Consider the following 288358-nt stretch of genomic DNA (forward strand, 5'->3'; position numbering starts at 1 on the left):
CATGTTAGAGTAAAAAAAAAAAAATTCTTTACACTAACCTGCTGGTGTAGACCCCAACTTTACCTTTTCATAAGGGGTAAAAGGAGAAAAAGCCCCCCAAAATTTGTAGTGCAATTTCTCCCAAGTACGGAGATACCCCATGTGTGGGCCTAAACCTTGAAATACAACAGGGCTCCGAAATGAGAGAGCGCCATGTGCATTTGAGGCTTAAATTAGGGATTTTCATAGGGGTGTACCCAGATACAAGCATTACACTTGCCTCCTCCACCAAAAATACTGTACGTCAGTTTTCCCCAAACTGGGTCCCTCCAGTTGTTGCAAAACTCCCAACATGCCTGGACAGTCAATGGCTGTCCGGCAATACTGGGAGTTGTTATTTTGCAACAGCTGGAGGCTCCGTTTTGGAAAAACTGACATACAAGACATTTTTATTTTTTTGGGGGGGCGACAGTGTTAGGGGGCAGTGTACACACTACACTACGCTAACTTTATTTAGGGTTATTGTTGTGAAGTGTTTTTAGGGTACATTCACACGGACGGGGGTTTACAGTGAGTTTCCCACTGCAGTGGAAAATTTGCCGCATCTCAAACTTGGAGCGGGAAACTTGCTGTAAACTCCCGCCCGTGTGAATGTACCCTGTACATTCACGAGGGGGAGGGGTGGGGGGGGGCAAAACTATGACTCCCAGCATGCACTGACGGACCATGCATGCTGGGAGTTGTAGTTATGCAACAGCTGGAGGCACATTGGTTGAGATTGGGAAACACTGAGTTAGGTAACAGACTACTGAAGTGTTTCCACACCACTGTCTGTTTCCTAACTCAGTGTTTCCCAACCCATGTGCCTTCAGCTGTTGCAAAACTACAACTCCCAGCATGCATGGTCTGTCAGTGCATGCTGGGAGTTATAGTTTTGCAACAGCAGGAGGCACACAGGTTGGGAAACACTGAGTTAGGTAACAGACAATGTTTCCCAACCAGTGCACCTCCAGTTGTTGCAATACTACAAATCCCAGCATGCCCAGACAGTCGAAGGGCATGTTGGGAGTTGTAGTTATGCAACTATTGGAGGAGAACCGTTTGGAGACCACTGTGTAGTTGTCTCCAAACTGTAGCCCTCCAGATGTTGCAAGACTTCAACTCCAAGCATGCCCAGACTGCCCAGGCATGCTGTGAGTTGTAGTTTGGCAACATGTGAAGGGCCAGATGTTGCCGAACTACAACTCCCAGCATGCCTAGACAGTCTCGGCATGCTTTGACTGTCCAAGCATGCTGGGAGTTGTAGTTCAGCAACATCTGAAGGGCTAGTTTTTACAGAGCTACAACTCCCAGCATGCCTGAACAGTCTGGGCATGCTGAGAGTTGTAGTTTTGCAACATCTGGAAGGACAGTGGTCTCCAAACTGTGGCCCTCCAGACGATGCAAAACTACAACTCCCAGCATGCGCAGACAGCCAAAGGCTGTCTGGGCATGCTGGAGTTGTAGTTTTGAAACTCCTAGATACAGCAGTGAAGATCACTTTACGGCGATCTTCACTGCAGTATCTGGGAAACCGCCGCTGCCGCCTCGACTTGCCTGCGCCTCCTGTCAGCCACTGGTCCCTGGTCGCCGCGTGAAGCCAGGTAACCAGTGACGGCGGCCCCCGCACATCGCCGCCAGCCATCTTCCCCCGCTCAGGGGCAAGCAGAGCAGGGGAAATTAACGTTCCCCCCAACCCCCCCCCCCCCCCCAGCGCCTACCCTGCGATTCGCCTCACTGCCACCTCACTCCTATCCTTTAGGGGCTGTCTTTGATCATCCCTATTTTACAGGCTATCGGGTCATCAGAGACCCGATCAGCCCGGAGCCGCCGCGAATCGCCGATCTGAATTGATCGGCAATTTCCAGCAATCGCCAACATGGGGGGGGGGGGCTCAGGGCCGCCCCAGGCATTTGCACGGGATGCCTGCTGAATGATTTCAGCAGGCATCCCGTTCCGATCCCTGTCTGGCTAGCGGCGGGGATCGAAATTCCCATGGACATACAGGTACGCCCTTGGTGCTTAAGTACCAGGACGCAAGGGCGTATCCATACGCCCGTGGTCCCCAACAGGTTGAAGGGGTCCTCCGGGGGAAAACATTTTTTGTTAAATCAACTGATGCCAGAAAATTAAACAGATTTGTAAATTACTTCTATTAAAAAAATCTTAATCTTACCAGTACCTATCAGCTGCTGTATAATCATTTTCTGTCCACAGTGCTCTCTGCTGACACCTCTGTCCATGTCAGGAAGTGTCCAGAGCAGGAGAGATTTGCTATGGGAAATTGCTCCTGCTCTGACAGTTCCTGACATGGACAGAGGTCTCAGCAGAGAGCAACATGGACAGACAGAAAATAAATTCAAAATAAATTAACGTCAGCAGCTGAGAAGTACTGGAAGGATTAAGATTTTTTTTATATACATCATTTACAAATCTGTTTAACTTTCTGGAACCAGTTATAAAAAAAATATTATAATAATGTTTTCCGCCGGAGAACCCCTTTAAGAAAGGGTGCAGATTTTTTGAAAGGGGCATGACTTAACTTTTTAGCTTTTGCTAAAATGTGATGCCATGCACCAAAAACTTGCATTGTACAATTTGGATGTAAAGTAATCCAACTGATTGTTATACTAGTTCAGTGTTTTCCAACCAGCTGGTAAAAAACTACGACTCCTAGCATGCCCGGACAGCCAAAGGCTGTCCGGGCATGCCAGGAGTTGTAGTTTTGCAACATCTGGAGGCACCCTGGTTGGGAAAAAATGGGCTAGTTAGACGAGACAGCCTAAAGATGCACCAAGTTCATCCCATCTAGTGCATTTTAGACTGTCTGGTCTACGTTTACACTGTCTAACAATGAGACAGTATCAATAGATTTGCCCCATCTGTGAAATCAGTCTCAAATTCTTAGACAAAAAAAAAAAAACTATAAAAAAACTATAACAGAAATAAAACGAAAGCACTTGGAGATTTTATCACTGGTTCTGTCTGGGTTCTGTACACCACTTAACTCTTCTGTCGAAGCCTTTTAACAAGAACACAGGCTAAGGACTTAAGTTTATCGGAAGGAATGTATATTTGTTTCTTGAGGGACAGGAAAACGTGCCGGAGCCTAGTGGTGAAATCCCGTGCTGGTGACTTGCATAGTCTGGGTCTGCTGGAACAAAGAAACCATACAGGACGTGTACATTTTAATTAAATATAAAACAGAGCACTTTTTTGGAATTCCAACTGATCTCCTTAAGTGTCCTACATTTAAAAGAAAAACAAATCAAGCTTATTATGTTCCAACCACTGGGGCTCACTTAAGTACTTTTCCATCTCTTAGCGTCTTTTTTAATAACTTCAGCAACTGGATTTCCAACTCACTTGGGAATTTTTTGGGAAATGCCTGCTTCAGTGCTTTGTATTTAGGATCGACTATATTATAGCCATGATGGGAATGTATTATAATAGATAATGTACCAGAACAGAATGTGTGTGATCTGGAAACATCTGGAGAGCACTACGGTTGGCTGACCTACGTTTCAGGCTTAGGGCTATAGAAGATGAGAAGAAAAGGACTGTTTTTGTTTTCCGGAAACAGCGTCACTCTTGTTCATAGGCAGTGTTTGGTATTGCAGCCATAATCACTTGAATGGGGATGACCTGCAATAAATACCAGGTACGGAAAAAGTTATCAGACCCGTTTTCTAATCTGACAACTATGATTTTATTGGCCGCCCAAAAAGATGTGATCAGCCAACGAATGAGCGCTTGTAATGCTCATTTGCTCAATAATTGGACCATGTACAAGGGCCTTAAATGGGGACTGTCAGATCCAAAAATGTTTTATATGTTGTTACTGATGAAACTTAAAGACCTTTTGTAATATGGGTGTTTAAATTTTTTTTAATATTTAATAGTGAAAATTTCTCCTTAAAAATCCCACCACTACGGGTCCTCATACCTACTGGGACACTAACCAGTCCTGCAGCAGCATCACACCTATTGGGACACTAACCAGTCCTGCAGCAGCATCAGCTTGTCCATGAGTCATGGAAAAGAGATAACTCACAGACAAGGCTGCATGAGCAGACACACCAATCACCTCCCATCACCACAAGGGAGGGACACATCCACTTCCCCTGAGAGGATTTCTAACACTTTACGTCCTGTGCATAACCGCGGGCATCGGAGCGATGCCCGTGTCATGCGCGGCTGATCCCGGCTGCTGATCGCAGCCAGGGACCCGGCGGCAATGGCCGATGCCCGCGATCTCGCTGGCGTCGGCCATTAACCCCTCAGGTGCCGGGATCAATACAGATCCCAGCATCTGCGGCAGTGCGCGATTTGAATGAATGATCGGATCGCCCGCAGCGCTGCTGCGGGGATCCGATCATTCAGAACGCCGCACGGAGGTCCCCTCACCTTCCTCCTTCCGCCTCCCGGCGTCTCCTGCTCTGGTCTGTGATCGAGCAGACCAGAGCAGAAGATCGCCGATAACACTGATCTGTTCTATGTCTTATACATAGAACAGATCAGTATTAGCAATCATGGTATTGCTGTGTATAGTCCCCTATGGGGACTATTCAAGTGTAAAAAAAAATGTAAAAGTAAAAGAAAAAAAAAGTGAAAAATCCCCTCCCCCAATAAAAAAGTAAAGCGTCAGTTTTTTCCTATTTTACCCCCAAAAAGCGTAAAAAATAAATTTTATAGACATATTTGGTATCGCCGCGTGCGTAAATGTCCGAACTATTAAAATAAAATGTTAATGATCCCGTACGGTGAACGGCGTGAACGAAAAAAAAGTCAAAAATTGCTACTTTTTAAATACATTTTATTTAAAAAAATTATAAAAAATGTATTAAAAGTTTTTTATATGAACATGTGGTATCAAAAAAAAGTAAAGATCATGGCGCAAAAAATGAGCCCCCATACCGCCGCTTATACGGAAAAATAAAAAAGTTAGAGGTCATCAAAATAAAGGGATTATAAACGTACTAATTTGGTTAAAAACTTTGTGATTTTTTTTAAGCACAACAATAATAGAAAAGTATGTAATAATGGGTATAAATTTAATCGTATTGACCCTCAGAATAAATAACACACGTCATTTTTACCATAAATTGTAAGGCGTGAAAACGAAACGTTCCAAAATTTGCAAAATTGTGTTTTTCTTTTAAATTTCCCCACAAAAATAGATTTTTTTGGTTGCGCCATACATTTTATGATATAATGAGTTATGTCATTACAAAGGACAACTGGTCTTGCAAAAAACAAGCCCTCATACTAGTCTGTGGATGAAAATATAAAAGAGTTATGATTTTTAGAAGGCGAGGAGGAAAAAATGAAAACGTAAAAATTAAATTGTCTGAGTCCTTAAGGCCAAAATGGGCTGAGTCCTTAAGGGGTTAACAGGTCATATAAAGTTAGCATATTTGATAATATGTTTTAATTACCTTATCTAGGTCGTTCATCAGGTTTTTTTTTTCCCCATCGGAAGTACAAAAGAAGGGATTCAATTTAGCTGTCAACCCCCTATGCATTATTTAGCTGCGACCATTTTGTGACAATACATTGCAAACTGCCAGTGGGCTTAGCCTTCTCATCAGAAGCTGGTGTCAGCAAGCCCAATTATGCAAAGTATATTAGTAAACTCAGCCAGCATTGGCTGAGACCATCACTCCTCCCTCACTTGACCCCTCCAATCAGTGACTGCTCCAGAGGCAGGAGTACTTAGTGCACCATGCTCCGGGGTAAAAGCCAGCTGCCACTGCAATCTCACTGGACCCCTCCAATCAGTCACTGCTACAGGCATTCCTCTATGTACATGGTTGGGGAAGCTGGGGATTTGGTTGGGTGTGTCAAACATCTTACCCTATACCCAAATTATAGGGAATAAGAGATTTGGGTACAGAGTAACCCTTTACTCTCCACGGAGCTCAACTAAACTACAGCTCTGTCACAACCTACAACCAAAGGTCTATCAAAAATGGATGTAGAAAAAAATCTTTAATACATCTACTGTGGCATCACTCTGTTTCCTATTCCTGCACTGTGACATCACTGTATTTATTTCTATATACTGCAACATCAATGTGTTTGTTATCCATGTACAGTGACCTCGCTGCATTTATCCTCCATGTACAGTGACATAATTGCGTTTATCCTCCATGTACAGTGACATCACTGTATTTATTTCTATATACTGCAACATCAATGTGTTTGTTATCCATCACTGCATTTATCCTCCATGTACAGTGACATCACTGCGTTTATCATCCATGTACAGTGACATCACTGTATTTATCCTCCATGTACAGTGACATCACTGCATTTATCATCCATGTACAGTGACATCACTGCATTTATCATCCATGTATAGTAACATCACTGCATTTATCCTCCATGTACAGTGACATCACTGCATTTATCCTCCATGTACTGTGACATCACTGCATTTATCATCCATGTATAGTGACATCACTGTATTTATCCTGCATGTACAGTGACATCACTGCATTTATCATCCATGTATAGTAACATCACTGCATTTATCCTCCATGTACAGTGACATCACTGCATTTATCCTCCATGTACAGTGACATCACTGCATTTATCCTCCATGTACAGTGACATCACTGTATCTATCCTCCATGTACAGTGACATCACTGCATTTATCCTCCGTGTACAGTGACATCACTGCATTTATCATCCATGTACAGTGACATCACTGCATTTATCATCCATGTATAGTAACATCACAGCATTTATCCTCCATGTACAGTGACATCACTGCATTTATCCTCCCTGTACTGTGACATCACTGCATTTATCATCCATGTATAGTGACATCACTGTATTTATCCTCCATGTACAGTGACATCACTGCATTTATCCTCCGTGTACAGTGACATCACTGCATTTATCATCCATGTACAGTGACATCACTGCATTTATCATCCATGTACAGTGACATCACTGCATTTATCCTCCATGTACAGTGACATCACTGCATTTATCCTCCCTGTACTGTGACATCACTGCATTTATCATCCATGTATAGTGACATCACTGTATTTATCCTCCATGTACAGTGACATCACTGCATTTATCCTCCGTGTACAGTGACATCACTGCATTTATCATCCATGTACAGTGACATCACTGCATTTATCATTCATGTACAGTGACATCACTGCATTTATCCTCCATGTACAGTGACATCACTGCATTTATCATCCATGTACAGTGACATCACTGCATTTATCCTCCATGTACAGTGACATCACTGCATTTATCATTAGTGTTGCTCGCGAAAATTCGCAATTCGAATATTATTCGCGAATATCGCATATTCGCGAATTCGCGAATTTCGCGAATATAGCGCTATATATTCGTAATTACGAATATTCGTTTTTTTTTGTTTTTTTTTCTTCACAGTACACATCACAGTGATCACCCCTCTCTGCTTCCAGCTTGTGTGGTGTAAAGAAGGCTGTAATACTACTGTGTGAGACTGGCGTGCGAAAATTCGCATATGCGAAAATTAGTATATGCTAATTTTCGCATATGCGAATTTCCACATTGGTTAATTTTCGCATACGCGTATTTTCGCATGCGCGAAAATAAAACGAGAATATAACGAATATGCGAATATTCGCGAATATATGACGAATATTCGCCCATATATTCGCGAATATTCGCGAATTCAAATATGGCCTATGCCGCTCAACACTATTTATCATCCATGTACAGTGACATCACTGCATTTATCATCCATGTACAGTGACATCACTGCATTTATCATCCATGTACAGTGACATCACTGTATTTATCCTCCATGTACTGTGACATCACTGCATTTATCATCCATGTACAGTGACGTCACTGCATTTATCATCCATGTACAGTGACATCACTGCATTTATCCTCCATGTACAGTGACATCACTGCATTTATCCTCCATGTACAGTGACATCACTGCATTTATCATCCATGTACAGTGACATCACTGCATTTATCATCCATGTACAGTGACATCACTGCATTTATCCTCCATGTACAGTGACATCACTGCATTTATCCTCCATGTACAGTGACATCACTGCATTTATCCTCCATGTACAGTGACATCACTGCATTTATCATCCATGTACAGTGACATCACTGCATTTATCATCCATGTACAGTGACATCACTGCATTTATCCTCCATGTACAGTGACATCACTGCATTTATCCTCCATGTATCCTCCATCACTGTTTGTTATCCATGTACTGTTATATTACTGCTTATAATCCATGTCCTATGATATCACTGTTCTTATTACACTTGTTCTGTGATGTTACAGAGTTTCTTATCTTTCTGCTGTGACATCATTTTGTTTATATCGCTTTATATTATGTGCATTATAACTTTTATATGACATCAATTAATCCAGCACTCCATTTAGATTCTTTTTTGGCAGAATTGTAAAATAAACACTCATATTCCACAGGCATACCTAAGGTAGAATAAACCATATAGTGATGTATTTCTCCTTCATAAGATAACATGAATAGATGTAAAAATGCTTATTTAAGGTCATGGCTCCAGAGAGACTGTAACCAATGGGAGTGACACAACAAACTGGCTACAGACCAGAAAAGGATGTTGCAATCCATTATTACATCTGTTCAGATTACATCTTCAGAGAGTCTTATAACCATGAATTGATCCCACTTAGGACTACATTGTTTTATTTCCTATAGCTTGATCTGAGAATTACTGTAAAAATGAAAAATCTTCAGGCCCATTGGCCTGTCCACAGCCCAGTGCAGGAGTCCTTTATGATCATTAGTAAACAGATTGTGGACAAGTGGACAACATAAGGGTGGATTCATGCGCAGCATAGACAAAGCTACCACAGACTTGGTATTTGGTGCAGATTTTGATGGGACTTTACTACAGATTTGCTGCATACTTCAAGGGGTACTCCACCCCTAGACATCGTATCCGCTAACCAAAGCATAGGAGATAAGATGTCTGATTGCTGGGGTCCAGCCGCTGTCACACCACTTCCCATATCCTTGCATAGGGGATAAGATGTGTAGGGGCAGAGTACCCCATTAACACTTTTTAATTATTTTAAGTAAAGTTTTAAGTTTAAACGGAATCTGTCAGCTCAGCATCATGCTTAGAGCGGCAGGCATGGGCAGATAGCTTATATGGAGATGCCTGTATCTTAGCTGATGGCTGTTTGCAAATGTATAAAATCATGTTTTCCATCTTAGCTTAAGAATTCATACTAAGCTGCAGCATGCATCCCTCCTTCCTCCTCCTCCACCCTTACCTGCCCTGCATGATTGCTGTACAAGGCTTAGTGCTGAAAGCCAAACCCTTTCCCTTAACCATGCTGGGCAGGGAGGGGTGGGGGAGGGAGGAGCTCAGCACGCCCTGTATGACTCTTCAGCTTAATAGTAAAGCATGATTTTATACATTTTTAAAAAGCCACCAGGTATCATTTACTTTTTCTGCCTATAAATTATATGACTATGTCTGCAGATGTCAGCATGATATAAAACTAACAGATTCCCTTTAAGGTTAGGCCAACATATGTGTAATCGGGACAACCCCTTTAAGGTAAGGAATTCTGTGCTGGCTTTGACGCTCCTACTCTGCTTCATTCAGCTGCTTATTTGCCATTGCTATGCTGAAGGCAGGCATCAAGATGTTAAATCTCTATTACCTTATGTTTGCAGATGTTTTGCAGTTATAAAACTGAACAGCTGCAATCTAGAACAGATTGGACTTAGTTTCATACTCAGACCCATATGACTACATTAAGCTGTCTCCAAAGTATAATTTTCCTTACCATAAATTGGAACGGTTCTTAATTTGTACATATCTATATGTAAAGAATGCCAGTCAGAGAGGAAAATTGCATTGTCTAATTTTAGATTCATATGGGAACCAGTGCAAAATGTAAATACATATGTTGAAGCAATAAATACAATTGCTCAATTTTATACTAAGTTATTAGTTGGAGTAAGGCCCAGATTTACTTTACTGCAGTATACGGTGTGCAAATGGTTCATGATTCATACCCTCATATTGAGAGGAGACAACTCCATGGGCTAAATTGTAGTACTCCCACCCCATCTCTGTAGCCCTATAGTTTTATTCCACTTTGCACTATTATCATTTTCTAGCTTAGCGTATTCCTCAAAAACTGAATAAAGTTGATCACCTGCACATTTCAAAAAATAATCCAAATCAGAAGTTTCCAAAGTTATTCGGCTTACCGCCACCTGAGTAGAATAGTAATTGTTTAGTGCCCCTACCAGTCAGATCTCTCAGTGACCTGATCTTGAGCGACAACCAGATTCATGTTTCCTAAAACTTTTGTGATATATCTGATATCATTTTATAGATCATATTTTGCATGTATGTAATAGGTACAATGGAGCCTACATAAATTGTTACTGCATCACCACCTTTTTTCTATGGTTATCGCTATCAGCAGGAAAATAGTGATGTATATAAGCATATGGTTAAATAGGGCTAGTCATCCTGATTCTCGGCATAGTTTTTTTTTTTTTTTTTCAATTGTTGTCTCCATTGGGGAAATAGAAGTCTTTTTAATATGCAAATGAGGCTCAAGTATCCAGGGGGTGTCCAGCCCATGTCCTTTTTATTCCCACGTTTGGCCCACTTGCGTTTACGTACCCCATAAGACTAACTGCGAATAGATGAAGAGACATACCTGGGCTTTTGCCATGCTGGAAAATTCCCCCTGGGTGCCACATTTTAATAATAACTAAAAGGCTTATATCTTAGTTTTGAAAAGGACCATGGAGATTAAAATAAAGAAAAAGTCAATAAAAAAATAGTAAATACAAAAAGTTTTCACCATTTCAAGGAGGAGTAAAGAAAAAAGACAATCACTTTTTAGACTTAGTGAATTCGTAGACAAAGGCAGACCCCGAAATCCCCTTTCCCTTACCAACTGCAGGTAGGTGTCTAGAAAGGTTTAGAGTCTCGGGGAAAAGGGGGAAAGATGCTGCTCTGTAACCCCCACCTCTCTTATAGGACAGGAGAGAGCATTTAGGAGTGCTAGGCCCACCCTCACGTCCTGGACTTTGTCCATGCCTGTGCTTCAGCTGGGACAAAGATGATGCTGCAGCCGGACAGTATTATGTTTTGAATGATACGGTGACCCCTAGTGGTCTTTTTTTTACAAGCCATGATTTCAATAAAAAGTAAATAAAATTTTCTTATTGAGTATATTACAAAGATTAGTGTTTTACCAAGATGTACAACATGAACTGAATCTGACAGTGCTCATTTAAATATGGTATTATGTCTTGTATTTCTTTAAGGAAAGCATGGAATATTACAGAAATAGGTTTGGTTATTCTTTCTCGGCAGTCACATGGAGTGGTGAGTTTTTTTATTTTTTTTTATTCAATCTGTTCATATGGGGGGACATTTATCAATGTTTGCTTATGTATTCCTTTTTTTAGTTATTTTTTTCTTACAATTTTTTTGCTTATGTCCGACTTATTTATCAACTGATTTCAGCCTGTTGATAAATTTCTTTCATGTAAGTAAATTTTCTTTTTTTGCTTTGGTAGTGGCTTTTTCTTTTCCATGTCTGAGCTGGAGTAAATTTAGTAGCTTTTTTTTTGCTTAGGACACTGAACAAGCAAAAAGTCGCAGGAAAAAAAGAGCGTAGGCGCACGTGCGACTTTTTTTGCGACAATTTTAAGCAAATAAAAACTAATAAACGCTTTGATAAATGTCCCCCATGGTGTCAAGGCTTTGTGGTCATGGTGTTACCTGGAGTCATGAGGTATAGCTTTTCATCAGGAAACTGTTGACTTATGTGCTCCTCCCATTGTTGGTGAATTCTTGTTTAAAGGTGTTAATATGTAAGAACAAGCATTATTCATATGCCCCATTCACATATTTGGACCTTATAGGAAGGGTTTCTTCACTTCTTGACTGATGGTGGTCCAACCTCTAAGTAACACTGATTTAGCTCTGCGTCGTCCATGTCAGAGTTTTCCCTGCACATTGCTCCTGGCCACTGGTTATGAAGAAAACTGTCACACAGGCCCATTCACATGAATAGAACAGGGAAAAATGAAGCAAACTAAGTCAGAACTCCTTCATTCTCATGATCACACAGGATATGTCACTGATCACAAAGGAAGGGCTTATTCTAGCAATTTCCTATGACTTCTAGTAAGAAAGTACATTATTCTCCACACATTTTGATGTACAGAGGAATTCTCACAATAAATGAGAATTATAGAAAGCTCAAACATAAAGTTATTGGAGAGTTTTATGGGTAATTTTTTGTGTGTTATGAAGATCTTCACAAAACAAAGGATAAGGGTCAGCAAAGGAGAACATGACTCCATCCAGCAAATGTTTCTTGAGGTTTTAATCATTTCCTTTAATAAATGAAGTGGTTGCAATGTTGTCAAGGCCAATTTGTGTAGTGTGAACAACGCTGCAAAAATATAATAGAATCTGGCAACATTCTGGTGCATCAGCAAATTTTAGAAACCACGTTACCAATGTACAGCTAAATAGAAATGGCCACATTCTGGTGATGAGTAACTTAATAGAAGTATATAATAATCTTGGCATATTAACTGACCAAGTCACAAAAAGTACAAAACAAAACACATTATTATCAGGGATAGACTGACAAATTGGGAATCAGGGCCCTGTCTGGTGCCTTTCGTCAATTACAACACAATTTGGGAACAGGACATGCAAAAATTAAGAAAGGCTCCTCTTCTACTTTGTTAACCCAACTTAAGGATAACTTGCCATCAAATCCATGCTGCCCAAACCACAGGCAGTATTAGACATGGCTCGAGCTCCTTATTACAAATGTTTATGACTCACTGAAATAATGAAACATTTCAAAGAAATTACCGTTTAAGGACTGTTTGGGAATGGGGCTCTAAGTAACTGGGTGCTCCTTGGCAGCTTCTCCTCACCTTCCCATGCTTGATTGGCAAATAGGCAGAGGCCTGTCAATCAAGCTCAGTGGAGAAGGGAAAGTATGGCAGGGACCGCCAAGTGACTCAAAGCCCCATTCCCGGCCAGTTATAGACATGTGTAATATGGAAGTCTGGCCCTGTTTCATGCCTCCTGTGGTTTGAGCAGAAAGAATCTGATAAGAGGTTCCCATTAACGGGTTATCCCAAAATTAAAGGTTATCCCCTAAGCCTAAGGATAGGGGATCATTAGCTGCTGGTGGAGATTGAACTACTAGAATATTCCTTATTCATGATAACAGAGATCAATTTTCCCCTGGATGAATGAAGTTCTGCATTTGGTAATGTTTGGTAGTTCCATAGAGACTGGGCATGCATGCTCCTCCGTTGACCATTCCCGTCCATTATTGTGATTGGTGGGGGACCACAACCAACCAGCTAGTTATCCCTTATCATGTAGATAGGGGAAAGCTTTAATATTTGGTTCAGCCCTTGTGAGTTATGGCTCTAGTGGTTTGAAAGGACTCTTGGTCTGTCAGACACTGTATTCTGGATTTCACTTTTTGAGCCAGCATGAAGAGACGTTCTGTAAGAAGCATAATTTTAACCACTATATATCGGACATGTAATGCAGCCAAATGTATAGTAAGACAGTAGTACATGACTTATTGGCTAGTGTTATCGAAGACAAATCCACTCAAAAGCTTTTCAAAACATGGCTGTATTTGTGAGACCTGTTTAAAGTGTATCTGTCAATTATAAAAAAAAAAAAACTTTTGACATTTTTTTATGACAAAAGCTTTTATCAGTCAGGGTCTGAGTGTTCAGACCTCACCTGTTGACAAGAACAAGCAGGGAGAGAAGTGGGCAGCCATGTGATTCGCTACCCTGTGTCTGACAGAGAGCCGTCAGAAAATGCGCTAGTTCATTCTCGTAAGTACTCCAAACAATCAAACCTTTTGATACATCTCCACGACATATCATGTTTTTGTTTTTTTTGTTTTTTTTTATGATGCTATGTTCTTTAGCCCACATTTTCAGTATTCTATTTGAAATGATGTATGACATTCCATGAGAAAAGGGCCAGATAAACATTCTATGCAGTTTCCAACCAACAAACAGGTTATATAGTGCATAAATACTACCATCGGTACAGCTAAGCAGGAATCCTATGAACACCAGAGGTCGTCTCAAGAATAAAACTGGATCCTTGCACAGGTACATAAAAATTATTAGATTGATGCAACCAACGCATATTGAGGGTATATCCCCTCTTCAGTGGCCTAAGTAGTACCGAGAAGTAGCACCGAGAAGTGAGTGCCTAATATACCTCACCTTTTTATTTATTCCTGGTCATATTATAATGGCACCCAGCTCCTTGGATGACGAGTAACACCCTTGACGTTGCGCAAGGGGACATCACTTGTCATCACAGAGGCAACACCGCCACGCCAGGACAAGCTGCCGCCTGCTGCTCGCAATGCCTGGATGGAGTCTGAGTGAGTCTGAGTCTGACTGTGTAAAATCTGTCTGGAAGTGGCCCAGACACTCAGGGATGCCTGGGGGGTGGGGGGGGGGTGCTGAGGAAAGTCTGGTAGAGGGGGGGGGGATAAGACATCCCCTGAAAATGAGACCTAGTGAATCTTTGGGAGCAAAAAATTATATAAGACACTGTCTCATTTACAGGGAGTACATAAACTACTATTATACAATGTCTAGATAATAGTTCTCAAGTCTCAGGTTTCCGAACATCATAGATTCATATTTGCTGTGAAGTGCCCTGATGAGTGTAAAGGAGGCTCTTATGCCCCTTTTGCAGTCCTAATATGTCAGCTTGCATGCCACATTCACAGTAGTCCAATGGGTTACAAGGGTAACATCCATGCAGATTTACAACCTGATGGATCATGATTGGAAATTTTACAAATAAAAAAAATTCTATGTAGGAGAAATATTATGACTACGTTCTTAGATAAGTGTAATCTCAAACTGCAAGAACTAACAAACACGGGCCAGACTGTGCAGAGCAGAGCTTCCCTGTGTAAACCAAGGAATGTCCATTCACGGGAAAATAAACTGAAATAATGGAACAATCTAAGCTGTGTTCTGGTGTAAGGCGACCACATAGATCAATGCAAGCTTTATGTGCAAGACACCACTGTCATAAGTAATAAAGGAAAGGAAAGGCAAGTACAGTATCAAGACATAAACAGAAATCACTTCTCTGAATAGCCGGCATATGGTCTTTTTCAAGCCACGCACATTTACTCTGAACATGTCATGTCATGTGGTGTTTTGGTTAGAAAGAACTTAAGTCACTTAAGGACCAGAACAATGCACATGTATACTTGGTCTCTTTAATAATGTATAAACATATGGTGATCCGAGCCTTGATAACAAAATATGATTGACTGTCTAGTATCGGCAACACCCAAAAACACTTAAGACTGACAAGTGAGCCCAGAAGGAAAACAAACTTTCAGTGTTAAGTGCAAGAAGAAAAAAATTTTGCCGAATCCATACAATTTACAATGTCATAAATCATAATGATGTTGTCAGCCGAGATTTTACACATTTCCTAAAGTATTTTATCCCAACGATGCAACCAATTTATTGCCTAGAAGGGCGTTTCGAGTTGGGTGGTAACTGGTGCACTTGACATTGTCCTTGCCAAGCAAGTATGTTTTTCAGAAAATGAAGCAGGAGTTTGACATGAGCTATAACCTGTAGAGTCACAGCACAGCAGTTGTAGGTTTCTTCAGTGTAAATATATAAGATGTGCAAACTGTTTCCAATCATCTAAGAAGGCATAAATGAGGAAGACATGGCTTAGAACCATAGGTGTGTGGGTCAACCAGGTAGTAGAAGCTATGTCTGTAGAGCGTGGCAACACTGTCCTCATGCTGTGAATTCATAGTGCAGCACTATGTATGATCATAACCCTAGACATACCTTTTTTTTTTCTGGGGCATGGCCTCAAAATATTGGCATAGATGACAATATGCTGCAAAAAATAAATAAAACACTAGCTCTTAACCTTGACATAGATTTTAGCTATAAGCTAACCATGCCTGACTGTTAAGACAGGGTGGAATGATGATCTGGGTTTTCAGTATTTTTTGACTGATGCCCCCATGGAATTAAATCACCAAATAAGCTTTTCTCAACTAACTCATGCTATGTTTCCTAACTACTCCTAACACTCTTCCCACCCTTAAATTTTTTTAGAGCTTTAAAAAGCTGTGTATTTTGCCTTTCTTCTTGCTCATATAGTGAAATCTCCAAGCAGAAAAAATTGGGCATTTCCCAGCAGGCATGATATCACTGAAGCCTGCTGGGGGACCACTTCCGCCCTCACATGGTTGCAGTGCTGTGATGAATAGAAGACCTCAGGCTATGTACAGCAGATTTCAGTCTGTATATATTTCAGTGAGGCTCTGTGCAGCTTTCAGACTGTGTAGCTTTTAGTCTCTGTAACTGTCAGTGAGCCTCTGTGCAGCTGTCAATCAAGCTCAGTGCAGAGAAACACTTCTTGAGTTTGGTCTCCTGCCACTACAAGCAGGAGACCAAAATCTGAGATTTTTACCAGACGGAATGTGTTCTGGCTAAGAAAGGAGACCCCTGGTGGCCAGAAGTATACAGCAGAAAAACTAATTATTTTTTTTTTTTTTTATAGATGCCAATTACAAATGTCATTTATTTGGCATAAGGAATTAAATATGAAAAATCATATTTAAAGGGGTACTCCGGTGCTTAAACATCTTATCCCCTATCCAAAGGATAGGGGATAAGATGCCTGATCGCGGGAGTCCCGCCGCTGGAGACCCGCGGGATCATGCACGAGGCACCCCGTTTGTAATCAGTGCCCGGAGCGTGTTCGCTCCGGGACTGATTACCGGCGACCGCAGGGCCGGCGGCGGCGTGATAGCTATCACGCCCCCCCCCCCGTAGGCTTGCATTGAGGGGCAGAACGGGACGTCACACGGGGCGGAGGCGTGACGTCACACGCCGCAGGCCCTGCGGTCGCCGGTAATCAGTCCCGGAGCGAACACGCTCCGGGCACTGATTACAAATGGGGTGCCGCGTGCATGATCCCGGGGGTCCCCAGAGGCGGGACTCCCGCGATCAGGCATCTTATCCCATATCCTTTGGATAGGGGATAAGATGTTTAAGCACCGCAGTACCCCTTTAATGGCACTGCCCATTTAACTTATCTCCTTAAAGGGGTTGGCCTATTTTTAAATGTTCCTCTATAGGCAGCCATGTATGGATGGAGGAGCCTTTGGCCACACTTACAGTAATGGGGATTAGGATGGGGCTGACCTGCATCCTTATAGAGAATCAGCCTATGGTGAAGGGTCTCATTTTTTTTTTCCTTTATTTTTTCAATAAATTACAATCTGCATCTTAGCATTAGACAACCGTTATACATAAAATCATATCCCTCCCCCTTCCACCTCCCCCCCCCCCCCATCTCCCAGACAGCTAGGTACTCTCCTCCCATTTACTCCATTAAACCGGACTCTTCAAGGCAGCTCTCTTCCCTCTGCAGTAAATATGCTCATACCTTTTCATCTGTTCTACGTCATTTTGCCATTCTTTCCCTGTTGGTCATTCAGGTGCAAACCATCTCCTAAGAATCAGTATTTTTGCCATACCAAGAACTTTTACAACAAGGTTCTTATTTTCCTTATCTCCCAGTTCTATGCCAAGGATAGCTGTTTTTACATCCCATTTTATTTTTATTCTTAACTTTGTTTCTATGAACTTCTACACCTCTTGCCAGAAATTCTTAATCCTAGGACATCCCCAAGCCATGTTAGTAAGATCTGCATCTTCTGCCTGACAGTTTGGACAATTCAAATCTATTCTTTTCCCAATCTTATGAAGGAACCTGGGTGTATATGGGATCCTATGTACCATTTTAATCAATTAAATCTTATGAGTCATGAGTGGACCAGTTAATATTCTTAAACACCAACTCCCATTTTTCCCTTTCTATCCATCCAACCTCCTGTATCCATTTTATTATGCTTCTTGGCTCTATTCTATCCCAAGACGCTTTTACCAGCCCTTTCTATACCTTACCTTGCACCTTCAGTGCTGGCTAATGAATACTAAATATATATAATCTATTAGTTCATGTTTACAAATTTCCCATCTAGGGATGTGCTTATCCTTCTCAAAAGCACTTTTCACTTGCAAATATAAAAATAATTTTTTATGATCAAGACTATATTCCCTAATAAGAGTGTTCAATTCCTTTACTTTATTATCTACTGTTATATTACTCACTCTCTTAATACCCTTTTTCTCCCAATTAATGTACTCTCTCAGCCTACAAAATTCAGCTAAGTACCCGTTATCCCAAACCAAAGTGTTATGCAAGCTCCCTTTTATGTCGAGAAGCCTTCTTGTGTATCTTTAAATTTTATTTAACATATTGCAAGTGGGAGTCCTTTGCGCTCCCTCCTACATACATCTACCATGTTACAGAGCAGGATCTGGATCCTCCAACCTGTGTGGCTGATGACACGGACCATATCGGGGAGCGGAGTCTAAGGTGCCGCTGGTCTTGACCAGAGCCCACCGCAAGGCATGATGGGCTTGCTGCGGCAGGCGACACCCAGGTCCCTACCCCTGACACGGCTCAACCATGCAGATAGTTGGACTAGGCGACGTACCAAGGGATGAGGCAGTAGCATAGTCAAATGTAGCAGAAGGTCAAGGCAGGCGGCAAAGGTGCAAAGTCAAATAACGTAGCGGGAAGGTCTGGATACAGGGGTAAGGCAAACAGGCAATATGGAATACTTAATCTCAGGCTAGGGACACTGAAGATCTTTCAGGGAAGTGTGGGAGGTGCAGGGACTTTATAATGTAGAGTCAGGTGTAACAACTAATTATGGGTGTACTGGCCCTTTCAATTTCAGAGCTCCCTAGGAGATGGGGACATGTGCGCTGGAGCTGAGACACAGAGGAAGAGGCGGCAATGGAGTGTGGTGAGTAACGGGCTGATATTCGCATGCAGGCACGTCCCGCGATGCAAATCCCAGCCCCGCCGGCAGTTGGTGACACAGGGACAATGCGCTCACGGCCGGTGCTTGCGGCCGGAGCACAAAGTGTGACAGCAACCCCCCCCCTTTGGTTTCCCCCTCCTTTTGCAGTTCAGAACTTTTTTGAGAAGGTCCTGATCCAAGATATTGTCCTACGGTTCCCGAGACCTCTTCTCCGGACCAAATCCTTCCCAATCCACAAGAAAGAAGTGTTTTCCTCTGACCAGCTTGGAGTCTAAGATTTCCTTAACAACAAAAATATCAGAGATGGGGGAAGGCGAGACGTCCTTTTGAGAAAAACGATTGTGGATGACAGAGCCAGTTGAGGGTTGAGACGATGGGCAGTCTGTATATAGAAAACGGATGAACAGAGCCCTCCAAAGGATGACGCTATTCTTCCAAGGCCAACTTAATAGCCAAGAGCTTGCGATCTCCAATGGTATAATTTTTCTCCGCAGGAGAGAAGGTCTTAGAGAAAAATCTGCAGGTTACAGTTCTTCCTTTGGATGATTTTTGTGTCAAAACTGCCCCTGCACCAACTGAAGAATCATCCACTTCCAAAATAAATGGCTTGCCTGGATCGGGTCTTGACAACACAGGAGCAGAACCGAAGGAGGACTTTCAATGTTTGAACACTTCTTCGGCCTCAGGAGTCCAGACCTACGGATTAGCAGTTTTCTTGGTAAGAGAAACGATGGGAGCAACCAAGGTGGAGTAGGAATAAATTGCCGATAATAATTGGCAAAGCCGAGGAAGCGTTGAATTGCTTTCAAGCCAGAAGGTCGACGCCAATACAGTACAGCAGACAACTTGTTAGGATCCATTTTTAGAACTTGACTGGTAACAACATACCCCAGAAACGGAAGGCTGGTATTTTCAAAAGTACACTTCTCAAGTTTTTCATAAAGATGGTTGTGGAGTTTGGGCGAGTGTGGAGTTTGGGCGAGTAGATGAGAAAGTCATCCAAATAGACACAAGAGTATAATAGGTCATGAAAAATGTCATTGACAAACTCCTGGAAGACTGCTGGAGCATTACAGAGTCCGAATGGCATCACAAGAAACTCAAAATGCCCGTCATGAGTATTAAATGTAGTCTTCCACTCGTCCCCTTCTCGTATTCAAATCAAATTATAGGCCCCTCGAAGGTCTAGTTTAGAGAAGATCCTGGCACCCCGCAGACGATCAAATAATTCCGAGATTAAAGGAAGTGGGTAGTGGTTCTTTATTGTAATTTTATTAAAGCCTTGGTAGTCGATGCATTGTCGTAAAGACCCGTCTTTCTTTTCCACAAAGGAGAACCCGGCTCTGGCAGGAGAAGACGACTTCTTGATTAATCCCTTCTGAAGATTCTCCTGAATGTAATTAGATATAGTCTGAGCTTCAGGGACCGATAAAGGGTAGATTCTGCCCCGAGGAGGTGTGGAGCCGGGCAGTAAGTCAATAGGACAATCATAGGGATGATGTGGTGGTAAAACTTCAGCTTGTTTTTCACTAAAGACATCAGCAAAGTCCTGAGGAACTAAGGCAAACCGGCAGAGGACAAGAAGATGGTTCCAACTTAGACAAATGTATTTGAATACAGTGGTTTTTGCAATGTTGTCCCCAACGAAGGACTTCTCCAGTTTTCCAATCCAGCTGCAGGGCATGTTGTTGCAACTACGGTAGGCCAAGTAGGAGAGGAGAAGAATCATGAGGGAGTACATAGAAAGACAAGTTCCCCTTATGCAAGGCTCCAACCTGCATAAATAACAGTTCAGTGCGGTATAGCACAGTACAGTCCAATCTTTCTCCATTGACCGTAGAGATGTACAAGGGCTTTAACAAGCGAGATACAGGAATATGATACCTATTTACTAGGGAGGCATCAATAAAATTTCCCACGGAACCAGAATCCAAGAAGGGAAGAACAGGGACAATCTCTTTGGAGGGTAGAAAAAGCTGGACCGTCAAATTTAACCCCTACAGGACCCATGACGTAACGTTACGTCCCGACACCCTGGGTCTTAAGGACCAAGGACGTACAGTTATGTCATGGGCAGTTCTGAAATCATTCAGCAGGCACCCCGTGCAAATGCCCAGGAGGGTCATCAGACCCCCCCATGTCGGCGATTGCGGCAAATCGCAAGTGAATTCACACTTGCGATTTGTGAGATTGCGGGTCATTACGGGTCTATAGTGACCCGGTGACCCAGAATGTAAGGGGGATCGTGGGTGTCTAAGACACCCAGGATCCCCCTGAAGCGATAGGAGTGAGATGGCAGGGGTGCCACCCCTCCTATCCCTGCTATTGGTGGTCTAGACATGACCACCAATAGCAGATCGGGGGCGGGGGGTTAACTTTCGTTTTCCCCGTCATGCCCACCCACAATAGGCGGGGCAGGACGGGGAAACGACGGGGACCGGCGCCGAAGATCCACTTACTGATCCGGGCGGGCGACGGAGGCTGCTGGCGACGGAGATCGGTGGGCGGCGATGACTTGCGGCTGGATCCGACGGAAGCCGGTGAGTTGCCTAGCAACATCTGCAGGGTACAGTTTGAGACCATTATACAGTGGTCTCTAACTGTAGCCCTCCAGATGTTGCAAAACTACAACTCCCAGCATGCCCAGACAACTGTTTCGGCATGCTGGAATATGTAGTTTTGCAACAGCTGGAGGGCTACAGTTTGAGACCACTATATAGTGGTCCCTAAACTGTAGCCCTCCAGATCTTGCAAAACTACAACTCCTAGCATGCCCAAACAACTGTTTGCTGTCTGGGCATGCTGGGAATTGTAGTTATGCAACAGCTGGAGGACCACAGTTTGGAGATCACTTTGCAGTGGTCTCTAAAACTGTAGCCCTCCAGATGTTGCAAAACTGCAAATACCAGCATGTCCAAACAGCAATCAGCTGTCTCGGCATGCTGGGAGTTGTAGCTGCGTACCTCCAGCTATTGCATAACTACATCTCCCAGCATGCCCTTCGGCGATCAGTACATGCTGGGAGTTGTAGTTTTGCAACAGCTGGAGGCAGACTGGTTGGAAAATACTGAGTTAGGTAACAGAACCTAACTGAAGGTTTTCCAACCAGTGTGTCTCCAGCTGTTGCAAAAGTACAACACCAAGCATGCACGGTCTGTCAGTACATGCTGGGAGTTGTAGTTTTGAAACAGCTGGAGGTTTGCCCCCCCCCCCCCCCCATTGTGAACGTACAGGGTACATTGACACAGGCAGGCTTACAGTAAGTTTCCTGCTTCAAGTTTGGGCTGCGGCTCAAACTCCTAGCGGGAAACTCCCCGTAACACGCCAGTGTGAATGTACCCTAAAAACACTACACTAACACATAATAAAGAGTAAAACACTACATATACACCCCCTTACACTGTCCCCCCCCCCCAATAAAAATGAAAACCGTATTGTATGGCAGTGTTTTCAAAACGGAGCCTTCAGCTGTTGCAAAACAACAACTCACAGCATTTCCGGACAGCCACTGACTGTCCAGGCATGCTGGGAATTTAGCAACAGCTGGAGGCACCCTGTTTGGGAATCACTGGTGTAGAATACCCCTATGTCCACGCTATGCGATCCCTAATTTAGTCCTCAAATGCGCATGGAGCTCTCTCACTTCAGAGCCCTGTCGTATTTCAAGGAAACAGTTTAGGGCCACATATGGGGTATTTCCGTACTCGGGAGAAATTGCACTACAAATTTTGGGGGTCTTTTTTTTCCTTTTACCCCTTAGGAAAAGGAAAAGTTGGGGCTACAGCAGCTTGTTAGTGTAAAAAAATAAAAAAAAAATTACACTAACATGCTGGTGTTGCCCTATACTTTTTATTTTCACAAGCGTTAAAAGGAAAAAAGACCCCCAAAATTTGTAACGCAATTTCTCCTGAGTACAGAAATACCCAATATGTGGGCGTAAAATGCTCTGCGGACGCACAACAAGGCTCAGGAGTGAGAGCGCACCATGTACATTTAATGCCTAAATTGGTGATTTGCACTGGGGTGGCCGATTTTACAGCGGTTCTGACATAAACGCAAAAAAATAAATACCCACATGTGATCCCATTTTGGAAACTACACCCCTCACGGAATGTAATAAGGCGTACAGTGAGCATTTACGCCACACAGGTGTCTGACAGATTTTTGGAACAGTGGTCTGTGAAAATGAAAAATGTAATTTTTCATTTGCACCCCTTATTAAATTCTGTGAGGGATGTAGTTTCCAAAATAGGGTCACATGTGGGGGGGTCCACTGTTCTGGCGCCACGGGGGGCTTTGTAAACGCACATGGCCCCTGACTTCCATTCCAAAAAATTTTTTTCCCAAAAGCTCAATGGCGCTCCTTCTCTTCTGAGCAATGTAGTGCGCCAGCAGAGCACTTGATGTCCACACATGGGGTATTTCCATACTCAGAAGAGATGGGGTTACAAATTTTGGTGAAAAAAATGTTTTTTACATATGCAAAAGTCGTGAAACACCTGTGGGGTAATAAGGCTCACTTAATTCCTTGTTACGTTCCTCAAGGGGTCTAGTTTCCAAAATGGTATGGCATGTGTTTTTTTTTTGCTGTTCTGGCACCATAGGGGCTTCCTAAATGCAACATGCCCCCCAAAAGCCATTTCAGAAAAAAGTACTCTCCAAAATCCCCTTGTCGCTCCTTCGCTTCTGAGCCCTCTACTGCGCCCGCCGAACAATTCACATAGACATATGAGGTATGTCCTTACTCGAGAGAAATTGGGCAACAAATATAAGTATACATTTTATCCTTTTACCCCTTGTAAAAATGCAAAAATTGGGTCTACAAGAACATGCGAGTGTAAAAAATGTTTGTGAATTTTCTCCTTCACTTTGCTGCTATTCCTGTGAAACACCTAAAGGGTTAAAACCTTGACTGAATGTCATTTTGAATACTTTGGGGGGTGCACTTTTTATAATGGGGTCATTTGTGGGGTATTTCTAAGATGAAGACCCTTCAAATCCACTTCAAACCTGAACTGGTCCCTGAAAAATAGTGAGTTTGAACATGTTGTGAAAAATTTGAAAATTGCTGCTGAATAGTGTTGCTCGCGAATATTCGCAATTCGAATATTATTCGCGAATATCACATATTCGCGAATTCGCGAATTTCGCGAATATAGCGCTATATATTCGTAATTACGAATATTCGTTTTTTAGTTTTATTTTTTTCTTCACAGTACACATCACAGTGATCACCCCTCTCTGCTTCCAGCTTGTGTGGTGTAAAGAAGGCTGTAATACTACTGTGTGAGACTGGCGTGCGAAAATTCGCATATGCGAAAATTAGCATATGCGAATTTTCGCGTATGCTAATTTTGTATATGCTAATTTTCACATATGTTAATTTTCGCATATGCGAAAATAAAACGATAATATAACGACTATGCGAATATTCGCGAATATATGACGAATATTCGTCCATATATTCGCGAATATTCGCGAATTCGAATATGGCCTATGCCGCTCAACACTACTGCTGAACTTTGAAGCCCTCTGATGGCTTCCAAAAGTAAAAACTCATCAATTTTATGATGCAAACATAAAGTAGACATATTGCATATGTGAATAAAAACATTTTTTATCTTGAATATCCATTTTCCTTACAAACAGCGAGCTTCAAAGTTAGAAAAATGCAACATTTTCAAATTTTTTATCAAATTTTGGGATTTTTCACCAAGAAAGGATGCAAATTACCACAAAATTTTACCACTATGTTAAAGTAGAATATGTCACGAAAAAACATTCTCGGAATCAGAATGATAACTAAAAGCATTCCAGAGTTATTAATGTTTAAAGTGACAGGGGTCAGATGTGCAAAAAACGCTCTGGTCCTAAGGTGTAAAATGGCCTTGTCCTTAAAGGGGTACTCCGCCCCTAGACATCTTATCCCCTATCGAAAGGATAGGGGATAAGATGTCAGATCGCCGGGGTCCCGTTGCTGGGGACCCCGGGGATCGCCGCTGCGGCACCCCGCTATCATTACTGCACAGAGCGAGTTCGCTCTGCACGTAATGACGGGCAATACAGGGGCCGGAGCATCGTTACATCACGGCTCCACCCCTCGTGACGTCACGGCCCGCCCCCGTCAATACAAGTCTATGGGAGGGGGCGTGGCGGCTGTCACGCCCCTTGCCATAGACTTGCATTAGGGGACGGGCGGTGATGTCATGAGGGGCGGAGCCATGATGTCACACTGCTCCGGCCCCTGTATCGCCCGTCATTACGCACATCGCTCTGCGCAGTATTGATAGCGGGGTGCCACAGCGGCGATCCCCGGGGTCCCCAGCAGCAGGACCACGGCGATCTAACATCTTATCCCCTATCCTTTGGATAGGGGATAAGATGCCAGGAGCGGAGTACCCCTTTAAGGAGAGGTGGTATTCACACCTAGGGAGGCCTCTCCCACAAACCCTAGGTGCGAATGTTTCCTAGTGACTGAGAACGTAGAGGACAATATTTTAGGAAATGATCCACACTGGCACAGTATAGGCATAGATTCTCAGTTCGTCGGTGGGTTCTTTACTGCAGGGTCAGGCGAGACCGATCCACCTGCATATTCTTCACTGCGGGAAGCAACGTAGAAGGTTGCAGTGGTTGATGGAAGACAGGTGCCAGATGAGGAAAGCGCCGAGATCATGCAGACTCCCTTTCTAGGTGAAGTTCCTCACGTCCCTCAGAGAAACGGATATCAATCCAGGATGCCAACTGTATACGTTCATTCAAGTTAGATGGCAATTCCCGGGCAGCAAGGGCATCCTTGATGTGACTAGATAGTCCTCTCTTGAAGGTGGCGCATAGAGCTTCATTGTTCCATGACAACTCTGATGCCAGGGTAAGAAACTGAATGGCATATTCGCCCACAGAGGAGTTGCCCTGCGAAAGACTCAGTAATGACATCTCAGCGGAGGAGGCTCGAGCAGGTTCTTCAAAGACACCCCGAAATTCCATCAGGAAAGCCTGGAGATTGGTTGTGAGAGCATCACTGCGATCCCAAAGCAGAGTTGTCCAGGCCAAAGCCCTTCTAGTTAAGAGACTGATGACAAAGGCTACCTTTCCTCATTCCATAGGGAACTGTTCCGCTATGAGTTCTATGTGCATGGAGCACTGAGTCACAAAACCACGACAGGACTTGGGATCCTCCTCATATTTCTCTGGAAGAGACAAGCGGAGTTTCGTTCCGGTGGAGACTGCAGCAGCAGGAGGCAGCACAGGAGCAGGAGGAGGCTGTGGTTGTGGTGGTTGTTGCTGAGCAGTTAGCAACTGCTGCATCATGGCAGATAACTGGCTTAACCGCTGTGCCTGCGGGGCCAACTGCTGTGGCTGGAGCAACACAATTGAAGCGAGATCTGGATTATCTGGCAGAGAAACCCCAGCGGGATCCATGGCCAGATCTTGCTGTTTTGGAGCAGGATGTGGATCCTCTAACCTATGTGGCTGATGACACGGACAGTATCGGGGAGCGGAGTCTAAGGTGCCGCTGGTCTTCACCAGAGCCCGCCGCAAGGCAGGATGGGCTTGCTGCGGCAGGTGACACACAGGTCGCTACCCCCGACACGGCTCGACCACACAGGTAGCTGGGCTAGGCGAGGTACCAAAAGATAAGGCAGTAGTGTAGTCAAATGTAGCAGAAGGTCAAGGCAGGAGGCAAACGTGCAATGTCAAATAACATAGCGGGAAGGTCTGGATACACGGGTAAGGCACACAGGCAATATGGAATACTTAATCTCAGGCTAGGGGCACTGAAGATCCAGCAGGGAAGAGTGGGAGGTGCAGGGACTTTATAATGTAGTGTCAGGTGTAACAACCAATTATGGGCATACTGGCCCTTTAAATTTCAGAGCTCCAGCGCGCGTGCCCTAGGTGACGGGGACGCACGCTCCGGAGCTGAGACACAGAGGAGGAAGCGGCAGTGGAGCGAGGTGAGTGACGGGCTGGGATTCACATGCGGACGCGCCCCGCAATGCAAATCCCAGCCCCGCCGGCAGTGGGGGACACATGGACAATGCACTCACGGCCTGTGCTTGCGGCCGGAGTGCAGAGTGTGACATACCACTTTCTATTAATTCTAGTGTTGTGCCACCTGTGCTACCGAATTTAGCAAAAAAAATTTTTTGTGTTTCATCCTCATTCACCATATATTCAATTTGTGCAGCAATATAATATAATTGCAAATAAGGGATTCCGAATCCATCCTTTTCAATCGGGAGGTTCAATAATCCGTGTTTCATACATGCATGTTTCCTATCCCATAAAAGACTATTTATCTCTCTTTGAATTTTTTTTTTATAAGGGGTCGAGAAGCGTCTCATTATCAGTAAGTTACTTATTATGATCATTACTGTTGTCTGGCAATAATTAGCTAAAAGATTGCCAGCCCCTGTCAGGAGGATGAACTGATGCTAGAGCAGAGTCTGGCAATGCTTTATTCCCTTCTTCACATTTAAATAAATAAGCACACTTGGCTAAGCAATTCAAACAAGTCACAAAATGGAACCCAGAGGGGGAAGTCCAACAGTAGTGATCCCTGTAATGCTACCAATAGGGTGCATGTCTGTTGTAGAAAGTGGGAGGGACACAGTTTCCCCTTATTAAAAAAAAAAAAAAGGAAAAGGGAAGTATTGCTATTAAAGGGGTACTCCCGTGGAAAACTTTTTTAAATTAACTGGTGCCAGAAAGTTAAACAGATTTGTAAATTAGAAAAAAGAAATGTGGATGTGTGCAGCTCACAACTATTACGCACCGAGGTCAAACAGGGCAAGCAACTATACCTTAATTGCTAAAAAGGGAAACCAGAAAAATACAATGTAGCCCGGACCTTCTAGGTGAGTATAAAATGGATATACAAGGATCGTGCTTCAATAATAATTATCATTTATTTATAAAAATAAAATTTCAACACTTCTCACAGGGCCCTTGTGAGAAGAGCATATATAATAAAAAGGCAACCTAACAAGATATTAGGCAATGGTATTAAAATTAAAATTCTACACTTGGCATAGAGTATAGAATAATAGAATAAAATAGCAAAGTAAGAGCTGTACCATACAAATATATTAGAAAATTGCTCTTCTAGATGTTTAGGGTAAATATGTCCCTTTTTTGGATACAGAGACAAACAGTCTGTATTGATGGCAATTATTACCGGTCTGTTGATTGTGGCTCAGGCGGTGGATGTTGCTCCCGCAATAGCTAAGTGTCCGTAATGTATACAGTCCACTGTGTGGTGCCTCCGATCATAAGCCTGGTCCAGTCGGGTCTAAGCGTGGTGGCAGTCGCTGTCGGATAAGGCGCTGGCAGGCGCCAAAGATCGTGATGGTGTCCGGGGACTGCTGGCGCTGGCGTGCGCTAAAGTTGATATTCCTCACCGCTTCATTAGTTGGAAAGCAGGACCATATACTGGAAGGCTGGAGGTTCACCTCGTGGTACCGGCGTCTGACGTCAGAGCCGGAATGGTTACAGCAAAATAGTTGCACCGGGATGATTGTGCCGGAATGGATCCGAACCGCTGGACCGGGTAAACAGCAAAGCGTGAGCACAAATGGTGGTACAGTTCATAAAATGTAACTGGCCATAGAATTTGGGCACAGTTTTGATACTACTATGCCAGTAGATGAAGACTAGACGCGTTTCAGGGTTGTATGGTATAACCCGTTGACTACTGAGGAAAGGGTTATACCATACAACCCTGAAACGCGTCTAGTCTTCATCTACTGGCATAGTAGTATCAAAACTGTGCCCAAATTCTATGGCCAGTTACATTTTATGAACTGTACCACCATTTGTGCTCACGCTTTGCTGTTTACCCGGTCCAGCGGTTCGGATCCATTCCGGCACAATCATCCCGGTGCAACTATTTTGCTGTAACCATTCCGGCTCTGACGTCAGACGCCGGTACCACGAGGTGAACCTCCAGCCTTCCAGTATATGGTCCTGCTTTCCAACTAATGAAGCGGTGAGGAATATCAACTTTAGCGCACGCCAGCGCCAGCAGTCCCCGGACACCATCACGATCTTTGGCGCCTGCCAGCGCCTTATCCGACAGCGACTGCCACCACGCTTAGACCCGACTGGACCAGGCTTATGATCGGAGGCACCACACAGTGGACTGTATACATTACGGACACTTAGCTATTGCGGGAGCAACATCCACCGCCTGAGCCACAATCAACAGACCGGTAATAATTGCCATCAATACAGACTGTTTGTCACTGTATCCAAAAAAGGGACATATTTACCCTAAACATCTAGAAGAGCAATTTTCTAATATATTTGTATGGTACAGCTCTTACTTTGCTATTTTATTCTATTATTCTATACTCTATGCCAAGTGTAGAATTTTAATTTTAATACCATTGCCTAATATCTTGTTAGGTTGCCTTTTTATTATATATGCTCTTCTCACAAGGGCCCTGTGAGAAGTGTTGAAATTTTATTTTTATAAATAAATGATAATTATTATTGAAGCACGATCCTTGTATATCCATTTTATACTCACCTAGAAGGTCCGGGCTACATTGTATTTTTCAGATTTGTAAATTACTTCTATTAAAAAAATCTTAATCCTTCCAGTATTTTTTAGGGGCTTTATACTACAGAAGAAATGCTTTTCTTTTTGGATTTCTCTGATGCCACAAGCACAGTTCTCTCTGCTGACCTCTGCTGTCCATTTTAGGAACTGTCCAGAGCAGCATATGTTTGCTATGGGGATTTTCTCCTGCTCTGGACAGTTCCAAAAATGGACAGCAGAGGTCAGCAGAGAGCAATGTGCTCGTTAAAATGGGTGTATAGCTTCAGTAAAAAGGGGTATGACTTAGAATAAAAGGGGGAGCAGTCTCAATGCATCAAAAATAAGGCAAAATTCAGACACACGATTCTGCTTTAAAGTAAGCCAACTAATAGTTGGCTGTCCAGGCATGCTAGGAGTTGTAGTTTTGCAACAGCTGGATGCACCCTGGATGGGAAGCACTGATATATATATTCATATATATGTTCTCAAATGCCCTATCACTACTGAAGTGACCTTCTATAACTATCTTTCAGATTTATTTAACCGTATATTCCGGCGTATAAGACGACTTTTTAACCTCGAATTTTCTTCTGAAAAGTAGGGGGTCGTCTTATACGCCGGGTATTGAGGTCTGGGATAGGAAAACTTCTGATTTTCTGCCCAGGCCGGCTCCCGTGTGTGGCTGCAGGTGGGGGGCTGGCCAGAGCAAGTAAAAACTAATACTGTATACTAAAAACCAGGGTGCCTCCAGCTGTTGTGAAACTACAACTCCCAGCACGGCAAAGGCTGTCCGGGCATGCTGGGAGTTGTAGTTTTACAACAGCTGAAGGCCCCCTGGTTTTTAGTATACAGTATTAGTTTTTATCTGCTCTGGCCAGCCCCCGCCTGCAGCCACACACAGGAGCCGGCCCGGGCAGATAATCATAGGTATTCCTATGCCAGACATCCCTGTGTCCCGAAAAATCTTTTCGGGACATAAGGATGTCCGCCGGTCACTTACCATTCCCCGGCGGCGCGTGTCCTCCGGCGATCCGGTCCTCCGTCTCTATGGTTGTACGCATGGGACATCAGTGACGTCCCATGCCTACAAACATAGAGGCAGAGGAGCGCAGGACCAGGAGGACCGCAGGAGGATGAGCGCCGAACGGGGACTGGTGAGTAACCAGCCGTGCTATTTTAAGTGATCCGGTCACCGCTCCCCGGTCCCGGCTCCTACTGCTATGGTCCATAGGCCATAGCAGTAGATGGTGACCCGGGCCGGAGGAGCGGTGATCGGAACACTGTGGGGGCAGACCAGTACAGACATACAGCCTGCAGCCATACACTGTATATGGCTGGAAGCTGTATGTCTGTTGGGTGGAGCTGCCAATCTAATGTGGGGGGAGCTGCCTACTATTGTGGGGGAACTGCTGACCTAATGTGGGGGGAGCTGCCTACAAATGTGGGGGGAGCTGCCTACTATTGTGGGGGAAATGCTGACCTAATGTGGGGGAATTGCCTACAAATGTGGGGGAGCTGCCTACTATTGTGGAGGAACTGCTACTAATGTGGGGGAGCTGCCTACTAATGTAGGGTAACTCCCGACCTATTGTGGGGGAGCTGCCTACTATTGTGGGGGAACTGCCGACCTAATGTGGGGGAACTGCTGACCTTATGTGGGGGAGCTGGCAATCTAATGTGGGGGAACTGGCAACCTAATGTGGGGGAACTGCCAACTTAATGTGGGGGGAACTATACTGCCTACCTAATGTGAGGGGAACTATACTGCCTACCTAATGTGGGGGAACGTGATGCCTACCTAATGTGGGGGGAACTACAAGTTACCGTACATCGCGGTAGGAGGGGTAGTCTTATATGGCGAGTATATCCCAAATTCTATATTTTAACTGTAAAAGTTGGGGGGTCGTCTTATACGCCAAGTCGTCTTATACGCCGGCATATACGGTAAGATGATTCTTCTTTTTATAAACTTTCCCCAGGTCTTCCAGCCATCTTTCTGCCCTATATACTATTTATGTAGTAGTCCGAAGCAGAAGATGGATGTGTTGCTCACAGGAATCGGTCTAAGTAGTGTCTAATCTCAGTGGCCTCACGCCCAAGAAGTTCTGTAGACAAAACAAATAAAAATAAATGAAATTAAAGATGTGAGCAACACTTTACTAGACCATACTAGATTTAATACATGACGCCTGGTGGTCATGTTAAAACATATTTAAAATATCTTTCTAAGAGCATCACATTTCTTCAAAAAGTTAGACATGGGAAACCCAATATTTTCTGAGGCAGGCCAAGCTTTACAAAAACCTCCAATATCCATTAAATCCTAGAACCCTTATAAAAATGACAAAAATTCTAAGAATTGTCAAAATATGAAATAACCTTCTTCAGTTACCGTCATCCAGCATACATTTCAGTTTAATGACACCCCCGACTTTATTGTTTCATCTTTTAGAAACAAATACTATTGAAAGCAAAGACTCCGCCTCAAGGAAGGAGACAGTAAGATACAATAGAATATCCAATGTCCTTCATGGGACTCAAAAGGATAATAATACAGTCTATTGTGTCCTCATACTTCATCTTTTATGTCGCTGTCTATTCTTAACAGTGCATGGTATATGCAGCCATCTTTTCATGTATGCGGTTGATTGACATAGGGGAAATATAGGCTACGGACAGCAAAAATAAAAATCACACAGATAGTAGAAGCCATTCTCCTAGGAGAGATCTTTTCACAGTACCGTATATACTGGCCCATAGCCAGACGACTTGTGCAAGTAAGGAAATGTTAATTTTTCCCCAATCTTTTATTTTATGATGAAAAGGGAACGATTAAGAACACCTGTACTGACCCATGAAATTTATAGGAGTGTTAAAGAATTTATATTACATTAATAAGCAGGTGGTCTGGGCTACCCATAAAAGCTGGGCTTGTAATGAACTGTGCATTATTTCAGCCCATCCAATAGGCCTGTACAGAAGGCCATTAATATTATCAGATAATGTTTGCCTGTTTTTGACATTCGGAAGTATTTACATATATATATATATATATATATATATATATATATATATATATATATTATAATGCAGCAATTGTTAATGACCTGTATAAAATATACTGCACCTTGACTATTCCGAGTCCTCTGTCTGCCATGTAGCCCCAGTTCATTCATTTATCAGTCCTCCAGTGTCTATTATAATATATTCCCCAGAGTCCCCAAGGTAAGAAATATGATGGAAAACACATAATATAATTATAACACCTGGCTGTGCACACATTCATTTAATAGTTATTTTACAGGTTAGTTATATTGTTCAGTTTACTGTGGAAATTATGTCTAATCTTCCAGGCCATCCATTAAATGAAAACGTCACTGTTAACAAGACTTCTTGTTTGTTTGGGTCCAAAAAAATATATCCCAAAAAATTGTTTGGCTTGTTATGTTTCTTTATATACTGTAGTTACTAGTGAATGAAAAAAGAAAGAATGGTCTATTAAGTTCAATGTTTTCCAGACACAGCAGTTTGACCTAGAGACATGCCATTGGAAGGGGTATTCTGTGTATAGGGCATAAGGGTCAGATCACGAGGGGTCCAACCACTGGGACCACCATAGTCTCGGGAACAGGGCGCTGATTCCTTTGCTTTGAATAGAAAAGCAACTAGATCATACGTGCCTCCTTGGAGCCAAGCGCTGTATTCAGTTATCTCTGGCAGCCATAAATTGGCATAAATATTCAGAATACAACTTTAAAATCCCATAGCCAACTAAAGACAATTTTGATAGCCTCTTAATGTTGATCCTTGGGACCCCCCTTCCCCTATAACAGGGTTGTGGCAATCTTGCATCACATCCCATTATTATTTGGGCATAGCAACATGTATAGGTGGTGATGAATGTGTCTGGCACCAAAGCTCAGTCCTGGAGGTGGAACTTCCTCTAATCAAACATTGATGGTCTATGTGAAGATCCTCAAGACTTAAAGGGGTACTCTGCTGCTCAGCTTTTGGAACAAACTGGAGCCAGCTCCGGGAGCTCGTGACATCATAGCCCCACCCCCTCAATGCAAGTCTATGGGAGGGGGGCGTGACAGCCCCCTCCCGTAGACTTGCATTGAGGGGGCGGGGCGCGATGGCATGAGGGGGCGGGCTATGATGTCACGAGCTCCCGGCGCTGGCTCCAGCATTTGGAACAGTTTGTTCCAAACGCTGTGAAACTAAGTACCCCTTTAAGCCATGGAAAACCCCTTTAAAGCATTACTATAATTAAAAACAACTGTTGTCATGTCGATGAAACATGTATAAATTTATTGATATCACCTGGTCTCACTCTGTACATTTCTCAGCTGGCTGAGGAGTGGATCGCAATGCGGCCCACTTCTCTAGCTAATAACTCGATCACAGTGGGTCTCAGGAGTGGGACCTGATGCGATCAAAAACTTTTAGCATGTCTGAAGTTATTTTATTGACAATAACACTTTAAGTACAGGATTCTTGTTTTATACTTTTTTATTGTATAATTTCATTGGAAGGGTCTGGCATTTTAAATACATATATATATATACACACATTTTTCTCTTTGTCAAATATTTATGGATATAATTATGAATACATTAACAACATTTTAGAAGGATTCGTTTAAAATGACGGTTGAATCCAACTTGCATTACCACTTACCACCAGCCGGCTGCATATAGTGTGTGTTTTAACACCCATTTAAAAGGAGTCCTTGCTTCTGTAGGTACAGTACTTTCTGTAGCACTCTGCTTCATTAGTGTAGGATGTCACAGAAAGTACATACAGAAGCAGGGACTACCGTCAAGTCCCTGCTCCTTTACATTAAGTAAGTAGCATGTCATATAACGTATAAGTTAAAGGGGTTATCCAGCATAAGGTGATTTTAGTACGTACCTGGCAGACAGTAATGGACATGCTTAGGAAGGATCTTCGCTTGTCTTGGGGCTAAATGGCTATGTTGTGAGAATACCGTGTTTCCCTGAAAATATGCCCTAGCTGGATTATCGGGGTGGGCTGCAATATAATCCCTACCCCGAAAATAAGACCTAGGCAATGCCCGGGCTGCAAATATTAAAAACAAACTTTAACTTACCTTTGTCCTCCGTTCCCCCATTGCTAAGGAACCGGCCTCACTGTTCTCCGCTGCTCTTGCTGCTTCCTGGTGTTGGGACATCACAGAGCCTTCAGCCTATCACCGGCCACAGCGATGTCCCGCCTCGGCCAATGATAGGCTGAGCGCATTGTCATGTAAGAAGCCAGCCATGAGGCCGGTTCCTCAGCAAAGGGGGAATGGAGGACGAAGGTAAGTTAAAGTTTGTTTTTTAATATTTGCAGCCCGGGCGCAGGAATACAAAGTACAGTGCAGCGGCTGATAATTATTTGGCAGGGGGGAGAGAAGCTGTGCTCGCGGGTGACATACTAAAATTAATATAAGACCCAGTCCTATTTTCGGAGAAACACAGTACCATAAGACTGTGGCTATCTTTTTGTGAACTGGTATTTCCTTTTTGAGTTTTCCTCTTTGCCTACAAATCCCATATTCCATTTTCCTCCCTCCCACACACCAGCCACCCCACCCATTGAAACATAAATTATCTGCATCCATTCAAAAGACCTGTGGTTTTCAATCAGGGTGCCTATAGCTGTTGCATTAGTTGCAGATTGATCTCTCTCCCAGCAAGCGATCGCTCCACCCATTGAAGCAGACAGGCTCCCTGTCATCAGCTGACTAGTGAGTCAGGTCTCGGACGCATTGCAAGCTGGGAAAAATCTGAGACAACTATCATTTTGTATGCTGTTAAAAATAAATATTGGGGCGAAAATCACAGAAGAATTGTGAGAAAACCGTAGCACACAGGTACAGACACTATATTATAAACTACACTAACTTCCCAAACCCTGTAGCATAGTCAAATAAAAAAAATATCCTGGAATACCCCTTTAACATTTGCTCTGTGCTTAGCTCAACAAATGCTGACAGCCTTGTTAATCTACAACACATATCAGTTTCATTAATTCTTATTGTCACTTAATAGTTGAAACTTGTTCACTTTTGGCAATTCCTTTTAGTTAGCAAGGTCTCCAAAAAAAGAAGGGGATTACATAATGTCATGTTGCTCATATCCTCCGTGATTAAATGTCATCTGCATGAGAATCGGGCAACTAGTTTTTCATTTCTCAGCAGTGCTCCCAGCAGTGCCCCTGCCGGAGAAATAAAACATTGCATGGTGCCCTTTAAAATAAATGTGCAATAAATGTAATGCGATGATGCGTTGGGTCCTCCAGAGAGAAAAGCCTTTTGTAGGTGCTCTCAACCACAGCTACTTGACGGAGCTCCCTGAATGAAGTCTAGTATCTTAGCATGTTATAACAGCTTGGAAATTATTTTTTTTAGGAACTTATAGACACCAGACACCATATAGTGACATAAATGGTCTAAACTAGAGGTTTCAAGTAGATTTGCTCAATAACTGCAAGCTTTACATCCACATTGTTGAGTAAACCCCCAAAAAGTCTCAGAAATTGATAACTGTGAAGTTGTTGTCTAAAGCTAACAGTGTTAATATAGAAGTGACAGACAATGGGCACCACCGTTTCTTTTTTCTTTATAATAGATTTCATCGCATTTATTCATTTACATGCACTGATTTACTTCCAGTGAGGCCACCTCAAAATCAGGCCAGTCTTTACACTTCTGGAATGGATAACCTCGTCCTTTGGTAGAACATAAGAGTAGGTGTACATAACTTGTAAAATCCTAAAATACACTATTGAAGAATATTTTTCTTTTTATTAGGGACTACAAGTACTTGCAAATCTCAGACACATTACAGGAGACAAACTTTCATGTTCCAAAAATAAGATAATATTTGAATTCATAATATTGGTCAAAGAGCTGCAAAACACATCAAACAGCAAAGAGAAACATCTTGGCCATGTTTATATGTACGCTTTAATTCCTTCCCCCCTTTACTTTGATATTTAAGGATTTTATATACTGTAACCTATCTCCAAGATTAGATTGTGGAAAACTTAATTTCCAAAAGAGCCAAGCCACACACCACATATGGTTTATAGGATTCCACTGAAAAGTGCACTTCAAGTGTTGTTTATGTAAGTATATATGTAACATTGTGAGTCTTTATCCTGAAGGCCCACAGGGCAATTGACGCATTCCAGTAAGTTACTTTGATACTTTAAGAACCAACACATATGTTTGCTTATAGAAGAACTGTTAATAACATTCCCCAAAATATCTGCAATGGTTTCAGTAAATTATACTTAAAGGCAAACTCAGGCATACAGAACGCTTGCTAGGACTGTGTGCTCCCTAATAATTTTATAGTGATGTGGTGGAACTCAACTAAAAGTGTCTATATAAGTATACGTTGTTGTCTGGAGTCACGTGCCACCAACAGTAGCTGATATCGCCAGAAAAATCTTAACTTCCCAAGTACAGGATGGCTAATCGTTCACAGTAATCAACCAAAACATTGAAACTACCTCCCTAATATTGTGTAGGTCTCCCTTGTGTCACCAAAACAGCATTGATACATCAAGGCCTGAACTTTGCAAGAGCGCTGAAGGTGTCCTATGGAATCTGGTTCTATGACATTAGCGGCAGATCCTTTAAAGCGTACCCGTCAGATCCAACAAAACAATTTTTTTTATATATCACTCAGTACATAATACTGACCATGTACATCTATTTTTTATGTGTCTAGCACCTTTATTACACTTTTAATTTAGCTCATTAGTCTGAATTCCTCTCAAAGGGAGGGGGCGTGGCCTCACTGTGCAGGTCTCCGCCCCCTCCCTCAGTATGCTCTCTGCTCACATCTCCCCTAGCATTAGCAAAACTACAACTCCCAGCTTGTCCTCACTAAGTAAACGGGACACAAGAAGACAGTGGGAGGATTTTTCCTCCAGCTGTGAGCCCTGTGCTCACAGCTGTCAATCAAGGAAGTGTGTCCATGATGCATGGACACAGCAGGACTAGTATGTGTCCAAGCAAGCAGACAGGGGAGCAGTTGTTTGACTGGCTTTTTCAGTATGAAATACTGAAAATGTTCTAACGAAAGCAATTGCAAAACCTATTGGTTATACATGTTTTACAACATATGAAAAGTTTTTGAATTTGACAGTGCCCATTTAATTCTTATATGTTGTGAGGTGTGGCCTTCACAAATCAGACTTGTCTGTTTATAAGGAAATCCCACAGATGCTTGACCAAATTACCAATTGGAGGCCAAGTCCATACCTTACGTTTTTTGTCATGTTTCTAAAACCATTCCTGAACAATTTTTACTGTGTGACTGAGGTGCTATCCTGCTGAAAGAGGCCACAACCAATAAAAATTCTGTTACCATGTATAGGTAGACTTTGTCTGTATACTTTATAAATAGCTGGTACGTGTCATAGTGGCATTTATATAAATGCCAGCATCCAAGGTTACCTAGCAGAACATTGTATGGAGCATCACTCTGCCTCCACCAGCTTGGCTTCTTCCTATAGCACATCCTGGTGCCATCTCTTTCCCAGGTAAGTAAAACACATGAACCGATGTGCACATAATGTAAAAGAAAACATGATTAATTGGACCAGTTGGCCATCTTCCATTGCTCAACAGTCTAGTTTTGATGCACGAAATACATCTTAGCATGGGGTCAACATAGGCACCCTGACTGGTCTGCAACTACGCAGACCCATACACACCATGCTGTGATGTACTGTGTTTTTACATCATTTTATCATAACCAGCAGCAGCTTTTCAGCAGTGTTCTACATTAGCTCTTCGAATTGGACCAAAGGGACTAACCATCACATTCAGGTGATTTCTCAGGAGTGGTAAGTACTTACCAATGCATACCAGGAACCCTGCACAAGACCTGCTTTTTTGTAGATGTTCTGAACAAATTGTTTACCCAATAAAATGTTGCCTCAAATCTGCCTATTTTTTCCTGCTTCCCGCACATCAATTACTGCCTAATATATCCCGCCCCTTGACAGGGCCCATTGCCAGAAGATAATCAATGTCATTGACACCACTTGTCAGTTCTTTTATTGTTACATTAGTAATACAAAATCAAAATGTGCACAAACTCCAGATACACAAAGTGCAAGAAATGTTTTTATACAAATGGCCAAATATGGTATAGGCAAAACACTATACATTGCTTAAAGGGGTACTCCAGGGTACTCCAGGAAAAACATTTTTTTAAACCAACTGGGGCCAGATGGTTAAACAGATTTGTAAATTAATTCTATTTAAAAATCTTAATCCTTCCAGTACTTAGCATTTGCTGTATACTACAGAGGAAGTTGTATTTCTTTCTGGAGTTCTTTTTTGTCTGACCACAGTGCTCTCTGCTAACACCTCTGTCTGTATCAGGAACTGTCCAGAGCAGGATAGGTTTTCTATGGGGATTTGCTCCTGCTCTGGACAGTTCCTGACAAAGACAGAGGTGCCAGCAGAGAGCACTGTGGTCAGACTGGAAAGAACTACACAACTTCCTCTGTAGAATACAACAGCTGATAAGTACTGAAAGAACTGGATTTTTTAATAAAAGTAATTTACAAATCTGTTAAACTTTCTGGCACCAGTTGATTTGAAAACATTGTTTTCCACTGGAGTACCCCTATAACCCAGGTGTCAGTCTGTGACTCGAAAGTCTGAGCTCCACTCATTCAATTATTTGATATACTTAGCTGTTGAGAAAACGCCAACATTTTTTTGAACATTTTATTAGTGGATAGTTTGACTCTCGGGTTATGTTACCTTTATGAGCGACTTGAAGACACTTCAGCAGTATGAGAGATTCATTCCGGATGCATATTAAACATAGATAGATTTTACTGTAATGCCGGCCTTTTTACGAGTAATACCACTATAATCGTCTTGGGAATTTAAGGAAGACTGTAGAGCTAGTCACTGAAACAGCCTAAGATTTGATTTGGCAGGAAAAATAAACAGGTCTCTGTTTTATTTAGCAGCTGGCATGAAATAAAGCCATTTACTTAAAAATACTTATTCTGCCAGACAACACAGAGTCCTCTGAATAACAAATATAATTATACCATATGATAAACCCTTATTAAATATAGTAATGCTAAGTCCATAAATCCTAAACGTTTCTACAAATATTTCCTAATTGGAATATGCTAAAAAGTTGTTCAGTCCAAATAAACAATCAACTTAATGATCTATACCAGGAGGGGCCAAACTTCTCCAGTACGGGATCTACTCTTTGTGGAGCTTGTTAGGTGATCTACGATAGACATGGTGCATTCAAAAGACCATGCTGTGATGTACTCATCTCTTTATCATCCCACAATTATTTACTTATTGTACTCACTCCACTTCTTTCTTCATTCATGGACCATGCCCATTACCCTTCTTTATGCTAGATGTACACAGAATGGCCACGTTTAGTAGTGCGGTGGACCTCCTCCTCCAGCCTTTAGTACTACAGCAATTCATTGTGACATAGATTTTCATTAGGTGATGAATTTTTTTTTGCAAGAATATTGGCCCATGTGGACAGGGTCACATTATATAGTTGCCATCAATTAAATTGAAGTACTAACAATCACTGAACAGCCCATTCTATCTTGCTCCAGAGATGCATTTTAGGATTAAGAAGCAAGAGAAACTTTCTGTTCATGTCTCTGATTTCATGCAGCGGTATATGAAGGTTTTTATGTTTGTTATATTTGCATTTCAATGCATACAGTGGGCCAGATTTACTAAAGCTGTCTACCTCTTAGATCATGGCAAACTTAGACTAGACAGTCTCAGAATGTGGCTGTCTGGTGAGAGGCCTGTGGACGTAGTTCTAAGGGGAAATATTTCTTCTTGAGAACACCAGCTCCTCCTGGAGTCTATAAAAGAGCATTTCCCAGAAATGGCCTTCAGTCCCACTGAAGACAATACCTCTCTCCATCAATTGGAAAGAACCTCTCATGGTAGCGCTGTTCCAATTGCAGTGCATTTAACCAGGGCTGCCGTCAGACAGATTCCTCCCACTTCAGTTCTTCCTCTACCGACACATGTCCATCAGACTAGGTCTGTGCCTTCGCATGTGAACTCCTCTACTAGAGCGGATGAGGGCATTTCTCCTCGTCCAGCAGAAATGTTAGTCCCAGTGGGGGCCTGGATGTCCCATTGGGAATAAAGCATCCCACTGCTGCCACCAATGTGACGGGAATGACCTGTATCCCAACTAGGTACTTTAGTCTCTGCTCACTTCGTTCGTCCCACAACCACCATAAATTGATTTCTTCAGGCACCAGACTAAACCAGTGTCAAAGCCAAGAAACACTGCTTAGCAGGAAGTACAATGATGCTGTAGAATACACAGATGCAGTGGGGATCAAAAGTTTGGGCACCCCAGGTAAAAATTTGTATTAATGTGCATAAAGAAACCAAGGAAAGATGGAAAAAATCTCCAAAAGGCATCAAATTACAGATTAGAAATTCTTATAATATGTCAACAAAAGTTAGATTTTATTTCCATCATGTACACTTTCAAAATAACAGAAAACAAAAAAATGGAGTCTGCTAAAGTTTGGGCACCCTGCAGAATTAATATCTTGAACTGCCCCCTTTGGGAAGTATCACAGCTTGTAAATGCTTTTTGTAGCCTGCCAAGAGTCTTTTAATTCTTGTTTAGGTATCTTTGCCCATTCTTCCTTACAAAAGTCTTCCAGTTCTTTGAGATTTCTGAGCTGTCTGTCACGCACTGCTCTTTTAAGATCTATCCATAGATTTTCAATTATGTTGAGGTCAGAAGATTGTGAAGGCCATGGCAAAACCTTCAGTTTACGCCTCTTGATGTAATCCCCCGTGGATTTTGAGGTGTGTTTAGGGTCATTGTCCATTTGTAGAAGCCATCCTCTCTTTAACTTCAGCTTTTTCACAGATGGCATCAAGTTAGCATCCAAAATGTGCTGAAATTTTATTGAATCCATTTTTCCTTCTACACGTGAGATGTTCCCTGTGCCACTGGCTGCAATACAACCCCAAAGCATGATTGATCCACCTCCATGCTTAACAGTTGGACAGAAGTTCTTTTCATTAAATTCTGTTCCCCTTCTTCTCCAAATGTACCTTTGCTCATTCTGGCCAAAAAGTTCAATTTTAACCTCATAGGTCCACAGAACTTGTTTTCAAAATGCATCAGGCTTGTCTATATGTTCATTTGCAAAGTTCAAACGCTGATTTTTTTTGGTGAGGATGTAGAAGAGGTTTTCTTCTGATGACTCTTCCATGAAGAACATATTTGTACAAGTATCTCTTTATAGTGGCATAGTGTACAACTCCAGTGTCTGCCAGATCTTTCTGGAGGGATTGTGCAGTCAAACGTGGGTTTTGAATTGTTTTTCTCACAACCCTGCGAGCTGTTCTGTCTGATATTTTTCTTGGTCTTCCAGATATTGCTTTAACTTCCACTGTTCCTGCTGACTGCCATTTCTAAATTACATTCCAAACAGAGGATATTGACATCTGAAAACGTTGTCAGCCATGCAGGATTTAGTTTTAATCGTTTATATTTGTTCCCCTTTGAAATACATTTAGCTGTATATTAATTCAGTGTTGATTAGAAAATTTCCCATTTATCTTCTGTATCAGTATATGAGAACACCTCCTCCCAGTCTTTGTCATGAAGTGCAGCGAAAGAGAAATTTGCCTTTTTAAAATTATATGTTTTTGCCCTCCCAACCTGTCTTTATTTTCTACACTTTAAGTCAAAAGTAACTGCACTGCTCAAAAATGTATCAACCCATGGAGGTCTGAATATGGAGTCACACTCAAAATCAAAGTGGAAAACCACACTACAGACTAATCCAACTTTGATGTAATGTCCATAAAACAAGTCAAAATGAGGCTCAGTCGTGTGTGTGGCCTCCAAGTACTCGTATGACCTCCCTACAATGCCTGGGCATGCTTCTGATGAGGTGGCGGATGGACTCTTGAGGGATGTCCTCCAAGACTTGGACTAAAGCATCCGCCAACTCCTGGACAGTCTGTGGTGCAACGTGGTGTTGGTAGATGGAGCAAAACATGATGTCCCAGATGTGCTCAATCGGATTCAGGTCTGGGGAACGGGCGGGCCAGTCTATAGCATCAATAACTTCATCTTGCAGGAACTGCTGACACACTCCAGCCACATGAGGTCTAGCATTGTCTTGCATTAGGAAGAACCCAGGGCCAACCGCACCAGCATATGGTCTCACAAGGGGTCTGAGGATCTCATCTCGGTACCTAATGGCGGGCAGGCTACCTCTGGCAAGCACATGGAAGGCTGTGCGCCCCCCCCCCCCCAAAGAAATGCCACCCCACACCATTACTGGCCCACTGCCAAACCGGTCATGCTGGAGGATGTTGCAGGCCGCAGAACATTCTCCACAGAGTCTCCAGACTCTGTCACATGTGCTCAGTGTGAACCTGATTTAATCTGTGAAGAGCACAGGGCACTAGTGGCAAATTTACCAATCTTGGTGTTCTCTGGCAAATGCCAAACGTCCTGCACGGTGTTGGGCTGTAAGCACAACCCCCATCTGTGGATGTCGGGCCCTCATACCACCCTCATGGAGTCTGTTTCTGACCGTTTGAGTGGACACATGCACATTTGTGGCCTGCTGGAGGTCATTTTGCAGGGCTCTGGCAGTGGTCCTCCTTGCACAAAGGCGGAAGTAGCGGTCCTGCTGCTGCATTGTTGCCCTCCTGTGGCCTCCTCCACGTCTCCTGATGTACTGGCCTGTCTCCTGGTAGCACCTCCATGTTCTGGACACTACGCTGACAGACTCAGCAAACCTTCTTGCCACAGCTTGCATTGATGTGCCATCCTGGCTGAGCTACACTACCTGAGCCACTTGTGTGGGTTGTAGACTCCAACTACCATTAGAGTGAAAGCACCTCCAGCATTCAAAAGTGACCAAAACATCAGCCAGGAAGCATAGGAACTGAGAAATGGTCTGTTGTCACCACCTGCAGAACAACTCCTTTATTGGGGGTGTCTTGCTAATTGCCTATAATTTCCACCTGTTGTCTGGTCCATTTGCACAACAGCATGTGAAATTGGTTGTCAATCAGTGTTGCTTCCTGTGTGGACAGTGTGATTTCACAGAAGTGTGATTGACTAGGAGTTACAATGTGTTGTTTAAGTGTTCTCTTTATTTTTTTGAGCAGTGTATATTGTGGTCACTATTACCAAGGTTTTCACACACAGTTACATTACCAACCAGCTCTGCATTGTTGGAAATTACCAGATCCAACAGAGCATAACTTCACAGGAGGTTTTTTTAAATTGATAGTGGATCCTGCATGTCATAGTCTGTATCATTTCCATTTCTTCGTTGGATGGAATTTCAGAGGAGGAACACTATTAGTAAGAGTTGTATATTTATTTATATATATATATATATATATATATATATATATATATATATATATATATATATATATATATCATATTAGTACATTAGGATTGTGCCTGATGAAGAAGGTTGTAGTAATCCTCTGAAATGTGTTGAATTTTTTTATATGTTTTATTTTAATTTAGAAAATCGCATTAGCCCCTTTGTTGAACTAGTCCTGTACCTCTTCTGTGGACTGTATTAGCAGTCCTTTTGGATCTACTCTGCATAGAAGAAATACCTTCTTATATTGATGAGCTTAATTGGAGGGGGGATTGTATTTTGTCTATATATCCCCCCATGCCAGATTAATCTCATTTACCATTCCGCATGGATGTGACTTAGTAACCCTCAGAGAGCTAGTAGATATATGATATGATAGAGGATGGGAGAGATGTTGACATGTTTTCTTGGCTACTTGGTGTTATGGTTGTATACAAAAAAGAAGGTTGCAGCAGCACTCTTGGTCAAAAAATGGAGGCTCTTAGCGCACTTTTTGATCAAAATGTGTCCCCCATTCACCACATGGAGGTAGACTCACTTCAGATGGGACCCTATCACTTTTTCCACTCACCTCTGCTGGACATATGGCCTCTGACTGGGTGACATGCAGGATCCACTATCAATTTAATAAAACCTCCTGTGAACAGGGAGGGGTGCCCGACTAAAGAGGGTGCCATACCCCCTAACTTGCACAGCAAAAAAAAATTCCGTCAGTGGATCCTGCATGTCACACAGTCAGTGGCGATATGCTCAGCAGAGTTGAGTGGATTAAACATGTTAGGATCCCATCCGAAGTGAGGCCACCTCAGCGTGGCGGATGGGGGACAAGTTTTGATCAAAAAGTGCACTAGGAGCCTCCATTTTTTGACCAAGAGTGCTGCTGCAACCTTCTTTTTTGTATACTTTATATTTGCACCTCTATATTAGATAGTTGGGCTGGCTATTTTTCTTTTTTTTTGCTGGTGTTATGGTTGGTTGGTGAGGTGGACCACACAATCTCCTATATACACTGATGTGTGGAGTGTTTCCAGTTTCTTCTATTATCCTGGTAGATTAAGAGCTCCCATCTAATACAGTTGTTTTCTTTTAAGAAAGTTGTCGGGGGGGGGCAGGTCGGAATGGGTTGCTGCAGCCCCTTCCAACCTAAAATTGTAAGATACAGGGATTCTTAACTCCTTAAGGATGCAGTGATTTTTATTTTAATATGTTAATTTTTTCCTAGAATTTTATCAGACATCATTTTTTTCAATTTTCCACCTGCAGAGCCATATAAATGCTTGTGTCATGTGAGACCAATTGTACTTTGTAGTGACATTACTCATTATACAGTATACATGTATGTCATGGGTCATTAAGGGGTACAGGAAGATTTTATTTCCTGACAAAAGTATGTCTTATAGTCTGAAAAAAATATGTTACGTTTGCAAAATACATCATATTTAAAAAATTTTTTTTTTTTTTTTTTTTTTAATCTTTTAATTTCAGCATGTAATTTGACAAGGCATTTCAGCTCCCAAGAACAACAATCCTCATCTACCGTATATTGTATTTTGTCTGTACATTATTTTTGATCTTATTGTGTACGGCTGTAACTTTACACTAGAGTTATCACCTGAGAATGCAGGCACCATTCCGTCATATGAAAACATGACCTTACACACAAATGTGTCAAAGGAAGGACTTTTCAAAACAGACGGCTTAATTTGGCCTACAAAACGCAAACATTGGAGAAAAATAACAAATGTTAGTAAAGCCTAAACTGTACAAACCGAATTACATATACTGGCCCCCGCTACATGGTGCCCAATGCTTATTAAGCTGATCTGACTGTCGGGGTAACCACTGCTTCCACAGTTCTATTTTGGGCTTAATGCACACAGCAGTTCTATGTGTTCAGAGGTATACAGCAGAGCATTATGGGTACAGTATGTAGTACTCTACGTGCTACAATGTGGTATCGTATTTTCCCTTAATGAAAAAACAGCAGATTAATGAACAGATAACTTTTTTATTTATAGTAACAGTATTTAAGTGACAACTTTACTGACCCAAATAGTGACATTTGCCCACTCTAAATATATTATGGTATATTACAATATTTTATCTTTGAACTGGAACTTTGTTGTATAAAATACATTTCTTCATTACTTCATTCCAACATCAAAGTACATTTTCTCTTAGTTTGAAGCTAAGTCCTAAACAGTAGCTAGAATGGGCCGAAAAGCTTAACTCATAATGTAAACTTGTCTTTGAGCATTTTGGAGCATGTGAACCAGCCTAATATACGTGAACTATCATGTCCAACCATTAGGAGTTAAACTGCGTAGAATGAATAGCTAATTAACATAAATTCCCCAATGTCAGTACTGGAGGTATCCCCCTAAATGTTTGGAGACCCAAACTATTTTTTCATACAGGATACATGAGGCTTTTTATCTTACCATGTTTCATCCAATTTAGATTTCTTATTTAGCTTTGATAAATACATGAACAAAAAAGTTACAGTGATCCCCCGACCTACGATGCCTTGACATACGATCATTTCAACATACGATGGCCTCTCAGAGGCCATCGCATGTTGAAGGCAGCATCAACATACGATGCTTTTATATGTCAGGGGCATCGCATAAACGGCTATCTGGCAGACTGCTTCGGTTGCCACCGGATAGCTGTTTAATGTGCCTCGTGTGCTCCGGTGACTGTCACTCACCTGTCCCCTACGTTCCGGACTGTCCTCTTTATGCTCCGCTGCATGGCCGTCGCTCTCCTTTGTCATCATCACGTCATCATGATGACGGTGATGAAGAGCGACGATCCAGGGCAGTGGTGACGGTCCGGAGCGGCGGGAACATGATGACGACGATGGAGAGCGACAATCCAGGGCAGCGGTGACTGTCCGGAGCGGAGGGGACACGTGCGTATAACTTTCTATATTATTATTGCACGGATCCCTAAACATACAATGTTTTTTTTATAAACTATAAGCCTAAGATGTTTTTATCTCAGAAATTTATATATATATATATATATATATATATATATATATATATATATATATACACATACACACATTTATTTTTATTTTTTTGCAGCCACCTTTTGTGTATGTTGTACAATGTGTGTATCACCAGCTGTTTTTCCAATGAGTTTCATTAAAGTAACTAACTGGTATTATACAGAATTTTTTTTCCCCATCTCTTGTACCGTAAAATGGCAAAATAACAACCGTTTTTGGGGTAAAAATGGCACAAAAAAAATGTGTGGAAATACAGTGGGGCAAAAAAGTAGTCAGCCACCAATTTTGCAAGTTCTCCCACTTAAATAAGTTGAGGGAGGCCTGTAATTTTCATCATAGGTATACCTCAACTATGAGAGACATAATAAGAAAAAAAAATCCATAAAAATCACATTGTCTGATTTTTAAAGAATTTATTTGCAAATTATGGTGGAAAATAAGTATTTGGTCACCTACAAACAAGCAAGATTTCTGGCTCTCACAGACCTATAACATCTTCTTTAAGAGTCTCCTCGTTACCTTTATTAAAGGCACCTGTTTGAACTTGTTATCGTAATAAAAGACACCTGTCCACAACCTCAAACAGACGCACTCCAAACTCCACTATGGCCAAGACCAAGGAGCTGTAGAAGGACACCAGAAACAAAATTGTAGACCTGCACCAGGCTGGGAAGACTGAATTTGCAATAGGCAAGCAGCTTGGTGTGAAGGAATCAACTGTGGGAACAATTATTAGAAAATGGAAGACATACAAGACCACTGATAATCTCCCTCGATCTGGGGCTCCACGCAAGATCTCAACCCGTGGTGTCAAAATGGTCACAAGAACGGTGAGCAAAAATCCCAGAACCACACGGGGGGACCTAGTGAATGATCTGCAGAGAGCAGGCACCAAAGTAACAAAAGCTACCATCAGTAACCCACTACTCTGCCAGGGACTCAAATCATGTAATGCCAGACGTGTCCCCCTTAAGCCAGTACATGTCCAGGCCCATCTGAAGTTTGCTACAGAGCATTTGGATGTTCCAGAAGAGGATTCGGAGAATGTCATATGGTCAGATGAAACCATTGCAGAACTTTTTGGTAAAAACTCAACTCATGGTATTTGGAGGAGACAGAATGCTGAGTTGCACCCAGAGAACACCATACCTACTGTGAAGCAGGGGGGGGGTGGAAACATCATGCTTTGGGGCTGTTTTTTTGCTAAAGGGACCAGGACGACTGATCCGTGTAAAGGAAAGAATGAATGGGGCCATATATCGTGAGATTTTGAGTGAAAACCTCCTTCTATCAGCAAGGGCATTGAAGATGAAACGTGGCTGAGTCATTCAGTATGACAATGATCCCAAACATACTGCCCGGGCAACGAAGGTGTGGCTTCGTAAGAAGCATTTCAAGGTCCTGGAGTGGCCTCGCCAGTCTCCAGATCTCAACCCCATAGAAAACCTTTGGACGGAGTTGAAAGTCCATGTTGCCCAGTGACAGCCCCAAAACATCACTGCTCTAGAGGAGATCTGCATGGAGGAATGGGCCAAAATACCAGCAACAATGTGTGAAAACCTTGCAAAGACTTACAGAAAGCGTTTGACCTCTGTCATAGCCAACAAAGTGTATATAACAAAATATTGAGATGAACTTTTGTTATTGACCTAATACTTATTTTACACCATAATTTGCAAATAAATTCTTTAAAAATTGGACAACATTGGTGGCCGACTGAATACTTTTTTGCCCCACTGTAGATTAATTATTCCAAGCAATAACCAGATGTATAAATATGGTAAGAAAAAAAATGCTGAATTGTTTAAAAAAAAATTTTTTGTCAAAATGATAAACATGATGATGCTTTAAAATGTAAATGCATACTATAAACAATTATATTAAGGCTAGTTTTGCAGGTGAAAAATAAAGCCAAACAAAAAAGTCATGCCCCCTCCCATAGACTTGTGACATGACGGGGCGGGCGTGAACACGGAAGCCCGCATACACCGTTCAGGAACTCAACGTGAACATTTAGTTCTTGAACGCTGAGAAGCGGAGTAACCCTTTAAGATCCTTTTCTGGAGGTCAATTTTGATTGTCTTCAGGCTTTTTACTATATGAAATACATGCCCACTATATTCACATGTATTATATAAGCCATAGCAGAATATTGAATTTAGCTCTGAAGTATAATACAGGCTTTAAAGGGGTACTCCAGAGGTAAATGAAACCTTTTCAAATCAACTGGTGCCAGAAAGATAAACAGATTTGTAAATTACTTCAATTAAAAAATCTTAATCCTTCCAGTACTTATCAGCTGCTGATACAGACAGAGGTAGCAGCAGAGAACATTCTATTGGATTTGAAAAAACTACACAACTTCCTCCAGGGCACAGAGCAGTTGACAAGTATCGGAAGAAATGTTCATTTGTTTGTAATAAATCATTTTCTGGCACCAGTTGATTGTTCTGGAATACCCCTTTAAATTAGAATCAGCCCATATCAAGTAATCCAATGTGTTTACAAAAGGAATCTGCTTTTAACGTAAATAAAAATTCTGCGAGTAAACTGTAAACCAGGGCTCAAAAGCGAACATAAGCTTTACGTTTGCTAAAGCAATTATATAGGGAACGTTTGTGGAAATTATCAGTTACCGAACAAATGATTTATGTCTGCCATCTGCAAAACCCATTCTCATACAATTCATCCTTTTGAGTGAAAACCCCATTTACAAGTTGTTGTTTTTGACAGATTTGTCAAGTAGGACACAGTGTTAGTACTTTACTCTTTCCAGTGCAAAAAGGCCCCACCAAATTTGTGCAATAGACTGGACGACATCCAGATATCTCACTTCATATTTTCCTAGTCCGTCATCAAAATATTTTTTTCCACATGCCAACATGATGAAGCAGCTTTTGTTTATCCTCCATGTCAGCGCCAAGATTTGGAAACATACACAAGAGATGGATGTGTTCCCTATCTGATCCTTCTTTTACAGATCCTCTCCGTCTAAAGCTCTTAGTTGGTTTTGTTTTTGTAGTACTTGCAGTTTTGTGTATCTCACAAAGCGTGACTTCTGCTCGGAGCTTTCTTCTAGGAAATTTTGTGGCATAAATCAGATGGTAGAGTCATTAAATATAAGTGGTGAATAAGAGTGATGATGAAAGACACTATCGCACAAGGAAGAATACAGGAAACTCCTTTATATACATATAAAAGATTATACTACCTATAAGATAATACCGATACATTCTATTACACATGGCAACCCTTGTTAGATTACATGTCTGCTCCTGACTTCCTCCAGGCACCCTAGACAACAGGCCCCTCTAAGTAGACTAAATATCTATAACACTCATGTCCTTTGTGTGGTGTCGCACGGTTCAGGGGGTTCCTCTGTTGAGTGTCCGGTTTGCAAGGTAAGTCCCTTCCTTAAGCCTGTGATACCTTTTTCGCCTCTCCTACCTCCCCGCCTTCTCTTATAGACCTCTCTCTTTCTTTCTTTCTTTTATCCTCCTATTTTCTTCTCTTCTTTCTCCTTTGCTCTCTCCCACTCCTTCTCCCCCACACTCTTTGTAATACCAGTTGTTGCCACCATATGTCTCACACTTAATCTCTCTTAAGTCTTATGTATAGTTGTAGTATGAGTGTCCGGATGCACTCCAACATTGAATATTGTTATGGACACTTGAACCTTGTAGCCGCCCGGTCATTCTCATGCTCCCCATAATGTGCTACTCAAATGGCTACCCACTTTGACTGCTTGAGACGTGCTGTCCCCTGGTTACGGCCCTGATTGCTTTTCTTGCATGTTGATATGGCATTTACTGATGACTGTTACTGACTTGTTCTCTTATCATGTGAAATTTAATAAACCTTTACTTAAAAAAAAAAAAGATAATACCGATACTCGATTGCACTTCATAATTACTACCGTATTTTTCGCCGTATAAGACGCACTTTTTCTTCCCCAAAACTGGGGGGAATAGTTGGTGCGTCTTATATGGCAAATACACATTAAAACCTGTCCTATCGCGGCGGTCCCTGCGGCCATCAACAGCCAGGACCCGCGGCTAATACAGGACATCAATGATCGCGGTGATGCCCTGTATTAACCCTTCAGACGCAGCGATCAAAGCTGACCGCCGCGTCTGAAGCGAAAGTGACACTACCCCGGCTGCTCAGTCGGGCTGTTCGGGATCACCACGGCGTCCCAAACAGCTTACAGTACACCGGGAGGGACCTTACCTGCCTCCTCGGTGTCTGCTCCTGTGCCAGGATCCCCTGCATTGCCGTCACTTTCCTTCGTCGTCATCCCATCGTCGCCCCGTCATCCAATAGGAGCGGCGTCTGTAGCGCCGTGATGGCGGCGAATGAGAGCGAGGATACCCAGCAGCAGAGACGTTCCGGAGCGACGGGGACACCCCGGGGACGCGGCAACAGCGATGTAGGGCGACATCCAGGGCAGCAGTGACGGTCCGGAGCGGCGGGGACACGTGAGTATTACCTCCTATACCAGTGGTCTTCAACCTGCGGACCTCCAGATGTTGCAAAACTACAACTCCTGGCTTGCTGGGAGTTGTAGTTTTGCAACATCTGGAGGTCCGCAGGTTGAAGGTTCAGAATCTTTTTTTTCCCCTAGATTTTCACCCTTTAAAATTGGGTGCGTCTTATATGCTGGAGCGTCTTACATGGCGAAAACTACGTTATGTACAGAAATATTATTTTTGTCTTGTAATCCTCTTATCATTACAATGTAACAAATCACAAAAGAAAAGAAATGATTTTTGTGTATTTATTTTTTGTGTATTTTTGGCTTGAAAACACTGTGGCCAGAGGTTAGCTCAAAGGGGTACTCCGCTGCTCAGCGTTCGGAACAAACTTCCGAACGCTGGAGTCGGCAGATCATGATGTCATAGCCACACCCCCTCATGACTTCACGCCCCGCCCCCTCAATGCAAGTCTATGGGAGGGGGCATCAGGCGGAGTGGAGTCTATGGAGTGGAATTCAAGGCGGAGATTCTGTAGTGGGCATGGGCCCTTAGGGTGTGCGGCAGTTCTAGGGGTGATATTTTTCGAGCAGTTTTTTTCCCACGTGTAAACATGTTTGGATTTTTTTTTTGTGTTTTCTTATGGCGTTTTTTAAATTGCAAATCACACAATTTGAAATCAATGAATCACAGAAATTCTAGATTTAAAATCCGTGAGGAACGGGGTAATAAGTCAAGGTGGGTGGACCCCGCAGCTGCTCTCTGTCCTGCTGGACGTCTGAAACGTCACGTCTACAAGAATATCGGGACAAATGTGTCACTCATGGGCAGACTGCAGCTTTAACTTACCTTCCTTTGCACCCTTGTAGCTCTGGGATCAAAATGTCCCATCTCCGGATAGTCTCCACTGACAGTCTGCTTCCCCAAGCTGTAGACGTGACAGCGCAGCACTACTTAGCCAATCCCTGCAGTGGTGTCCTGCCTCCGTCCGCAATGTCAGTTCCCTCGGCTGTAGAAGATACGGTCTGCATCCTGGGGTAAACAATGTCGCCGGCCATGGACAGGGCGCCCCAATGCTGGAACTACAGGGGAGTGGAGAACGGTGAACTAAATAGGAAAATAATACATTTTACCGCATAATCCCTTTAAAAAAGTACAGATCTACATTTCTTCTTTTTGCTTGTACAGCCATATTGATGCTTTGTTATTTACAATTGGATATGTTTTGTTTGTGACTTTTATGTGCAAAAAGTGCATATATGGCTTATTGTACTTGACTCACTTTATACAATTTTGCTGTAATTGTTAATTTTCTTTTTGATAACTAAAAATAAATATACAGTTAAAAAAAATAAAAAACAGTTCTACAGCTGTAGAACTGGGACAGTGAAGTCCCGCCACTGGGAACACCCCTGAAACAGCCAACATCAGGACTGTTGTGATCTGTCCAGCTGTATAGAATACAAAAATAACAAACACAACTTGGCCCCCACTTCTGAAATAATGAGAGGCTCTTAATGGTACTGTACATAATATACTAGCATCTTAATATTTACCAGTGCCACCACAAGGGAAGGTCGCCAATAGAGAATGACCACATGCACCCATTGTGTCACTCCTTGTGTAAGCTGTGATGGGCAGCGACCTCACTCCTATCCTCTCACTGCTTGTTCATTTGTTTAGATCCTTTTACTTATATTATATTTCAGGCTATGGTCACATGTACGTTTGAGGCTCTCTTTCCTTTCCTGATCTTCTGATCCACCTGGGAGAAGAACAAAAAAAATGGTGCAGGTGCATCCACTGCAGGAGGGACATCGATGGAGCCAGGTGGACCCATGTCTTAAATGGGGTCCGACGGGTTTCTGCTATGGTGTCCATCATAGGACTGCCTTGAGTAATAATTTAACAGAAGGCCACAAGATAGCCTCCGCTGCAAATAGCCTCACTTGTTTTTTTAACTTTATTCAACATAAAGTGCTCAGGCATATGCTGGGGCTTTATAAAAGTTAATACTTATAATTATAATAGAGAGACAAAATGTGGTGTTAAAAGGGAGGCCCAAGATTACAAAAAACATGACAGATACGACACTGCGTCTGTCCATAGTTTGTATCTGGTATTGCAGCCCAGCTCTATTAAATTGAATGGGGCTGAGCTGCAATACAACTTGTGGACAGGCGTATTGCCGTTTCTCGGAAGGAAGCAGCCATGTTTTTTCTAATCCTGGAAACCCCTTTATTAATACAAAATTGCACAGCAGTGTAACATGCAATTCAGATCTATCTCACTAAAAACAATATTACAAACATTTGGTCACACAAAGTGCCTTACAATACAGGTGAATAAAACCAAGACAACAATTTAGCAATCAAAAAAATATTTATTTCTCATTTTGTTTTTCATCTTATGGAATCCAGTTTTGCAGCTATATTTGATAATATATATCTCATAAGGGTTTTAGAATAACAATGCAACCTAAAAATGCATATATATATATATATATATATATATATATATATATATATATATATATATATCTGCAACAATAAGACCGTTATTCTGAAACTCTGCACAAGGTTTCCCTCCAAGTATTGTGAACTATAAAGATAATTAAAATTACACAAAAAATGCATGTACTGTAGAATAAAAAAAAAAAATAATAAAAACAGATTACACAGAGGTTTTTGGCTTTTTGGAGGTTTGCCTAAACATTTTTTTTTTTGCACAACAATGGGCCTTGCACAAGAAATTTGCACAATTGTGCCACTGTGCTGGTGAAGAGCATGATACATTTCTCTCAATTTCTTAATTTAGTTTTTTTTTTGTGTGTGTAATTTCACCAAACTTTTTTTTTTTATATGTTGTAGTACTTATGTACTACAACATATCTCTAATATAGATTCATCCATTTTTTTTTTCATTGAAAGAGTTTATTTTACATTTGAAAACCGGCCACTAGGGGTCTCCCTCCTAGTGGCCGGCTGCAGCCTGACGAGACGTCACGCTTGAATTCGGACTGATTCAGGACGGGCAATCGGTTCTAATTCATTCAGCCTGCGCTCGCTCCCTGCCTGTCAATCAGACAGGCGGAAGCGAGCGCCGGGCGCGCATTGGCTCACTGGCCTCACACGTTGGCAATGGCCATAACAGTTATTGCTTTTCAATGGGGGGGAACTGTGCTCTTCCCTGTGCAGGCAGCAGCTGATTGGGAGGAAGCTTGTAAGAGTTACTGTGTGTGGACAGGGAATATGCGCCTTGTGGCGGTGTCTGTGTGACTTGGTGCCAAGACTGCATCTTCACCTCTCCCATAGAGATACGTGGAGGGGGCCGGGCCGAGGCCCCGTACAGGAGATTGCAGGGGGTCCCAGCGATCAGACCCCCCGTGATCAGACACTTATCCCCATCCTGCGGATAGGGGATAAGTGTCTTACACTGAAGATCTCCTTTAATTGTGTGTGATATATTGTACGACTAAGAAGAAATAGAACTTATTTTATTAGTGGTTTAAGAATATGGAAAATACCTGGAGAAATCTTGAACCAATATAAAAACACTCCCCAAGCAGCATATATTTTCTACATTCAGCCTGCGGTTCTTTCTATAGCAGTGTTTCTCAACCAAGATGCCTACAGCTGTTGCAAAACTTCTTGTAGTTTTGCAATAGCTGGAGGCATCCTAATTGGAAAACACTGGTATAGCATTAGAGAACCATAATGTATATCATAAAGAGCAATTCCAGTAAGAAAACCAACCTCCCTGTTTCGGTCTATAAAATATGAGGCCAATTTTATGCTGCACCTTGCAGAAAATAATACACAGCTGCATCTCTCCTGACCCTGCCTTACACATGCATAATTGGCACAGCAGAGTGTCCATGTATTCTGAATGGAGATAGGAATGAAAGCTGCTGCCTGACCATGCGGCACGGACCCCATTGAACTTTATGGTCCAAACATAATCAACTGGTTCAGGTCATTTCCTGCACGTATACTTTTAACTTTGTGGGACTCAAAAAATGGAGTACACCACAAAAGGGAAATTACGCAAATGTTGACTGTGTTTCAGTCATTAAAGTCAATGTGGCTGGTGTATGTTTACATGGGCATCTTGGTTTGACAGAAATATGATATATAAGACAGAGTAGAACAAATCGTGATGTGGACAAGCTCTAGCGGTCAATCCCACTAAAGTTAGCATGTTGAGTAAATTTTATTTTAATGTGTATAGCCAGCTTAAAGGGATACTCCGGCGAAAAAAGTAATTTTTTTTCAAATATGCCCAGGCTGCCTGCTTGCACAAAAAAAAAAACCTGCACTTACCTACCCTGTAGACTGCGGTATCGCTACTCCAAGTCTCTGCCACGCTCCACTTCCTAGTTCTGGAGGTCAATACGTCACATTGGCTCTTACTTACTAAGAGTCTTGTGTAGGTTTCTTTGTGGGTATTAATTCCCTACAATTTATTTTCCACGGTATTTACTAAGGTTTCCCTACATTTTCCACTTTCCCTACACTTTGCTTTTTTTACACTTGCTCTGATCTGTGGGGTTTTCCTCAGCCCAAATCCATCACATTTTATGTGGAACCCTTAGTAAATATGTTGTTTTTTTTGTGAAAATGTCGGGAACACGCCCCTTTTCGGAGACCACGTCTGCTTTTCCCGGCGGCCACGCCCTATTTTCGGGTTTTCTTCGCAAAATGGAGAGTTAGTCGGGTTCTTTCAATTCTGGCGCAAATTGTGGCGCAAAATCGGGCGCAGACAATTTGTGGCACAATGTGACAGAATCTGGCGCATAACTCGACAAAACATGTCGGATTTGCAATAGTAAATTAGGGCCAATATTGTTAAACCAATCAGTGGCCGCAGCAGTGTCCCGCCTTAGCCAGTGATTGGCTGGACAGTTATATGACGAATTGACCCCAGAAATAGGAAGTTGAGGGCAGCAGACACTGAAACACTTATAACGGAGGCTACAGAGGAGCAAGTAAGTATTTATTTTTTATTTTTTTTATTTGTTTAAGCAGAGAGAGTCTGGGCATATATAAAATAAATCTTTTTGCCATTTATCCAGAAATAAAAAAACTGAGCTAATTTCTTCCGGCACCATGCCTGTCCTCAGGTTGTGTGTGGTATTACAACTTGGCTCCATTCACTTTAATGCAATTGAGCTGCAATACCACATGTAACCGGAGGACAGGTGTGGTGCTGTTTTTGGAATTAGGCTTTTATGAGATGGTGTGTAGTACATAGGACACCCACAGACTTCCGTATCACATCCGTACCTTGGTATGTCTCCAATAATGAGGCACAAGAAAAACATGGTATGCTCTATCAGATACTGCATTAAGAGATAGTATTCACCATTTGAGGACAATCCCCCTGTAATACAGCTTGATGCAGAGCACAATATGGAACGTGGAGTGCCTTAAAAAAAGGTACACCCCTGGAAAACATTTTTTTTTAAATGAACTGGTGCTGGAAAGTTAAACAGATTTGTAAATTACTTTTAATTTACAACTTAAAACTCTTAATCCTTCCAGTACTTATCAGCTGCTGTATGTTCAGAGGAACTGTCCAGAGCAGGAGCAAATCCCCATAGCAAACCTGTCCTGCTCTGTACAGTTCCTGACCTGGACAGAGGTGTCATCAGAGAGCACTGTGGTCAGACAGAAAGGAAACTCAAAAAGAAAAGAACTTCCTGTGGAGCATACAGCGGCTGATAAGTACTGGAAGGAATACAATTTTTAAATAGAAGTAATTTACAAATTTGTTTAGCTTTCTGGCACCAGTTGATATAAAAAGAAATTTTTTTCCAGGGGAGTACCCCTTTAAAGCTCGATAGTATGGAGTCAAGTGGACTGTGTGTTCTGTTATACAGCCTACTACAAATACTCTTATTATGGCTCCATAATGTGGAACCAAAATACAATGTCTAAAGAAGTGTATAGCAATTTTTTTTAATGCACCATTTTCTTAGTGGTTATAGTGTGCCTCCAGCTGTTGCAAAACTACAACTCCTGGCCTGCCCGGACAGGAAGAAGGGACTCCAAGTGCTACCATATATCCTCCTGTAGCAGTAAAAAATAGATACTCAGTTTGCCAAGTCTATGAACAATAGGATCTATGTAAAAAAGTATCAGATAATTCAGCAGGTGGTTACAATGGACCTTAAAAAAAAAAAAAAAACAATTACAAATTAAATGTGTAATAATAATAATACTAATAATAATAATACTACTAATAATAATTAATTATTATTATTTTTATTAAATAAAAAAAAATAGCCACCAGAATATAAGGAGTTAGAAATCCCTGGCCAGCATGAGTTGCAGGAGGAGAATTTGGAATGGATAATATAGGAATGTAACAATATATTGAATTTTTATTTTAGGAATTTTAACAATAGTGACTAGAGCTGCTCCTGAAGAATTTCACAAGATGTCTATTTGTATCTGTCAGTCATATGGTATCAAAATACACAAAGCTTTGGAAACCTGCACACTTCAGATCCCTCTCTAGATGGAGCAGGCGCACAAAGGTAAAAAACGTACACAGTTGTACAGGATTCTGAAAACTCCATTCTACTTTATACTTTCTAGTGTGTGGTCCCCGGGTCCTTGGACACTGGCCAACCTGGCGCCTGCTGTTCATAAAACAAAATATTGTAGTAGGTTTTTGAGACCTCTAAATGCACTGCATCAAGATTGTCGTTGTTACAATAAAGTTCGCGGTGAACTGCTGGGCTGCGCAACAGCAGAAAAAGATCACTTCTTCATTCAGTCAATAGGACTTTCACTGAATGTCACACATTGAACTTCGAGGGGGGTTTACCATCCGGGTGACTGGCTCTTGACTGTAATTCACAATGTCGGCCTTCACCACTCTCTGTAACGTAAGAAAAATAAAAAGAGAATTAAAAAAAAATAAATAACTTTTTTTTTTTAAGGATATAAAATGAAGGATATAGAATATTCAAATCTGTTCACATGTTGCGTTCTGGCCTATAATGATAGGGACATGTGTTTCTGTAAAAAAGGAACAGTGTACCCTATGTGTAAACGGACTCTGAAAGTGCATCTTTCATTAGTTAGGTGTCACTTTACAATGGGCTTAAGGCTTTATTGTGCAGCTGGAGGTCGGGGGTCTGGATTTCAGAAGGCCACCTTCCCTGAGCGCTTTTGGCGCACAAACTGTGCTTTAATGTGAGATAACTAGAACACGGTAAATATTATAATAAAATGGAGAAAAAAAGGAAGTGGAAGGTCCAATCTTAGTAGCCTAAGGCTACGTTCACACTGTTTTTGTTTGGTATATGTTTTATACACTTGGAAATGAATTAATATGTTAAAAGGTGGTAAAAATGGATGTTGCTGTATGCTATACAAAATAATTGTTTCCCACTGACTTACAATATAAATAAATTAAAAAAATGATTGCAATGTATGGCCCTTATAGACTTATAATGAGGCCACAGGACGGAGATTTCTCCAAACCTGGGAGGGAAGCGGGCTACTACATTCTTCTAACTGCTCAGATCTGTGCAGGTCTCAGCAACCGATCAAAGCTTTTGATGTCTCAGTGACATGTCAAAAGTACCTTTTTTTTTTTCTAAATGACAGGTACACTTTAAAGGGGTACTCTACTGGAAAACATTTTTATTTTTTAATCAACTGGTACCAGAAAGTTAAACAGATTTGTAAATTACTTCTATTAAAAAATAGATCCTTCCAGTATTTATCAGCTGCTGTATGCTCTACAGGAAGTTCTTTTCTTTTTGAATTTCTTTTCTGTCTGACCGCAGTGCTCTCTGTTGACACCTCTGTGTCAGAGCAGGAGAGGTTTGCTATGGGGATTTGCTTCTACTCTGGACAGTTCCTGATATGGAGAGAGGTGTCAGCAGAGAGCACTGTGGTCAGACAGAAAGGAAATTCAATCAGCTGGAGAATATAACAGCTGATAAGTACTGGAAGGATTAAGATTTTTAAATAGAAGTAATTTACAAATCTATACAATAACAAGACACGTGTGTGCACTCACAGCTCAGCATAGAAGTCCGGTTCGGGGGAAGGCTGGATCACAGCATCGGTGCAGGTAGAAGGGCGCTCGGAGGCTACGCCGGCTGTTTCACACGTGTATGCGTGCTTCTTCCGGCACGTGTTAAACAGCCGGCGTAGCCTCCGAGGGCCCTTCCACCTGCACCGATGCTGTGATCCAGCCTTCCCCGGACCGGACTTCTATGCTGAGCTGCCTCCGCTGAGCTGTGAGTGCACACACGTGTCTTTGTAATTGTACCTCGCGCAGCGAGGTTGCTCCTCTGATTCTACCCGCTGTACTATCACTGCTTTTTAAGAATAAAGTTGTTCAAACAAGCCATTTAAATGGGTGAGTGCGTTCATTTCACTTTCTCATGTAATGCCACATTAAAGGGGTTATCCAGGAAAAAAACCTTTTTTTTATATATCAACTGGCTCCAGAAAGTTAAACAGATTTGTAAATTACTTCTATTAAAAAATCTTAATCCTTTCAGTACTTATGAGCTTCTGAAGTTGGGTTGTTCTATTCTGTCTAAGTGCTCTCTGATGACACGTGTCTTGGGAACTGCCCAGTTTAGAAGAGGTTTGCTATGGGGATTTGCTTCTAAACTTGGCGGTTCCCGAGACACGTGTCATCAGAGAGCACTTAGACAGAAAAGAACAACTCAACTTCAGAAGCTCATAAGTACTGAAAGGATTAATATTTTTTAATAGAAGTAATTTACAAATCTGTTTACCTTTCTGGAGCCAGTTGATATATATATATATATATATATATATATATATATATATATATATATATAAAAAAAAAAAAAAGTTTTTTCCTGGATAACCCCTTTAAAAAACTTATGGCATGTCAAAGTGTTGACATATCACAGTGCTGAGACCCCCACTGATCAGGAGAAAGAGCTGCATTAAGTGTGTGGTAGCGCACTTTTCTCCCTGACTTATAACTATCTTTGTCTTGCCATGTCTATGGGGCAGCAAGACAAAGATCGCTGAGAGCCGAGGAGTGAAGCATGCTGCTGTGAGCTTATCCCTGCTCATTCTCCTGATCTGTGGAAGTCTCAGCACTAGATCCCGACTGATAAAAACTTTTGATATGTCTCTATGACATGTCATGCACACTACAGAATCTCCACTTGGATAAATGCCAGGCAAAGATCCTGAGGGTGGCCAGCGCTGATAGAATTAGTTGGTGCTAGAAATGCACAGACATTGCTGGTTTTCTGTAGCCAGCAATGCATTCTTCTCTTTAAGCCTCTGAAATGTGCACTGTGCAGGGGAATCCCATTGACAGCAATGGTACTCCATTGCAAATTCCATAGTGTGTTTTGACCCTAAGAAAGAATGTTTGCTATCTCCCAGAAACAGCACCACACCTGTCCCTGTGTTATATTTGGTACTACAGCACATTTTTATTTAAAGTAATCCACTAGAAAAAAAAATTCTAAATAAACTGGTGCCAGAAAGTTAAACAGATTTGTAAATTACGTGCAATATAGAGAAGCAAAAAAGGTAGAGGGCACACAAAGGTGTTACTACACCTGTCACGAGGGTACTGTAAGTGGCCCTCAGTAGGTCTCCTGCGGGGTGCACATACGAAGGATATGAAGTATCAATGAATACGTTCAATTCACTCTCACGTATTGCCACATTTTGTCTGTATTTTTGAATAGCACCCCCGTGCAAGAATCTACACGTGTGTCTATGACTCTCCAGCGAGTTGGACGTTAGGTCAGGGGTGCAGTGCCGGACCATTTCTACATTGTTTGCATAAAAGTTTTATTAAAGGGTACCTCTCATCAAAAAAACTTTTGATATATTATAGATTAATGTATGCAGAATAACTTTACAATTGCATGTTATCAAAAAATATGCTTCTTTCTATTTAATTTTCCACTTTGAAGAAATGACCACTAGGGGTCTCCCTACCAGTCCTGGCAGCAAGCATTTCAGACTCATGCTGGAGTCCTAAACACTACGAGCTGCCAGTCTGCTTTGTTCACAAAGGAGAACACTCAGAGCTGCCAGCCTGCTTTGTTCACAGCCTGTTTGGCTGTGAACAAAGCAGGCTGGCAGCTCTGAGTGTTTAGGACTCCAGCATGAGTCAGAAATGCTTGCTGACAGGACTGATCAGGAAAAATACAATAGAAAGAAGCATATTTTTCATTAACATGCTATTGGAAAGTTATTCAACACTCATTAATCTAAAATATATCAAAAGTTTATTTGATGAGAGGTACCCTTTAAGTGACAGAGGTCATATAAATGTTAAAGCAACCAGCACTAAGTGGGGACATATAGCTCTCTCCAACCACATTGTAGTGTAGTGAATGTATTCAGAGCTTCCATCAAGATGTCTTCAGGACACAAACAGATTTTTTTTTTACACGTTGTTATTTATTTTTTTACGTTATTTTGTTTTACTAAATAAATAAAAAAACATAAGAGGCTACTGTATTGTTTTCATTTCCTATTTATATTCATACTGTTACTGTATTTTGTTAAAAAGATCCATTGTATCAGTTTTTTTTCCATCTGTATAGTCATCATGGTTTTCTTTCCCACTTTCAGATAAAAATATAGATCTAAAATAAGCTTTTCATAACATATCTTTTCTTTTTTTTTTTTTTCTTTTTTTACTTCAATGAGAAAAATATGTCTGTCGCATATGATTCAATATTGAAAGCTGCAAACTGGGGACGGGGGGGGGGGGGGGGGGGAAGAAAGCATGTAACAGAAGGGTGCACTGCTGTATATATAATACCTCCATCTATTGCAATGAGCAGACTTTACTCTGAGAGTGTGCCGAGTTCAACTGTTTATCGTCTTCGGGATAGTTGACTATTTCTGCCTTTACAATTTGCTGCCAACCCGGTGTCAAAGTTATAAGCCAAAGCAAAATGAATGATCATGCAAAAGGAAGAAAGAAGAAGAGAATGATGAAAAGGAGGAAAACAAATGTTATAATAAAAGAAACAAAGAGAAGGTAAGAAATATGAGCTATGGAGGGGACACAGGGGAGTCTACACATACTTCACAATGAATTCCACGCATGAACTGAAGTGAATGCAGCAGATTCAGGCCTGAACACCATCATGTCAGGGAAAGGCACAAACTCTATGAAGGCGAATGTCTCCTACAGGCAACTGTGAAGAGAACCCCCCCCCCCCCCCGATCCAGATCAGATTTTGCTCTCACAGAAGCCCATTGGAAGGACCATTGAAGGAGAATTTTCTTCTCACTGTCACTTTAAAAGGTCACCTCCGACTGGTTTTAGGGCTCATGCATACAGCACAGTGATCGTGTATGAGTAAAATCAGCATTATGTAGAAAATAAGTCAAAACACTTTTGTAGGTAGTGTATTCTCCTGGAGTAGCACCTCAACTACTTCGACTAAAGTACGTTTTATATCAATCAATGGACAGGAAGTTACCCTTCAGGCCAGGTTCACACTTGTGAAGCTCCAGACGGGAATCTGATTCAGTTGGCGCCGGCCAGCGCTCAGAAGCTCCCCAATGTGTTTCGGGACGATTTTCTGGGTGGAAAGTTCGTCACAAAAATTCTGCAATGTGCAGCGGAATCTGGAATTTCTGATCGGAATTTCAAATCAGAATTCTGCTTGGAAATTCCATAGTGTAAAACCAGCCTTTGCCTTCAAAAAGATGTTGTGCAGCAGCTAAGGTATGCATTTAAATATGGGACTGCTTGTGGCTAAATAAAACCAAGTTTGTTTTTTCGAAAGAGAAAGAGCAAGTGCAATGTTATATGTATAAAATGACACATTTACAACTGCAATAGAGGTAATGAGTATGCAATATGTATATGTATATATATATATATATATATATATATATATATATATATACATACATACATACACACACATACACACAGTATAGATACATATATATATATATATATATATTAGACACACATTCACATTATACACACAGTGTATATATATATACACACACACACACAATATTTATATATATATATATATATATATATATATATATATATATTTATTTATTTATTTATTTTTTATAGATTCCCCTCCTGGGCTAGCACTGATGCCTTGTTCAAATGGCAGAATTTCTGGGCGGAATCCGGCAGAAAACTCAGCTTGGAAATTCTGTTGCAGCAGAGTCTCATTGTTTTTAATGGGACTTAGTTGCACCTTGCACAAGGTGGAACTTTCTCTCCAGTCTCCACAGAAAGAATAGACAATTCTTTCTGGGGTATCCACTTGGAAATGCATTGTTGTCTATGAAGACATTTCACATTTCCAAAAAGTCCTAGCGCTGGCATGTTCTACTAGTCCCCGATATCTGTTCCTCGGTGTAAATACAGCCTCAGCACACAATTTCTGGGCATGTAGGATCCCCTGCTTTAAAACACCCAAGGGGCAGGTTGAGTACATGACCTAGATGGAGGCAGCCACTTGCCCTCACATGCAATACAAAAAACCTAAAATAGTAGCAACATATTGTGCAAATGAGGTTTGCACAAAAATATGCATCTTTTTCGTATGTGGTTTAAAAAATTCCCTTCTGTCTCTTTCCAGTAGGGGTGTAAGAAAAAAATCAATTCACTTGATTATCGTGATTTTTCATTTGGCGATACTGTATCAATTCAAAATGTTTTTGAATCGATCCTTTTAGGGATGTGGAATTCGTATCTCCTGACGCCTCACAATTAGAATCAGGACCTTATGTTATGTTAAAGGACATCTGTAGTGCAATATAACTCTAAGTTATAGATCGCGGAGGTCCGAGTGCTGGGGCCCCCCGCAATCTCCTGAACGGGGCTTTGGCAGTCTGACGGAAGTGCAGCGTCGTCTCCAGCAGAAAGCCGCGACAGACACGCCCCATCCATGTAGCTCTATGGGATACATGGAGGGGGGCGTGTCGGCCACTGCATCATGTGGGTACAGGAGATCATGGGGGCCCCGGCGCTCGGTCCTCCCGCGATCTATAACTTATCCCCTATCCTTTGGATAGGAGATAAGTTATATTGCACTACAGATTTTCTTTAAAGGAGTACTCCGACACACACTTTTTTCCTTTTATCCCGTCCGGGCTGCAAAATAAAAGAACACACACTTTCTCTTACCTGCCAACGAGCCCCCGTAGCTCCGGTACAGGTGTTTGGTCCCCGGGCTGTATTCTTCTTACTTCCTGTTAGCCCGGCACGTCACACAGAGCTTCAGCCTATCACTGGCTGCAGCGATGTCCCGCCTCGGCCGGTGATAGGCTGAAGCTCCGTGTGGCGTGCCGGGCTAACAGGAAGTAAGAAGAATACAGCCCGGGGACCAAACACCTGTACCGGAGCGTACCGGAGCTCCAGGGGCTCGTTGGCAGGTAAGAGAAAGTGTGTGTTCTTTTATTTTGCAGCCCGGACGGGATAAAAGGAAAAAAGTTCGCGCCGGAGTACTCCTTTAAATGTGGTTGTTTAGAGCAGTGGTTTCCACACTGTGACCCTCTGGCTGTCTGGGCATGCTGGTAGTGGTAGTTCTGCAACATCTGGAGGGCCACAGTTTGGAGATTTCTAGTTTAGGGGACTTCAGCAACTTGGCCTGAACTACTATTAGGGACCATTCATCTAGAACAGTGATGTCCAAAACTGTGGCCCTCCAGATGTTGCAAAACTACAACTCCCAGCATGCCCGGACAGCCAACGGCTGTCCGGGCATGCTGGGAGTTGTAGTTTTGCAACATCTGGAGGGCCACAATTTGGACACCACTGATCTGGAAAGACTTAGAGGATATTTGCCACAATGCACGAGTGACACAGACTAATGGCCACAGTAGCGGAATGGATCTATGTCCCACATGTTTTCATTAAACAAACCCATGGTGAAGGATTACACGAGGTTAGGGTATCTCACAGAGAGAACACTGGTGGTAGACTTTATCTTCCCTGCTGGACAGGGCAATGATTTACAGGGGTGCAGGTTATCTGTAGCAGTGCTTCAGTGTGAAGTGCTGTTATCTAACACGCTCAGATACATCGTATCACTTCCAGCAGTTAGCGGTATTACAAATCTTTATTTACTGCAAACATTTCTGCAAGCAATTACCACCTGGGACCTGATACACATTATTTACGATGGGCAGATTAGTGTTTACATCCAGGGAAAGAAAAAAAACACAAAACCTAAGGACAACTGGTTAAGAAAATGAACAGCAATTCTCCAAATATTTTTCATTTTATAAAGAAGACAGTGAGGTTGGGTTCACACCACGTTTTTGCAATACAGTTCCTGTATAAGTTTTCAATTTGAAAAAAGTACGGAACCGTATTGAAAACCGTATGCATTGACTCTGTATTGAAAACCGTATGCATTGACTCTGTATTGAAAACCGTATGCCAAAAGATGCATCCGGTTGTGTCAGTTTTGTGTTTTATACAGTTTTTGTCATTTTTTTTTCCCATACCCAAAAATGTAGCCTACTACGGTTTTTGTTCCGGATGAAAAACCGTATTAAAATGTATACTTTTTTTTATTTATTTATTTATTTTTTTTACGTGGGAGTCAATGCAAACCGTACAGAACCGTATGTGCATATGGTTTCATACAGTTTGCACCATACGGTTTTTGACTTTGCACAGTCTTTTTTTTCTTGGAATTTCAATCAAACAAGTGAAACTTTATTCGTAATTGAGTGTAAAGTTAAAAATGTATACATTTTTTTCCTTAAAAAACGGATGCAATTGGACATCATTTTCCAAACTGTATACTGTTTTCAACTGTATACGGGTTAATATTTGTACACATTTTGATACAGTTTAGTCTGGTATTGAGGAATCCGTTTTTCATCAAAAACCTGACCCGGGAACTGTACTGCAAAAACGCGGTGTGAACCCAGCCTAAGTCTAAGAAGGCAGACGCAAGCTGAAATATACCATATACCAGGAGACGAGAGTTCCATATTGGAAAAGGCCAGTAGTGTGGAGGCTTCGAAGCCAAAAACAAAGTCACCTTGTATGTCCCTTAAAGGGGTATTCCAGAGAAAAAGGAATTCTCCAGTGAACTGGTCCCAGAAAGTTATACAAATCTTTTCAGTCTGACCAGTGCTCTGTGCTGCCACCTCTGTCCGTCAGGAACTGTGCACAACAGGAGAGGTATGCTATGGGCATTTTCTCCTGCCCTGGACAGTTCCTGACATGGACAAACGTGGCAGCAGAGAGCACCGTAGTCAGACTGGAAAGAACTACACAACTTCCTTTGGAGCACACAGCAGCTGATAAGTACTGGAAGGATTAAGATTTTTTTTTTATCTGGAGTACCCCTTTAATGTGGATTTTTTGCAGCAGACCTCAAGAGTGCAGCAGTTAAAGGGATATTCCGCCCATAGACATCTTATCCCCTATCCAAAGGATAAGATGTCTGATTGCAGCAGTCCCGCAGTTCCCAGATTGGAGAGGCACCTGGCACAGAATGCCGGGTGCTGCACAGAGATCGCGGGAGGGTCCCAGCAGCAGGACCCCCGAGATCAGACATCTTATCCCCTATCCATTTATTGGCTGCAGCGACCGGTGCTTCATGTATAGGGACATGATTGCAGCACTATCACCCAGACTCTCGGGCAGCGGTGTTGGACTTATTCTGCATGCGATTTTCTGCCCCAAATTTTTTTGTTAACTTAGGCCTGAAAAAAATCCTTTAAGACCCAGTTGTAACTATATGCTACAGTACAGCTCAACACATTACTTGTGTTTTTTTCATCAATATTTTTATGCCTTCTGCAGTTAAAGGAAGTAAAAGGCACAGTATAGAAAAACCTAGCCTTTTTTGGCCAAGACTTTGGCGGTGTTGGCATGGAGCACTGAGGCAAAAAATTTCTTAACAGCTTTTAAAATCTCTGAAATAAACAAAATCATTTTCTTTTTCTGAGCATACAAATTATCTATCTCCTAGACCAATATTTCCCAACCACAGTGCCTCCAGCTGTTGCAAAACTACAACTTCTAGCATGCCCGGACAGCCAAAGGCTGGTTGGGAAACACTGTCCTTGAAGGAGGAAAACTGTCCTCTAGTGCAACCTATCAAGGGTACTGGAGGGAGGGGAAAGTCCAATTCTTTAAAGGGGTTATCCAGGAATATAAAAACAGAGCTAATTTCTTTTCTTTTTTAAAACAACTCCCCGTCTGTCTCACGGTTGGGTGTGGTTCTGCAGCTTAGTTCCATTGAATGGAGCCAAGTTGTAATACCACACCCAACCTGGAGACAGACGGGGAGCAGTTTTTGAAGGAAATTGGCTCTGTTTTTGTATTCCTGGATAATCCATTTAATAAGGCTTGTAAGACAACCAGAGATTTTAGCTGAGGAAGAAACCTATATGTAAACAGCTCCACACACCAGTTGAGTCTGTTCGTTGACAAACCTATTCTTCAAGGACCCCAAAACAGCTGGCTACAGATAGTTTGCAAGGTGTATTAAGGGGTTGTCCCACCAACAACCTATAAATGTAAGAGCACTAGAGGTCCTACCTCTGGGACCCCTAGTGATATCAAGATCGAGGGAATCTCGAGTCTCCATTCTTAATGGGGTGGCGAACACACATGCACACTGCTGCCTGATTTAATTTCTTGAGTGGGACTCAATATCACCAGGCAGAATTACATTGGCTCTACCATACAGATGGGGACACAAGTCCCACTACTGAACATATGTGATGGACAGCTCACCTATATATCTTCCGGTACATTGAATTCTCTACTGCTCACAGAGAATGCCCACAACACTGGTGATACATAGGGTATGGTCACACATGCGGATGAGCTATTGACCCTCCCTAGAGTGTGCCAACTGCTGTGCCCTGCTTGGTCTGCTCGTTGCAGCAATCCACCACTACGAGCAGAAACACAGTGAACTGCAAGTCGCAGTGCGCATGCGCAGTGTACACACAGACATCACGGTCACTTCCTTTGCTCCATGAATTAGGCAGAAAGCGGCCGTGATGTCTGTGAGTACATTGCGCATGCGTGCAGACAATTGCAGATCACTGTGTGTCTGCTCCTAGCGGCGGATTGCTGCTACGAGCAGACAAAAAAGGGAACAGCTGGAGGCACACTCTTGGGACGTATAGCGCATCTGCAATGTTAAATACGCTGCGGATGCACAATGTGTAACCCTACCCTTAAAAGGAAGAATTTTAGAAGAATTTCCCAAATGATCCTTTCTTCTCAAGCCTTATGAATTTACACACTGTACTGCAATAGTGGGCTGGAATCCATATTATGGGATGCCAGATTAAAGTAAGCTTTACTGTTTTTGCATATGTTGTCAGAAAATTGGTCATTGGTTAGAATCATCACCTGAGATTGTTCAATTTCTGCCTTGTTTAACTTGATACCGAGGATCTCGGCAGCGACTCTCTGAAAGCACAGGAAAACCTACAAAGGGGAAAAAAATGGGAGTTTAAATGATTAAAAGCAGACATCCTCCAGTTACTTTCAAATAAATCAAGTCTTTCCTGCACTGTAAACACTGAGAAGATGTAAACGCAGAATTTAGACTCGACGGCCCTTAAAATAACTTGGGCTTTGAAATTGGTGTCTTTTCAATACAGAAAAGTGTTGTGTTTAGCAATAGAATTCCAATACATTTACCAGATTTGTTTCATGGAACGTACATTAGTCTCATTGTTTTACAATGAAAATAGCGAACAAGAGGAATTAACTGAGAACAGCACGTACAATACTAAGGACAATGCTGAAAAAAGAGACGTCTGTCACCTGCTCACAACAGACTAAAAAAAAGAAGCAACAAGTGGACAAGAAGTAAAATGTTTTTGCTGATGCCCACCTTTTGGTTACCAATAGAGAAGGCAGCATAGTCGCTTGTAAGTCAAATCTGAACACTTTTGTTTGCCTTCTAGAATAAAGTTGGCAGCAGTTGATGGTACACATCTGAGGTACTTAGGTGGTGGACCACAGTCCAAATCTAGACCAGATGCCATCAGAGAAGCGTTGGAGTAGAAAAGTCTCTTCTCCAAAGAAGATGTATGAAAGAAGACACTACTCTTCTTCAATATATCTCGTCTAGATTTAGATTAAAGTCTGCTGGTTGAGCAGCAGAACTACAAAGCCCTGAGATGTGCCAGTGTCAGGACATCGTATGTAGTGCCATATGCAAGCTCCTGTTGCTCGCCAACATCAGGCTGTTGTATAGAAGAAAGAGGGACAGGAAGTAAAAAGTAAATATATCTATCTTTGATTTTATGGGTGAGGTCCAAACTAACTTAGGGTCTGGGGTTTAAATGAAATTTAAAGGGTCAGGACTTCGTTGCAAATTCATTTTAAGGGTCTGATTTGGCAACTGAATGAGTCTGGGCATTTGACCTGGGTGGGTGTTTGAATGAAAAGCATAAATCTTAACGTTCTGTTGGTGTTCACCTTGGACAGCAAATCTACACACATAGGCCTATACAATCATGTAAAACACATCATAGGCCTGCATCATGATTTTCTGGTATAATGAATGCATGAATCCATTGTCAACTTAAATGTTGGTACAATTTCCCATAAAAGAGGTTTGTTAACATGCCAAGGCTACCATAAAAATTAAAAGTAACACTTGCACTTACCTACCTCACTCCCCTGCAGCCTTTATTAGTATAGTGCCCAGTTTCCACTGTGCTTTACTTCCTTGTGCTAGGGTTGGCAGGAGACACAGCCATCCAGCCAATCACTGGCTGCAGAAGTCTTGCATCATCCAGTGATTGGCTATGCACCTATATCATGTGTCAATTCCAGCACCAGGAAATGCAGCAAAGCAAAGACCGTATGTCGTGATAATTGAGGCTGCAGAGGAGCGAGAAAGGTTAAGTACAGTTTTATTTTCTTTAACTTTTATGGGGTCTGTTTGGTTTCATCTGGGTTTTCATGATTTTTCACGTAATATGTGGAACACATGCAGTTACTTTTAGGGAGTAAAAACCTTACAGACATACATAGGAGGTGACATTGGCATATCAGAAGTTTTCACTGGCAGGGGTCTGTGTGTTAAGACCATCCCCCCTGCCCCACCCCACCACCACCACCACTACCACCACTACCACCACCGACTGCTACAAAAAAGGGAGAGAAACTTATGACTGACTGGTTAAGCTGTGGAGTTCCTCACGGGAAAGCTAAAAAGCTAAATATGCACAATGCTGAGCACTTTCGTCACTTAGTTCTAGCAATTGATGGGGGTCTTATCTACTGGCTCCCCCTGAAATAAAACTTCTGATACGTCACTATGACACTGCAGTTGTTTCAGTTACCTGTTACTGGGGTATTTTAGAAGTTTAAAAGTATATCCCCTATCCACAGTATACAGGGACCTGACTCTGCCTACTGAATGGACCGTAGATACCTGAATAAAACGCCCAATAAAACGCCCTGGTATCTTTGGTGCTCCCATAGATAATAAATGGAGTGTGTGCCAACCCACCACTTCATTCAGCGGAGAAGGTCTGGTCCCCATTGTCAAGATCATGGTCTAACACCGTGTGAACAGACACACCCCTATCCTGGGAATATTTTTTTTTGAGGGGGCTAGAATAAGCCTTTAAAGGGGTATTCCGGGCAAAAACATTTTATCCCCTATCCAAAGATGTCTGATCGCAGGGAGCCCCCTGCTGGGACCCCCGCGATCTCCCTGCAACACCTGCAGGTTTCCGGGACTGGGGACGTGACGTCACGCCATGCCACGCCCCCTCCATTCATGTCTACGTGACGGCGGTTTCGGAGGTTTCCAAAACTGGAGACTCAGCTCCCGCATAGAATGCGGGTGCTGCACGGAGATTGCAGGGGGGTCCCAGCAACTGCCCCCCCATGATCAGATATCTTATCCCCTATCCTTTGGATAGGGGATAAAATGTTTTTGCCCGGAATACCCCTTTAAGTATTATACATTCCTAACATAACATATATTCACTTACCGAATCTCCCGTCTTTGCAGATACAAAAAAGCTTCCAAGTCCATTTTCTTGGCAAAACCTCTGATGTTTATCTGCTTTTACTGTTCGCATGTGCTCCAGATCAACTACAAAATAAATAGATTGAATGAACACACGAACGTGTACACATATAGGATATACACACAAACATAGGAGGAATATAAAGCAATAAATTATGTCAATCCTCCCACATTCTGCCACATTTTGATACTTTGATGCACAGCCAAAGCAGGAAATTAATAAGCAGTCTTCTGCAGTTTTATACATTAACCATCATAAAAAAACACAGCATCCTGTTCATTTCTAGTTGTTCACACGTAGGTCCATACATCTGTGAGATATATTTGAGACACAATGTTAAAACTCTTTGATGTGAATGCTGCAAAAAAACAAAAAAAAAAATTAAAATAAAACACAGCTCTATGGCTGGCCGAAATTGACAGTCTCCATATAAAAAGTGTAAATCTCGGTATGTAAAGGCTTCACTTGTGATGAATTAAATGACCATGCAATAAAAGTGGAAGCAGGTGCAATATAAATGTATGTGGATGTAAAGCTAGATTAACTGTGCAAATGTCCTGCCAGATGTACATGCTGACTGTATATCGGAAGGGTTCTCAGATAATCAGTATAAATTAAAAGGATCCATGTTGATATTATAGTCCATATATACCGTATTTTTCGCCCTATAGGACGCTCCGGCATATAAGATGCACCCAATTTTAAATGAGGAAAATCTAGAATACAATGTTAAGTATAGGTCACAGTGATCTTCAACCAGCGGACCTCCAGATGCTGAAAAACTACAACTCCCAGCATGCCCGGACAGCCGTTGGCTGTCCGGGCATGCTAGGAGTTGTAGTTTTGCAGCATCTGTAGGTCCGCTGGTTGAAGACCACTGGTATAGGAGGTAGTACTTATGTGTCCCCGCCGTTCCGGACCCGTCACCACTCGTCACCGCTGCCCTGGATGTCGGCCTCCATCGCTGTCGCCGCGTCCCCGTCGCTCCGGAACGTCTCTGCTGCCCGGTATCCTCGCCCTCCGTCGCCGCCATCACGTCGCTACGCACGCCGCTCCTATTGGATGATGGGGCGGCGTGCGCGACGACGTGATGACGACGAAGGAGAGTGCCGGCCATGCAGGGGATCCCGGCATGGAGCAGACACCGAGGAGGCAGGTAAGGTCCCTCCCGGTGCAGCCGGGATAGTGTCCTTTTGCTTCAGACGCCTTGATCGCCGCATCTGAAGTGTTAATACAGGGCATCACCGCGATCGGTGGTGTCCTGTATTAGCCGCGGGTCCCGGTCGTTGATGGCCGCAGGGACCGCCGCGATAGGTGTGTATTCGCCGTATAAGACGCACCAACTTTTCCCCCCCAGTTTTGGGGAAGAAAAAGTGCGTCTTATACGGCGAAAAATACGGTAATAATTCCACTCCATGGCTTAGATTTATCAAACTGTAGAGAGATTTTTTCATCGCAACCAATCACAGCTCAACTTTCACTTTACCAGAGCTAGTTAGCTGAGCTGTGATTGGTTGCCTGGGGAAAATCACAGTTTTTTCTCTCACTCAGCTTAATAAATCTGGGCCAATATATCTACAGTCACTAAATACAATCTCTTATATCACATATAAAGTGCCTCAGGTCCTACAATCTTCTGTGAGTCAGATGTCTGGAGGGTTGCCCAGCAGCGTGTTGCACTTTATCTCCGTTTTCTACAGAATATCACATATACAGCTGTGAACGCTTCTGTACATATACCTACAGGTACTCACATAGTGGTTACCCAGTCAGGAAGTCAAGCTACGTGGTTGCTGCACAACCTGCATCACGACAGACTACATTGAAGTGGAGACGCAAAACAAAGAGATTCTGTAGTAATATTGGGCGAGATTTATCAAAACCTGGGCAGAGGAAAAGTTGACCAGTTGCCCATAGCAACCAATCAGATTGTTTATTTCATTTTGCAGAGGCCTGGTTAAAAATGAAAGAAGCGATCTGATCGGTTGCTATGGGCAACTGGTCAAATTTTTCTCTGCACAGGTTTTGATAAATCTCCTCCATTTTTGTTATAGGATCAAAATGACAATGTATTGTGTTTGTGCTATATACAGCAGCCAATCAGAGGAGGCAGAGCTACAAGGGGGTGGAGAGAGTAGCAGCCTGAGCTAATGATAACACAGGAGATGTGTCTTAGGATAGGTTCACACTGCTGTTGTGCTCCAAACCATTCAGGAACAGCTTGAAAGAACTGACACCCCTGGGTGACTTACACAATGTTGGTATCTCCCATTAATGTTAATGGAGTTATGGAAACAGTGTAGCCCTTCATGCTAAATTGTAATTCCAGATGTTACGTAAACTGCGTAAATTCTAATAAAGCCAATGGAAGTTATGCAAATTGTGTAACTCGACCGTTTCGGCTTTACTTCCGGCAGCCGCAAACAGGCCAGAGGGATCGGGAAAGCCTGTAGGGCAGAGATGGGATGAACCCTTTAAATGGAGCCGAGATAAAAAAGTAACCAAGAAGCAATGTCTGTTGATTCCCAAAAAAAGGAGCGCCTAGCCAAATATCTGCAGTTACTCTAAATAAATGACAATTGGTAATCCACAAATAAGATCTCCTCAAGAAGAAAGAAAGCACAGCCTCCTTCCTTCTGGATGAAAGCTAATTGGTATACTTTTCCCCCCAATGAGCATTGCCGGGCCTATAAGACAGCCTATGTCAGCTGGTGATCTCTGGAGAAAGTTTACATCCCCAGAGTAGGAGGTTCAGAGACAGCACAGTGCCCTAACCTGGCTACTTCAATATTTAAAAGATCAACCTGCTTAAGCAGCGGCTCCAGCATTAGGCCATTTAGGCCGCCGCCTAAGGCCTCGCCTGGAGTGGAGTTTAAAATTAACAAGAGTGCCTGCAGGCCCCAGTGCTGCACCCGACCAGCCCCTGCTGCCCCTCTGACACTTTAAGAGAAAGGGCTGCTGGGGCTGTTCGAGCCGCCTGATTCGTCAGTGCCCATCCAGCCACACCCCCAGCTGCTCACTGCATTGCTGGAAGAAGAGAGACGGCAGAGGGACACGGCCTCACAGACTTTGCAGCTCTGCCTTTCCACTCTCTTCATGCCAGCTGAGCTCCAGTCTCCGACCTGCAGCGCAACACCCATCAGTGTAAAAAGCAGGTGAGGTCCCTTCTTCAATCCCAGTGGCCGGGCCTGGCTGCATGAAGCTATATTGTAAGTCACTGTATACCAATGACTGTGATGTGCCTATACTGGCTTGGGCTAGCCAAGCCAGAAGGCACAGAACCAGTAATTGGTTTACAGTGATATAATACTGCGGGGCTATATACATCAACTGCTGTATACTGGTTGCTATATTATGTATATATATCAGGGATGTGGAATTCCGGGCGCCGGGCAGGTGAATTTTCCGGCTCTTAGCCCTGCTGAGCACACAGATCAATGGAGTTCAATAGAACTCTATTGATCTGTATGAGGAATCTAATGATTCCTCCTAAAAGTAAAAAAAAAAAAAAAAAAAAAACTTTAATAAAAGTTTAAGACACACATTAACCCCTTCCATGTTAAAAGTTCAAATTGCCCCCTTTTCCTATATAAAATTATGTAAACAGAATAAAAATAAACATATTTAGTATCGCTTTGTGCGTAATTGTACAAACTATTAAAATATAACATTATGTATCCTGTACGGTAAATGACGTAAATGTAAAAAAAATACCAAACCACAGAATTGCAATTTTTATGATATCCCAGAAAAAAAAAAGTAAAAAAGCGATTAAAAAGTCAGATCAATACCAAAATGGTACCGATACAAAAACCAGATTATGGAGCAAAAAATGAGCCCTCATACAGCCTGGTAAGCGGAAAAATATATATATAAAAAAAAAAAAAAAAGCTACAGGGGTCAGAAAATGGCAACTAACCCCTTCATGACCCAGGGTTTTTCCATTTTTGCACTTTCGTTCAATTTTGCACCTAAAAATCCATATGATGGCTTATTTTTTGTGCCAACAATTCTAGTTTGTAATGACGTCAGTCATTTTACCCAAAAATCTACAGAGAAACGGAAAAAAAATTCATTGTGCGACAAAATTTAAGAAAAAACACAATTTTGTAACTTTTGGGGGCTTCCGTTTCTACGCAGTAAATTTTTCGGTAAAAATCACACTTTCTCTTTATTCTGTAGGTCCATACAATTAAAATGATACCCTACTTATATAGGTTTGTTTATATTGTACTTCTGGGAAAAATCATAACTACATGCAGGAAAATTTATATGTTTAAAATTGTCATCTTCTGACCCCCTATAACTTTTTAATTTTTCTGCGTATGGGACGGTATGAGGGCTAATTTTTTGCGTCGTGATCTGAAGTTTTTCGCGGTACCATGTTTGTAATGATTGGACTTTTTGATCGCTTTGTATTCATTTTTTCATGATATAAAAAGTGACCAAAAATAAGCTTTTTTGGACTTTGGAATTTTTTGGCGCGTACACCATTGACCGTACGGTTTAATTAATTATATATTTTTATAATTCGGACATTTCCGCACGCGAAGATACCACATATGTTTATTTGTTTTTACACAGTTTGTTTTTTTTAAATAGGAAAAGGGGGGTGATTTAAACTTTTATTAGGGAAGGGGTTAAATGATCTTTATTCACTTTTTTTTTCACTTATTTTTTTGCAATGTTATAGCTCCCATAGGGACCTATAACACTGCACACACTGATCTTTTATATTGATCACTGGTTTCTCATAGGAAACCAGTGATCAATGATTCTGCCGCTTGACTGCTCATGCCTGGATCTCAGGCACTGAGCAGTCATTCGGCGATCGGACAGCATGGAGGCAGGTAGGGATTCTCCGGCTGTCATGTAAGCTTTTCGGGATGCCGCGATTCTGCCGCGGCGATCCCGAGCAGCTCCCTGAGCTAACCGGCATTAGTTTACTTTCACTTTAGACGCGGCATTCAACTTTGAACGCGACGTCTAATGGGTTAATAGCGCGCGGCACCGCGATCACTGCCGCGCGCTATTAGCCACGGGTCCTGGCCATTGCTAGGTGCCAGGCCCGACCCGCTATGACGAGGGGCCACGCCGTGGCCCCACGTTATAGAATGGGAGCCCACCCATGACATACATGTATGCCATGGGTCGGGAAGGGGTTAAAAAAAATTGAAAAAGTTTTGAATTTTTTTTTTAATTAGTAAAATATGTTTTACTATTTCACTTCACCGATTATTATATATATTTTTTGGTTCAGAGAATATGTTATTGAAAAATTAAAAGGTATCATTATAGTAGTTAGTTATGGCTATTATAAGGTGAAGAGGAAAAAATTAGAGTGTAAAAGCAAAAATTGGTCTGGACAAGTGGATCGTCATGAGGGACAAGTAGATTTTGCTCCGTTTTAGTCCCGTGGACAAGTAGTTTTTTTTTATTAAATTTCCACACCCCTGTGTATATATAATATAGCAGCCAGGGCAGTGGGCACAGCAAAGTTGATGTATATAATAGCCCCACAGTATTATGTCACTGTATACCAATGTATGTGCTGTGCCCCCTGCCCTGTCTGGCTAATACCACATATTTAACCCCTTAAGGACCAAGCATTTTTCTGTTTTTGCACTTTTGTTTTTTCCTCATTACCTTTTAAAAACCATAATTCTTTCAATTTTGCACCTAAAAAAATAACATGAGGGCCTTTTTTTGCACCACTGATTCTACTTTGTAAGGACATCAGTCATTTTACCCAAAAATCTACAGCGAAACGGAAAAAAAAAAATCATTGTACGACAAAATTGAAGAAAAAATACCATTTTGTAAGTGTTGGGGGCTTCCGTTTCTAGGCAGTACATTTTTCAGTAAAAATGAAACTATCTTTAATCTGTAGGTCCATACGATTAAAATGATACCCTACTTACATATGGAGGGGGGGAACAATTTGGCATGGGGGTATGATTTGGCATAGGGGGGGTATGATTTGGCATGGGGATGAGGGAATAGGGAATTATTTGGCGTGGGAGGATGATTTGGCACAGGGGGGGGGGGATGATTTGGCACAGGGGGGATGATTTGGCACAAGGGGTGTGCTGGGGCTGCTATAGGGGAGGGTTCAGCAGGGGCCGGGGCCTCCTGGGAAACAGAGCCACTTACTGGGGTATTGGCTGTACCTCCCTGATGGCGGCCCTGTGTACAAGGTAGGGAGGCACAGAAGCTTGGTTTTCCCCTATTGGGAGTGTTTTGTCCCCTATTGGGAGTGTCCATGAACGCTATTGGGAATGTCCCCTATTTGGAGGGTGCAAATACATTAAAGTCATATGGGACTCTGCTGGGGAATTAAAAACTGACCACTATTGGGAAGTGTCCCCTATTGGGAGGTGTCCACTAAGGGAGACTTTACTGTATACTGTACAATAACTCTGTTGTGACTTCACTGTATATTAAAACAGCTCTGTGACACCAATATGTATATTAACCCTGTACAGTAATGTCACTGCATATTAATTCTGCTTTGTGACTAACAATACAGGGTTAATATGCACAATGACATCACAGTATAGGGTTATTATGCAAAGTAACGTCACAGTACAAGGATAATATGTACAGTGATGTAACAGTACATGGGCCAATTCACATGGCAAATTTGTAACACGGTGGGGATGGTGCTATAGAGAGGAACCTAAAAGGAGACAAGTCTTTTCTGGGAGAAGTCATCATGGTGATCTGAGCTGGATAGAGAAGAAAAGGATAAGTGAATGACTCCAATCAGAGAAGACATCACCAATTGGTGTTATTGGTCACAGTACACAGGATTTGGTAAGTAACAGTATGGTAATATGTATGGTGATAATATTTCTCCTTGTATACTGGTATTACTGGCAATATCGGTCTCAGTATACAGGATTTGATCAGTAACAGTATGATGGGAATATATATTGGGGGAATATTTCTTCCCTGTATACTGTTATTATTGGTAATATTGGTCAGTGCACAGTATTTGGTCAGTGAAGGTATAATCATAATATGTAGTGATAATATTCCTCCTGTATACTGGTATTATTGATAATATGGTTCTCAGCATGATGGTTAATAACAGCATGATGGTATTATTGGTGATTGTGGTCTCGATATACTGGACAGAATTTGCCATGAGAACCACAGGACACTAGTTATTCCCCTGATCATATATCTGCCCCGCCGCCACTTGAGATTGGTGTTGCAATTACCGCACAACTATCTCACAGCCGATCGGATCACTATGTGAAGTCTGCAGAAAATGATGCAGGGGCCTTATGTTCGAGTTTCGCCTAAGTTTAGAGCCGCTTCTGTGCGTAAGTTATCATTTCAAGAACAAGAGAAGATTTATTCAGTGGGATTAATAACATGATGTCCAGAAAAATTATTTACTTTAATCTCACACATAACCAGTTCTATGGATCTGTCATGGCCAGGGCTGACTGTTTTATACTGACACTACAGGTCCCCAAGGGTTTCCCAGAATTAAAGCACAGGCAATAATACACTATTATATAAAATTATGACAATATACTGAAGAAGAAAAAATATCTAAAAGTAAAAAATACCCTTTTAAAAATAACGTAATAAAATTATAAAAATAACACGACAAATAAACCCTTCCAAGACTATTTCTTCAGTTTTTCTATGAAATGTTGTAGAGCAGAATGTAGCTCACTGTAGTAAAGCATTTCTTTTTAATATAATTATTTACATAACTGTACTTAAACCAAAATTATAAACCATACAATAATCAGCCTTACCGAACATATCTGTAAAGTATTTATGTTTTTTATTTTATTCTTCGTGCTCTTGGTGAGCAGCACACCGCGGCCTCAACGGGAGCAAGTTAATGTCACAGTTATTTTTGTGTAAATTTACCAGGCGACACATAGGCAGAATGTAGGAAATGCTGTGTAAGCTCTTTGGAAACACTTGTAGCAGTCGCTGTACTTTATTTTGGAGGGCAAATGTTAATCCCATAAGCCTATGCTCGAAAAAAGTTGTATTTAAACAGAAAATGCATAATTTAAGTGTGAGGTATATTATTTAGTTTTTACTATTAAATACCCACTGGAAAGCGAGCCAAGCCTAACAAACAATGCCATGTTTCATACGAAAGGGCATAGCATTCGCACCGTGCACAGGTTTTATTGTACACATTCCAATTTCTCCAAATCTGATCCCAGGGTGACTGGAAGCTACACTGAACAGTTTCCCTTTTTATTGCATTGCAGTTTCTATAATGGTGTTGATTCAATGCCGTCAAATTATAGGGCAAATATATTCACAAGCATTTAAGGACAAGCAGGTTCTTTGAGTAAATACAAGGAAGAAAAAAAAACCTTAAACTGATTTCCTGAGGAAGGGACCCAACTGGCTTGTAAAAACCTGTAAATTTGCAAATCTAGTAAGTCTGCATAATGGTGTCATTTGACTATCAGCTAAAATGTTCACTTACTCCATAAAAAGCTTTATTTAAAAATGATATTGGAGGTCTTTAATTTGTATACTCAGGAGATGTGTGTTGTTCTTGCAAAGTCATTCCAAAGTCATACTTCACTGTGTAAATGAGCTAAGAAGGCTTTACTGCAACAAGCTGGGTGTCTGAAAGCATTGCAGAACTAGCCTGGTAACAGCTACAACAGAACGTGCTACTGCTATTCACTCACAGGCTCTCACCTATTACACCGAAAAGTTTCATTCTTCAACATTGAACATCCTTACGTGTAATTCCAATATTTACTTATTAGCTTTCACTGTTATTGAGGTGCATCTGTGCCCTACACACTGTTATGATGGCATCTATGGCTTGTGCATGTTATAATGGGAGCAGCAGTGACTGGCAAGCCTTGATAATCCTGGGGGTAATAATAACAAAAATAATAATAGTAATAATATTGATAATGAATATGTTAAAAAGAAAACGTGTTTTGTTCCATACTCACTGCATAATGCCCTACTCAGGAATTTGCTGGCACAATGTGCTTGTTGCACAGCTTATCTTGGGGGCAGGGCAGTTTTTTGGGGGGGCAGTTTATATGTGGTGGATAGATCACATGGCTCAGACTAGTGTAAAATGTATTTATCTAACCCTGAATTAGACACTGCCCTTGTAGTATTTGCTACCACAGGCGAGTAATAGCTTATAATAATAATAATAATTTTATTTATATAGCGCCTACAGATTCTGCAGCCCTTATAGACCCACTTTTGATCCAGGGTTAAAAAAAAGTGTGTATGTGTGTGTCTGTAGAAAAAATAAATAAAAAAGAACCTATACTCACCTGTTGTGATCCCCCCATGCTGACATTCCGGGTGGCCAGTCCTTTTTGGATACTTTCTGGTTGCTGATGATGCACTGTCCCCGCAGGAACTGCTACGCTCCGCTAATCACTGGCTCAGTCAGTACATGCAGAAAAGTATACCCCTCAGCGATCAGGGAATAGCAGAGAGGACAAGGGACAGAGTGTTGGCATGGCAACTGCAGGGGATAAGGGCAGATGACTTTTTTAGGTCCTTTTTTAATTTTACCCCACCCCATCCGAACACAATTTTTTCAAGCAATGGTAAAGCCTTTTAGCCAGTGTGGATAGGTTTGTATCAAAGTGGGGCTACCAGCTTTTGATTACCTGTGGTAGTGGAGCTTCACTGGGGCATGGGTTTGTATAGTACAAGGAATTCAAATAAAAAAAGGAAAGGCAAACATACATTTTTCTAAACCCCAGATAAGCAACTTTAAAAGTTGAAATTACTAAACAAGGGGCTCTACTAAATATTCATTTGAATTGTGAATTCTCATGCATTTAAAAGGACTATGCCGTTAAAAAGTTATCCCCTATTTAATGAGTAGGGAATAAAACCACTATGAGCTTTTATAATGCTACTAATTTAATATAAACATACATAATTATAAAAAAAATAAATCAAAATTCAAATACTTATAATAATTATAAAATAATTATAGGAATTAAAATATTTAAAACTGAAAAAAGTTCTACTGAATTAGTTTATAGATTAGAAACCATTAGTAAAAGTTTTAGATAAGATAAAGCAAGCACAATAAATCTTTGCATGTGAGGGCAGATGCTTATATTAAGCACAATGCGACTGGCATTCCTAATAGACAAAGTTGAATTATTATAGTTGTGCCGATCATTTTTCTTTTTTAAAACAGACAGGATTAATAATTGACATATATGCACAAAGTACACGTCTTGCATTGATTTGTGTCCTAAACAACCTCATAAAGACTGAGTGTAAAGCTTGGAGTTTCTTTACACAATTTATATAATATGAAATTACTGTAAATACAATACACTATCACTATTCTATGTAACTAAGAGTCTAAAAACAAAACCACAAATAATTGTAAAGTTGGTTTTAAAAACTGCATTTTGCAAACAAATGTTTTCTAATTTTTTGTTGTCCTTGAATGCTGCAACCAGATTTACTCACAAGACTATATTGAAATATAAAATACAATACATACAAAGCATTTCGGTGTGCATTATTTTGTAAATGTTTCGGATCACTGATGTTTTCTTTTGAAAACACAGTATACTGTGGGTACGGTATTTCTTCTGGCATTTTTCCAGTAGGCTTTTCTACGGGACTTGAAAAATGTATGTACAGTACACTAAATAAATATGCCACCAAAAATGCAGGTACAAAAGACAATAAAATGCAAATTCTATGTATAAAAAAAAAAAAAACAACAGCAAAAGTGGCAGAAAAGAAAATCAAGACTAATAAAAACAAATGCAGCAAATAATTAAATATCTTTTATTTTTTTAATTTCAATAAAATAGAGATAAAAAAGCACACAGTATATTTTAAGAGCTTATAAGATCATGGCCCTCATTTACTATTGCAAACCCAACATGTATTGTTGGGTTGAGCGCTAGACTCTGGCGCAGTGCGCCAGAAATTCTGTCTGTGCCAGAATTTGAAAAACCCGACTAACTCTCCATTTTACTGTGAAAACCCGAAAGGGGCGTGGCGGTCGGGGAAAGGGTGTGTGGCCACCAAAAAGGGGCGTGTCCCCGATATTTTTACAAAAACCCAAGATATTTACTAAGGTTTCCACCGAAAATGTGGTGGATTTCAGCTGAGGAAAACCAGACAGATCAGAGAAGGTGTAAAAAAAAAAAAAAAAAAAAAAAAAAAGCAAAATGTAGGTAAAAGTTAAAAATGTAACCTTAGTAAATACTGTGGAAAAAAAATTGTAGGGAATTAAAACCCACAAAGAAACCTACACAACACTCTTCGTAAATCAGTGCCAATATCTTTATCGGCTTTTTTTGCTTGCAGTTTTGCTGTAGTAGTTACTCTAGCAGAAAGTAATGGTATAATGAACTGAGCCATTTGCCTTTTGATGCCGGCAGTCATGAACTAGTCACAAAGCCGTTGTGATTGACATGTAATTACCGGCACATCGGCCCTACTTAATTCATTTTCTCTCCTTAACCTTTGCTTAGGAAAACATAAGCAAAGCTTTTTGAGTCAAACCGAATGACTGGCAGCTAAATGTATCCAAATTACCCGAATGCTGCCACTGCTCATTAATGCCCCGCTGCCTGATTAATTACACTTGGTAAAGCATCTGAACAGCGGCTAAAGGTTTCAGCACCAAAAACACCAAACACTTTCTGTGAGTATTTAGTTTAATTTTATAGGCAGGTTAAACAACTTTAGGGATGCTTATAAAGTTATTTATTTTACTCCTCATACTTACTTGGTTAATGTAAGTAAAGCGCTACACAATACGGCTGAATAGTACAGTTGGTGTACATTAATTGGATATATGCATTATGCATACACACACACATATATATATATATATATATATATTATATATATATGTGTGTGTGTGTGTGTGTGTGCACGCACTATAGCTTGTGCCTTTGATATGACCCTAGTTATAAAGTTATATTAAAAGATAGATAATTTAAAGGGATAAAATGTTGCCGGTATTATAACACTAAAGGTATTCATATACATAAGAATGGAGGGGGGAGAAGGGGTAAACTGCTGCACAAGTATTCTGGAGCTGTCTTATCTTCTCAAGAACTAAAAGGATCAGGCTGTTGAAATTTAACATGCCCAATCCCTCTCTCCCCAATATCATCCGTCAAGGAAAAGTTGGAAGGCCCCTAAACATTAGATGGTCAGCAGGTACATGTCTCCAGTGGATAGGGGACCTTAGACATGACATTTTAGTTATTATGATCTACATAATAATTACTGAATTTTTCAAGGAAATATACCTGCATATGTCATACTTGTTGGAACATTTACTTTATTGGTTTGTATTACAACAGCTATTGCACCTCAGTGAATATTATAGATGTAATAATTAAAGGGGTACCCTGGCCCCAAGACATCTTATCCCCTATCCGGAGGATACGGGATAAGATGTCTGATCGTGGGGGTCCCGCCACTGGGGACCCCCGCAATCTCTCATGCAGCACCCCCTATCATCAGCCTAACATAGCGAAGATCACTCCGTTTCTGATTAATCACGATCATAGGCTTGCATTGAGGGGGCGTGACATCACGATACTCTGGCCCTGTGATCGAGAGTCATCAGATCTTCGCTCTGTGAGGCTGATAGGGGGTGCTGCATGAGAGATTGTGGGGATGCCCCGTAATCAGACATCTTATCCCCTATCCTTTGGATAGGGGATAAGATGTCTTAGGGCCGAAGTACCCTTTTAAGGTCTCCTCCAGAAGAAAGAAATCTGGTGCCACCTATTGGAGGAAGTTATTATTTAATCCCTTGCCACAAATGGACGTTCATTAACGTCCATCTGCAGCTCCCGAGGTATGGCGTGTGCTCAGCAGGTGAGCGCGCATTATACCCGGTGGGTCCCGGTTGTTATAGGCAACCAGGACCCACAGCTAATGCTGGACATCGCCAATCAGGCTTAATGTCCGGCATTAACCCTTTAGACGCGGTGATCAAGCTTGACCACCGCATCTAAAACTAAAGTAAACATTGCCGGTTAGCTCAGTGATGCTGTTCAGGACCGCCGCAGTGAAATCCTGGCATCTCAAACAGCTTGCAGGATGCAAGGAGGATCCCTACCTGCCTCCTCACTGTCCGATCGTCGAATGACTGCTCCGTGCCTGAGGTCCAGGCAGGAGCAATCAAGCGGCAATAACACTGATCAATGTAGGAAATCAGTGTGTGAAAAAAGTGTTAATAAATATGATTTAACCCCTTCCCTAATAAAAGTTTGAATCACTCCCCTTTTCCCATAAAAAACAAAACAAAAAAACTGTGTAAATAAAAATAAACATATGTGGTATCGCAGCATGCGTAAATGTCTGAACTATAAAAATATATCATTAAATTAAACCGCAGGGTCAATGGTGTCCATGTAAAAAAAAAATCCAAAGTACAAAACAGCGTATTTTTGGTCACTTTTTAAACCATTAAAAATGTATAAAAAGTGATCAAAAAGTCAGTTCAAAACAAAAATTGTACCGTTAAAAACTTCAGATCACGGCGCAAAAAAATTAGCCCTCATACCGCCCCTTATATATATAAAAAAAAAAAGTTATTGGGGTCAGAAAGGACATTTTTTAATGTATTAATTTTGATGCATGTAGTTTTTTTTGCAGTATAATAAATCAAACCTATATAAATTGTGTATCTTTGCGACCACATGGACCTACAGAATAAATATAAGGTGCAATTTGTACCGAAAACTGCACTGCGTAGAAACGGAAGCCGATAAAATTTACAAAATGCCTTTTTTCAATTTTGCCCCGCCTCCAAAATAAGACCCATTTGCTGACAATGGTTTTTAGGTTCTTTTTTAAACAATACGGAAATGGGTACCAATTGGCTGAGTGAGAAGCCTTTCAAGAAGCTGTCAGTGACTTATAGGGTAGCTATCCCCAATAGAGGGCATTGGAGATTTTGTCCTCCTAGTGGAAAGCCAATTTGCATAACTCTTTGTCAGGGAGTACAGTTTTGCCTGTAAGACTCCATATTCCAGCTGGTGGCTTTGACAAGGAGAAACAGTGCCCTTTTCTTGGCCCCAGAAAAAGCATGTACTGCCCCTTCCAGAGAGTGAAGGGGGGGGGGGGGATTGGAAAGAAATTTGGCGCCCCCTTTCACAGATGTTGAACTCCAACCTAACATTATTAAGAGCTATTTGAATGAAGGAGCCTAAAAGAGAGGGCCAAAAAATTATAGTCAATCAATTAATTAGATGCAAGAAACAATTAAACAAGTGTCCAACAAATAATCTTTTGTAATGATGGGGATTATTTCTTACACAAGTGGCTGTGTATTGAAGACCCTGTGAATGAACATAAACAACTGATCAAATTGCCAAACATAATCTTAGAATTCAATGACAAAAATTTTTTTTTTAAATTTGACAAATTTTACTTGTAACAATAACGTGCGGAAAGATTTCAAGTTGTTGCATTCTATTCTTGTAAGACTGTTATCGATGGTCTTGGAGTTACAACGTTACTTATATGACCAGCTTAACCCTACATATAAACTGTATAAATCTGAAATGTTGAGACTCTAATGAAAACACGTCCTTGAACTCTGTGTGGATAAACTGCCTAGTTAGCTCTGCCTAGCACATGTGCATGTGTTTAAAGCCTATTTGTATGCTAAACTAAAATTATATACATTTTATACTTGCAATAAAATAATGTTATAAAAACACTGCTGTGGAATAGAGTGTATACTGCCATGATTTGTAGGACCAAATCTCTCCCCACAAAAGTACTTGCAGCTGTTCATACAACTTGTGAAATTACATAATGCTTAAATAATGACCTATCATGATGAGCCCACACAGAAATGACAAGCAAAATGCACTAATAATTTATTAATTTGATTTACATGTGCTTAAAATTATGTACATATTTTCTCTTCTAAAAATACACAGGGGTCATAATTTGAAGGACCAAGGATATAGCAATTTCTTTACGACAATCTTTGTGTAGAGTTTTTTTCTCCAAGGAGTCTTAATAATCAGATATATCAGGAAGATCATTACTTTTTAGCCGGTTAAATTGTTTTTTACTTTTATTTTTTTAATCTTTCCATTTGCTAGTTCTTTGAAGAACAGACTTTGAAAATTATACAAATTCGGCCAAATAGAGTGTTAAAATAATTTTCATCTTTGGAATTCATATTTATTGTGAATTATGCAAATATAATATATATATACCGTATATATATTTATTAACATTTAAAAAAGAAACTATAACAGAGCTAGAATTTTTTTTTTTTTTAAATGCACCTTAAAAAAAAAAAAATCTACAAACCCATTACCTTGTTAATTTATCTCTACTGGATAATATAATTTTTTTTTTTTTTTTTTTTGCTTTTTAATATATTCCATTATAGCAACTGTTTCTTGTTATTAATAAAATACCAGTCATTATCAAAAATATATTTTATTTATTTGATTTTTTTATATGTTTTTGTTCTTTCAATCTTGCTTTGATCAAATAACAAAAAGATTACTTACAAAACGTACAAAAAAAAAGCTTAAAATCTACCCAAAATGTTACATTTTAATGATAATCTATGAAAGCAAAACATAAAACAAACAGTCTCTGTTGACATCAGTATTCTGTTACACTAGGGATTCCTTTTGCTTTTGATGGCAGGAATACAGTAGTCTGCCGATGTCAAAAACACTGTAACCAAAACCTGAGCACCAAATTATAAGTTGATAGTATCCATCAGAATTCATTTGGACCAGTATGAAAACAGATCTGTCATACCAGCCATTGCTCCGTTAAGAAAAGAAGGTAGGGTGGAAGAGAGGGTGGGGTAGAGGCGGGTGTTTAAATGAGAAGATGGTGAGTTTTGTTAAGATTTAGTTTGTAATATATGTATGAGGTGTAGAGTAGGTGTATGACGTACTATGGTATATTGAAAAAAGTAATAAAGATAATTTTGAAGCAAAAAAAAAAAAAAAAGCCATGAACCTACTGTGAACAGGGCCCTGGGCTGTACCCTACCTAAACATAACATATTTCACTTTTAGCTGTCATTTTAAGACTGTTATAAAAAGGATTAAAACATGGGTCAAAGAAGATGCACATAAATTGCTAACAACTGGAATAACATTTTTAAGACTATTTTTTGTCATTTTAATATTTTATATATTTAAAGTTTAGCACTAGGTTACAAAAATCATAAACTTACAGGCATGCTGAATGTTTGTGGATGAATGATTTTGTTCTAGATATTAGGTATTTATTAAATAGTAAATAGGGTTATGTGTCACAACTGATACATTTCAAAGAACATTACTAGAGTAGTAAGGGAGAACCTTACTATTAAAACTAACAAGTCTGCCCAAGATTTATTAAATATTCATGGTTTTCAGAGACAAGCTGGAAATAATCTAGATTGGTGTTTTCAACACAGATCTCTTACATGATTTTTTTAATTTTTTTTTTGTTATCAGGGAAACATCTTGAGCGTTGATCTGGTTTTACTCATTTTAGACAAACTGCGTGTCACATTAACTACCTCCAGGAAGTTAGTCCAAACACAAAATAAACTGTTTATGCCCCTGCTCAGATAGATAGCATGACAGATTGTTATTAGTTGTAGACAGATGAAATGCATTAATTTGATCATGAACGTGTGTTTATGTTTTAGCTGCCATGTACACTGCAATCTGACGCCTCATTACAATGACACAGTAACACATAAGATCCAGGGCATTGTGATCTGCTCTCCAAAATTAAGACAATGCAATTTCCAACAATTGTGTTTTCTTAAGCTTTCCAGCTGCCTAACATTGGCCATTTTATTTTTGGCTGGCATGGTCACTAACATGTTCTTTGCATATATGAGGTAACCCAAGAACCCTTTCCAATTTATTGGACATGTTTAAATATTTTACTACTATTAAAAAACTAACAACGTCTATAGTTTTTATTTCCCATAGACTAATTTCCTAAGACTCATTAGATTCAGTTTTAGCAAATCTTACCATAGATTCTCTTAACCCTAGTGATCAGTCAACTGGAGCACCAAATCTCACCAAAAAGGTGCTGTCCAAGTTGTTTTACAATGTAAGAAACTCCTGTGCCCCCAATTAATTGATAGGTGAATGTAAAATGTAAGATACATAAATTGCCATGATGTTGAGTTGCTCTTGGGCTACATAGATCACACAGAGGCAAGGGGTAGAAGTTGGCAGGGGTGGCCCTACCATTTGACCCAGTGGGAACATTGGTCCCAGGTGGCACTTTTCAGGGGCGGCACTTTGCCGCCTTTTTTCTTGTGCTTAGTAGGTTCTTGGTAGGGCCGGCCGTGCTGCTCACTGTTCTAAAGCGGCCGCAGCGCTTAATAGCACAGCGGCCACTTTAGACAGTGAGTCTGAGGCTGGCCCGGGTCTCACGAGGGACGTTGTGCAAGCGACATTCCTCCGCAGACCGGCACAGGAGGACATCAGTGACGTCACTTTTACATTTCAGGCCGCCGCCGCCGGAGAGGAGAAGCTCTGCGCAGGCTAGGTGAGTGTGTCTGTCTGTGTGTGGTGTTGGTGGTTAGGGTGGTGGTTAGGGTGGCGGGGGGGGAAACTATGCTACCTAATGTGGGGAAACTATGCTTCCTACCTAATGTGGAGGAACTTCTGCCTACCTAATGCTGAAGAATATTGTCAGTTGCAGTGCAATTATATGGCTTAGTAATTTATTTATTTTTATTTGGGGGGGGCAGCATTTGAGACTGACAACTCTACTGATGGAGGTGTCTGCTGCAAGTGAAGGATTCCTGACAGACAGCACAGAAGCAGCAGTTGCAGCTAAGACTAGCATTGTTTCTTTCTGTAGCCTTAAATACCTGGTCACAATCTACCTGTGTGATGCTCTGCTGTGATCTTGATGTGACGCAGAGGTTTGCAACCTTTTTAGGATATGGGATATGAGTGTGGCTGTGGTGAGGATACCCTGCTATTCCTTAAAACTATAACTTTTTTATAAGTAAACTTTAAAGAAAACTATCCACTGAACTTCTAAACTGGATTACTAAGGCACCTTCACACTTCTTTATTCTCTCAATCCATGATAAATTAATTAACTCTATAATAGGTGTTATTCAAAATGTCACTACAGTTTAGTTTCTACTTCTTCAATACAAACTCTCCAATACAAACCATTGTGTCTCCATGGTAACAGACAACAAAAACTCTGGGTAGTCTAATCCTGCAGTCATATATCCTTATGCAGATTTTCTACTTCTAGCTACCCTAGAAATTGTAATTCATACATACACAGCAACTAAGTAAAGAAACCACGGCTGGTCCGCTATAACATAACACTACCAACAAAATATAACCAGATCATGTAAAATGACTTTTATTAACACATATGCCAAAAATACATACAATAAAAAATAATAAAAAAAGAGGATAAAATAAGGCACTACAATAGCAGTCACAGAAGATGGGAGCAGGCAAGTGGTGTAGCCCTACATGGAGTACAGGGAATAACTGGTGTACCATAGAAAATACAAATGTAAACATGGAAGAGGTCACTGGATATTATTGAAAAATGTCTATAAACATATGGGTAACAAATAATGTAACAGTGACACATCAAAGAATGTCCTAAATGGGAAAGAGTACAATAAACAGAGAGTCGCCAAGGGAGAAATGAATGAGACACCATAAAGTCCTCCTGCCATGCAGCCACACACCTACCTCCTCCTAGAAATAGTCTGCAAGCACAAACAAGTAAGGCTGGGTTCACACTATGTTTTCTCCCATACGGGAGCGCATACGGCAGGGGGGAGCTAAAACCTTGCGTTCCCATATGCCTTCGTATGCGTTCCCGTATGTCATTCATTTCAATGAGCCGGCCGGAGTGAAACGTTCGGTCCGGTCGGCTCATTTTTGCGCCGTATGCACTTTTACAACCGGACCTAAAACTGTGGTCAACCACGGTTTGAGGTCCGGTTGTAAATGCGCATACGGCGCAAAAATGAGCCGACCGGACCGAACATTTCACTCCGGCCGGCTCATTAAAATGAATGACATACGGGAACGCATACGAAGGCATACGGGAGCGCGAGGTTTTAGCTCCCCCCTGCCGTATGCGCTCCCGTATGGGAGAAAACGTAGTGTGAACCCACCCTAAGACTGCAGGATTATAGTACACAAATATTGTCTGCTACCACGGAGACACATTAGTCAACACAGGGCTGTTAAAAAGTATATATATATATATATATATATATATATATATACACACACCGGTATATATATATATATATATATATATATATAATTATATCCAATTTTAATTTTAGTAATATAAAAAAAAAGGAATATAGCTATTAGAGTTGAGCGAACTTACAGAAAATTGATTTGTAATGATCCACGTGGCTCAGCCATTGATTGCTTTAGACTGCATAAATTAGTTCAGCTTTCCAAATGCTATGGTTGTCTGGAAAAGGTAGATAGAGTCCTAGGAGACCTAAGACAGTCATCCCAGACTTGCCAACTGAAGCACTTGGAAAGCTGAACTAATTTATTCAGACTAATCAATGGCTGAGCCGCCAGGTCCGTTACGAACCAACTTACTCTAAGTTCGCTCAACTCTAATAGCTATGATCACTATTACCGTATATACAGGCTCAACATCCAAAAACTTCATTTTAATTATGGGGTTGACATATAAAAGGCATTCCTGTTTTCTGCTACCACTAAGACACTGCCCTGTTTTAATAGCCGCACTCTTTAGTATTCCTTGACGATTGCAGATAAAACGAAATTATTTTATTTCTTATTCTATCAACTATTATTTATGTGCATTTTGTAAATTGAAATTAAATCATAAAAGGTAGTGGTGAACATGCATGCAAATGTTTACCCAGCTTCTGTAATTTATTTATTTATTTTATTTTTATAGAAAAAAATAGACATTAATTTGGTTTCCTGATGTCACACAATGTCAACAATGTGGAAGCAAAAAATGTAAAAGGGTTTTTTGGCAGGGCGCACAGGTCCATTTATTATCTTTTCATATAAGTGTAAAGTCTCAGAAAATACCAAGCAAGTATCAAAAAGTTCCTCACCGCACCATTGCTCATAAATGTAGTTCTTGTCCAGCTGTGAAAAAAACTGAAGACTATTCATGAAGCGCTGGCAAAAACGATGGTATTATTCTTTGTGCGATTTTAGATTAGTCATTCTGATAAGACTTCCAATATTTGTCCAAGTATTTTCACATACTGCCAGCTGGGACCAGACTGTTGCTCTCCACTTATAAAGCAATCACTTAAGCAAAACACGGTTATAGTATTAAAAGAAGCAGCTTGGATTATTCTTGGCTTTAAATATAAGTAATCCTATATGTATTGAACCTTTAAACTCTCAGGTTGTGCACAGATTCTTTAAAAAGTATTTTGCATATGCCATCTTATTTTGCATTGGGCTAGGTCTTCTATCTCTGGACTCTGAGTGACTCTTTAGCAAAACAAATTTGAAGATTTTTTTAGCACTACTTATTATAAAATTAGAAAAAAATCTGAATATTTTATCGTTTTACTATGTTTACCACAACCAAATTAGTTAATAATTTAGGAATTAGTAAAAAATGTATTATACTCTTTTGCATAAAATTCACATTTAAATTTAGGAGGGGATATATTATCCCTGTGGCTGGCTTTTCTTTAAAAAAATTATCAAAAATTTTTCACAAATGCCCACTTTGCACCAAAATTTTGCAATTTTTTTGCAGATTGATGTAGAGCAGTTTTTCCCAACCAGGATGCCTCCAGCTGTGGCAAAACTATAAAGGAGAAGTCCAGTTTAGGATTTAAACTCACAAGTTTATCAGTTTAAGTACAGAAAAATACAATAAGAGAAAAAGAGGGGAAAAAAAGAAAACAAAAAAAAAAATGAATATTGAGTACCGTAGATGAGAAATAAAAAGAAAAAAAAAAGTGGGAAAAATCCACTGGTCAGATGACTATCCGAACTCAACGGCTGAGGTTAAGCCGTTGACCAATGGACTATTAGTCTTCTGACTTATCCTATATGCCCAAACAGCATTACCCAAAAAGAAAGAAAAAGAAAAAAGGGGAGAAAAAAAAAAAAGGGGGTGGGGTGGGGGAGAGAGACAGACCCTCACAATTCAAACCCTCTCTCCCTCTGAACTGCCCTACTTGTTAATGCAACAAATTAAGAAATTTGGCCAATTCCATAAATACCATCCAGTCGGCCCAGATTTTTTTATTTGACTCTCCTTTTCCCTGTGCCAGTGCTATCCACTTCTCAGCTCTCCTAATATCTGATACTTCTTCATACCATTCTCAGAGGGATGGAGTTATTTCCCTCCCCCTGTATCTTGGGATTATCATTCCGACAAGAAAAATCTCAAGATTCCCATTTTTGTAAGATCTCATTGAACCAGGAAGGTGCGTCAGTAGTGCTAGCTGAGTGGTGTTCTCTATCCTGCTTCCAGTCATTTCCTTATACACCCCAAGTATTCTATCCAAAAAGGTCTTAATCCTTGGGCATTCCCACCAAATGTGTACCATAGTCCCTCTCTCCCTGTTGCATCTCCAACAAGTATCTGATTGCATGGTTGTGGGGCATCTCTACCATCTGGAAATTATCTTATAATTTTTTTCCTTGATGCTGACTGAAACCGATATACCATCCGAGAATGTACAGATCCAATTTATCTCTTCCCTGCTGAATACTATTCCTAGTTCCTGTTCCCAAATTGAAAAGAAAGAAGCTCTACCCTCATTACTTAGAGATAGCAATAGCTGGCCCACTCTCGACAACTGGCCTGAGAAAGCTTCTATAGATGAAAACAATTTATTCGCTTCCATAAATTCCTGACTTTTAGAAAGATCCAGACTTGCTCTTACAAAAGCCCCAATCTGGACGTGTTCCAGCCACTATATTTTCATGCTCAAAAAAGTTTGTCCAATTGTCAAAAGTGACCAGCCCGTCATCTATAAGTACATCTCTCAATCTGCTCATTCCTAGACCTACTCACTGTAGAAATGTTTCTCTCTTATATCCGGTGGGAATGCCAGATTATGAAAAAACAGTGTCATACCCCCTGGTCGATGTGAAATTTTATATTTTTCCACCCATCTATCCAAAACATGTACAACACATTTCAACAGTAATGGCCCCCCATCTATCTGGTTTCTGTCCTCCTTCAATAACCAGGGGATTGCTCCTAGATTAATCAGGGACAGTGCAGACAAAATAGCTACCCCCTTTTTAGTATGTACTCAATGTACCCAATCCAGCATAGTTGCTATAACTGCAGCTTCCTGATATAACCGGATATCTGGTAATCCCACACCTCCCCACTGCCGCTTTTTTTATTTTTTTATTAAGGTTTCATTTTTAATTCTGGGTGTACCCGTCCTCCATATATATCTGGATATTTCCTGTTGTATCTTCCTGAAGTACTGCCCCGCCACAAAAAAAGGAACTGTCTGAAACACGTATAAGCATTTAGGAAGAATATTCATCTTAATAACATTAATTCTGCCAACCCATGACAGAAGTATATTTTGGTAAGCTTGCAAATCCGTCACTTTTCTCTTCTGTAGCAGGCTGTAATTCAGGGCGAACAGCTGATCTAATTTGGCTGGAATCTGAATTCCCAAATATGTTATGTTGTTTTTTTTATGCACATCAGTTCTTCTTCTGATAATGTGATATTAAGCTCCTCTATTTTCTTGAGGTTGGCCTTAAAATTACTTAGCCGCCCAAATCTTTCTAATTCCTGAATAATAGATGGAAGGGAATGGAAGGGAAGTCTTCGGTGCCATTATATACAGCAGCAGATCGTTGGCATATAATGCCAATTTGTGATAGGTCTTTCCTATTGTCATACCCATAATATCAGGGTTAGAACGCAGAGCTGATGCCAGATGTTCCATTGTCAGAATAGAAAGCAGCGGTGAGAGTAGACAACCTTGTCTTGTACCATTCCCAATATTAAATGATTCCGAGAGAATGCCGTTTACTCTCACACGTGCTGTGAGGTCAATGTACAAAGCCACAAATTTGTTTGTAAATTTAGGGCCCAGGCCTATCTGGGTTAACAAAGCTCTAATGAACTCCCACCTGACCCTTTCAAAGGCTTTCTTTGCATCGACTGCCAGCAGGCAAGCCAGGATCCCTATTTCCTTTGCATACAATATTAAGGTCAGAGAGCGCAGTGTGTTATCCCTCGCTTCTCTACCTGCCACAAAGCCTACTTGATCAGAATAAATATCAATCAGAAGTCCAGTTAAGGAAATTTCCACAGGGAATAGGTGTGTGATTGCGGGGCTCCAATCTCTGAGATACTCTACAATTTCCATACAGGCGCCCGACTCTCCCCATGCACTGAGCTGTGTCAGCTACCGCACAAAGCGGCCGAGATGGCCGATATGCCCCCACCATGCATTTCTATTGGAGAGCTGTAGATACGGCCCTTGTGTATCTTTGCATCTCCCATAGAGATGCATAAAGGGGGTGTGTTGACAAAGCTCCGATCATGTGGAGAGCCAGGTAGGAGAACACGGGTGGGGCCCAAGTGAGAACCTGTGACTTAGAGTTGGCAAAACAAATACTTAAGCAAAATTTTTACTTCCCTCTAATATAAGTGTGGTTAACAACCCAACCATATGTGATATTGTTAAATGTATGACAAAAATGTTTTGCTATTACAAAAGAAAATAACTTTTCCCCCATCAGCACCATACACTTCTGGTATAACACGCTGGGCTATAGGGCGCATCTCTGTCCCCCAATTCCCCAGGGCATAACCACATGATAGAGTAATGTCAGCTAGGCAGTCAGACTGAATGGAGTCCATTAGTGCTAAGATTCATCCAAGAAGAGGAATATGCATGTGTGAGTACCAAAGAATGGGGCATTAAGTGGACATACCTTATAGAATACAAGGAGGTAAGAAGATCTGCTTATACGGGACATTTGAAGTGATATTTGGCAAACAGTACATCATAAAAAAGGAATAGAAACATACAACAGATATTATTGTTTTGACATTAAATATTATGTAAACCTACTCTTAGTGGAAAGAACACCTTTAACATGTACGGCAGCTAAAAGGGATGACGAGTGGAGACAGACTAACTGTATAGCTCCACTGCCCCACATGAATGATGCAATCTAATACTATATTGAACTTTAAAATGTAAAAAGGGTATGCTTAGAAATAATTGTTGATAAATAATTTAAAATTAAAACATGGCCTTGGAAACTTGTAATTGACCAAAAAAAAAAAATATATATATAATAATAATTTCTTGAAATCTTTTTTTTTTCCCACTGGAGCTTACACACTCCACTGTGGTTTTGGGTATAAATATGGCCGATGCATGAGCAATCATGAGCAACTGACCACAGATGTGGGTGGTGTGACCTAAGCGGGCCACTCAGTTATTGGAAAATGGCTAGCTTTTGTATTATAGGCATACTGTTAGAATACTGGACCCATAAAAAAAATAAAAAAAAATTGGTGGTTTGTGTGCACAGTACTTGTATTGGAATGTTGTACTTGTACAATAAAAGATACAAAGACATCCAAAACCAACAGTGTTGTAACAACATGTGAGCAAATACAAGAGTGCTTATTACAAATAACCTTTCAGTTTTCTCCAGTACACTTTCTAGTAACTGAAAAATACTGTAATTGACATAATCTCTTCTACAACTAAAGCACAAACACTAGCAGAATATACCGGGTGATCCAAAAGTCAGGACGAACTTTAAAAATGAATAATTTGAAAATAAATCAAGAAACAAAGATACGGTTTGCACCAAACTGATAGAAAAGAAACCGGGTTTTGTGTGGCAACGAAAAAAAATAGTTCTGTTGCCGACCAACGTTGGCGATGAGTTTCAAAACAGTTTCTGTCACTGGTCAGCGATATGTAGCACTGTTACAGAACAATATTATTCCTGAACTGCAAGCGTGACAGGCACTCCAAACAGTCACCTTTATGCAAGATGATACACCCCCTCATATTGCTCTGCCTGTGCAACGCCTGCTACGCTCAACATTTGGGGAGGAACGCATTATCAGTCGCTACTTTAATCACGCATGGCCTCCAAGATCTCTCGATCTGACACCCTGTGACTTTTGGCTGTGGGGATTCTTGAAGTCAAAAGTGTACCGCGAACAACCGGCATCACTAGCAGCACTGAAAGATGCCATCCGCCAAAATGTGTCTGCTATAATGCAAGAAATGCTACTAAATGCTGTATAGCGCCATCTGTTGGTCACCAACAGAACTATTTTTTTTTTTCGTGGCCACACAAAACCCGGTTTCTTTTCCATTCGTTTGGTGCAAACCGTATCTTTGTTTCTTGATTCGTTTTCGAATTATTCATTTTTAAAGTTTGTCCTGACTTTTGGATCACCTGGTACTTCCCGCACACAAGATTTCTGAGAACAAATTTCTTCAATTGCCCAAATTTTTTAACTGTTCATTTTACTCGACAAGATTTAAAGAAGCACTCAGATTTTTTCTTGCTTATATAGTGCAGCATAGATTATTATTATAATATATAATGTTTAATGTAAATGTTCTTGTCTATGCCTTTTGCTTAACTGTTTTAGCTGATGTGGCAAGCATGGGTTTTTAGCCATTTGCAAATCCATCACTGAAATGACTTGAGAATGCTGCCTACATTTACGTTGAATGTGCAGAGAGACTGAGTGCAGCGTTTGATGGAGGTCACCCAGATAAACTCATTGGACTCATAAGTGAATGTAGCCTGACAAAGCGCCCAGTGAGGGTTAAAAATGCATTGTTTATGGAATAAACACTGTTACTGTCCATTCCTGGGAGAAGCACCATTATTCTAGCTATTTTTAAAATTACTGTTTGTTATAGTACCAGCCTGTGGCCACAGGGTTCCAGACAGACTAAGGGGCAGCTGACCCATCCCCTAGCAAGTCTACACACTCATCAAGGTCATCATCTAGTAAGCATATTTACTTTAGATATATCTCTGGACTAGACATGCTACGCTAGGATACATCCCTATTTTTCTTTTAGGGCTTTATTCTAGGGGACATGAACAACACAGAAAGGGGTGCCCGTTTGTAATGACTCGACCAGCTAGAGACTTCTGAAAAGGACAGCTCCAACTCTGAAAGAGATTTCACAGCAGAGTATTATATGGCTGCTCATTCATTTGAATTACCAAATATTTCATCCATCAGTTGCTAAGGAGCCAATGGTGATGATCTCAACTTATTTTCGCGATAGTAATTTTTTGTTTGTTTTTTGGGTGTTGGATCCACAATGATCAGCTGGTAATAAGAGAGATCTTATTTAGAGAACAGGTTGTTCAAAGTATCAGTTATTTAGAGAACAGGTTGTTCAAGTATCAGTAAGTAAGGTCAGTATTTGTAGCCAAAATCAGAAGTATGTCCAACACACACAAAGAGGTGACATTTTTCCATTATAGTTGCTTTGTCTTGGTTTCACTTCTGATTTTGACTACTAAAATACTGATCAAAATACTTTGTGTGAAATAGGACTAATAATCAACTGCACACAATAATTGAATATTAATGGACAGGGTCTGATTCAACTGTTTTTATTTGGGCCCCAAGTGGCTCTTTTACTGATGGAAGTATGACAAAAAACATACATAGTACTTACTGCTTCTTTCCTTTGATTATCTCTAGGATATTGAACTGGGAAATGTGTTGAGCTGCGCAATAAAAACAAACAAAACAAAAACAAAAAAAAAACACATTCTTTAACCTTTTAGGGAGTAAACCCTTTGTACGTATCTAGGCTTTTTTGTGAGCCAGGTATTAACTTACTAAGTAGCTACCTATAGGTGGCACCACAGAGATAGATTTCTTCCTTTTGGAGGAGAGCTTATTTGAACACTGACCTCCACATGAAATGATACAAGCCAGAAATGTCAGAACTGACCAAACTCAAATCCACATGGGAAGCATTAGGCTTAGATATTTTAACGGAACATTGTAATATTTTCCTCCCAAAAAAATTTGCAAAACAATTAAAATAATAATAATGTATTTCAGGTGTTTCACTGGATACCCTTCGGTTACAAAAACATCCTTTATGAGGTTTCTTTTTATATAAACGTTAAATATGGTCATTGTATGCATCAATTACAAGAACATAGCTTGTCCTAAACAAGGGAGCAAACTGGGAATAGTAATGATTATATGATCTCATTTAATACTGGTTTCCAAAAACAATAATGTATGCAATAAAATTACTCTACTTAGAGACGGATTTCACTCAAGTTCAAAGAGATTAAAAAAAGCCTTAAAGGGAACCTGCCAGTGCTCATGATCAGAGCTGCTGACAGTGTAATGTAGCTGCTTGTACAATGGAGTGTAGGTGTTCTTTACATATATATTCTGTGAAGAGTCAAAAGGTGTGTTGGACAGCTGTATCAGTGCTGTGGTCTGGCTCTCCACACCGCTTTGTTATTAACATGCATGGCTCAGACCGTGGATGCAAAGTCAGACAGTGTCCGAGGTCACTGCTTGTGTTAAAGCTTTGTCTACCTGCGTGCAGCGCAATATGGAAATTTTTTGGAAATAAGTTCCTCTAAATCAGTGTTTCTCAATTCCAGTCCTCAGGGTCCCCTAACAGGTCATGTTTTCAGGATTTCCTTAGTCTTTCACAGGTGACATAATAATGGTCAGTGAATCAGGAATCACCACAATTATATCACCTGTGAAAGACTAAGGAAATCCTGAAAACATGACCTGTTGGGGGGCCCTGAGGACTGGAATTGAGAAACACTGCTCTAAATAAAGGTGCTGGTCCCCAAGTATTTCAATAGGGTTTTATTTGCAATGCGTTTCAATGCCTGATGAAGATCCCTGTCTGGGATTAAAACGCATTGCAAATAAAACCCTATTAAAATACTAGGGGACCAGCGCCTTCATTTAGAGGAACATATTTCCCCAAATTTCCATATTGCACTTCCACCGGATAGACTAATGTCACAACGGGAAGTTCCTCGTGGCAGCGGTCCGGCCGTTTCTCTTTCCAGATGCTACAGTAGGTGTTTTGCCCTGAGCGCAACACCCAAGGGTAAGAACCCCTCTTTGTCTCTTTTCGGATACACCCGCCAAACGGTCCTCATTAGGGGTGCACCTCTTGTTGTTTTTCTCTCCTCTCTATATTAGTACCTGCGTGCAGCGAGGAGAGCTCAAACTTGGTGCGGTACGTCACTGCATCCGTGTGAAGCTACTGTTCTGCCTTGTACCTGCACTGTACATGCTTTCCTCATAACTCTGCCAACCTGTGCATTGAATCTTGGGACCAAACTTAACTGCAATATATATGTCTTCAAGGCTATGTGTATAGGGTCAATATATCATATAGCCATATGCCCCCCAGGATTTTTTTTTCTTCTAGTCTTTATTTATAATTTTAACTATACAAAAGCATAAAAAAGAAGTTCGAAAAAACCCTTCACCCTTCATTACAAAATCTACAATATATCTTACTAATATATTACAATCCATTGACTAATAATTTCTGTTTGATTTTTGATATACCCCTTCCTCTTTACATAACTCCAGTTTTTACCATGCATTCCCTCCATAACTTCTGTTCACCCTCCTAACCTTAGATAACTGACAACTTACCGTATTTAAAGGGGTACTCCGGTGAAAACCTTTTTTCTTTGAAATTAACTGGTGGCAGAAAGTTAAAAATATTTGTAAATTACTTCTATAAAAAAATCTTAATCCTTCCAGTACTTATTAGATGCTGAATGCTACAGAGGAAATTCCTTTCTTTTTGGAACACTGATGACATCACGAGCACAGTGCTCTCTGCTGACATCTCTGTCCATTTTAGCAACCATGCATAGCAGATGTATGCAAAGGGCAGCATAGTGGCTCAGTGCTTAACACTGCTGCCTTGCAGTGCTGGGGGCTTGTGTTCAAATCCCACTAAGGACAACAATAAATAAAGCGTTATTATTATAATAACGTCAGCAGAGAGAACTGTGCTCGTGATGTCATCAGAGAGCATTCCAAAAAGAAAAGAATTTCCTCTGTAGTATTCAGCAGCTAATAAGTACAGGAAGGATTAAGATTTTTAATAGAAGTAATTTACAAATATGTTTAACTTTCTGCCACCAGTTGATTTAAAAGAAAAAAGGTTTTCACCGGAGTAGCCCTTTAATTCCTTAATTCCCCATCTTAGTTCATTAACTAATAATACAAAAAATAAAATTAAAATAAAGAAAAATAAATCCAGGGAAAAAGGGGAAGGGAGGAGGGAAGGAAAAAAGTGAGAGAGAATGGGAAAGAGAAAGAAGAAGAGGGGAAAAAAATGTTCCTTTCCTCTTATTCATGCACCCTCATTATTAAATAAATATTATATTATGACCATCTTCCTTAATATTCCATCTTCCTTAATATTGAATACTTGTGTCTTTCACTTTTCTTTATATTTTTCCCCGACTCTCCAGCCCTCGACTGTACCAATGGTTCCAGTCGTTGGCTTACTAACCCCTGGCCATCAAAACATGGTCTTTAACCCATCCAAGATTTCCAAGGATGCCTCCATGGTCTGATGCTGCCTAGTATTAATCTAATAGTGTATTAAACATATCCTAAAGTGTAGAGGTAGCAGTGTATATCAACACATTTTCACTTTTACTTCCTGTACTGTTAACTACAAGAGAAGAGAAATGGCAACAGCTCCACGCCAATCTGTCAGTGCAGTAAAGTCCGATTCCAAGTTTCAGTGCGCAGGTAGGCAGAGTTCCGATACAAGCGGAGACCTCTGGCACTGTCTTGTGGTGCATGCACGTTGGGTGCCTGAGGCTGTCAGGTCCTTTGCATCAACAGTGCAGGTGCGAGACTTAGATGCTCAGCTCGGCGCAGGAGGCTAAACCATGCAAATTAATCAATAAGGGAGGAAGGAAGGAATGGTGACGTACGCCAGACTTCAGCACTGATGCGAATGGCCAATGCCTTTTGAACTCTTTATAGAAGTCCAATTTTTTTTCAGTTTTGACAACATGGACAGCTGCCACAAAATGTATTATATTTCACTTTGTCCATCATCAAGTAAAAATAAAAAATGCCAAGTCGGCACTGCTATTGTAGCTTTTTTAGGGAGGGTGCACCTGTAGTTAATACAGTATCCTTTCAAACAATTCCACAAACTGCTATTTCTAGTTGGCGGCGCTCTATTCAGAAGCTAGACCACAAGAATAATGCCGGCAGTGTGATGTAGCTGCATGTACAGAAAAGGCAATAGAATTCCAGTAATGATAAGGGAGATGACACAATATAGCAGGTAACATTTATTTTCAAACGACAGTGCGGTCAAGGATACAGATATGGCCGAAGGCCATATCTGTATCCTTTACCACACTGTCGTTTGAAAATAAATATTATTTGCTATATGGTAAGTGCCTTCTGTCTTATCTTTACTGGAAATTATATTGACTTTTTTGTACATGCAGCTACATCACACTGCCAGAAGCTCCATAAATCAAAACTATATTAAATGAGAAACCTAGTTGGGTTGCGAACATCCACAATGACAATTAGACAAATTTAAATACTAGCAATTTTGAGAGCAAATCCACCATCTTATTACAAGAGACCAGCCACCTTCTTGACAGAATAGAAGCTGCTCTAAAAAGTGCCTTTATTCTGCGACTTCACCTGCCAGGAAGACTCTGCAAGCCTGCATTCATAAGCGTGATTTCCCCAGGTGAAGGGAGCCATTTAAACTTTACACTTACTAAATATTTTGCTTTGTATAAAAGTTTAACAACTTCATTTTGGCCTTTTTGACCTTTGGGACAAAACTAGTTTTGTCTCCTCCTTCCATCCCCATTTCAGAGCCAATTAACTAGCAATTTGTTGTGTATGCACAACACAGGGATGGCCTGGGATCGACAGTAGAGGATAGGGGATTCTATATTACAGTTCTGGATTACAGCTGGCAAACTGATGTAACAGGTAACTCCTATTATGGCCATTAAAGGGGTATTCCAGGAAAAAAAAACTATTTTATATATCAACTGACTCCAGAAAGTTAAACAGATTTGTAAATTACTTCTATGAAAAAAATCTTAATCCTTTCAGTACTTATGAGCTGCTGAAGTGGAGTTGTTCTTTTCTGTCTAAGTGCTCTCTGTCACTTGTTTCGGGAACTGTCCAGAGTAGAAGCAAATCCCCTTAGCAAACATCTTCTACTCTGTGCAGTTCCCGAGACAAATGTCAGAGGGCACTTAGACAGAAAAGAACAACTCAACTTCAGCCGCTGATAATTATTGGAAGGATTATTTTTTAATAGAAGTAATTTACAAATCTGTTTAAGTTTCTATAAAATGCAGTACATTGATTGCCAGCACTGTTCAATGCAAAGCTAGGCTTGGAGCAATCAATCACCGATCGGACACGCCGGAGGCAGGTAAAAGACCCTCAGCTCGCATCCTAGCTGATCGGGACATCGTGGTTTCACTGTGATGTTTCACTGCCCAACTAAGCTGCCAGGAATGCTTTTTTTTTTTTTTTTTTTTTTTTTTTTGACAGTTTGGACACTGCGATCAACTTTGAACAACATGTCTAAAGGGTTAATAGCGCGCATTACCGCGACCGGTGACGCGTGCTATAAGACCCGGATCCCAGCTGCCGTTAGATGCCGTGACTCCACGTTATATCGTGGGAACGGCACTCAGGACATGCAGGTACGCCCTGAGACCCCAGGAGGTTAATAAATTTGGTGCTCCTACACATTACCAGCACACACAAAAAAGGTGTTAAAATGCTTCACTTATACCTACAATGATAACTACCCCCCTATGGGTCTAATGTAGACACTTTCAGTGGTAGATGGGCCTCCTGACAGGTCTGCATTTACACAGAAAGCTACACTGAAGTACTGTTTCCTGACACCTTTCCATCACAGTCAGCAGTAACTTTTCTAGCAATTTATTCTATAGTACAGATAAAAATCCAGTCTTTGCAGCACTACTCAGACACAGTATAAATACTACAGGGTGCCAGTGTCCACAGTTCCAGTACACAACCGAGTAAGGACGCAGCACTCCATTCAAAATCAATTGCACTTTTATTATCTCACGTCACAGCAATGTTTCATCTTCTCCATGAAGCCTTTATCAAGCATAATAATACACACAAAATCAGGGGCATATATACCCAAGTGCATACATGTTAATCCATAGTGAATAATTACAATAAATTCTAAGTAATTACAGGGAAAAAAAATCATAATATCATACTATAGTGCTAATAATGATCATATGTGCTAAATATTATATTATCCGTGAGAGCAAAGTGCACAGGGCAAATATAAAGAAGATAAAAATAGGGCTTGATTATAAACATTAAATTCATCCAATGTATAACTAAAAGGAAAGGACTCACCCACTACTTCTCCTGTAATGGTGCCGACCAAAACTACTGTGCCTGCGCTGGCTTCAGTACAACAATCAGTTGTACTGAAGCCAGCTCAGGCTCAGTAGTTTCGGCCACAAAAGGCCAGTGCCATTACAGGAGTAGTGGGTGAGTCCTTTCCTTTTAGTTATACATTGGATGAATTTACTGTATTATATGCACCTGTGTTTGTAATTGATTAATAGACGATTTATGAAGTTTATAATCAAGCCCTATTTTTATCTTATTTATATCTGCCCGGTGCTCTCACAGATTAAATGTATGATAGTATGATTTTTTTTTCTGTAATTACTTGTAATTGTAACGATGCTGGATGTGGATCCTTTGACCTGTGTTGCAGATGACACGGGCCATATCGAGGAGCGGAGTCTAAAGTGCCGCTGGCCTTCACCAGAGTCCGCCGCAAGGCAGGATGGGCTTGCTGCAGCAGGAGACACCGAGGTCGCTACCCCCGATACAACTCGACCACACAAGTAGCTGGGCAAGATGAGGTACAGAAGGGTAAGGCAGAGGCGTAGTCAGACTTATCAGAAAGGTCAAGGCCGGCGGCAAAGGTGCATAGTCAAATAACGTAGTGGAAGGGTCAAAATTCACGGGCAAGGCAACAGACAATAGGGAACGCTTAATCTCAGGCAAGGGGCACTGAAGATCTGGCAGGGAAGAGGAGGAGGAGCTACCTTAAATAACAGAGGAAGGACCAGGCACCCATTAGCAGTAATTAGCAGTAACCCATTAGCATTAAATCTCAAGAAGGCGGGGGGCACGCGCGCAGGGAACCAGAGAGCCGGGCAGAAGCTGGTAAGGAACGAGACGCGATACGCATGCAGGCACGTCCCTCAATGCGAATCGCGGTCCCTACAGGGACTTTGATTTTGAATGGAGTGCTGCGCCCTTACTTGGATATATCTTCAGTGGGATTGGACCAGTTAGGCTAACCTTCACTCCCATCGACCTTCAATCAGCTTTAGGTGCCCATGACTCTGTTGCTGGTTCTTTAGCTGTCCTACGCCACAAGTCCTGTAGTTTTTAAGATCACAACATGTTCTGTACAGCTTTTGACCTATGCCAGAATGGCCTGCTCCTTTAGACACCAAGTGAGGGTGTCTTCATTTATCTTAACAGTGCACTCTACCTGTAAAAAATTTGTAAAAAATTGGAAATGCCCAGTGAAGTAAATTATTTTTTTTTTTTTAGTTTTTTAAGTAAGCAGATAAGAAAGTCAGAACTTCTGGTAGCTTAAAATAACTTTATGCAGAAGGTAGGATCTTCTTTCTACAAAAAGTTATTTTAAGCTACCAGAAGTTCTGACTTTCTTATCTGCTTACTTAAAAAAAAAATTTTTACTTTACTGGGCATTTCCAATTTTTTACAAATTAATGATATACGTTGAGAGAGTAGTGTATTGTATGTGTAAGGCTACAGATTTGAGTGAAATCTCAGTAAAAATTCTAAACTCTAGATGCCGAAATACAATTGAAATTAATATACGCCAGTAAATGGTTAAAAAAAAGCAGACTTTCTACTTGTAGTTATATATTTCCCAATGTACTCATAGATGACATCAACTTCACACCCAGACATTCTCTTTATCCAATTTAAAATAAATTTGTAACACAAGGTTCCTAAACTTCAGTGAGTCGCGCGCCCCCCCCCCCCCCACCCCCCTAGCATTAACATCTCAGCCTGCATCATCCACACTGGGAACAGCAGGAGGAAATTGAAAAGTACACACACTGTCCTCAGCCCGGCCAAAACAAGTACTTCACTGCTGGTAGAGATCTCATTAATGATATTACTAGTTATGAGCAGAGAGATTAGGCCACTTCTGCTCACAGGATGTCAAAAGTGACATCTCATCAGATAGGGATATAAATGTGTACCACAGAAAAATAGATATTCAGTGGGTTAGCTGAGACATTGGTGATACATTTATATAAGCAGGATCACACATGTGGTTTTTGAGGCAGTTTTAAGTGAGCATTTTGAAGTCATTTTTGGGTACAAACACATACCGTATTTTTCGCCGTATAAGACGCACTTTTTCTTCCCCAAACTGGGGGGGGGGAAAGTTGGTGCGTCTTATATGGCGAATACACACCTATCGGGTCGGTACCTGCGGCCATCAACGGCCGGGACCCGTGGCTAATACAGGACATCACCGATCGCGGTGATGCCCTGTATTAACCCTTCAGACGCGGCGATTAAAGCTGACCGCTGCGTCTGAAGCGAAAGTGACACTAACCCAGCTGCTCAGTCGGGCTGTTCGGGACCGCCGCAGTGAAATTGCGGCATCCCGAACAGCTTACAGGACATCGGGAGGGACCTTAGCTGCCTCCTTGGTGTCTGCTCCCTGCCGGGATCCCCTGCATGCCCGGCGCTCTCCTTCGACGTCATCCAATAGGAGCGGCGTGCATAGCGACGTGATGACGGCGACGGAGAGCGTGGATCCCGGGGAAGAAGACACTACGGGGACGCGGCAACAGCTATGGAGCGACATCCAGGGCAGCGGTGACGTGTCCGGAGCGGAGGGGACACGTGAGTATTACCTCCTATACAAGTGGTCTTCAACCTGCGGACAGCCAACGGCCATACTTTTTTTTTTATTTATTTTTTCTATTTTGCCTTCGAAGCTGCATTAAAAAGTGCCACAAAAACTGCATATGTGATTCCAATCCATTTTAGACATGCATGGCTGCTCTGACCTACTGTACATATACAAAATGTAACCCTTTAAAGTGTACCTGTAATAAAAAAATAAATAAAAACTTTTGACATGTTCACTTTGTGTCAGACCTTGACTCTGACCCTACAGACTTACATTATGAGGCTGTCCAGGCAGGTTATGACAGAGTCAGAGGAAAGAGCGTTGTTGCCTCCTTTTACTCTCTGCTTATTCTATCACAGTAAAAAAAAAAAAAATTATACATATGTGTGTATATATAACAATCACACATTGAGAAGCTGTTTATGAATAGATGCAGCCACAAATGGTTTGGAATATTTTCTGTCCGTTCTCAGGATTACTATGAATGTACTTTTCTTTGCATGTCCTCTGTTTCTGATCTACCTGGTGTTTTTGTTTGCCCTTCTTCTGGTTTAATTTCCTTTTCTGCTGTAGAGAGTACTCTAAAGAGGAATTCTCACCTCATCATTGTTAGTATATCCACAGAATATAAGATAAATACCCGACAGAGTAACTGACAGTGCTACGCTGTTTATGCAACTCCCATTAACCTCTATGGAAACTGCATAAATTGCACTCTACTTCCTGACCACTACGGATGCCACAAGCAGATTGGACTGACAGCTCTGGGTCCTAGAACTACATTCTACTTTGATCACAAATTTCATGTAACAAGATGTATCACTGACTTGTACAAACAATTAGGCCATGTTCAGAATTTCTGAGCAGAATTCTATGGGAATATTCAGCTTGGAAATTCCACTGTGATTTCAATGGGATTCTGCAGCACTGTACACATGGCAAAATTCTGCGTGAATCCCGATTCTGGCATCTGCAGAAACATTGAACCAGCTTAATGTTTCTGCGGATTTCGCTAGGAAATGCATTGCTGTCTAGAAAGACTGCGCACTTCCAAGCGGTCCTAGTGCCTTCGAATCAAGCTAATGTGCAAAATGTCTGCCTGTGTTTTCCAGGTGGACATTCCACACATATTCCCCAATGTGAACATAGTCTTCTAAGGATACGGAACCCGAGGAATACTTTATATACTTTATTGTAGATACATTGGCTGTGATAGGCAGTTCAATTATACTGAAACTTCTCCAGAAGACCACCTACTTATTCAGACTAGATTTCCTGAAAGAGATATTAAAAGGAAAACTGTCACTAAACTCCTCCCGCACTAACCAGAGGTACTAGCTGGTACTAGGTTAATATGCTGCCTACAATGCCCGGATCTGTTCCGCCGTTCCCCCGTTATCTTCATTATTCTTGATATGCAAATGATCTTCAAACTGACATGGGCGGGGTTACAAGGCTCCATGTGGCACTGTGACGTCAGCGCCTCTTGTCCGCAGCACCGCCTGGCTTATGAATATTCATCCCCCTCCCTCCGCCTCTCCTCCCCGCTCTGTACAGGACTCCACTGCGCATGTGCCATTTCCTGTGTACACCCGGAAGCGGCCTCAGCGCAGAGGAGTCCTGTACAGAGCGGGGAGGAGAGGCGGAGGGAGGGGGATGAATATTCATAAGCCAGGCGGTGCTGCGGACGCAAGGCGCTCACGTCACAGTGCCACATGGAGCCTTGTAACCCCCGCCCGTGCCAGTTAGAAGATCATTGGCATATTAAGAATAATGAAGTTAACGGGCGAACAGCGGGACAGATCCGGGCATGATAGGCAGCATATTGATCAGTACTTCTGGTTATTGCGGGGGGAGTTTAGTGAAAGTTTTACTTTAAGTTTCACGATATATGATGTATATTGTCCATCTTAGAGAAGAACAGCCCTCAGTATGGTAATAATCTTGGATTGCAAGATTATAAAACTTTCTTATAGACATATAGCAAGGCTGGTTTAAGGTTAACAAATCCAGTTGGCAAATTTCTGAGCAGTTATAACAATCTAAATTGAACACAAATATTAATGTAGCCCAAGGAGTCTACAAAATCTAAAGGAGTAAGTTATGCAGCTAAAGATATAATGCAGGATAGTAAAAATGGAGAAAGAATTGCCAGCCCTTAAAGGGGTTTTTCTACTATAGTAACACCCTGGGATATGCATTAGCAAGTGGTATGTCATAAATTACTGACTCCCCTGGCACCTACTTCGTGGGGAAAGGGCAGGTATTGCAATGGCATGCCTAGAACCTGGGAGTGCTGTTGTCCAGGGAAAAAACTTGCAGTCAAAGATAACTTATATCCTATCCAAAAGGATGGGGGATAAGTTATAGATCGCGGGGGGGTTCGACTACTGGGATGGCCCACAATCTCCTAAACGGGCCCTGGCAGTCTGCTGGAAGGAGGGGATGCCGTTCTGAACCCTGCTGGAAGCCATGGCCGATACACCCCCTCCATGGGGCAAGTCGCCATGTCGCCCCCTTCCAGCAGACTACCGGGGCCCCGTTCAGGATATCGTGGGAGGTCCCAATGGGAGGACCCCCCCCCCCATGATCTATAACTTATCCACTATCCTTTGGATAGGGGATAAGTTATGTTTCCCTACAGAACTCCTTTAATTTTTCAAATCGACAGGGGTCCTAGAGTTTGAAATTCTAATATGGAAGCATACCTCTAAGCCCAAATATGGCCTCACTCTGAAGGGTTTAATATCATTATCATAACTACTTTAGATAGTACATAAATATTTTATTCCTATCTTCCATAGTCTAAAATTATGAACGGTTCCGAACATTAACAAACCAACAGAACACAGAATATAAAAGTGAATCAGAGAAGGAAGACGCTCATCGGGAACCTCCAGGCTTCCCCGTTCACACTTTTCTGTTGATTCTCGGTTCTCATCAGGTGCTTTGTTAGATTAGAAGAGGTGTTTGGAGTTCCCTGTGTCCTTTTCTCACTGATCAATGTGTTCCAGAGTTAGAGAAATAAAAGGGTATTTCACTGTAATGATGCGTCCAGACTTTCCTCAAGTCAGGTGGTTACTCGAAGTTAATGATCTGTGACATGCCACACAAGTAGCCCTAAAAAGACGTATTATCCACTGCATGTGCAACAATATTTGCTTTATGGATGGCTAAATGAATGAAGACATTCAATGTGACTGTAAAAGTAAAAAAAAAATTAAAAAAAAGGAAAAAAAAAATCAAACGAAAACTTACAAGTAACATGTTTTCTCTGAGTAAAAAGGCTGTGAACGTTTTCCATTAATACTTAACCTTTTGCTGGAGTAGAGCAACCACAAGTAATGACTATATCCAGGAAGCCGGAAAGTTACCCATAGTTAATTTTTTATTCACTGCTATAAACAGAATGTTTCATACTCTTAAATATATAAGATCGCCAGCCTCTCAAGGATTAGCCATCAAATTCTGATGTCACACTGGGGAGCACCCAAATTTCAGGCAGTATTTTCTGAATTATGCTGAATGGCGTCTGGAGAGCTGCGCACAAACAGGAAACAGATACTGATCACTTTAATTAAATGTGCGCTGAACTTAAATCCCGAATGTGTTAAAGCGCCGACGCGGCCAATAAAAACCGGATTGTCAATCTGGCCACAAGTGAGTTAAACCTGAAGGTATCTCCCCGGTTGCTATCAGACGCTCCAGACATTCACACGTTTTCTGTTTATAATTTTATTTCGTTTACTAGACTCAACTTTTGTCCACCATATGTCCACTGTAGATTAACTATTCCCCGGGGCACAATTAGGTCTTTCCATTTGTTGCAAAAAGACCCGAATATGAAAGACGCGGCCAGAAACAACATTTCTACCTAAACCAAAAACAGAAGCACATTGAGATGGAGGGGGGAAAAAAAGGTAACAGTTTACGTAGCATCTTTTTTTTATTAGGCATAAACTGGCCGCAGATGCACGCATTAACCCCCAATGGGACGAGTGTTCCCACACACTCATTGTTGGTGTCAAACAATATATGAATTTTATGATGTAAAAACAAATCAGCACCTCCATGGCTAAATGCACCTTATTTTTAGTACTTAGTTACTAAAAGCTGCAAAAGGCTTGGAACGCATTTTTTTTTTTTATATATGGAGGGAGTTTTGCTAGTCAAATTAAGATATCTAACCTGTTGCTCTCTGCTGTTGCAAAAATACAACTCTGATTATGCCCCAACAGTCACAGGCTGTCGCAACTACAGGCCTGCCAATCTCTGTTTTCCATCCCACAGTAATGTCAATCTGACCATTGCAGTGACTTATTTCTTTAAAGATAATCTGAACTGACGAATCTCATTGCAAATCCATGGATAACACACAGCAAAACCTACACAATAGGATTTGATTGTGGATTTTTCTGACCCCTTTGACATTAATAGGGAATGTCTGCAAAACATCCTTAAAGCCTACCTTTCAGATTCTCCCCCCCCCCCCCCCCCCCTCAAAAAAAAATTAAAATGTTGCCAAGTACCTCATCCCAATCATGTACTCTAATACTTATGTTTCTACGACCTATATTTCTCTCAGAATTACCTTTATTTACTTTCAGGTATTGCTCAGGGAGGTTTCTGTCCATGCAGAAACATGGGGTGTGTCCTCTCTCTTCTCCTCACTGTGAGGACTTCTTCCCCTTCCTCACTCTGCTTTTGACTCACAGAGGGCCAGGAGCAAGAAAAGCAGCTCTGGACCTGCCTGCAGCCCTGTCAATCACTCATGGTGTCAATGACCACAGGACACTACAGGACTGGGGTGCAAGGAGGCAGGGGGATCCCTAGTGGCCACTTTTTTGACTGGCTTTTTCAGTATGAAATACTGGATGCTTTATAAAACATATAAAGAAAAGTTATTGTATCTGACAGTGCTCATTTAACCTTCCTGCAACAAAAATTGGCATGCCTTAAATGTAAGAATGTGTACCACAAGTTAATTTCTATGGAGAAAACCTCTGCAGAGACAGCTTAAAGGGGTTATCCATCATAAGGTGACTTTAATACTTATCTGCCAGACCATAATGGACATGCTAAGGAAGATTCCATAATTGTCTTTGGATAAATGGCTGCGTTGTGAGTCCACCAGAACACTGCTGCTTTCTTTTTGTGAAATAGCCATTTCCTATTTGAGTTCCTTCCCTCCAACTACAAGTCCCAGGATCCCTTGTTTTGAAGTGTGAGGTCACATTTCTTCCTTCCACACATCAGTCACCCCACCCATTACAGCACAGCTGAGCCCCCTTCCATGCGTGCTGTGCTTAAAACTACAATTCCCTGTGGAGAATGATCTCCCACCCAGCGGTAGCTCCACCTACTGGAAGACAGGCTCCATTTCAACACCTGACTAGTGATGTAATGTCTTGGGCCACACTGCAACCTGGGAAATCTGAGACAACACTCATTTTGTATGCTGCTAAAAATGAGCATCTACAGAAAAGATCACATAGGATTGCGAAACCAGCCATCAAACACAGGTACAGACACTTTATTATGAACTACACTAACGTTACAGTCTCTGTAGCACAGTCAAATTAAAAAAAAAAACTCGGCATAGTCCTTTAAGATTGCTAAAATATTAAAGTGTAGCTGTAATTTTAAAGGAATTTTAAAAACCTGTATGATCTGGTTACATTTACTATGCAAAGGTGATTTTAGTGCTCGCCTGCTGTTATTAAGTCCCTGAGAAGCATGGTGCATAAAGATTTCTCTTCCCTCTGTTTCAAGGGGCGTGACCAGAGCTGGGCTGTTTGCCAGCAGTACTCACAGAAGTACTTCCTTTCCCTTATTTCTCAAGCCAATTACAGTACAATACCTACTTATCTTTGCTATGCCTTGCTATGAAGGATAATTTATAGTATTGTACTATAGATGGCATGTGAGGAAAGGGGGTTTTTCATGCACTAGGTTTGCAAGGTGCTATGTGGATTAGTAACTCTTCATGCTACACCTTCCTGGTGAGCATGTGGTGAGCTTTTATTATACACAGCAACCAATCTAAAGAGGCAGAGCTGCAGGGGGAGGAAAAGAACAGCAGCCTGAACAAATGAAGAGACAGGAGGTGTGTCTCAGACTTCCTTAGCTCCTTAAGGACGTAGGGCGTACCTGTACACCCTATGCCCGGTCCCGGTGTTTAAAACGGGGTGACGCCGTGACCCCGCATCACACCGGGTCGGTCCCGACTGCTAATCATAGCCGGGACCCTGGGCTAACAGCACGCGGCATCGATCGTTGTGCGGCGCGCTGTTAACCCTTCAGACGCGGCAATCAAAGTTGACCGCCGCATCTGAAAACGAAAGTAAACGCTTCCCGGTAGCTCAGTCGGGTTGATCGGGACATCGCGATAAAGTCGTGATGTTCCGATCAGCTAGGACGCAGGCGGAGGTCTCCTTACCTGTCTATGCGGCGTCCGATCATCGATTGATTGCTCCAAGCCTGAGCTACAGGCTTGAGCAATCAAGCACATATCTCACTGATCCATGCAAAGCTATGGCTTTACAGGGATCCGCATAGGAGATCAGTGTGCTCACTGTTATAGGTCCCTATGGGAGCTATAACACAGCAAAAAAAAAAAAGTGAAAAAAAAAAAAAGTTAACAAAGGTCATTTAACCCCTTCCCTAATAAAAGTTTGAATCACCCCCCTTTCCCATAAAAAAAAGTGTAAATAAAAATAAAAACATATGTGGTATCGCCGCGTGCGGAAATGTTCGAACTATAAAAATATATTGTTAATTAAATCTCACAGTCAATGGCGTACGCGCAAAAAAATTCCAAAGTCCAAAATAGTGTATTTTTGGTCCCTTTTTTAATTTTTTTTTTTTTTATATATAACTGTTTATTTTCATTTTTTCAAAGAAATAGAACAAGAACATCAATATAAGAGATACACAAAAGTGTTTGAGATATAAAGTACATATCCGTCACTATTAACAACTCAATGAAATATTAAATATATCACATAGATATTCTATTATGGAGACATTAAAGAGGTATTCCAGGCAAAACCTTTTTTTATATATATCAACTGGCTCCGGAAAGTTAAACAGATTTGTAAATTAACCCCTTAAGGACCAAGGACGTACCGGTACGTCCTTGGTCCTGCTCTCCTGATATAACGCGGGGTAACACAGTAACCCCGCGTCATATCACGGCGGGCCCGCCGTCATAGTGAAGCCGGGACCCGCCTCGCGCTATTAACCCTTTAGCCGCGCGCTCAGAGCTGAGCCGCGCAGCTAAAAGTGAAACTGAAAGTTGCCGGCTAGCTCAGTCGGGCTGTTCGGGATAGCCGCGGCTAATCGCGGCATCCCGAACAGCTGACAGGACAGCGGGAGGGCCCCTACCTGCCTCCTCGCTGTCCGATCGCCGAATGACTGCTCAGTGCCTGAGATCCAGGCATGAGCAGTCATGCGGCAGAATCGTTGATCACTGGTTTCTTATGAGAAACCGGTGATCAGCATAGGAGATCAGTGTGTGCAGTGTTATAGGTCCCTATGGGACCTATAACACTGCAAAAAAAAAAGTGAAAAAAAAAGTGAATAAAGATCATTTAACTCCTCCCCTATTAAAAGTTTGAATCACCCCCCTTTTCCCCCCCCCCCAAAAAAAAACACAGTGTAAATAAAAATAAAAATAAACATATATGGTATCACCGTGTGCGGAAATGTCCGAATTATAAAAATATATCAATTAAACTGCTCGGTCAATGGCGTGCGTGCAAAAAAATTCCAAAGTCCAAAATAGTGCATTTTTGGTCACTTTTTAGATCATTTAAAAATGAATAAAAAGCGATCAATAAGACCTATCAATGCAAAAATGGTACCGTTAAAAACTTCAGATCACAGCGCAAAAAATTAGCCCTCATACCGCCCCATACACAGAAAAATAAAAAAGTTATAGGGGTCAGAAGATGACAATTTTAAATGTATTCATTTTCCTGCATGTAGTTATGATTTTTTCCAGAAGTCCGACAAAATCAAACCTATATAAGTAGGGTATCATTTTAATCGTATGGACCTACAGAATAAAGATAAGGTGTCATTTTTACCGAAAAATGTACTACGTAGAAACGGAAGCCCCCAAAAGTTACAAAACGGCGTTTTTTTTTTCAATGTTGTCGCACAATGATTTTTTTCCGTTTCACCGTAGATATTTGGGCAAAATGACTGACGTCATTACAAAGTAGAATTGGTGGTGCAAAAAATAAGCCATCATATGGATTTTTAGGTGCAAAATTTAAAGAGTTATGATTTTTTAAGGGCAAGGAGCAAAAAACGAAAATGCAAAAACAGAAAAAACCCCGGTCCTTAAGGGGTTAAGGAAAATAAAATATACCAGTCCTCAGTGCACTAACTCATCAAAGAGTTATACGGTATCAGTCTGGGAAATGCCAAGAAAAGAATTCAATACAATATACCAAAAATTATAAATTTATTAATGTACCTCAATATATAAGATATGAATGTCAGATGACAATAAAATATAATTTTAAAATATTGATGTTAATAATGTGCCAAACGTGGGGCCCCACGTTGGCACCTGAATATGCTAAACGGATACCACCATATGACTTGATAAAACCAATATGTGGATATGGTCACTATTCACACCAGGAATAGAAAAACGCACAATGGCTCAAATAAAGCCTAGGAAAAATTTTTGTATCCCCTATAACGGGGTGAATTGTCCTACAATACAAGGAACAACCTGTAAATGAAAATATAGCCTACAAATAAGATATAGTGTAACAACCTGTAAATAAAATACAAATAAATACAATGTGAATCCTGCAATGAAAATGTGAATAAATACAAGATAAGACGCTGATGATATCAAACAGTTGTGGTTTCCAGTAATAACCTGTAAATGAATATATCGCAGTCCTGATATAATCTTGTGTGAATAGTGGCCACTTTCATATGTCCCGCATATAATGAAGCAGTCTTTCTTTTTCTGCCAATTGTATCCACTTAAGGATGGTAAACTGTATCAATGTTTCCGTATGCTGTACTCTCTAGGATTGCTGTATTATAGCTATGTTGGTATAAAGCGTAATAGCTGTAAATGAATTGTCGGCACTTTCGTGCCACTCACCGCTCCTACGATCTGGTTGACTGTGTAACGCTCAAGCTGGGGTGGCGATGTGCGGCCACGTCTCCCTCAGCGAGCTGCGAGGATAGCGGTGTTCGGCCGGTCAGCGTGTGTCTCGGCGGCGTCTGACGTCAGCAGTCAGCTGATTACAGGTCAGCTGACTGTTTTGTAATGGACGTTTAGTTTGAGCAGATGTTAAAGTCTCTTAACTTTTCCAATAATATTATTCAGCAAACGATCAGCATATGGTCAGCAATCCCAGATGGATATAAGACAATTCTTTCATTCCTGAGGTATCAATGGCAATAAGTCCTCATAGATATTAGCAGGTAAAAACGCACCAGGATGGGTGCTAAATGTGAATATGGTTCAGTGGAATCCGGCTTCCAAATGTAGCACCAGACGCGTTTCGGGGTATGACGAGTTGACACCCCTTCTTCAGTGGTGTATACATTTTTTCCTAGGCTTTATTTGAGCCATTGTGCGTTTTTCTATTCCTGGTGTGAATAATGACCATATTTACATATTGGTTTTATCAAGTCATATGGTGGTATCCGTTTAGCATATTCAGGTGGCAACGTGGGGCCCCACGTTTGGCACATTATTAACATCAATATTTTAAAATTATATTTTATTGTCATCTGACATTCATATCTTATATATTGAGGTACATTAATAAATTTATAATTTTTGGTATATTGTATTGAATTCTTTTCTTGGCATTTCCCAGACTGATACCATATAACTCTTTGATGAGTTAGTGCACTGAGGACTGGTATATTTTATTTTCCTTGATTCAATTCCCTTTTTTCCTCTTTTGGGTGAGAGGTATCCAGTACATTTTATGTTGTAGAGCTACGCATCCATATTTCTAGATTTGTAAATTACTTCTATTAAAAAATCTTAATCCTTCCAATAGTTATTAGCTTCTGAAGTTTTCTGTCTAACTGCTCAATGATGATGTCACGTGAGTCATCAGAGAGAAGTTAGACAGAAAACAACAACTCAACTTCAGAAGCTAATAACTATTGGAAGGATTAAGATTTTTTAATAGAAGTAATTTACAAATCTGTTTAACTTTCCGGAGCCAGTTTCTATATAAAAAAAAGTTTTGGCCTGGAATACGCCTTTAATGATTGTCAACTCAAAAGTGTCTGTAGCAGATTCTAACTCTCACGGGTAACCAAACTGTTTACATCATGAAAAAAATGTATAAAAAGTGATCACAAATTCCAATCAATACAAAAATGGTACCGATAAAAACTTCAGAACACGGCGCAAAAAATGAGCCCTCATACCGGCCCATACACAGAAAAATAAAACAGTTATAGGGGTTAGAAGATGAGAATTTTTAACATAAATTTTCCTGCATGTAGTTATGATTTTTTTCCAATCATATCCAACCTATATAAGTAGGGTATCATTTTAACCATACGGACCTACAGAATAAAGATAAGGTGTTATTTTTACCGAAAAATGAACTGCGTAGAAATGGAAGCCCCCAAAAGTTACAAAATGAAATGTTTTCTTCAATTTTGTCGCACAATGAATTTTTTTTCTGTTTTGCCGTGGATTTTTGGGTGAAATGACTAATGTCACTGCCAAGTAAAATTGGTGGCGCAAGAAATAAGCCATAATATGGAATTTTATGTGCAAAATTGAAAGGGTTATGATTTTTAGAAGGTGATGAGAAAAAATGAAAATGCAAAAACCCTGCGTCCTTAACCCCTTAAGGACACAGGACGTAAATGTACGTCCTGGTGAGGTGGTACTTAACGCACCAGGACGTACATTTACGTCCTGTGCATAACCGCGGGCATCATAGCGATGCCCGTGTCATATGCGGCTGATCCCGGCTGCTGATCGCAGCCAGGGACCCGCCAGCAATGGCCGACGCCCGCGGTCCCCTCTCCTTCCTCCGTCCGGCTCCCGGCGTCTCCTGCTCTGGTCTGTGATCGAGCAGAAGATCACCGAAAACACTGATCTGTTCTATGTCCTATACATAGAACAGATCAGTATTAGCAATCTTGGTATTGCTATGAATAGTCCCCTATGGGGACTATTCAAGTGTAAAAAAAAAATGTAAAAAAATTTAAAAAAATGTAAAAGTAAAAGGAAAAAAAATGTGAAAAATCCCCTCCCCCAATAAAAAAGTAAAACGTCTGTTTTTTCCTATTTTACCCCCAAAAAGCGTAAAAAAATTTTTTTATAGACATATTTGGTATCGCCGCGTGCGTAAATGTCCGAACTATTAAAATAAAATGTTATTGATCCCGTACGGTGAACGGCGTGAACGAAAAAAAATAAAAAAAGGCCAAAATTCCTACTTTTTTAATACATTTTATTTAAAAAAAATTATAAAAAATGTATTAAAAGTTTTTTATATGCAAATGTGGTATGAAAAAAAATACAGATCATGGCGCAAAAAATGAGCCCCCATACCGCCGCTTATACGGAAAAATAAAAAAGTTAGAGGCCATCAAAATAAAGGGATTATAAACGTACTAATTTGGTTAAAAAGTTTGTGATTTTTTTTAAGCACAACAATAATATAAAAGTATGTAATAATGGGTATCATTTTAATCGTATTGACCCTCAGAATAAAGAACACAGGTCATTTTTACCATAAATTGTACGGCGTGAAAACGAAACCTTCCAAAATTAGCAAAATTGCGTTTTTCGTTTTAATTTAAATAGTGTTTTTTGGTTGCACCATACATTTTATGATACAATGAGTGATGTCATTACAAAGAACAACTGGTCGCGCAAAAAACAAGCCCTCATACTAGTCTGTGGATGAAAATATAAAAGAGTTATGATTTTTAGAAGGCGAGGAGGAAAAAATGAAAACGTAAAAATGTAATTGTCTGAGGCCTTAAGGCCAAAATGGGCTGAGTCCTTAAGGGGTTAAAGGGGTACTCCGCCCCTAGACATCTTACCCCCTATCCAAAGGATAGGGGATAAGATGTCAGATCGCCGTGGTCCTGCTGCTGGGGACCCCCGGGATTGCCGCTGCGGCACCCCGCTGTTATTACTGCACAGAGCGAGTTCGCTCTGCACGTAATGACAGGAAGTACAGGGGCCGGAGCATCGTTACGCCCCTGCCATAGACTTGTATTAAGGGGGCGGGCCGTGATGGCAAGAGGGGCGGAGCCATGACGTCACGCTGCTCCGTCCCCTGTATCGCCCGTCATTACGCACAAAGCGAACTCGCTCTGTGCAGTAATGACAGCGGGGTGCCGCAGCGGCAATCCGGGGGTCCCCAGCAGCGGGACCACGGCCATCTGACATCTTATCCCCTATCCTTTGGATAGGGTATAAGATGTCTAGGGGCGGAGTACCCCTTTAAGGGGTTAGACTTCCTGTAGACACTGTACCTAAAATTGGACTCACAGATCATAACCCTAACTGAGCTGAGCTTAAAAGCAGCACAATTTCTGAAAAATAGATAAGCATCTCATGTAGATACTACCTTGCAGATCATTTTTTAAGCTCCACATGACATTTTAATGCACTGTAATTGTTTTCTGTGACTCCTTTACAATTAAGCAAAAATAAAAATTATAATAATAATTAGTTACCTCTTCCCTTTGGTCAGGTGTACTATTTAACAGACTTCTTGGTCTCCTCAAATGTATAATAATTCAACATAGCTCAATGCAGCTGGAGGACTTCTGATTTTCATGTAATTTATGGGAGGCTGGTAAACCAGCAAAAGGATTTGCCAAGCAAAGTGCCACATGAGGTGTGGGAAGTTTGATACAGGAGTCTGGCAGAGGTTGTTTGAATAAATTTGGATCTGACGTCAAACGTGACCACCAGTTGTGGCTTTAGAGAGGACTGAGGCTTTGAAGCTGTGTTAATAGCAATGTCTTCTGGAAAGGACGCCTGGACTGTTATGGAAAGATCCAGTTTGTGAGTTAATAAATTGCCAGGTCTAAGCATTTGCTAAAATAACAAGTTACAATTGCTAATACAACTAGTCTAACATTGTAAAAATGGCCACAATGGGCATCATATAATATCTATGGTTATTAATTTGTTCTCCAGTGTTTCAAGTACAACAACCACCCCCAACCCGTGGAATACACATGCAGTATGAACTTCTTCAGTAATATACAATTGTATTCGAACAACTTAGGCTATTTTACCACAGACGTTTTATTCTGTTTGGTTGGGACCTGGTGATCTTGTCGGGCCTCATGAGTCAAAAGGATTCTTCAGGACTTGTTGGAATCCGACAAAACAAATGTGCATCATATTTTGAGTCTCTTTTTGGAATGGAAAGGGCATACAGTGGAGGATAGTTTTTAGATCTTTTTACTTTTTTTTTTTTTTTTTAACATTTTGTTATGTTGCAGCCTTGTGCTAAAATAAAACAATAAAGTGTTCCCCATAAATCTGCATGTAATACCCCAAAATGACAAAGTAAAAATAGAATATTGGAAATCTTTTCTCATTTATTGAAAAGGAAAAACTCAAATTTCAAACCGACCCTTAACTCCAGACCTATCAATTACAGCCTCCAGTATTCTTCGGTATGATGCCACAAGGTTTGCACACCTGGATTTCGTGATTCCTTTGCCATTCTTTTCTACAGATCCTGTGCAGAGCTCTGTACGCTTGGATGGAGACAGTCAGTGGAAGCCATGTTCGACTGAGTTTAAGTCAGGACTTTGGCTGGGCCACTCAATTACATTTCCTGAGTTGACCTTAAGTCACTCCTGTACTGTCTTGGCTGTGTGCTTAGGATGATTATCTTGTTGGAAGGTGAAGAGTCAGCCCAGTCTGAGGTCCAAAGAATTCTGGATCAGGTTTTCATTAGGAATCTCTCTATACTTTGCTCTATTTTTGCTCTTTTTTCTGCAAACTCCAGGTGGGCTTTCAAGTGTCTTTTACTGAAGGAAGGTTTCTTTCTGGTCACCTTAAAGTCCAGATTGGTGGAGTTCTGCAGTGATGGTTGACCTGAATGTTTCTCACATCTGCACACAGGATCTTTAGAGCTCAACCACAGTGACCACTGGGATCTTAGTCACCTCGCACCCAATTTCTTTGTGTTGTGTGGGAGCCAGTTCTAGAAAGAATCCTAATTATTAATTAATTATTATATTAAAAATTATGGAGACCAGTGTTCTTGGGAACTTCAAGTGCATCTGACTTTCTATTGTACCCTTCTCCAGATCTGTGCCTTTACACAATCCTGTCTGAGCTCTACAGACAGTTTTTTCATCCTCATGGCTTGGTTTTTGCTCTGATACACATTGTCAACTGTAAATCTTATATAGACAGGGCAGTGGCCTTTCAAATCATGTCCAATGAGCCGAATTTACCACAGGTGACTCCAATCAAGATGTAGAAACATCTCAGAGATGATCAAGATAAATTGGAGCCCCTCCCAGGGATAAATTTTAAGTGTCAAAGCAAAGGGTCTGAAATAAAATTAAGAAATTTGTGAAAAATTCTAAAATTCTATTTTTACATTCTCCTGGCACTAAAAAAAAGATATATTTTTTTTAGCGCCATAACAAAATATTAAATATAATGTAAGAGGCTCTAAAAACTTTCTGAATGCACTGAACATGCAATCTGGGTGTTATAAGATCTGAGGATAAGAGGACACCATCGCTCTTCAGGAGGTTGTGCAATGTTAAAAATGGTCTATGAAGAATTTTGCATTGTTCTACTATAATATGGCATATAAAGTGACTGGAAAAGATCAGATATAGTTCACTGCTACATTGGGAGCATTTACATACGGTATCTAGTTTCTGCTACCCATGTGTGCAAGGTCCAGCAAGAAGATGGAGAATGAGATAATCTATTGACAGTATGTAAGCCACAACAACTACTAGATTGAATCGGGACATTTTACTCTTTGATTTGTCTTGGTGTTTGATGCAAAATAACACTTTGCTAGCGCGAGCCACAAGCGCAAGGCATATTTAACTAAAAAATGTTTAAGACGCATATTATTTATTAGAGGCATTTGCTGAAACATGTTTGACAATATCCTAATACCATTCAGATTGGAACTGTTGGCTGGTAAAGATTTGTTTTAGTACCGTATGTTGTGTTTCCCAAGGTACATATGGTACCTGAGTCACTGGTTGGGGACGACAGCTATAGAGCAACACGTAACATCATTCCATTAGAGCAACATAGGCATGACTGTAGAGCAAGTACAATAAGTATATGTGGCAAGCATCAAATGTACAGTAGCATCCTCTCAGTGTCACACATACTTGTTCCTGGTCACTCCATAGTGGAAAAAGTTTATCCATCTGTGTCATATCCCAACCTTTAAATTTAGAATTTGTGTCATATTAATTTTGGGAAATTATTTCTTAATCATCTTCTTTCACATTATTTGCATTTACCAAGGTAGGTAAAACTCATAGCACATGTTCGCTAAAGTAAGAATTCACTCTGAGGTGAAGGCTATGTATTCATACCCATAATTAACACTGAATCAGAAGCCTATGAGATCATCATATTTGGAATGTAATAATTTTAATGGGGAGGTACAAGAAACATATCCACAGCGGTGAGGATCTTGATAAACAGAGCCTTAATGGATTCTCAGGATTAGCTTAATGGAAGAATAACAACTTTCCAGTTACATTATTTAGCTCAATACCTGAGTGTTTCCCAAGAATCGTGCTTATGAATGGACCCACCAATATTTCTTAAGCAGGTTCTGAAAATGAATGTTTACACTGTGCTTAATATGAAACACATAATGCATTGTTTTGTTACGTCTATAAATTCTGCTTGATGCCAGCGATCAAATTAACACTCTCCTGCCACCTCTTAGAGGAAGGAGACGCTTTCAGAACATCCTGCATTTACTTATAAAAACCATTCTGTATACTTCAAGATGCAAACCTTATTTTAGAGACTAATTTACTGAAAGTCCCACCCAAGACAAAGCTCCACCAGACGTCTAACATTTCTGGGAACAATTACAGTCTACTATATATGTTAAGCTATTAATATTTAATTTATTCTCACTCCAAAGATATAAAGGATTTATGTAAATATAAAGATGCACCTGGATGAGGATTCTTTCTCCTATCAACAGACTTCGGAATACTGAAAATTGGCCCTATAATTTTGGTCAGCTTCAAAACACCTATATATACACCTATAAGCGTGTTCCTCCACTGATTCACTTGAAGAAATCTTAAAGGGGTACTCCGGCAGTAAGACATCTTATCCCCTATCCAAAGAATAGGGGATAAAATGCCTGACCGCGGGGGTCCCGCCGCTGGGGACCCCCGTGATCTTCCACGCCGCACCCCGTTAGCATCAGCCCCCGGAGCGTGCTCGCTCCGGGTCTGATTACTAGCAATCACAGGGACGGAGCATAGTGACGTCACGGCTCCGCCCCGTGTGATGTCACGGCTCCGCCCCCTCAATGCAAGCCTACGGAGGGGGCGCCACGCCGTCCCTGTGATTGCTAGTAATCAGACCCGGAGCGAGCACGCTCCGGGGGCTGATGCTAACGGGGTGCGGCGTGGAAGATCACGGAGGTCCCCAGTGGCGGGACCCCCGCGGTCAGGCATCTTATCCCCTATCCTTTGGATAGGGGATAAGATGTCTTACCGCCGGAGTACCCCTTTAAGCTATGCACAACTTCCTAAGCTACATACCACACTGTACCACCCTCTCTTAGGGTATGCACTTCACTGTATAAATATAACCATTTAGGATATCCACCTCATTATTTTAACACATTCTCCTAGGATATGCTTTATGAATTGTCTGCTTTGTTATATGGGGAATCCTGAGCACTCTATTACCGTGTACTGTTCACATCCTGCCCTTAACTCTACTGGAAAACATATACACTATTTTAATGAAATATATATACAGTGATCCCTCAACTTACAATGGCCTCAACATACAATAGTTTCAACATATAATGGTCTTTTCTAGACTATTGTAACTTGAAACCAGACTCAACATACAATGCTACGGACAGTCCAGATCTGTGAAACGTGTCAATGGCTGGAAGAAACGACCAATCAGAATGGGCATTCACTGGTAAATCACCTGTATTACTGAAGCATATGCACTGAATTCCTGTCTGGTAGCGCCCCCTACAGTACAGGGAGGTATTACATGTTCTATACTACATGTTCTTTGCGTGTACTGTACAGCACCCTGAAGAAGCTCCTGTCCTCTACATAGACAGTGAATTACAGCATCCAGCAGCCCTTTCTTACTTTTATATGTAAGGATTTGCTTTATCTGTATTAGTTATCTACTTATCTTTAATTAATCCTCACTTTTTCCTATTTTTGGATGACATTTTGGTGGCTTTAGAACCAATTACCAGGTTTCCATAAAGTTATGGTCTCAACATACAATGGTTTCCACATACAATTATATTATATATATATATATATATATATATATATATATATATACACACACATACACAATATAATATAAACACACACACAAAATATAATATTATATAAAGTTTGACATAGCTGCATATAGTTTTCCTACTATATATAAATTATTCATTATTGGCTAAATAAATTGTTGTAGGTTAGCTTATAATATTTATACACAGTGATGTGGAATTCCTATTGCCCGACGCCCGGGACATGCAGTTCCGGGCAGGTGAATTTTTAAGGCCCTTAGCCCTGCTTCGGGCAAGCAGGGCCAGACCTGAAAGCCCCTGACAAGCATGGCGGCGCTCAGAGGGGTGTATGGGGCAGGCTCTGGGCTCGTGCCTGCTCCATACTCTGGGAGCCACGATCGCCACGGCTGGCTATTTACCCTTTAGATCACCGTTGTCAAAGCTGATAGTGGCATCTAAAAGGGACATGCGTATGCTCCCTGGTGGGCTAGTGGGGTGAATTGCCGCCCCGCGGCATGATCGCAGCGGGCGATCCAATATAGAGGTAGTCGGAGGGCTTACCACTGCTTCCCTGATGTCCGTGGCTCTGTTATTGAGAGAGCGTGGCTGGACTAGGCTCTATCAATGGATCACAAAGCACACAGATCAATGGAGTTCAATAGAACTCTCTATTGATCTGAATGAGGAATCTAATGATTCCTACTAGGGACTAATAAAGTGTTAAAAAACATTTTTTATAAAAGTTATAAAGACACACATTAACCCCTTCCATATTAAAAGTTCAAATCGCCCCCTTTTCCTATATAAAAACACGTAAACATAATAAAAATAAACATTTAGTATCACTGGGTGCGTAATTGTACGACTTATTAAAATATAACATCATGTATCCCATACGGTAAATACGTAAATCTAAAAAAAAAATACCAAACCACAGAATTGCAATTTTTATAATATCCAAAAGTTAAGAGCGATGAAAAAAAAGTCAGATCAATACCAAAATGGTACAGTACAAAAAACTGATTATGGTGCAAAAAAAATGATCCCTCATACAGCCTTGTATGTGGAAAAAAAAGGGGGGGCCAGCTAATGGCAATAAAAATAAAAAAACGGAAAAGTTCAGAACTTGTTTAAAATTAGTAAAACATGACGGAAGCTATACAAATCTGGTATTGCTGTAATCAGGTCGGCCTAAAGTATCAAAATAACATGTTCGCTCAACCACAAGGTAAATGGTGCAGAAAAGAAAACCACCAAATCTGCAAAATTATCTTTTACTATTTCAATTTCACTTCATCAACATTTTTTGTGTTCAATATGTTATTGAAAAATTAAAAGGTTTCATTATAGTAGGTAGTTATGGCTATTATAGGGCAAAGAGGAAAAAACAAGAGCGTAAAAGTGAAAATTGGCCCGGACAAGTGGATCCTCATGAGGGACAAGTAGATTTTGCTCCGTTTTAGTCCCGTGGGCAAATGGATTTTTATTAAATTTCCACACCCCTGATACATTAAAGGGGTACTCCGGTGGAAATTATTATTATTTTTTTATTTTTTTTAAATCAACTGGCGCCAGAAAGTTAAACAGATTAGTAAATCACTTCTATAAAAAAAAAAAAAAAAAATCTTAATCCTCCCACTACTTAATAGCTGCTGAATACTACAAAGGAAATGTTTTTCTTTGTGGAACACAGAGCTCTCTGCTGAATCACGAGCACAGTGCTCTCTGCTGACACCTCTGTCCATTTTAAGAACTGTCCAGAGGAGAAAATCCCCATAGCAAACATATGCTGCTCTGGACAGTTCCCAAAATGGACAGAGATGTCAGCAGAGAGCACTATGCTCATGATGTCAGTAGAGAGCACTGTGTTCCAAAAAGAAAATAATTTCCTCTGTAGTATTCAGTAGCTAATAAGTACCGGAAGGATTAAGATTTTTTAATAGAAGTAATTTACAAATCTGTTTAAATTTCTGGAACCAGTTGATTTAAAAAAAAAATAAAAAATAAATAAAAATAAAAGAAGTTTTCCACCAGAGTACCCCTTTAACGACGCAGGACACATCACATCGCGTCGGTCCCGGCGCTCATCAACGGCCGGGACCCGCGGCTAATACCACACATCGCCAATCGCGGCAATGTGCGGTATTAACCCTTTAGAAGCGGCGGTCAAAGCTGACCGCCGCTTCTAAAGTGAAAGTATCCCGGCTGCTCAGTCGGGCTGTTCAGGACCGCCGCGGTGAAATCGCGGCGTCCCGAACAGCTTGCAGGACACCGGGAGGGCCCTTACCTGCCTCCTCGGTGTCCAATCGGCGAATGACTGCTCCGTGCCTGAGATCCAGGCAGGAAGCAGTCAAGCACCGATAACACTGATCACAGGTGTGTTAATACACGCCTGTGATCAGGATGAGAGATCAGTGTGTGCAGTGTTATAGGTCCCTATGGGACCTATAACACTGCAAAAAAAAAGTAAAAAAAAGTGTTAATAAAGGTCATTTAACCCCTTCCCTAATAAAAGTTTGAATCACCTTTTCCCATAAAAAAAATAAAAGTGTAAAAAAAAAAAAATAAACATATGTGATATCGCCGCGTGTGTAAATGTCCGAACTATAAAAATATATCATTAATTAAACCGCGGTCAATGGCATACGCGCAAAAAAATTCAAAAGTCAAAAAAAGCGCATTTTTGGTCACTTTTTTTACCATTAAAAAATGAATAAAAAGTGATCAAAACAAAAATCATACCGATAAAAACTTCAGATCACGGTGCAAAAAATTAGTCCTCATACCGCCCTGTACGTGGAAAAATAAAAAAGTTATAGGGGTCAGAAGATGACATTTTTAAATGTATAAATTTTCCTGCATGTAGTTATGATTTTTTCCAGAAGTGCGACAAAATCAAACCTATATAAGTAGGGTATCATTTTAACCATATGGACCTACAGAATAATAATAAGGTGTAATTTTTACCAAAATATGCACTGCGTAGAAACGGAAGCCCCCAAAATTTACAAAATGGCGTTTTTTCTTCGATTTTGTCGCACAATGATTTTTTTTTCCGTTTCGCCGTGCATTTTTGGGTAAAATTACTAACGTCACTGCAAAGTAGAATTGGCGACGCAAAAAATAAGCCATAATATGGATTTTTAGGTGGAAAATTGAAAGGGTTATGATTTTTAAAAGGTAAGGAGGAAAAAACGAAAGTGCAAAAATGGAAAAACCCTGAGTCCTTAAGGGGTTAACCTTAGTTGTGTTTGTTTCTGCTACCTTATGTTCAGTCTATCCTCCCTTTCTTAAAGAAACAGAAAACTGTTTTTTAGGTTATATAATTAACCTAATAGAGATACATTTTTATGACTAATTGTATTGTGATTTATAAATGCTTGGTTGTATTGTAGGCGATATATATAAAGTGTAAGCCCAGGATCATGTGTGTAACATCTATGTGGTCACAATTTCGTTGGTTTTAGATTTAGATATGACACCAGGAAGCACTATGGGAAGAAGACAAGCGGGTGGAGACAGTGTGATCCAGGCAACGTTCTGTTTGGTAACCTTGGTTCCTTTCATTTATGAGGAGGTTACTTTGACACCGGATCCAGATGGCATACATCCGAGGGTTTTGCAAGAATGAAGTACCGTGCTAGACACACCCTTATTGCTTGTATTTAAAGATTCTATAATGACAGGGATTGTTCCACAGGACCGGCACTTAGAAATGTGGTACAAATATTCAAAAAGGGTTCAAAAACGGATCCTGGGAACTATAGGCCTGTAAGTCTAACAGCTGTAATGGGTAAGATTTTTGAAAGATGCTATTCTGGAATATTTTAATGAAAATAAACTTCTGACACAGCACCAACATGGGTTTATGCGGGATTGGTCCTGTCAGACTAATCTGATCAGCTTCTATGAGGAGCTCAGTTATAGATTGGACCAGGGTGAAGCTGTGAGTGTTATATATCTGGACTTTTCTAAGGCATTTGATACTGTTCCACACTCTGGAACTTACTCTGGTTGGATGACAGTGTCAAGTGGGGTACCACAGGGGTCAGTGCTGGGTCCACTTCCTTATTAATATATGTATTAAAGGGGTACTCCACCCCTAGACACTGGGGACCTCCGCAGTCTCTCCTGCAGCACCCCCTTTCTTCTGCTGCACGGAGCGAGGATCGCTTTGTGGCTGATGACTGGCAATACAGGGGACGGAGTATCATGACATCTCAGCTCCGCCCCTTGTGACGACACCCCGCGCCCCCTCGATGCAAGCGTATGGGAGGGGGCATGACGGCCACCACGCCCCCCTCCTATAGACTTGCATTGAGGGGGAGGGGGCGTGATGTCACAGGAAGGCGGAGCCATGACTACACAATACTCTGTCCCGTGCAGCTGGAGAACGTGGGTGCTGCAGGAGAGATCACGGGGATCCCCAGTGGTGAGACTCTCGCCATTTAACAACTTATCCCCTATTCTTTGGATAGAGGATAAGATGTGTGCAGCAGAGTACCCCTTTAATGACTTTGTAGAGCAATTACAAAGTAGAATTTCTATATTTGCAGATGACACCAAACTGGTTAGGGTGATTACCACAGAGGATGATAACATAATATTACAGAGGGATCTGGGGAAGCTGGAGGCTTTGGCACAGACATGGCAAATTAAGTTTAATGTGGATAAATGTAAGGTTATGGGCGTAAAAACAAAATGTACAATTATGTGCTAAATAATAAGACATTAGGTCAAACTTCTACCGAATCTATTCCTGTATTGCAAACTTCTACCGAAAAAGACAAAAACTATATATAACAGGTGACGGCAATCAGGCACTGCAACGGTATACAAACACAACAGCAGGAAAGTCCCGGTAGATAAAGTGGGGGTGCTAGCTTAGGAGATGCAATGCAACAAGGAAAAATGAAGACATAAGAAAAAAGCTGCACTCTGAAGTGTATGCCTGAAAATGTCTTTATTTTCCAGTGTCCAAACAGCAAGGTCAGTATATAGCTGGAAATGCGGGGAGCGAGAGCCGAAGCTCTCGAGTGCGGGAGGCGTACCACTTGACAACTAGTTTTGCGTCGGAAGTGATGCTTCTTCTGGTCGTAGGTACGTCATCTACGACCAGAAGAAGAGTCACTTTCGACGCGAAACTAGTAGTCAAGTGGTACGCCTCCCGCACTCGAGAGCTTTGGCTCTCGTTCCCCGCACTTCCAGCTATATACTGCCTTTGCTGTTTGGACACTGGAAAATAAAGACACTGGAAAATAAAGACATTTTCAGGCATACACTTCAGAGTGGATGAGTGCAGCTTTTTTCTTACCTCTTCATTTTTCCTTTTACTGAAAAAGACTTGGGGGGACTGGTGGACGGTAAGCTCTACTTTAGCAATCAGTGCCAGGCAGCGGCTGCCAAGGCTAACAAAGTCATGGGATGTATCAAGAGAGAGGCATAGAGGCACGTGACAAGGACATAGTTTTGCCTGTATATAAATCACTAGTCAGGAGTATTGTGTCCAATTCTGGGCACCTGTATATAAAAAGGATATGGCCGAACTGGAGAGGGTGCAGAGAAGGGCAACAAAGATAATGAATTGTATGGGGGGGATTACAGGAACAAGAGAGGTTATCAAGCTTGGGGTTATTTAGTTTGGAGAATAGACGTCTTAGGGGCGATCTAATTACAATGTACAAATATATAAATGGAGAGTACAGAGATCTTTCTAGTCATCTTTTTATACTTAGGCCGGTAACTATGACAAGGGGGCATCCTCTACGTCTAGAGCAGGGGTCTCAAACTCAAATTATCCGGGGGCCACTGGAGGTAGCAGCTGGGTGAGGCTGGGCCACATGAGCCCATTACATATAATGCCCTCATCATACGCCCCTCATCATCTACCAGCAACACCCTCCACCAGCAGTAGCACCCCCATCATCCACCAGCAACCCCCCCCCCCCCATTACCCCTACCCCGTGTGGTAATAGCATGAGCTGACAGATTATGGGGGTGCTACTTCTGGGGGTTCCCCACATTAGGTAGCAGCAGGTTCCCCACATTGGGCAGCAGCAGGTTCCCCACATTAGGCAGCAGCAGGTTCCCCACATTAGGTTCCCCTCATCATCCACCAGCAACACCCTCCACCAGCAGTAGCACCCCCATCATCCACCAGCAACCCCCCCCCCCATTACCCCTACCCCGTGTGGTAATAGCATGAGCTGACGGATTATGGGGGTGCTACTTCTGGGGGTTCCCCACATTAGGTAGCAGCAGGTTCCCCACATTGGGCAGCAGCAGGTTCCCCACATTAGGTAGGCAGCAGGTTCTCCACATTAGGTAGGCAGCAGGTTCCCCACATTAGGTAGGCAGCAGGTTCCCCACATTAGGTAGCAGCAGGTTCCCCACATTAGGTAGTAGCAGGTTCCCCACATTAGGTAGTAGCAGGTTCCCCACATTAGGTAGTAGCAGGTTCCCCACATTAGGTAGTAGCAGGTTCCCCACATTAGGTAGTAGCAGGTTCCCCACATTAGGTAGTAGCAGGTTCCCCACATTAGGTAGTAGCAGGTTCCCCACATTAGGTAGCATCTTCCATTACCCCCCTCCTCCCGACTCACACACACACACAGACACACACACACATGCACACACACACAGACAGGCACACACATGCACACACACAATGACAGACAGACACCCACACATGCACACACACATAGACACACAAACACACAGACAGACACACACACACACACACACGCACACTTATAGACACAAGCATACAGAGACACACACACACAGACACACACACACATAGATAGACACACACAAACACACATAGACAGACAGACGCATACACACACACATAGACAGACAGACACATGCACACACACAGACAGACACACACACAAGCAGATAGACACCCACACATAGACACAAGCAGACAGACACCCACACATGCACACACACACAGACAGACAGACACACACACAAGCAGACAGACACCCACACATACACACACACATAGACAGACAGACACACACACATAGACAACCTTACCTGTCCTGCACTGCGCTTCTCCTCTCCGGAGTAGTGAAGAAAACTGTGTCTTGAAGCGTTCTGTGTCCCGAATAGCTGAGGAAAGTGCTGAGTCACTGTGCTGAGTGCTGAGACACTGTGATTAGTTGATGGGGGGGGCGTGTGCAGTCTCTGCTCAGGACACAGAACTGCTTCAAGACACAGTTTTCTTCACTACATACCTGGCACGGGCCACAAACTTTCGTTCTGCGGGCCGCAAATGGCCCGCGGGCCGGGAGTTTGAGACCCCTGGTCTAGAGGGAAGAAGGTTTCACCATCATCACAGAGATTCTTTACTGTAAGAACAGTGAGACTATGGAACTATCTGCCCCATGATGTTGTGATGTCTAACTCAATAAACAAGTTCAATGGGGGGGGGGGCTGGATGTTTTTCTAGAAAGTAATAACATTAGAGGTTATGGATAGAACATTGATCCAGGGATTTATTCTGATTGCCATAATTGAGTCGGGAAGGAATTTTTCCTCTGTCATGGGGCAATTGGCATCAGCCTCATGGGGGGGGGGGGGTTGCCTTCTTCTGGATCAACACAGTAGGGCTTCAGGTTGAACTCGATGGACTCAAATTTTTTCAATCTTATAAACTGTTACTATATACCACCTACCTAAACATTATCGCACACCAAATTCCTCCACTTTGTGTCATGGATATTCCCCAATGGCAGTGGCCTCTATCAGCAGGATAATGCAAAAATTGCTCAGGGTCCTTTTTTGGCCTTCAAATTCCCCAGATTTGTTTGTTTGATTTGTGCTGAAAAAACAAGTGCACTCTAAAGAGAACCCACCTCACAACTTACAGTACAATATACCACGGGACACCTTCAGAGGTCTTGTTGAGTGCAAATCTCAATGGGTCAAGCTGTTTAAGCAGAACAAGGAAGACCTACCCAATATTAGGAGATTTTTAGGCTCTGACTGCTTGGTGTATCTATCTATATAAAAAAAAACTCAATATGAGTTTATAAAAGCTTTCTCCTTTGTTGATTTTCCTCCCCAAGAATGATTAGGAAGGAAAAAACGGGCAACGCCGGGTACTCAGCTAGTATTTCAATATAAGCATTAAACTCAGCTCTCCTATACTCCACTGAAAAAAAAACTGGGTTTATAAGAAAAGTGTTATGATTTTCATAGATCATGGCTGAAAGCAGCAATCTCCATTGAAGAAGTACATTAGCACGTAACCTTTAGACTTCTCGGTGTAACAGCCCATCACTTTTTGCATAGAGCTATCCACGCTAAGACGATCAATCACGGTTGCGGAGTACATAGAGGCAGCATTCTTAATAAGGGTTCACACTCTCTCCCTCCTTGCCCCCGTCTGTCAAGAAGACTGTTTAAAAATCTGACTTATTAGTTCATATTAGAGAACAGGGGAGCAGGTCTGGTTAATATCTTTATGCTAAAATCAATTATCCATCCAAGGTACTCTGGTGCCTGATAATTCCTACCCTCACTAGAGGTTGCAGATAACCACTGGCCCTGAGACAGAGGTGCTATAAATCAGCAGGAGTGCAGCTCCCATACATCCTGGGTTAATATCTGTTTATAATATCTCTGCTGGGAATGTAGGCTTGACACATTTTGAGTTATCTTAGAGAGTGAACAGGCTAAGAAGCCAGGGTTACTTAAGAACTCAAAAATAAGCTCAAGAAATGCACATTTGCCAAATATTAGATGAAGCAAATGTCATATCCACTGACCAGAGCTAATGGTGATGAATGGGGGAACCATCTGCCTATTTTAGTGCAGTGCAATTGGTTGTGGATGGGAGACTACACTGGAGTGTGGCACAGCTTCCTCTTCTATCTCCTTCCCTATGTGGCCAAATAGACTTCTATCACAAAGTGACTATATGTTAAAATATGGCTGTGCCATTAAAAGAGGTACAGCAGATAATAAATATGGATGAAAATAGAAAAAGACAAAATATGTATAACAGAATACAGTATTGGTTGTTCTCCAATAAGTAATACATTTTGGGCCACTGTCACACTCATATGAACCTCTTTGTGCCAGGCACTGCAGTGCAGAGGCAGTAAAGCTCTTTGTCCAGCTGATAAAGGCTGTTTAAATGGGTTATCCAAAATAAGGTGACTTTACCAATTACCTGTCAGACAGTAATGGACATGCTCAACAAGGATCTTTGCTTTTGTTGGTGGTAATTGGTCATGTCCTGTGTCCCCAATCACGCTGCTGACTTGTCTGAACTGGCAATTTCCTGTTTCTGTGCCCTACCTCCAAGTATAATCACCAGGATCGCCTGTTTCTTGGTGGAAGCTGACTTATCTCCCTCCCACACATTACCCACCCCACCCATTGCAGCACAGCTGAGCTCCCTTCTATGATGTGTTGTACTTGAAATTCCCTGCAGCCCTGCGGAGAATGATCTTGCTCCCGCCCAGCGGCAGCTCCAACCGTTGAAGCACAGACACACCCCATTTCAACACCTGACTAGTGATGCATTGTCTCAGGTCACACTGCAACCTGGGAAAGACAACACTCATTTTGTATGCTGCTAAAAATGAGCATCAGGGGCAAAGATTATATAAGAATTGAGAGATCACCCACCGGTACAGACACCATAATATAACTACACTAACTTTACAGCCCCTGCAGTACAGTCAAATATAAAAAATACCATGAATATCCCTTAGGATATTAGGCAAGTCTTGGGTTAGTTTCGCATAAGTATATCATGGGCTCACTGTGACACACAAATTATGAAGTGTCCCTGACCACAGGTTTAATGGCCTGGTGATACACTTATGTGAAACTGACCTTCGTATTGATTGACTTTTTGTGAGAACATATGCAGTCAAACTGGCCATATATTCCAGATAGCTGTCATCTGTCAAAAAAAATAAATGCTTGCCATGCACTTATTGTGAATGGGGAGCGAGAGAGAATGTTTTTGGCCAGCTTTACTTGTTGCTTTCTTTGGAAGTAAAATGTACATGTACAAACAAACTACACAAATAAGCAGAATAGTGTTTAAACAATTTTTGGCACTTACTTTTATTGCCTATAAGCGCTATGAACGGTTGCGTTTCTGATTCTTCATTGACTTTCTTTACCATGGAAAACCAATCTTCTAGATTCTCAAAACTCTGATAGTTGGTGATATCGTACACCAAAAGAACTCCCTGAAAAAAAGATTTTATTCTCTTTTACACATATTAAACCCAGTATATATACACATTAGCACTCTGTCTATAGAATACGACAAAAGAGGCAAATACATCCATCTAAGATGTAACGTGTATAGATTCATTAAAAATGTCCCGCATGATTTTTCATGAATCAATAACCATTACGTCTTAGACAGGGAGTGCCAATGTATTTTCTTCTTATGGTGTGTTCTATCAAAAAAGGATGTGCACATAACTAAGGATGATTAAAAAAAATATATATACAATTCAAGTAAAATTGTGTTAAACTACAGTCACTGTAGACAGGATATCTATGGCTAGAATGAATGTTTATATCCTATGACAAACATCCATATTCGACAGGCATTAACAGGATTAACTGAGGTTATCTAGAGGTGGCACAAGCAGTAACAAAGACATGCTTAGTATAAGATAATTGTTTCAACATAGATAAGAATACAACTGCTGAGTAACAACAGAATCCATGAAGCTTTGGGGACCTAAAGGAAAAATCATCTAATAAAGGGATGGCATACAGCTAGGATATGGAATTACTTTATGATCAGTAGATGCCTGACCTCTGGGATTCAGTGCTACTGTTTATTAGTTGAAAAAGTCGAATAAAACTAATATTAATTAAAATGTACAATGAGAGTAAAGGGGTTATCCAGGAAAAAACTTTTTTTTATGTATCAACTGGCTCCAGAAAGTTAAACAGATTTGTAAATTACTTCTATTAAAAAAATCTTAATCCTTTCAGTACTTATGAGCTTCTAAAGTTAAGGTTGTTCTTTTCTGTCTAAGTGCTCTCTGATGACACCTGTCTCGGGAACCGCCCAGTTTAGAAGAGGTTTGCTATGGGGATTTGCTTCTAAACTGGGCGTTTCCTGAGACACGTGTCATCAGAGAGCACTTAGACAGAAAAGAACAACCTTAACTTCAGAAGCTTATAAGTACTGAAAGGATTAAGATTTTTTTTAATAGAAGTAATTTACAAATCTGTTTAACTTTCTGGAGCCAGTTGATATATAAAAAAAAAAAAAAAAAAGTTTTTTCCTGGATAACCTCTTTAATATCAAAGGGAACCTGTCAGCAGATTTTACCCTATATAACTGTTGGCAACATGTTATATAGGGTAAAATCAGTGTTCTTACCATCTCCCAATAAGACACAGGACATTTTTCAAAGTGATTTTCTGTGAGATGTAGAATGCAATCCAGGACATTGGGGCATGGTAGGAACACGGATTTTACCCTGTATAACATGTTGCCAACAGTTATATAGGGTAAAGTCTGCTGAAAGGTTCCCTTTAATTAAATAATAAGAAACAAAGTAAGAAGCAAAATCTCATATCAGGACAATGATATTCAAAAAACAAAGTAAATAATAATAATAATAATAAATAATAGGGAAATAAAATAACATGATATGTGGGTCATTGGATCACCTGCAAAACATAGGGATGAGAAGAAGCTCCTTAGATAAGATAAGCCTTGTCCAAGCACACTTGACCATAGATCAGCACCACTCATCTATTCCTATCATACTATACAACTATAATTATAAAGCGTAAGATATGGACAAATCCACCAATTTTGGCAAGACCACCAGATGTGTGTAAAGTTGTCCCGTCTCACTTTCAAAGGCAGACGACGATGGAGAGAAGGGTCTAGCATGCTAAAATTCTTCATGTACAATCCTTAATCCCCACAGAAGAAGCTGATTACTCCCCTCTTCCAGTAGAAAACATATGCATGTTCAGTTCAAACAAGCTTTTGTCTGAGAGTCATCTGATGCCTACAGGAACCTTCTTTGAAGACGTTATGTCTTATGGCCCTAGGATATTGCCAAAAAGTCAATGGCTTCAATACAGGGATACAATGTACAGGACATCTTAAAATTCCAACCCTCCATATTTTATGAAAAAAAAAAAAAAAATGTGTAGCATGGGCCCCAGTATTAGTAAACTGGGTCTTTCGGATGCTCCTAGTGTCCACTGGTAGGTAATTATTTGAAGAAAATAAAAAATGAGTGTCAGGATCAACAGACTATCTTTATCTCAGCATGGGACTTCCAGGCTCTGCCCAATGCTAGATGTCAGGGGAGAATTCATGCCCGATGGCAGCTTTCTCTCCTCTCACTGGTCAGAACCCAGCCAACATAAAAAAAGGACTAAGTACAAAAGAATCCGCAGGTGGCACCACTGCCACAACTAATTTAGACACATCTCAACACAAAAACATAGTGGAAAGATTTTTTTGCTTATTTGGGCAAAAAACACAAAATGGGAGTGCTCAGTGTGAGTACAGACCAAAGTCACTGAAATAGAAACAACAAAAGAAGAAAATACATTGGCACTTAAGACATAACATTTATTGTTTCATTAAGAATGGCCTGCCAATCAATAAATGTTATGTCTTAGCGTGCCAATGTATTTTCTTTGTTTGTCATTTTCTACATTAAATAAATGGATGTTCAAAGGCTTTCTTTAAAAAGGGGTATTCCAGCATTTATTAACTTTCAACTGCCGTGCCCTTTATGCAGAGTTATGTCAGTCATACATTTACTTGTTTTACTGATCTCCAACGGACTGTCCACTTTTCGAGTTTTCTTTGGTCCCCCAAGGCTCAGCATTCGTTGTGGTAGAGATGACTGTTGCCTCAAGCCTCTTTCGCGATCCTATTCGAATCAAGACAACAGCTGATGAGGTGTGCTCTCCAACTGGATGTCATGGCATCACGTGATCTCGGCAGTCTGCAGAATGCTGGGCTACAGTGAATATTCGGCATGTCCAGCTGGAGCACACACATCTTCAGGAGGCTGGCTCGTCAGGGAACACAAGAAGAAGCTAAGTCCCCTGTGATCAACTCTTGTCTCAAGCAGAACAGGATCGCAGAAATAGCTCAAGACACAATCATCTATACCACCGCAAATGCTGAACCTTGGAGGTCCAGAGGAACATCAAAATTAAACAATCTGCCAGAGATAAGTAAAACAAGTAAATGTATGACTGACAAAACTCTGCCTAATGGGCACAATAGTTAAACGTTAATAAATCCCAGAATACCCCTTTAACTGGAATAATTTAAGCTATGCGAAACCCACATAAGGACTGAATAAAGTTTGTGAACATGTATCTAAATGTCAATAGTTAATCTAATGGAAAAGTAGGTTAAATAAAAAGTAATTTGGGAACTTTTTTTGAGTGGTTGAAAACATTGAAATTCTCATTTCTGCCCAGCCTCTATTACATAGATTTACATTTGACTTGTAATTCCGGTTCAGTCTAGCATCCTGCAGTGGAGGGGGTCCAGCCATATAGCATGCAGGTCTTAAAATTAAATGAACAGCACAATATGCAAGTTCATTTGGAAAGTAATTAATTCCCAAAATAGTCAAACTGAATGGTCTCATTCACAGATGTAAATAGGGTCTGCCCAGGAAAAGCCAGTAAAATAATTACGTTCTTCCAAGTGTTTGGCAAACATTTTGGCAATTCAATTAATTTGCATTTCTTCCAAAATGTGGCAATCATTTCTATAACACTGAGCAGATGTGAGGACAATGTATGGCCAGTTAATGACTGGACAACAAGCATTCAGCATGTTTTTTAATTTTTTATTTTATTTATTTTTTTATTTTTATTTTTTTATTAAACAAAAATGATTTTGGGTTCTGTTTTTTTGACACCCCCACCCCTTTTGTTGGTGGTAAATGGCCATATCGTGTGTCCCCATCATGCTGCTGGCTTGTTTTTGAGAACTGGCTAGTTCCTGTTATTGTGAACTACAATCCCCAGAATCCTTCAAGGTGGGAGGTGACTTATTTCCCTCCCACACATCAGTCGCCACACCCACTGAAGCACAGCCACACTCCCTTTAATCAGATTACTTGCCCACATCACCGGACACACAAGCTGTGGATCTGTGTAAACATAAATGCACGCACATGAAGATGAATGCATGCCGGTAACGCCATCAGGGGGCTGGCTTCACACACAACAGACAAGTCCCCTTTCAGCACCTGACTTGTGATGCTTTGTTTCAGGCCGCACAGCATGCTGGGAAAGGTCTGAGACACTGATTTTGAAGGCTGCAAAAATGAACATTTCGGGAAAAGAAAGAAAAAATTTGATACCAGCTACTAAACACAGATAAGCAAAGTACAGTGGGGAGAACAAGTATTTGAGACACTGCTGATTTTTCAGGTTTTCCTACTTACAAAGTATGTGTAGGTCTGTAATTTTTATCATAGGTACTCTTCAACTGTGAGAGAGAGAAGTTAAAGGGGTACTCAGGCGAAAACTTTTTTCTTTTAAATCAACTGGTGCCAGAAAGGTAAACATATTTGTAAATTAGGAAAAAAAAGAAGAAGAGGAGTATACAATAACCTAAAATAGATGACCTAAAATAGACTATCACTGGTAACTAATTGATATCACAGAATGCACTATTAAACTGGAACAGTTAAAGACAAATTGCACTGAAATAGTGAAAGCAAAATATACTGATATGGACTGAGAGAGTTAAAGACACTTGAATTGCCGGAAAGTCTCTTGGAAATCAGTCCTTTTCACTGGAGAGATGATAATGTAATATTGTGACAAGTTCCTCTTAATGAATGACAATGAAACAATATTTGGTGTGTTAAACTGTGGAAGTATTAAAGTTCACAGTTGCTAGTTTCACTGTGTCAGGACAGATAACAGGCAGCTTTGTGGTACATTACCGGTCCTGAGAGCGGAAGACTCCCGTGAGGCTGGATGGATCTAGCACTTGGATGGTTACTGCAGGTGGGCTACCTCCGAGTCCCGGCGCTGGCGTCGGGGATGGACACTTTCAGAGGTGGCACTCGCTGGTGGAAAAGTCCTGCTGTGGAGACCAGGTCTGTAACAGACCGATGGTAAATGCCTCTGCCTCGTGAGGGTGGCGTGTGATGTCAGTGCCAGCACCTGCAGGATGTGCTTTGATTCCACGGCTCGCTGGGGATCCACTCCGAACTGGATGTATATTATGGACCGGAGCGGCAAGATCAACAGGATCGTCTCCGGACCAGACCAGCAAGACCACAGAAGTAAGTCCAGATAGAATTTAAGTGCCAAGTACAGTCAGTGATAGTCCGCAAACTGACTAGACATGACATGACATAAGTATTTGATACATCAGAAAAGCATAACTTAATATTTGGTACAGAAACCTTTGTTTGTAATTACAGTGATCAAAACGTTTCCTGTAGTTCTTGGCCAGGCTTTCACACACTGCAGCAGGGATCTTAGCCCACTCCTCCATACAGACCTTCTCTGGATCCTTCAGGTTTCGGGGCGGTCGCTAGGCAATATGGACTTTCAGCTCCCTTCATAGATTTTCTATTGGGTTCTGCTATGGAGACTGGCTAGGCCACTTCAGGACCTTGAGATGTTTCTTACAGAGCCACTCCTTAGTTGCCCTGACTGTGTGTTTCAGGAAGTTGTCATGCTGGAAGACCCCCAGCCATGACCCATCTTCAATGCTCTTACTGAGGGAAGGAGGTTGTTGACCAAGATCTCGCGATATATGGCCCCATCCATCCTCCCCTCAATACGGTGCAGACATTCTGTCCCCTTTGCAGAAAAGCAGCCCCAAAGAATGATGTTTTCACCTCCATGCTTCACGGTTGGGATGGTGCTTTTTGGGGTTGTACTCATCCCTCTTGCTCCAAACACGGCGAGTGGAGTTTAGACCAAAAATATCTATTTTGGTCTCACCAGACGACATGACCTTCTCCCATTCCTCCTCGGGATAATCCAAATGGTCATTGGCAAACTTTAGACGGGCCTGGACATGCGCTGTCTTGAGCAAGGGGACCTTGCGTGCACTGCAGGATTTTAATCCATGACGGCATAGTGTGTTACTAATGGTTTTCTTGGAGACTATGGTCCCAGCTCTCTTCAGGTCATTGACCAGGTCCTGCTGTGTAGTTCTGGGCTGATCCCTCCCCTTTCTCATGATCATTGATACCCCAACTAGGTGAGATTTTGCATAGAGCCCCAGAGCGAGGGAGATTGACCATCATCTTGAACTTCTTCCATTTTCTAATAATTGCACCAACAGTTGCCTTCTCACCAAGCTGCTTTCCTATAGTCCTGTAGCCCATCCCAGCCTTGTGCAGGTCTACAATTTTATCCCTGATGTCCTTACACAGCTCTCTGGTCTTGGCCATTGTGTAGAGGTTGGAGTCTGTTTGACTGAGTGTGTGGACAGGTATCTTTTATACAGGTAACAAGTTCAAACAGGTGCAGTTAAAAAAAGGTAATGAGTGGAGAACAGGAGGGCTTCTTAAATAAAAAATAATGTGTCTGTGATAGCCGGAATTCTTACTGGTTGGTAGGTTATCAAATACTTACAGTGCATAGTGAAAGTATTCGGCCCCCTTGAACTTTTTGACCTTTTGCCACATTTCAGACTTCAAACATAAAGATATAAAACTGTAATTTTTTGTGAAGAATCAACAACAAGTGGGACACAATCATGAAGTGGAACGAAATTTATTGGATATTTCAAACTTTGCTAACAAATAAAAAACTGAAAAATTGGGCGTGCAAAATTATTCAGCCCCTTTACTTTCAGTGCAGCAAACTCTCTCCAGAAGTTCAGTGAGGATCTCTGAATGATCCCATGTCGACCTAAATAACTAATGATGATAAATAGAATCCACCTGTGTGTAATCAAGTCTCCATATAAATGCACCTGCACTGTGATAGTCTGAGAGGTCCGTTTAAAGTGCAGAGAGCATCATGAAGAACAAGAAACACCATCCCCTCTGTCAAACATGGTGGTGGCAGCATCATGGTTTGGGCCTGCTTTTCTTCAGCAGGGACAGGGAAGATGGATGGAGCCAAATACAGGACCATTCTGGAAGAAAACCTGATGGAGTCTGCAAAAGACCTGAGACTGGGACGGAGATTTGTCTTCCAACAAGACAATGATCCAAAACATAAAAGCAAAATCTACAATGGAATGGTTCACAAATAAACATATCCAGGTGTTAGAATGGCCAAGTCAAAGTCCAGACCTGAATCCAATCGAGAATCTGTGGAAAGAACTGAAAACTGCTGTTCCAAATGTTCTCCATCCAACCTCACTGAGCTCCAGCTGTTTTGCAAAGAGGAATGGGCAAAAATTTCAGTCTCTTGATGTGCAAAACTGATAGACATACCCCAAGTGACTTACAGCTGTAATCGCAGCAAAAGGTGGCACTAAAAAGTATTAACTTAAGGGGGCTGAATAATTTTGCACACCCAATTTTTCAGTTTTTTATTTATTAAAAAAAGTTTGAAATATCCAATAAATTTCGTTCCACTTCATGATTGTGTCCCACTTGTTGTTGATTCTTCACAAAAAATTACAGTTTTATATCTTTATGTTTGAAGCCTGAAATGTGGCAAAAGGTCGAAAAGTTCAAGGGAGCCGAATACTTTCACTATGCACTGTATGTCATGCTATATATATTTATTTATTTATTTATTTTTTAAATCATACAATGTAATTTTCTGGATTTTTGTTTTAGATTCAGTTGAAGAGTACCTATGATAAAAATTACAGACCTCTATATGCTTTGTAATTAGAAAATCTGCAAAATTGGCAGTGTATCAAATACGGTACTTGTTCACCGTATTTCTCCACTTGTTCACCGAATTAGTAACTAACTTTGCTGCCCCTGTCCCACATTCAAAGAACAAAAAATCCAAGAATACCCCTTTAAGGAAATGGTGGAGAATCTACTGAAAAAAAATCTCTATGCATCCAGGGTCCTAATTTTACAAAGGAGGGGGTCAAGGTAAAATGCTGGTCACATACCGATCAGTTTGCTGCACTGGTTTGGCTTTTCCCTTTTCACAACAGTAACAAAGTACAAGCAAAATACTTGCCAAGGTATTCTTTAATATCAAGAATCAAATGAACGCTCCATTTAAACTTGAAATAATATTTTACTACTATAATTTTTTGGCCGTCTGAATTGACTTAACTAAGTTAGGTGACTGCATGTAAAATCCAAGCAGCTTACTGTTTCCTCTCCTTATCCAAGTACAGGGCTAATATAATTCCAGACATGGCAAGATGAGGAACGACTGCTGTAAACTACAACATGCGACAGAGGATGAAAAATCCAGTCTTCTTTTTAATTGTACTTTAATTATTAGTTACGAGAGTTCTTTAAAACAAATCTATTTTTAGAAAACCAGAGAAGTTTTTTGGCCTTTTTATGATTGTCATCATATTTTTGTTCAATCCTGCATGAGGCTTTGTTTTTGTGGGACTAGTTGTACTTTATGTGGGTGATATTTGCTAGTACATATACATTAATATTTCGTCCATATTAGGGCTGAACGATATGGGGAAGATGTGCGATTGCGATTTTGGGCCTAAATATTGCGATTACGATATGCAATGCGATATAATAAAAAAATAAAAAAATGGTGAAATCCCCCATTTCATGTCCTATCGCCTCCATTTCACATCTATCCACCCATTTTATGCCCACCGCCTATTTCACATCTCCCCCTTGTCACATTCTCCCCCGTCACATTCCCCCCCTTGTCACATTCTCCTCCCCCTTGTAACACCCCATCACATTCCCCCCCCCCTTCTGTCACATTCCCCCCGTCACATTCCCCTCCTGTCACTTTCTTGGACTGCAGCAATACACTGGGTTTCCCGGGCGGATTTCAAATCTTCCGCGGGACCCGGGAAACCTAGTGTATTGCTGCAGTACAAGACCTTTCCCCATCAGCCAATCCCTGGCTTGACACGTGACACCACTGTGGCCAGTGATTGGCTGAAAAGGGAAAGGTCCTACTGTATTACTATAACTGCAGTATGGATTAGGTCCTGCATATACCCTGGTTATACAAGGAGATCTCACCCAGCAATGAGAGTTCACAAATTATAACAACTAATAGTGTGCTATAAGGGTGTGCTAAAATGTAACTTTTAATTAATCTGTTTAAAAATCACCAATTATACAAAATGTGCCAGTGCGTCCAGTCACCTAAATATGCAATTATGGTATAGCTGCCATAAATATGGTCAAGTAGACCACCATGGGCCTAATCAGTCCATTCGACCAGTATTAACAAAGTAGAAAACCGCCAACGCGTTTCTGCCTCTTACAGTATCAGAGGCGTCATCAGGGTGGTTTGTTACCAGAAAGGCAATAATTACCACACAAAAGCAAGTAATGGCAAAAACTATAATTCAAAAAATCACTAATAGAGAGGAATGATAGTACCATACATAGAGCTAATTTGCATAATAAGGGGTGTCGTCCCTCAGCCTGTAAGGCAAGAACCTGCAAAGGAATTATATGCTGCAGTGGTACCGTTGCACTTATTCTCTCTATTTAGTCTCGGGATGCCTTAATTATACCTGCAAGATAAAAGCAAGACAGGCACAAAAATGCCCGTTCAGTACAAGTACCTGCGAAAGCAAAGAACGGCGTATGCATTAACATTCCCCTATTTACTCACGGTTAGTAGTAACTGTCCCGAACGTGCAGACACCTGCTGTTATGCAGGGAGCCGGAACCTCCGGCTCTGACCGCCTAGTATAGCGGTATCCCGGCGTCTGACGCAGCTTTCGGGAGGGAGCGGAAGTAAAGCGATTGGCCCCACCCACCCCCATGACGCTAACGGAGGCTGGCGTAACGTCACTCGGCCAATCAGCGCATGTTTTGTATTCTCCGCTCCCAGACTGTGGCCGGGCTACAACAAAAATATGTCATAGATTTATTGGTGGGTTAAACAGCGCTCTTATAGAGTATGGAAGTGGACAGTGCCAATACTAACTCGGACGCTAGAGGGAGTATATTCAATACATATACAAAATATACAAAGGGAAAGAAGGGAGGCATCACCAGGGGACCGAGGAACATTTTAATAGGATCATATACATCGTAGGTTAAGTTATAGTTTTATGGAGGTATGTGTGGAATTGGATGTTATGAATGCTTATAGAATATAATGAATAGCCCAGTCACGGGTATACCCAGAACATCCCACAGCCATCAATATAGGTGGATAGCCAACTTACTGGAGCACATATGGGACCACCTAACAGGGAGATGATAGGGCATAAACAGGGGCCTAGGGACACTAAATTCCCCCTATACGACCCTGGTACGATGGCCTATACCTAGGCGGGGTGGCCGCCCTAATAAGGGCGGTCCCGCACAGGAACCTCCTACTTATCACCTGTCAAGCCCTACATCTAGGAGTGACTAATAGCTCCTCATTGGCTTACTAAAGCCTTCCCTATCTACCTAGGAAGTCACTCGTGTGCTCCAGTAAGCAACTATTACAGGAAGCATGCAAAATTAAGTTGATCGTTTAATCCCCCGGGTGTAAAAGTACCCAGGCGGTGAATCCAAACGGCATTCTTTCTGCAATAGAACTCTATCCAGGTCACCCCCTCTCTGTGAAGGTGTCAATTTATCAATGCTCACAAAATGTAATGCTGTAAGCTCACCATTGTGTTTTTCATGTATATGATTAGCCAGGGATGTGTCTCTACTGTTCCTAACGTCCCCCACATGCTCCAAAACTCTTCTACGGAACTCCCTAGAGGTTTTTCCCACATAAAGAAGTGGGCAAGGGCAATAGGCCACATAAATGATGGCTTTGGACGAACAGTTTATAAAGTGTTCAATAGGTATGGTGGTGCACTGTCCAGATGTTAAATTCTTGACTTTATCCACATACTGACAGGCCCTACAATGCCCACACCTATTGCACCCTTTTGGGCTGCTGATTCTACCTAGCCAATTGGTGGTCCCTGTGTCTAGGGTTTGAAGGTGACTATTAACCAGCATATCTCCCAAGCTCCACCCCCTTCTATACGTGATCTGAGGGGATGGTCCAATGATGTCCTGCAGGTCCCTATCCGTATGAAGGATAACCCAATGTTGGGAGATGATATTCCGAACCTCTGTGGACATCCTATCAAATGTGCCTATTATTCTTGTTTGCGGCTGTTCAGTCAAGTTGTTCTTGGGTATGAGCAGACTATTTCTAGATGCTCTACTAGCTGTTTGGTATGCCCTAGTGAGTAAGTGATCTGTATATCCTCTGTTCCTGAATCTCTGTCTCATAGTGAATGCCTCCCTTCTAAATTCCTTAGTCGACGAACAGTTCCTCCTGAGGCGGAGAAACTGCCCTTTCGGGATCCCCGTTTTCAGGGGGCCCGGGTGGCAGCTCTCCCACCTCAGGAGGCTGTTCGTAGCAGTCTGTTTTCGGAAGATAGTGCTCTGGAGAGCACCCTCTGCATCCTTATAGATTTTAACATCCAGTAAGTTAAGTGTTTCCTCATTTGTCTCATATGTAAAAAACAAACCAATGCTGTTACTATTGATGTGGTTCACCAGTAGTTCAAATTCTCCAGCTGTTCCGTTCCATAGTATGAATATGTCGTCTATGAAACGTAACCAGATTGATATCTGGTTAATGAAGAACACCTGCTCATCATGAAAAAGGTGCGTAGCCTCCCACCACCCCAACGCTAAGTTGGCATAGCTTGGGGCACAGGGGGACCCCATAGCGGTCCCCCTCAATTGATGATACACGACGCCATTAAAGAGAAAATAATTTGTAACAGTTTCAATACAAAATCATTATGTTCATGATATGCCGTACCTCGTGTTTTTAAGAAGTACTTTAAGAAGTACTCACAAGCCTGTAATCCGATGTTATGACGGATAGAGGAATACAGTGCCTCCACGTCGATACTTGCGAGAATGGACCCTTCATTCATGGTGATACCCTCCAGTCGGCGGAGCAGGTCCATTGTATCCCGCAAGTACGACGGGAGGGTGAGCACAAATTGCCTAAGGATACAGTCAGTATAATTTGCCAGATTCTGCGCGATGCCCCCAATGCCTGAAACTATTGGGCGGCCTTTTAATGGTACTAGGCCTTTGTGCACCTTAGGCAAAGCGTAGAAGGTGGGAATTACTGGTTTGTGGGGCATGAGGAAATCCAACTCCCTGGAGTCTATTAATCCCTGTTCAGATGCATTTTTGAGCAGGGGTACCAATTCCTGGATGTATTCAGAAGTGGGATCAGATTGAAGTCTTTCATATGTGTCCCTATCATCAAGTAGCCTTCTACACATCCTGACATATTTTGTACGATCCAGAAGAACGATATTGCCTCCTTTATCTGAGGACTTTATAATTAGATGTTGGTTATCCTGCAATTGCTTAATAGCAAGCCTTTCCTGATAAGTCAGATTGTCACGCAAACCTCTACCCAAACTGGGGATTTTTTTCAGATCCCGAAGTACCAATTCAAGAAAGACCTCAATACATGAGGTGTCTCCCAGAGGGGGAAAACTTTTACTTGTCAGTTTGAGATCTGTAAACGGTCCCCTACCTAAAGGACGTTCATTGTCCCCAAGTAAAGTGACTAAATCTCTGGCGGCTACAAGTTCTTCTCCCGACAGGCCCATATATTGTCCCTCTCTCCTGTTTCTCAATTTCAAAAACTTATGCCACCGAAGTTTACGAATAAAGAGATTTAAATCCTTTGACCATGTGAAATCATCATACTTCACTGTAGGGACAAAGGATAGTTCCTTGAGTAATACTGAGTGTTGTGCCTCGGTTAGTATATGGCTAGATAAGTTAATTATTTGTGTTTCGTCAGTAGAGGTTATTCCCTGAGTGATGGTATTGGGTATCATTATTTGGGTGGTTTGTTGTTGAGGTCCTACTGTACTAAGAAGAGAGGAAACTCCAGAGCACACAGAGACGAATCTGCAGGGACCGGGACTAGGTGAGCAGAAGTTTTTTTTTTTTTTTTCTCCCTGCGCCCTTAGCGCAGTGTTTTTCTGACAGGGTGCCTCCAGCTCTTGTGAAACTACTACTCCCAGCATGCCCGGACAGCCTTTGCTGGTCTGGGCATGCTAAGAGTTGTAATTTTGCAACAACTGGAGGCCCCCTGGTTAGGAAACACTGACTTTTAGTATTTAAATTAGCCTTTACCTGCTCTGGCTGGCCCGAGCAGATAATCGCATGTTTTACCGGGAGGCTGTATCGCCATATCACAAAAATCGCGATTCGATTTCATTTGCGATATATCGTGCAGCCCTAGTCCATATTAACTTATTTTGACGAAAATGCAGCAATTAAGTAATTCTGCAGCAATTTGTTTTCTTTTTTTATTGGAACAAACCAGTCATCATAAGTGATGTAATACATTTACTGCAAAGATTGTAACCGTGAAGACAATACAAATATGTGTATTAAAAGTTTTAGTACCTGAATTTATAAAAGCTAATGGACACCTTGGAAATGCAATTCATATATCTATCTCCATAAGTCTTTAACAAATCTGCTTAGGATGCATTCACATCAAGTTTTTGCAGTACTGCTTTGTATACAGTTTTGTATTTGTAAACCATGTACAACCGTATTGCTTGCTGTACCCATTGACTTTCCATACAAAAACAGAAAAAGATTTAGCAGTTTGTGTAAGTTTTTGTGCTTTTGTTCAAAAAACAGTGGTCAACCATGGTTTTGTTCCCTGTTCTGTCCTGTTTTTGGGTCTACAGTGGTTTATAAAAACTGTATTATCACCACCTATATGGTTTTTATAACATTCTAGTCAATGCAAACCACATTGAGAATACAATTCATTAGTCTTTTTTTTTATACTATTTTAGGGGGTAAACAAACGATACCAAACCATATTGCTAAATCGTGCTGTGAATGTAGCCGCAGTTTATCTTCTACAGTCTCTATAGTTTGTTGCTTGTGTCCTGTTTTCTCTCTACACATGTACACCGCCTTTTTGACTTTATTTTCCCTACAGCCTTCTTGTCTACTATCTGAGCTGGGGTTAAATCCCCTCCCCTCCTGTTATCTCTAAGGGCTTACACTACAGAATCTCTGCCTGCTGATTTCATTAGGAGCATACGGACCAATCGGCAATGTGCCATCTCAGAGCGGCTTTCACTGAGCAATGTCCGCAATGGAAATTCCGTAGTGTAAATGGTGCAGCAGAATCCCATTCAAAACAATAGAAGGCTGCTGCACTGCATTTTTCAAGCGGACTTCTACTCGGAAAATATGTACCGTGAATGGGCCCCAACACTGGTAAAGCAAGAAGTTTATCTAGCAGATTTCATTTTATCTTTCCCTGAGTATCAGCTAAGTGTTCATTCACAAAAACGATGTGCACCTTTAAATGAAACACTGCCGGTCAGTCCATCTGAACGACATGAGTTGTGCAGAGAAAAAAAACTGTGAATGTCATTTTTTTTTTTTTTCTGTTTTCTCTCCGCTCAAATTTTATTAAATACCGGACACCCAACGGTGTCCGTTGGGACCCAGTGGTGTCAATTGTGCTCAGAGCCATTTTGGGTCCATTCGGCACCAAAATAAATAAGTAAATAAATAAAAATAGGAAGGAGCATATTGGCAGTGTTTTTTGTAGGAAAAAAAATCTCATGAAGATTATTAAGCAAGTTCGATAAATTTTGTGTTCCAAAAACAAAATCCATAGCCTTTATATGACTGTAGTAAGTATCATTTTTTTTTTGTTATTCCTTTTTTAATTTTATCTACAATACACTGGCATATACCTATATAAAGATAGCACCAAGAATTCAGACATACATTTAACTAAATGATATAAAATCATGGTTTTATAGTTTTCCAGATAAATACACATGAATAAAAAGACAAGTACGAACAATAAAATCATGATTACATAGTATATGTCTGATCGTACACTTAATGGTGGTACACCAAAACTGAAATAATAAATACATTTAAATAACAATAACTAACTACAACTCCCAGTATGTCCTGACACACCCTATGGCTCTGCAGCCAAACCCAAACTACAACTTTTAGCAGTTAGCAGCTATTTTCCTTTTGGCAGAATGCAGATAGCACCGTTTTCGGGCAATAGTTTTCAGTTACTGAAATTTTGGTGCTTCCTAATTCTTAATGCTATTTTTATGTTTGGATCACATGCTGAAGTGATAGCCTATGTTAACAGATTATGAAAAAAAAGCATTTGGAACCTCTTATTGTGGGTTCTAGGTGTGGTGAAGTGTTTTCAGGCGTTCCACAGCTAAAGTAGTGACTAGAGATGAGCGAAGTTACAGTAAATTCGATTCGTCATGAACTTCACCACTCGGCAGTTGATGACTTTTCATGCGTAAATTAGTTCAGCCTTCAGGTGCTCCGGTGGGCTGGAAAAGGTGGATACAGTCCTAGGAAAGAGTCTCCTAGGACTGTATCCACCTTTTCCAGCCCACCGGAGCACCGGAAAGCTGAACTAATTTATGCAGGAAAAGTCATCAACTGCCGAGCAGAGAAGTTCGTGACGAATCGAATTTACTGTAAGTTCGCTCATCTCTAGTAGTGACCTTCTACTTACATATATTTATGTGCCAGTACATTAGTAAACTTGCCTGTGCATCAATAACAGTACTCAGGCAGTTGTTTAGAACATACGTAGGTATGTCTTGAAACAAGGAACTATGGACCCATTCCTCATTGCTTCTCCCCCATCTAAATACAGCGATCAGCACTGACTGTGGGATTTAAAGGGTTGGGCTGCAGAGATCATAGATTCTGCTGATCTATGCCATTAGAGTAGGGCTGCGGTTGTGTATCACATGGATTACCCCACTCCTGATCACACTGGCACACTTTTTGTGCCTAAATGAACAGGATGACTAGTATGCTCATCTACACTCAGGACAAGTCTGCTCATCATTTCTTCTGAATACTGGAATGCTGCTACTTAAAGCAAGGTGGCAAAATTAGACATTACACACAAATAAAGCTTTGTATACACATCTCCTGTAACCTCTCCCAATCTGGTCTCTGTAAGAAGGGGCTGGTAGCTGTACCCCATTATTTCCTGCAGACTATAATGGTCTATTGACCTTTCTCTTACAATAATCTCCTGTTCACTGTAGCTGCCATAAACCTTAAATACCTTGCTATACCACTGTCTAGGCAGACAATGCAGGAGGAAAGTGTGTGTGTTTCTAACATGACCACAAAAGTTATTAAAGGGGTACTCCGGCCCTAAGACATCTTATCCCCTATCCAAAGGATAGGAAATACTGTAAGACTGGGGTTCTCAACCGTTGGTACGTGTACCCCTAGGGGTACACCACAGGTTGATCAGGGGTACGCAATGCGCAGACAAGTACCGGCCATGCATTGGCCAGTATTTGTCAGCGCGTAGCAAATAGCCGCTGAAGCTCTCTGTACAGTAGTGTGGCCAGAGCTGCGGCCACGGCTAATTTAAAGGAGCTGCGTGGCTGCCATGGAGACGTCACACCGGACAGGATGCGCTGCAAGCAAGGACAGGCCACAGGGGACAGCAGGAGGCCGGGTAAAGTTATAAAAAAAATAAAAAGTGAAAAATATGTGTATGGGACGGAGGGAGGGTTTTTGTATGTTGTAAATATATATATATATTAGCCCAGGGGGGAGGGGGGAAATAATAGCACAAGGGCATTAAGATGGAGGGGTAAGGGATAATTGCAAAAGGGGATCAGAGGGAGGGGGGGATAATGGCCCGAGGGGATTAATATGTAGGGGGGGGTAATGATTAGGGATCGACCGATATTTTTTTAGGACCGATACTGATAATCGGTGCAGGTTAGGGACGATAGCCGATAACTTATACCGCTATTCCGGTATAAGTTATCGGCTATTTATCCCCCCGCGACACTGCTGCAGATCATTGATTTAAAGCGGGCGCTTTAAATCAATGCACTGCAGTGGCTTTTGCGGTGCCATAGGCCGCCGCCACCCGCTTCTCTCCCCCTGCCTGTCCGGGGGTCCTGAGTCCTATCACCGCCATCGCTCCCCCCACCACCGCACTGCGACCGCCCCCCCGACCCGCCACACCGCGACCACCATAACCCCCCGACGCGCCGCACCGCGACCTACGCCTACCCCCCCGACCCGCCGCACCGCGACCGACCGCCCCATGAACCGTCACCCCGCGACCGCCCCCGACCTACCCCCCCCCCCCCCGACCCACCGCACCGCGACCGCCCCCCGCACCGCGATTATTCCTCCCTCCCTCCCTCTGATCCTCTTGCGCCATTCCCCCCCCTCCTCCATCTTAATCCCTTGTGCTATCATTCCCCCTTTCTCTGATCTCCTTTTGCCATATTGGATAATAATGGCGCAAGGGGATTAATATGGAGGGGGAGGGGGTGATTATCCCCCCCCCCTTCACTTTAATCCCCTTGTGCCATTATTCCCCCCTCAATTTTAATCCCCTTGTGCCAATTTTAATCCCCTTGTGCCATTACTCGGCCCTCCATCTTAATCCCCTTGTGCTTAACGGGATTAAGATGGAGGGGGGAATAATGGCACAAGGGGATTAAGTATCGCATTAGTATAAAAGTAAGAACTCGCCTTTTGTCCTCGGGTACCCATCACCTGTAAATTCAGCGCAAATTTACACGTGAGGGGGTACCCGCCGACATACTTTCAGCCTTTGAGGGTACAGTCGCCAAAAAGATTGAGAACCAGTGCTGTAAGATGTCTTATCGCGGGGGTCCCGTCACGCCCCTCCCATAGACTTGCATTGAGGGGCTGGGGTATGACTTCCCATGGGGCGGAGTTGTGACGTCAAGATACTCCAGCCTGAAAGTTGTGAGGCTTCAGACTCTGAGCCTCCAGCGCTGCATGCAGCTCACACAGGACCCCCGCAATCAGACATCTTATGATAAGATATCTTAGGGCTGGAGTACCCCTTTAATGTATAACCCTGACAAAATAAAAAATCATTGGGGCAAATGTGATATTGCAAATGTGTCATGTTAATTATGTGTTCTAGACACTTTTTGTGCATTGCCTGATTCGTGGCATGGCTACAATGTCTTAAAATGTGATGAGTGAGAAAACTGTACAAAAATGTTAGCACACAAATCTGGCACAAATTACGCCAACTAACAGGTGGTACAAAAGTCAGTCTAAAAATGTACAAGAGAGCATGAGCCACTTTGATAAATCTGGCACATTCTCAGACTGTCTAGTCTAAACCTGGACATACGTTTCAGAAATCTATTGGTTAAACATCTCTCCTGATCCTTACATACACTAATTCTGAAGAGGGGGGGGAAGCCAAGACCAGGCACCTCTGGTAGCAGTTTGTCTTCCAGACAATACAAAGATTGGGCATGTTGGGTTAGAGAGTTGCCCAATCCTGCCAAAATCCATTGTTTTGGCTACTTAAAGGTGGTATTTCCATCTGGATTTAATACATAATAAGACAATACATGTGATATTCTAAATGTCATATATAGCACCTGCATCTATCTATTAAGACAGAGGGACCCATGGCCTCCCTTGAACTGCTTGTGGAAAGCAAACCAGGCTGTGTTATGCAGTGTAAGAAAATCTTAAAGAGGTTATTGGGACTTGCATAAACAGCATAGCACCATTAGCTGTGCTATTTATATAACTCAGGAGTTATATAAAAATGTATGAAAGATATATCTTTGCAGTATACTCCTGTTTCAGTTTTGCAAAGTATGTACTATTTCTGTAATGCCCCAAAAATCCCCCCAACAATCCTTACCGACAACATGTGATGAAACTACGTAATCTCTGGTTAGCCAGCTCTGGGGTTGGCATTCAAGAGAAACCCTTGGGTGATGTCTGTATAGAAAAAGGGTCCTTCCCATGTAGTGACGTTTTTAGTGCAGTTATCAATATAGGTGAGTAGATTAGGGTGGGGGTAGGAGGTTTTACCTTTTGCTAATATGCAGCATAAGGGATGTAGGGAGATGTAGTCTACAGTGGTGCGTGTCATCATGCTCAATTCCAGAAATAGGGGATATCTGAAGGGCATGGCAGAGGGTCCATGGAGCAGAGCGGTGACACAAACCATCATTCAAACCGTCGGGGCGGGGCCACGGACGCAGTGAACGGAGCTGGTAATTGTAAGTCCCCGCCCACTTCTTGCCGGGCAGCATCCCGGGGATGGTGAGGATAAGGATTTTAGCATATATAATGCATTGTCAAGTGTTATATATGCTACAATATGCTGATTGGTTCCCTTTAAGTGGAGAAAATGCTCAGGCATACAGTCACAAGAGCCTTTTAAATTCTTGTATTGTGAGATTCCAGATTGCCTTGTGGGTACGTGCTGAAAACAAACAAGGGGGTCAGGATTTCATGCATTTACGCAGACTGGATTAATGGAACTTTGCTAGTAACAAGATTGACATCATTATATAATAATCATATTGAAGCCAAATGACCAATTACACTGAAAACACAATGAAATACCAAACTGGAAACATTGGCTTAAAGTGATTGATCGGACATTTCATTTGTATCTTTACAGTTGTTCTTTCCCAGCGTTGCTCCGTTCTGTCCACAGCATCCTAGTGGTTTATGATTACAACGAGGGTGTAGGATCATTGTTAATTTCCTCTTTTACTTATTTCACTTCTTTTTCTCGCATGTTCTCTCTCCAGGGGACATGTGCTCTGAATATTGTACCTGTGGTGTTGATTTCCCCCAAAATCCTCCACTAATTACTGCGATTTGCACATCTGACCCAAGCCACAATGCCTGGAAATGAGAAGCCGGCTCTCCGTAACAGCTGGGGATCTACAAACAAGGCCGAATGCATTGCTGAACTGGAAAGCCAGGTCAAGACAGCTTTACTACATCTCTACATAAATCCAAATTATATTAATATTAAACCTTATTGCTCCTTAAAATGTGAGTCTTACTTAGCAACGTACATTGGATTTGCAATAAAGTAAAAGCACTCAGGCATGCAACATCCTGGCTAGTGCATTTTATGCTTTTCCTCTGTTAGGCATTTTACAAGCATTTTCCCCAAAACTAGTCTTACAAAGAATGAAAGACTAATGTGCAATTAATATCTCTTTTGTGAGTGTGTTGTTATAAAACTACAGCTAAGTGGAGGAGAGTAAGTGGTTCTATTAATGCCTGTGTCGTGAATAGAAGTTTATTGGGCAATCCTTCCAGGATACTTAATCAGAGGATATACATGACATTTTATGAAGGTTTGATCGTAAAGAAGAATGAACTACCAAGTTATACAGAGTGAACCGAAAGACAAAAGGACCAAGGTATGAAATGGTGAAGAAAGTGTTTCTATAGACAAACAAGACAATAAAGAAAGGGATCAGGCAAGAAAAAAAAAAAAGTAGAAAGAGAGGAAAGAAAGAGAGAGAGTGTTACGCCTAGCGCTCCGGGTCCCCGCTCCTCCCCGGAGCGCGTACGGCGTCTCTCTCTCCGCAGCGCCCCGGTCGGTCCCGCTGACCGGGAGAGCTGCACTGTCATGGCCGTCGGGGATGCGATTCGCACAGCGGGACGCGCCCGCTCGCGAATCGCATCCCAGGTCACTTACCCGTTCCCGTCCCCTGCTGTCATGTGCTGGCGCGCGCGGCTCCGCTCTCTAGGGCGCGCGCGCGCCAGCTCCCTGAGACTTAAAGGGCCAGTGCACCAATGATTGGTGCCTGGCCCAATTAGCTTAATTGGCTTCCACCTGGTCCTTGACTATATCTGACCTCCTTCCATGCACTCCCTTGCCGGATCTTGTTGCCCTTGTGCCTAGTGAAAGCGTTTTGTGTGTCCAAAGCCTGTGTACCAGAACTTCTGCTATCCACCCTGACTACGAACCTTGCTGCCTGCCCCGACCTTCTGCTACGTCCGACCTTGCTTCTGTCTACTCCCTTGTACCGCGCCTATCTTCAGCAGCTAGAGAGGTTGAGCCGTTGCTAGTGGATACGACCTGGTCACTACCGCCGCAGCAAGACCATCCCGCTTAGCGGCGGGCTCTGGTGAAAACCAGTAGTGACTTAGAACCGGTCCACTAGCACGGTCCACGCCAATCCCTCTCTGGCACAGAGGATCCACCTCCTACCAGCCGGGATCGTGACAGTGAGCATGTGGAGAAAAGCATGAGAGCACAACAAAGCAATAGAGTAAAGAAGAAGGAATAGACACCACACTAAGAAAGAAAAAAGACAAATAATAAAAAAAGAAAGTCATAGAGAGAATGGATAGAGAATATAACACGAAGGATCATAGGGCAAAGATTAATGAAGGAAGAATATAGAACGCTTCATTACAGTACCTGTGTTCCATAAATATATTTATCCAGCATTTTTCCACCTATCGTTTGTCCTCCGATGTCCCACACTTGAAGAGTAACATTTAAATTTCCTACAAGAAAAAAATTAAACCATCAATGTATATATTGGCATCAGTACTTGCTACTTTGCCTTAATGGATTTTCTGGTCCATATAGGCAACATATGTAGGATGTGCAACATAGCCCCTTTGCATGAATGTCACACTAAATGGTATCCAATCTTTTAAACAAATAGTTAAATTGTTCTTAAAAAAAAAAAAAAAAAAAAAAAATTAGGCATATTTCATTAGAGAGTGACAAACATTGCAAAAAGTGCCACTTTTCCAGAAATCTGAAGGACAGTCCTAAAATCAATGGCTCAGTGGATTCCAATAGGTTTTTCGAAAAGGCTGATTGTACCAGTTAATAGGGTTATGCCGCCTAAGAAACTTGATGCCCTATTCTCAAGCAATCAATATTAGATAGGCAGGGGTCTGACTCATTGAAGAGGCTGCAGCTCTCACCACGGCCCCTCTTCAAATACCTTATAGGTGGGGGTCAGACTCCCAGCACTCCCACTGATAAGCTTATTGAAGGGGCTGTAGTGAGTGCTACAGCCTTTTCTTTGGTGACAGGACTTGGACCCCCCACCCCTTGATAGCCTACCCTGAAAAAGGGCATCAAGTTTCTAAGGCTGCAAAACCCCTTTAACCTATCCATCCAAAAGTGAATTTAACAATGGAGAGATTTGACTTATTATTTTATAATCTTTATTTTTGTGGAATTATACCATTACATGCAATACATGAATTACTATTACATGCATGCATCAATAAAAAAAAACAAAAAACAAACAAACACACACCCCCTTTAACTTATCCTCTGTTATAAAAGTGTATCTCTTTACTCTACCCTGTCTACATAGGACCATCTTCTGGTTTTCAAAAAATAAAGGATGCAAAATACAGAAAATTATGAATTACGTGCATGAGGCCTTACTAAGACAGTGATACACAGATGTAATGACAGAATCAGAACTGCTACATTTGTGTGTGTGTATATATATATATATATATATATATATATATATATATATATATATATATATATACATATACACACACACACACACACATACACCATGAATTTTCCACACATAAATCTACATGTTTAATAAACTTGACATAAAAAGAGTGGAATAAGACTGATCTAGTCAATGGTACTAAAAACTATTCCAGCTACACAGCAAAAAATAACCATCTGAATGGCACATAGGAGAAAATACTCTGAAGTTGGGATTGTGGACAGGGTACATATGATTATTTGTATAAAGCCACCCTGATATTCAGTCAGTAAACTCGTAAAATTATGCTAGGTTCTTTGGTTAACCTAAAATTTAAGTGCTGCATGGCCAAACTGTAAGTGAAAACACGCGCCTGCCCACTTCTAGCACGAAGGGCTTAAAATATCTCCTGCACAGTGGAGACCTTTCTGCTGGCTTATGCCCACAAACTTCCTGGAGGTATTTTGTCTGTGAAGCGAACAAATCTCTTTCTGCACTCCCTGATTCCGTGGTCCACCGTATGAAGCTATAAAATGTGCACAGTGAATGCATCTAGACTACACAGTGCGGCGGGTTACAAGCATTCCAGAATAGGCCGGTATTTGCACTGTAATGGTCTCCAAAAATATTTATGTGATTCGGGTTAAACATTGCTGCACAATTAACGCCTTCAGCATCTGCGACATTTCTCCTGCAAAGCGTCGGAGGACCCTCCTGTGCTCCTGGTACACTCAGGGTACGGGGGGAGAAAAGAGGAAAAAAGAGGGGGGATTATAACAAAGAACAATTATATAAGTGTATAGTGTACTTCAAGTTTTTAATTTCCTAAAATATGTGCAAAATATAAAATCGTACAAAAACAAAAATTGTAAAAAATAAAAATACACTACAGTAATAATAATCTGATGGGATTCTTACACTATAGAGGTGCTTTATCTGCCCCAAATAATAATAATAATTAAAATAATAAAAAGCTATGAGCCTCATCAGTGCTTCATAAACCCCCTGGAAGAGAGATGATGATGATTGATGATGATGATGATGATGAGGATAATGATGATGAAAAAGAATGTAAAATAACATTGATAACGTATTAACAATGCTTTAACAATAAATAATAATAATAATTTACTTATACTTTATTATTCAGTATAAACTTTTTTTTTTTAATTTTTTACAGTTTTCTAAATTTTTCTCAATAATAAAGAAGACAAAACTAAGGTTTTCCTGTTATTTATTTTAACGCAAACATTTTTTTTAGCAAAGCCACGCCAAAATACAATTCTATTTATGTCAAAATATTAAAAAGAAAAATATGTATTACAAAGTTCTGTGTAATATGATGTGAAGATATAGATATATATATATTAGGGCTGCAGCTAACGATTATTTTAATAATCGATTATTTTATCGATTAATCAGAAAAAAATTCAAAATGCCAAAAAAAGGGCTTCAGCTGATTCTACTTGAAAAACTATGTACAATGGCCAGATTAAAAGTTTCTAGCATGTGATATGACCAAACAGCAGCAATTTTATAAATTTTTTTTTTTTTTTTACGTTTACGCCGGTTGCTGTCATTATTAATGATCCTGTACAGAAACCAGCGTAAATTTGATACTGCCACATGGGTAACTGTCTGAACTATTAAAATAAAATGATTCACTAATATTTTAATAGTTCAGACAGTTAGCCATGCGGTAGTATCAAATATGTAAAAGAAAAAATTATTTTACTTTTTTTGTATAGCAATAGGAAAAAGGAGGAGCTAATTTTTATTGGGGGAGCAGTAAATTTCATTTTTTTTCTTTACTTTTTTTTTAAATAGCACTCCTATACACATGTGTATGTGCAGACTGCTTTTACAGACCCCTTTAGACAGCAGCCCCCCCCCCCCCTTTAGACCGCAGCCCCCACCCTTGTAGACAGCTCACCTGCAGGGGCTGCCGCTCCGCTGCACAGTTCTCCCGTCCGCATCACATTGCGCTATGGAGGACCATGTGACACACGCGTCACTCTGCTACCTCCGTAACGTTATGCCGGGCGCAGGGGAGGAGGTGGAGTGACTGTATGTCACATGGTCCTCCATAGCACAACGTGATGCGGACGGGAGAAAGGGGCAGCGGAGCGGCAGCACCCGACAGAGGACAGCTGTAGGTGAGCTGTCTACAAGGGTGGGGGCTGCGGTGTAAAGGGGGCCCTGCTGCCGCCGCCCGACATGTCCCCACTGCTGCCTTGCTCCTAGCGCACCGCCGGGACATGTCTATTCTCTGCTGCTCATCTCTGTACACGACGAAGATGAGAAACAGAGAATATACATGTCCCGGCGGTGCGCTGCTTGCACTAGGAGCAGGGCAGGGGCGGAGACATATCGGCTTCATTCATTCACTGCCGCCACTGACGGCAGACAACGAATCAGCCGATTATTCGATAACGGGATTCGTCGACGACGAATCCCGTTATTGATTTTAATCGATTACATTGATTAATCGTTGCAGCCCTAATATATATTTATACATACATATAAACACACACAGCTCAAAAAAATAAAGAACACTATGAAAACACATCCTAGATCTTAATGAATGAACTAATAGTATAAAATACTTTCTTCTTTACATAGTTGAATGTGCTGACAACAAAATCACACAAAAACGATCAATGGAAATCAAATTGATCAACCCATGGAGGTCTGGATATGGAGTCACACTCAAAATCAAAGTGGAAAACCGCACTACAGGCTGATACAACTTTATGTAATGTCCTTAAAACAAGTCAAAAAGTGTGTGTGGCCTCAACGTGCCAGTATGACCTCCCTACAACACCTGGGCATGATCCTGATGAGGTGGCGGACAGTCTGTGGTGCAACGTGGTGTTGGTGGATGAAGCAAGTCATGATGTCCCACATGTGCTCAATCGGATTCAGGTCTGGGGAACGGGCGGGCCAGTCCATAGCATCAATGCTTTCCTCTTGCAGGAACTGCTGACACACTCCAGCCACATGAGGTCTAGCACTGTCTTGCATTAGGAGGAACCCAGGGCCAACCGCACCAGCATATGGTCTCACAAGGGGTCTGAGGATCTCATCTCGGCACCTAATGGCAGTCAGGCTACCTCTGGCAAGCACATGGAAGGCTGTGCGGCCCCCAAAAGAAATGCCATCCTACACCATTACTGACCGACTGCCAAACCAGTCATGCTGGAGGATGTTGCAGGCAGCAGAACGTTCTCCACGATGTCTGCAGACTCTGTCTCGTCTGTCATATGTGCTCAGTGTGAACCAGTGGTGAATCTTCCAATCTTGGTGTACCACCCTCATTTAGTCTGTTTCTGACCGTTTGAGTGGACACATGCACATTTGTGGCCTGCTGGGGTTCATTTTGCAGGACTCTGGCAGTGCTCCTCTTTGCACAAAGGCGGAGGTAGCAGTCCTGCTGCTGGGTTGTTGCCCTCCTACGGCCTCCTCCACGTCTCCTGATGTACTGGCCTGTCTCCCGGTAGCGCCTCCATGCTCTGGACACTACGCTAAAAGACACAGCAAACCTTCTTGCCACAGCTCGCATTGATGTGCCATCCTGGATGAGCTGCACTACCTGAGCCACTTGTGTGAGTTGTAGACTCCGCCTCATGCTACCACTAGAGTGAAAGCCCCGCCAGCATTCAAAAGTGACCAAAACATCAGCCAGAAAGCATAGGAACTGAGAAGTGGTCTGTGGTCACCACCTGCAGAGCCACTCCTTTATTGGGGGAAGTCTTGCTAAATGCCTATAATTTCCACCTGTTGTCTGTTCCATTTGCCCAACAGCATGTGAAATTGATTGTCAATCGGTGTTGCTTCCTGAGTGGACAGTGTGATTTCACAGAAGTGGGATTGACTTGGAGTTACATTGTGTTGTTTAAAAGGGGTACTCCAGTGAAAAACTTTTTTTTTATTTTATTTATTTATTTATTTATTTTTTAAATCAACTGGTGCCAGAAAGTTAAACAAATTTGTAAATTACTTCTATTAAAAAAATCTTAATCCTTCCACACAAGCACAGTGCTCTCTGCTGACATCTCTGTCCATTTTAGGAACTGTCCAGAGCAGCATATATTTTCAATGGGGATTTTCTCCTACTCTGGACAGTTCTTAAAATGGAAAGTGGTGTCAGCAGAGAGCACTGTGGTCATGATGTCAGCAGAGAGCTCTGTTCCAAAAAGAAAAGAATTTCCTCTGTAGTATTCAGCAGCTAATAAGTACTGGAAGGATAAAGATTTTTTAATAGAAGTAATTTACAAATCTGTTTAACTTTCCGGCACCAGTTGATTAAAAAAAAAAAAAAAAAAAGTTTTCCACCGGAGTACCCCTTTAAGTGTTCCCTTTATTTTTTTGAGTGGTGTATAACCTTGCAATAGATTTTTTTTTCTGATTTGAGTAGTTACAAATGTCATACAAAAACATTATACTATTCTCACATTTATTCTGGTCTAAAATAGAGAGTGAACACAAGATCTACTGCTCTCAACTTACATAGTTTTTGCAGAGAGAACCAATTGCTGTCTGCTGATCTAAAACACTATATTGCAGCTTTGTGCTAAGAAACAAGGGTCAAATTATCTGACTTTGATCCTGATTACTGGATACCAGATTAAAGGAATCTTCAGCAAACAATCTGCGGGGAAATTCACACCAAGTTGTGCGTATTTTTGGTGAATATTTTCCTGCAGATCATGCACACACACACACACAAAAAAAGATATAGAGTTGCTTACAGATTTTATTTTGGATTTTGACTATTCCATTAAAGGGGTTATCCAGGAAAAACACGTTTTTTATATATAATCTGACTCCAGAAAGTTAAACAGATTTGTAAATTACTTCTATTAAAAAATCTTAATCCTTTCAGTACTTATGAGCTGCTGAAGTTGAGTTGTTTTTCTGTCTAAGTGCTCTCTGATGACACCTGTCTCGGGAAACGCCCAGTTTAGAAGCAAATCCCCATAGCAAACCTCTTCTACTCTGTGCAGTTCATGAGACAAGCAGAGATGTCAGCAGAGAGCACTGTTGCCAGACAGAAAACAACTCAATTATTGAAAGGATTAAGATTTTTTAATAGAAGTAATTTACGAATCTGTTTAACTTTCTGGAGCCAGTTGATCTTAAAAAAAAATTACTAAAAAGTTTTTCCTGGAATACCCCTTTAACCCCTTAAGGACACAGGGCGTATCCATACAACCCCGTTTCCAAGTCCTTAAGGACACAGGGCGTATGGATACGCCCTGCGCATTTCGGCCCCAGCCGCTAGCTGGAGCGGAGCCGAATACAATTCCGGGTCAATCGGGTCAATCGGGTCTCCAGTGACCCGGAATTACTGGCTGATCGGGGCATCAGAGACGGCCCCGAACAGCCATAGCCAGCAGGGGAGAGGTGGCACTGGTGCCACCTCACAATCGCCCTTGATTCGCCGGCCGGTTTCCCGGGCCGACCAATCAGGGCGCCTGCTGCGGGTGTCACTCACGCAACCCGCTCCGCCCCTCTTCCGGAGGACAAGAGTGGGTGCGGGAAGAAGACCCCGGGAGCTGGGGACCCCGATCCCCGGCGTCCCTGTTGGGATCGGGGCCCCAGGAGCGACGGCGGCGGCGAGGGACTGACCTGCGCGGCGGCGGCGTGGATCTGCATTTGGAGGCGAGTGACAGCCTCCTGCTGTTGCTTAGCAACAGCTCCCAGCATGCAAAAAGGGCATGCTGGGAGATGTAGTTATGCAACAGCAGGAGGCAGACCACCACAACTCCCAGAATTCCCTTATGGGCATGCTGGGACTTATAGTTTTGCAACAGCTGGAGGCACATTTTTTCTATGGAAAAGTGTACCTTCAGCTGTTGTATAACTACAACTCCCACCTTGCACAATTAGCTAAAGTGCATGCTGGGAGTTGTAGTGGTGCATCTGCTGGTTGCATAACTACAACTCCCAGCATGCCCGTTGGCTGTTGGTGACTGCTGAGAGTTGTAGTTTTGAAACAGCTGAAGGCACACTAAGTAGCAAACCAGTGTGTCTACAGCTGTTCCATAACTACAATCCCCAGCATGCCCTTCCGCTGTCTGTACATGCTGGGGGTTGTAGCTTTTGCAACAGCTGAAGGCACACTGGTTGCAAAACACTAGAGTTTGTTACCAAACTCTGTGTTTCACAACCAGTGTGCCTCCAGTTGTTGCAAAACTATAACTCCCAGCATGCACTGATAGACCATACATGCTGGGAGTTGTAGTTTTGCAACAGCTGGATGTTTCTCCCCCCCCCCCCCCAACCCCAATGTGAATGTACAGGGTACACTCACATGGGCGGAGGTTTACAGTAAGTATCCGGCTGCAAGTTTGAGCTGCGGCAAATTTTCTGCCGCAGCTCAAACTGCCAGCGAGAAACTACTGTGAACCCCTGCCCGTGTGACTGTACCCTAAAAACACTACACTAACACAAAATAAAATAAAAAGTAAAAAACACTACATATACACATACCCCTACACAGCCCCCCTCCCCAATAAAAATGAAAAACGTCTGGTACGCCACTGTTTCCAAAACGGAGCCTCCAGCTGTTGCAAAACAACTACTTCCAGTATTGCCAGATAGCCACTGACTGTCTAGGCATGCTGGGAGTTTTACAACAGTTGGAGGCACCCTGTTTGGGAATCACTGGCGTAGAATACCCCTATGTCCACCCCTATGCAAGTCCCTAATTTAGGCCTCAAATGCGCATGGCGCTCTCACTTTGGAGCCCTGTCTTATTTCAAGGCAACAGTTTAGGGTCACATATGGGGTATCGCCGTACTCGGGAGAAATTGTGTTACAAATTTTGGGGGGTATTTTCTGCTATTACCCTTTTTAAAAATGTAAAATTTTTGGGAAAACAAGCATTTTAGGTAAAAATAATTTATTTTTATTTTTTTTACATATGCAAAAGTCGTGAAACACCTGTGGGGTATAAAGGTTCACATTACCCCTTGTTACGTTCCCCGAGGGGTCTAGTTTCCAAGATAGTATGCCATGTGTTTTTTTGCTGTTCTGGCACCACAGGGGCTTCCTAAATGCGGCATGCCCCCAGAGCAAAATTTGCTTTCAAAAAGCCAAATGTGACTCCTTCTCTTCTGAGACCTGTGGGGCGTTTTCTGAATCGGGAGAAATTGGGCTTCAAATTTTGGGGGGTATTTTCTGCTATTACCCTTTTTAAAAATTTTAACATTTTGGGAAACCAAGCATATTAGGTAAAAAAAAAATTTTACTCGAGAGAAATTGGGTTTCAAATACAAGTAAAAATTTTCTCCTTTTTCTCCCTTGCAAAAATTCAAAAATTGGGTCTACAAGAACATGGGAGTGTAAAAAATTAAGATTTTGAATTTTCTCCTTCACTTTGCTGCTATTCCTGTGAAACACCTAAAGGGTTAATACACTTACTGAAGGTCATTTTGAATACTTTGGGGGATGTAGTTTTTATAATGGGGTCTTTTATGGGGTATTTCTAATATGAAGACCCTTCAAATCCACTTCAAAACTGAACAGGTCCCTGAAAAATAGTGAGTTTGAAAATTTTGTGAAAAATTTCAAAATTGCTGCTGAACTTTGAAGCCCTCTGGTGTCTTCCAAAAGTAAAAACTCATAAATTTTATGATGCAAACATAAAGTAGACATATTGTATATGTGAACCCAAAATTATTTGGAATATCCATTTTCCTTCCAAGCAGAGAGCTTCAAAGTTAGAAAAATGCTAAATTTTCATTTTTTTCATCAAATTTGGAGATTTTTCACCAAGAAAGGATGCAAGTTACCATAAAATTTTACCACTAAGTTAAAGTAGAATATGTCACGGAAAAAAACTCTCTCGGGATCAGAATGATAACTAAAAGCATTCCAGAGTTATTAATGTTTAAAATGACAGTGGTCAGATTTACAAAAAATGCTCTGGTCCTTAAAAGGAGTATTCTAGTCCAGAGTATTCCTGCTCCGTTCTGCCCAGGCTGCAAAATAAATGAAAATGAACCATCACTCACCTAACTGGGTTGCCGCGGAGCGTCACTACAGCTGTTCGGTCCTCCGGTCCATCCTCTTCATACTTTCGGGTGTAACGAAGCGTCACATGGCGCTCAGCCGTTACACCCGGAAGTATGAAGGAGATCCGAACAGCTGTAGTGACGCTCCGCGGGAACCCAGGGAGGTGAGTGATGGTTCATTTTCATTTATTTTGCAGCCCGGGCAGAACGGAGCAGGAATACTCTGGACTAGAGTACTCCTTTAACCCCTTAAGGACGCAGGACGTAAATGTACGTCCTGGTGAGGTGGTACTTAACGCACCAGGACGTACATTTACGTCCTAAGCATAACCGCGGGCATCGGAGCGATGCCCGTGTCATGCGCGGCTGATCCCGGCTGCTGATCGCAGCCAGGGACCCGCCGGCAATGGCCGACGCCCGCGATCTCGCGGGCGTCCGCCATTAACCCCTCAGGTGCCGGGATCAATACAGATCCCGGCATCTGCGGCAGTTCGCGATTTAAATGAACGATCGGATCGCCCGCAGCGCTGCTGCGGGGATCCGATCATTCATAACGCCGCACGGAGGTCCCCTCTCCTTCCTCCGTGCGGCTCCTGCTCTGGTCTGTGATCGAGCAGACCAGAGCAGGAGATGACCGATAATACTGATCTGTTCTATGTCCTATACATAGAACAGATCAGTATTAGCAATCATGGTATTGCTATGAATAGTCCCCTATGGGGACTATTCAAGTGTAAAAAAAAATGTAAAAAAATGTAAAAGTAAAAAAAAAGTGAAAAATCCCCTCCCCCAATAAAAAAGTAAAACGTCCGTTTTTTCCTATTTTACCCCCAAAAAGCGTAAAAAACATTTTTTATAGACATATTTGGTATCGCCGCGTGCGTAAATGTCCGAACTATTAAAATAAAATGTTAATGATCCCGTACGGTGAACGGCGTGAACGAAAAAAAATAAAAAAAGTCAAAAATTCCTACTTTTTTAATACATTTTATTAAAAAAAAAATTATAAAAAGTGTATTAAAAGTTTTTTATATGCAAATGTGGTATCAAAAAAAAGTACAGATCATGGTGCAAAAAATGAGCCCCCATACCGCCACTTATACGGAAAAATAAAAAAGTTAGAGGTCATCAAAATAAAGGGATTATAAACGTACTAATTTGGTTAAAAAGTTTGTGATTTTTTTTAAGCGCAACAATAATATAAAAGTATATAATAATGGGTATCATTTTAATCGTATTGACCCTAAGAATAAAGAACACACGTCATTTTTACCATAAATTGTACGGCGTGAAAACAAAACCTTCCAAAATTAGCAAAATTGCGTTTTTCGTTTTAATTTCCCCACAAAAATAGTGTTTTTTGGTTGCGCCATACATTTTATGATATAATGAGTGATGTCATTACAAAGGACAACTGGTCACGCAAAAAACAAGCCCTCATACTAGTCTGTGGATGAAAATATTAAAGAGTTATGATTTTTAGAAGGCGAGGAGGAAAAAATGAAAACGTAAAAATTAAATTGTCTGAGTCCTTAAGGCCAAAATGGGCTGAGTCCTTAAGGGGTTAAGGTGTAAAACGGCCTGGTCCTTAAGGGGTTAAAGACAGGAAGGAGAATCCCAAAACTAAAGCGCAAAGAAGCGCAAATAATACATTATGGAGATGGGGATTTAAAAATCCATACTGCAGGTCAGTTTCTGCATGGAGAACAATCTGCAACATGTGACTGAGCTTTGTAAAAGTGTCTCCATATATATAGTACTGTTATATTTTGCTTCTATTTATTTATTTTATAAAATAAGCCCTTTCTTATTTATTTATTTTTTTTAACAGTGGGTGAATGTGGCATTTATTCGCACAAATTTACAGGTAAAAAGATCCACAACAATTACATCCTTTCTGGACTTAAATTTCATTTGCAGTGTTGCAGCACCAAGTCACTGCAGTGAGCAACTGGATATTGAGATATCCCCGATGATCAGTACAAATATAAGACTGGCAGGTCTGGACCATGCAAAGCGCTAAAATTGAAGAAAACTGTCTGAGCCTAATGTCAAACGTGGCATAACTGTTGCAGATGTTCTATGCTGAATTTCCCTGCTGAAAATCTGCAGCATTTACATTAGCAGCAAAGTGTATGCGATTTAAATGATCTCATCCATGCACTGCAAAAAAAAATTTATATCTGCAAAAAAAAATTATGCACTGGAGATTTTAAGTCTGCAGCATGTCAAAGCATGTGATTGTACATTCATTGTGGATTTTCCACACTGGCCATGAGTCAAAATCTGCAATAAATCTGCAGATCTGCTTTAAAAACTATAAGTGAGATCTGTTGTACTGTCTTCTAATAAGATTCTCTTTGTTGATAATAGCAACCAATAAGAGCTTGATTCTCATTATACCAGAGCAATATGTGAAATGAAAATGGTGATTGGTTGCTATGGGAAACAGAAAATCTTACTGGAAAACAGCTAGATAAATTTCCCCTGCTGAGTTTTATATCTGCACAGAAACCCGAATCGGCAGCAGGAACAATCTGCAACCGAATCGGCAGCAGGAAAAACCTGCACCCAAATCGGCAGAAGGAAAACCTACACCCGAATACGCAGCAGAGAAAACCTGCACCCGAATCAGCAGAAGGAAAAACCTGCACCCAAATCCGCAGAAGGAAAAACCTACACCCGAATCCGCAGCAGAAAAAACCTACACCCGAATCAGCAGAAGGAAAAACCTGCACCCAAATCGGCAGAAGGAAAACCTACACCCGAATCCGCAGCAGAAAAAGCCTGCACCCAAATCGGCAGAAGGAAAACCTACACCCGAATCCGCAGCAGAAAAAACCTGCTCTCGAATCAGCAGAAGGAAAAACCTGCACCCGAATCGGCAGAAGGAAAACCTACACCCAATTCCGCAGCAGAAAAAACATGCACCCAAATCGGCAGAAGGAAAAACCTGCACCCGAAATCGGCAGAAGGAAAAACCTGCACCCGAAATCGTCAGAAGGAAAAACCTGCACCCGAATACTCAGCAGGAAAAATCTACACCAGAATCAGCAACAGGAAAATCTGCACCTGAATCCGCAGAAGGAAAAGCTGCAAGATTGCTGCCCTGATGCTAATTTAGAGCAGAACTGCTACAGATTTTCAGATGTACCACTGGTGACCGTTATTTTGTTCACAGAAAGCAAATATTGTCAATTTGTATTAACTCTTAAATCTAGATTCTGAGAAATACAACTAAACTAAATGTATGTAATGCATCCATAGCATCCGCAGGTCACATAGCTGATCCACAGGCTAGCCGCTCTCCTCCGATCCAGTTCTGCCTGGAGTAAGATTTATTGTGCATCTATGTAAATGTCTACGAGTAAACATTCAGAGTAAAGCGGGCGACAGCGGTGGGCGAATGATTAAGAGCCGCATTAACCTGAAGTGTGCGAAGCCTGCCCGAAAAATAAAGGATTCTCTATACTTCAAAAAAGGATGTTTTCTACTTTCTTCCACTTGCAGCCTGAGCTTTACAGTTTTCACTAATGTCAGGCTGATTTAGTCGGTGGCACGCTGCCCGCTCTCTGCCATATGTTTATCTTGTAAACTGCGCTCTATCTCAGTTTCTAGGAAATGCTAGAACAGAACCCCTATAGGATAATCAGAACCACTAGACCTATATACAACATGACTAGGTGACTGGATCACTATGGAGTAAATTGAGAATAAGTAAAAAACTTATTTTACTGCCTCCTTCTATCCCATTTTTCCATGTAAACCTAGAGCACAGAACAACATTTTGTGATAAAGTATCTACAAATCAGTGTGGATTAAGCCTACGGTCACACAACATTAAAAAAATATATATCACGTCTTTTTTTTTTCATAGCAAACATGTAGCTAAAAATGTGAGCGTAAATAAAATATATGCACCTGGTATATGTTAACCTGGTTTTAGAGCACCTTGTACACCAGGGAATAAGCTGGAGCAGGAAAATCTACGCTGGAATAAGCTGACGCAGGAAAATCAGCATTGGAATCTGCTGGAGCAGGAAAATCTTCACTGGAATATCCTGGAGCAGGAAAATCTGAACCAGAATAGGCTAGAGTGAGAAAATCTGCACTGGAATCTGCTGGAGCAGGAAAATCTGCACCGGAATCTGCTGGAGCAGGAAAATGTGCACCAGAATCTGCTGGAGCAGGAAAATGTGCACCAGAATCTGCTGAAGCGGGAAAATCTACACCATAATTTTCTGGAGTGGGAAAATCTACACCAGAATCCGCAGCAGGAAAATCTTTGTGAACCCGGTCTTAGAGCATAGTGATTCGAAACCAAAATGCCTCCAGGTGCTGCAAAACTACAAAGTACAGCATGCCCGGACAGCCAAAAGGCATGCTCTACATTGTAGTTTTGTAAAAGCCAAAGGCACCCTGGTTGGAACATACCATTCTAGATGAGGTCTGCCTAAAAGATGCAACTATGCGGAAAACTAATATAGTTCTATAATGTAAAAAATATATAAATTTATGTCTAGGAGGGCCCATATAGATATTTACCAATTTTTTCAGTCTTAACAAATTTAAGGAATACTGAAGTGGAATATAACTAATCCTCTATCAGAAGGATCTCCTGAACGGGGCAACGGCAGACACAACCCCTCCATGTATTTCTATGGGATACATGGAGGTGGCGTATCTGCCGCCACGTCATGCGGACTGCTGCAGCCCCATTCAGGAGATCGCGGGGGGTCCCAGTGGTCGGACCCCCCGCGATCTGTAACTTATCCCCTATCTTTCGGATAGAAGATAAGTTATATTCCACTACAGTATTCCTTTAAGGGTGAAGCCACATGAGCAGCCAGCCACATGTGACCAAAATATGTCGGACAATGGCTGCATAATATGGATGGAAATAAAATAATGCGGCCACTGGCACCTTGTTTTGGCCATATGTTTCTGAAGAATGGCAAAGTGCCGTAGTCATAGCTATGAGGGTAGCAAGCGTAGCAATTGTGTTTGACTAAGAAAAGATCCTCAGACATGGGACTTAAAAATAAGAGAATGAAATACCTCTTCCTCCATTCCCCTGGTGCTTCTTTTCCAGCTCCAGAAGGGAGAGGGTGGTGAGACACTGGGGAGTGAGGTCACCCTCTTTGCCGGCACGCTCCATTACCTTGTATATAATTCCCGGCGTCAGTAAAGTGTACGAAGCCTCTGAGACTACCACTTCCTTCATACTGCCTATGTAGTGAAAGCACTGGCCTTATGTCATGGAGGATCAGTGGCAGACTGAAAAGCGGACACACACAATGGGAGGTATTTATCAAAGGATTTATGTGGGTTTTTTTTTCACGTAACTTTGGCGCAATACTTTGGCACAGTGTCTTTTTGCGCCAAAGTTTGGCGCATCTTCTCCACTGTCATTTTTACAACTTTCTCAAAATCACACGGTCCTGTGTGTGATTTTAACTTTAGTCAGTAATTCATCATTTGCGCCAATCGATCTTTGGCGCAAATCCCGTTTTTTGGGGCAAAAATCCCCGCCAAGAAATTTTGCACATGGAAAACACACTTACCAATGTCAGAAAATGTAAAGGCGTCAAAATACATTAAACATTTTTGGTTTGTGAAAGCAGCGACGCCTCCAGGGCTGCTCAATACTATCCTGCGACATAGTTGTCTCTGAGGAACCTTCACCCTCCGTTGAGCCAGCATTGGACACGGCCACACAGGTTCAGGAAAAGTAAGCACTAAAGCAGTGGTCTCCAACCTGTGGACCTCCAGATGTTGCAAAACTACAACTCCCAGCATGCCCGGACAGCCGTTGGCTGTCCGGGCATGCTGGGAATTGTAGTTTTGCAACATCTGGAGGTCCGCAGGTTGGAGACCACTGCACTAAAGTAACAAATAAATAAAAAACTACCCAAGTTGAAAATAAAATCCATTTCACATGGTGGCTATAAACCCCACAAAAGAAAATAACTCACGTCGCTTGCTGATATACTGCAGGAGGGACTCCGAAATGGCTGCTCTACAGGGTAAAATACGCTGTTATCTGTGGGGGTAAGTTCTGTGTAAAAGGCGCTGTGAACAGCTGATTTCAACATATGAGCCAAAATTACTAACAACTCGCACCAAATGATAAATTTGGTGCATGTCCACGAAAACCAAAGTGAAAAAAAAATAAGGGTAAAAAGAAACTGTCAACAGGCAAAATTGATAAATACCCCCCAATAGCCGCACCAAAGCATTTGACCACATGAGTTTTAGAGAACCATGTAGAACAACACTAGGAGAAAGCAGATAGTAGTTATTCATAATGTCTGAGCTGAATAACTATATTTAGTCCTGACATTATATGCAAATTGACTGCTACAACGGAACCAAGGATTGTAGACTCTGTTCACACAAAGTTTATTATATATTCCGTATTAATAAATAAATGTTGTACGAAAAGCTTCAGTAGAACTTGTATATTTATTCATGTAACCCTTTGCTTCATTTAAGTAAAGGAGTCCAGTGGGCGATCTACTAAGTGGCTGACAGTTTATTCAGGAAAGGATATCAATCATTAAAAGGGGTACTCCGGTGAAATATTATTATTATTTTTTTTTTTTTAAATCAACTGGTGCCAGAAAGTTAAACAGATTTGTAAATTACTTCCATTAAAAAATCTTAATCCTTCCTGTACTGATTAGCTGCTGAATACTACAGCGGAAATTCTTTTCTTTTTGGAACACAGAGCTCTCTGCTGACATCACGAGCACCGTGCTCTCTGCTGACATCTCTGGCCATTTTATGAACTGTCCAGAACAGCATATGTTTGCTATGGGGATTTCCTTTTACCCTGGACAGTTCCTAAAAATGGACAGAGATGTCAGCAGAGAGCACTGTGCTCATGATGTCAGCAGAGAGCTCTGTGTTTCAAACGGAAAAGAATTTCCACTGCAGTATTCAGCAGCTAATAAGTTCAGGAAGGATTAAGATTTTTTAATAGAAGTAATTTACAAAGCTGCTTAACTTTCTGGCACCGGTTGATTTAAAAAAAAAAATAAAAAAAAAAAAAAGTTTAATGGAGACCACCCACTGGACTCCTAAGCACAGAACAGGTAGAGGTTTCCATACGTTTTACAGACTCTTTTTCCTAGAATAACATGCTGCTGGTAGATTAGACTACATTTTTAGGCCAGGTTCACACATCCGCCCAGAGCTTCAGAGTAGGGCCAGTACTGATAGAATCAGTGGGCGCTAGGACCGCACAGAAATTGCCCTGTCCCCATAGACAGCAATGTCTGCGGAGCGGAAATCAGCCAGAACATTAAACAAGTTTAATGTTCTCACTGAGTTTTTTTTTTTTTTTGTGGATTTTCCGGGCGGAAAGTCTGCCTAAAAACTCTGCAGTGTGCACTGTGAATCGGAATCCCGTTGTGAGCAATGGGACTCTGCTGCACCAGAATTTCCAAGCGGAATTTCAAAACAGAAATCCCGCTCGGAAAGTTTGTAATGTGAACCCCCGCCTTATAATGGCAAGTTTCCATTTTTAGAAGTTACACAATAAGACCTCATGGACTTAGTGTGTAAAATGATATGGTGGCACGTAGTACAGACCATATCGCAGTCTGTTTGCCATCACAAGGTGCCTCTATGTACCTCTGCCAGATGCAGTATTGTCCCCGAGGAGGTAGAAAATATCTCTAAGATTCAGATCCCAAATACATCATGTGCATGGGGCCTTACAGCTGAGCGAAATGTCAACAAAGGGCAAGGGGTCCTGGCTGTCCTGTCCTGCATCCCTTATCCAGCTGCTCCTCCGTCTGTGGCTTGCTACTATTGCATTGTTTATTGTTTGATTATCATCTTTCATGCACTTTGGGTATTACTATAATGCTTTTTATGTATTGTTTGCACTGGAGTAGCAGCTTTATTGTAATTATTATATTATAGGACAGGTTTGGAGTTAGGGGGTTCATGACCCCTCCCCATGTTGTGCTTTGCTCATCTATGAGCTTTTTTAATTGTTTTTAGATGTCCTTGTTGTCACATATAGCTTTATACATGTGCCTGCTTCCATAATAAAGATATAATGTTCATCAATTCCTTTTTGGGTGTACACTTCTTGCAGCGATCCTCTCTTTTGTTGTGTTATAACAAAGGGCAAGTAGACCCCGGGGCATTTACCAAGAGCAAAAAAATAAATGATGAAGTCACTAAATCAGAACAAACTTTACACACCATTTTATGTAAGTTAAAGCTAAGAAACATACAGGCAAATGTAGAAATACTCTATAAGAAAATGTTCTACATCTCTGCTATCTGCTGGACATCCTTAGAGAGGTGCTGGCACAGAATCTTCCTCTTACTGTGTGCGGTCTTTAACATCCTGTACGGCCTCTAAACCATCATGGCAATAAAACGGTTAACTAGCGTCAGCAATCCCCCTTTTTCCATGCAGTGTGCTGCAACGAGCATCTAAATGGTTTCTTTGCACCATGAACTGAAACATCTTGAATGCTCAAACTGTATTTTTATGAGCGTCTTGGGACACTAAATTTTAGTGGTCTATTAAATGCCAGCAATTTCATGCTGCCTTGCATAAAACAGCATTCACATATTAGGACTCGTGGTTACATAGCTATATTATACTTTTTTAACACGTATAAGATTAGTCGTTTCCATTAATAACATTATGCTTTGTTTTTCAGAAATACCTTTTATGCCATAAAAATGATGTAGGTATTATTTTAAGAGAAAATCGGGTATTGTGCAGAATGCTCAATAAAGTTCTTGTGCTGGATGTTATGAATGCTGCGTTCCATAGTCACAATAATACACCAACAGAATAACACTAGGGCAGTCAGCTGGCCCCGCTATATAGTCGTCCTTCATGAGGTAGGTACGATGAAAAGCCAGACAGCAGTGATCTCGGGAATAAGATGGTACTGAACCCACAAACATCTTACCTGGCAGCGTTATCCTCTTCAGAAAGAAATCCAGCCCCACTGTTTGTTTGTACTGTTTTCCGAATGATTCCTGGGCAAACCGCATGGCCAGCGATGTCTAGAAGGAAATGTGTGAAATGTTCGCATTTAATCAGCTCGGTATGGCAGAAAACAGATGGACATGTGAGCTCTGAAACGGCTTAGAATGAAGCCTAAAAACTCATAGGGGTATAGTAGTATTGGTTATAATGACAGCAATAATAGTTGTAGCTTTAAATGAGAAAATATTAAAGGGGTACTCCGGCCCTGAGACATCTTATCCCCTATCCAAAGGATAGGGGATACGATGTCTCACCGCGGGGGTCCCGCCGCTAGGGACCCGCGCAATCTTGTATTCGCCACCCACCTGTTTGAGCTGCACGCCGCGGTGCTAGCTCACAAACAGCCGTCACGACGCCTCCCATAGACTTGCATAGCGGGGCGGGGGGTGATGTCACACGGGGGCGGAGTTGTGACATCATGATACTCCAGCCCCGTGGTCACCAAACGGCTGTTTGTGAGCTGGCAACGCGGCGCGCAGCTCAAACAGGTGGGTGGCGAATACAAGATTGCAGGGGACCCCCGCGGTGAAACATCTTATCCCCTATCCTTTGGATAGGGGATAAGATGTCTCAGGGCCGGAGTACCCCTTTAACCTATCTAAAAATAAGACCACTAGGGTTCTCAATACTATCCAGAACATAATTCTGTCCGGCTGCAGAATCATCTTTATCCAGCTTAAGCACAAGCTGGGATAAAGTCCTGTAAGTGAGGGTGGGACTAGCACTCCTTTGTGTTCACTCCTGTCCTATCAGACTGCAGCATGAAAACAGAGGAGGGGGTTACAGAGCAGCCTGCAGTGATTGGATGAAGAGACTCAGCTCTGCACATCAGTATATATCGTGAAATGTGAATGCAAGGTGAGTGAGGGCGGGCTCAGTGCTTGCCACAGACACGCCTCTTCCTGAGCAGTGAATGTCAGAATGAGAGAGCAGCAGAACGTTTGTGGGCCAAAAACAGAAGCCAGACACATAAGAAAACATGTAAAACATCTGCATGGCCTAGTGGGTAATATATATAAGCATTGTTTTTTTCTCTCTGATAGGATAGGTACATTCCACAATGGTCATCAGTCTTGTCACATAGATTTTGGTGCGGATGTATTGAAGATATCCTGCCGCAGTTTTAATAATAATATAATGTGCATGGGCCCTAATAGTATTAGCAGTAATATTAGCAGTAGTAGTAATAACAACAACAACAACAACTTTCAGTTAACAAACAAACATAGGAAAATGTCCAGCGCCAACTCCTTGCCAAACGTTGCACTTTATTGATTCTTGCCTCGGTACACAGACAGTATGAACGCAGGTGACGTGTTTCGTCCCTCACAAATGGGCCTTTGAATCAATAAAGTGCAACGTTTGGCAAGGAATTGGCGCTGGACATTTTCCTTTGTTTGTTAATATCAACGTCTGCACCAGTCCGTGCGCAACGGTGAGCTGGAACTTTTCATACATCTTTAACAACTTTCAGTGGTAGACTGAATAATAGTAGAAGTAACAATGATGATAGTGCTAATAGCAGTACTAGTGATTACAGTAGTATATGTAAGGACAGTAATGGCAAAAGCAGTAACAGTGATAACGGGAGTAATAGCAAGTTTCTGTAGCATGCGCATGAATGCTTGCATGCCTCATTTAGAGGAATTGGAATGTCTCACTTCCTACAACAAATCTGTTTGTGACTATAGCCTTTTTTTTAGGGCACATACACATAACCATGATATGGCTTCATAATACAGTACACATGGATTTCTGAGGGGCCGTGTTGTCCTACAATTACATACAGAATTTATAAAAACTAAGAAAATTGTATTTTCTGTTACCATAATGTTTCTAAAATATGTCTCTTCAATGCAGGTCCATTTAGAGGAAACAATATGATGGCTACTTCCAGCAGGATAACGCACTATGCCACAAAGGTCACATCATCTTAAACTGGTTTCTTGAATATGACAATGAGGTATTTGTACTTCAATGGCCTCCACAGTTACCAGATCCCAACACAATGGAACATCTTTGGGAGGTGGTAGAACGGGAGATTCGGATCATGGATGTGCAACCCACAAATATCCAGCAACAAGCAACTGTGTGATGTCATCATGTCCATATGGACCAAAATCTATTAGAAATGTTTCCAGGAACTTGTAGAAAGTATAAAATATAAAGTAGAATGGATGTAAAAGGGGTCCATCCCGTTACTAGCAAGCTGTACCTGAAAAAAGAGGCGAGTTTATTTAAAAGGGTACTCCGCTGCTCAGCGTTAGGAACAAACTGTTCTGAACACTGGAGCCGGGAGCTCGTGATGTCATAGCCCCGCCCCCCTCAATGCAAGTCCTATTGGAGGGGGCATGACAGCTGTTACGCCCCCTCCCATGGACTTGCATTGGGGGGGGGGGTGGCGTGAGGTCATGAGGGGGCAGGGCTATGACATCACGAGCTCCCGGCTCCAGTTTGTTCCAAACGATGAGCAGCGGAGTACCCCTTTAAGTATCCATAGACCATCACTCCTTATTTACTCCTTATGACCCATATGATATTGTCACCTGTCAACTCATAGGTAGCACTGGAATATTGGTGGTGCTCAAAACAGTAATAGATAGTCCACAAGCAAATCCACAATACAAAATAAATTTTTTTGAAAGACCTTTGAAGTAGTGTCCTTGTGCGAAATGGCCATAGGCTAAAGGACGGCTGGTGTGTCCTCCTAAACGTTTGGCCACTGTGGAATCATTATAAAGAAGCAACGCTAAAGTCTGCCAACTTTAACTTCTTTTCTATTGTGGACTTACATTTAGACCATCTGCACACCCATTGAAGGGGCTTGGTGGTCTCTCCAATGTTTTGGGTTGCAATCTGTTCAGGTGTATATGGGTGGTTTTCTGTATATTGGCCCCTTACAGACAGGCTTCTAAAGTTATCTCCTTAACAACAGGTGGATGGTGACCTGAGGATATTCTATCCTGCTACGGCTGATCAAATGTACCTATAGTCGGTGCAGCTATGGAAACTGAAAAAACAAAAAATCAAAATATAGCACAACCTTCAGAACATTGTTGAAAAATTGACTTCCTCTACATTTGGTTTTAATCATATGCATTGTATACATAGGCAATACTAATGCTGGAAAACATTGCTCCCATCACAGCATCCTCTCCGTTGGTGTGCGCTGATCTAATGCTGTAGAACAATGACTCAGACATTGCGTATCCAGCAGAAAGGTTACCTTAAATGCTTCTCATTTATCATTCTACATACACTGTATTAAAAGGACTCCATTGACTGCACAGGCACTGGGTAACAAACAGATATCCTGATAAACAGATAACTGTAAGGCTAAGTTTCCACTTGGTTTTTTTTCTGGCAGTTTTTGGAAAACTACCACTGCAGTTTTTGAGCCAAAGTCAGAAATGGATCCATAAGGGAGGAGAAGTATAAGTTCTTCCTATATATGTCCTATTCCTTTTGAATACACTTCTGGCTTTGGCTCAAAAACTGCAGTGGCCATTTTCCAAAAACTGCCAGAAAAAAAACCAAGTGAAAACTTAGACTAATGCTAGTAATACTTCTTCTACTACTACTACTACTCCTCCTCCTCCTCCTCCTCCTGGGCAGCACAACCGTGATCTTGGAGTTACGTTGGGCTCTTACCTGTCCGTCACTCCCTGTATTTAAAAGTATCGGTCAGCTCTATATCATGCTCAGAGCTGCAGGCATTTAAAGATTTTCCAAGGTTATAAAATAATGTTTTACTTTTCAGTTCAAGAGAAGTCGGGTCAGGACGGGTAGGGAGGACGCATGCATGACGCAGCTCAGCGTGGCCCATTGGGGTCTGCCTGACAGGGTCTCTGGCACAGTCTTTGTTGTTGCTCTGATCACAGGATGTAGCAGAGCAAAGGAAAAAACAGCCTTAGGCCCCTTTCACACTGTCGGTATGCCCCGTCAAATACGGCTGTCAAACTCCATTTTAACAGCAAATAACAGGTCCCAATAAACCCGATTAGTATCAATGTGGTCTGTCAGGCGCCGTTATTTTTCGGAGAGAATAGCCGGAGAAAAAACAATGGTGCATGCACTATTTTTTCTCCGGCTACCCTCAATCCTAAAATAACGGGCTTCACACTGCAGTGTGAATGTAGCCTTAGTGTGAACCCTGCCTTACTACTACGGCATTTCTGAGTTATTTGACTTAGGCGACATTCGCACTACCGTTATGACACGGTAGTGTGACTGTTGTCAGGGAAGTCAGGGAGAAAAGTGCTATTCCCCCATCAAAAAAAGGAAACTGCGCCTGACAGCCCCCATAAAAGTAACCGGGAGCAGTCAGGACCCGTTGTTGCCTGTTCCTCCCTTTCACGAGAACGGCCATTAAAGTCACACAAATTTATTTTATTTTAAAACACTTTAATGGGCTCATCCCATATAGAATCTGCGCTAAAAACTATTCTGAGATGGTACTACACCCCAGCTTGACTAAGTAAGATTTATCCTGCAGTGTCAGACACATGCTGGAGGGGGTGTGGTGAGAGGGGGACTCTATCCCATGTGCTCTGGCTCTGCCCGATACTTGCCCCTTATTTGAGGACATGCAAATCACTTCTTCCGGAGTTGTTTGGTAATGATATTGGTTGGTCACCTCAATCAGTGCTTTTATTTGTAGAAACACGTAAACTGCCCCGAGAAATTAGAGATTTATTTTGCATTATTTGCGTACTAATTAAGATTACTATAATGAGTAACTGGAAGACTTCAAATATTCCGACTAAAGATACCCTCATTAATAAAATAAATCTAACTTATGCATATGAGAAAATTATAGCAATGGGAACAGGTAGAATGCCTTCTTTCAGTAAACGCTGGTTGCTTTGGATTTCATCGCCACACTGTGTTGATACATAGAGGGGGTAGAAATAAGCGATTCACTGACACGCCACAATTATTGTTTAACCCCTTTAGGACTTAGCCCTTTTTCACCTTAACCCGATAACGACCATGGACGAGTATAGACGTCCAGGTTGGCAGGCGTTCCCGCACCTGGACGTCTATACTCGTCCATTCTTCTCGTGGGTGCTGCCCAGTGCACCCACGAGATCGCGGCAGGGACTCGGCTGTAACACACAGCCGGGACCCTGCTGCACTGCCAGGACCGAAGTAAACTTCGGTCCCGGCAGTTTTAACCCTTACAGCCGCGGTCAGAAGTGACCGCGGGCTGTAAGTGTTATGACAGAGGGAGGGAGCTCCCTCTGTCTCCTCTGCAGCACCCCGCATCGCGATCGCGGGGTGCTGCGTGTAATACGCGGCTGGCCGGGGCCTGCCGCACTGCCGGGAGTGAAGTTCACTTCACTCCCGGCAGTTTAACCCTTACAGCCGCGGTCAGAAGTGACCGCGCGCTGTAAGGAGTTCTGACAGAGGGAGGGGGCTCCCTCTGTCTCTCCTGCAGCACCCCGCAGCGCGATCGCGGGGTGCTGTGTGTGGCCGCACTGCCGGGAGTGAAGTTCACTTCACTCCCAACAGTTTAACCCCTACAGCCGCGGTCAGAAGTGACCGCGCGCTGTAAGGAGTTCTGACAGAGGGAGGGGGCTCCCTCCGTCTCTCCTGCAGCACCCCGGAGCATCGCGGGGTGCTGCTGCATACCCGGTCCTACAAAGACCCCCAGGTCTGCCCTGGGTATTGCCTGCTAGTGAAATATGCTGCCTGCTAGTGAAAACTGTCAGGCAGCATATAACTGCAATGCTTTGGAATACTAAGTATTCCAAAGCATTAAAAAGTGTAAAAATAAATAAATAAAATAAAAGTGTAAAAATAAATAAAAATGTAATAAAAGTGTAAAAAAAATATATATATATTAAAAATAAATTTATTAAATGAATCTAATAAAAAAAAAAAGCATAATGTGTAGGATCGCATTGGCGGACATCCCCAGCATGTAATATGCTGCGGATGTCCGCCACGTGATCCTACACATTATGCAGCAGTCACGGTAATGAGCTCGCTGCTGCGGCTGGGTAGCTTTGTGCGTCCACTCATAGTGGCGGATTTTCCGCCAGCAGTCATGAGCGGACACACTGAGCTACCCAGCCGCAGCAGTAATGTATATATTCGCCATGAGCGGGTGCTTATTCCCACAACATGGCGGATATATCCATCAGGAGCCTTAACTGTCACAGACAGACGCGTTATACTGCCAGCCGACCAGCCAATAACTTGTAGGGGTGCGGTATATAAATGGGGTCACTTGTGGGGGTGGGGGTACTGTTCTGCCCTGAAAGCCAAATGGCGCTCCTCTCCTTCTGAGTCCTACCACGCGGCCAAGGAACCATATATGGCCAAAGCGGGGGTATTTCCGAACATGGGACAAGCAGCTAAATAAAATATAGGGTGCATTTCTTTCAATATCAGAAGTGATGTACAAAAAATATGACCCCCAAATGATGCATTTGTAAAAAATTGCAATTTTCGAATTTTTAACACTGACTTTGTAATAATTCCTGCCAAAAAACTATGGTGTTAAAATACTCACTGTACCCCCTAGCGAATACCTTGAGGGGTCTAGTTTTTAAAATGGGGTCATTTGGGGGGGTGTTCCTATGTTCTACTACCTTTTAATTTCTGCAAACCTTGCATAGCACATAAAAAAAGATGTACTTTTCACATTTTCAAAATTTCAAGTTAAATTGTTAGGCTTCTAACTAATTTAAAATGTTAATTAAAAACTAAAAAATGACGTCAAAATAAAGTAGACATCTGAAAGTATAAGTTTCATAAACTATTTGGTCAGTATGTATAAATATATGCAACCAATTAGTGTTAAAATAGCAAAAAAATCGTAATTTTTTGTAAAAATTTCATGATTTTTTGCATTGTAAAAAAAAAAACTACAAATGATATCGGCTTACTTTTACTATGCACATGAAGGACAACTTGTGACAAAAAAACAATGTCAGAATTATCGTGATTGGCAAAACGTTATCAGAGTTATTCTCTAATAAAGACAGACATCCCCGATTTGAAAAAAACAGGCCTGGTCTTTCAGGGGCGTACAGGTTTATTTGCATTGGTCCTTAAGGGGTTAAAGGGGTTCACCCTTGCTTATACTGTTCTTTGTTATTATGTTTGTGTGTTATGTGTGTATAAGTATGTGTTTTTTTATGTGTGTTGTGATTATGTATATATGTATTTTCTTACCTTTTGTGAAGATCCGGAAGCTGGCCCCTTTTTCTTCCAGTGGCTTGCTGTGTAACCTCGGCCTCTGCCATGTTGTGTTCGGTAAGTGGGATGTCGGGGGGTGTGTTCTTGCTTCTGTCCTTCCTATCTTCTGACGTCCGAGGTGAATCTTTTCTTCCTGTTTCTTCCGTGGCTCAGCGACGAATCTGCGGCCTCTTCCGGCGCATGCGCAGGTAGTTTTTTTTTTTTTTTACCAATAAAGTTTTTTTTGTCTAATTGACAAACTGTCTGCGCTTGCGCGAAGCTACGCTATTAGCGTAGACCTAACGTACACAACGCTGTTAGGGTAGCACTTGCGTACTCGGGCATGCGCAGACAGTTTGTCAATTAGACAAAAAAAACGTTATTGGTAAAAAAAAAACTACCTGCGCATGCGCCGGAAGAGGCCGCAGATTCGTCGCTGAGCCACGGAAGAAACAGGAAGAAAAGATTTGCCTCGGACGTCAGAAGATAGGAAGGACAGAAGCAAGAACATACCCCCCGACATCCCACTTACCGAACACAACATGGCGGAGGCCGAGGTGTACTGCAAGCCACTGGAAGAAAAAGGGGCCAGCTTCCGCATCTTCACAAAAGGTAAGAAAATACATATATACATAATCACAACACACATAAAAAAAAAAAAACACATACTTATACACACATAACACACAAACATAATAACAAAAAAACAGTATAAACAAGGGAGAACCCCTTTAAGGACTCGGCCATTTTATGCAATTCTAACCACTGTCACTTTAAACATTAATAACTCTGGAATGCTTTTAGTTATCATTCTGATTGTGAGAGTGTTTTTACGTGACATATTCTACTTTAACATAGTGGTAAAATTTTTGTGGTAACCTGCATCCTTTCTTGGTGAAAAATCCCCAAATTTGATAAAAAAAATAGTAAATTTTGCATTTTTCTAACTTTGAAGCTCTCTGCTTGTAAGGAAAATGGATATTCAAAATAAAACATTTTTTTTGGGTTCACATATACAATATGTCTACTTTATGTTTGAGTCATAAAATTTATGAGTTTTTACTTTTGGAAGACACCAGAGGGCTTCAAAGTTCAGCAGAAATTTTCACAAAATTTTCAAACTCACTATTTTGCAGGGACCAGTTCAGTTTTGAAGTGGATTTGAAGGGTCTTCATATTATAAATACTCCACAAATGACCCCATTATAAAAACTGCACCCCCCAAAGTATTCAAAATGACATTCACTCAGCGTTTTAACCCTTTGAGTGTTTCACGGGAATAGCAGCAAAGTGAAGGAGAAAATTCACAATCTTAAATTTTTTTACACTCGCATGATCTTGTAGACCCAATTTTTGAATTTTTGCAAGGGGTAAAAAGGAGAACATTTTTACTTGTATTTGAAACCCAATTTTTCTCAAGTAAGCACATACCTCATATGTCTATGTTAATTGTTTGGTGGGCGCAGAAGAGGGCTCAGAAGGGAAAGAGCGACAAATGGTTTTTGGGGGCCATGTCACCTTTAGGAAGCCCCTATGGTGCCAGAACAGCAAAAAAAAAAAAAAAAAAAAAAAAAAAAACACATGGCATACCCTTTTGGAAACTAGACCCCTCGGGGAACATAACAAGGGGTAAAGTGATCCTCAATACCCCACAGGTGATTCACGACTTTTGCATATGTAAAAAAAAAAAAATAATTTTTACCTAAAATGCTTGTTCTCCCAAAAATGTTACATTTTTTAAAAGGGTAAAAGCAGAAAATACCCCCCAAAATTTGTAACACAATTTCTCCTGAGTACGGCAATACCCCATATGTGACCCTAAACTGTTGCCTTGAAATAAGACAGGGCTCCAAAGTGAGAGCGCAATGCACATTTGAGGCCTGAATTAGGGACTTGCATAGGGGTGGACATAGGGGTATTCTACGCCAGTGATTCCCAAACAGGGGGCCTCCAGCTGTTGTAAAACTCCCAGCATGCCTGGACAGTCAGTGGCGGTCTGGTAATACTGGGAGTAGTTGTTTGCAACAGCTGAAGGCTCCGTTTCAGAAACAGTGGCGTAACAGAAGTTTTTCATTTTTATTGGGGAGGAAAGGGGGGCTGTGTAGGGATATGTGTATATGTAGTGTTTTTTACTTTTTATTTTATTTTGTGTTAGTGTAGTGTAGTGTTTTTAGGGTACAGTCGCACGGGCGGGGGTTCACTGTAGTTTTGAGCTGCGGCAAATTTTCTGCCACAGCTCAAACTTGCAGCCGGATACTTACTGTAAATCTCCGCCCATGTGAGTGTACCCTGTACGTTCACATGGGGGGGGGGGGGGGGGACATGCAGCTGTTGCAAAACTACAACTCCCAGCATGCGCTGACAGACTGTACATGCTGAGAGTTTTAGTTTTGCAACAGCTGTAGGCACACTGGTTGTGTATCACTGAGTTTGTGACCTAACTCAGTGTTTCACAACCAGTGTGCTTCCAGCTGTTGCAAAACTATAACTCCCAGCATGTACGGTGCATGCTGGGAGTTGTAGTTTGCAACAGCTGGTGGCACACCTGTCGTGAAACATTGAGTTAAGTAAAAAAAACTCTGTGTTTCACAACCAGTGTGCCTTCAGCTGTTGCAAAACTACAACTCTCAGCAGCCAACGGGCATGCTGGGAGTTGTAGTTATGCAACCAGCAGATGCACCACTACAACTCCCAGCATGCACTTTAGCTGATTGTGCAGGCTGGAAGTTGTAGTTATACAACAGCTGAAGGTACACTTTTCCATAGAAAAAATGTGCCTCCAGCTGTTGCAAAACTATAAGTCCCAGCATGCCCATATCCATAAGGGAATGCTGGGAGTTGTGGTGGTCTGCCTCCTGCTGTTGCATAACTACAGCTCCCAGCATGCCCTTTTTGCATGCTGGGAGCTGTTGCTAAGCAACAGCAGGAGACTGTCACTCCCCTCCAACTGCTGATCCACGCCGCCGCTCCTGGGGCCCCGATGCCAAAATGGGACTCCGGGGATCGGGGTCCCCAGCTGCCGGGGTCCACGTCCTGCACCCGATCACGTCCTCCGGAAGAGGGGCGGAGCAGGCCGACGAATCAGGGCGATCGTGAGGTGGCACCAGTTGAATTGTACAGCGATCTGCGGCCATCGCCGACATGGGGGGTCATCATGACCCCCCTCGGCGATATGCCGCGATGCCTGCTGAACGATTTCAGCAGGCATCGGGCACCGCCTCTGCTCCAGCTGGCTGCGTGGGGCCGGGAAAGCTCATGACGTTCTCATACGTCATGAGTCCTTAAGGACTCTGAAATGAAGACGTATGAGAACGTCATGAGTCCTTAAGGGATTAATATAGGTTCATTATTTTTTCACAGTCCATTCACATATACCAACACTATACACCTTTGCAATGAGATACAGCCTTATCTTCTCCATATAACATTGTATGTATAGTGTGATAAATGGTATGTAATAAGCAAAAAATGTTGAATGATCCTTGTTTTCTTAACGACTCAGATATTGCCAGACAGGTTATTATGTTTTATTTATGTTTGATATATGTTATGGGTCTCCATGAGACATAATATGGATTGACCTATATTGCTCGCATTTGGTGATATGACCCAATGGTTTTCTTTGTAATATGTTCCGAATGTATTATTATTTTTTTGATAAAAATTATTTAAAAATAAATAAAAAAAAAGACTTTAATGGCCGTTCTTGACGGGGAGCAACGGCAGTGTGAAAGGGACCTTAGCTTAGATGTGAACATTTTACACGTTGCCTTTCATACACTGTTGCTTTCAGACATTAGGTGACAAGATATTACTATTAACCCCTTCGCGCAGAACGCCACCTTTATATGGCGGATGACGCGATACCTTCGCACATACAGGCGTATATAGGCGACGTTCTTTAAAAATATGCGCTCCCGCGGCGCTGATCAGGTTAATTAACTAAAGTCCCGGGGTGTCCAGCAGGAGACCACTCCCGCCCAACACCCTGGGACCCCATTTGATTAACCCGATCAGCAATCGGGTGTGCAGGGGCGGCAGGTGTGTGGCGGGATGTGCAGGTACGCAGAGATCTGGAGGTCCGGTGGTGTCCACGATGACGGGGGTAAGTACCCTCCCCCATACAAGTTGCAAAACTACAACTCTCAGCATGTCCTCACAGTCTGGGCATGCTGGGAGTTGTAGCTTTGCAACGTCTGGAGGACTACAGTTTGAAGACCACTGTGTATTGGTCTCCAAACTGTGGTCCTCCAGATGTTGCAAAACTACAACTCCCAGCATGCCCAGACAGGCATTGGCTGTCTGAGCATGCTGGGAGTTTTGCAACAGCAGGAGGCACCTTGTTTGGGAAACACTGGCGTAGGGAATTTGTGGTGGTGGAGGCAAGAGTAACGCTTGCATCCGTGTCCGCACCAATGCAAATCCCTAACTTGGGTCTCAAATGCGCATGGTGCTCTCTCACCTCAGAGCCCTCTCGTATTTCACTGCAACAGTTTAGGGCCACATATGGGGTATTTCCGTACTCGGCAGAAATTGTGTTACAAATTTTGTGGGGCTTTTCCTCCTTTTACCCCTTATGAAAATGAAATATTGGGGTCTACACCAGCCTGTTAGTGTAAAAAAAAATAGATAATTTTTTACACTAACACGCTGGTTTTGCACCATACTTTTCATTTCCACAAGAGGAAAAAAGGAAAACAAGACCCCCAAAATTTGTAACGCAATTTCTCCTGAGTATGGAAATACCCCATATGTGGGTGTAAAGTGATCTGCGAGCGTACAACAAGGCTCAGGAGTGAGAGTGCACTATGTACATTTGAGGCCTAAATTGGTGATTTGCACAGGGGTGGCTGATAGCTACAGCGGTTCTGACAAACGCAAAAAAAAACACGCACATGTGACCGCATATTGGAAACTACACCCCACACGGAATGTAACAAGGGGTACAGTGAGCCTTAACACCTCACAGGTGTTTCACAAATTTTCGTTTAAAAGTTTGACATGAAAATGAAAAATTTTATTTTTTTCACTAAAATGCTGGTGTTACCCCAAAGTTTATTTAATAGTAAAAAAAAAAAAAAAAAAAAAAAAAAAAAAAAGACCCCCAAAATGTGTAACCCCATTTCTTCTGAGCAAGGAAATACCCCAAATGTGTATGTAAAGTGCTCTACGGGCGAACTACAATGCTCAGAAAAGAAGGAGCGCCATTGGGCTTTTGGAGAGAAAATTTGGCTGGAATTGAAGGCCACGTGTGTTTACAAAGCCCCCATAGTACAAGTACTGTGAACTTATGGAACAGTCTACCTCAGGAACTGGTCACAGCAGGAAAAATTAACAGCTTTAAAACAGGATTAGATACATTCCTGGAACAAAATAACATTAATGCTTATGAAGAAATATAAAATCCCATCCCTTCCCTAATATCGCGCCACACCCCTACCCCTTAATTCCCTGGTTGAACTTGATGGACATATGTCTTTTTTCGACTGTACTAACTATGTAACTATGTAACAATGGACCCCCCCCCCCCCCTCTCACATGTGACCCCATTTTGGAAACTACACCCCTCACGGAATGTAACAAGATGTACAGTGAGCATTTACACCCCACAGGTGTCTGACAGATTTTTGGAACAGTGGTCTGTGAAAATGAAAATGTTTTATTTTCATTTGCACAGCCCACTGTTCCAAACATAAGTCAAACGCCAGTGGGGTGTAAATTCTCACTGCACGCCTCATTACATTCCGTGAGGGGTGTAGTTTCCAAAATGGGGTCACATGTGGGGGAGGGGGTAAACGCACATGGCCCCCCAACTTCTATTCCGAGCAAAATCTCTCTCCAAAAGATCAATGGTGCTCCTCCTCTTCTGAGCATTGTAGTTCGCCCATAGAGCAGTTTACATTCATATATGGGGTATTTCAATACTCAGAAGAAATAGTGTTACAAATTTGGGGGGGAGGGTCTTTTTCTCCTATTACCCCTCATAAAAATGAAAACTTTGGGGTAACACCAGCATTTTAGTGAAAAAAAAATCAAATTTTTCATTTTCACGTCCAAACAGTGTAAATTCGGCAAACATCTGTGGGGTGTTAAGGCTCACTGTACCCCTTGTTACGTTCCTTGATTTTTTTTTTTCCTGTTCTGGCACCATATGGGCTTCCTAAATATGACATGCCCCCCAAAAGCCATTTCAGCTAAATTTGCTTTTCAAAAGCCAAAAGGTGGCTCCTTTTCTTCTGAGCATTGTAGTTCGCCCGCAGCGTGCTTTATGTCCACACATGGGGTATCTTCATACACAGAAGAGATGGGGTTACAAATTTTGGGGGGCATTATCTCATATTGCCCCTTGTAAAAATTGTACATTTGGGGAAAAAAACTGCATTTTAGTGGAAATTTCGTTTTTTCATTTACACCTCCCACTTTAAAGGGGTACTACGGTGGAAATGTATTATTATTTTTAAATCACCTGATGCCAGAAAGTTAAAGAGATTTGTAAATTACTTCTGTTAAAAAATCTTAATCCTTCCAGTACCTATTAGCTGCTGAATACTATAGAGGAAATGATTTTCTTTTTGGAACACAGAGCTCTCTCCTGAATCATGAGCACAGTGCTCTCTGCTGACATCTCTGACCATTTTAGGAACTGTCCAGAGTAGGAGAAAATCCCCATAGCAAACATATGCTGCTCTGGACAGTTCCTAAAATGGACAGAGATGTCAGCAAAGAGCACTGTGCTCGTGATGTCAGAAGATAGTACTGTGTTCCAAAAAGTAAATAATTTCCTCTGTAGTATTCAGCAGCTAATAAGTACTGGAAGGATTAAGATTTTTTAATAAAGTAATTTACAAATTTGTTTAATTTACTGGCACCAGTTAATTTTAAAAAAATAAAAAAAAAGGAAAAAATAAATTTTCCAGTACCCTTTTAAGGCTCACTGTAACCCTTGTTACGTTCCTTGAGGGGTGTAGTTTCCTAAATAGTATGCTGTGTGTTCCTTACACAACAGAAATTGGGTTACAAATTTTGGGGGCTTTTTCTCCTTTTACCCCTTGTAAAAATTTTAAAAAAATTAACATTGAAGATTTTGAATTTTCTCCATCACTTTGCTGCTATTCCTGTGAAACACCTAAAGGGTTAACAAACTTTCTGAATATCATTTGGAATACTTTAAGGGGTGCAGTTTATATAATGGGGTAATTTATTGGTTATTTCTCACAGAAAGGTCTCTCAAATCCACTTCAAACTGAACTGGTAGCTGAAAAATTCAGATTTTGAAATTTTCCTGAAAAACTGGAAAATTGATGCTAAACTTTGAAGCCCTTTAATATCTTAAAAACTTTATGATGCCAAAATAAAGTAGACATACTGTGTATGTGAATCAATATAGAATTTATTTGGTATGTCCATTTTCCTTACAAGCAGAGAGTTTAAAAATTTTCAAAAAATGCAAAATTTTCCTATTTTTCATGATATTTTTTAATGTTTCAGCAAGAAATTATGAAAGTATCGCCGAAAATTTACACAACCTCCCGGCGCCGGCTCCAGCATTTGGAACAGTTTGTTCCAAATGCTGAGCAGCAGAGTACCCCTTTAAGGTCAAAATGGGCTGTGTCCTTAAGGGGTTAATATTATTACCACTACTGTTATTAGGCTGGGTTCACATTACGTTTTGTCCCATACGGGGGCGCATACGGCAGGGGGAGCTAAAAACATGTGCTCCCATATGCCTTCGTATGCGCTCCCGTATGTAATTAATTTCAATGAGCCAACCGGAGTGAAACGTTCGGTCGGCTCATTTTTGCGCCGTATGCGCTTTTTCCCCGGACCTAAAACTGTGGTCGACCACGGTTTTAGGTCCGGTTGTAAAAGCGCATATGGCGCAAAAATGAGCCGACCGGACTGAACGTTTCACTGCGGTTGGCTCATTGAAATTAATTACATACGGGAGCGCATACGAAGGTATACGGGAGCGCATGTTTTTAGCTCTCCCCTGTATGGGACAAAAACGTGATGTGAACCCAGCCTTACTGATATTAATTTTATTATAGCTACTAATGTTATTACTATTTTTATTACTACCGTACTTTGAATCGATCACCTCGTCTGTTACTATTTTTTACTACTTTGACTGTTATTACTATTATTTCTACTGTAACTATCGCTATTACTTTTACCAATAAGGCAATTTTGATGAGAACGGAACAGTAATGTAATGGTTGCCACAGGATTGTGTATTTTAATCCAATTCTATTGCAAGGACTTTGAATACCAGCACCTAGCCTTAGTTCTATATGTGATGGTTCACATATTCATAAAAACTTAATTTATAGAAGCCATATGATAGAATTGATACAGTTTGGCCAGATCATGCCCTGAGCATAAGCTCCTATAAAATAATAAAACTGTTTTACATGCAAAAGTGTAAATAAACCAATAAAATGAAGTTAAAAAGGAAATAAAAATGAAATGATCTACAATGTTTTTCTGATTATTGCACACGTTTCTTTATTACATAGTAGGATGGCACTTGTATTCTTAAGAAAAAAAAAACAAAAACAAACCCGAATAAACAAACAATCTACTTATAACAAGTGTCCATTTCTAACACCACAAGAACAAGTTACAGATCTTCTAGGCAAGTAATAGGGATGAAGCTAAACCAGTGCTATAATCCGATCATCCAGAGCTTACAGGTAGACCTTGAAACCAGTATTCAGTACTGAGCAGGTTATAGAAATAGAATGGGAAAGCCAAACGCTACTTAGGTTATATTATATTTTATCTTTAATACATTTTAAATATATAACCTAGAGGACTGGAATATTATTTTTATTTTCATTTATTAAACACTTCTGGGGTATTTGAGTTTACCTTTCCAGTAACCTTGGTTATATATAGGCAAAGTGAGCTGAACCCAAGTTTGGTTCAGAGTAACATACTCACTACCGGCCCCAGTAACAGTAACATACTCAATACCGGCCCCAGTAACAGTAACATACTCAATACCGGCCCCAGTAACAGTAACATACTCAATACCGGCCCCAGTAACAGTAACATACTCAATACCGGCCCCAGTAACAGTAACATACTCAATACCGGCCCCAGTAACAGTAACATACTCAATACCGGCCCCAGTAACATACTCAATACCGGCCCCAGTAACAGTAACATACTCAATACCGGCCCCAGTAACAGTAACATACTCAATACCGGCCCCAGTAACAGTAACATACTCAATACCGGCCCCAGTAACAGTAACATACTCAATACCGGCCCCAGTAACAGTAACATACTCAATACCGGCCCCAGTAACAGTAACATACTCAATACCGGCCCCAGTAACAGTAACATACTCAATACCGGCCCCAGTAACAGTAACATACTCAATACCGGCCCCAGTAACAGTAACATACTCAATACCGGCCCCAGTAACAGTAACATACTCAATACCGGCCCCAGTAACAGTAACATACTCAATACCGGCCCCAGTAACAGTAACATACTCAATACCGGCCCCAGTAACAGTAACATACTCAATACCGGCCCCAGTAACAGTAACATACTCAATACCGGCCCCAGTAACAGTAACATACTCAATACCGGCCCCAGTAACATACTCAATACCGGCCCCAGTAACATACTCAATACCGGCCCCAGTAACATACTCAATACCGGCCCCAGTAACATACTCAATACCGGCCCCAGTAACATACTCAATACCGGCCCCAGTAACATACTCAATACCGGCCCCAGTAACAGTAACATACTCAATACCGGCCCCAGTAACAGTAACATACTCAATACCGGCCCCAGTAACATACTCAATACCGGCCCCAGTAACATACTCAATACCGGCCCCAGTAACATACTCAATACCGGCCCCAGTAACATACTCAATACCGGCCCCTGTAACATACTCAATACCGGCCCCTGTAAGTGTAACATACTCAATACCGGCCCCTGTAAGTGTAACATACTCAATACCGGCCCCTGTAAGAGTAACATACTCAATACTGGCCCCTGTAAGAGTAACATACTCAATACTGGCCCCTGTAAGAGTAACATACTCAATACTGGCCCCTGTAAGAGTAACATACTCAATACTGGCCCCTGTAAGAGTAACATACTCAATACTGGCCCCTGTAAGAGTAACATACTCAATACTGGCCCCTGTAAGAGTAACATACTCAATACTGGCCCCTGTAAGAGTAACATACTCAATACTGGCCCCTGTAAGAGTAACATACTCAATACTGGCCCCTGTAAGAGTAACATACTCAATACTGGCCCCTGTAAGAGTAACATACTCAATACTGGCCCCTGTAAGAGTAACATACTCAATACTGGCCCCTGTAAGAGTAACATACTCAATACTGGCCCCTGTAAGAGTAACATACTCAATACTGGCCCCTGTAAGAGTAACATACTCAATACTGGCCCCTGTAAGAGTAACATACTCAATACTGGCCCCTGTAAGAGTAACATACTCAATACTGGCCCCTGTAAGAGTAACATACTCAATACTGGCCCCTGTAAGAGTAACATACTCAATACTGGCCCCTGTAAGAGTAACATACTCAATACTGGCCCCTGTAAGAGTAACATACTCAATACTGACCCCTGTAAGAGTAACATACTCCATATTCTACAAACTACCAACCTGGCTACTGAGTGGTTCTCGTAGATGACATTTCCACTAAATACTGAGACCAGTCACCAGACTAATACAATTTTCACTCTTCTGCTATATCCTACCCCACATCATAAACTCAATTCTTGATAAAGAGTGAATATCCAAAAAATACTTTTTGAATCATATTAGAGGAGATAGAAATATCAAGAGGTTTTTTCGAAACTTCATCTAAAAAGGTTTTCTTTGCAAATTCTTCTCTCAACATTTTGACTATAGATGATCTTTATGTGAGAGATGTCTGTATGGAGCAGGTTACTGGATATTGGCCCAGACTTACTAAACTGTATGAGAGAAAAAGTGGAGGGATTTTCCCACCGCGACCAATCACAGCTCAGCTAACAAGCTCTGGTAAAGTGAAAGCCGAGCTGTGATTGGTTACGGCTGTCACGCCCCTCCCATAGACTTGAGTTGAGGGGGCGGGGTGTGACATCATGAGGGGTGGGGCTATGACGTCACAAGCTCCCGGAGCCGGCTCTAAGCCTTCAGAACATTTTGTTCCAATCGCTGAGCAGCGGAGTACCCCTTTAATGTTTTGCCAAGATGTACATCATATGAAAAGTTTCTGATTTTGACAGTGCCCATTAAGGGTTTTTAACTTGGAAAAAAAAAGGGCACTTAAAAAGAATGGTCTAAACTTAGACTACAAGGTCTAAAGATTTACCAGATTTAAAATCTGGTGCACTCTTTGACTGTCTAGTGTTCGGAGAAACCCTTGTTCCTGATAATCGACCTGTGTAAAAGGGCCAAATATCTAATATAGTAGGGTGTCAAGTGGAAATACATCAAAGAGTACACAGTCTGTAAACACGAGTGTATGCTCTCACACACACAGTTAAAGGGGTACTCCGGTGGGGAAATAAAATAAACATTTTATCTACTGGTGCCAGAAAGTTAAACAGATTTGTAAATGACTTCTATTAAAAAATCTTTTTGAATTTCTATTCTTTTTGAATTTCTTTTTTGTCTTGTCCACAGTGCTCTCTGCTGACACCTCTGTCCATGTCAGAAACTGTCCAGAGCAGCATAGGTTTGCAATGGGGATTTTCTCCTGCTCTGGACAGTTCCTGATATGGGCATCAGGTGTCAGCAGAGAGCACTGTGGACAAGACAAAAAAGAAATTCACGAAGAAAATAATTTCCTCTATAGCATACAGCTGCTAAAAAGTACTGGAAGGGTAAAGTTTTTTTTTTTTTTTTTTAATAGAAGTCATTTAAAATCTGTTTAACTTTCTGGCAACAGTTGATTTAAAAAATTTTTTTTAAATATATATATGTTTTCCAACAGAGTACCCCTTTAATACTTGACTGACACAAGCTTCCCTGACGTTACATCATATTTTCAGTTATTCCATTGATTTTTTTGTTATTTTTGTAATAATGTCAGTATTTTCTCCAATGCGATGTATTTCCTGAGAATAAGATTAAGCCGGCAGGAGTTACGAGTCTCTGAGCAGAAGTCTACCTTGTCCGCAGTTGTAATTAAACCACAAATCAGATCACAAATGGTCACGTCTGCTCATATAATATCACATTTGCAGGATTAAAATGCTGGAAACTCCAGTTATCATTCATCTGAGTACCATAAAAACCACAAGAGTCTTTGACCATGATTAACAGGGAGTGAAGGGTAAACCTCTACCTTCTTTTGTCAATGAAACAGACCATGACTAAGACTTAAGACGTAAGACACTAAATTATAACTGGAAATACAAGGGTCCCTCAAGCTACAATATCAATTCATTTAGGGACGACCATTGCAAGTTGAAAACATTGTAATGTGAAACAATAACTTTATTGAAAACTAGTAATTGATTCTGAGGCTTTAAAAAGGTCATCCAAAAAAAAGTAAGAAGATTAAAAAGGAAAATGCCATGGTTTTAGGTCCGGTCAGGCAACCGGATAATGGGCAAAAAATGTGCCGACTGGAGTCACCGATTGACTCCGGTCGGCTCATTGAAATTGATTGTTGTACACGAGAAAAACCGACGTCCTGCATATAGATTCTTGATCTTCAGCTCCCATCTCGGGCTGCTAATCCGGCATAGGAGAAGATATAGCGTGGGGCGCTCAGAGGCGACTGTCGGCGGTTTCACGCATACAAATGCGCTTCTTCCGGCATGCTGGGAGTTGTAGTTTTGCAACATCTGGAGGTCCGCAGGTTGAAAACCACTGATGACGGCATTGACAGGCGGTGATGATGACGAAGGCCACGGTTGTCTTCAACCTGCAGACCTCCAGATGTTTCAAAACTACAACTCCCAGCATGCCTGGACAGCCGATGGCTGTCCAGGCATGCTGGGAGTTGTAGTTTTGCAACATCTGGAGGTCCGCAGGTTGAAGACCACTGATGAAGGGATTGACAGGCGGTGATGATGAAGGGAGGGGGGGGGGGATGATGTATTTCACACCCTAGGCTTATGGTCGAGTCAATAACTTTTCCTGGGTTTTTGGGGTAAAATTAGGGGCCTCGGCTTATATTTGGGTCGGCTTATACTCGAGTATATACGGTAAACAGATTTGTAAATTACTTCTAGTAAAAAATCTTTACCCTTCCAGTACTTAGCAGCTGCTGTATGTTCCAGAGGAAGTTCTTTTCTTTTTGAATTTCCTTTCTGTATGACCACAGTGCTCTCTGCTGACACCTCTGTCCATTTAAGGAACTGTCCAGAGCAGGAGCAAAGCCCAGAGCAAACCTCTCCTACTCTGGACAGTTTCTGACATGGACAGAGGTGTCAGCAGAGAGCGCTGTGGTCATACAGAAAGGAAATTCAAAAATAAAAGAACTTCCTCTGTAGTATACAGCAGCTTATAAGTACGGTAAGGATTGAGATTTTTAAATAGAAATAATTTACAAATCTGTTTAATGTTCTGTTACCAGGCGATTTACCCATTAAGGACAAAGGGCATAAATGTACGTCCTGCGCCCGCTCACAGTCTCTAAACCACGCTTAGGAGCTGAGTATTTTTATAGTTCGGACATTTACGCACGCGGCGATACCACATTTATTTTTATTTACACTGTTTTATTTTTTTATGGGAAAAGGGGGGTGATTCAAACTTTTATTAGGGAAGGGGTTATATTTCCTTTATTAACACACTTAACTTTTTTTTTTTGCAGCGTTATAGGTACCATAGGTATTAATTAATACACGCCTGTGATCAGTGGTATCGGCGCTTGACTGCTCCTGCCTGGATCTCAGACACGGAGCAGTCATTCGTCGATCGGACACTGAGGAGGCAGGTAAGGGCCCTCCCGGTGTCCTGTAAGCTGTTCGGGAAGCCGCGATTTCACTGCGGCGGTCCCGAACAGCCCGACTGAGCAGCCGGGTTACTTTCACTTCAGACGCGGCAGTCAGCTTTGATCGCCACGTCTGATGGGTTAATACAGGGCATCACCCGGATCGAAGCCGCGGGTCCCAGCCATTGATAGCCGCCGGGACCGACCCGACATTACGCGGGGACACCGCGTGACCCCGCGGGAGCCGGCGGAGGACGTAAATATACATCCTTCGTCGTTAAGGGGTTAAAGTCAGTTAATGTCTGGCATTAGCCGGTGATCTCAGTCATTAGCCATGGGTCCTGGCCATGGTCCATGGCTAACGCCAGATATTAACATTAGGGTGATGTCCGGTATTAATACTTTAACCAATTAACGACCTGTGCTGTACATATACGGCACGGACATGCGGCAGGTCTATGAAGTAAGCTCAGGAGCTGAGCTGGCTTCATATCCTTTCAGTCCCAGCTGATATCAGCAACCAGGAAAAAGTGATTAAAAAGTCCCATCAAAACAAAAATGGTATCAATGAAAACTACAGATCATGGCGCAAAAAATGAGCCCTCATATAGCCTTGTATATGGAAAAATAAAAAAAAAGTTTGGTATAATTTTAATCGTATAGACCTATAGAATAAAGATAAGGTGTCCTCTTTAACGAAAAGTGCTCTGCGTACAATCGGAAGCCCTCAAAAAAATAAAAAATGGCTTTTTTTTTATCTTCTCAATTTTGTCCCAAAAATATATATATTTTTTTTTGTTTCACCGTATGCTTTTGTGGTGAAATGACTGACGTCATTACAAAGTACAATTTGTGGCGCAAAAAAACAAGCCCTCATATAGGTCTGTAGGTGGAAAATTAAAAGAGTTATGATTTTTTTATAAGGTGAGGTGGAAAACAAGTGCAAAAATGAAAAAAAAAAAAAAAACAGTGTACTTAACGGGTTAATCAAAGCTGAAATGCATTTAAAAAAAGTTGACGGTTTGATCGGGATTACCGCGGCAAAATCGAGGTGTCCTGATCAGCTCAAAGGACACGCAGAAGTCCCTTACCTAGCTCCTTCCCGTCCAATCGGCACTCCATCAGTGCAGGAAAACTCATCAGCCTGTATTAATGGAGCACCGATAACACTGATCAATGCTGTGCTATGGCACAGCATTGTTTAGTGTATTCAATGGAAAGATTGCATGTAATAGTCCCCTGTGGGAACAAAACAAAATAGTGAATAAAATGTAAACAAAAAACAAAAACAAAAAAAAAAGTTAATAAATGTGAATAGGCCCCTTCCCACCTCATTGTCCAATTATTTTTATAAAGTATTGTAAACAAAAATAAAACATACATATACTTGGTATCGCCGTGTGCGGAAATGTCCAGACTAAGAAAATATAACATTATTTAAGCTGCACGGTCAATGGCATATAGGTTAAAAAAAAATAAAAAATCCAGAATTTTGTATTTTTGGTCACTTTCCCATCACAACAAAAATGGTACTAATAAAAAACTACAGATCAAACTTTGAGGACCTGAATACTAAAGGTATTGGAAAGCTGCAGAACATTACATTATAGGGTGAATAAGCTTTCTTTCCATAAGCCTGGACAACTGCTGGAACGTTGCACTTACTTTCCACAGTTTGTTATGGCCACTGCTAATAGAAAGCTGCACGCTGAGAGAAAGAAAATTATTTTAATTTAACAAAGCAATAAATTGGTGTGAAATAACTCTCTTCAACGTCTGTACAAATGCGCTTTTCTTCTTTTTTTACTCGTCTCACGGGGAAGCCTGCCAAATTCTTCAAGGAGATTATCATGGAAAATGGTGAAATTGTCATCAAGTCTTGTGAAGTCACAAGATCTGAGAATAGGTTTACCACGTTGCCAAAAAGCAAAACGTACAGTTCTGCTGGGTGTAAAATCAAAGACTCTGAGCCAAATGTTTTCAGTTTCTTTTCCATGGCAAGACGTTGTACTGTATCTATGCAGATTGTTATACTAAGTTCACTGTGATTTTCACCTCCACATTTCACTTGTCATTTTCCAAAAAAAACTTAACCTTTAACCCCCAACAGTAAAAGGCATTCATCACCCAATACGGGTTCCAGAGCTTTTAAAAAAAAAAAAAAAAAAAAAAAAGCTAAGTTACAGTGGGGCAAAAAAGTATTTAGTCAGCCACCAATTGTGCAAGTTCTCCCACTTGATGAGAGAGGCCTGTAATTTTCATCATAGGTATACCTCAACTATGAGAGACATAATGAGAAAAAAATCCATAAAATCACATTGTCAGATTATTAAAGAATTTATTTGCTGATTATAATGGAAAATAAGTATTTGGTCACCTACAAACAATAAGAGTCTCCTCTGTCCTCCACTCATTACCTGTATTAATAGCACCTGTTTGAACTGGTTATCAGTATAAGACACCTGTCCACAACCTCAAACAGTCACACTCCAAACTCCACTATGGCCAAGACCAAAGAGCTGTCAAAGGACACCAGAAACAAAATTGTAGACCTGCACCAGGCTGGGAAGACTGAATCTGCAATAGGCAAACAGCTTGGTGTGAAGAAATCAACTGTGGGAGCAATTATTAAAAAATGGAAGGCCTACAAGACCACTGATAATCTCCCTCGATCTGGGGCTCCATGCAAGATCTCACCCTGTGGTGTCAAAATGATCACAAGAATGGTGAGTAAAAATCCCAGAACCAGATGGGGGGACCTAGTGAATGACCTGCAGAGAGCTGGGACCAAAGTAACAAAGGCTACCGTCAGTAACCCACTACGTTGCCAGGGACACAAATCATGCAGTGCCAGACGTGTCCCCCTGCTTAAGTCAATACATGTCTGGGCCCGTCTGAAGTTTGCTAGAGATCATTTGGATGATGCATAAGAGTATTGGGAGAATGTCATATGGTCAGATGAAACCAAAGTAGAACTTTTTGGTAAAAACTCAACTTGTCGTGTTTGGAGAAGAATGCCGAGGTGCATCCAAAGAACACCATACATACTGTGAAGCATGGAGGTGGAAACATCATGCTTTGGGGCTGTTTTTCTGCTAAGGGACCAGGACAACTGATCCCCATGTAAAGGAAAGAATGAATGGGGCCATGTATGGTGAGATTTTGAGTGAAAACCTCCTACCATCAGCAAGGGAATTGAAGATGATACGTTGCTGGGTCTTTCAGCATGACAATGACCCCAAACACACCGCCTGGGCAACAAAGGAGTGGCTTCATAAGAAGCATTTCAAGGTCCTTGGAGTGGCTAAGCCAGTCTCCAGATCTCAACCCCATATTTGGAGGGAGTTGAAAGTCTGTGTTGCCCAGCGAAAGCCCCAAAACATCACTGCTCTAGAGGAGATCTGCATGGAGGAATGGGCCAAAATACCAGCAACAGTGTGTGAAAACCTTGTTTAGACTTACAGAAAACTTTGACCTCTGTCATTGCCAACAAAGGGTATATAACAAAGTATTGAGATGAACTTTTGTTATTGACCAAATACTTATTTTCCACCATAATTTGCAAATAAATTCTTAAAAAAATCAGACAATGTGATTTTATGGATTTTTTTTCTCATTCTGTCTCTCATAGTTGAGGTATACCTATGATGAAAATTACAGGCCTTTCATCTATTTAAGTGGGAGAACTTGCACAATTGGTGGCTGACTAAATACTTTTTTGCCCCACTGTACAATTTACCTACTATTTCTATCCTCAATGGCTAAGGAGATGTCACATATTTAGGTCAACCAGTAGCCAGGGAGGTCTCTGTTAGTCCATTGGGCCTCATACAGCAAGTGGTCACATGATGCACAATAGGCACCTTTATATAGTAGTGTTAAATAGGTTTACAAATGGTTAAAATATCAGTCTTTCTAAACAAATGATACCCCAAAAGTAAAATATATTACAGCATCTTAATGCAAACGTCAAGGATTTCAAAACAGCGCCACGTCAGTCCACAGGTTGTTTCTGGTACTGAATCTCTTCTCTATTTAAGTAAATCTGTACTGCAACTCTAGACAAGGTCCATGGTCGGCACCGTTTTTGCAATACAAACAAAACCTGTCTACTCTTGGAAAACCTCTATAAAGATTGGAGATTTGGTTGTTTTTTTCAATTCCTTGCATTTCAACAACCATATATTTTATTTTTTTAATAATGGCTTTACGCTTCCCACACAGATATAAAGCTGGCCTTAGACAGGGGTCAGCCAAAAAGATATTCCTCCTGCTCCCCAAGCACATGCACACTTGGGTTCTGGAGAGGGAGAGGGTAGTAAGCCACTGCTATGTACTACTGCTGGTGGCCTCCCTCTCTCCCTCTAATCTTTCTTTACTCTGTCACTAGGGAAAAAGACAGGACACCTCATATACATTACATGGCTGGCAGGTCCCACCAAAATGAATAGGTTCAGCCTACATCAATCAAATGTCTTAGAAAGTAGAAGAAAATCTTCAGAAATCTAATAAATAAATAATAATAATAATAATAATAATAATAATAATAATAATAATAATAATAGAGAACATTAAAGCATGGATAAAATGCACCACAGAAATTCCAACGCACGCTTTTTTGTAGTGTATTTTATTCATGTTTTCTTGTTTCCTTTTTATTCATGTTTTCTGGTTTCCTTTTTATATAGATTTCTAAATGAAGACTTTCTGAGGATTTTAACTCAAAGACTGGAGACAATCTCATCTAGTCTCTTGAATGTTTGTCTTGTAACAGTAGAACAAAAAAAGAAGTCGGGGACTCACCGGAGCTGATTTTCAAGCAGTTTCTTCTTTATTAATACTCACATACATGGGGAGAGAAAGACGTACAGGGGGTACAGCTGTCTGGCAACGGGACCGTTTCACATGCTTCAAATGCTTCGTCTGGCCTGATGAAGCATGTGAAACATGTGAAACGGTCCCGTTGCCAGACAGCTGTACCCCCTGTACGTCTTTCTCTCCCCATGTATGTGAGTATTAATAAAGAAGAAACTGCTTGAAAATCAGCTCCGGTGAGTCCCCGACATCTTTTTTGTTCTACTGTTACAAGACCATTGCTTTGTGTCAAGTACGAGCACCACCAAGGTTTCACAGAAGCAGCCCACCCAGTTATCCCTTTTTCCACTAGTCCCATATTAACTTTACAGACTGAGCAGTGCCGATCTCACTTGCCCTCTTTACCTGTCTTGAATGTTTGTGATGGGGACCCAGCCCACAACTTTATGTAATCGGTGCCTCTGGATTGACATGGAGTTTTCCCAAGGGGATGAGGTACACTGATGGTGAGCTGAGCTGCATTTTTTTATCTTTTTTCCTGTCATCAGTCTTCTGTGCCCGGCCACCTGTAGGCTCGGTGGACCAGTAAACATGATAATTCTCTACTACACTGCTTTCCAACAAAGGGAAGGGTCATTGGTGTAATGGGCAAATTCTCCTAGATTTCAGACTACAGCTACCTGCAGTACCAATATGGTGGAAACAGTGATGTAAGGTGCTCCTTACACTGCGCTGATGCTTGTACTAATGTGTATGGTCGTGTTCTCCCAGTTCCCTCTCATTTCACAGGAAGAATATAACAACATGCAGCACTATTCTTCTCATCATGATGAAAGCTGCCGAACCCCTTTATAAGTTAATGTTGGACGTCGAGCACTTTTGATATTTGTCTTTTGTTGGGTCCGATATTTCCACCACTCTCCAGCTTCTCACCACCAGCTCCCTTGTGAAGTCGAAAACCCAAAGAGGAGCCGCAGGGGAGAGTATAGGAAAGTATTTTATGCCACCACTAATGCATTTGTTTTTGTTTTTTTTGTTTTTTTCTCTTAACACCTTTCACTTTATTTTTAGTCAGGTGATGAACACCGATAAAGTGAAACCACTGCTGTCATCAGAAACTCATTGACCGTCACTTTCATATTAATATATTATGTGCAGAGAAGACGCTTCCAATCAAATATTAATATCCTAACAAAGACTCCATGCCCGGCTTCAGTGCCCACACAAATTCACCTCCTCTGCACATTTAAAGAAAAATCCTTTGAAGAGTATTGAAAAAAACACTTTCAGATCCACAGCATGTTCTAAGTGCCACAAATAGATTTTTGCTAATTTTTCCAAGGACAGGGTTTAATAGGCCGTCATATACCAGGGGCCCAGTGTGTGGCAGTAATATACCAGGGGCCCAGTGTGTGGCAGTAATATACCAGGGGCCCAGTGTGTGGCAGTAATATACCAGGGGCCCAGTGTGTGGCAGTAATATACCAGGGGCCCAGTGTGTGGCAGTAATACACCAGGGGCCCAGTGTGTGGCAGTAATACACCAGGGGCCCAGTGTGTGGCAGTAATACACCAGGGGCCCAGTGTGTGGCAGTAATATACCAGGGGCACAGTGTGTGGCAGTAATATACCAGGGGCACAGTGTGTGGCAGTAATATACCAGGGGCCCAATGTGTGGCAGTAATATACCAGGGGCCCAATGTGTGGCAGTAATATACCAGGGGCCCAGTGTGTGGCAGTAATATACCAGGGGCACAGTGTGTGGCATTATTATATTCAGAGGGTACAGTGTGCGGTAGTATTATATTCAGGGGTACAGTGTGTGGTAGCATTATATTCAGGTGTACAGTGTATGGTAGTATTATATTCAGAGGGTACAGTGTGTGGCAGTAATATACCAGGGGCCCAGTGTGTGGCATTATTATATTCAGAGGGTACAGTGTGCGCCAGTATTATATTCAGGGGTACAATGTGTGGTAGTATTATATTCAGAGGGTACAGTGTGTGGCAGTATTATATTCAGAGGGTACAGTGTGTGGCAGTATTATATTCAGAGTTTACAATGTGCGCCGGTATTATATTCAGGGGTACAATATGCGGCGGTATTATATTCAGGGGTACAATGTGTGGCAGTATTATATTCAGAGAGTACAATGTGCGGCGGTATTATATTCAGGGGTACAATATGAGGTGGTATTATATTCAGGGGTACAATGTGTGGCAGTATTATATTCAGAGGGTACAGTGTGTGGCAGAATTATATTCAGGGGTACAGTGTGTGGCAGTATTATATTCAGAGGGTACAGTGTGTGGCAGTTTTATATTCATGGGTACAGTGTGTGGCATTATACAGGTCATACATCTTCCACACTCCAGTTGCTCATTTGCTCTTCCCTTCATGGCACGGAGGCCGCTGTGAACCAGGCCTTAGCGTTCAGCCTGCTCTAGACTGTGTTATGAAGCCTAAAGGCCTAGTAGCATCTCCAGGATAGCAATGTCATCAGATATCTAGTTCTTTCTCAGGTAAGGAGTCAGTTTTTTTTCCAGCGTTTTACTAAAATGTATATCCTGCTGAGGGCAGGAAAAAAAAAATGTAAAAAATAGCTATACTTACCAAGCCACGGATCCCCACAGCTCCCGTTTGGTTCTGCCTGGTCCCTGATCTTCTGTCTTCTTCCTGCTTCCAAGACAAGTACTTGGCCCAGGACCTGCCTGCTTAGCCAATCACTGGTGGAGACTGGACACCACTGCGCCCATTGATTATAGCTGACCCCTAAGGTCCTGCTCAAAGCGCCCATCTGAGAAGAATGGACTGAGGCAAATTGAAGCCCTGCCCCCAACAGGGTATGAATTTTAGCAAAACGTTGCATACAATAAGTTTACTAGAACTGCCACATCATGGAGAATATCTACCCACACCAGCTTTGTTAACTAGGGACCTTTGGTTTACTTTTCAGTATAAACTGTCATGGGTGAGCACATGACATTCTGGCCATTGGAAACATACATAGCATTTTTTAAGGGTTTCTCTTCTGCTGGCTCCTGTATTTTCAGTAGTCACTGATCGTCTGGCCATGATACAGAAAACTAGATACTTATATGTATTTTTTATTAATATCTAAAGTATCTAATTTTATTCTGAATGTAGATTTTTTTTCTCTGTACAATATTAGAGCCATACTCGTGCTTGAACCACTGTTCTAATTTGACCTGTTGTACTCTATGTTGTGGGCATGCTCTGTGCAGAGGTATGGAGCTATTGTTATTTCTGTGATTTTCTGTTTTCTGATGGAGGGGTCACCTTTCCCTGTAAGAGTGCGTTCACACGTACATAATCTGCTGCAGACTTTACTACCTATTGAAATCAATGTGTCTGCAGCAAATCTGCAATAGTGGACAATTAGTAGATATGCTGCAAAACCATTGTTGTCAAAGGGCAGCGAACTCTGCAGGAGAAGAATTCAAAGTGGATTATGTACATGTGAACGTACCGTAGTGACTTTTTTTTTTTTTAAACATCTAAATAAATTTTAACTATCTGTGGTAGGCAGTTAACTCTGCACGGCTATTCTAATATAGCCTTGCAGGGGCACAGAAATTGGCTCAAGCTAAAGTCAGTGTTTTACCATATACATACCACTCAATGATCACTGTGTATACAGCTCTGCGGGAAGCAATACTGTCTTGATTACTAAAAAATTTGTGGCACTGCTCTGAGCGGCAACAGTTAGAATATTAGCTATTACATTCCTGTATGGAGAGATTTATTAAGCTAATGTGTGGCACACTGCTACTAAGAAACTGTAGAGTAAATGACATTTACAGTCAGCGATGGGATCCAGCCAGTTCTGTTATATCAAAGCCATTCCCTAACCGAAAAGAGGCAGCACCCGGATCTGGTCTTGGGTTGTAAAGAGATGCAACGTACTTTGTGCAGTGGGGTCATCATCTACGATTTGCCCCTCCCAGTAGCTATTCCACCCATTTACACTGCTGCCCCTTGTCCTGCCAGTAAGGACAATGTTTGAGAATTGGGGCGGATTTGTTGCAGTTGGCAGTGGAGCAGGGTAGACTGAGGACAACAGTCCTGGGCGTATGTCAAAGAGGATACCAATGCTGTGTATGCCAAGGATGGTTCTTGGCACAGTACAGAGAAAACATGATATGGGGCACACAGTATTAGGAATAATATGGGTCACAATATATACTGAGGAGGGCCCAGTGCAAGTGAAGGCTAATACTGAGCTAAGTGCATGCCAAGGATAGACCTGGCATGGTCAAAATGAACGATGACACAAAGTATAGTGAAGATAGTTAGAAGACAATATATGCCTGGTGGCCCTTTATACATGTGGGCAATGAGGGAACGATGTGCAGGGGGTGATAAGGGCTCTGACCGATGGGGCGATGAGGGCTGAGAACATGGCAGTGATGTAATTCTGCAGGGTTGAGGAGGGCACAGTATGCATGGGTGATAAGGGAACACAGGGGCAAAGAGGGCATGGTATGCGTGGGTGATAAGGGTACAATAGGTGGGAGCTCTGACCGAAGGGCCACAAGGGCTGAGAACATGGCAGTGATAAAGATATGCAGTGAGGGCACAGTATGCATGGGTGATAAGGGTACGCAGGGGCAAAGAGGGCATGGTATGCTTGGGTGATAAGGGTACAATAGAATATGGCAGTGATAAAGATATGCAGTGTAAAGGAGGGCACAGTATGCATGGGTGATAAGGGTACAGTAGGTGTGGGTGATATGTGAACACAGAGGCACGGAGGGCATAGTATGCATTGGTGATAAGGGTACAGTAGGTGTGGGTGATATGTGAACACAGAGGCACGGAGGGCATAGTATGCATTGGTGATAAGGGTACAGTAGGTGTGGGTGATATGTGAACACAGAGGCACGGAGGGCATAGTATGCATTGGTGATAAGGGTACAGTAGGTGTGGGTGATATGTGAACACAGAGGCATGGAGGGCATAGTATGCATTGTTGATAAGGGTACAGTAGGTGTGGGTGATATGTGAACACAGAGGCACGGAGGGCATAGTATGCATTGGTGATAAGGGTACAGTAGGTGTGGGTGATATGTGAACACAGAGGCAAGGAGGGCGCAGTATGCATTGGTGATAAGGGTATGTGGAGGCTTGGAAAGAGTTATGGGGTGATAAAGGTACCCAGGGGCGAGGAGGGCATGGTATGTACAGTAGGTGTGGGTAATAGGGGTATGCAGGGATATTGGGCAGGTGAGGGCAACAAGGGCACAGAACAAGGGAGCAATTGTAGTGGGCAATGGTATAGTGGGGATGGCCCTCAGCACAATGTATGCCAAGGACCGCTCTGGCACAGAATAGGTGGGTAATGTGCACAGTATATGTAGAGGATCAGGGTATACTGAGCACAGTCTATAACGCAGTGTATGCCAAGGCCGGACACGGTGCATGTGGTATACATGGTGAGGATGGCACTAGGCCTGGTGCACCTGACAGGTTGGCACAAGGTCTATAGGTGGCACTGTATATACAATGTATACATGGTGAGGATGGCACTAGGCCTGGTGCACCTGACAGGTTGGCACAAGGTCTATAGGTGGCACTGTATATACAATGTATACATGGTGAGGATGGCACTAGGCCTGGTGCACCTGACAGGTTGGCACAGGGTCTATAGGTGGCACTGTATATACAATGTATACATGGTGAGGATGGAACTAGGCCTGGTGCACCTGGCAGGTTGGCACAGGGTCTATAGGTGGCACTGTATATACAATGTATACATGGTGAGGATGGCACTAGGCCTGGTGCACCTGGCAGCTTGGCACAGGGTCTATAGGTGGCACTGTATGTACAATGTATACATGGTGAGGATGGCACTAGGCCTGGTGCACCTGGCAGGTTGGCACAGGGTCTATAGGTGGCACTGTATATACAATGTATACATGGTGAGGGTGGCACTAGGCCTGGTGCACCTGACAGGTTGGCACAGGGTCTATAGGTGGCACTGTATATACAATGTATACATGGTGAGGATGGCACTAGGCCTGGTGCACCTGGCAGGGTGGCACAGGGTCTATAGGTGGCACTGTATATACAATGTATACATGGTGAGGATGGCACTAGGCCTGGTGCACCTGGCAGCTTGGCACAGGGTCTATAGGTGGCACTGTATGTACAATGTATACATGGTGAGGATGGCACTAGGCCTGGTGCACCTGGCAGGTTGGCACAGGGTCTATAGGTGGCACTGTATATACAATGTATACATGGTGAGGGTGGCACTAGGCCTGGTGCACCTGACAGGTTGGCACAGGGTCTATAGGTGGCACTGTATATACAATGTATACATGGTGAGGATGGCACTAGGCCTGGTGCACCTGGCAGGGTGGCACAGGGTCTATAGGTGGCACTGTATATACAATGTATACATGGTGAGGATGGCACTAGGCCTGGTGCACCTGGCAGCTTGGCACAGGGTCTATAGGTGGCACTGTATATACAATGTATACATGGTGAGGATGGCACTAGGCCTGGTGCACCTGGCAGGTTGGCACAGGCTCTATAGGTGGCACTGTATATACAATGTATACATGGTGAGGATGGCACTAGGCCTGGTGCACCTGGCAGGTTGGCACAGGGTCTATAGGTGGCACTGTATATACAATGTATACATGGTGAGGATGGCACTAGGCCTGGTGCACCTGGCAGGGTGGCACAGGGTCTATAGGTGGCACTGTATATACAATGTATACATGGTGAGGGTGGCACTAGGCCTGGTGCACCTGACAGGTTGGCACAGGGTCTATAGGTGGCACTGTATATACAATGTATACATGGTGAGGATGGCACTAGGCCTGGTGCACCTGGCAGGTTGGCACAGGGTCTATAGGTGGCACTGTATATACAATGTATACATGGTGAGGATGGCACTAGGCATGGTGCACCTGGCAGGTTGGCACAGGGTCTATAGGTGGCACTGTATATACAATGTATACATGGTGAGGATGGCACTAGGCCTGGTGCACCTGGCAGGGTGGCACAGGGTCTATAGGTGGCACTGTATATACAATGTATACATGGTGAGGATGGCACTAGGCCTGGTGCACCTGGCAGGTTGGCACAGGGTCTATAGGTGGCACTGTATATACAATGTATACATGGTGAGGATGGCACTAGGCCTGGTGCACCTGGCAGGTTGGCACAGGGTCTATAGGTGGCACTGTATATACAATGTATACATGGTGAGGATGGCACTAGGCCTGGTGCACCTGGCAGGTTGGCACAGGGTCTATAGGTGGCACTGTATATACAATGTATACATGGCGGCGATACTGACCTTCCCACATGCTCCGTCCCCTATGATGACTATCTTCAGCTGCCGGTCCTGACTCTCCTCCTCAGAGTCAGACATGTTGCTCTCTCACGGCTGCAGGATTATGACACCGGATTTACAGCAGCGCTAAGCAACCGGACGCCATGTTCACTGGAGGCTTGTCACTGGCTGCAGCTCCGGCACAAACCATCTTCTATCCTGGGGGAGGTGAGCAGACGAACAAGAGAGAGATGACCGAATCTCGGTCTTACATAGTATACACACCAACTAACGTCACACAGGCGATTATTTATAGCCGCGTCCTCCCCACTACTTACTGTATAGAGCGGCAGTGAATGGGAAAACTCCCCCTGCGCTTGGTGAAGTGGTTCCGTCCAGTCAGTGACGCCGCTTGGTTACTAAGGAGGGTGGTCAGGATACAGAGAGAGCGGGCACCTGGGGGCATAGCCGGTAGGAGGTTATCACTGGGGCACTGCTGGGTATATACCAAGGGTAGAGTGATGACAGAAGAGACTGGACCTTCACATAACTTTTTGTTTTGTGACCTTTTCAGGTTCCTCCAGCTGCAAAACTAACACTCCCAGCCTTCGGCTATCCGGACATGCTGGGACTTGTAGTTTTACAACAGCTGGAGGCACCCTGGTTGAGCAGAATGATGAAAAAAACAATTTGTTGCCCATAGCAACCAGTCCATAGCAACTTTGTTGCCCATAGCAACCAGTGTTTCCGTTTCATTTAATCATTTAAAGTGTACTCTGCATCTAGACATGTTATGTTATCCCCTATCGCAGTGGTCTTCAACCTGCGGACCTCCAGATGTTGCAAAACTACAACTCCCAGCATGCTCCCATAGGGACCTATAACACTGCACACACTGATATTTTACATTGTTCAATGGTTTCTCATAGGAAACCATTGATCAATGATTCTGCCGCTTGACTGCTCATGCCTGGATCTCAGGCACTGAGCAGTCATTCGGAGATCGGACAGCGAGGAGGCAGGTAGGGACCCTCCGGCTGTCCTGTAAGCTGTTCGGGACACCGCAATTTCGCTGCGGCTATCCCGAACAGCCCCCTGAGCTAACCGGCATTGTTTTGCTTTCACTTTAGACGCGGCGTTCAACTTTGAACGCCGCGTCTAAAGGGATAATAGCGCGTGGCACCGCTTTGTTAGAATCCGGGCCCAACCCGCTATGACACGGGGCCACGCCGTGTTATAGAACAGGAGCGGACTCAGTGCGTACAGGTACGCCCTGGGTCCTTAACAGGTTAAACATGAAGTTTTATTTGAGCTCATTTTCAATTCTATGTTACAGTAATGGCAGGTGTGTCAGGAAGAGTTCAACTTAATATAAAATTTGGGGTATTCTAGTTATTTTGTCCAATTCCTATAACTTTAAGGGGGCAGTTTTGCCTAGAAGAATTGACAAAAATCCCAGCATCTAGATTAGAGACAATCCCAGCGTCTATTAGAGACAAACCCCTCCCAAGAGCTTCTAAAGCATAAGAGAAACTAGCTCAGTCAGTGAAAAAGGGAATAACACATTTTTCAGATACATAAATGGAAAAAGGAAATTTAAACAAGGAATAATTAAATGAAAACAAAGGAATGAAGGTATGTAGAAGAGGATAAAGGAGTAGCCTCAATAAATCCTTATGTTCATCTTTTACAGAAGAAAGTGGAGGAAAAGGACCTCAGTTAGGATGGAAAACTATCGAATCATTTTCTGCTTGTGTCTTTACAGAGGAAGAAATTCTATGTCAGCTGTTACAGGGGCCTGATGGGATACACCTAAGGTTATTAGAAGAGCTTAGCAGTGTACTACCAAAAACAGATTTATTTAACCCCTTTGGGACGGAGCCCATTTTGATCCTAAGGACGGGAGCATTTTTTGCAAATCTGACCACTGTCACTTTAAGCATTAATAACTCTGGGACGCTTTTACTTATTAATTTGATTCTGAGATAGTTTTTTTGTGACATATTCTACTTTATGTTAGTGGTAAATTTTTGTCGATACTTGCATCATTTCTTGGTGAAAATTGTAAAAATGTCATGAAAATGTAGAAAATTTAGCATTTTTCTAACTTTGAAACTCTCTGCTTGTAAGGAAAATGGTCGTACCATATAAATTATATATTAATTCACATATTAAATATGTCTACTTTATGTTGCCATCATAAATTTGAGATGTTTTTACTTTTTGAAGACATTAGAAGGCTTCAAAGTTTAGCAGCAATTTTCCAATTTTTCTGGAAAATTTCAAAATCGGAATTTTCAGGGATCAGTTCAGTTTTGAAGTGAATTTGAGGGTCTTTATGTTAGTAATCCCCCATTATGAAAAATACACCCCTCAAAGTATTTTAACTGACATTCAGAAAGATTGTTAACCCTTTCGGTGTTTCACAGGAATAGCAGCAAAGTGGAGGAGAAAATTCAACATCTCCATTTTTTACACTAACATGTTATTGTAGCCCCATTTTTTTTTTCATTTTTACAAGGGATAAAAAGTGTAGACCAATTCCTCTTGAGTAAGGAAATACCTCATATGTGGATGTAAAGCGCTCTTTTGGTGCACTAGAGGGCTCAGAAGGGAATGAGCGACAATGGGCTTTTAGAGAGCGAATTTTGTTGAGATGGTTTTTGGGGGGCATTGGGGGTGCCAGAACAGGAAAAAAAAAACACATGGCACACTGTTTGGGAAACTACACCCCTCAAGGAACCTAACAAGGGGTATAGTGTGCCTTAAACCCTTCAGGACCAAGCCCATTTTGGCCTTAAGGACCAGAGCGTTTTTTGCACATCTGACCACTGTCACTTTAAACATTAATAACTCTGGAATGCTTTTAGTTATCATTCTGATTCCGAGATAGTTTTTCGTGACATATTCTACTTTAACATGGTGGTAAATTTTTGTGGTAACTTGCATCCTTTCCTTGTGAAAAATCCTAAAATTTGATGAAAAATTTGAAAATTTTGCATTTTTCTAACTTTGAAGCTCTCTGCTTGTAAGGAAAATGTATATTACAAATAAAAAAAATTTTTATTCACATATACAATATGTCTACTTTATGTTTGCATCATAAAAGTGACAAGTTTTTACTTTTGGAAGACACTAGAGGGCTTCAAAGTTCAGCAGCAATTTTTCAATTTTTCACAAAATTTTCAAACTCACTATTTTTCAGGGACCAGTTCAGGTTTGAAGTGGATTTGAAGGGTCTTCATATTAGAAATACCCCACAAAGACCCCATTATAAAAACTGCACCCCCCAAAGTATTCAAAATGACATTTAGTCATCATTTTAACCCTTTAGGTGTTTCACAGGAATAGAAGCAAAGTGAAGGAGAAAATTCACAATCTTAATTTTTTACACTCGCATGTTCTTGTAGACCCAATTTTTGAATTTTTATAAGGGGTAAAAGGAGAAAATGTATACTTATATTTGTAGCCCAATTTCTCTCGAGTAAGCACATACCTCATATGTCTATGTAAATTGTTCGGCGGGCGCAGTAGAGGGCTCAGAAGGGAAAGAGCGACAAGGGGATTTTGGAGAGTACGTTTTTCTGAAATGGTTTTTGGGGGGCATGTTGCATTTAGGAAGCCCCTATGGTGCCAGAACAGCAAAAAACCCTCACATGGCATACCATTTTGGAAACTAGACCCCTTGAGGAACATAACAAGGAATAAAGTGAGCCTTAATACCCCACAGGTGTTTCACGACTTTGGCATATGTAAAAAAATATATATTTTTTTTCACTAAAATGTGTGTTTCCCCCCCCAAATTTCACATTTTTCCAAGGATTAATAGCAGGAAATACCCCCCAATATTTGTAACCCCTTCTCTTCTGAGTATGGAGGTACCCCATAAGTTGACCTGAAGTGCACTATGGGCGAACTACAATGCTCAGAAGAGAAGGAGTCATATTTGGCTTTTTGAGAGCAAATTTTCCTCGGGGGGCATGTCGCATTTAGGAAGCCCCTATGGTGCCAGAACAGCAAAAAAAAAAACACATGGCATACCATTTTGGAAACTAGACCCCTTGAGGAATGTAACAAGGAATAAAGTGAGCCTTATTACCCCACAGGTGTTTCACGACTTTTGCATATGTAAAAAAAAAAAAAAAATTACACTAAAATGTGTGTTTCCCCCCAAATTTCACATTTTTGCAAGGGTTAATAGCAGGAAATACTCCCCAATATTTGTAACCCCTTCTCTTCTGAGTATGAAGGTACCCCATAAGTGGACCTGAAGTGCACTATGGGCGAACTACAATGGTCAGAAGAGAAGGAGTCATATTTGGCTTTTTGAGAGCAAATTTTGCATATCGCATTTAGGAAGCCCCTATGGTGCCAGAACAGCAAAAAAAAACACATGGCATACCATTTTGGAAACGAGACCCCTTGAGGAACGTAACAAGGGATACAGTGAGCATTTGCCCCCCACTGGTGTCTGACAGATCTTTGGAACAGTGGGCTGTACAAGTTTTCATTTTCACGGACCACTGTTCCAAAGATCCGTCAGACACCTGTGGGGGGTAAATTCTCACTGCACCCCTCATTACATTCCGTGAGGGGTGTCGTTTCCGAAATGGGGTCATATGTGGGTTTTTGTTTTTTTTGCGTTTGTCAAAACCGCTGTAACAATCAGCCACCCCTGTGCAAATCACCTCAAATGTACATGGCGCACTCTCCCTTCTGGGCCTTGTTGTGCGCCCCCAGAGCACTTTGCGCTCACATATGGGGTATCTCTGTAGTCGGGAGAAATTGCGTTACAAATTTTGGGGGGCTTTTTTCCCTTTTACCTCTTGTGAAAATGTAAAGTATAGGGCAACATCAGCATGTTAGTGTAAAAAATTTAATTTTTTTACACTAACATTCTGGTGTAGACCCCAACATTTCCTTTTCATGAAGGGTTAAAGAAGAAAAAGCCCCCCAAACCTTGTAACGCAATTTCTCCCGAGTACGGAGATACCCCATATGTCGCCCTAAACTGTTGCCTTGAAATACGACAGGGCTCCAAAGTGAGAGCGCCGTGCGCATTTGAGGCCTAAATTAGGGATTTGCATAGGGGTGGACATAGGGGTATTCTACGCCAGTGATTCCCAAACAGGGTGCCTCCAGCTGTTGCAAAACTCCCAGCATGCGTGGACAGTCAACGGCTGTCCGGCAATACTGGGAGTTGTTGTTTTTCAACAGCTGGAGGCTCTGCTTTGGAAACAGTGGTGTACCGGACGTTCTTATTGGGGGAGGGGGGCTGTGTAGGGGTATGTGTATATGTAGTGTTTTTAACTTTTTATTTTATTTTGTGTTAGTGTAGTGTAGTGTTTTTAGGGTACAGTCACATGGGCGGGGGATTACAGCTAGTTTCCCAGCGCAAAATTTGCTGCATCTCAAGATGCGAGAAACCCACTGTAAAAGCCTCGCCCATGTGAATGTACCCTGTACATTCAAGGGGGTGGCGGGGGGGGGGGGGGGGGTTTGCACCAGCTGTTGCAAAACCACAACTCCCAGCATGCATGGTCTGTTAGTGCATGCTGGGAGTCATAGTTTTGCAACAGCTGGAGGCACACAGGTTAGGAAACACTGAGTTAGAAACAGACAATGTTTCCCAACCAGTGTGTCTCCAGTTGTTGCAAAACTACAACTCCCAGCATGCCCAGACAGCTGAAGGGCATGCTGGGAGTTGTAGTTCGGCAACATCTGTAGGGCCAGATGTTGCTGAACTAAAACTCCCAGCATGCCTGGACAGTCAGTGCATACTGGGAGTTGTAGTTTTGCAACAGCTGGAAGAGCACAGATTGGAAACCATTATACAATGGTCTCCAAACTGGGGCCCTTCAGATGTTGCAAAACTACAACTCCCAGCATGCATGGTCTGTTAGTGCATGCTGGGAGTTATAGTTTTGCAACAGCTGGAGGCACACAGGTTAGGAAACACTGAGTTAGAAACAATGTTTCCCAACCAGTGTGTCTCCAGTTGTTGCAAAACTACAACTCCCAGCATGCCCAGACAGCTGAATGGCATGCTGGGAGTTGTAGTTCGGCAACATCTGAAGGGCCAGATGTTGCTGAACTAAAACTCCCAGCATGCCTGGACAGTCAGTGCATGCTGGGAGTTGTAGTTTTGCAACAGCTGGAAGAGCACAGATTGGAGACCATTATACAATGGTCTCCAAACGGGGGCCCTCCAGATGTTGCAAAACTACAACTCCCAGCATGCCCAGACAGCCAAAGGCTGTCTAGGCATGCTGGGAGTTGTAGTTTTCAGACTCCTAGAAGCAGCAGTGAAGATCTTCACTGCTGCCTCTGAGGACCACATACTTACCTGCCGGTCCCGTCGCTGCTCGTCCACGTGGCCGGTCCCGCGCTGCTCCTCGGTCCCGCCGCTGGATCAGGTAAGTCCGCCGGTCCCCACGTGTTCCCCCCGAATGCCGCAGGTCCCCGCGAGCCCCTGCAGCCTTCGTTCCCCGTTCTGCCCGACTTCCAGGGGCGGGCAGTGCGGGGGATCTGAACTTTCACCCCAGATCACTGTGATTGGTCCACAGGGACCAATCACAGTGATCGCTGACCAGGACCATCAATGGATGGTCCTGGGGGGTGAAGCAGAAGTTGTCCCCTGCTGGAAACAGCGGGACTTCTGCCAGTTAACCCGTGCGATGCTGCGCATCGCCGGGTTAACTGAATGTCATTTATAAACGCCGGGATGCGCGAACGCACTGCACAACCCGGCGTTTATATATGACATTCTGCGGGAAGGGGTTAATACCCCACAGGTGATTGACGAACTTTCATTAAATTGGGACACGAAAATGAAAAATTTCATTTTGTTCACTAAAATGCTGGTGTTACCCCAAATTTTTCATTTTTACAAGGTGTGATAGGAGAAAATGCCCGCCAAAATTTGTAACCCAATTTCTCTCGAGAATGGAAATACTTCATATGTGGATTTAAAGTGTTCTGCGAGCGCACTAGAGGGCTCAGAAGGAAAGGAGCGACATTGGGCTTTTGGAGAGGGAATTTTGCTGAAATGGTTTTGGGAGGGCATGTCGCATTTAGGAAGCCCCTATGATGCCAGAACAGCAAAAATAAATAAAACACATGGCACACTATTTGGGAAACTACACCCCTCAAGGAACATAAGGGATATAGTGGGCCTTAACACCCTACAGGTGATTGACAAACATTTGTTAAACTGGACGTGAAAATGAAAAATAATTTTTTTTTTCACAAAAATGCTGGTTTTACCCCAAAATTTTCATTTTCTCAAGGTGTAATAGGAGAAAATGCCCAACAAAATTTGTAACAGCATTTTTTCTGAGTAAGTAAATATCCCATGTGTGGATGTAAAGTGTTCTGCGGGCGCACTTCAGGGCTCAGAGGAGGAGCGCCATTGAGCTTTTGGAGAATTTGGTTGTAAAGGAAGTTGGGGGCCACGTGTGTTTACAAAGCTCCCATGCTGACAGAACAGTGGACCCCCCCCCCCCACATGTCAACACGTTTCGGAAACTACACCCCTCATAGAATGCTATAAGGGATGCAGTGAGCATTGACACCCCATTGGCGGTTAACAGATCTTTGGAACAGTGGGCTGTGAAAATGAAAAATTATAACATTCCATGAGGGGTGTAGTTTAAGAAATGGGGTCACATGTGGGGGGAAGGCCACTTTTCTGGCAGCACGGGGGCTTCGTAAACACACATGGCCTTTACTTCCAGCCAAATTCTCTCTCAAGAAACCAAATTTTGCTCCTTCTCTTCTGAGCATTGTAGTGCGCCCGCAGAGCACTTTAATCCACATATGGTATATTCCCTTACTCAGAAGAAATGGTGTTACAAATATTGGGGGGATTTTTCTCCTATTACCCCTTGTAAAAATGAAAAATTTGGGGTAACACCAGCATTTTATAGGAAAAAATCTAGTTTTTCATTTTCGAGTCCAAATTTTACAAAAACTCGCCAATCACCTGTGGGGTGTAAATGCTAAAAGCACCCATTTTTAATTTCCTTGAGGGGTCCAAAATGGGGTAACATGTGGGTATTTTTATTTTTATTTTTTTTTGCATTTATATCAGAATCGATGGAACTATCAGCCCTCCCTGTGCAAATCACCAATTTAGGCCTCAAATGTACATGGCGCTCTCTCAATACTGAGCCCTGTTGTGCACCTGCAGAGCACTTTACATCCACATGTGGGGTATTTCCGTACTCTGCAGTAATTGTGTTACAAATTTTGGGGGCCTTTTTATCCTTTTACCTAAAATAAAAAAAAATTTACACTAACATGCTGTTGTAGACCCCAACTTTTTCTTTTCATAAGGGGTAAAAGGAGAAAAAAACGCCCCCCAAAACTTGTAACACAATTTTTCCCGAGTACGGAAATACCCCATATGTGGCCCTAAACTGTTGCCTTGAAATACGACAGGGCTCCTAAGTGAGAGAGCACCATGCGCATTTGAGGCCTAAATTAGGGATTTGCATAGGGGCAGACCTGGATGCAAGAATTACACTTGCCTCCGCCACCAAAATTACCCTACGGCAGTGTTTCCCAAACAGGGTGCCTCCAGCTGTTACAAAATTCCCAGCATACTTGGACAGTCAATGGCTGTCCGGCAATACTGAGAGTTGTTATTTTGCTCTTTATTTTGTGTAGGTGTAGTGTAGTGTAATGTTTTTAGGGTACATTCACACGGGTGTGGGTTTACAGTGAGTTTACCGCTGGGAGTTTGAGTTGCGGCGGAAAATTTGCCACATCTCAAACTTGCAGCTGGAAACACACTGTTTCACACTGTTCCATCAGCTGCTGTATGCCAGTGGAAGTTGTGTAGTTCTTTCCAGTCTGACCACAGTGCTCTCTGCTGACTCCTCTGTCTGTGTGAGGAACGGTCCAGAACATAAGAAAATCCCCATAGCGTATCTCTCCTGCTCTGGATAGTTCCTGACATGGACAGAGGTGTCAGCAGTGAGCACTGTGGTCAGTCTGGAAAAAGAACTATACAACTTCCTCTGGAGCATACAGCAGCTGATAAGTACTGAAAGGAATTAATTTAAAGAAATAGAAGTAATTTAAACATCTGTTTAACTTTCTGGCACTATTTGATATGAAAACATTTTATTTTCCACTGGAGTACCCCTTTAACCCCTTAAGGACAATGGACGTAAATGTACGTCCTGATGCATTGTTACTTAACGCACCAGGATGTACATTTACATCCTGTACATGATGCGAGCACCAGAGTGGTGCTCGCATCATGCACGACATGTCCCGGCTGCTATCAGCAGCCAGGGACCCACCAGTAATGGCGGACATCAGCAATTGCGCTGATGTCTGCCATTAACCCCTCAGATGTCGTGATCAGTACAGATCACTGCATCTTTGGCAATGCAGATGTTTGAATGGGGATCCGATCCCTTACCTGCTCCAGCCGCCATCACGGGGTCTTTCCCTGTGGTCTGACATCAAGCAGACCAAAGAAGAAGATCGCCAATATTACTGATCAAATGTAATCAAATGATAGCTATAAATAGTAATCCCCCAATAAAAATGTTAATCGCCCCTTTTTCACATTATACCCCAAAAAGCATTTAAAAAAATTATAAAACATTTTTGGTATTGTCGCATAAATGTCCGATCAAAATATAATATTTTTTATCCCGTATGGTGAACAGTGCAAACAGTGTAAAAAAAAGTTTAAAAATAAGTTAACTAAATGTGATTAAAGAATTACATATAGGCGGAAGTGGTAACAATAAAAACTACAGATCATGGTGCAAAGAATGAGCCCTCATTCAGCCGTATACATGGAAAAATAAGAAAGTTATAGGTGGTCAAAATAAAGTGATTTTAAACATACTAACTTTGTTTAAAAAGTTTGAGATTTCTTTAAAGAAGTACAATATTAGAAAAGCATGTAACCATGGGTATCAGTTTAATGGAACTGACCCACAGAATAAAGAAAACATGTCATTTTTACCGTAGAATGTACAGCATGAAAACTAAACCTTTAAAAATTTGCTAAATTGTGTTTTTCTTTTCAATTTCCCCCACAAATATGTTTTAGGTTGCATTATACATTTTATGTAAAATGAGTGATGCCATTACAAAGGACAATCGATCACGCAAAAAACAAGCCCTCATATAGGTCTGTGGATGGAAATATAAAAGGCGAGGAGGAAAAAACTAAAATGCAAAAATAAAATTGGCCTGGTCCTTAAAGGGGTACTCCGGTGGAATAAAAATGTTTTTTAAATCAACTGGCTACAGAAAGTTAAACAGATTTGTAAATTATTTCTATTTAAAAATCTTAATCCTTCCTGTACTTATCAGCTGCTGTATGCTCCACAGGAAGTTGTATTTCTTTCTCGAATTCTTTTCAGTCTGACCACAGTGCTCTCTGCTGACACCTCTGTCCATGTCAGGAACTGTCCCAAGTACAAGCAAATCCCCAATCTCCTGCTCTGGACAGTTCCTGATATGGACAGAGGAGTCAGCAGAGAGCATTGTGGTCAGACAGAAAAGAACTCCAGAAAGAAATACAACTTCCTCTAAGATGTTCCTGTAAGTTGATTTAAAAAAAAAATTCCACCGGAGTACCCCTTTAACCCCTTAAGGACATGCACCGTAAATGTACGGCGCTGCATAGCACATCTTAGCGCAAAGTGCCGTACATTTACGGTGTGGCTGTGAGTGCTTGCTTCATTCCCGGCAGGTCCCAGCGGCTGTCAGCCGGTAATGGCGGACATCAGCGATCGCGTTGATGTCTGCCATTAACCCCTCAGGTGCCATGATCAATACAGATCACGGCATCTGCGGCAGTGCAGCACTTATAATGGCTGATCTGATCGCCCGCGGCACTGCCGCGGGGATCAGATCAGCCAAGATGGTGGACGGAGGTCCCCTCACATGCCTCCGTCCGTCTTCCGGAGTCTTCTGCACTGATCTGCCTTATGCATAGCACTGAACAGTATTAGCAATATAATGATTGCTATAAATAGTCCCCTATGGGGGCTTAAAAAGTGTAAAATAATTGTAAAAAAAAAAAAGTAAAAAAAAAGGGGAAAAATCCCCTCCCCAATAAAGTTTTAAATCACCCCTTTTCCCCATATTAATACATAAAGGCGTAAAAAAAACAATACATAATAAACATATTTGGTATTGTTGCGTGCGTAAATGTCTGAACTATAAAAATATAATGTTAATGATCCCCTACGGCGAACGGCATAAACGTAAAAAAATTAATAAAATAAAGTCCAAAATTTCTACTTTTTTGTCACATCAAACTGCAAAAAAATGTAATAAAAAATGTGATCAAAAGTCATATATACGCAACAAACAGAACCAAAACAAACTACAGATCATGGCACAAAAACTGAGCCCTCACACATCCCTGAATACGGAAAAATAAGAAAGTTAGAGGTGGTCAAAATAGGGCAATTTTAAACTTACTGATTTTGTAAAAAAAAAAAAAAAGATTTTGAGATTTTTTAAAAGCAGTACAATAATAGAAATGTATGTAGCCATGGGTATCATTTTAATTGTATTAACCCAGAGAATAAAGAAAACATGTTTTGTTTTTTTTTACCGTAAAGTGAACAGTGCGAAAACGAAACTCCCCAAATTTGCTAAATTATGATTTTCGTTTACATTTTTTGCGTGACCACTTGTCCTTTGTAATGATGGCGCAACAAAAAAAATACTATTTGTGTGGGGAAATTCATAAGAAACTGCAGTTTAGCAAATTTTGGAAGGTTTTGTTTTCATGCTGTACACTTTACGGTAAAACAGACATTTTTTTGTTTATTCTCTGGGTCAATACAATTAAAATGATACCCATGATTACATACTTTTCTATTATTATACTGCTTTAAAAAAATTGCAAACTTTTTAACCAAAATAGTGTGCTTAACCTCTTAAGGATCAAGGAGGTAACAGTACTTCCTCAGCCCGCTCCCGTTTTATAACGCGGGGCCACGCCTTGGTCCCGCATCATAGCGGGTCAGGCCCGGCACCTAGCAACGGCCGGGACCCGTGGCTAAAAGCGCGCGGCACTGATCATGGTGCCGTGCGCTATTAACCCTTTAGACGCAGCGTTCAAAGTTGATCACTGTGTCTAAAGGGAAACTAAACTACCCTCGGCTAGCTCAGCGGGCTGTTCAGGATCACCGCGGTGAAATTGCGGCATCCCTGACAGTTGTAAGACAGCAGGAGGGTCCCTTACCTTGCCTCCTGTTGTCCGATCGCCGAATGACTCCTCAGTGCCTGAGATCCAGGCATGAGCAGTCAAGCGCAGAATCATTGAGCAATGGTTTCCTATGGGAAACCATTGATCAATGTAAAAGATCAGTGTGTGTAGTGTTATAGCCCCCTATGGGGCAATAACATTGCAAAAAAAAAAAAAAACCTTCCCTAATAAAAGTTTGAATCCCCCCCCCCCCCTTTTCCCATTTAAAGAAAAAAAAAACAGTGTAAATAAAAATAAACATATGTGGTATCGCCGCGTGTGGAAATGTCCGAATTATAAATATATATTGTTAATTAAACCGCACGGTCAATGGCGTACGTGCAAAAAAATTCCAAAGTCCTAAATAGTGTATTTTTGGTCACTTTTTATATCATGAAAAAATTTTATAAAAAGCAATCAAAAAGTCCGATCGATACAAAAATGGTACCGATAAAAACTTCAGATCATGGTGCAAAAAATGAGCCCTCATACTAGTTGTAGTTATGATTTTTTTCCAGAAGTACGACAAACTCAAACCTATATAAGTAGGATATCATTTTAATAATATGGACCTACAGAATAAATAGAATGTGTAATTTTTACCGGAAAATGTACTGCGTAGAAACGGAAGACCCCAAAAGTTACAAAATTGTGTTTTTTCTTCAATTTTGTCGCTCAATTATTATTTTTTCCGTTTCGTCGTAGATTTTTGGGTAAAATGACTGATGTCATTACAAAGCAGAATTGGTTGCACCAAAAATAAGCCATAATATCGATTTTTAGGTGCACAATTGAAAGAGTTATGATTTTTTAAAGGTAAGGTGGAAAAAATGAAAGGGTTAAAATCCCAATATTTTGCTGACCTATAACTTTTTCATTTTTCCCTCTAAGCGGCGGTATGAGGGCTCATTTTTTGCGCCATGATCTGTAAAAAAAAATTATACCACATTTGCATATATCAAACTTTAAATACATTTTTTATCAATTTTTTTGGAATAAAATGTTATAAAAAAACAGCAATTCTGGACTTTTTTTTTGTTTTTTTTACGATCACACCGTCCACTGTACGGGATAATTAACATTATATTTTAATAGTTTGGATATTTACGCACGCGGCAATACCAAATATGTTTATTAAGAAAAAATGTTTATACCTTTTGGGGGTAAAATGGGGAAAAAACTAAAAATTTACATTTTTATTGGGGGAGAGGATTTTTCAATTTTTTTTATTTTTACCTTTTTTACTGTTATTGTTACACTTTAATAGTCCCCATAGGGGACTATTTATAGCAATCATTTGATTGCCAATACTGTTCAGTCCTATGCATAGGGCATAGCACTGATCAGTGTTATCAGCTATCTTTTGCTCTGGTCTGCTCGATCTAAGACCAGAGCAGAAGATGCCGGGAGACGGACGGAGGCAGGTGAGGGGACCTCCGTCCGCCATTACATATGATAGGTGCCAGCGCTGCGGGCGATCCGATCATCCACATTAAGTGCCGCACTTCGGCAGATGCCGTGATCTGTATTGATCACGGCATCTGAGGGGACAATGGCGGACATCCGCGCGATCGTGGATGTCGGACATTACTGGGGGTCCCTGGCTGCTATCAGCAGCCAGGAGCTGCCGCGCATGACCCGAGCATTGCTCCGATGCTCGCGGTTATGTATAGGACGTAAATGTACGCCTTGGTGGGTTAAGTACCACCTCACCAGGACGTACATTTACATCCTGCATCGTTAACGGGTTAAGACCAAAATGGTCTTGGTCCTTAAGAGATTTAAGCGATTTTGATTAAGTGACCAAAAAATGTATGTAATTTGTTTTTCACCTACTGTTGTGGGAAAAAAACATTCCAATATATAACAAGCACGTTGCAGCTGCACGTGATTTACATTGTAGTCTATGTCGTCTTCTGCGACCTGTTACCAAAAATTCAGCAGGTTTGGATTATTGGCAATAGTTGTGTCTCAGTCGTTTGCTGCAATGAGCATCGTGACCATAGTTGCCGTGTATCCCTGTGGTTCCGGCTTTTGATGGTTTATATTATGATCTTGTTCTAGAATTTTACATGCATTATTACAATAGCCATAGTAATGTTGCTGTCTTTTCTGATGATTTATGGTTTTCTGTTCTCACATAATTTTTTGAGGAATTCATAATGGAATATATTCCACGGGTTCCCACCAGAGGGAACAGTGAAGCCAACTATAATCTGAGTAATATTGTTTAGATTGAGATGTCTTGTGGGCTGTTGCAGAGGTAGAAATATGCTAAGTTTCAAGCCAATACTGCAAAGTTATTGATTCAAATAGAAGGCAGATTCTAATCTATAGGCACAAAATTAAGCTTACAAAAAAAAAAAAAGATAAATTGAGCCATAACTTTAAAGGTAAGGTTAATAACATTGATTATCTTATGATTATCTCAATTGGCTCCTGTCAAGGGATGGGATATATGAGTCAGCAAAGTAATCAGTCCTTTCTTAGGGTAAGTTCATACGAGCGGATCCACAGCATATTTTACGCTGCGAATTCACCGCTGAAGGACCGCTACATGCTGCCTTTAGGTGTGCCTGCTCGGAGTGGCAATACGCTACTACGAGCAGACACACTTCTAGCGATGTGCAAGTCGCCGCACATGCACGCAGATTATCACACTATTAAGAGATTTGTGACTGATTCAGAGCACAGACGGGTTTGTGCAGATAAAGGCACATAGACAAAGATTTCTGCCAGATCCATGCATCAGATCAAGAAAGCAGCTGCTAAAATACCATTACATAGCAGCAAACAGATATTTGAAGCTGCTGGTACCTCTGCAGTCCCTTGGACACCAAACTGTAGGGTCCTCCAGAGTCTTGCAACTGTGCATAAACCTTCTATTTGGCCACCACTAACCCGTGCTCACAAGCAGTAGTGGCTGCAGTGGGCAGAAACATACATGAAGACTAATTTTCAAACAGTCCTGTTCAACACTGTGCCGTGCAACACTGGATGGTCCAGATGGATGGAGTAGTGGATGGTTGTTGGACGGCCACCCTGTTCCAACAAGGCTGCGACATCAGCAAGGCAGTCATGTTTTGGGCCGGAATCATGGGAAGAGCTGGTTGGCCCATTTAGGGTCCTGAAGGTGTAAAGATGACCTCTGCAAAGTATGTGGAGTTTCTGACTGACCACTTTCTTCCCTGGTACAGAAGGAAGAACTATGCTTTCCATAATAAAATCATCTTCATGCATGACAATGCACCATCTTATGCTACAAAGAATTCCTCTGCATCAATGGTTGCTATGGGGATAAAAGTAGAGAAAGTCATGGTGTGGCCTCCGTCATCATCCCCTGACCTCAATCCTATTGAGAACCTTTGGAGCATCCTCAAGCAAAAGATCTATGAGGGTGGGAGGCAGTTTACATCCAAACAGCAGCTCTGGGAGGCTATTCTGACACCTTGCAAACAAATTCAAGCAGAAACTGTCCAAAAACTCACAAGTTCAATGGATGCAAGATTTGTGAAGCTGCTATCAAATAAGGCTTCCTATGTTAAAATGTAACGTGACCTGTTAAAATGTTTAAAAGTTAAAATGTTATTAATAGTTTCATTGAAATAGCTTTTGATTTCAGTAAATATTCTGCAAACACAACAAATGACAATTTTCAGTTCTTTACAACCTATAAAGTATTTTGAAACTTACTGTGCGTAATAATTTGGAACACTGCATTGTAAGTTTTTTATCATTAGGAGGTTTGTTCAATAACATTTGAATTGTTCTCTTAATAGTTGATAACATGAGAATTATGCTGACTGTTATTTACAGCAATTATTTAGGTAAATGAGAAAAATATAATTTGCATAATAATTTGGAACAGTGAGTACATTACACACATTTTTTATTTACTATAAGGATTGCAATAGCAGAAATTAGTTTTAATGTGCATGCCCATTTAACCCCTTAAGGACCACAGGTTTTTCCGTTTTTGCATTTTTACTCATCACCTTCTAAAAATCATACCGCTTTCAATTTTGCACCTACAGACTCATATGCGGGTTTATTTTTTGCACCACCAATTGTACTTTGTAATGACATTTCATCATTTCACCCCTAATTCACGGCGAACTTAGAAAAAAATATTTGTGGGGCAAAATTTAAAAAATAAACGCCATTTTGTAACTTTTGGGGGCTTCCGATTCTACGCAGTGCACTTTTCAGTAAAAATGACATTTCATATTTATTCTGTTGGTCCATAGGGTTACAATAATACCACATTTATATAGGTTTTCTTTATATTACTACTTTAAAAAAAATTATAACTACATGCACCAAAATTAGTATGTTTAAAATTGTTCTCTTCTGATGCCTATAACTTTTTTATTTTTCAGTTTACGGGGTGTTATGATGCCTAATTTTTTGCGCTGAGATCTGAAATATTTATTGGTACCATGATTGTGTTGATGGGACTTTTTGATCACTTTTTTATACATTTTTTATGGTATACAATTTCTTTGGAATTTCTTTTTTACATGTACACCATTGACCGTGCGGTTTACTTAACCTTATATTTTATAGTTCGGACATTTACGCAAACGGCGATACCACATGTTTACTTTTATTATGTTTATATATTTTTTATATGGAATTTGGCAAAAGGGGGATGATTTGAACTTTTAATAAGGAAGGGGTTAATGTGTATGTCTTTGAACTTTTTTAAACTTTTTTTTATTTTTTACACTTTTTGTCCCCTTAGGGGATTTTTAGGAGGAATCATTAGATTCCTCATACAGATCAATGTGGTTCCATAGAGCCACATTGATCTGTGTGCTCTGCGCTCGATTGATAAAGCCTGGTCCTGCCAGGCTTTATCATTGTCAGAGCCGCAGCCAGCACAGGACGTGAGTTAAGCCCTCCGGCTACCTCCACAGTGGATCCCCCCCCCCGAATGCGCTGCAGCGGGGGGGGAGGCGATATACCCCACTGGACCACCAGGGAGCAGTTAAGGGTACCTTTAGATGCCGCTGTCAGCTTTGACAGCAGCGATGTAAAGGGTTAATAGCTAGCTGCAGCGATCGCTGCATGTCGGCTAATAACCCCTTAAGGACCTGAGGTTTTTCAGTTTTTGCACTTTAGTTTTTTCCTTACCTTTAAAAATATCATAATTCTTTCAATTTTGCACCAAAAAATCCATATGATGGCTTATTTTTTGCGCCACCAATTCTACTTGTAATTTTACCCCAAAATCTACGGCAAAATGGGAAAAAAATAATTGTGCAACAAAATGGAAGAAAAAATGCCATTTTGTAACTTTTGGGGGCTTCCATTTCTACACAGTACATTTTTCAGTAAAAATGACACCAGGAGGCAAGTATGAGGACCCTCCTCGTGTCCTAAAGCTGTTTGGGACACCGCAATTTAACCACGGCGGTCCCGAACAGCCCCCTGAGCCAACCAGCGTTAGTTTACTTTCACTTTAGACGTTGCGATCAACTTTGAACACCATTTCTAAAGGGTTACTAGGGCGCGCTATTAGCCACGGGTCCCGGGCTGTTGTTAGATGCCTGGCCCGTGGCCCCGCATTATAGAACGGGAGCGGACTCAAGTCGTACAGGCATGCCCTGGGTCCTTCAGCGGTTAACGCCGGCCCTCAGCTACAAGAATGAGCTGGGGGCCGGCCGGTATGGCGCGGGCTTGAGTTGGGACCCTTAATACATGTCCATGGTCCTTAAAGGTTTAAATCAAGGTTTTATGTTGAACGGATGATAAAACTAACTAACCCAAAAAGAGGTTACTTCCGTCACGAAATGCATCAATGTAAAATTTATAACGGATGTTATGATGTCCGTTATTTCTGATGGAAATAAAAATAACTGCATGCCTGGTATTCTTTTCTGTCTAAATAACGGACGTTGGGGAGATTTATCAAAACCTGTGCAAAGGGAAAACTGATACTTGCGGAGATTAAAAATTGCCCATTAAAATGAATGGGATTCATTTCAGTTTCTCAGACTCCTCAATGGATCTAAGGAATGTAAATGAAAAACGCTGATGTGAACCCAGCCTTAACCTCTTCAGGATGCAGGGCATCCCTGTACGCTCTGCGCCCGTTCCCCTGCTATGACACAGGGTCACAAAGTGGCCCCGCGCCATAGTGGGGTGGTCCCTACAGCAATCAACAGCTAGGACCCGTGTCTAATGCCGGATATCACCGATCGCGGTTATGCTCGGCGTTAACCCCTTAGATGCAGCTATCAAATTTGATTGGCGCGTCTAAAATTAAAAAAATGCATTCCTGAGTCATCCGATCTCCTCTGCGATGCTCCAGGCTGGAGCAATCAAACTCAGATAACACTGATCAATGCTATGCTATGGCACAGCATTGAACAGTGTATGCAATCAGAAGATTCCCTTATGGTGTCAAAAAAGTAAAAAAAAGTTAATAAATGTGAATTAACCCCTCCCATACTAAAAGTTTAAATCACCCCCCTTTTCCCAAATTCCATATAAAAAATATGTGAACATTGTCACGATTCGGCTGGCTGGAGGTGGATCCTCTGTGCCAGAGAGGGATTGGCGTGGACCGTGTTGGTGGACCGGTTCTAAGTTGCTACTGGTATTCACCAGAGCCCGCCGCAAAGCGGGATGGTCTTGCAGCGGCGGTAGCAACCAGGTCGTATCCACCAGCAACGGCTCAACCTCTCTGACTGCTGAAGATAGGCGCGGTACAAGGGAGTAGACAAGAGCAAGGTCGGACGTAGCAGAAGGTCAGGGCAGGCAGCAAGGATCGTAGTCAGGGGCAACGGCAGGAGGTCTGGAACACAGGCTAGGAACACACAAGGAAACGCTTTCACTGGCACAATGGCAACAAGATCCGGCGAGGGAGTGCAGGGGAAGTGAGGTATAAGTAGGGAGTGCACAGGTGAACACACTAATTAAGCCTGCTGCGCCAATCAGTGGAGCAGTGGCCCTTTAAATTGCAGAGACCCGGCGCGGGACCTAAGGAGCGGGACCGCGCGCGCCGGGACAAGACCGACGGGGAACGGGTCAGGTACGGGAGCCGGGATGCGCATCGCGAGCGGGCGCCTCCCGCATCGCGAATCGCATCCCGGCTGAGAGAGATATTGCAGCGCACCCGGTCAGCAGGTCTGACCGGGGCGCTGCAATTGCGAGGATGTTGCGAGCGCTCCGGGGAGGAGCGGGGACCCGGAGCGCTCGGCGTAACAAACATAATAAAAGTAAACATATGTGGTACAGTGACCCCCCAACTTATGATGGCCCCGACATATGATCATTTCAACATATGATGGCCTCTCAGAGCCCATCGTATGTTGAAGGCAGCCTCGACATATGATGCTGCTGTGTGTCGGGGCCATCATACAAACAGCTATCTGACAGCGCTGACAACTTCAGCAAATGACAGATAGTTGTTTAATGTGCCCCGTTCTGCCTCCTGTTACTCACATGCTGTCCTGCTAACTCACGCAGGCTTCCACTGTGAGCTCCGTGTAAGCCCCGCCCCCCAGTGCAGCCATAGCCAATAGCCTGCAGCATCTTGCTGCAGGCATCCAATGAGCTGCTGGCTGCCCTCCCCTTCCTTTCCTATAGAGCTGTAGTCGGCAGGATCGTAATGGAGGACATTCTGTCCCCCCTGAAGGTATTTAAAGAACTGTACAGTACTGTATGCGATGTCACACATCACATACAATACATATACACACTATACACCCCATACATCAATGTTTCCCTATCAGTGTGCCTCCAGCTGTTGCAAAACTATAATTCCCAGCATGCCCAGACAGTCAATGGCTGTACATGCATGCTGGGAGTTGTAGTTGTGCAACAGCTGGAGGCACCCTGGTTTGTTAAACACTCCCCAAACACTCCACATACAATGGTCATCCCAGAACCAATTAGCAGTTTTCCATAGAGATATGTATTCAACATACAATGGTTCCAAGGCCCCAGAACCAATTACCATTTTTACATAGACATATGTACTCGACATATGATGGTTTCAACATATGATGGTTCTCCTGGAACCAATTAATATCATATATTGAGGGACCACTGTATTGCCGTGTGCGTATATGTCCCAACAATAAAAAGATAATGTTAATTAAACCGCACGGTCAATGGTGTATAAGTAAAAGAATTCCAAAGTCCAAAATTGCATATTTTTTGTCATTTTGTATACCCTAAAAAACTAATAAAAAGCGATCAAAAAGTCCCATCAAAACAAAAATGGTTTTGTCGTTAAATAAAACATACATAAATTGGGTATCCTTGTAACTGTATGGACTTACATAATAAAGAAAAGGTGTCATTTTTACTGAAAAGTGCACTGCGTAGAAACGGAAGCCGCTAAAAATTACAAGATGGCATTTTTTTCTTCAATTTTGTTCCACAAATATTTTTTTAGTTTCGCCATAGATTTTATGGTAAAATGACTGATGTCATTACAAAGTAAAATTTGTAGTGCAAATAGAATAAGGCACAAAATAATTGTGTAAGAATTTTTACAGACTCTGTAAATAACCCATATGTGGCACTAACATTTTAATTTAAAAAAAAAAGAAACATTCATAGTAGCTTCATGCACATTTTGGGGTGGGTAACGTACCGAACGTTTGTTTGTTTTTGTTTGTGGCTTCACTATTGTTTATGTGCCTGTTGGTGCTGCTCTGTCTTCCTTTCTGACTTAAACTCTGGCCTGAGCATAGCAACGCAAGTCTCCCACCCACCAACATCACAAAATGTGGGCTCAAAATTAAACAAAAAAGCCTCCAGAGTATGGAGATTCATGGTGCAGCATAGTATGTTTATAATATTTTGGATGGGTTGTTGCGGGATAGTTGGAGTGCAGCTATTTAGTGCCAGGCAGGCCAGTCAGTGTGTCACTAATTCTATGACGAAAGAGGCAGCATCATTACCTGGACCCTGAACCTGTAACAGTTCATCTATATATATGGCTTTATAAATTAATCTAATCATTAAACCAAAATAGTCCTTTCTTGACTTGTTTTTCTGATCATGTTATGCACCAGTTTTCATTCCCTCAGTATATCTGTTTTTTTTTTTTTTTTTTTCTTACTATTCCATGCTTCTTTTTAGTCCCTGTATCACTTCATGTATCCACTATTGGTCCTATAATGGGAGGGGGGGGGGCAAAAGTAATGGTTTGTCTTTGTTGATATATATTGACATTTTGCGTAATATTTCTTGCTTTGTTGCCAAATGCCAATGTATTCTTACAGCACCATTCTCATTTATACTCAATAAACTTTATTTAATAAAACAAAAACAAAAAAATACTGAGAGGGCAAAATTGCACAATAAAGAGAATATAATATTTCCCATGTATAGTGGATAGTATAAAATTATTGCCATAGTAAAATTCTTGTGTGGGGATCATACTGTGCTCCACAGCTGCATTACTTTACTATTACTTCAGAATTATACATGTGTGGGTCTGTTGATACGGTCGTCTATGGCACCACAACACAGCTCCCCTGTACCGAGGATATAAATCGCGCTGTTGAGCATTGCTGGAGGGAAGAGAACTGATGGCATTGCATTCACTCCGTGTTGCCGCAAGCTGTATTTTTCTACCGAGAGATAGAACAAGTAAATTATTTTTCCACTTCCAGGCGTTACAGGTTCACATAATTTTATATGCCTGTTGGCCATTCAGGCTGCACTTCTCACTTAGAACTTATGTAGTGCTTTGGGCAGACCTTTTCAGCATGTACATGAGGCCCCAGGGTATTTTCTGCTCAGCCTCTTTTCCCACTTCATAAAACAAAATTGAAAGAAGAATTAGCTACACAGGACCATCACCACTAGGAATATATTTTCTGCAAAATTGGTAGTTCACATGAAACAACCCTCACAGTCAGATCTCCAAATTGCATTCCAGGTAATATTGCTGTGTTAACATTTATACGTACAGCTGAATGAAATTCTAGTAATTCGGCTCTCATAAAACCAGCAGTACATATTAATAATTTCAAGCATTTTCTTGGACTCTTCTGGTTCCAAATACTTAAGGGAGGTGCGTGCAAGTCTTTTTGAAACCCACTGCCAGACAACCAACACTGAATTTCTAAGTACGGTGCTTGAAAATGGTGATTTACCTACTTACTAAAGCAGCCATTTTTATATAGTTGACATAAAATATAGTTTTACATAAGAAATGGGCCCTGCTATTTCAGACTTTCTTTGAGAGCAGTTAAGGAGCATAAGTTTTTTCTTTTTTATTAATGGAAGGAGATATTATGGAAGGTAATTTAAAAAAAAAGAACAATAAATGTAGAAAATACGCTGAAAGTAATCTCTCCTATGATCCCCATCTCCTTTGAAAATTAAAATGTTGGTTCCAAAGAGATCAGCCATTATTTCTATCTCACAGTCCTGTGTGTGTCTGTAAGGCAACTGGCTGCAGAACAAGCCCTGCCCCCTTGGGTTAAGCACCACCCTCATTCAGTTGTCAGATATAAAAAATGCAAAAGATTAAAGGGGTTCTCCGGTACTCCAGCGTTCTGAACATTTTGTGCAGAACGCTAGGAGTCGGGAGCCGTGATCATGAAGTCACAACCACACCCCTTGCGATTTTACGCCACGACCCCTCCATCCATGTCTACGAGAGGGGACATGTCGGCAGACACGCCCTCTCTCATCGACATGAATGGAGGGAGCGTGACGTAATGTCTCGAGGGATGTGGCCATGATGTCACGTTTGTTTAGAATGCTTGGTGGTGCAGGAGATTACAGGGGGGGGGGCCAGCAGCGTGTGACCCCCGCGATCAGACATCAGGACTAGCAGCGGAGTATTCCTTTAAGAGGAAATTCACATCAGAGGCGGGATTCACATCAGCATTGAGCTCTGTTCACTGGATCAATTTAGATGATGGGAGTTGAAAACTAAATAATGCAGGTCCGTTTCTTTTCCTCCTATTGACTCCTGATGAACAGTAGACACCAGACAGAAACCCAACAGGCCCCATTTGAAGTCAATGGAACCCGTTGGTGTCTGTTATGCAATGAACCATCCATGTCCATTGTTTGTCACTGGGACAGACTCTGGGACGAAGCTTCCGAACTGAGGTCCGATGCAGATGTGAACTTAGCCTAACCCCTATGTTCTCTACATAGTGTCTTTCAGGAGCTATGCCAAATACTGCAGACTGATGAGCAGTATGAGAAACTTTTCTACTGGTCAATGTGATCATTTATTTCTAGATTAATAATATTCCTTTAAACTAAGTATTTGGTTAGAAAAATAAATACTAGGCTAAACAAGCCTAGTCTATTCTAGGATGGTAACCTGGAAATTTCTTGCACAAAGTCTGTGACACCAGTGATCGGTGTCTTAAAGGGGTACTCCACTGGATTATTTTTTTTATTTTTATCAACTGGTGCCAGAAAATTTTACAGATTTGTAAATTACTTCTATTTGACTCTTCCAGTACTTATCAGCTGCTGTATGTTCCACAGGAAGTTCTTTTCTTTTTTAATTGCCTTTCTGTCTGACCGCAGAGGAATTGTCCAGAGTAGGATCAAATTCCCATAGCAAACCTCTCCTGGTCTGGACAGTTCCTGACATGAATAGAGATGTCAGCAGAGAGCAGACAGAAAGGAAATTCAAAAGAAAAAAAAAATCCTGTTGAGCATATAGCTGCTGATAAGTACTGGATTTTTTAAATAGAAGTAATTTACAAATCTGTTTAACTTTCTGGCACCAGTTGATTTAAAAAAAAATAATTTCAAGTGGAGTGCTCCTTTACAGTGAAAATTTCAGAAAACTATATATTAAAGGGGTACTCCTGTGGAAAAAATAGACTGGTGCCAGAAAGTTAAACAGATTTGTAAATTACTTCTATTAAAAAATTGTAATCCTTCCAGTACTTATTAGCTGCCGAATGCTACAGAGGAAATAGGTTTTTTTTGGAACACAGAGCTCTCTGCTGACATCATGACCACAGTGCTCTCTGCTGACATCTCTGTCCATTTTAAGAACTGTCCAGAGTAGGAGAAAATCCCCATAGCAAACATATTTGTTTGGACAGTTCCTAAAACGGACAGAGATGTCAGCAGAGTGCACTGTGGTCATGATGTCAGCAGAGAGCTCTGTGTTCCAAAAAGAAAACCATTCCTCTGTAGTATACAGACCCTAAAAAGTACTGGAAAAATTTAGATTTTTTAATAGAAGCAATTTACAAATCTGTTTAACTTTCTGGCACCAGTTGATTTAAAAAAAAAGTTTTCCACGGGAGTACCCCTTTAATGTGTTCAACTCCCCCTGCTTTATCATATGATGATGGCAGATCAGAAAGCAGGGTCAGGTTCCCTTTAAGGGTATGTTCTCATTTATGCTTTGGAAGTTCTATCGTTTTTCCAATTATCCACTCTGTATGAGAGAAGAACAAAAAAAGTGGATCCGTCAAAGGTGGATCCATTGCAAGACTTTAATGGGGTCCCTTGGGTCTCTGGCACAATGTGCATACTTTTACTAGACATTACCAGACAAAAATGTAGTGCTTTCTAAGGTGTTTTTTTTTTTTTTTTTGCCAACATAATCTGCGAAGGAGGCCACCAACAGCAAATGTGAACGTGGCCTAATCTGTCTTCCTCCCTGATCCTGATATCCAGAGTTCCACATCTTGTTTCAGTAATCCTATTTTACCTTGTCACTTCATGTTTTCACTGCTGAATTCCTGGTCGTCATTCTGCTATCCGCTGTTTGTTACATATCCTGGATCAGTCTTGTATTCATGCCTGGACAATGACTGGTTATATACTCTATGCACATATAAAATACACCAACAATGATATGCAGTACAAGCTTTCTTTGCCACACACCACACATCAGTGACATTGCTAAAGTCTTAAAGGCAGTCAGTCAGGTACAGTGCTACAGACGCTACTAAGCAGCTAGTAAAAAATTATATATACAAGGTGGGCCATTTATATGGATACACCTTAATAAAATGGGAATGGTTGGTGATATTAACTTCCTGTTCGTGGCACATTAGTATATGTGAGGGGGAAACTTTTAAAGATGGGTGGTGACCATGGCGGCCATTTTGAAGTCGGCCATTTTGAATCCAACTTTTGTTTTTTCAATAGGAAGAGGGTCATATGACACATCAAACTTTTTGGGAATTTCACAATAAAAACAATGATATGCTTGGTTTTAATGTAACTTTATTCTTTCGTGAGTTATTTACAAGTTTCTCACCACTTATAAAATGTGTTCAATGTGCTGCCCATTGTGTTGGATTGTCAATGCAACCTTCTTCTCCCACTCTTCACACACTGATAGCAACACCACAGGAGAAATGCTAGCACAGGCTTCCAGTATCCGTATACACTGCTATATACTACTATATACACCGCAGGAGAAATGCTAGCACAGGCTTCCAGTATCTGTAGTTTCAGGTGCTGCACATCTCGTATCTTCACAGCATAGACAATTGCCTTCAGATGACCCCAAAGATAAAAGTCTAAGGGGGTCAAATCAGGAGACCTTGGGGCTATTCAAAGGACCCACGACGACCAATCCACTTGATGTGTTTCCCTCTTTATGCACTGAAGCTGGCACCTTCCCTGAGTTTTTCCAGCAAGATGGTGCACCACCACATTATGGGTGTCAGGTCCAAGCATTCCTAGATGAATAGTTTCCTGGAAAGTGGATTGGTCGTCGTGGGCCAGTTGAATGTCCCCCAAGGTCTCCCGATCTGACCCACTTAGACTTTTATCTTTGGGGTCATCTGAAGGCAATTGTCTATGTTGTGAAGAAACGAGATGTGCAGCACCTGAAACTACGGATATTGGAAGCCTGTGCTAGCATTTCTCCTGCGGTGTTGCTATCAGTGTGTGAAGAGTGGGGGAAGAGGGTTGCATTGACAATCCAATAAATTCCTATAGATCATCCAAAGATGAGCCAAAAAATACCCATTCTTCCCATATACCCTAAGGACGTGAGTTAAAAGTGCAATCTTTATTGTATTGTACGCACGCAATTTGTATTAAAATACTAGGAGCCACTGTGATCCACTTTCCTAATAAATGTGAAATGACCAACTGGTTCAGTATTGGATATTGATTACACCAGATAGCGGTGCCTGCAGAACACCACTAAACTGGATACTTGGACAGATGGCTGTGTTACGCCGAGCGCTCCGGGTCCCCGCTCCTCCCCGGAGCGCTCGCAGCGTCCTCGCATTTGCAGCGCCCCGGTCAGACCTGCTGACCGGGTGCGCTGCAATATCCCTCTCAGCCGGGATGCGATTCGCGATGCGGGAGGCGCCCGCTCGCGATGCGCATCCCGGCTCCCGTACCTGACTCGTTCCCCGTCTGTCTTGTCCCGGCACGCGCGGCCCCGCTCCTTAGGGCGCGCGCGCCGGGTCTCTGCAATTTAAAGGGCCACTGCGCCACTGATTGGCGCAGCAGGCTTAATCAGTGTGTTCACCTGTGCACTCCCTACTTATACCTCACTTCCCCTGCACTCCCTCGCCGGATCTTGTTGCCATTGTGCCAGTGAAAGCGTTCCTTGTGTGTTCCTAGCCTGTGTTCCAGACCTCCTGCCGTTGCCCTTGACTACGATCCTTGCTGCCTGCCCTGACCTTCTGCTACGTCCGACCTTGCTCTTGTCTACTCCCTTGTACCGCGCCTATCTTCAGCAGTCAGAGAGGTTGAGCCGTTGCTGGTGGATACGACCTGGTTGCTACCGCCGCTGCAAGACCATCCCGCTTTGCGGCGGGCTCTGGTGAATACCAGTAGCAACTTAGAACCGGTCCACCAACACGGTCCACGCCAATCCCTCTCTGGCACAGAGGATCCACCTCCAGCCAGCCGAATCGCTGCCTATATTAAAATCTTTCACACTGCCCCCCTCGACATGTTTCGCTGGATCACCAGCTTTATCAAGAGGTAAGCGGGCACTGGTTAAAAAACGCCGATTCTAGGGGTTTTAAAACCTCCCCTGTGACATCACAGGAAGGGGATTGTATACACCAAGGGTTACTGAACCAATACACCAACCGGACTGATGATGGATTTTAGCAAGGACCAATCGGTGTGAGATACATCATTCGCAATACTATCCAATTATATCTATCCACCATCGCTTGCCAATCAGGACAACCTAGCCATGATTGACAGAATCGCTCACCTTTTGGAGGCAGCGATCCCCTTCTGACGCGCTGCGCGAAGAAGATCTGCGCGCACTGTTAGAAAAAGATTCCGTCTCAACATGCTACTGCGCCTGCGTGGTTGCTAGGCGCTTGTTAGTAAACATCCACTCACCCATTCTTCATGGTCTCCACCTCCGATGACATACTACCTAGCTCTAATTCGCACGAGCCGTGCGCTTGATTCAATGTTACTGTATAGCCACTATATGTCTCCGGCTGCGCATAACTACATGCGCGGGCTGATAAGAATCAACAATAATGACTTGTATAATCACTACTGATACTGGGCAGAGAATCCACAGTTACCGATCATATGCATCTATCATTAGGTAAGTATTAGGTCTTCAATATCCATATGGACATTCAGATGATGATCAAATTTCATGTGAACATCGATCAATCTGAGCCTCTATGAAAATAAATAAATAATAGAGATACCTGGGTGAGTGTGAAAGGTTCATATGGATATTGAAGACCTAATACTTACCCAATGATAGATGCATATGATCGGTAACTGTGGATTCTCTGCCCAGTATCAGTAGTGATTATACAAGTCATTATTGTTGATTCTTATCAGCCCGGGCATGTAGTTATGCACAGCTGGAGACATATAGTGGCTATACAGTAACATTGAATCAAGCGCACGGCTCGTGCGAATTAGAGCTAGGTAGTATGTCATCGGAGGTGGAGACCATGAAGAATGGGTGAGTGGATGTTTACTAACAAGCGCCTAGCAACCACGCAGGCGCAGTAGCATGTTGAGACGGAATCTTTTTCTAACAGTGCGCGCAGATCTTCTTCGCGCAGCGCGTCAGAAGGGGATCGCTGCCTCCAAAAGGTGAGCGATTCTGTCAATCATGGCTAGGTTGTCCTGATTGGCAAGCGATGGTGGATAGATATAATTGGATAGTATTGCGAATGATGTATCTCACACCGATTGGTCCTTGCTAAAATCCATCATCAGTCCGGTCGGTGGATTGGTTCAGTAACCCTTGGTGTATACAATCCCCTTCCTGTGATGTCACAGGGGAGGTTTTAAAACCCCTAGAATCAGCGTTTTTTAACCAGTGCCCGCTTACCTCTTGATAAAGCTGGTGATCCAGCGAAACATGTCGAGGGGGGCAGTGTGAAAGATTTTAATATAGGCAGCCTGTCACGATTCGGCTGGCTGGAGGTGGATCCTCTGTGCCAGAGAGGGATTGGCGTGGACCGTGTTGGTGGACCGGTTCTAAGTTGCTACTGGTATTCACCAGAGCCCGCCGCAAAGCGGGATGGTCTTGCAGCGGCGGTAGCAACCAGGTCGTATCCACCAGCAACGGCTCAACCTCTCTGACTGCTGAAGATAGGCGCGGTACAAGGGAGTAGACAAGAGCAAGGTCGGACGTAGCAGAAGGTCAGGGCAGGCAGCAAGGATCGTAGTCAAGGGCAACGGCAGGAGGTCTGGAACACAGGCTAGGAACACACAAGGAACGCTTTCACTGGCACAATGGCAACAAGATCCGGCGAGGGAGTGCAGGGGAAGTGAGGTATAAGTAGGGAGTGCACAGGTGAACACACTGATTAAGCCTGCTGCGCCAATCAGTGGCACAGTGGCCCTTTAAATTGCAGAGACCCGGCGCGCGCGCCCTAAGGAGCGGGGCCGCGCGTGCCGGGACAAGACAGACGGGGAACGAGTCAGGTACGGGAGCCGGGATGCGCATCGCGAGCGGGCGCCTCCCGCATCGCGAATCGCATCCCGGCTGAGAGGGATATTGCAGCGCACCCGGTCAGCAGGTCTGACCGGGGCGCTGCAAATGCGAGGACGCTGCGAGCGCTCCGGGGAGGAGCGGGGACCCGGAGCGCTCGGCGTAACACAGCCATCTGTCCAAGTATCCAGTTTAGTGGTGTTCTGCAGGCACCGCTATCTGGTGTAATCAATATCCAATACTGAACCAGTTGGTCATTTCACATTTATTAGGAAAGTGGATCACAGTGGCTCCTAGTATTTTAATACAAATTGCGTGCGTACAATACAATAAAGATTGCACTTTTAACTCACGTCCTTAGGGTATATGGGAAGAATGGGTATTTTTTGGCTCATCTTTGGATGATCTATAGGAATTTATTGGATATTTTGACCCTCCATATACCGGTCTCTCTCCTCCGCATTGACAATCCAACACAATGGGCAGCACATTGAACACATTTTATAAGTGGTCAGAAACTTGTAAATAACTCATGAAAGAATAAAGTTACGTTAAAAACCAAGCACATCATTGTTTTTCTTGGGAAATTCCCAATAAGTTTGATGTGTCACATGACCTCCTTCCTATTGAAAAAACAAAAGTTGGATTCAAAATGTCCAACTTCAAATTGGCCACCATGGTCACCACCCATCTTGAAAAGTTTCACGCCTCACATATACTAATGTGCCACAAACATTCCCATTTTATTAAGGTGTATCCATATAAATGGCCCACCCTGTATATATATATATATATATATATATATATATATATATATATATATATAAAACTATATGTATATAGTTATCACACGGCTCAAGTCCTACAAGAACACATAGCAACATAGTTCCTGCACTTTTTCTTCAGCAGGAACACTGCTCCCAATAGCAGGACCAGCCATTGAGAGGAAATCTTAGGTGAGTTCCCATACTTTTTTCTCAGGACATTTTTGCCGATATTCCAGGAGCAAATGTTACCACCATACAGTGATGATATATTGCTTCTTCACTTCTACTGAACTAAATGCCTTATACACAGAAAAATATTACCAATCATACCATTACATATTGACTAAATAATATTACCACATCATGACTTCTATCACAACCACTATAGACTGTCCAGACCATATACGGTAATTAATTACAGTGCAAATACATCAAGTGACACATAGTAGCCATCTTCTCTGATCAGAGTTGTTCACTTTTCTTTTTCTTCTCCTTTTGGCCCAGACTGCCATGGCAACTTTTTTCAGCCACAACTCATTTCTGCAGAACCTGCTGGATGAACACCTTAGGCTTCTCAAATTTTCAGCACCATTCTTACTTTTTCAACACGAATAGTGCCCCAAATGGTAATAATGCTCCCCTCCCCCTTTGGTGTTGCACACAAAAAAGTAAGTATGAGGGTTGGGGTGTAAGAGGTATGTCCTTATAAGGTAAATAGGTTACCCCAGTCATTTGCCCCCAGTAGGTTGTTCCAATATATTGTGTCCCCAGTAGGTAGTTTGCCCTCTTTAGGTATTACCCATATACCTATAGGTAGAGTTTCCCCTTTATGTAGCCCCTCTGTAGTTTTCCCCTTGTAGATAACTTACTCCCTGTATGTAGTTTCCCCCCAGTATGTAGTCTGCCCCTGTACATAGTTTTTCCCTTTTTAGGTAGTTTGCCCCTTATAGGTAGGACCCCTATAGGTAATTTGGTAGTTTGCCTTTGCCCCTTGGGAAAAATACATACCTTCTTTCATCTCACCTGCATTCAAAGGCATCTTCAGCTCCTGACTTTTTCCTCCAGTCACTAGAGTCCAGGAGTGTCTCTTGCTTTGGGTGCATCCTGATGACAGAGATGCTTCCAGCCTTTAGTGTCTATATGCCAATGGCTCTTCACTTTATCATAGCCACCATCAGAGTGTCAGAAAGACCAGAGTATTCCTGATAATTTATGTTAGGATAGATTCATATCACATTGGGTTGTACATTGCCAATATACATCGAGATGTTGGCAAAAAGGTGTGCCAATGTAAACTGCAGCATACCAGTGATGACGTTAATTGGCCAAACATACTGTAGTTTATTAGTGACTGTGATTGGTCTATGTTTATTTTTCTATTTTGTTAGACTTAAAATTTTGGTAGACAACACTTTTGAGTCCCACAATGAGAAAGTATGTTTTGAAAAAAGACCGTACATAGTCATTGGTAGTCTATGTTCAGTTTATTACCCATAAAGTTTATGGACCCATTGCGGGTACACTGCAGTACAGTGATCCCTCAACTTACAATGGCCTCAACATACAATAGTTTCAACATACAATGGTCTTTTCTGGACCATTGTAACTTGAAATCAGACTCAACATACAATGCTATGGAATCTGCGAAACATGTCAACGGCTGGAAGAACTGACCAATCAGAATGGACATTTACACCTGTACTACTGAAGTGCATGCACTGACTGTCTGGTAGCGCCCCCTACAGAACAGGTAGGTACTACACTACTCTTTAGGTAAGGATGTCTCCATTTTGTGTGTACTGTACAGGACCCTGAAGAAGGGCCTGACCTCTATATCGACCAGTCTTTCCCAACAACAGTGCCTCCAGCTGTGGCAAAACTACAACTCCCAGCATGCCTGGACAGCCTTTGGCTGTCCAGGCATGCTGGAAGTTGTAGTTTTACAACAGCTGGAGTCACCCTGGATGGTAAACACTGACTTAGACAGTGATTACAGCTCCCAGCAGATCTTTCTTACTTTTATATGTAAGGATTTGCTTTATCTGTATTAGTTATCTTCTTATTTATCTTTAATCCTGACTTTTTCCTATTTTTGGATGACATTTTGGTGGCTTCAGAACCAATTATCAGGTTTCCATAGAGTTCTAGTCTCAACATACAATGGTATCAACATACAATGGTCGTCCTGGAACCAATTAATATCGTAACTTGAGGGACCACTGTGTATTTTAGAATACTCTTTTGCCAGAATCCTGATGTGTGTGTACCCTGCCTAACAGGGATTTTTTTTCCCATTTAACAGGTTAAAAGCAAGGAAGGCTGAAAAGTGTAAATAGGGTGGAAGTATCTAACATCTCCTACTACAGTACATTGGTTTAACTGGAATAAACATCGGCCTTAAAGTGTATCTGTTGTTATGAAACATTTTTGACATATCCTAGGGGTGTCCCGACCCTGAATGATTACTAAAATGAGTGGGAGCTGTTCCTGCTCTGTGTCTATGTGACCGAGACAGTGCCATAGACTTCCATTATAAGATCGCCTCAGTCACGTGACACAGAGCCAGGAGAGAAAGTGCTAAGCGTGCACTTCTTCTGTTTCGTTCTTCTGATCGGTCGAGGTCTGAACCCCAACAGTTCCAAACATTTGATATGTTTCTAGGACAGTAGAGACAGTGCCCATTCAAATAACTATATAAACAAGTTTAATTACACATCCTGAACCGCTCATTCTAGATGTATCTCTAGATATAAGCTAGAATAATGTTAGATACTTATGACATCATTTCATTTCTATTTTATTTCGCATTATTCAAACCCCCAGTCTGCAGATATTTTCACATGACATTAATGGGGGAACTTGTGGTTTGCTACCTAATTGCCGAAAACCTCTGGCTTCCAGTAGGCTTTTGTTTAACCAATAAGCTTTTAAAAGTATCTTACAACCTAGTAAGTGACTCAAGTACACAAATGTTTATGATAGTAATGTCTACAGTCCTGGAATGTAACAACAGACAGGCCCAGCTGCTGGATGTGACACACGCAGGGAATGGACTTGGGGAATCGGAGAGATTTATATATATTTATCTTTTCTAAAGTGGTATCTAATCAGTTATGGCCTGGAGATGTGAGTGTTAAAGTAATGCCTATTATGTACACATTTTAAAACATGTTTAAAAAAAAAACTCTTGGCACGTTACAAGTGATGGTAGTAAAGTCCTGTTAGCCAACATACTTTTCTAGTGCACATGGATTTTGTTTTATGTTTATTCTATTGTTTGTTACTAGGTAACAATCTGTAATGTTTTTTTACATAACACCTGCTTGCTATCACATTACTTCTTGTGTCATGTACTATATTTTCTTTGAGCATGTAAATATGTTTAACAAAACTCTATGTAAAAGGGTATTTCTGGTACTACAACATTGGTTTTGTGTCCTTAGGATAGGCAAACAACATCACATTAGTGGAAATAAGCCTTCAGTCATCAATACTCATGAGCCTGGCTGCAGTGCCTAGTATTGCAAGTTTTACAGCCCTTTATGGGGTATACTGCCTAAATAAAAAATGATGTCCTAAAATACCAGATCCCCGACGGAACCTTTCAAGTCAATGGGATCTGTTAGTGGGGTCTGTTGTGCTCCGATCCATTCTAGGTCCATTTGGCGAAGGAAAAAAAAGAGCTGAACGGACCCAGAACGGGTCGGAGCACAGCAGCTGTGTGAACTTAGCCTTAAAGGGGTACTCCGGCGGAAAACAATTTGTTTCAAATCAGCTGGTGCCAGAAACTTAAACAGAATTGTAAATTGCTTCAATAAAAAAATCTTTATCCTTCCAGTACTTTTTAGCTGCTGTATGCTGCAGAGGAAGTTGTGTAGTTCTTTTCTGTCTGACCACAGTGCTCTCTGCTGCCACTTCTGACTGTCAGGAACTGTCCAGAGCAGGAGAGGTTTGCTATGGGGATTTGCTTCTACTCTGGACAGTTCCTGACGTGGACAGAGGTGTCAGCAGAGAGCACTGTGATCAGACAGGAAAAAGAACTACACAACTTCCTCTGTAGTATACAGCAGCTGATAAGATTTTGTAATAGAAGTTATTTACAAATCTGTTTAACTTTCTGGAGCCAGTTGATTTGAAAAAAATAGTTTTCAATGGAGTGCACATTTAAATGTGTTTTCTGGGCTAAAATGATTGATTGCCTATGATCAGGACAGGCCGTCAGCTGTGGGAATGAAGTAAACAGGAGCTGAGCTGCAGTAGCCAGACACAGTCACTATGCAGTGAACAAAGCCAATTGCTTCCGGCCACAATCACTATACAGAACCGGTCACGGTAGCCCATTGATAACCAACCCACTGATCGGCAATTGATGGCCTGTCCTAAGGATAGGCCATTAATCATTTTAATTGATGGACTTGGTGCCCAGGATCAGATACCCACCAATCTCATATTTTTGATCTATCCTGAACATTGTAGTCACGGAAAACATATCTGGACATATTTACATGCTCAAAGCAAATATAATAGAGAGGTAATGTGATAGCAAGTAGGTGTTATTTACAAAACTACTACAAACTGTTGCCTAGTATCAAACAATAGCATAGGCATAAAACTAAACAAATATAACCTAGAAAATTCTTAAACACAATATCTGTTCCATAAATCGTCATGGAATGCTGCCTCTAAGCCCTATGTGGATGTATTGAACAGTCAGAAATCTCTGCAACAAATTTGTCACATGTGCCTATACCCTATGAACACTCCTTTTTTTATGTGCCCTATTATGGCAATATAGCAGGTGGGTCCCCTGAATATCAGCAGCTCCTGCTATGGCAAACCAGGTCTGTCTATGCATTGATGGCCACTTAATTGAATGATCATCATGTAAGGCAATGTTCATACAGCATTATCACTGTATGAACCACCTGGATAATAACTGATCGCCTAGGAAAGAAATGTGTTCTGGGCAACACAGAAACTTTTTTCTGATCATTGATTTTTAACTGTTAAATGACAGTTGTAGCCAATAAGAGCGCATACAACTCAGCTTTCTGAAGCTGTACCTAGATCAATCAGTTACACCACAAAAAGTCTCTGTGTGTCCCAGTACTAAAGCAATACAGAGATAATGGCCCTTATTTACTAAGAGTGTTGTGTAGGTTTCTTTGTGGATTTTAATTCCCTACAATTTATTTTCCACGGTATTTACTAAGCTTTCCCTACATTTTCCACTTTCCCTACACATTTTCTGTGGAAACCTTAGTAAATATGTTGGGTTTTTGTGAAAACGTCGGGAACACGTCCCTTTTCTGTGACCACGCCCCCTTTTCCCGCTGGTCACGCCCCTTTTCGGATTTTCTTCGCAAAATGGAGAGTTAGTTGGGTTTTTTTCAATTCAGGCGCAATTTCAGGTGCATATTCAGGCGGAGACAGAATTTCAGGTGCATATTCTGGCGCCCGAAACTGGCGCACAACCCGACAAAACATGTTGAGTTTGCAATAGTAAATGAGGGCCAATGTAAGAATTATAATAAACCGAGTGCTGTCACGCCTATTTAGTTAGAAGAACAGCGATGTCACAGCATGAGCATAATACACAACATCATAAGGAAAAAGATAACATCCAGCACAAACTAATACCAAGCTACATAAGAAAAGGATAATGCTCACAGTGATGTCATAGCATGAGGATAATACATAGCACATACTTATACCAAACAATATAATATAAGGATAATGCTCACAGTGATGTCATAGCATGAGGATAATACATAGCACATACTTATACCAAACAATATAATATAAGGATAATGCTCACAGTGATGTCATAGCATGAGGATAATACATAGCACATACTTATACCAAGCAATATAATATAAGGATAATGCTCACAGTGATGTCATAGCATGAGGATAATACATAGCACATACTTATACCAAGCAATATAATATAAGGATAATGCTCACAGTGATGTCATAGTACAAATGTAAGGTATACAGCAGTGTCACAATACAGGTATTATAAACACAGTGCTCTCATAGCAAAGGTGCAATAAACCATAATATCACAGTACAGAGGTAATAAACAGTGATGTCACAAAAGAAAATAAACTGTCATGTCACAGTACAGAGAATTATTACTATATCCGTATGTGTCTGCTGGGCCCCTACAGGCCCTAGAACCCAGTTACAAATGCAGCCTCTGCACCCCTGTAGTTATGTGCCTGGTAAAGTCTAATGAAACATCTATAAACATTTCAGTTTACTAGTCTATTATGCAAGCAACACTCGATCATCTGCACTGCTTATTGTCAGAGTTAGCGGGTGAGCTGTTAAGTCTCAGCAAAATTAAACTTTATGCGGTGTGTAGATAAAAAAAATTCTCAAGGTGGAGAATCCTCCAAATAATAGGGCAGAATCTTTTCTTGGTTTTTGTTTGAGTCATTTATGTCTATCTTGATATAACAAATGATTGTCAGACGCAGCACTGCTCCACTAAGCAATGGACTCTGTTTAACTTAGTTTTGGCACTGATTTACTTTGTCCTAATACCCTGAGTCCATTTAAATACATTAAAAGCAAATGCAATTGAACACACTCAGCCCTTCTCCAGCTTCTATCTGTGTTACTGTCAGTCAGGGTATTACCTGCCCACACTTGGCTTCCAGGCATGGACTTCCTTATTCCCATTCTCACATCTGTAAGCGTGACTCTGTGCAATAATTCATAGGATATTTGAGACAGGAATGAGTCAAATTGTGTAATCTGTTTAATGGGGTCTTATTGCACAGGAATTAGAAGAACATTTTAAAAGTTTGCTTTTATTCCAATTAGATCTCCAACATGAGATATCATTTTGGATAGTCACAACCAGCAAATTGATATGAATATATCAGAAAGTAAGCACTTTAAAAAAGTGAATCAGTGAAAAAAATTACTTTCGACCCTAAAAATGGCTTATTGATACCATTGTATCAAATTGTATTGAATAGAACTGCTCTATGGTAATTTCTGCTAACTAGTCATATTTTGTAGTCTGTAGTCAGGATTTGTTTTATAGTCTGTAGTCAGGAATTGTTTTGTAGTCTGTAGTCGGGATTTGTTTTGTAGTCTGTGGTCGGGATTTGTTTTGTAGTCTGTGGTCGGGATTTGTTTTGTAGTCTATAGTCGGGATTTGTTTTGTAGTCTGTAGTCGGGATTTGTTTTGTAGTCTGTAGTCGGGATTTGTTTTGTAGTCTGTAGTCAGGAATTGTTTTGTAGTCTGTAGTCGGGATTTGTTTTGTAGTCTGTGGTCGGGATTTGTTTTGTAGTCTATAGTCGGGATTTGTTTTGTAGTCTGTAGTCGGGATTTGTTTTGTAGTCTGTAGTCGGGATTTGTTTTGTAGTCTGTAGTCAGGAATTGTTTTGTAGTCTGTAGTCGGGATTTGTTTTGTAGTCTGTAGTCGGGATTTGTTTTGTAGTCTGTAGTCGGGATTTGTTTTGTAGTCTGTGGTCGGGATTTGTTTTGTAGTCTGTGGTCGGGATTTGTTTTGTAGTCTGTGGTCGGGATTTGTTTTGGAGTCTGTAGTCGGGATTTGTTTTGTAGTCTGTGGTCGGGATTTGTTTTGTAGTCTGTGGTCGGGATTTGTTTTGTAGTCTGTGGTCGGGATTTGTTTTGGAGTCTGTGTTCGGGATTTGTTTTGGAGTCTGTAGTCGGGATTTGTTTTGGAGTCTGTAGTCGGGATTTGTTTTGTAGTCTGTAGTCGGGATTTGTTTTGTAGTCTGTAGTCGGGATTTGTTTTGGAGTCTGTAGTCGGGATTTGTTTTGTAGTCTGTAGTCGGGATTTGTTTTGTAGTCTGTAGTCGGGATTTGTTTTGTAGTCTGTAGTCGGGATTTGTTTTGTAGTCTGTAGTCGGGATTTGTTTTGTAGTCTGTAGTCGGAATTTGTTTTGTAGTTTGTAGTCATGGAGAGATGAAGTTTTCCATAGGATCTGTGTGTATTACTGTCACGTTAAAAAAAAAAAAAAAAATGTTTGACATGTCACACAGACGTCAAAAGTTTTGATTTGTTGGAGTCTCAGTGCTGACATCCTCACCAATCCCTAGATGTAGCTGGGAGAAGCGCTCAGCTGTGTGCTTCACTCCTCGCCTCACTGCTTGATTCAACACTGTCTCCTGCAACAAGTTGTATTGAGTGGTTAGCCAGGGAGAGAAGTGCACAGCCAGGTGGTTTTGGTTATATAGAAGAGCTTAGCCTTAGCAACCAGAGTCAGAATATCCAGCAGGATGAGGGTGTTTGTACAGAATATGAAAAAAAAAAACTTTTACTTACCAGTCCGATCCTCTTCCTGTCAGAACTCATGATACGTGGGCCCAGAGTGACCCAGAGTATCACACTGCATCTCAGCCAATCACTGGCCAAAGTAGGACATCGCTGCAGCCAGTGAATGGCTGAGCGGCAGTGTGACACTTTGGGCCCGACGCCACTCTGGGCCCAGGTGTCACGATTTCTGAGAGGAGGATCGGAGTGGGACACTGGAGATAAGTAAAAGTTTGTTTTTTTACAGGCTGTTAAGTGGGAAAAGTAACCCCCTCCCCACTGGATATCCCCTTTAATACATGTTATATCAACTACTACTGTAAGTTATGCTAGAAATCTCCTGCTCATAGCTGGAAAAAGATTTTAAACTCTGGTGCATAGACAGTGAGAGAGATGCGCTTAATAATTATGTTTCATAATAAAACAATAAATTATTGTGTCCCATAATAAATCTGGCGCATTTCCTGCAGATGTTACAATATGACTGGCGAGGGTATCATTTGTCTTAATAAACTCTTCTCGTGTTTTTTACTTGCTTAGGCTGGGTTTATATATGTCCAGAATCCGGCAAAGGTGAACTCAGCCTAAATCATCGCAACTGATGCCAAAGTGCATCAGTTGTCATCAGTTGTATGGCATCTGGCGTCCACTGTTTCTGGCACCGGACAGGAGAATGCAACTAGCTGCGTTCCCCTGTCTGGTGCTTTCCGGCGTGTCCAACCATCCGGCATCAAAATTGGGACACTGGATATTAGTGAACTGTCCCATTCAAATGAATAGGATCAGCTGAGCTGTGACTGGTTCTTGTGGGAAAATCACTCTATTTTTCCCTTAAACAGCTTGATAAATCTGGGCCATAGACTCAGATCCTCTTAGGCTGGGTTCATATATGTCCAGCATCCAGCATAGGTGAACTCAGCCTAGATCTCGACACAACTGGACGCCGGACAGGGGACTGCAGCAAGCTGTGTTCCCCTATCTGGTGCCCTCTGGCTTGTCCAACCATCCGGCATCAAAATTAAGATGCTGGATGATTGTGAACTGTTCATTGGGATCAGTTCTAGCACCAGTTTCCCCCCCATTGCACTCCAGAGGGAAACTATACCGGACATATGTGAACCCAGCCTAACAGTCATTGCATTCTGTATACTTCTATGAGAAATTATCTCTTTTGTTAATCTCAATGTTTTTTTTTGGCAGAAAACATATAGATGTGTGATGTATGGGACATATGGGGTGAACTCCTATGTATAAATCAGGTTTTTATTCACTAAAGTAAACAATGATAGTTCCTACTGAAGGAGACGTCTCAGACATCTTTGAGATACTAATGCATGAAATAACATGCAAAAAATGCTCTCATTTTGCTTGTTTTTTTTTTCCAGTCATCATAGAAAGTATATTTAACTGTAATAATAATAATCATACTGCTATTACTAATACAACACTACTGCTAATATACTACTACTATTACTATACTATAATAAATATTATATTACTATAATATACTATTACTATACTATAATAAATATTATATGACTATAATATACTATTACTATACTATAATAAATATTATATGACTATAATATACTATTACTATACTATAATAAATATTATATGACTATAATATACTATTACTATACTATAATAAATATTATATGACTATAATATACTATTACTATACTATAATAAATATAATAATATATTATTACTATACTATAATAAATATTATATGACTATAAGATACTATTACTATACTATAATATATTATATTATTATAATATACTACTACTATTACTATACTATAATAAATATTATATGACTATAATATACTATTACTATAATAAATATTATATGACTATAAGATACTATTACTATACTATAATATATTATATTATTATAATATACTACTATTGCTACTACTAGTACTTTTACTTATAATAATAATGATAGGGGAGATTTATCAAAACTTGTGTAGAGGAAAAGTGGTGCAGTTGCCCATAGCAGCCAATCAGATTTCTTCTTAATTTTTTTTTTTTTTAAAAAGGCCTCTGAAAAATTAAAGAAGTGATCTGATTGGTTGCTATGGGCAACTGCACCACTTTTTCTCTTCACAGGTTTTGATACATTTCCCCCAATATTCATATATTACTTTTAATACTACTAATAGTAATATACTACTACTAATATTAATAATAATAATAATAATGTTTCCTACTATTATTACACTTAATAGTGCTATAAAGCTTTGCCTACTATAACTACTACTAATAATAATAATAATAATAATAATGTACTTCTGCACAATACATACTACTTACTCATAATAATAAGAATTGTAATGGTCTGGAATATGAGAAGCCATTTCTGCCCTTACACTGTTGATAGGAATGTGTTCTCCAGCCAGTGGTTTACCGGGCATGCTGGTAGTTGTAGTCTCACAATAGGTAGAGCGCAACCCATATTTACTATAGCAAATATAGTCAATTTAACAAACCAAGATGCAATGTTCTCTTTATGGGGGACATATATAAAAGTGTTTACCCGTTTTTTTCTTCTTATTTTTGTCGCTAAAAAGTCGCAGTTGCGACTACGCATTTTTCTTTGCGACAATCGTTCTTCAGAGTGAGAAAAGAAAAAATCTCAATTTCAACTTTTGTAAGCAACTTTCACTAATCAGCTTACGGTAGTTAGAGATTTATAAAATGCAAATGTCGCAAAAAAGTCGCAGTAAAGTAAAAGTTTGCTTACATTTACTCCAGGAAAATCCTGGCTCACTAAAATACCTCACCTACTTTTGATTACCTGTAGCAGATTTCAAGATTTTGCTTACCTGCGACAAATTTATTAAGGCCGTGCGACATAATAATAAATTTGTCGTACGTAAGCAAAATGGCAGTCGGAAGAAAAAAAAAAAAAAAGGAAAAAAAAGGACTAAAGCAAGGTTTTATAAATGTCCCCCTATATCAGTGGTCCCCAAACGGTGGCCCTCCAGATGCTGCAAAACTACAACTCCCAGCATGCCTGGACAGCCAACGGCTGTCCAGGCATGCTGGGAATTGTAGTTTTGCAACATCTGGAGGGCCACAGTTTTGGGGACCACTGTATTGGTTTTGGAGTAGCTCTACTTGAATTCTTAATAAAAGAAGCCTACGTGGCGAAACGTCGGGTTTTGGCGGTGTGGTTTCGCTCCCTTGTACCACTTGGTAATTATGAAATGCACTTTGTTTTGATTTTATGCTGTTTATTTGCTGTATCACTTGCAACATAGCAGCACCTTCATCATTTGCATCTTTGTTCTGCACTTTAGCATTTATGTATTGTTATACTAATACAATACTACAGCTGATTGAGCGCCCACCGCCATATCTTCAGTGTCCTGTCTGGGTCTCCTTCTATGTTTTCCATATTAGGTGAACCATGGCGTTCATTTTTAATATGTATGTTTTTAGGAATTTTTTTTTCTCAATAAAGCTTTATTAATTGTTCATCTATACACACTGGCCCTCATTTACTATTCTAAACCCGACCTTTTTTGTCGGGTTTTTTTGTCGCATCTTTGTCTGCGCCATGTCGCAGACATCGTGCGCCAGTCTGCGACACCATGCAACATTTTTTGCCGACGGACTCGATGTGGATTCTCCCAAACCCGAAAAAGGGGCGTTACCCGACATTTCTGAGCTTTCCCACGTATTTATTAAGGTTTCCAACCCGAATTTGTTGTATTGTTGTGGATTTTTTCCCGACAGCTCAGAGGAGTTGGAAACCAAAACCTACAAAACCCACGTGCGACAAACAGGATGCGACATAATAATAAATACCAGGGAAAAAAGCAGTCGGGTAAGAAAGCAACATAGACTTACAACCCGATTTTCTTAGTAAATGAGGGCCACTGTGGTTTCTACTTGAATTCTTGCTGCCCTAGTGTGTGACCTGCCCTTCCCATAGTTACTGCTATGCTGGGGATGTGGGGCTATGCACAGGGCTGTGTTGACAGCTAGTGGAGAGATTGTATAACAGGGACCAGACTTCACTAGCACAAGGCAAGACAATAGGTTTATGTTCCCTTTCAGTGCATTAATTCCTGGAATAACATTGCCAGTGTAGCTGCGGCCATCATAAACACCTGGCACAGGTGGGTAAGCAGCTCTATTTGTAGAGCTTCTCTTATTGCTCAGCTGGGACCCTGTAAATAATCCTAACATTATTTAAGCTAATGTGTTTTTAATAGGAACATACAGTTTAATGGGGTCTTAATGAAATGTAAATAAGAATGGCACTACTGTTTGGGGCTAGTTAACTTTGTTTTCCAGCAGTTTGTTCTTCTCTCTTTTACAGCACTCTGCAGACTTTTATATGGCAGCATGATGGCTGGATGCATGTTCACATGTTGTTATGTTGTATGTTTGCACCCATTATAAGGCCATATAAAGGCTTCATTACCAGTCAAGCACTCTCAGGACTGTGCCTATAACCCAGTGCTGTGATCTGCTGCTGTCACTCACCTGGACTGCTCTCAGCTCCTTCTCTCCCTGTCTGGGAAACAGCCTTAGATCTGCACAATGTCAGCTCATTTCATCCCATGCTGTGCTACTAACATATAGGCTTTTCTATAGTAGTTTTTTTTTATTATTATTGAAAAGTGGTAAAATACAATTACCTGTAATAATGAATTGTAATATATATATATATATATATATATATATATATATATATATATATATATATATATATGTGTGTGTGTATATATATATATATATATATCTATATCTGTATGTATATATATATATATATATATATATATATATATAATCTCCTTTAAAACACAGAGATGAACACTGTATAAAAACCATATCTACTTTTGAAAAATAGCTAGTAAAATAAAAGTTAAATTATAATATTAATGATAATCATCATAATTACAGTAAATTATATATTAAAGTCACTACTAAATATAATGTGTTATTAAAAATAGAAATTGCTACTGAAATATCAGTACTTATATATGGAACATGGAAATAGAGATAGATGATAGATATAAGATAAAACTCAAATATATATATATATATATATATATATAGATAGATAGATAGATAGATAGATAGATAGATACTTTTTTATTTATGTATTATTATAACACTATTATCGATACTAGTTTTTACATTATTGTTATTGTTTTCATTTAAAAAGAATGAAACCATACACAATGTCTGCTTATTTTACTCCCTAAATCTTTATGAAACATGCACATAAATAAAAAATATATTACATGTATTTTTTAAGGTCATCTGCGGTAATCTTCTATCTGTTTCTACACTATTCAAATAGGTAAAATAAAGAAATAAATAAACAAAAAATAATTGTGTTGGAAACTAAATACACGCACTCTACAATAGTAATAACCGGGGCTACATAGGAAGAAGATCAATCTGCTTGAAAGGGATGACAGTCAATCACATGTGGAACTAATATTTATGTAGAAAGGCAAATCCTGGTGTCTCATCCTTGTAAATAGCCACTTCCCTGCTCTAATAGCCTAACAGAGCTAATATCCTATATACAGACAGGACGAGCACAGCCATACAGTGTACCAGCAACAGCAGCTTATGTCTGCACAGAGGGCACCTCAACCACAAGGCTTGCTTTCTATTAATATAATATTTTCAGTATCTATTTATTATTTATTTATCTATCTCATATCTATCTATGTAACATATATCTATCTAACATATATCTATTTATCTATCTATTAATCTCAGATCTATCTATCTATCTCATATCTATCTCTCTCATATCTATCTATCTATCTATATCTATCTATCTAACATATATTTATCAATCTCATATCTATCTCATATCTATCTATCTATCTCTCATATCTATCTCATATCTATCTATATAACATATATCTATCTATCTAACATCTATCTATCTAACATCTATCTATCTATCTCATATCTATCTATCTCATATCTATCTCATATCTATCTATATATCTCATATCTATCTATCTCATATCTATCTATCTATCTATCTCATATCTATCTCATATCTATCTCATATCTATCTCATATCTATCTATCTATCTATCTCATATCTATCTATCTCATATCTATCTATCTATCGATCATCTATCTATCTATCTATCTCATATCTATCTATCGATCATCTATCTATCTATCTATCTCATATCTATCTATCTCATATCTATCTATCTGTATATCTATATATCCATCTATCTATCTATCTATCTATCTCATATCTAGCTATCTATCCATCTATGATCTATCTATCTATATATCCATCTATCTATCATCTATCTTCATGAACGTCACAATAGACTATATAACTACTGCTCAAACCAAACGTATATCGCATATTCCCCTAATATTCGTGAATATCACTTGGAAATATATTTTCTCATATGATAATTTGCAAAAAAAAATAAAAAAAAAAATAAAAAATAAACCGCAGCTAAATACATAAAAAATGTATAAACTCTACTCAGTATGATACATATATCGTATGATACAACAAGAATCTTAATCTTTTATTATGTTTTTATATTGTATTTTTATCGTTTTATATTCTGTATTCATTTCATAGACAAACATAAATCCTCTATTCATTATTTCAATATACGCAATGCTGTCCTATGTTCCTGACTATATTCGGGTATTCTTCACAGTTCTTTATGATTTATTAGTGATATATTTTACTATTATTTCTCTTGCAAATATTTACTTTACTCCTCATAAAACGTGTAAATTGTAATTAAATGCAGGTCTCTGCCCTGGTGCGGCAGTGTTGTTACTGTGTATCACTCTCTGCAGGGACAGTCACTTTGTGGATTGTTTATTGTATTATTTGTATTAGTTGTTGTGCTGTTCTCCATTCACAGTATGTGCAGCTCCCCAAAGATCTGTATCATTCACCTTCTATCTGCAATAATGGGGAGATAGAAAGTGAGGATACTACATAGTGACACCTCGATCTCTCTGGTATCAGTAGCTGTTCTACTTCACATCTATACTGAAGCCATGTGTTCACTGTACTATTCACCTTTAATACTCTTTAATGTACAGTATATCATATGTGCTTTAAAAAATGAAATCCCCCCCCTCCCCCATCCCCTGTCACCATGTCTTTTATCTTGCATTGTAATTTTGTTATATTTCTTTTTAACCTTGTTTTTGTGTCACAGTTATTAATCTCAAGGCTCAATAAAAAAAAAAAAAAAAAGGACTCATAGAAATTTCATATTATTTTAGGCTTTTTTTATACTTTTTTTTTTTACTTGCTAAAGGCACACAAAAAAAAACTATTATTTAGTAAACATTTTATTCATTTTATCTTTGGTTTTATTCCCACAGGGCAGTGGTCTTTAACCTGCAGACCTCCAGATGATGCAAAACTACAACTCCCAGCATGCCCGGACAGCCGTTGGCTGTCCGGGCATGCTGGGAGTTGTAGTTTTGCAACATCTGGAGTTCCGCAGGTTGGAGACCACTGCCATAGAGTATGCATAATGCAGTAGCAGCAATATGGATCAGAGTTTAGAGGGGTATTCCAGGAAAAAACTTTATATATGTATTTACTGGCTCTAGAAAGTTAAACAGATTTGTAAATTACTTCTATTAAAAATTCTTACTCCTTCCAATAATTATCAGCTGCTGAAGTTGAGTTGTAATTTTCTGTCTGGCAACAGTGCTCTCTGCTGACATCTCTGCTTGTCTCGGGAACTGCACAGAGTAGAAGAGGTTTTCTATGGGGATTTGCTTCTAAACTGGACGGTTCCGAGACAGGTGTAATCAGAGAGCACTTAGACAGAAAAGAACAACTCAACTTCAGCAGATCATAAGTACTGAAAGGATTAAGATTTTTTAATAGAAGTAATTTACAAATCTGTTTAACTCTCTAGAGCCAGTTGATATATATATATATATACATATATATATATATACACATATATATATATATATACACACATATATATATATATATATATATATATATATATATATATATATATATGTTTTTTCCTGGATAACCCCTTTAGGCTTCTGGCAGTTTTTGGATATCTGTCACTGCAGTTTTTGTGCCAATGTCAGAAGTGGATCCACAATGGAGGAGAAGTGTAAGTCCTTTCTATATATGTCCTATTCCTTTTGAATACATTTCTGACTTTGGCTCAAAAACTGCAGTGGCAGTATTCCAAAAACTGCCATAAAAAAACCAAGTGGAAACCTTTATTTTATTTAACCTTTTTTTTTTCTGGCCTTTTTTGGCAAAAAAAAAAAAAAAAGCCAGAAAAACTGCCACTGTGTTTTTTCTGGCATTGTTTTTTTCTGTTTCAATGTTTTTAATGAGGTTTTCAGTAAAGAGTAAAGTATACAATACATGTAACATAGTTAAGGCACTTTATGCCAACAGAAAAGGAATGTAAACTCCCATATGTAAGTTATCAATACAGTAAACATAAGTCCGATAAACTCGGATCGCCAAGTCACAAGCCAGTTGTGGCTTCCGAATAGGGATACTTATAAAGGTTCCTCCGATTGAACAATAGGCACAAGATGAGCTATTTGGAGGAGACCCGACTAACTTGATCAATCAATATATGTCTAGACCGAGTAGCCCGGTAACACCGGGTTGTGACCAATACAAAGACAGACACACAGGGGAAGACAACACGTATAGTGAAACAAGGGAGAGAAGATAGGTCCGGAAGGAGAAAGAGAAGGGAGAGAAAGAGAGGAAATCTGGCATTGTTTTTTTTCTGGTATTTTCTCGTTTGGCAGTTTTTTTATTGTTCTTGTGCCAGCCTTTTATTTTATCTCTTAATTAAAAAAAGATGTAAGGCTATGTTCACACGATGAAATTTCCATGCCGAATTTCGCATTAGCATTCTGCACGGAAATTTTGCAGTGTCCCATTGATATTAATGGGGTTCTGCTGTGCTGTGCACACAAAAATCCCAATTCCAGAGTCCGCAGAAAGAATAGACATGTCTATTCTTTCTGCACAATCTGCACGGAAATGCATTGCCGTCTATGAGACAACGCTTTTCCGAGCGGTCTTCGTGCCGGCATGTTCAGCCAGCAATCCGCTATCGGGGGAATGTCCGCACAGAGATTTTCCATGCAGACATTCTCCCATGTGAACATTGCTCTGTGGTGACGTGGAATATGCCCATGTGAAGCAAACCTTAGGCTAGGTTTACATATGTCCGTTGTGTCAGGCTGTTTTGTTTTTTTTACTAAACTTTTGACAACTGATGGCACAACTGATGCTCAAAAAGTGCATAAATTGTCATCAGTCAAAACCATCAGTTGCCATCAGTTTGAGCAATTACAGTTTTTATTTTCATGTTTTGTGCGCCTGACAGGTATGCGGCATGGACAGGGGAACGCAGCAAGCTGCGTTCCCCTGTCTGTGACGGTCCCGCGAGTCAAATCATCCAGCGTCTAAACTGAGACGCCGGATGATTGTGAACAGTCCCATTCAAATGAATGGGATCGGTTCTGGTTTCATTTTCCCTCCGGCGCTGCAAAAGCTGACTGACAACGGACACCGCATATATATGTAAAGGGGGCCTTAGCCTGATTTTTGGCGTCAATAAGGTCACTTACACATCTACATTTGGGTCAGCATTTTGTATCAGTATTTGTAAGCCAAAACCAGGAGTAGAACATAAACAGAGAAAAGATATAAAGAAAAGATTTCCACTTCTGTGTTTGGACTCATCTCTGCTTTTATTTTTTTATATTATTGGTCAAGGGTCACATGCAGCTTTGTCACCATTGATATCAATGTAAGGCCCCTTTCACACTACAAAATTATTAGTGCATGCACTATTTCTCCCGTTACTATCTTCCGTCACAAAATAACGGCCTTTATTAATAACGGGCTATAACGGGTTAAAATGGCTATTAGAAAAATCCCATAGACTATAATGGGATTTTCTAACGGCCGTATAGGATTTTGTAACTGCCCTTTTACAGCTGATTTTCAGACAGAACTTTGTACAGATATTTAAAACAGAGTAATTTTGTAGTGTGAAACAAGCCTTAGGCTAAGTTTCCACTTGTTTTTTTTTCTGGCAGTTTTTGGAAAACAACCACTGCAGTTTTTTAGCCAAAGCCAGAAATGTATTCAAATGGAATAGGACATATAAAGGAAGGACTTACACTGCTCCTCCCTTATGGATCCACTTCTGACTTTGCCTCAAAAACTACAGTGGCAGATTACCAAAAACTGCCAGAAAAAAACCAAGTGGAAACTTAGCCTAAGTCACATTTAACCATTACCTGCTTGCAACTGCTTGCTTTCCTTATGATAGTTGCAAACAAGGAAGTCACAGACAAGTTGTACAAAATACTTTGGTCATGCATCATTAATGGAATTTGCTATTGTGCGGCATGTTACACCCCCGCTCCTCTTTTAGCTAACATTTAGGCTATTTTCAAAGAATGTATACCTGAAAACACAGGGGAAGATTCTGCACATGAAATGGAAGATTCCGCTGCATGTTTCGGTGAAGCTAGGACCATTTGGAAATGCGTTTGTTCCATAGATGACAATGCATTTCTGAGCAGAATCAGCAGAAACATTTAACAGGATCATTGTTTCAGCGGATGCCAAAATCAGGATTTCTGCCGTGTGCACAGTGCTGCAGAATCCCATTAAAATCAATTCCCTAGCAGCCTTACTTTTCATATCTCTAGGAAAGTTGGATAATAACCTCAATGAAGGGTAAATGATTACAGAGCTGAGTTAGGCTTTGCTCATGTCTTGTATGAAAGTATATAGAAAAGCGGGCGTCAGGGCACACTTCGTATGAAAATGGCCGTAAAAGCGGAATTTCCGCAAGTGGAAGTTCAGAAGTGGGAATGGGAGTGCGGATCCCATAGAAGTCTATGGGCTTTAATTTGAGGTGGAATTCCGCAAGCGGAAACTCTGCCGTGTAAATAGACCCTTAGGGTAGGTTCACACGTGCGGATTTTCACTGCAGATTTCACTGCGGATCCGCTGCTGAAGGTCCCCCTACATGCTGCCTTTATATGTGCCTGCTCGGAGCGGCAAAACGTCGCTCCGAGCAGACTCACTGTGATGTGCGAGTCGACGCGCATGTGCGGCGACTCGCACCTCGTAGTGTGTCTGCTCGGAGCTGCGTATTGCCGCTCCGAGCAGGCACAGTTAAGGGCACCATACAGAGGTCCTTCAATGGCAGATCTGCAGCGTAAAATTTTCTGTAAATCCGCAGGTGTGAACGTACCCTAAGGCTAAGTTTCCACTTGGTTTTTTTCTGGAAGTTTTTGGAATACTGCCACTGCAGTTTTTGAGCCAAAGCCAGAAATGAATTCAAAAGGAATAGGAAATATAATGGAAGGACTTACACTTCTCCTCCCTTATGGATCCACTTCTGACTTTGGCTCAAAAACTTTCAGAAAAAAAACCAAGTGGAAACTTAGCTTCATACTATTCCTTATAGAACTCAGTCTTTAGGCTTATGCCTAGTTGTTCTATTAAGAGGTTGGGAGTGCGGGTCAATAACAGGTAGGGGGAGTCGATTCAGTTGATTCAGCAGGTTGCACTGATCACATAAAAGACTCTGTAATGTCACCACCACATTGTGGATGGGTGACATACCTTCCTATTACTTTTCAGCCTAACAAATTTACTTTTCATCAACATGTGGTGTGTGGATTTAGGTGTCAAAACCCAGAGAATTAGAAATGGTAATTTTCCATCATTAAAGGTGAAATGTGATCTGTGACAACAACTGCAGCATGTCTGTGTGCGAGGGCAAATAATTCCTATGATTGGCCATCATTATGAATGTCAGGCGGACTCCATTAACTTGTAGAAAGGAATTATCCTTGACGTGCAAGCCCCAAACTGCTGGCTGCACAGGCACAGCATTCAGTCAGCTGGGCCCTGGAAAATTGCTGTGTTTTCTTAATGATCCACTGAGCTAATAAACAGGACTAGTATCACCCCGTAGATCTGAGGAATGACTGGAGAAGAGCACAGGGCAGAAGAGCGGGACATTAAGTACTCACACTATTAGTCTGATGGTAACTACTCTGCTTGGTCAATTAGATGTTCAGTTCCTGTGCCAACCAAATTCCCCAGAAATTGCTGCATTTCAGTGTCATGGATCTAGTCGTGCTGCATATGAATACTATTTTCATCCCCGGTCAGAAGTTTTCTCATTGCTGAATTTCTTCATACAAACTCTTCTTCAAGAAAGCATTTTGTTACCTGGTGCCAAGGATCGTATCAGGTGCGTATGAATAGTATGATCAATTCAAGGGGTCAAGGGTGTTAAAAATACAAATGGGTGCCCACTGTGACTTGGATGTCTTAGATGTCTTCATCAAGTTTGGTGTCAGGACTGCCATGGGTCAAGCCAGGCATCCAGTGTTAGATATCCTGGTAATCAGATTAGGAGTCTTAAAGGGGTACTCCAGTGAAAAACATATATATTTTTTTTAAATCAACTGGTGCCAGAACATTAAACAGATTTGTAAATTACTTTTATTTAAAAATCTTAATCTTTCCATTACTTATCAGCTGCTGTATGCTCCACAGGAAGTTCTTTCCTTTTTAAATCTCTTTCATGTCTGACCACAGTGCTCTCTGCTGACACCTCTGTCTGTCTCAGCAACTGTCCAGAGCAGGGGATTTGCTCCTGCTCTTCACAGTTCCTGAAACAGACAGAGGTGTCAGCAGAGAGCACTGTGGTCAGACAGAAAATACATTTAAAAAGAAAAGAACTTCCTCTGTAGTTTACACCAGCTGATAAGTACTGGAAGGATTAAGATTTTTAAATAGAAGTACTTTACAACTCTGTTTAATGTTCTGGCACCAGTTGATTTAAAAAATATATATAGTTTTTCAACAGAATAAGTATCCACTGCCATGGATCATGGTCAGTGTTTAGGTTCCAAGGGTTAATTTAAGGGTCCCAAGAACAATACAAGATGCTTACAGGTGTAATGGGTCATCTTCTTGTCCATTGGTGTCATAATTCAGGTGCAAAAAGAAAGACTATGGGCCATCTGGCAATCTTTCTGCTTCAGTGCCAAGACAAACATCTGCTCGTGAAGGGTTAATGCTGTTGTCATGGAAGGAATTAGCTGAAATGAGTGTCTTATGTTCTCATCACTTAGGTCAACCATACAGTGAGCAGAGACTGAGCTCCTGTGACTAATACAAATGTTATGGTGTTTACTGTAGAATAAGGCCACAAAGAATTCATAGGATGGAAAGGACCATCCATCTCACTGGAGACGGTCACCCACTGAATATGGGAATGCTAGAATGTCTATCAGAACATTAATGAATAGAGAAAAGTAAGGAAATGCCACTATGCATTGTGTAGAAATGGGCAGACTTTATGTCCCAATATGGCATGTGGAAACTCGTAGTAGTATACAACAAGAATTTACTTTCCTGAGTTTTGGGTTTCATGGTTCCAGAATATTGAGCTATTAAAGGGGTTTTCTAGGCTAAATTTATTTTTGACCAATCCTCAGAATAGGTCATCAATATCAGATCAATGAGGAATCTCTACTGAACCAGGGTGTCTGCCAGACACAGAGAACAGGGGCCAGAAGCATACAGCGCCATACATGTGTAGTGGCCATGCTGGGTTACTACAACTCAGAGCTCATTCACCTTACTAAATGGAAGCTTAGCTTTTTGCATAGACCCAACCCCTTTTGCTGTTTATGGAAAAGTCCCACAAAAATCATGACTGTTGGCAAGTATGTGGTAAGGATTAATAAATATAGCACCATGAATTAAACCAGTGAATCTTACATAAAGTCAGGATTACACAAAAAAAAAACCTAATAAGTTGTCGCTGTTTCATTTTTTAAGTATTAGCAACGCCGTACATCCACATATTCACCAATAGTTGACTTCAGTGATCTTGTGCCATACGTCGTAGCATTATCACAAAGACTTGTAATAGGCTGCATTGGTGCCGGGGATTAAACAGGTGAAGTCTTTTTTCTTAAATAATATTTCCTAGAGCTACTAGAACTTTTTCAGGTGTCAGGCAACCCCTTTTTAATGCAATAGTGATTCAATATATGGAGCATGCTCCCACAGTTATCCTGTGGATTTTATCTCAGACTGAAAAATCCATCATTCTCTCAGTGCCCCAGGTAATCCCTTGAGAAAACAGAAACACCCGCTGTTTTGTCTTATCACCATTTCCACAACATGAGGGGTTACATAAGTTTACACTGAACACTAAACCACATATCAGTACTAAACATAGAGCTGTGGGAGCTGTAATTATTCACGGTTGCTCCTTGATGAATACATGATGTATATCTTATATACCTAGTATAAACTAGAACTACAGTATATATAAAAAAAATAAAAATAAATAAAATATATAAAATAATACACACTACTAAACCAGTTCCAGTGTAAATGTTGCCAGTGTCCCAGACCCAATCACAGTACATTCATAATAGAAAAACAGTGGCGATCATTTGTGATCAGTGCAGAAATTTGCCAGTAACTGTTCAATTTCCCTGGAGCGCCACCACAGGGGGAATGTAGCATTACATAGTGAACCCAATTGTCTGTTTTTAAAAGGGTACTCTGTCCCTAGACATCTTATCCCCTATCCAAAGGATAGGTCATAAGATGTCTGATAGCGGGGGGTCCCGCCGCTGGGGACCCCCGCGATCTCCCTGCTGCACCCAGAGTTTGTTTTGTCGGGTGCAGCGCCAGGGGCTCTTGATGTCACGGCTGCCCCCAGCTTGTAATGTCACGGCCTTACCCCCTGAATGCAATTCTATCGGAGGGGGCGTGGGGGCCGTCACGCCCCCTCCCATAGATTTTCAATGAGGAGGCGTGGCCGTGATGTCACGAGCCTCTGCCTTGCATCGACAGTCATCCGGCACGAAGCAAAGTTCGCTCCGTGCACCGAATGTCTGGGGTGCCACAGCCGAGATCGCGGGGGGTCCCCAGCGGCGGGACCCCCATGATCAGACATCTTATCCCCTATCCTTTAAATAGGGGATAAGATGTATAGGGGTCGAGTACCCCTTTAGTCCAGATACACATAAGGACGATATGTCTGGTCATTTTTCAAAATTATTCTTTTAAACCACAATTCAAAGCAATGTCTGATTTTCATCAGTTAAAGGGGTACTCCGGTGAAAACCTTTTTTCTTTTAAATCAACTGGGGGCTGAAAGTTAAACATGTTTGTAAATTACTTCTATTAAATAATCTTAATCCTTCCAGTACTTATTAGCTGCTGAATGCTACAGAGGAAATTCCTTTCTTTTTGGAACACTGATGACATCACGAGCACAGTGCTCTCTGCTGACATCTCTGTCCATTTGGGCAACCATGCATAGCAGGTGTATGCTAAGGCCAGCTTGGTGGCTCAGTGGTTAGCACTGCTGCCTTGGAGTGTTGGGGACTTGGGTTCAAATCCCACTAAGGACAACAATAAATAAAGCGATATTATTATTATAATAATGTCAGCAGAGAGAACTGTGCTCGTGATGTCATCAGCGAGCATTCCAAAAAGAAAAGAATTTCCTCTGTAGTATTCAGCAGCTAATAAATACAGGAAGGATTAAGATTTTTTTAATAGAAGTAATTTACAAATATGTTTAACTTTCTGCCACCAGTTGATTTAAAAGAAAAAAGGTTTTCACCGGAGTACCCCTTTAATTCTCAGTAAACTTTTGTAATTTTTAAGTTAATTTAGGGAGCATTGTGGGTTTTTCTCTCTTTAACTGAAGGGCACCAACAATTTTGTCCACTTCTGTATATAGCCAGTCTTTTTAGCTTGCTCTCTGCTCCAGGTTATTGAGGCTTCAAGTGGTGGCCCCATTTATACGAACACAGAATGCCTTCCTATTGTTACGCCTAGCGCTCCGGGTCCCCGTTCCTCCCCGGAGCGCGTACGGCGTCTCTCTCTCCGCAGCGCCCCGGTCGGTCCCGCTGACCGGGAGCGCTGCACTGTCATGGCCGTCGGGGATGCGATTCGCACAGCGGGACGCGCCCGCTCGCGAATCGCATCCCAGGTCACTTACCCGTTCCCGTCCCCTGCTGTCATGTGCTGGCGCGCGCGGCTCCGCTCTCTAGGGCGCGCGCGCGCCAGCTCCCTGAGACTTAAAGGGCCAGTGCACCAATGATTGGTGCCTGGCCCAATTAGCTTAATTGGCTTCCATCTGCTCCCTGCCTTTATCTGACCTCCTCCCATGCACTCCCTTGCCGGATCTTGTTGCCTTGTGCCAGTGAAAGCGTTTTGTGTGTCCAAAGCCTGTGTACCAGTACTTCTGCTATCCACCCTGACTACGAACCTTGCCGCCTGCCCCCGACCTTCTGCTACGTCCGACCTTGCTTCTGTCTACTCCCTTGTACCGCGCCTATCTTCAGCAGCCAGAGAGGTTGAGCCGTTGCTAGTGGATACGACCTGGTCACTACCGCCGCAGCAAGTCCATCCCGCTTTGCGGCGGGCTCTGGTGAAAACCAGTAGTGACTTAGAACCGGTTCACTAGCACGGTCACGCCAATCCCTCTCTGGCACAGAGGATCCACTACCTGCCAGCCGGCATCGTGACAGTAGATCCGGCCATGGATCCCGCTGAAGTTCCTCTGCCTGTTGTCGCCGACCTCCCCACACTGGTCGCCCAGCAAGCCCGACAGATTGCCCAACAAGATCACCAGCTGTCGTACTTGACCACCATGACTCAGCAACTCCAGTCGCAGCTACAGCAGATTCAGTCTCAGCTACAGCAGCAGCAACCATCTCCTCCGCCAGCTCCTGCACCTCTTCCGCAGCGAGTGGCCACTCCTAGCCTCCGCCTGTCCTTGCCGGACAAATTTAATGGGGACTCTAAGTTTTGCCGTGGCTTTCTTTCGCAATGTTCCCTGCATTTGGAGATGATGTCGGATCAGTTTCCTACTGAAAGGTCTAAGGTGGCTTTCGTAGTCAGCCTTCTGTCTGGAAAAGCCCTGTCATGGGCCACACCGCTCTGGGACCGCAATGACCCCGTCACTGCCTCTGTACACTCCTTCTTCTCGGAAATTCGAAGTGTCTTTGAGGAACCTGCCCGAGCCTCTTCTGCTGAGACTGCCCTGTTGAACCTGGTCCGGGGTAATTCTTCTGTTGGCGAGTACGCCATACAATTCCGTACTCTTGCTTCTGAACTTTCCTGGAATAATGAGGCCCTCTGCGCGACCTTTAAAAAAGGCCTATCCAGCAACATTAAAGATGTTCTGGCCGCACGAGATACTCCTACCAACCTGCATGAACTCATTCATCTAGCCACTCGCATTGACATGCGTTTTTCTGAGAGGCATCAAGAGCTCCGCCAGGAAAAAGACTTAGATCTCTGGGCACCTCTCCCACAGTCTCCATTGCAATCTGCGCCTAGGCCTCCCGCCGAGGAGGCCATGCAAGTGGATCGGTCTCGCCTGACCCTGGAAGAGAGGAATCGCCGTAAGGAAGAGAATCTTTGTCTGTACTGTGCCAGTACCGAACATTTTCTGGTGGATTGCCCTATCCGTCCTCCACGTCTGGGAAACGCACGCTCGCACCCAGCTCTCGTGGGTGTGGCGTCTCTTGATGCTAAGTCGGCTTCTCCACGTCTCACGGTGCCTGTACGGATTTCTTCTTCAGCCAGCTCTTCCCTCTCAGCCGTGGCCTGCCTGGACTCTGGTGCCTCTGGGAATTTTATTCGGGAGTTCTTGGTGAATAAATTCCGCATCCCGGTGACCCGTCTTGTCAAGCCACTCCACATTTCCGCGGTCAACGGAGCCAGGTTGGATTGCACCGTGCGTTTCCGCACGAAGCCCCTCCTAATGTGCATCGGACCTCATCATGAGAAAATGGAGTTTTTGGTCCTCCCCAATTGCACTTCTGAAGTTCTCCTTGGACTACCCTGGCTTCTACACCATTCCCCAACCCTGGATTGGTCCACAGGGGAGATCAAGAGCTGGGGTACCTCTTGCTTCAAGGACTGCCTTAAACCGGTTACCAGTACTCCCTGCCGTGACCCTGTGGTTCCTCCTGTATCCGGTCTCCCTAAGGTCGTTATGGACTCTGCCCGCCTTAAGAAGTGCCTCTCCCCCCCTCCCAGTCCAGTCAGGCAAGCCTCGGTGCCTCCTCATGGCCCTCGTCCTGGTGTCACACTGCCCCGTGCCAGGCCTCGCCCTCTGCCCTCCCTCCCCATTCCCACTCCTGCTGTACTGCCTGCCGTTGAGGAATCCCTCCATCCTTTCCCGGTGTCCTCATCCCAGGGGAGGCAGTTACCGGACAAAGAGAAGGGGAGACCTAAGGGGGGGGGTACTGTTACGCCTAGCGCTCCGGGTCCCCGTTCCTCCCCGGAGCGCGTACGGCGTCTCTCTCTCCGCAGCGCCCCGGTCGGTCCCGCTGACCGGGAGCGCTGCACTGTCATGGCCGTCGGGGATGCGATTCGCACAGCGGGATGCGCCCGCTCGCGAATCGCATCCCAGGTCACTTACCCGTTCCCGTCCCCTGCTGTCATGTGCTGGCGCGCGCGGCTCCGCTCTCTAGGGCGCGCGCGCGCCAGCTCCCTGAGACTTAAAGGGCCAGTGCACCAATGATTGGTGCCTGGCCCAATTAGCTTAATTGGCTTCCATCTGCTCCCTGCCTTTATCTGACCTCCTCCCATGCACTCCCTTGCCGGATCTTGTTGCCTTGTGCCAGTGAAAGCGTTTTGTGTGTCCAAAGCCTGTGTACCAGTACTTCTGCTATCCACCCTGACTACGAACCTTGCCGCCTGCCCCCGACCTTCTGCTACGTCCGACCTTGCTTCTGTCTACTCCCTTGTACCGCGCCTATCTTCAGCAGCCAGAGAGGTTGAGCCGTTGCTAGTGGATACGACCTGGTCACTACCGCCGCAGCAAGTCCATCCCGCTTTGCGGCGGGCTCTGGTGAAAACCAGTAGTGACTTAGAACCGGTTCACTAGCACGGTCACGCCAATCCCTCTCTGGCACAGAGGATCCACTACCTGCCAGCCGGCATCGTGACACCTATAATAGGCTGGGTTCACATATATCAGTTGTCCGGCATAGTTTCCCTCCGGCGTGCACAGGAGGGAAAATTATGCTAGAACTGGTCCCATTCATTTAAATGGGACGGTTCACAATCATCCATTGTCCCATGCCGGATGGTTGGACATGCCAGACAGCACCAGACAGGGGAACGCAGTTTGCTGCGTTCCCCTGTCCGGTGCCAGAAACAATGGATGCTGGATGCCATACAACTCATGACAACTGATACACGTTGTGATCAGTTGCGTCGAGATTTAGGCTGAGTTCACCTATGCCGGATGACACACAAATGTGAACCCAGCCACATTTAACCCCATAAGGACACAGTGGGTTTTGCCCACTAGGAAGTGAAGCACACTGTCGGGGGCTTCTCCCTGCTCGTTCTGCTGATCGGTGGGCTCAAAACGTTTGACATATCTCTGTGGCATGTCGAAAGTTTTTTTAAATTACAGTGTCACTTCATTTACTGCCCATAGCAGTGTTTTAGCCTGGGTGGTGTAGTTCCACAACCACTGGTAACTGTAAGGTGCAGAACCTTTGATATTATGTTCACACTGGAACCGCTTTGTATTCACGCAAAATCAGCATTTTACACAATATTGCCGGCAGATGACGGGAAGAGCGGGTGCCTGAGGTCTGTGAGGCCTGTGTGATTTCCCAATGAGGCGTGCATTAAACACACAGTGATCGGCACATGGGGACGGGCGGGTAAAATGTTCTTCTTTAAGAATCATAAATCCATATACAAACTGCACAAGAGGACTTAACAGGTCCTGTATTTCTTCAATTACTCCTTGACTTCCTATATGTGATTTCCTAGGTCAGTGTTTCCCAACCAGGGTGCCTCCAGCTGTTGCAAAACTACAAGTCCCAGCATTCCCAGACAGCCTTCGGCTGTCTGAGCATGCTGGGGGTTGTAGTTTTGCAACAGCTGGAGGAACCCTGGTAGAAGAACACTGTCCTAGGTGAAGAAATGATTGTACCCTCTACTTGTAGCATAATATATTGCACAATCATTTGTGTATAAAAGTGCATTTGCACATCTCTACATATCAAAATGCATAATACCTGGCTTCCCATAGGAGAAAAGGTAATATTATCTTGCCAAGATTTGGCAACAGAGTATACATAGATGCACAAGAATATAAACATACAGATATGTACAGTGGGGATCAAAAGTTTGGGCACCCCAGGTAAAAATTTGTCTTAATGTGCATAAAGAAGCCAAGGAAAGATGGAAAAATCTCCAAAAGGCATCAAATTACAGATTAGACATTCTTATAATATGTCAACAAAGTTAAATTTTATTTCCATTATTTACACTTTCAAAATAGCAGAAAACAAAAAAAAATGGCATCTGCAAAAGTTTGGGCACCCTGCAGAGTTAATATCTGCCCCCTTTGACAAGTATCACTGCTTGTAAACGCTTTTTGTAGCCAGCCAAGTGTCTTTCAATTTTTTGTTTGAGGTATCTTTGCCCATTCTTCCTTACAAAAGTCTTCCAGTTCTTTGAGATTTCTGGGCTGTCTGTCACGCACTGATCTTTTAAGGTCTATCCATAGATTTTCAATTATGTTGAGGTCAGGAGATTGTGAAGGCCATGGCAAAACCTTCAGTTTACGCCTCTTGATGTTATCCCCCATGGATTTCGAGGTGTGTTTAGGATCATTATCCATTTGTAGAAGCCATCCTCTCTTTAACTTCAGCTTTTTCACAGATGGCATCAAGTTAGCATCCACAATTTGCTGACATTTTATTGAATCTATTTTTCCTTCTACTCATGAGATGTTCCCTGTGCCACTGGCTGCAATACAACCCCAAAGCAGGATTGATCCACCCCCTTGCTTAACAGTTGGACAGATGTTCTTTTCATTAAATTTATTCCCCTTCTTCTTAATCCGGCCAAAAAGTTCAATTGTAACCTTATCGGTCCACAGAACTTGTTTCCAAAATGCATCAGGCTTGTCTATATGTTCATTTGCAAAGTTCAAACGCTGATTTTTGTGGTGAGGGCGTAGAAGAGGTTTTCTTCTGATGACTCTTCCATGAAGACCATATTTGTACAAGTATCTCTTTATAGTGGAATAGTGTACAACAACTCCAGTGTCTGCCAGATCTTTCTGGAGGGATTGTGCAGTCAAACGTGGGTTTTGAATTGTTTTTCTCACAATCCTGCGAGCTGTTCTGTCTGATATTTTTCTTGGTCTTCCAGATCTTGCTTTAACTTCCACTGTTCCTGATGACTTCCATTTCTTAATTACATTCCGGAAAGAGGATATTGACATCTGAAAACCTTTTGCTATCTTCTTATAGCCTTCTCCAGCTTTGTGAGCGTCAACTATTTTCAGTTTCAGATTTCTATATAACTGCTTAGAAGAACCCATGGTGCTGATTATTGGGGTAAGGTCAGATGAGTCTGGGCATTTAAAACCTTTGAGATTGACATCACCTGGTCTTCCCAGATGATGATTGAGAACAATCCATGACACTGGCAGATCTCAGCTTTGAAAAGGGGCAATGCATGCCATAAATTCTGCAGGGTGCCCAAACTTTTGCAGACACCAATTTTTTTATTTTCTGTTATTTTGAAAGTATAAATGATGGAAATAAAATCTAACTTTTGTTGACATATTATAAGAATGTCTAATCTGTAATTTGATGCCTTTTGGAGATTTTTCCATCTTTCCTTGGCTTCTTTATGCACATTAATACAAATTTTTACCTGAGGTCCTCAAACTTTTGATCCCCACTGTATACTGTATATTGAAAAATATAGGTGAATCACAAATTAACAAATAATAACTTGCTTCTATATTTTTCTGTTCTTTTCGGAATAAACATCAGGTTCTGACAAATGTGATGTGGGAAATATTCTTTACATACATGTCAATGGACAATTACTTGATGTGTTGCATTATATTATTTGATATTCTCTAATGTTTGATCAATGCATAGAAGAGCTTGGACTCTGCATTCTGTTTCAAAGCTGAGACATACCAAATATTGTATGTGAAGATAATGGATTTGATGGCTTTCTTTTTGTACTGCATGCACCAGTGACTAGCGTACACATGCCCTCACACATACTGTACACTATACACATCTCCGGAATGTCAACACCGGCCCCTGTATATAAGGGTGACTCCTGTATTCATCACTCATCTCTGCTACCATCAGCCGCCTCTCCATACTGAGCTGCACCTATCAGTTTGATAGTACAAAGTGCTTCATTCTGAAAAATTTTATAAATATAGATATAAAATATAACTATACTAGTTCTAAACTCACCAATGTCCACGACTTTTCAGAAACATTAGCATTAGCAATATGTAGTAAAGAGAGTTGTTATAGTCTATGTGTGATCTGCTTTCCTCCAGCTCTCCAAAAACATACTGATAGGTTATCAGACTTTCTAAGACTGGGTTCACATATATCAGGCATCCAGCACAGTTTCCCTCCAGCGTTCACCAGATACTGATGCTAGAACCAATCCCATTCATTTGAATGGGACAGTTCACAATCATCCAGCATCTCAATTTTGACGCCGAATGGTCAGACAAGCCGGAGGGCACCGAACAGGGGAACGTAGCTTACTGTGCAAAAACAATGGACGCCGGATGCTATACAACTGATGAAAACTTGTCATCAGTTGTGTCTAGATTTAGGCTGAGTTCACCTATGCCGGACATATATGAACCCAGCCTTAGAAACTTGATCACAGTTAGTTATACCAGATAGACAGATAGATAGACAGATAGATATGAGATATATAGGAGAGATAGATAGATGTGAGATAGATAGATATGAGATAGATAGATATGAGATAGGTAGATTGATATAGGAGAGATAGATAGATAGATAGATAGATAGATATGAGATAGATAGGGGAGATAGATAGATAGATATGAGATAGATAGGAGAGATAGATAGATATGACATAGATAGGAGCGATAGATAGATTGATATAGGAGAGATAGATAGATAGATAAATAGATAGTTAGGAGAGATAGATAGATAGATAGATAGATAGATACAGGGGCATAGCTATAGAGGTAGCAGTCACACTGGGGCCCTGGTACCTAAAGGGGCCCAAAGCACACAACTGCCCCATAAGAGACCAGTATTAAATTTGGCATATGGGGTCCTGTTGCAGATTTAGCATCGGGGCCAAAAGCTACAAGCTACGCCTCGGGATAGATAGATAGGAGATAGATATGAGATAGATAGATATGAGATAGATAGATAGATATGATTTGATGTAAGATGGATATGATATGAGTAGTGTTGAGCGGCATAGGTCATATTCGAATTCGCGAATATTCGCGAATATATGGCCGAATATTCGCTAAATTCGCATATTCGTAATATTCTCGTTTTATTTTCGCATATGCGAAAATTCGCGTCTGCGAAAATTAACATATACGAAAATTCGCACACCAGTCTCACACAGTAGTATTAGAGCCTTCTTTACACCACACAAGCTGGAAGCAGAGAGGGGTGATCACTGGGATGTGTACTGTGAAAAAAATAAAATAAATAAAAAACCAATATTTGTAATTACGAATATATAGTGCTATATTCGCGAATATGCGATATTCGCGAATAAAATTTGCATTGTGAATATTCGCGAGCAACACTAGATATGAGATTGTGTTTTCTCATTACAAATAGAGTTAGCTAGCTAGATAATTATTTATAATATCTATTTATAATTTAGCCAAATATATTATTGTATTATTCTATCTATTTATCTATTTACAGTATCTATCTATCTCTAATATTTATCTATCCCATATCTATCTATCTATCTATCTCATATTTATCTATCTCATATTTATCTATCTAATATCTCCCTCCCTCTCTCTCTCTCTTTCTCCCCCTCTCTCCTCCTTCTCTCTCTTTCTCTCTCCACCCCCCCCCCCCTCTTCCCCTCTCTCTCCCCCTCTCTCTCTTTCTTCCCCTCTCTCTCTCCTTCCTCTCTCTCTTCTTTCTCTCTCTCCCTCTCTCTCCCTCCCTCTCTCTCCTCCCTCTCTCTCTCCTTCCTCTCTCTCCCTCTCTTTCTCTCCCTCTCACTCTCTATCTCTCTCTCCTCCATCTCTCTCCCCTCTCTCCCTCTCTCTTTCTCTATCTCTCTCTTTACCTCCCCCTCTCTTTCTCTCCCTCTCTCTCTCTTCCCCCCTGTCTCTCTTTCTCCCCCTCTCTCTCTTTCTCCCCCCCCTCTCTCTCTCTCTCTCTCTCTCTCTCTCTCTCTCTCTCTCTCTCTCTCTCTCTCTTTCTCTCTCTCTCTTTGTCCCCCCTCTCTTTCTCTCTCTTTTCCCCCTCTCTCTCTATCTCCCTCTCTCTCCCTCTCTCTCTCTCTCTCTCTCTCTCTCTCTCCCCCCCCCTCTCTCTCTCTCCCTCCATCTTTCTATCTCTCTCTCTATCTATCTCTATCTCTATCGCTCTCTCTCTCTCGCTCTCTCTATCGCTGTCTCTCTCTAGCTCTCTATCTTTCTCTCTCTATCTTTCTATCTTTCTCTCACTATCTCTCTCCCTCTCTCTCTCTCCCTCTCCCTCTCTCTTTCTCTCTCTCAGCTATCCTCCACTTATGAGAATAGTGCATGGTATGTAAGTAGATATGAGATGATAAATAGATAGATAGAAAGACTTGTATAAATATAAGGCAAAGAGTTAGTTTTATTGGTATTATCTTATTATGATACATGGGCTATGTTGTATACTAGGTGAATAGAGAGATAGATTAGTGAGAGAGAGAGAGAGAGAGAGAGAGAGAGAGAGTTATGAGATAGATAGATATGAGATAGATAGATTAGATAGATATCAAAGAGAAGAACAGCACACCAGATGTAAACTTCTTAGCATGTGGTGCACGTGGTTTCTGGAGCCTGGGTCAGTGGCTTACCCTTTAAACAGCAAAAAGAAATCTCTCCGCAGCACACAAGATGATTGTGACGTTTCGACTAGGCTCCCCTAGTCATTTTCAATCAGTGCACATTGTAAAGATTCACACACATATAAATAGGGGAACCAATCAACTGATACCAAAAGTGCATAATTATACAATTAATCCATGTAGTAATAAAATGCTATAGCAGTGTACATATATATAAATCTCATATTCACAATATTAAGTAATTTACAGTGCTGTGAACGTGTTCATAGTAATAAAAAGTGCATTAAAAATGTAATGCACCTTTTCTCACTATGAACACTTTAACAGCACTGTAAATTACTTAATATTATGAATGAGATTTATATATGTGTACACTGCTATAGCATTTTATTACTTCATGGATTAATGTGGACACCGTTTCACATTATCAGCATTAATTCACATTTATTCATTCTCGTACTAGTTGACACCACTACATTCATATTATAGACACACAATATTTCATATAGCATTGCTATATGGGTATATTTCATGCTTTTACCATTTTTGTGACTTGGGATGACAGCTGCAAGTAGCAAGCGGTCCCGGTTATTGCCCTTACTTGAGATGGCGGCGCTATGGTTCGCTAGTGGGTCACACAAGCGCGAACACCACATGACCGGACATGTGACCATGTCACATGACACCGCCAGGGGAGCCGGAAAAGATGGAGATACGAGCTGCTTAATGCCGTCTAGTATGTCACTACACATGCTGAGCCGCTATGTTTTTCCTCAGAATATTAGATAGATACATAGATAGATATGAAATAGATAAATATGAGAGAAAGAGATAGATAGATAGATAGATAGATATTTTATATATATATATATATATATATATATATTTATATATACATACATATACACGTGAGAGAGAGATATGAGATAGATAGGTCCCATCAGTTTTTTGTTCCTATTAGGCTTTTTTGCAGTTGGATGGACTGATTCCTTCACCTATTAGATGTGAATGAGCCCTAATACCCTTGAACTCTAGGGTGATTCAGATTTTACCAGTTCTACATCTCCGTCTGCCTTTGTGGACCACTTTTAGAGAACTTGTTTTTTACTGACCTCTTTTCTGTGAGGGAAGTTCAGTAGTTTTCCTGGTTGCTTTTGATTGTCGTCCACACTCGCGGCCATGCTTGTTCACTGTTTTGGGCAAGACGTCTGTGCTGCAGCGCCCGCTGGTCACATATGATTAGTTCCCCGATGTGGGGACAGCGTGCTGCGGCTGACAATTCATTCATTCCCTGATGTGGGGACTCCGGGATGCGAGGCTGACAGTGCGCCCGTGGGGGGAATCATTATAGCCATTATATTCCCCCCATTCCTCCCACGGGCGCCTGGTCCCCATGGCGGGGAAGGGGTCACATGTCAGCCTCAGCGCTGATACAGGGTATTCAGTACACTGTGAGCCAGGGGTGCAGGGCTGGATGACAGCGGGAGGAGACATCCATCCTCCCACTGTCATCTTGTGTAAACACAGAGAGATGGCAAGGACAATTCTGATGGTAACAGGAATGGTAACAGGCACTGACTGGCCAACATCCTGGTCACGTGTCATGGACCCAGATGATTAGGCTGATAATGTGCTTACCTCACAACCAATACTAAGCACACATCCAGACCAGATAGAAAAATAAAAAAGAGACAAAGTATACTAATGAGCAGGGTGTGGAAAGGGAGTGCTACAGGGAAAAAACGGCCACTAACAGAGCTGGGCGGCAATGCAAAACAAGCTAGGCAAGGCACTGAAAGAGGAGACAGGCCACAAGGCATGCTGGGAGCTGTAGTGTCTAAAACAAAGGCAAAATGGAAAGAGATGCTACACTACATGGACACACTTGTGCAAAGAAAGGAAAAGAAGGACAAACAAAGAGAAAATACGGGACCAGAGATAAGAAGAAAACTAACCGGCAAGTAGAAACTGAAAAAACATATTGGCCACCGGAGTACCTCTTTAACACCATCTGAGTGCTGATGATGCAGCCGCTTGAGTTGTATCACACTTGTTTATATCCAACCAGACAGTCTCACTTGTAAATGGATGAACTCTTCCCTGGAGAAACTGGAGCAGGTTACAACATTCTAAACATACATCACACATCAGATGTCACCACTAAAAGCCCCCAGAAGAAGACTGGCTCCATGTCTGAGTTCTCAGGTAATATTATAAGAAGCAGCTTGTCCTGATTCAGCCCCCTCTCCTGCTTCTAACACTACTATTGATGGCCATTCGTAATTCTACTCTACTACGTAAAAGGTTATTCCCATCTGGAACATGTATGGCATATCCACAGAATAAGCCATAAATATATGATAGATACAGATGCCACCTTTGAGAACCACACACACCTCACAATTTGTGGAAGAGGTTAGGAGGCCAAACAGGCTGTTTTAGGCAGTTTGTTTAAAGTGTTGTTCGGCCCGAAAATGTTTTTCAGCATTTGGCCTGGGCTGCAGAGAACTTTACAAACAGGTATTCTTACCCAGCCTGGTCCCCCACAGCTACTGGTATCCCAAGGACCCAGTCTTCACTGCAGTTGTTTTCTTCACTGCTTCTGCTGACATGCCAAGTGGACAGAAAATGCCCACTCAGCAGCTGATCACTATGTTGTCTATGCTGAGCAGTAAAGAGGAGGACTGGATATCGGGCTGCACAGAGTCCTGCTTGTCCTCAGTGTACAGAGCCCTGCTTGTCCTTAGTGTACAGAGCCCTGCTTGTCCTCAGTGTACAGAGCCCTGCTTGTCCTCAGTGTACAGAGCCCTGCTTGTCCTCAGTGTTCAGAACCCTGCTTGTCCTCAGTGTACAGAACCCTGCTTGTCCTCAGTATACAGAGCCCGCTTGTCCTCAGTGTACAGAACCTTGCTTGTCCTCAGTGTACAGAGCCCTGCTTGTCCTCAGTGTACAGAGCCCTGCTTGTCCTCAGTTTACAGAGCTCAGCTTGTCCTCAGTGTACAGAGCACTGCTTATCCTCAGTACACAGTACCCTGCTTGTCCTCAGTTTACAGAGCCCTGCTTGTCCTTAGTGTACAGAGCTCTGCTTTTCCTCAGTGTACAGAGCCCTGCTTGTCCTCAGTGTACAGAGCCCTGCTTGTCCTCAGTGTACAGAGCCCTGCTTGTCCTCAGTGTACAGAGCCCAGCTTGTCCTCAGTGTACAGAGCCCTGCTTGTCCTCAGTGTACAGAGCCCTGCTTGTCCTCCGTGTACAGAGCCCTGCTTGTCCTCAGTGTACAGAGCCCTGCTTGTCCTCAGTGTACAGAGCCCTGCTTGTCCTCAGTGTACAGAGCCCTGCTTGCTGAGCAGTAAAGATGACTGGATACTGGGCTGTACAGAGCCTTGCTTGTCCTCAGTACACAGTACCCTCCTTGTCCTCAGTGAACAGAGCCCTGCTTGTCCTCATTGCACAGAGCCCTGCTTGTACTCATTGCACAGAGCCCTGCCTGTCCTTAGTGTACAGAGCCCTGCTTGTCCTCAGTGTACAGAGCCCTGCTTGTCCTCAGTTTACAGAGCTCAGCTTGTCCTCAGTGTACAGAGCACTGCTTATCCTCAGTACACAGTACCCTGCTTGCCTCAGTTTACAGAGCCCTGCTTGTCCTCAGTGTACAGAGCTCTGCTTTTCCTCAGTGTACAGAGCCCTGCTTGTCCTCAGTGTACAGAGCCTTGCTTGTCCTCAGTACACAGTACCCTCCTTGTCCTCAGTGAACAGAGCCCTGCTTGTCCTCATTGCACAGAGCCCTGCTTGTACTCATTGCACAGAGCCCTGCCTGTCCTTAGTGTACAGAGCCCTGCTTGTCCTCAGTGTACAGAGCCCTGCTTGTCCTCAGTTTACAGAGCTCAGCTTGTCCTCAGTGTACAGAGCACTGCTTATCCTCAGTACACAGTACCCTGCTTGCCTCAGTTTACAGAGCCCTGCTTGTCCTCAGTGTACAGAGCTCTGCTTTTCCTCAGTGTACAGAGCCCTGCTTGTCCTCAGTGTACAGAGCCCTGCTTGTCCTCAGTGTACAGAGCCCTGCTTGTCCTCAGTGTACAGAGCCCAGCTTGTCCTCAGTGTACAGAGCCCTGCTTGTCCTCAGTGTACAGAGCCCTGCTTGCTGAGCAGTAAAGATGACTGGATACTGGGCTGTACAGAGCCTTGCTTGTCCTCAATACACAGTACCCTCCTTGTCCTCAGTGAACAGAGCCCTGCTTGTCCTCATTGCACAGAGCCCTGCTTGTACTCATTGCACAGAGCCCTGCCTGTCCTTAGTGTACAGAGCCCTGCTTGTCCTCAGTATACAGAACCCTGCTTGTCCTCAGTGCATAGAGCCCTGCTTGTCCTTAGTCCACAGAGCCATGCTTGTCCTCAGTGTACAGAACCCTGCTTGTCCTCAGTACACAGTACCCTGCTTGTCCTCAGTGTACAGAGCCCTGCTTGTCCTCAGTGTACAGAGCCCAGCTTGTCCTCAGTGTACATAGCCCTTTTTGTCCTCAGTGTACATAGTCCTGTTTGTCTTCAGTGTACAGAGCCCTGCTTGTCCTCAGTGTACAGAGCCCTGCTTGTCCTCACTGCACAGAGCCCTGCTTGTCCTCAGTGTACAGAGTCCTGCTTGTCCTCAGTGTACAGAGTCCTGCTTGTCCTCAGTGTACAGAGTCCTGCTTGTCCTCAGTGTACAGAGCCCTGCCTGTCCTCAGTGTACAGAGCCCTGCCTGTCCTCAGTATACAGAGCCCTGCTTGTCCTCTGTGTACAGAGTCCTACTTGTCCTCAGTGTACAGAATCCTGCTTGTCCTCAGTGTACAGAGCCCTGCTTGTCCTCAGTATACAGAACCCTGCTTGTCCTCAGTGCATAGAGCCCTGCTTGTCCTCAGTCCACAGAGCCATGCTTGTCCTCAGTGTACAGAGCCCTGCTTGTCCTGAGTGCACAGAGCCCTGCTTGTCCTTAGCGCACAGAGCCCTGCTTGTCCTCAGTGTACAGGGCCCTGCTTGTCCTCAGTGTACAGAGCCCTACTTGTCCTCAGTTTACAGAGCTCAGCTTGTCCTCAGTGTACAGAGCACTGCTTATCCTCAGTACACAGTGCCCTGCTTGTCCTCAGTTTACAGAGCCCTGCTTGTCCTCAGTCTACAGAGCTCTGCTTTTCCTCAGTGTACAGAGCCCTGCTTGTCCTCAGTGTACAGAGCCCTGCTTGTCCTCAGTGTACAGAGCCCTGCTTGTCCTCAGTGTACAGAGCCCAGCTTGTCCGCAGTGTACAGAGCCCTGCTTGTCCTCCGTGTACAGAGCCCTGCTTGTCCTCCGTGTACAGAGCCCTGCTTGTCCTCAGTGTACAGAGCCCTGCTTGTCCTCAGTGTACAGAGCCCTGCTTGTCCTGTGTGTACAGAGCCCTGCTTGTCCTCAGTGTACAGAGCCCTGCTTGCTGAGCAGTAAAGATGACTGGATACTGGGCTGTACAGAGCCTTGCTTGTCCTCAGTACACAGTACCCTCCTTGTCCTCAGTGAACAGAGCCCTGCTTGTCCTCATTGCACAGAGCCCTGCTTGTCCTCATTGCACAGAGCCCTGCCTGTCCTTAGTGTACAGAGCCCTGCTTGTCCTCAGTATACAGAACCCTGCTTGTCCTCAGTGCATAGAGCCCTGCTTGTCCTTAGTCCACAGAGCCATGCTTGTCCTCAGTGTACAGATCCCTGCATGTCCTCAGTACACAGTACCCTGCTTGTCCTTAGTGTACAGAGTCCTGCTTGTCCTCAGTGTACAGAGCCCAGCTTGTCCTCAGTGTACATAGCCCTGTTTGTCCTCAGTGTACATAGTCCTGTTTGTCCTCAGTGTACAGAGCCCTGCTTGTCCTCAGTGTACAGAGCCCTGCTTGTCCTCACTGCACAGAGCCCTGCTTGTCCTCAGTGTACAGAGTCCTGCTTGTCCTCAGTGTACAGAGTCCTGCTTGTCCTCAGTGTACAGAGCCCTGCCTGTCCTCAGTGTACAGAGCCCTGCCTGTCCTCAGTATACAGAGCCCTGCTTGTCCTCAGTGCATAGAGCCCTGCTTGTCCTCAGTGTACAGAGCCCTGCTTGTCCTCAGTGTACAGAGCCCTGCTTGTCCTCAGTTTACAGAGCTCAGCTTGTCCTCAGTGTACAGAGCACTGCTTATCCTCAGTACACAGTACCCTGCTTGTCCTCAGTTTACAGAGCCCTGCTTGTCCTTAGTGTACAGAGCTCTGCTTTTCCTCAGTGTACAGAGCCCTGCTTGTCCTCAGTGTACAGAGCCCTGCTTGTCCTCAGTGTACAGAGCCCAGCTTGTCCTCAGTGTACAGAGCCCTGCTTGTCCTCAGTGTACAGAGCCCTGCTTGTCCTCCGTGTACAGAGCCCTGCTTGTCCTCAGTGTACAGAGCCCTGCTTGTCCTCAGTGTACAGAGCCCTGCTTGTCCTCAGTGTACAGAGCCCTGCTTGTCCTCAGTGTACAGAGCCCTGCTTGTCCTCAGTGTACAGAGCCCTGCTTGCTGAGCAGTAAAGATGACTGGATACTGGGCTGTACAGAGCCTTGCTTGTCCTCAGTACACAGTACCCTCCTTGTCCTCAGTGAACAGAGCCCTGCTTGTCCTCATTGCACAGAGCCCTGCTTGTACTCATTGCACAGAGCCCTGCCTGTCCTTAGTGAACAGAGCCCTGCTTGTCCTCAGTGTACAGAGCCCTGCTTGTCCTCAGTTTACAGAGCTCAGCTTGTCCTCAGTGTACAGAGCACTGCTTATCCTCAGTACACAGTACCCTGCTTGTCCTCAGTTTACAGAGCCCTGCTTGTCCTCAGTGTACAGAGCTCTGCTTTTCCTCAGTGTACAGAGCCCTGCTTGTCCTCAGTGTACAGAGCCCTGCTTGTCCTCAGTGTACAGAGCCCTGCTTGTCCTCAGTGTACAGAGCCCAGCTTGTCCTCAGTGTACAGAGCCCTGCTTGTCCTCAGTGTACAGAGCCCTGCTTGCTGAGCAGTAAAGATGACTGGATACTGGGCTGTACAGAGCCTTGCTTGTCCTCAATACACAGTACCCTCCTTGTCCTCAGTGAACAGAGCCCTGCTTGTCCTCATTGCACAGAGCCCTGCTTGTACTCATTGCACAGAGCCCTGCCTGTCCTTAGTGTACAGAGCCCTGCTTGTCCTCAGTATACAGAACCCTGCTTGTCCTCAGTGCATAGAGCCCTGCTTGTCCTTAGTCCACAGAGCCATGCTTGTCCTCAGTGTACAGAACCCTGCTTGTCCTCAGTACACAGTACCCTGCTTGTCCTCAGTGTACAGAGCCCTGCTTGTCCTCAGTGTACAGAGCCCAGCTTGTCCTCAGTGTACATAGCCCTTTTTGTCCTCAGTGTACATAGTCCTGTTTGTCTTCAGTGTACAGAGCCCTGCTTGTCCTCAGTGTACAGAGCCCTGCTTGTCCTCACTGCACAGAGCCCTGCTTGTCCTCAGTGTACAGAGTCCTGCTTGTCCTCAGTGTACAGAGTCCTGCTTGTCCTCAGTGTACAGAGTCCTGCTTGTCCTCAGTGTACAGAGCCCTGCCTGTCCTCAGTGTACAGAGCCCTGCCTGTCCTCAGTATACAGAGCCCTGCTTGTCCTCAGTGTACAGAGTCCTACTTGTCCTCAGTGTACAGAATCCTGCTTGTCCTCAGTGTACAGAGCCCTGCTTGTCCTCAGTATACAGAACCCTGCTTGTCCTCAGTGCATAGAGCCCTGCTTGTCCTCAGTCCACAGAGCCATGCTTGTCCTCAGTGTACAGAGCCCTGCTTGTCCTGAGTGCACAGAGCCCTGCTTGTCCTTAGCGCACAGAGCCCTGCTTGTCCTCAGTGTACAGGGCCCTGCTTGTCCTCAGTGTACAGAGCCCTACTTGTCCTCAGTTTACAGAGCTCAGCTTGTCCTCAGTGTACAGAGCACTGCTTATCCTCAGTACACAGTGCCCTGCTTGTCCTCAGTTTACAGAGCCCTGCTTGTCCTCAGTCTACAGAGCTCTGCTTTTCCTCAGTGTACAGAGCCCTGCTTGTCCTCAGTGTACAGAGCCCAGCTTGTCCTCAGTGTACAGAGCCCTGCTTGTCCTCCGTGTACAGAGCCCTGCTTGTCCTCCGTGTACAGAGCCCTGCTTGTCCTCAGTGTACAGAGCCCTGCTTGTCCTCAGTGTACAGAGCCCTGCTTGTCCTGTGTGTACAGAGCCCTGCTTGTCCTCAGTGTACAGAGCCCTGCTTGCTGAGCAGTAAAGATGACTGAATACTGGGCTGTACAGAGCCTTGCTTGTCCTCAGTACACAGTACCCTCCTTGTCCTCAGTGAACAGAGCCCTGCTTGTCCTCATTGCACAGAGCCCTGCTTGTCCTCATTGCACAGAGCCCTGCCTGTCCTTAGTGTACAGAGCCCTGCTTGTCCTCAGTATACAGAACCCTGCTTGTCCTCAGTGCATAGAGCCCTGCTTGTCCTTAGTCCACAGAGCCATGCTTGTCCTCAGTGTACAGATCCCTGCATGTCCTCAGTACACAGTACCCTGCTTGTCCTTAGTGTACAGAGTCCTGCTTGTCCTCAGTGTACAGAGCCCAGCTTGTCCTCAGTGTACATAGCCCTGTTTGTCCTCAGTGTACATAGTCCTGTTTGTCCTCAGTGTACAGAGCCCTGCTTGTCCTCAGTGTACAGAGCCCTGCTTGTCCTCACTGCACAGAGCCCTGCTTGTCCTCAGTGTACAGAGTCCTGCTTGTCCTCAGTGTACAGAGTCCTGCTTGTCCTCAGTGTACAGAGCCCTGCCTGTCCTCAGTGTACAGAGCCCTGCCTGTCCTCAGTATACAGAGCCCTGCTTGTCCTCAGTGCATAGAGCCCTGCTTGTCCTCAGTGTACAGAGCCCTGCCTGTCCTCAGTGTACAGGGCCCTGCTTGTCCTCAGTGTAGAGAGCCCCGCTTGTCCTCAGTCCACAGAGCTCTGCTTGTCTTCAGTTTACAGAGCCCTGCTTGTCCTCAGTCCACAGAGCCCTGCTTGTCTTCAGTGCACAGAGCTCTGCTTGTCCTCATTGCGCTGCTTGTCCACTCTTACTTCCTGTATTTAATCTCTTACAGACACACACAGGCAATAGCTGCAGGGACACAAATATGTGGTATCACTGCGTGCGGAAATGTCCGAATTGTAAAAAATATATCATTAATCAAACCGCACGGTCAATGGCGTACGCGCAAAAAAATTCCAAAGTCCAAAAAATGAATAAAAAGCGATCAAAAAGTCCTATCAATACGAATATGGTACCGCTAAAAACTTCAGATCACAGCGCAAAAAATTTGCCCTCATACTGCCCTGTATGCGAAAAAAATAAAAAGGTTATAGGGGTCAGAAGATGACAATTTTAAATGTATACATTTTCCTGCATGTAGTTATGATTTTTTCAATGGCGTTTTTTCTTCAATTTTGTCGCACAATGATTTTTTCCCCATTTTGCCGTAGATTTTTGGGTAAAATGACTGATGTCATTACAAAGTAGAATTGGTGGTGGAAAAAATAAGCCATCATTTGGATGGATTTTTAGGTGCAAAATTGAGAGTTATGATTTTTTAAAGGTAAGGAGGAAAAAAATTTAAGTGCAAAAACGGAAAAAACCCTGGTCCTTAAAGAAACCTGTAAAAATGAAAGAAGCAATCTGATTAGTTGCCATGGTAATCTCATAATCTACCCCAAAGTCCCTTAAAAGAAACACTTCCATAGGAGAAAATGGAGCATCATGGAGACCTAACAATGTCCAGGGCTGGTGCAATGATTTTTGTCACCCTAGTTTTGCCACTGCCCCCAACCATTGGGTGTCTGGCCTTTGTTCTAAAAAACATATTTTTGTCTGATGTGTAAACATTGCCTAAGGCTGTGTTCCCCATTTGTTTGTGAACAATACCACGATTCAATGACTGAATAACACTACCATACCAGAACACAACAATACCACCATACCATGACTAAATAATTCCACCATACCATAACTGAATAACACTGCCTTATCAGAACAGAACAATAGCACCAAACCATGACTGAATAACACCACTATACCAGAACAGAACAATACCACCATACAGTGCCTTGCAAAAGTATTGGTGCCTCCCAACATGGAATTAACGTGGATTGTTTGAGGATTTAGATCATTTAATTTACAGAACATACCCACAAGTTTGAAGATGTTTTTTTTTTTTTATTGTGAAGCAAACAACAAATAGGACGAAATAACAGAAAAAGTAAATGGCCGGCATTTATCATTGTAGGTGTAGGTGAAGCATTTTTCTACACCTTTTTTTTGTGTGTGCTGGTAATGTGTAGGAACACCAAATGTATTAAATGGTCACAGTGCATTTGATAAATTTTGTGCAGGTCACATTTTCTGAAATTTCTCTCTTCACATACACCAAAAAGATACGCTAAGTCTGGGATGGTGTAGTTTTAGAGACTTTTCAGTGGCTTTGCGCCTTTTTCACAAAAAGGCGCAGTTCATTAAACTCTTCCATATCATGTGTATTGCCAAAATCAGTGGATTACAACTCAAAATCAGCAGAAATGTGTAAACCAAAAGGCGCAAAAAAGGCGCAAATAACCCCTGCTTGCGCCTTTTGTAGACACAAAAAAACTGTCTAAAGACAATGATAAATGTCAGCCAATGTGCATAATTATTCACCCCCCTAAAGTCAATACTTTGTGGAGCCACCTTTTGCGGCAATCACAGCTCCAAGTCACTTTGCATAAGTCTCTATGAGCTTGCCCCATCTACCACTGGTATTTTTGCCCATTCCTCCTTGCAAAACTGTGCCAGCTCCTTCAAGTTGGATGATTTGCACTTGTGAACAGCAATCTTTAAGTCTGACCACAGATTTTCCATTGGATTGAGATCTGGGCTTTGACTAGGCCATTCCAACAAATTAACAAGTTTCCCCTTAAACCACTTGTGTTGCTTTAGCAGTGTGTTTGGGGTCATTGTCCTGCTGGAATGTAAAACTCTGTACTAGCCTCAAATCGTGCACAGAGTGGTACATGCTTTGCTCAAGAATATCCCGGTATTTAGCACCATCCACCTTTCCCTCAACTCTGACCAGTTTCCCAGTCCCGGATGGTGTTCTTTGTGTGATGTGATGTGTTGTGTTTGTGCCATACATAGCGTTTTCTTTGATGGCCGGAAAATTCGATTTTAGTTTCATCAGGCCAGAGCACCTTCCTCCATACATTTTGGGAGTCTCCCACATACCTTTTTGCAAACTCAATACGTGCCTTTTTGTTTTTAGCTGAAAGTAATGGCTTTCTTCTGGCCACTCTGCCATAAAGCCCAGCTCTATGGAGCGTACGGCTTATTGTCCTCCCATGTACAGATACTCCAGTCTCTGCTGTTGAACTCTGCAGCTCCTCCAGGGTTACCTTAGGTCTCTGATGCCTCTCTGATTAATGCCCTCCTTGCCCGGTCCATGAGTTTTGGTGGGCGGCCGTCTCTTGGCATGTTCGCTGTTGTCCCATGTTTGTTCCATTTGGTTATGATAGATTTGATGGTGCTCCTGGGGATCATCAAAGATTTGAATATTTTTTTATTACCTATCCCTGACTTGTACTTCTCAACAGCATTGTCCCTTACTTGTTTGGAGAGTTCCTTGGTCTTCGTGGCAGTGTTTGGTTACTGATGCCTCTTGCTTAGGTGTGGCAGCCTCTGAGGAGTTTCAAAAAGGTGTGTATATGTAACGACAGATCATGTGACACTTAGATTGCACACAGGTGGACATCATCTCACTAATTATATGACTTCTGATGGTAATTGGTTGCATCAGAGCGTTTTATGGGCTTCCTAACAAAGAGGGTGAATACATACGCACATGCCAATTTTCTGTTTTCTATTTCTAAACAAATAGTTTTATTTATATATTTTTCTCATTTTACATCACCAACTTAGACTATTGTGTTCTCATCCATCACATAAAATTCGTATTAACAAAACATTGAACTTAAGGCTGTAATGTACCAAAATACAAATAAAAGTCTAGGGGGTAAAAACTTTTGCAATGCACTGTATCATGACTGAATCACACCACCATACCAAAACAGATTTGCTACCTGACATCGCAGTGCCCTCTTCAATATGCGCTCTAGGCCATGGCTTACCTGGCCTATAGGTGGCGCCAGCTCTGACACCCCGGCATGCTGACTGCCTATTAGACCACTAGCCACTCCATCATACTGGGTCTATACATGTAGAGTTGTTGTGCTATAACTTTTATGAAATGCTACAGATTTGCCAGTCTTTTAACCGAAAACTTGTACTTTGTCAATTAAAAAGAGATATAGTAAGTCCACTTTGTGAACCCTATAAGGCCACGCACATACTCACATAAGGATTCCCCTTTACATTTCAGAATAGATTTTGCTCATAGCCATAATTATCCTACAAGAGGACAAGGCTGCATTCCTCCCCATGATTGTCAAATATTATAACCATGTGGACGGCTGATGCAATGCTAAGCCCCAATTTTGCTAACGCAGCCAATACTTACCAGACACTAAAGGACTAGTTATAGTCTTATTGTAGCTTTTATACATTATTATTTTGATTACTGTATCTCTTTACTAATAGTTCTTCCCCTCTCTAATCTATTGCAGAGCCAGCAGCCAGGCCCATTTTTCTGTCCAGCACAGTGTTTCCAAACTAGTGTGTCTCCAGCTGTTGCAAAACGACAAGCTGTAGTTTTGCAACAGCTACTAAAGTCACACTGATTGGGAAACACTGGTCAAATGACTACAGTGACCCCTTCCCCCTGTGCCAATCATTGCCAGTCGTGACGTCACGATTCTCCGGCCCCGTGGTCGCCACCCGGCTGTTTGTGAGCTGGCACAGCGGCGTGCAGCTGTGAAACAGGTGGGTGGCGAATACAAGATTGCGGGGGCCCCCAGCGGCGGGACCCCCGCGGTGAGACATCTTATCCCCTATCCTTTGGATAGGGGATCAGATGTCTCATGGCCGGAGTACCCCTTTAGGTTATGGACAAACAAGCATTCCTGCTACCCTTATTTATTACAGGTATGCATCCACTCTAAGTATCCACTTAATAAGATCTTGCACCACCTACCCCTGCCGCTGTGTCTAGGACTCACGTTTACGCTTCATTTATTCTCTCTATTGTATGCTGTTCCTTCTTTCCCAGCAGATTTGGTTTGGTTTCCTGTTTGCATACATGGGATGTTTTCTGGTAAAGTATGTCTGTGACAGACACTCAGGGTTGTGTATTTTCCCTGCTATTCAATCTGTTTTTCTGCTATGGATTGCCCTGACTGTGCATTCTTTGTCCCAGCAGTTGAGTTTCGTTTGTGCTGAGCTTCCATTTAGAAGGTGTTATTCATCTTGCACTTTGGGGGCTGGAGGGGCACAGCCTTCCCATTAGGCTCCCTCAGCAGCTTGTCACCCAGCGCTGAGTCACAGGTCACTTGCACTCGGCATGCTGCCTGCACACAGGTGCTTTATTTGGGACACTTTTGTTTGTGTTGCACAAAGATCAGGAAGTGTGTCAGTCAGAGAAAGCGTAACATGGTCTCTATAAATCAAGCCAAAGTTATTTCTACAAGTGCTTGGGCCTCTGGCAGGAAAAAAAAGGACATTTTCTTATCTCTCACAAATATCCGTGAATGTTTATTTATCACTGTGCAAGGCGCACCGCCTTCCTATGAACACATATAAATGTAACATACGTAACAATAAAGTACGTAACATAATACATGGCAATGTGTCATGGTAGCATATAGAGACAATGGGGGAGATTTATCAAAACCTGTGCAGAGGAAAAGTTGCCCAGTTGCCCATAGCAACCAATCAGATCGCTTCTTTCATTTTTCAGATGCCTTGTTAAGAATGTAGGAAGCGAGCTGATTGGTTGCTATGGGCAACTGGGCAACTTTGCTTCTTCATGGGTTTTGATAAATCTCCAACACAGTCCTTATGGTATTAGGGAATGGTAGACCCTGGCCCCCTGTAAGGCACTATATTGTATCCCGGATACTTCTAGAAGAGACTACCTGCCTAATACAGTCTATGATAGAGCAATTGTTGCAAATAAAATAATTTTGGTTCACAATGCATTTGGAAAGTCTTAAGACTTTCCCTTTTTTCTCATTTTGTTATGTTGCAGCCTTGTACTACAATAAAATAAAAATAAAGTTTCCCTTGATTATTCTGCATCCGATACCCCATAATAAGAATATGAAAACAGATTTTTTGGGAAATTATAGATTTTTTTAACCCCTTAAGGACTCAGCCCATTTTGGCCTTAAGGACTCAGACAATTAAATTTTTACGTTTTCATTTTTTCCTCCTCGCCTTCTAAAAATCATAACTCTTTTATATTTTCATCCACAGACTAGTATGAGGGCTTGTTTTTTGCGCGATCAGTTGTCCTTTGTAATGACATAACTCATTATATCATAAATGTATGGCGCAACCAAAAAACACTATTTTTGTGGGGAAATTAAAACGAAAAACGCAATTTTGCTAATTTTGGAAGGTTTCGTTTTCACGCCGTACAATTTATGGTAAAAATGACATGTGTTCTTTATTCTGAGGGTCAATACGATTAAAATGATACCCATTATTACATACTTTTCTATTATTGTTGCGCTTAAAAAAAAATCACAAACTTTTTAACCAAATTAGTACGTTTATAATCCCTTTATTTTGATGACCTCTAACTTTTTTATTTTTCCGTATAAGCAGCAGTATGGGGGCTCATTTTTTGTGCCATGATGTGTACTTTTTTTTGATACCACATTTGCATATAAAAAAACTTTTAATACATTTTTAATAATTTTTTTTAATAAAATGTATTAAAAAAGTTGGAATTTTGGCCTTTTTTTTTTTTTTTTTACGTTCACGCCGTTCACCGTACGGGATCATTAACATTTTATTTTAATAGTTCGAAAATTTACGCACGCGGCGATACGGACGTTTTACTTTTTTATTGGGGGAGGGGATTTTTCACTTTTTTTTACTTTTACTTTTACATTTTTTTTTACATTTTTTTTTACACTTGAATAGTCCCCATAGGGGACTATTCATAGCAATACCATGATTGCTAATACTGATCTGTTCTATGTATAGGATATAGAACAGATCAGTGTTCTCGGTCATCTTCTGCTCTGGTCTGCTCGATCACAGACCAGAGTAGGAGACGCCGGGAGCCGCACGGAGGAAGGAGAGGGGACCTCCGTTCGGCGTTCTGAATGATCGGATCCCCGCAGCAGCGCTGCGGGCGATCCGATCATTCATTCAAATCGCGCACTGCCGCAGATGCCGGGATCTGTATTGATCCCGGCACCTGAGGGGTTAATGGCGGACGCCCGCGAGATCGCGGGCGTCGGCCATTGCCGGCGGGTCCCTGGCTGCGATCAGCAGCCGGGATCAGCCGCGCATGACACGGGCATCGCTCCGATGCCCACGGTTATGCACAGGACGTAAATGTACGTCCTGGTGCGTTAAGTACCACCGCACCAGGACGTACATTTACGTCCTGCGTCCTTAAGGGGTTAAAGGGGTACTCCGGCGCTTAGGGGATAAGATGCCTGATCGTGGGGGTCCCGCCGCTGGGGACCCCCGTGATCTTGCACGCAGCACCCCAGTTAAAATCAGTCCCCGGAGCATGTTCGCTCCAGGTCTGATTACCGGCGACCACGGGGCCGCTGGCGTGTGACATCACACCTCCGCCCCCATGTGACATCACGCTCCACCCCTCAATGCAAGCCTATTGGAGGGGGCGTGCATTGAAAGTTCCCAAAAGCGCAGTAACCTCGTTAATTCTTAAAGGGGTTTTCACCCCTAGACATCTTTTCCCTTATCCAAAGGAGTGGGTGATAAGATGTCTGATGACGGGGGTCCCGCTGCTGTGGACCCCTGCGATCTCGGCTGCGGTACCCCAGACATCCGGTGCACAGAGCGAACTTCACTCCGTGTCGGATGACTGGCCATGCGGGGCGGAGGCTCATGACATCACGGTCACGCCCCACTCGTGACATCACGGCCATGCCCCCTCAATGCAAGTCTATGGGAGGGGGCGTCATAGTCGTTACGTCTGCTCCCATAGACTTGCATTGATGGGGCGTGGCCGTGATGTCACGAGCATGGCGTGGCTCTGACGTCACGAGCCTCCGGCGCTGCACCCGATGCTCTAAACGAATGCTGGGTGCAGCAGGATAGGGCTAAGATTTCTAGGGGAGTACCTCTTTAAACGGAGGAAGTTTGGACCAACCAGGGCTCCTTGAGCTAGCCGCTTTATCAAACTAAGTAATCCGGGGAGAAGGTCCTTTGTAGGAGAGGTGACCGAGTGACCATTGGTCACTCTGGCTGAGCTTCAAAGATCGTGTTACCAGATAGAAGAAATGCTCAGAAGGTCGAAGATCACTGCAGCCTCCACCAATCTGGGCTTTATGGCAGAGTGGACAGATAGAAGCCTCTCCTCAGTAAAACATAAAAACATCTACAAAAAAAGAAACAGAAGAGGTGGCATGTAAGTGTCGTTATGGACAGCAAAAACTAATGTTGCAGGAACAAAGATGGATGTACGCTCACCTGGTAGTGATGTGCTGCAGGCACAACAATGTCAGTAGCATGTAGTTATAATAATTGAACCTCATGGCAAACAGCTTATAAAAGGCCAAACTTCAAGCTGGGATGGCATGTGAAACATCAGGCAGAGATGAAGAATCCAAATGATCCTTTATAAAATAAGAAGCACGTGGTGGTGCCAGAGGGGCATGACGTAGACTATAATAAATAGGAATACTGTTTATTGGGAATCAGACAATGTGTTTTGCAAGGTTAAATTAACTTTGTTTGAATTCTCTATCTATGCTAGCTATCCTCAGTAAGACACATAAAAGCCCCCCTGGAGTTTGCAAACAAGCACCTAAAGGACTCTCTGACTGTGATTTTCTGGTCTGATATAACCAAGATTTTATAACAAGACCTCCTTATTATGCTTTAAAACTTCAATTTACTGGTCAGCAGCAAAAGAAAAAATATGTAATATTACAGAAAAGAAAAACTTTGAATACACAGAGTATAGCGCAACCTAACACGTTGCTATGTCAATAACCAATCACAGTACTATGTATAATATATAGGTAACTGACACCACCAACTCCTTCTTCTTTTGCTGCTCAGCAGATGAGTATTGTGTCACCCATTTATATATTTTTTATATTACTTATATATATATTGAATATTCTTTTGTATATATATATATATATATATATATATATATATATACACTTATTGTTCCATTTATTTCCACATATTTCTTGATATATATTTATTTATTCAGATTATTACCCTTAATTATCAGTTTTTTTATTGTTCCCCCCTCTTTATTGCCCCCCCCCTTTTTCCCATTCCTTTTTCGTTGGTCTTTCCAATAGAGTTTATTGCTCCTCCTATCTAGTATTGCCTTCCTCATCCCAAAAAAAATTCTCTAGAAGATCAAAACCTAGTCAATTCAGAAATAAAAGAACTTGTTGCAAAACAGGCCATTATCCCTGTTGCCACCAATTCTCCAGGTTTCCTCAGCAACCTCTTTCTAGTGAGAAAAGAAAGATGGAGGTCACAGACCCGTAATAAACATAAGACTTCTCAACAATTTGGTGGTTTCCAGACACTTCAAGATGGAAGGCATTCATCTGGTGCGTGATATCCTTCTAAAAGACGACTGGTTGATCAAAATAGACTTGAAGGATGCCTACTTAACTGTTTCAATTCATCCTTCTTCCCAAATTTTCCTTCAATTTCTATGGAAAAATAAAAAATGGCAATTCACTTGCAATTCACAAAACTTTTGAAGCCTGTCATTGTTCTCCTTCGAAGTCGCTGGGTTCGCCTTATTCTATACCTCGACGACATTCTCATTATGGCTCAATCAGAGTCTCTTCTTCTTTGTCACATGAATTGGACTTTATCCCTTCTAGAAAACCTTTGTTTTCTGATCAACCACAAAAAGTCTATTCTTCTACCATCTAAAGAAATAGAATATTTAGGTTTTCTGATCAATACTCGATTGACCACTTTGAGTCTTCCGCCTAGACGATTGAAAACCATTCGGAAGGATATTCGCCAAATTCTTCCCAAAGATTTTATATCTCTCAGGGCTATCGCTATAATTGTGGGCCTTCTTTCTACATCCAATCAAGCGATTTTCCGGCCCCTCTTCATTATCGAACCCTACAACGTTTGAAAATCCGTCACCTCAGAGAAGGTCTGGGTTATTCTGATGAAATTCGTCTTTCTTCTGATGCAAAGGAGGAACTTCATTGGTGGCTTTCAATCTTGGAATGGAAAAACAATCTTCCATACGAACCCGGACATTGTCATAGAATCAGACGCGAGTCTCCTAGAATAGGGCGCACGTTGCGGTTCCCTTTCTACTGGAGGGAAATGATCTCCCTCAGAATCCCTTCTACACATA

At 41.9% G+C, this 288358-nt stretch overlaps 1 protein-coding gene across 3 annotated transcripts; it reads right to left on the reverse strand.

Annotated features, from left to right (window-relative positions):
- Positions 1-31610: 31610 nt before the first annotated feature.
- RAB28 (RAB28, member RAS oncogene family) lies at positions 31611-207079 on the reverse strand. 3 transcript variants are annotated; one of them, XM_056555158.1, is made up of 8 exons: positions 206788-207078; positions 173441-173537; positions 155412-155500; positions 134134-134263; positions 71472-71575; positions 68860-68937; positions 62299-62397; positions 53899-58380 (listed from the first exon to the last, which is right to left on the reverse strand). In XM_056555158.1, exons 1-7 carry the CDS (start codon positions 206860-206862, stop codon positions 62305-62307), a joined length of 666 nt encoding a protein of 221 aa, XP_056411133.1. In that variant the 5' UTR covers positions 206863-207078; the 3' UTR covers positions 53899-58380; positions 62299-62304. The 3 variants fall into 3 exon arrangements, with proteins under 3 accessions (XP_056411134.1, XP_056411133.1, XP_056411132.1); XM_056555159.1 differs by lacking the exons at positions 53899-58380; positions 62299-62397 and adding an exon at positions 31611-31667 and having other exon boundaries at positions 206788-207079; XM_056555157.1 differs by lacking the exon at positions 62299-62397 and having other exon boundaries at positions 53902-58380; positions 206788-207071.
- Positions 207080-288358: the final 81279 nt, after the last annotated feature.

Source organism: Hyla sarda, chromosome 1 (genome assembly GCF_029499605.1).
Source record: "Hyla sarda isolate aHylSar1 chromosome 1, aHylSar1.hap1, whole genome shotgun sequence".
Classification (NCBI taxonomy): domain Eukaryota; kingdom Metazoa; phylum Chordata; class Amphibia; order Anura; family Hylidae; genus Hyla; species Hyla sarda.

Excerpts from the sequence above, each read along its gene's own strand:
- RAB28 (XM_056555158.1), bottom strand. The coding sequence starts at position 206,862 with ATGTCTGACTCTGAGGAGGAGAGTCAGGACCGGCAGCTGAAGATAGTC. Across the intron at positions 173,538-206,787 it reads GGGACGGAGCATGTGGGAAG|ACATCGCTGGCCATGCGGTT; the intron begins GTCAGTATCGCC and ends ATTTCCTTCTAG. Across the intron at positions 71,576-134,133 it reads AGCGCTTATAGGCAATAAAA|TTGATCTGGAGCACATGCGA; the intron begins GTAAGTGCCAAA and ends TTTATTTTGTAG.